General features: G+C 38.5%; 13 protein-coding genes, 1 long non-coding RNA gene and 7 pseudogenes across 34 annotated transcripts; 10 read left to right on the top strand and 11 right to left on the bottom strand.

Moving 5' to 3' along the window:
• The first annotated feature begins 7,269 nt into the window (after positions 1–7,269).
• On the top strand, positions 7,270–13,904 carry LOC143877100 (disease resistance protein At4g27190-like; annotated as a pseudogene). Its single transcript, XR_013250538.1, has 2 exons — positions 7,270–7,582; positions 10,748–13,904. The product of XR_013250538.1 is annotated as a disease resistance protein At4g27190-like (transcript).
• A 5,593-nt stretch (positions 13,905–19,497) lies between these two features.
• Positions 19,498–33,866, top strand: LOC143877083 (Transducin/WD40 repeat-like superfamily protein). 3 transcript variants are annotated; one of them, XM_077378854.1, is made up of 10 exons: positions 19,498–19,684; positions 20,560–21,020; positions 21,110–21,205; positions 21,322–21,411; positions 21,587–21,688; positions 21,898–22,044; positions 25,376–25,495; positions 25,582–25,641; positions 33,155–33,252; positions 33,526–33,866. In XM_077378854.1, exons 2-10 carry the CDS (start codon positions 20,562–20,564, stop codon positions 33,644–33,646), a joined length of 1,293 nt encoding a protein of 430 aa, XP_077234969.1. In that variant the 5' UTR covers positions 19,498–19,684; positions 20,560–20,561; the 3' UTR covers positions 33,647–33,866. The 3 variants fall into 3 exon arrangements, with proteins under 3 accessions (XP_077234969.1, XP_077234961.1, XP_077234953.1); XM_077378846.1 differs by having other exon boundaries at positions 19,936–21,020; XM_077378838.1 differs by having other exon boundaries at positions 19,498–21,020.
• Positions 33,867–38,190: 4,324 nt separating this feature from the next.
• Positions 38,191–44,318, top strand: LOC143877098 (GroES-like zinc-binding alcohol dehydrogenase family protein). Its single transcript, XM_077378867.1, has 6 exons — positions 38,191–38,397; positions 38,804–38,871; positions 40,493–40,729; positions 42,079–42,369; positions 43,683–43,870; positions 44,008–44,318. Exons 1-6 carry the CDS (start codon positions 38,304–38,306, stop codon positions 44,198–44,200), a joined length of 1,071 nt encoding a protein of 356 aa, XP_077234982.1. The 5' UTR covers positions 38,191–38,303; the 3' UTR covers positions 44,201–44,318.
• Positions 44,319–47,597: 3,279 nt separating this feature from the next.
• NRPD1A (nuclear RNA polymerase D1A) lies at positions 47,598–82,262 on the bottom strand. Of its 2 annotated transcripts, XM_077378818.1 has the most exons (19): positions 82,104–82,262; positions 79,390–79,504; positions 78,497–78,617; positions 78,284–78,408; positions 76,630–76,698; positions 76,287–76,550; positions 73,842–73,997; positions 73,565–73,705; positions 71,006–72,874; positions 69,175–69,344; positions 68,881–68,944; positions 68,661–68,779; positions 66,519–66,664; positions 59,388–59,617; positions 59,118–59,291; positions 58,793–58,930; positions 55,521–55,825; positions 49,282–49,393; positions 47,598–48,181 (listed from the first exon to the last, which is right to left on the bottom strand). In XM_077378818.1, exons 2-19 carry the CDS (start codon positions 79,474–79,476, stop codon positions 48,014–48,016), a joined length of 4,458 nt encoding a protein of 1,485 aa, XP_077234933.1. In that variant the 5' UTR covers positions 79,477–79,504; positions 82,104–82,262; the 3' UTR covers positions 47,598–48,013. The 2 variants fall into 2 exon arrangements, with proteins under 2 accessions (XP_077234933.1, XP_077234940.1); XM_077378825.1 differs by lacking the exons at positions 47,598–48,181; positions 49,282–49,393; positions 55,521–55,825 and adding an exon at positions 56,460–57,956.
• Positions 82,263–90,077: 7,815 nt separating this feature from the next.
• On the top strand, positions 90,078–96,552 carry LOC143877038 (calcium-dependent protein kinase 26-like). Of its 6 annotated transcripts, XM_077378762.1 has the most exons (7): positions 90,078–90,357; positions 90,556–90,603; positions 92,841–93,137; positions 93,821–93,874; positions 94,716–94,747; positions 94,834–95,121; positions 96,276–96,552. In XM_077378762.1, the coding sequence occupies exons 1-7, from the start codon at positions 90,330–90,332 to the stop codon at positions 96,360–96,362; spliced, it is 834 nt and encodes a 277-aa protein (XP_077234877.1). In that variant the 5' UTR covers positions 90,078–90,329; the 3' UTR covers positions 96,363–96,552. The 6 variants fall into 6 exon arrangements, with proteins under 6 accessions (XP_077234877.1, XP_077234886.1, XP_077234912.1 ...); XM_077378771.1 differs by lacking the exon at positions 93,821–93,874; XM_077378797.1 differs by lacking the exon at positions 96,276–96,552 and having other exon boundaries at positions 93,821–94,139; positions 94,834–94,980.
• Positions 96,553–100,634: 4,082 nt separating this feature from the next.
• On the bottom strand, positions 100,635–104,991 carry LOC143886470 (uncharacterized). The gene is made up of 3 exons (XM_077390448.1): positions 103,336–104,991; positions 102,158–102,302; positions 100,635–101,510 (listed from the first exon to the last, which is right to left on the bottom strand). The coding sequence occupies exons 1-3, from the start codon at positions 104,062–104,064 to the stop codon at positions 101,020–101,022; spliced, it is 1,365 nt and encodes a 454-aa protein (XP_077246563.1). The 5' UTR covers positions 104,065–104,991; the 3' UTR covers positions 100,635–101,019.
• A 4,705-nt stretch (positions 104,992–109,696) lies between these two features.
• Positions 109,697–120,643, top strand: LOC143877032 (uncharacterized). Of its 2 annotated transcripts, none has more exons than XR_013250529.1 (3): positions 109,697–109,772; positions 119,417–120,318; positions 120,407–120,643. It is a non-coding gene; the product is annotated as an uncharacterized LOC143877032 (long non-coding RNA). The 2 variants fall into 2 exon arrangements; XR_013250530.1 differs by having other exon boundaries at positions 109,701–109,772; positions 119,675–120,318.
• Positions 120,644–127,049: 6,406 nt separating this feature from the next.
• LOC143886463 (dehydration-responsive element-binding protein 1E pseudogene) lies at positions 127,050–128,021 on the bottom strand (annotated as a pseudogene).
• Positions 128,022–135,086: 7,065 nt separating this feature from the next.
• LOC143886453 (dehydration-responsive element-binding protein 1C pseudogene) lies at positions 135,087–136,041 on the bottom strand (annotated as a pseudogene).
• Positions 136,042–142,191: 6,150 nt separating this feature from the next.
• On the bottom strand, positions 142,192–142,978 carry LOC143886447 (dehydration-responsive element-binding protein 1C pseudogene; annotated as a pseudogene).
• Positions 142,979–143,427: 449 nt separating this feature from the next.
• LOC143877017 (uncharacterized) lies at positions 143,428–147,835 on the top strand. 3 transcript variants are annotated; one of them, XM_077378722.1, is made up of 7 exons: positions 143,428–143,887; positions 144,962–145,077; positions 145,786–145,874; positions 145,973–146,047; positions 146,195–146,305; positions 146,898–146,993; positions 147,341–147,835. In XM_077378722.1, exons 1-7 carry the CDS (start codon positions 143,481–143,483, stop codon positions 147,608–147,610), a joined length of 1,164 nt encoding a protein of 387 aa, XP_077234837.1. In that variant the 5' UTR covers positions 143,428–143,480; the 3' UTR covers positions 147,611–147,835. The 3 variants fall into 3 exon arrangements, with proteins under 3 accessions (XP_077234837.1, XP_077234845.1, XP_077234854.1); XM_077378730.1 differs by having other exon boundaries at positions 143,430–143,887; positions 146,898–147,129; positions 147,341–147,477; XM_077378739.1 differs by having other exon boundaries at positions 143,749–143,887; positions 144,949–145,077.
• A 1,991-nt stretch (positions 147,836–149,826) lies between these two features.
• LOC143892739 (uncharacterized) lies at positions 149,827–166,041 on the bottom strand. Its single transcript, XM_077397600.1, has 6 exons — positions 165,963–166,041; positions 165,832–165,885; positions 162,465–162,560; positions 154,444–154,571; positions 149,984–150,110; positions 149,827–149,874 (listed from the first exon to the last, which is right to left on the bottom strand). The coding sequence occupies exons 3-6, from the start codon at positions 162,549–162,551 to the stop codon at positions 149,827–149,829; spliced, it is 390 nt and encodes a 129-aa protein (XP_077253715.1). The 5' UTR covers positions 162,552–162,560; positions 165,832–165,885; positions 165,963–166,041.
• Positions 166,042–167,635: 1,594 nt separating this feature from the next.
• LOC143877009 (dehydration-responsive element-binding protein 1C pseudogene) lies at positions 167,636–168,428 on the bottom strand (annotated as a pseudogene).
• Positions 168,429–168,880: 452 nt separating this feature from the next.
• On the top strand, positions 168,881–173,093 carry LOC143876991 (uncharacterized). Of its 3 annotated transcripts, none has more exons than XM_077378690.1 (7): positions 168,881–169,341; positions 170,470–170,585; positions 170,893–170,981; positions 171,080–171,154; positions 171,305–171,415; positions 172,007–172,102; positions 172,617–173,093. In XM_077378690.1, exons 1-7 carry the CDS (start codon positions 168,935–168,937, stop codon positions 172,884–172,886), a joined length of 1,164 nt encoding a protein of 387 aa, XP_077234805.1. In that variant the 5' UTR covers positions 168,881–168,934; the 3' UTR covers positions 172,887–173,093. The 3 variants fall into 3 exon arrangements, with proteins under 3 accessions (XP_077234805.1, XP_077234812.1, XP_077234820.1); XM_077378697.1 differs by having other exon boundaries at positions 172,007–172,238; positions 172,617–172,753; XM_077378705.1 differs by having other exon boundaries at positions 169,203–169,341; positions 170,457–170,585.
• Positions 173,094–176,286: 3,193 nt separating this feature from the next.
• On the bottom strand, positions 176,287–192,771 carry LOC143892733 (uncharacterized). The gene is made up of 6 exons (XM_077397587.1): positions 192,693–192,771; positions 192,562–192,615; positions 189,195–189,290; positions 180,911–181,038; positions 176,444–176,570; positions 176,287–176,334 (listed from the first exon to the last, which is right to left on the bottom strand). Exons 3-6 carry the CDS (start codon positions 189,279–189,281, stop codon positions 176,287–176,289), a joined length of 390 nt encoding a protein of 129 aa, XP_077253702.1. The 5' UTR covers positions 189,282–189,290; positions 192,562–192,615; positions 192,693–192,771.
• Positions 192,772–194,376: 1,605 nt separating this feature from the next.
• Positions 194,377–195,157, bottom strand: LOC143876983 (dehydration-responsive element-binding protein 1C pseudogene; annotated as a pseudogene).
• A 484-nt stretch (positions 195,158–195,641) lies between these two features.
• LOC143876949 (uncharacterized) lies at positions 195,642–253,221 on the top strand. Of its 3 annotated transcripts, none has more exons than XM_077378627.1 (8): positions 195,642–196,097; positions 197,171–197,286; positions 197,594–197,682; positions 197,781–197,855; positions 198,007–198,117; positions 198,709–198,804; positions 199,321–199,797; positions 253,192–253,221. In XM_077378627.1, the coding sequence occupies exons 1-7, from the start codon at positions 195,691–195,693 to the stop codon at positions 199,588–199,590; spliced, it is 1,164 nt and encodes a 387-aa protein (XP_077234742.1). In that variant the 5' UTR covers positions 195,642–195,690; the 3' UTR covers positions 199,591–199,797; positions 253,192–253,221. The 3 variants fall into 3 exon arrangements, with proteins under 3 accessions (XP_077234742.1, XP_077234745.1, XP_077234750.1); XM_077378635.1 differs by having other exon boundaries at positions 195,959–196,097; positions 197,158–197,286; XM_077378630.1 differs by lacking the exon at positions 253,192–253,221 and having other exon boundaries at positions 195,643–196,097; positions 198,709–198,940; positions 199,321–199,457.
• LOC143892724 (uncharacterized) lies at positions 215,524–218,733 on the top strand. The gene is made up of 4 exons (XM_077397577.1): positions 215,524–215,819; positions 215,916–216,159; positions 216,336–217,718; positions 218,725–218,733. Exons 1-4 carry the CDS (start codon positions 215,524–215,526, stop codon positions 218,731–218,733), a joined length of 1,932 nt encoding a protein of 643 aa, XP_077253692.1.
• On the bottom strand, positions 247,318–248,116 carry LOC143886440 (dehydration-responsive element-binding protein 1C pseudogene; annotated as a pseudogene).
• On the top strand, positions 248,601–253,200 carry LOC143876965 (uncharacterized). 4 transcript variants are annotated; one of them, XM_077378643.1, is made up of 7 exons: positions 248,602–249,056; positions 250,130–250,245; positions 251,008–251,096; positions 251,195–251,269; positions 251,412–251,522; positions 252,114–252,209; positions 252,724–253,200. In XM_077378643.1, exons 1-7 carry the CDS (start codon positions 248,650–248,652, stop codon positions 252,991–252,993), a joined length of 1,164 nt encoding a protein of 387 aa, XP_077234758.1. In that variant the 5' UTR covers positions 248,602–248,649; the 3' UTR covers positions 252,994–253,200. The 4 variants fall into 4 exon arrangements, with proteins under 4 accessions (XP_077234767.1, XP_077234758.1, XP_077234774.1 ...); XM_077378659.1 differs by having other exon boundaries at positions 252,114–252,345; positions 252,724–252,860; XM_077378665.1 differs by having other exon boundaries at positions 248,918–249,056; positions 250,117–250,245.
• A 1,276-nt stretch (positions 253,222–254,497) lies between the features above and the next one.
• On the bottom strand, positions 254,498–285,114 carry LOC143876937 (suppressor of mec-8 and unc-52 protein homolog 1-like). 2 transcript variants are annotated; one of them, XM_077378619.1, is made up of 16 exons: positions 284,833–285,111; positions 281,130–281,340; positions 280,286–280,438; positions 277,882–277,930; positions 276,999–277,082; positions 276,793–276,896; positions 275,459–275,542; positions 275,328–275,381; positions 271,968–272,063; positions 270,526–270,653; positions 266,311–266,437; positions 266,142–266,201; positions 265,025–265,132; positions 258,955–259,055; positions 257,123–257,174; positions 254,498–254,814 (listed from the first exon to the last, which is right to left on the bottom strand). In XM_077378619.1, the coding sequence occupies exons 1-16, from the start codon at positions 284,859–284,861 to the stop codon at positions 254,716–254,718; spliced, it is 1,539 nt and encodes a 512-aa protein (XP_077234734.1). In that variant the 5' UTR covers positions 284,862–285,111; the 3' UTR covers positions 254,498–254,715. The 2 variants fall into 2 exon arrangements, with proteins under 2 accessions (XP_077234734.1, XP_077234737.1); XM_077378622.1 differs by lacking the exons at positions 254,498–254,814; positions 257,123–257,174 and adding an exon at positions 257,322–257,414 and having other exon boundaries at positions 284,833–285,114.
• Between the last annotated feature and the right edge of the window lie 3,244 nt (positions 285,115–288,358).

Raw genomic sequence — 288,358 nt, 5'->3', positions numbered from 1 at the left:
GTATAATTAGAATTGAATCTTTCAAAGACCAAAATGCTTGTGAATGTTGTATTTCTAGCAAGCTTATAAAACAGCCCTTTGGTAAAGGTGAAAGAAGTGTGGAGACTCTTGCCCTAATTCACTCGGATATTTGTGGAAGGATAACACATTCTACTTGTGGGGGCTATGAGTACTTCATCACATTCATCGATGATTTTTCTCGATATTATAATATTTATCTTTTAAAACACAAATAAGAAGCCTTTTCTAAATTTATAGAATTTAAGAATTTGGTAGAAAATCAATTGGGAAAGCATATAAAATCCATTAGAACGGATCGAGAAGGGGAGTACATGTCAAATGATTGGAATGCATTTGAGAAATCTTATGGCATTGTTCATCAAATGAGAACTCTATATACTCCTCAACAAAATGGTCTTGCTGAGAGGAAAAATCAAACTCTCCAAGAAGTCGTTCGATGTATGCTTTTGGATTCAGGTTTGTCTCATAACCTTTGGGGTGAAGCACTTCTATCCGCTTGCTATGTTCAAAATCGGTTGCCTTTTAAAGGTTCTTTAAAGACACCTTATGAACTTTGGAAAAATAGAAAGCCAAATTTAGATCATCTTCGTGTTTGGGGTAGTGTAGCTCATGTGATTTCTACGCAACACCGAAATAAATTTGATCCTAAAACTGAAAAATTGATTTTTATCGGATATGAGCCCGGATCAAAATCTTATCATTTTCTCCATCCTCTCACTAACTCTTTGATTATTAGCAGAGATGCAAAGTTTCTTGAATATATTCCTGGTCATCTTGCTAAAAGAAAGAGAGTCGATGAATTTACGTTCAGTGAAATACAAGACTCAATTCCTTCCTCTTCCTCACCTCCTTTGGAAATTCCCTCCCTAAGGAGAAGTACTAGGATTCAGAGTGCGCCGGATTTCTATATTGGTCTTCTTGGCGAAAACTTTGAACCTAAGAACTTCAAGGAAGCTTTGGAGAGTTCAGAAAAGGATATGTGGATAAAGGCAATTAATTCTGAAATGGAATCTATACTTCATAACAACACTTGGACTTTGGTTGATTTACCGCAAGGTATAAAACCTTTGAATTCAAAATGGATCCTTAAAAAGAAGCTAAAGGCAGATGGAATCGTTGAACGTTTTAAGGCAAGATTGGTTGTAAAGGGATTCAACCAAAAAGAGGGGATTGACTACTTCGAAACATTTGCTCTTGTGGGAAAGATTAAGTCGATTCGTATACTAGTTTCTATTGCAGCAAACCTTGACTTCGAACTTCATCAAATGGACATCAAATGTGCCTTTCTTAATGGTGATCTTGATGAAGAGATTTATATGAAGCAACCAGAAGGCTTCATTGAAAAAGGGAAAGAAAATCTTGTGTGCAAACTTCAAAAATCTCTTTATGGGCTGGAACAAGCACCTCGGATGTGGTTTATAAAGTTCGATGAAAAATTAAGAAGCTTTGGTTTTCAAGCTATTGGGTCTGACCAATGCATATACTTCTTGATTAGCGGGGATCGAACACTTAAACTATCACTTTATGTTGATGAGCTTCTCTTGGTCAGTGGATGCACCATGCTACTAGCTAAAGTCAAAGATTGGTTAAAAGGAACCTTTGAAATAAAGGATCTTGGCGAAGCTAACTTTTTATTGGGAATACAAATCATACGGGATAGGCAAAATAAAACTATCAAGCTGTCCCAAGAACACTTTGTGGAAAAGATTCTTAAAAGGTTTCAAATTGAAGACAAATTTCCTTCTAAAGTTCCATTTGAACATGGTCTCTCTAAGGACATGTCTCCTTCACTTGAAGATGAAAGGCTCGCCATGAAGAATATTCCTTTCTCCAATGTTGTTGGTAGTCTCATGTATCTTATGACTTGTACTAGGTCGGACATCGCCTATGCCGTTTGCTTGGTAAGTCAATTCTCAAGTAACCCTGAAATGGAACATTGGAAGGCTGTGATTAAGATCTTGAGATACCTAAAATGAACCAAAGATCTTGGGCTGACTTTTGGTAAGTCGTCACTTCTATTAGAAGGTTATTCAGATGCTGATTGGGGTGGTAATGTGGATGATAGTTCCTCCACTAGTGGTTGGATCTTCTTATATGGTGGGGCTGCCATCTCATGGTGTAGTAAAAAGCAAACATGCATCTCCCACAACTCTATGGAAGCTGAATATGTCGCACTTGGCTTAGCTGGCATGGAAACTGAATGACTAAGAAGTTTTCTTCAAGAGATACCTCTCTCCGGATTTGAAAGACAACCTATCATTTTATATTGTGATAATGAGGCTGCTATAAAGATTACAAAACATGACAAGAGTCATGGGAAGACCAAACATATCAAACGAAAGTACCATTACATCCGTGACATGGTCAAGTGAGAAGTCGTAATCACTTAGTGGATGCCTACTAACCTCATGGTTGCTTATCCACTTACAAAGGCACTAGTGTGTGCACGACTTTATTTTATGTTGCCCATGATGGGCTTGATGTAATACATTACTTTTATTTATTTCATTTTCTTGTTAAATGTATATAAGGGAAAACCCTCGAGGTCAAACCCTTCACATAAAAGTAAGATATCTTATGGGGAGAGTAAGACCCAAAGTTAGGGCAGCCCACAAGGACACAATTCCTCATTTATTGAGGTTACTCTAAGGGAGAATGACACCTCCTTGTTGCCAGGCATACTCAAGAAGAGTTTTGTCTCAAGGGTGAAAGCTAACTGAGGAGTATACTTAAGGTATAAGGGGACAAGAGGGTTATTTCTTGTTATAGCTAAGATAGAGTTCAGGAGACTCTCCACTCTTTCAATGAAGTTATGACAATTATGATTCCTCTCCTAAATATCTGTGTGCCCACTTGGAAAGCCCAGGTACCGGGTCCGCTTGTATGGTCAAGCCATGTGGTATTGGCATTAGTGACTTAAATGGTTAATATGTAAAACCATAATAGTCCTTAACTCCCAAAAAGGGTAGGGCTACTGGTATCCCTTCTTAAATCCTTGTAAAATTTCCTGACTTATGTACTAGGTGTACCTAAAGAAGGTTGATGTGGCCAAGAGTGGCTGGAGTATATCCGGTCATTTGTGTCAAGCAGGGGATTGTTGGATATTGACCCTGCATGGCCAGACTTTCCCTTTGCCTAGGTGGCATATTACTCCTTAAACTAAAGACTTAGTATATAGGAGGATGGGTTTATCCCTTAATGATTCTATAATGGGACAATCTCACCAAGTATGTATCCCAAAATGAATCACCAAACGAGAGTTAGGATGACGGGGTTAATGCACCTTTGTCTTAATGGTTGGCCACCACCCACAGTCTCCAATGGAAATGGAACTGGACTCTCGGACAGAGGCAATGTCTATGGGGCCTAACACATTGCACATCGTGTTATAAAATAAAAGGACACGACCTACCATGATATCAATTAATTCCTGACATGGTGATGACATGCGATCTTATGCAATCAAGGGACACCCTATGCAACAATCGAGATCGTATTAATAATCTATGTTTGATCAGTCACATGGGACCCCCTAACTGATCAAAATGAAAGTAATTGAGCTTATATGTACATGAATTAATCTAGATCGTTCATTGTATGCCCTTCACCCAATTTACGTACAATGAAATGTATTTAGATATTTTCAGTAATTTAAGTCTCACCATTTATGTGCTTGATTATGTGCATGTTCTTGCACTTATGCACATCAATGGTTAATTTAGATGCCATTACATGCACTTTATTATATTTACATGTTGGTTAAAAGAAACATAAACATTGAAAATTCATGCACGTGCAAATGGTTTTGGGGACTCTTGATGGCCTTTACGTTCATTGTATATTGCTAACTCCAAGGATGGCCAGCTTGGAGAGTAAATGCATCATGAATGTAAAGAGTTAAATTCTCCCTATAAATACCTACCATGGATGACTGGTTGAAGATATGAGTTGGAAAAGGAAGCCAACACATTTCTTGAGAGGGATCAATTTCTCTATTTACGCATTTGGGGTACAAGTTAGCAAGTCTCTTCCTTGTCCTTTGGGATAGCCGACGACTTGATACCTCAAATCCTCGTCTCCTTCTAAGGAACGGTAGAGATTTCTGTACCCCTCTCCCTCCAACTGGTTATATTTTTGCTTAATCATTTTCTTCATCTCTTTGCTTGTGGCTTTATTAATGGTATTCGTATTTAAGAAGGAAATCCATTTGGCTATTTGTCACACCCAACACGGTAGCACCCGCATCTAACCACCAACCGGACAGTTCGGTTGTCATGTCGATTTCCGTGATCATTGCCACAAGATTTTCTTCTACCATATTTGCGGTATCATTTGCAGATTTTCAAAATCTACACTCTTTAGCATAATGCCCAAATTTTCCACAAACATGGCAAGCTCCCTTCTTCTTTGGATATTTCTTGTAATTATTCTGCTTCTTAAACTTATGTCCATCATTCTTTACTTGCAAAGCCTTATCTTTAGAATGTGATCCACTCGCCTCTAAATTAAGTACTTTAGACTCACTTTGAACCGGAAAATGGTCACGTAAACGTGACTCTTCTACTATACGAAGATGTTTTTGAATTTGTTCCAAAGTAAAGTCCTTTGACTTATGTAACAATTTCTTCCCATAGTCTTTCCTAGACGGCGGAAGTTTAGCGATAATAGCACCAACTTGGAAAGGTTCAGGTAGAATTATTTTCAGTGAGTGAATCTTGTTGACAGTAACTTGTAATTCATGAATTTATTCCAAAACTGGTTTATTGTCAACCATTCTAAAATCAAAGTACTTATCAGTTAAATATTTATCCGTACCTTCTCCTTCCGCTTTGTACTTGAATTCTAGTGCATTCCATATGTCACTTGCAGACTTGATACCGGTGAAGAGATTGTACAAACGGTCCGAAAGTGTGTTCAAAATGTGTCCTCGACATAGCAATTCATCATCCTCACGTTTTCTCCTTGCTTGCTTGAGTTATTCAATTTGATCCTCTTGAGGCAATTCTCCTTCTTCAGTGGGTTGTGGGTCATTGGGAATTGGCTTCAAACTAGGATCAAGAATATATGAGATTTTGAGCGCCATAAGCAAGAACATCATCTTGTCTTGCCATGACTTGAAATTGTTTCCATCGAATCTGTCTAGTTTGACGAAGTCTTGGTTCATTACTTTCAATGATTCCGTATCCATCTTAAATAAAGCCTTAAGATTGTTTTAAAGATGACATGCAAACGGTATAAGGAAAGTGGACTTTGAGGCGTGCACGAAACACTTTCCTTAAGGCTTTATTCGCTCTCACTTGTTTTCACAAATTTGCTACGAGATTATGCGAATATCCTCTAGGATACAACCAAGTCTCGGTGGAATCTACAAGTAGCAAATCTTGGAGAATTCCCAGATAAAATTCTCAGAGGAATAATTCGAATATATGGCAAAATGCTTTCATAAGAGAGAGAATGTTAAAGAGAGCACGAAACTCAAATTATGAGTTCGTTAGTTATTTACTTTAGGAGACTACACCCTCTATTTATAGGAGTGAAAACATCTATTTGGAAATGATACATCCTTCAAAAATGGTTACACGCTTTCAAGAATTGACACACCCACCCTTTCAAGGATGGACACCATTTCAAACTGATGCCGTTCCAAATTAATGCCTCCTTTGAAAATATGCCTTTTCAAACAAACCTTTTCAAAAATTCAAACATAAATAGGTTCGTATCCATATTCAGTGAGTAATTTTTTTAGCTTTATTTGCTTGTGTTTCCCTCTGCTGTGTATATGCGTCTTTTCTCTCTCTTTATAAAATCAAGGATCAATTACCAAAGGGGGACAAAAATTAGGCAGAATTATCAACTGGACCCAGGCTTTTCAGAAATTACTAATGGGGGACAAAATCTGTCTTGTCATTAAAAGTTGGACGAAAATGCCCTTTTCTTAAGCAACACGTTTTGCTTTTCCACTTTTCCCTCTTCTCTCTTCTTGCCCTTTTTTTTTCACTTTTTCATTTTCAACTTGTTTTTTTTGCCCTACCAGTCATCTTCATCATTTTAGCCACCATTGGAGGAGGGAAAGCTCGAAAACTTGAAACGTGAGTTCATTCCCATCTCTCTCTATATCTAGGTTTTGTTTTTCATTTGTTTTAGGGTTTTGTATTTCTCCTTCTCCCTTTCAATGGAGGATGAGGAAGATGAATCTTACGGTAGAAAGAAAAAAACATGAAAATGAACGAATGAAAAAAAACAGGAAGTAAAAACGTGTTCATAAGGCACTTGATAAGCCCATTCGGAATTTGGTAACCCCATTTTGATACTGGATAACCCCAACTCCAGAGACGTGAAAACCCCCTTCCAAAACTCCAGTACCCTTGGGCAATTTTAAGGGACTTGATAAGCCCATTCGTAAATTGGTAATCCCATTTTGATACTAGATAACCCCAATCCCAAATACTTGAAAACCCCTTTCCAAAACTCTAGTACACTCGGCCAATTTTTAAGGACTTGATATGCCCATTTGGAAATTGGTAACCCCATTTTGATACTTGATAACCCCAATCATAGAGATTTGAAAACCCTATTCCAAAACTCCAGTACCCTCGGCCAATTTTCAAGGACTTGATAAGCCCATTCAGAAATTGGTAACCCCATTTTTTATACTAGATAACCCCAATCCCAGAGACTTGAAAACCCCCTTCCAAACTTTAGTAAACTTGGCCAATTTTCAAGGACTTGATCACCCCATTCGAAAATTAATAACCCCATTTTTTATACTAGATAACCCCATTCCTAGAGACTTGAAAACCCTCTTCCAAAACTCCAGAACTCTCGGCCAATTTTCAAGCACTTGATAAGCCCATTTTGATACTAGATAACCCCAATCCCAAATACTTGAAAACCCCATTCCAAAACTCTAGTACCCTCGGCCAATTTTCAGGGACTTGATAAGCCCATTCTGAAATTGGTAACCCCATTTTGATACCTGATAACCCCAATCGTAGAGACTTGAAAACCCCTGTCCAAAGTCAAAACGTGTTGTATATGCCAAAGGGTATTTTCGTCCAGCTTTTACTGACAAGACCTCTTTTGTCTCCGTTGATAATTTTTGAAAAGCATGGGTCCTGTTGATAATTTTGCCTAATGTTTGTTCCCCCATTGGTAATTGGTCCTAAAATCAAATCTAGAACCTATATTTTTGAGGTTGCCTTTCGCACGGTGTATCTCACCAGATAAGATTGTAAGATAAGATTTTAAAACTGAAAGTCAAGAAGGTAGCTGAAGAGACTACAAATCCCATCCATCTTCAAAACTGTGGGACAAAGGAGCCGCCTTCCTCTATTAAGTCTATTGTTGACAAGATTAATAGCGAAAGGGCTGCCATTTTCCAACACCACCAAATCCCAACCCCAACCCCAACCCCAACCCCAACCCATTTTCAAAATAAGCAGTTCCATTCCTAACCGAGGGAGGAGAAGGAGCAAGTCAGCAAGTCAATTTATCCAAAGTCCAAACCCATCCAGCCTGAGTAGTGCAAATTGAATTCCCTACCTCCTACCTCCATCTAGAGGTAAAAATTTTGTTTTCCATCTCTTATTCCATTGATCTTTACACTCTTTCATTATATCTTATTCTGGTAAACTGGTTTAGATCTTTTTAACATCTTTAAAATTTCCTTCTCAGAAGATTCATAGTACATAACTTCTTTGCTTTGTTTGTTATGAAACAAAAAAGAAGAAGAAAGAGATGAAGTCACAACAGATTTGTTTTCTCATTCTCTTTTGCAATGATTTTAGTTATTGTTGATGCAATTTCCTTCTTATTAACTGCTTTTATTCATTGTTCATCATCACTTGTGATCTGCTGGAATGAAGAAAAAAGAGGTCATCTTGAGGATGAATGTTGGTTTTGTTTCTTCACAACAAAAACTATAGAAAACAGGGACTGATGTGTCCTGTTTCAAATGATGCACATCAGTTCCTATACGATCCAAAATCTCGTTTGACGATTGTTGGTCCGAACTTGAATTTGAAGTAGCCCTCATCATCCTCAAGGTGACAGGCACACTGAAGTCGTTAATATATCTCTAAGAAATCTCCCAAGGACGGGAGTGAAAATTGAGGATAATTATTATCTAGCTTGATTTGATCCCTTTGCCTTCTACTGCGCTTATTTCAAAGAAAATGGAAGACCTGATCAAGAATCTACAACACATTAATGTAATTATGTGAGTCATTATCATCAAACAAAATGAAAAATAAAGGAGCAAGCATATCGAAAGAGGAAACGACTTATCTTTGACAGAAGAAATAAGGGATTGGTTTACATTCCGCTATAAAGTTTTCCACCAGGAACTTATAATAAACTCGAGGATCAGAAGTTTCCCTCAGAGGCCATATCAATGTCAATACCTATCTGATCGTATTAACAGATAGGTGGAACTTTGGTGATGTTTTCAATAACATCAATTCTATCCATTTCATTGCGATGATTTCAGCTCGTGTACGAGTTCTTTCCAAGAAGGGGAGGATGGTATAGCCTCCGGTTTGGTTTTCTAGATTGATTATCGGCCCACTTATGACATATCGGCACTCAAAACAGCTAAGATAGCTTGATCATAATCTATCGTCAGGAATCATGCTCACAGAAACCTCTTCGGTCTTAGCAAGTTTGAATCGGTGCCGTCATTTGTCAGGTCTGTGAAAGTTAGACTTGTTAAAAGCAAGCCGAAGCCCCACCTTTAAGCTTGTATGCCACCAACTTCACCCATTTGTCTTCAAGGACCTCTATTTAATAAAAATGATATACCTACTTCATTAACTAAATTGAGGAAGTCCTCTATATGAAGCCGGCCATTGAAGTTTAGAAGGTCGTTCTTGAGTTGGTAGTTTCGATCATGTTTAGCTCCTCTTCCCCAATGTTTGAGGATCATCTCTTCAACGACTTCATCAATTGGAATCACCTTCACCATTCTACAATTTAGGCCCTGTTCGTTTGAGATTGTGGCAGCCGATTGCCACCCCCCCAAATCCGATTATTGGACTCAAAATTAATTGTAATTTTGAGTCCAATAATAGGATTGCGGGGTGGCAATCCAATTAATTTTGAGTCCAATAATCGGATTTGGGGGGGTGGCAATCGGTTGTCATAATCCCAAAGGAACAGGGCATTAGTATTTGTAGTGAATCACGAACACATTGACTTCAAGCCCCTTCGCTGATCAAATGTGGTTCGTTGACACATATTCAATTTTGCTGTAAGCCATATGTTAATCAAGCAATCGCGGCTTGCATCTCCTGCATCGATCTTTTATTGTCCCGTTAAAAAGCCTCGAACACTGTCATAATGTCATTCCTCATAACACCATCTGACGAATGTTTTGGCTCATTCCATTGTTAACATCCATCGAATAGAGAACAATCAAACTCTAATATCACTTGACGTGTGAATGAAGCTGTAAAAATGAAGGGAGAAGATCATCTTTACCTTTGAGCAAACCCTGGAATTCACAAAAAGCACCAGAGAATAAACTTCTCTAAAAACAAAATTCCATTTATAATGATTACCCAGTCTTAAATGTGCCTAAAGACCTCCAAACCAAACTCTCCTTCCTATAAGCCGTATTTATTAAAAATAGTAAAATTTCTAAAATAGTAAAGAATATGAAATTTTCAAAAAACCTCTTACCCTAAATTAACAGAATTTTTATCTGTTAAAGTATAAAAGATTAAATAACACCTTCTCCAACGGCTTAAGCTTTTGGAGTAGTTGGTTGTTTCACATGGTATCAGAGCAAAGGTCCTCAGTTCAAAACTCCTTCATATTAAAGATCCACATCTAATGGCCAACCCAAAACGAGAGGCCACACGCGGGGAAGTTTTAAAGTATAAAAGAGGGGTCACACGTGAGGGTGAGTGTTAACGTATAAAAGATTAAATAACGCCTTCTCCAACGGCTTAAGCTTTTTGAGTAACTGGTTGTTTCACAGTATCTGATGGACTCTCAAAACCCTAAGATGACTAAAAATGAGCTAGATAAAATATTAATATAGATAGTAAATTTTGACATCAAACTAAATTTTACCCTCTAAATTGCCTCTTTTAGAGATGCTTTCGAACGTCCAATGAACTTCAGTTAATTCTCTTCGTTGTAGGCCTCATCGTCCATTTTCCAATGATATACATTAATAACAATTCTGATAACCATAGTCAACTGTAGCCAAAGTTGCACCATCGAAAGATAGGTAGGCACTGGAAACATTACTTGCCCTTTCAGCATGATTTGTTCTGATCCAGGTGTCCTAAGTAGTCATTTGCGATACATTCTGCATTTGTAATTTATTTGAGTCATCGATTTTCTTTTGCCTTACAAAATTAACTGTAGAATTTCTCTTCCCCAATGAGAGATAATTATTTTACATGTAGTTTGTGCGTTCAATTGAATCATAATTTATGTAGTTTGTGCGCTCAATTGAATCACATTCGTTAACTTTATTCATGCCTTCTCAATTCTGTTCTTTTAAGAGTAGGGAATTTTTATTATATATCTTTTGTTATTTTATCTCAAGCATATGAGTGTGGTCTTCACCCATATCTGAAGATTGAATTAGTCCTTTCAAATAAATAAAATAATATAGTATAAAACTATTACTCTTTTTATTTGGAGTCATTTAAAGTGAATTTTGAATGATATATCTATTTATGAGATTGAATGCATCACCTTTCTAATTTTGCAGGGGATATGAATTTCATTGCGGCGACAATTTCACCGGTATTTGAAATTGTGAAGTGGTTAGGTAATCCTATTGTTCGAAGCATTAGATACATTAAAAACTTTGAAAAGAATTTTAAAAATCTTAATGAAAAAGCAAGCGATCTATATAGTAGAATGGAAGACATAAAAGCAGAGATAAGTAGGCATGGAAGCAAAACGATTGCTACGAATGAATGTGAAAACTGGCTTAAAAAGGTGGAAAAGCTTCAAGATAAAGTGAATGTGATCATGAAAGAATACAATAAGGAGAAAAATTGTTCTATGGAATGGTGTCCAAATATTTCATTGCGGTTGAAGCTTGGCAAACGTTCTGTTGAGTCCACTAATTTGATCGTAGATCTCTTGGAGAAATCTACATCTTGGGTAAGTGGGGTGGTGGTTGATGCACCGATAAAGATAGCTGAATTGATGCCTGTACTAACAATAGAAGGTAACTCATCAACTGATCGCACTCTACAAAAATTATTTGAATGCGTCAAAGGCTTAAGAAATCGAAAGATTGGAATTTGGGGAATGGGTGGAGTTGGAAAAACGACGGTGATGAAAATTTTGAACAACTCACCAGAAATAACCCACATGTTTGAAATTGTCATATGGGTAACTGTCTCAAAAGATTGGAGCATGCGAAAGGTGCAGAACGAAATTGGAAAACGATTGTCATTGAATCTTGAAAGTGATGAATCAAATGAGAGATTGTCAAGAAGAATATATCATGAATTGGAAAGAAAAAAGTTCATTCTACTTTTGGATGACGTGTGGGAGAAAATAGAGTTGGACGATGTTGGAATCCCTCGCATAAACCAAGGGAATGGTTCCAAAGTACTGCTAACGACTAGACGTCTACAAGTTTGTAAGTTGATGGATACTGATGAGGAGATCAAGGTGGAGATGTTATCTGATGAGGAAGCATGGAAACTGTTCCATGAAAAAGTGGGTGACGTTGTTAATTCTCCAACCATACAATCCTTAGCTAAACTTGTGGTCAAGGAGTGCCATGGTTTGCCACTTGCCATCACCGTAGTGGGAGGAGGCTTGAGGAAGGAGAATAATTTCCATGTGTGGAAGAATGCATTGAAAGAGTTGAGCTCACCAACTACATCTGAGATGGAAGATATGGAAGAACAAGTGTTTCAGCGCTTGAAATTCAGTTTCGACAGGTTAAAGAATGACAACACAAAGAATTGTTTTTTGTATGCTGCATTGTATCCAGAAGACCACGAGATACCAAGGGATGAATTAATTGAGTATTGGAGGGGGGAAGGTATTATTAATGGTGCAGGCACATGTGATAAGGGGCATGATATACTAAAAGATCTCATAGATGCATCTTTGTTGGAAAGTTTTGGGATAGAACATGTCAAGATGCATGATGTTATACGGGATCTGGCATTACGAATCACTTATGCCACAGGAGAAGGGTGTAGATTCTTGGTGAGAGCTGGTGTTAGGTTAAGAGAACCACCAAAGGAGGAGGAATGGGAAAACATGCAGAGGATCTCCCTGATGCGTACTGAATTTTCATTACAAAGTTTGCCCCAATCACCATATTGCCCCAAGTTGTTCACACTGTTGCTTCAATGGAATGAAGGATTGAAAACAATTCCTACATCATTCTTTGATCACATGGGGCGCTTCGAGTTTTGGACCTAAGTGGCACCGACATAAAGTCGTTACCACCTTCCATTACCAATTTGGTCAGCCTTCGAGGATTATATCTAAATGCATGCATGAGTTTAAAGACGATAACGTCTCAAGTTGGAGCACTGAAGCAACTTGAGGTACTTGCTCTTGGAGATGGGACGATGATTGATTTTCTACCTACCGTGATTGGGGATCTAACTCGTCTTAGGTTTCTGCATGTGTCATTTTGTGATAGAGATGTTGAAACCAAAGAAGATGATGCTGAGATAGCAGCAATGAGAAGAGAGATTGTTCCTGATGGAATAATATCGAAGTTTCCGCTATTAGAAGACTTGAGTATCATTGTGAATGCGAGCCTTGCAAATGGCATGATAGAGGATATATGCAGCTTGAGGGAACTAACTCATCTCCAATTCTGCTTCCCAAAAGTGGAGTGCCTTGACCAATTTGTCCAACGTAGCCAATCGTGGAAAGAGAAACAGCTTACAACATTTCAAATTATGGTTGGCTACTTTACTGAGTGCAAGTTTTATATTGATGACTTTAATGAGGATACATTTGTCCAACCACATCGAGTTTTGACACTTAGTGAGGGCACCTCCCATGGGATCATGGAAGTACTAAGTTGTGCGGATGCTTTAATGTTAATCGGTCATTGTAGAGTTAGAAACCTCTTAGAATTTGGTGTGGAAAACTTGAATGAGTTGAGATACTGTGTAGTAAAAAAATGCCAAGACATAGAGACCATATTAGATTGGAACGGTGACCAAGAAGAGACTACAGCTTTAACAAACTTGGAGATGCTTGATATTTCTACTCTACCAAATTTGCGGAGCCTTTGGGAGGGTTCGCTGCAACCAAGAAGCCTCAGCAGCCTTAGGAGTTTGAGATTGGTAGGTTGTCATAAGCTAACAAAGCTTTTCTCCTCGCGTGCTATTAGTTTTCAACTCCCTAACTTGGAAGATGTTTTTGTTAAAAGATGTGGGGAATTAGAGGAGATAATTGTAAATGAAGGTGTCGTCCAACTCCAACATCATGGAGATGATGATGCTTTATTTGTACCGCTCCCTAAGTTGAGGAAATTAAGACTGGAACTCCTACCTCAATTGGGGAGTGTTTGCGAAGGGGTCTCGTTTGCTTTTCCTGCACTTGAAACACTTATTGTTCGACGTTGTCCGAATCTAAGGAGGCTTCCTGTGGGAATTGAAAGGGGACCCAATCTAAGTAAGATTTACGGCGATATAGAATGGTGGGAAGCATTGGAGTGGGAAAACAATGCAATCAAAGAACAGCTCCAACCTCTCTTCCACCAATGATGAAAAAACAAATCGGAATTGCGGGTTGCTTTTTCTTCGTCGTGTATTTCTTTTCTTCTTCTTTTTTTTGTATTGTGAGTTCAAAAAATGTAAGTTATATAAATAAATTATACGATGGATGCACGCTTGAAGGCTATATATTTGGATGATCTGCGTTATTAATTTGTGGCCCACATTATTGGGTTATAATATGGAGAAGAATTCTCTCACCCCCACGTCCCACCACACACACACACAAATACATCTATGAAGAGGTTACCTTCTCTCCACTCTCCTGATCTTCAATGTCGCCGGTTCCTCCCCTACCCTCTTAAAGCCTCTCTCCCTTCAGCCTACTCTAAAAAAATTGTATGGTTTAGATCACTCAATAACATAGAGGGCGAGCCTTGGCGCAATGTTTAGGTTGCTACGCTGTGACCTGGTGGTCACGGGTTCGAGTCACGGAAACAGTCTCTCTGCAAAGCAAGGGTAAGGATGCGTATATCTAGCCCTCCCAAGACCCCGCAATGGCGGGAGCCTTGTACGTGCACTAGGCGGCCCCTTTTAGATCACCCAATAACGTGCTCCCCACTGGATTTCATAGCATCGGCCTGCAACCCTTTTTTTTGCTTTCTGATCGGTCATACACCGTGTTCTTGTATCATTTTCTAAAAGGGCAGTGATAAATCGATCCCTTTTAACGTAAAATAGGTCGTGTGAATAAAGTTTTCATCTGCCATTAAACACCGTACAGGTGTACAACTCACACTCCCTAACGTTTTCCATTAAAAGGGTCGATTTAAGATATATGAGGGTCGATTTATCACTCCCCTTTCTAAAAACATAAAGATGGACAGCCATGTGGCCACATGGTAATAAAAGAGAAATGATATCAGCACAACTATATTTTGATGGGATTTGCTAGGGACCATCGCAGAAGGCATTTCGAGGACGGGCTGCTGCATGTGAAAGCAGCCATATAGGCTCAGATTTTGTCTCATTCATTTAATTCATCTGAGGTGGCTGTTCTCTCAAGCAACAGCCAGTCCGCGAAATGCCTTATATGATGGTCCCTAGATAACCCATCTTGTCTAATATTTCCCTATTTAAAGAGCTGTCGAAAGGTTGTCACATTTCCCAAAAGGCTCTCAAGAGCCAACTAAAAGAAGAAAAGACAGCTGGGTTTGTGCAAATATCAAAATATGGTTGTGCTGATAACATTTCCCTAATAAAAAAAGTGTCTTCATGTCATTTCCCTTAGTAGTAACTCAAACATAGCAAAATCTAATGTCATTTCCCTTAGTTTACCATCATAAACTAACACCGCCAGAATCTGCTCCAAATTCCGCCTTCGTGGTTCTAAGACAAAGCTATAAATTTTGAATTTTCATTGGCGTGACCATTTGAGGTACATTTGCCCATGTGGCCATGCTGACAGGATAGATGATATGGCCATACTGGAAGGACACAATACTAGGAACAGTTAGTTGTTTTCGAGCTTCAATGATAAAGACTAGTAACGTCCTTTCCGGTTGTTTTATTGATCTTTTCATGGGATTTCCCAGGCAGTTGGATAGAAAGCCATTTCACGGCTCACTTTTTGTACCAACTCCATTCAAACCTATGCAACGGCCAACGGATGAGGTCCACCATTTTACCTCATGTTTTGAAGGGATGTCCCCACTATCTCCACGCAAGCCCATGCATTAGGGTGGGCCCCTGTTTACACCACATGTTTTGATGGCGTGTAGCCATTATTTTACAAACATGCATAGCATGGGCCATAAATGTTAGTTCACCAATATTAGACACATTATGGAACACATTTGCACTACAAGAAAAATCACCTTATCATTAGGGGAAAAATAAACATTTAAAAAGTTTTTTTCGTCATCGTGATGAGTCTCTAGCTATAGAGAAAAATTAAAAAAAAATAAAAAATAGTAGTGACAAACATATTCATATATACACACACATATAGCGACAGATGTGTCAGTCACTTCAAGTAAATGATAACAAAATATAAAAAGGGCGGCGATAAATTCCGCGCCCCTTTATGCTCTGTTTGGATGCCGGGTTTTTTTTTTTCCTGGGATTTATGTGGGTAAAGGTAGGAGACAAAAGAGGGGACAAACATTAATTAGAGAAAGATATTATGATGAGTGGAGAGAGAGAAAGAGAGAACACCATTTTCAAGAGAAGATTTTGCTGATGTCAGCAAGAAAAAGCTGATGTGACCACTAAAACTTTACCCACATAAATCCTGGGAACAAAAAAAACCTAGCATCCAAACAGAGCATTAAAGAAGGGCATGTGGCAGACTCTAACGTTTTTAGTCAATTCAATTCGCTTTAAAGGGGTGCGAATTATCCTACAGGGGGTGCTAATTTATCGTTGCCCTATAAAAACAATAATGACAGATATTTCGGTCTCTAGTTTTTGTTTAGGACGAATACAATTTTATAATTAAAAATCGATATATTTAGGTATGGAGACATAGGGCACTCCCTAGCAAATTTTTGTTGGGAGGGATTTATCATGTGAAGTGGGGCAATGCCATTATTCCAGTTTTGACCTCCTTAACTTTTCCATTACCCCGTGAAGAGGGGCAGTGCCATTATGTCCTAGGTATTTTATAAAGATAATTTCCAAATCGTAACATCTATAGCCTTAATCGCAGCTCGTACATTAAGGGAGATGCAAATTGTGCAAACACTCGATAGAATTTGATTCAAATTGTAGGACGAGAACATGAAGGTTCAAGGAATGATTCTTTTGAATAAGGCCAGAAATCAGTAAAGGGGGTGGCCACGAAAAGTAAAGGGGGATTCATCACCTATGAGAACTATTGAGAAGACAGAAATGGTGGTGCAGGGTGCGGAAGAAATGTATAGTATGACATGTGGAGGCATCAAAACCTGCTTAATTTAAGTTGCCAAGACAAGCACCATCAATGGAGATAAGCAGGATGTAACGAGCTAGCTAATGAAGCGACGGATAATGATCCGAGCACATTTGCAATAATCTGATTTATAAGATGGAGACTATCTTTATAAAGGATAGACAACCAGTTTAAAAGTAATTCTAATGGTGGAAACTTCAGGTCGGTGGCCATAGCTCTTTTGGAGGAAAGTTCAAATTTTGGGAGAGACTTTCCAAAAGCATAAAGTAAGTCCTGAAGGACAAACCATAAAAAGAAGAAATAGAATCCTCTCTTGTAAATTTTGAATTTTAAAGAACATTTTTAAAATAAAAGTCAACAACTACTTCGTGAAAACTGCTAAATCAAATGAGAGGTGCAGCCCCCTTTTATAGGCTTGCCATCTCAAGTAAAGCTTAAAAAGATTAAAAAAATAATACTCTAAACGCATGTACTAAGTAACTAAAGAAGCATGAACGAATGACATGTAGGTGGCCTGCTTAAGTGCTCTTCCTGCCTTAATTTTTGATGCGTTCAGATATCTGGAGTTGCTTTGGATGGCTCAAATGCCTTTGAAATCAAGTGGGGCAAAGAATTATCCGTATTTTCAATGGCATTTTCCCATTCGAATCAAGATCAAGTCCATTGATCTGGGGGATCATCATGATGGGATGATCTTAGACCCTTTATCTACACGAGTCTTTTTTGGGTTTTTATAACAAGAATTTAGCTGTTTCTTTTGCAATCCTTTATCTAATTTATGATATTTTTGGAATCCTTAATCTGATTTGTGATATCTCTATTCAATGTTAGGCTTAGAAGTTTGATCAATAAATTCATATATGGGTGGCCAACCGATCAACGGTCCTCGTCATTTCAAAAGATGAATTCTACCCAATCAACTTAGTTTTCTATCCATATGGTTTAAGGTGCTGCTGCACACCAATTTTTAGTGGGTGATCCAAATTAAATCCGAATTAGAAACAACCAAGTGTGGGCCCGCATCGGCCCGTCCCCTCCAGCGTCTTGGAGAGTCCGCGATGACTATATGACAACCATCGGTTGCCTTCTCCTCCTCTAAGTAAATTCCTGGCTCCATCCTTAGGCTCTGTTCACTTGCGTTCTCGGGAAAGCAAATCCCTGGAAAACAGCCTCTTTTTTCCTTGACAAGACAGAATTCTGGTGTTCACTTGCTTTCTCGGGAAAAGAGAATTACACATGTGGAATTTCTACAATAAGTCAAAAAATGGCATGGAAAAGCCCATTTCCTCCTTTAGGGATTTCATTTCCGACCAAAAACACTAGGATTTCGTTTTCCGGGAAAACTAGTGCAAAAAGAAGGGCAAGCAGTTTCCCTGGAAACCTTTTCCTGCGCAAGTGAACAACCCAGAAACAGTCCAGGGAAACCTTTTCCTGCACAGATTCCCTGGATTTCTTTTCCTAATGCCACGTCACCGGGAAACATTCTCTTTTCCTTTCCTGGGAAAACAAGTGAACAGAGCCAAGAGCAGAAAAAAATGTTGATTAGTGTATATTTTAATCTTACAATAGGATGTTCATTTAGCATGGGGCCTGGACCATGTGGGTCGCCTGGTCGCGCAGATCAATGGTTCAGAACATATCCCATGTGGACTCGGTATTGATAGTTAGCTTTCAATAGTGACTTTACTAATGAAAGTAAAAGGAAAAGGGTGTTTGGATCTAGAGAAAAGATTGTGGAGATTATTTTTATGTGGGAGTTAGGAACCTTAGCAAAGAAGGCATTCCACGGATTGGCTGTTTCATGAAAGAGCAGCCCCATAAGACAAAAAGTCATCCTATGTGGCTGCTCTTTCATGAAACAGCCTGTCCTCGAAATGCCTTCCGCTGTGGTCCCTAGCAAATCCCTCCTTAGTAAGGAAAATTTTCAATTCTTGGAAAGAGATTTCCATGAAAAATAAGTTTACCAAATTGCCGACCATTTAGTTTGGGTACTAATATTCACATTACCAAGTCTGATAATTGCACAAAATCACATTGTCTTTTACTATTTAACCCCCGGTTGCCGGATAAAAGTAGGGCTGCAACTCGAGTTGGGTTTTACCCGACCCGCATCGACCCGACCCGAAAATAACCTGGGTCAGGTTCAGGTTTCATGGGTTTCGGGTCGAGCCGGGTTGAGCATTCAAAAGTCCGCATGAATCTCGGGTCGAGCCGGGTTTGAAGGGGCCCGACCCGAGTTACATAAGTTATAGTATGTACATTTTTTTCTATTGTTAGTTACAAGTGAAAACTCACGCACCCACTGTTATTGTATGTGAGTGTAATTTCTGCTTCTATGAGTTGAGTTGATTCAAGCGTTTGATTCAGCATTGTTTGATTGTAATTACAACATTATTTGATTACAGCATTGTTTGATTCAAGTGTAATGTGAGTGTAATTACATCATTGTTTGATTCAAGTGTAATGTGAGTGTAATTTCTACTTCTATGAGTTGAGTTGCCTTGCCAAACAAGAATTCCTTAAAAAATTGCGTCAACGTGAAAAAACCCGACCCGACCCGAGATTTATCATGCGTAGGGCCGGGTTTGGGAATCGTGGATTTTCCGAAAAAAAAACCCGACCCGACCCGACCCGACCCGAGATATTTCTCGGGTAGGGTTGGGTTCTCCAAAACCCGACCCGCCCGACCCGAGTTGCAACCCTAGATAAAAGTTACTATAATTCCTAAAAAGCCATCAGAAGCCAATTTAAGAAAGAAAAGACAAGTTGAGTTAGTGCAATTATCAAAATAGTTGTGCCAATATCAATAAATCTTTTTCCACACATCCAAAAAGCCCCTTACCTCTGAAAGAAGCAGTAAACCTTATTATTTTCTTATACGTCGCTCTCTTCTCTGAGCGAGAAAGGGAGAGAGAGAGAGAGAGAGAGATCGGGAGAGCCCAATAATCTGTTATAAAACTATCGATCGCGATTGCCAACGAGATCCATCAAACTCACACGAGAATCGATTGTTTCCTTTCAACTACTCTCGTTGCCGCTGGAGAATCAGATTTTGATCAAGGTCTGTTCTTATACTACTACTTCAACTACTCACTGTTTCAAAAACTTTCGATTTCTAGGGCATCTTTTTATCACCTTCCACCATACTCTATCTAAGAAAGAAATCTTATGAAAGCTCAATCGTTGATAATTTAATGTCGATATGGATCTCTGCTTTGGAGCTCCGAAAGGGCGTTTCTCCTTTTTCGATTTTGCATACTGATTCAGAGTCTTATAGGGTATTTTCTTCTCGTGATCGGTGTTGAAATTCAGGGAACGTGATTCCTTGTTTGCTTTCGGATTAGGGTTTTTGGGAAGAAAGGCGGTTTGATTGAGGGTGCGAAGAAATTGCTCACGGGGGAGTTAGGGTTTTTGGTGCTGTTTGATATAGTTTGATCCTGAATTAGGGTTTTAATTTTGATTGAGATTCTCGAGAAATCACTCAAGGGAAGTTAGGGTTTCTATGCTGTTTGATATAATTTGATCCTGAATTAGGGTTTTAAGTTTGATTGAGGGTGCGGAGGAATTGCTCAAGGGGAAGTTACCGTTTTTTATGCTGTTTGATATAATCTGATCTTGAATTAGGGTTTTAATTTTGATTGAGGGTGCAGAGGAATTGCTTAAGGGGAAGTTAGGGTTTTTGGTGCTGTTTGATATACTCTGATCCTGAATTAGGGTTTTAATTTTGATGGAGGGTGCAGAGGAATTGCTCAAGGGGAAGTTAGGTTTTTTGGTGCTGTTTGATATAATCTGATCCTGAATTAGGGTTTTAAGTTTGATTGAGCGTGCAGAGAGATCGTCCAGGGAGAAGTTAGGGTTTCTGGTGCTAATTTTGATATAATTTGATCCTGAATTAGGATTTTAGTATTATTTTCTTTTCCTTTTCATTTTTGCTAGTTATGGATTTCGAGGCGAGAGACGGGAATAAGAGGGTGTATAATCGGCTTGGTCCTGCATCTGTGGGAAATAGACAACAGAAAGTTTGCTTTCACTGGCAAGCAGGGAGATGCAACAGGTATCCCTGCCCCTTTTTACACAGCGAATTGCCGCAGGGCGGAAGCAACGGCAATGCCCCAAAGCGGGCTCACCAGTTTTCAGAGGAACGAAACTTCCAAGGTCCCACTTCTTCTGCTTTTACACGGAGAAACCCTGACCCTGACGCTAACCCTAGCCATAAATGGGGTCGGGGTCGAGGAGGAGGAAGTGGTGGAGTTCGAGTTCCTCGAAAGACTCCGGAGAAGGTCTGCACTTACTGGCTGGCGGGGAATTGCACTTATGGAGACAGTTGCAGGTTTCTGCATTCGTGGTTCATGAGCGATAGTTTTACCTTCTTGACACTGCTCGAAGGGCACCAAAAGGTTGTTGTCTCGATTGTTACTCGGTTTTTTGGGACATTTTCTTCTTGGATATCGGTTTGATTGTAGCATTGAAAGAACTGTTGTAGCAGGCTGTTAGCGGGATTGCTCTTCCGTCAGGGTCTGATAAGCTGTATTCGGCGAGCAAAGATGAATCTGTTCGTGTTTGGGATTGTCAGACCGGGCAGGTATAAATGCTGTTGATTTCCATGCATTTTTTGTTATATTTTATGTCTTTGAATTCATTAATGGTTTGATGTGAATTTTACGTGAATTTATTCATGTGGTCTGTTTTTTTTAATAGTGCACCGGGGTTGTTAATTTGGGTTCTGAAATTGGATGCATGATCAGCGAAGGCCCATGGGTGTTTGTCGGAATGCCTAATGTTGTCAAGGTAAAAACAGATCTTCTTGGCAAATAGTTAAGAATGAAGGACAATTTGATATAATATTTTAAATATTTTGTGGATGGGAGTAGTTTTGTTGTTGTTTCTTAGCCATGTAAGCATATCTTGGTACAATGGGATTTTTATCTTGCTAGTTTGGTTCATGACAATGTGATACTTGCAGGTGTGGAACACCCAAACTTCCACTGAGTCAAGCCTTAGTGGACCCATTGGACAAGTCTATGCCCTAGTTGTTAGCAGTGATATGCTTTTTGCTGGCACACAGGTAACTCTCTTGATTGCATAATTTTTTGTTAATTTTTCCCGCATAATGCATACAAAGTTTCTGCTTTTGTGTTGAATGGAGAAATTGTTTTAGATATTTTTTGGTCCTCATATTAATTCTAGTTTTGCTTCCTCCCTACATATCCGTCTGTTGTATGTTATCGTTTGATACTGTTGGCACATAACACATTCATTATTTTGTTTCTGCAGGATGGGAGTATATTGGCTTGGAAGTTCAATGCTGTGGGGAACTGCTTTGAACCAGCTGCCTCTCTAAATGGTCATGGCCTTGCAGTCTTAACACTAGTTGTTGGAGCTAATAGGCTCTACTCTGGTTCCATGGATAAAACAATAAAAGTAAGTTTGTTTGGTATTTCCTATTTTAAATGACTGATCTGGTTACAGATTGGTGTACATTATTCATTACCCAAAATTTTGTGCCATTTCTGTTTGTGCTTTTTGAAGTTTGATGTTTGAACATTTGTGCAAGTCGATATCAGTGTACCACATACTGCAATTACTATAGCTTTAGTTATATCTTAGAGGACCACTGTTGAATAAGTTGACCAGTTGAATGCAAGTAAACCAATTAGCAAAAGCCAAATATTTTATCCTATTATGTAAGGCATTGCCCTTCTCTATCTATTTTCTTTTCGTAGTATGTGAAGGTGTTGTGTTGATTTGGAACAAAGGCTTATTTGAGTATGTGAAGGGGTTGTGGCACACAGCCGACCCCAACTAGTTTGGGACAAAGGCTTAGTTGAATTGAGTATGTGAAGGTGTTGTCTGTTCTTGAAAAAGATCGTTTAAACTTTAAAGGCTGTGTTATATTACACTGAGTCGCTTATTGACTGAATCAGTTAAGATATGGAACACGTAGCATGTCCGATTCCTTTGGTTTGTGTAGGTCATTAAGCTTCGATTGCTGAAATCAAACTTGCTACAAGATAGTTATAGGGTCACACCATTAAAAAAAAAAAAAAAAAACAGTTATAGGGTTAGAAGTTGTTTTTTAGGGACATATAGCTGCCAGAAGAAATCATGTCTATTCGACTATTCCCTATTTGGTCACATTAAATTCACCACTTCCAGTTTGTAAGGGTGATAGTGTCATCTTTTTTTTTTCCAACTTAGTTGACCAAATTAATTACGGATATACGTTATTTGATTGATGCAATCTAATCTAGATGTGTAAATGGAATAAAGTTGGTCAATCTCTAGAGTAGGTTGTTGTTTTAGTCCAAAATATAGAATTAATCAAGGTGCACATCCCAACAGGGAGGAGTATGTTTGTCATCAACCATGCTAAAAAGGGACACAATGGGATGACAAAAGAAAGAGTAGGAAAGGAAATTAAAATGATAGTAGGGAAGAATGATGCTCAATATACTTTGACCACATGTTGAGAGCCCCAGTGGATAGTACTTATGAGATTCATTTTACAAAGGTTGACCACATTGAAACCATTTGTTAATTTTCTCTCTTCATTTAGAGTGTGTCTAGGTTTTTTTATTTTTTATTTATTTTTTAAATGGTAGTGTTTCTAGGTTGAATGTATTCAATATTTTAATTGTCCATGCAATGTAGGCTGTTCCTATGTTGCATACATTTAATTCTTATCTTTTCTCATTTTTGGTAAGTCGTACCAAGTCTTTAATCCTTGCCTATATAAGCTAAGGAGATTGGTTCATGTAAGGCACCTTTTATTTTGATGACATTTTACACTTGTAAGCTTCGAAGCTTGTGCATTGAAGGAATACAAAAGGGACAATCAACCTATCTTCCATTCAAGTTTTGGGTAATTTTAAAAGTTGTATCATCTTTAACATTGTGATTCTCTTTGCCCCCTTCACCTCCTCCTCCTTTGGTATTTTTTTACCATAGTTTAGTTATTCGTATTCAGATAGCTTTGGATTTGCATCAGTTCTGAAGAATTGCATTGTCTTTTCTTGGAGGGAACCAAGGTAAGAGTGCACTATTGGTGTGTTTTACTTTATGGAAGATAGTTTGGTTGTCCACATCATTTTTCGGAGGCAAAAATCATAAGTGCTGGTAGAGGTAGACACTAGTATGGATTTTCTTCATGATATTATCATCACTAGAGGAAAGAAAAACCATATTACTTATGACGGGTTAGGAGTAGAATAAAATTGAGCTTGGAAAGGAGATGGAAGGTGTGATTATGGAGTATTGTAGGAAGACTTTTCTTCTGAGCGTGGAATTCTTGACCCCTGATGCCATTTGTTGAAGTATAAATGATAAAATAACACCAACTACAACAGTTTAAGCTTTTGGGAGTAATTGGTTGTTTCACACCATTCATAAAAAAAAAATCTAGACCCTTCATGAGTTCCACATTATTTAGGATATTTTTCGTCTAGAAATTAGCTTGAGACTTGACCCTCCCTTTTAGAGGAATGAGTTGAATATTTTGTTTACTTCGACTTATTTATCAAGGTGTCAAACAGGCCCGCCCGGCACAGTCCACAAAACAGTGGCCTGCATGGCTCGTGGGCCAGACATGCACGGCACAATTCTTTCACGGGCCGGGCCGGTACTCGTGGGCCAGACACGGACGGCACAGTTCTTTTACGGGCCGGGCTGGCACGGCACGGCCGATGAATTCTGGGATGTAGGCACGCCACGGCCCACAGAAATGAAACTAGCTGAAAATTTGCAATTATTTTACAAGATTCTTCTTTTATTTGCTTCTTTAATTCGGTAAAAATTATTCAATTTACAAAAATACCCCCAAATTAGCCGTTTTCTAGATGTTTAACCGTATTTGGGTAAACAGTTTTCATCTTATGAAAATAACCCTAAAACTAGTCGTTTTCTAGTTGTTGAGGGCTGTGTTTTTCGTAAAAAAATATAAACATAAAAAATTGTGGGTCGTGCTGTGCCAGTCCATTTTGGGCTGTGGGCCGGCACGGCACAGCCTGCCATGCCAAAACCTCAAGCCCAGCCCAGATCATTCGGCTGCGCCTGGCACAAACCCCCAAGCATTAGACCAAAACCTAACATATTATCTCTTAACTCCATCCCTGATTAAAATCAGCAGACATAAGTTACCTTTCCTAGATCGTCGTCCTACATTGGTTTCACACAAACCTCGCTCTCGCGAAACCAAGGAAGAAAGTCTAAGACTCAATTACCCTAGCAATTGAGCTAGGGTAAAGCCACTGAACAACAAAGAGGCTCATGAGGAATCACCAAACCTGTAAGGCGACCAAACAATGGATCAAGAGATGATCCATCGACCCCGCATTCAACATGCATTGGGCAGTGTTTGATGATAATTCGCTGCCAATGAGTGAGGTGGCCCACAATTCAGATTTTGTACAGTGTGTGCATTGGTGTCCATGGCGAAGATCCGTAAGTGTTTAAAAAAAAAAAAGCATCATCGTCTATTTGTTGTTTTCTTTGCATAGTATATATACTTTATTATTCATTTGCTAGATTTGAGACCTTTAAAGATTGGTACATTTTTTAGCAGACTACTTCGCATGCGTAGGATGGTGTACACTTTGTAACTCATGTTGAAAGCTCCAGATATTGTTCTTAGAATTGCTCTTCCATAACAAACACTTATAATTTTATTTTTCCTTGTATTTAGATCCTTGTTCCTTGTTCTGGATATGCATTTTCTTTGTTTCACACTATTATAACCTATAGAAATTTCTTTCAGGTGTGGGACCTTGGAACTTTACAGTGCATTCAAAGTCTGACAGACCACACTTCAGTTGTAATGTCGGTTCTTTGTTGGGACCAATTTTTGTTATCATGTTCTTTGGATAACACAATTAAGGTACCTTTCTTTTGGTGACTTCCGATGTGGCACATGTACCACAGCTGTAGATTTAGTTTTCCACTGTAATTCTTTTATTCATGCAGGTATGGGTTGCTACAGAAAGTGGGAACTTGGAGGTGACTTATACGCACACCGAAGAACACGTACGTTGCTTATATTGTTGTCTACCATAATCTGTTCTTATTGCTTTTCATTTTGCTTTTAAATTATCAAGAATGAAACTGCTTAATATATGGTTACCGACTTGAAGGCAAATTGTTGAACTTTGATGAATAGGGAACATAACAAATCCTTTTGCCGTTTCTTTTTTAATGCCTTAGACGTTTATCACATATGAATACACTGAAATTAATTGAAACTGTGAAGGCTGAACTTCTCTGGACTGAATTAAGATTTGACATATTCTTCTACCCTCTATTGCTTATGTATTTGTTTGAAAATTAGTTTCAAAGATTCAACCTTCCTGAGTGCACCACAAAACTTTTTATGTTAGTTTTAAACATAGAAAAATGGTGATTCTATGATGACACAAGATTAAGATTTTAACTTGAATCCCATCTCAAAATAAATGAACTTTACAGAAGTAAAAGTGATGGTCATTGGATAAGCTTTCAGTCATCAAGATATTGTTTCTCAAGACTATTTATCATGATGATGACTGCTATCAGTGTATATCCAATCCCCCCCTATTTCCTCTTTTAGGCTTTTGCTAGAGATATCCAGAGCCTTCACGCTTTTGGAGCCATCATTCCCCTAGCTATATAAGTTCAAACAATTTGGAATTAAAGAACCAAGGGTTGCATTTCTGTCTCATATCAGTGTTACATCAGAACTAACCAGAAAATTTACATCTCTTTACTGCATAGTAAGTTAAGAACCAAAGGTACCCCTGTAATGATAATTCTTTTTAGGATTGTGTACGCAGTAGCTGTGATGACGATGCAGATGTATTTTGTACTGACCATCTCCTTCACCTTTTGAGGGAGGGGGGGGGGGGCAAATTTAGGGGAAGCATGATTCCTACGTGTTTCCTTTTAATCAAGAGTACGCTTAGTATTTCTTTTTTGAGGGAGCGTATTGAAAAAAGAGTGTATTTAAAAGTTAAAGACTTATCTTAAGTTTCAAATGGAACTTGTATGGATCTTTTAAAAAAAAAAAAAACTCAGCACTACATCTACCTGAATAAAACATGTGAAATTATCAAATTATAAATCCCTAAAACTTGTAATTCTAATTAGTCACGAAGTCTTCTTTACTACTTGCAATCCTTACCCACATTAACCCAAACCTACTATAACTGCTTTTTGTTTGCTTCTCGTTCGCTTCCAATTAGGCTTATTACATGCTTCATGTTGATTTCAATGACGTTCCCATATATTTCTTCCATGCTTTTTTTGAAATCTTTTCACTTCCCGCATTTTCTCTTTCGAAATCCCCCTTATCGCTTCTCGCTCATGCTTCTCACACAGGCTTATTACACTCGCTTTTACCCTATGATTAATGTAAGGCTTGTGATATCTGATGATTGATTCAAGACTTATGATGATGGTTAATTTAAAACTTATGATGATGATTCTTGATTGTTTGAAATTAGATTCCCTTTCTCATTTTTACGCAATTAGTTCCATATTACTCATTTTTGGTATCTTATTTCATTAATTTATTTGTATGAAATTAGGTCCCTATTTTAGTTTTTTTGAAAATTGACAATTTCATTGATACTATGAAGATTACATTGGGGACCAGGGGTCCCTACTTGCATTACCTAGAATCAATTAAAGGTGGCCAGGAGCATACGTCTAGGCTGGTAAAAACCAAATGATAGGTCCCTATTTTATTCTTTTATTCTTCGTGGGATAATTTTATTTCAATTTTTTAGTCAAATTTCTCTCTCCCCCGTTTGCCAGGTGGCCTTACCCCATTAAGGGGTGCATATGAGAATGGAGGAAACAACCAGGGAACTAGAGTAGGTGGGTTTCCCTCCGAGAATAAACTTCAAAGTCAAGGAACATAGATATTGAAACTATTTAGCATGATTTCTTTGAATGGTGATTTAGCATGATAGATAAAATGATGGAAGAACTACTGTGAAAGAAAAAAACACTTGGCAAGAGGTATGAATAGTATAGAACATAAAAATTTGCTGTGACACATCAACTGTGATGGACGAAATGCCTGAAAAATGACAGGGAGGAAGCTGGGTGGAGGGAAACGACTCAACCAGTGTCTAGTGAAGATTGCAACATGGAACATTACGGGTCTGCGGATGGGAGAAGAAAAGCGTAGTGAGGAGTTAGTTGACCGAAGGATGGTCAATGTGATGCTTATTATAGAATAAGAGCGCAACAAGTAGACGACATAGTGGTTAATCAGATAGTATTTTTGTGTGTCTGTCTCTGTCTCTGTGTGTGAGTGGGTGTGTCTGTGTGTGTCTGTGTGTCTGTCTCTGTAGCTCTGGATGTGTGGATGGGGGTCCCTTCTTTTTCTTTTTTTTTGTGTGTGCGTGTGTGTGGGGGGGGGGGGGGGATTCATTAGCAGTTAGCAGCTGTTCTATTGTGTGGGTGGGTGTGGAATTGACCTCATTAACAGTCAGCGGTACTATTTTGTGTGTGTGACTTTAAAATTTACTTGTTAAATAGTTTTGTGCGGGTTTTGAGAGGAGTTCATGATCCATCTAATCCAAGAACCACGGGGAGGTCTTGTCATACTTGAATGGGATTAGAACCCAATGGTTTGAATCATGGTGTATTCGGGGTGATTTGAACACTATTCATTTTACATATGGAAAAGCAGAAACGGGAGTATCTGTAAGTATGAGATGGTTTTCAAAGTTTATTTAAAGCAATTAACTCATACTTGCTAATTGGATGAGCGCACTTAACATGGTCTAATAATAAAGCAGAGCACATGGCGCGCATGCTATGCTGATTTAATCGACTTATTATATGGAATTGAGGATGCACTGTTCAAAGGCTTTTCAGAAGGCACTGCCAAAGATGAATTCAGACCACATCTCGCTATTACTTGATCAAAGAGTTGGTTTTTTTTTCCATTTTTGTGTGTGTGTGGGTGGGCGCGCGGGCGGCGTGGGGGGGGGGGGGGGGTCGCTTATGTTTCGTGGAAGTGGTGGAAAGAGTCATATGTGGATTGGTGGATGGTTTTCGAGAAATTGATGAAGCATAAGATTAAAACGTGCTTTCACAGTTAGGGTTTTATTGATAAATTTAAAGAATCAATGATCTTATTGGAGGAGAAATCGGAGAGGTATTCTAAATAATAAATAAGAAAACATACTTAAATGGGTGGAAGTTGGTTGGGGGCAAATGTCTAGAGCTTAGAAGCACGAAGAGGTGGGGGTGCAGGAGCGGGAGCGGGCCCCAGGAAGCATGGTTGTAGAAGAGTCTTAGCTTGGGAGCGCTTATGTAATATTTTCTTTGTATGTCTTTCAAAATTTAAGTACATCAAAAAATAGTAATTTCTAACCATCTTTATATCTGTGCCCTCTTTCCTCATGCTGTCTCAAGACGTCTTTGTGCCTGCTCCTTCGAAGAGTTGGAGGAGTTTGGTGCACCGAATTTCGTAGATACCAGCATTGATGGAATCACCAATATGTTGTGAGCGTCAAGGAGTCGCGCTCCTTCGAAGCTCCTTCCTAAGGAGCGTTGAATCATTGTTTGGGGGTGGAGCGGCACCTATGAGGGAAGATTCCTGCTTCTAAGGTCTAGAGCGATTTATCTGATATGTCAAGGATGAAGACAAAAACATAACTTCATGTAACTATTGTGAGAACTGAGAAAGAGGTTGAACTCAATCTACTGCTACCATGATGGATTAGTTGAGGACAAAAATGACATTAAGGAGGTCATTCTACATTTTTTTCAAAACCATTGTTTCGAGGAGGGGAAATGGAGACCTAATCTTGATGGTATAAATGTCGAAGTCATTGAGAGTTAAAAAACGAGATTCTTGAAATGAGGTTTAGAGAGAGAGAGAGAGAGAGAGAGAGAGAGAGAGAGAGAGTTGATTTTCCAGGTCTGGATGGGTTTATAGTTTTCTACCAACACTTTTAAGCAGGAATTGATGGAAGTGTTCAATGTTTTATATGTAATATTTAAAAAAAGGATTGAGTGGTTTAGGTGAAAGAGTTTAGAATTTTATACTAATTAGCCAGGTTGACAACTTGTGCAATATGTAGCCAACATGCTACCTAGAAGATTGTAGGAAGTCATGAGATGGTTATCTCCGCTTTCAATGGAATTCTAATTGCCAACAAAGGTATATATGGATCCTATGGAAAGAAAGAAATGCGAGAATCTTTGATGGTGTTGCTAAGTCTCATCCTTTCTTATTTAGTAAAGTTTTAGCACGAGTAATTTCTTGGGTGAGAGTCTTTCTATCTTTTCGGTTTGTATCGGCTTTTGATTTATGGGAGGGTTGGAAGGAGGTGTGCTATAGCAAAGAAAGGTGACCATCAATTGTCCAAGATTTGGAGGCTCCAGCAAGTGGGCTTCTGAAGCTTAACTTTGATGGGTCTAGCATGGGCAACGCCGGCCCTGCAGGCATTGTGGGAATCTTAAGAGATTCAGATGGTGAGGTAATATGGGCATTTTCAGGACCAATTGGGAGAGCATATGCTAGTGAGGTGGAGGTGAGAGCCGCTCATCAGGGATTAAAGTGTTTGCACAAAGACCTCATGGACAAGACGATTGTGGAAGGAGATTCTATGAACGGCATTCGGTGGCTTAGAGGGACGGTTGCCCCTCCTTGGAGATTCGACCAGTTCTACGATGAGATTCAGGATCGGATAGAAGGGTCATCCATTATATTTAAGCACATCAGAAGGTCCACTAATAGTGTGGTAGATAGTCTGGCATGGGAGGACGTGGGGAAGCAGGGGTTGGAGATATTTGATTTCCTCCCTCTGACATGTTTTTTCTTTTCTATGTTTCTCTTTATGCAGCTCTTGTTGTTTCTTCTTGTACTCTTGGGTTGACCATCTCGGTCTTCCCTTTTCCTTAATGAAATTGCAACCTTTTTTAAAAAAAAACAAAGGTATATATTTTACCAATTGAGAAGGCAAGTGAGGATTCCTTTGTAAGGGTAGGAATGGAGAAGGCATATGACCATTTGGAGTGGGATTTTTGTTGATTATGTGCAAAGATGGGATTTAGATCAAGATGGAAAAAAATGGATACGCCCAAGCATTTCATCACCATCATTTTCAGTACTTATTAAATCTCAAACGGGGGAGATGATTCTCAAGGTGGAGGAGGCATGGACTGCATGGGAGATGTTTCCAATGAACTTTTGAGCCTCAGGAACAAGGATGCTCGATCAGATGAAGGTTCATCTCTTGAAAACAGAGCTAATGTTCCGAAGCAAGTTTCAGTAGTGGGAGAGAGGAGAGATGGAGATGCGGGCACAATGACCATTGTTCCCATTCTGCTATACAGAGGGTGAACTAATTACAAGCCATGTTTCCATTGAATGCTAATTGTGCCTGGGAAGAGAGGGCCTCACATTTAGGAGACAACAACACACTGAGTAGCTGGGTTGGACATTTGATATTGTAGGTAAGCAACCCCTCTGGTATTTCTTTTGTAGGCTTAGAATACGCGGTAATCCTCCCAGTCAACGTATCCTGTTAAGACACTTTTTGGGTTAGAAATTAATTAGTAGATTTGATTTTATTGATAGATTATTATTGAGATCTGATTTTCTTAGTTGATTTCCGTTTGATTATAATCTATTGTTGGAACTTTTTATGTTGTTGAGTCGAATTCTATTGATAAATTAATTTTAAAAGCCTCGGATCTTTATGAAAATTCTTTGATTATTATGTGCTGCTTCTTTCGTGTTGGGAATGTTAGTTGCTATTAGTCAGAATTAGAAATCATTTCTTGTGTTCTAGAAGCCTTAATCCCTAGTTGCTATATTACTGCTCTAACCTCTACCTCATTAGAATCCGTGATCCCGATGGGTCCCGAGAAGGCCCATGTCATTGACCCACTTTCATCTTTAAGCACTCCGCCTACTCCTGCGGGCCTGGGATTCCCCATGCTAGACCGTCAAAATTAATCTTCAGGTGACCGGGGCCCGACGGTTCCCACCCTTGAGGATGCATCGATTCATGCTTTCGAGCTACTGTACATCTCCCTCCAACCTTACCAAAGATAACGGGCTAAGACAAACCTGATACTAGGCAAGATCCGTACCCAAGAAATGGTTAGAGCTATTACCTTCCAATAAATTAATTGGGAGCCACCAACACTCGCTTTTAACCATGCCTCTAAATATTCTCGGGCGTTTCTTTCCTTGCACAAGACCCATATCTCGGCTAGTAGTGTCACATTCCATAGGATCTTTCCTTCTGCCATGGCACAGAGAAGTGGCATTCCAGAAGGTCAATGAACCTAGGAAGAAGAACCCACGACATGCTGAATCTGCAAGACTCTGCTCCAAATCTCCCTAGCCAAGCTTGTCTCTTCGGAGACATGCGGTTGGCCCTGCCCTATGTGCACTGGGTTGCACATGCAACGCCTTTGGTGGGCGTAGCCAAAATTTTCCGTTTCCAAAAAAAACTCCCTAGCCAAGCTACAATGAACATATGATCTTCCGTCTCTCCAGACTGAATGGAGGGTGCAATGATCAATAATCAAAACTTGGCGACTACGCAAGTGATCCACTCTCAATATCTTATCGAGAAAGGCGGTTTAGCCGAACGCACACACATTGGGCGGTGCTGGAATGCTCCATACTTTGGCTAGGCATGGGATTACAGGGCAAGGAACAATATGATTGTAAAATGATTTGACGTTGAATGCCCTGGTAGAGCTACAGATTCAAGTCTTTTAATCTTCAGCAGTCTTTTTAATATAATGAGCCTCCAATATTTCTAGAAGCCTGGCCACCCGATCTAACTCTCCGTCAAAGAAGTTTTGCCTAAAATTAAGCTTCCAGGAGATCCTCTCGTCCATCCATTCAAAACATTCTTTAAGACATTTCTTTGTTCACAACCACTGCAAACAAATCAGGAAACACATCCTTCAACGGTATCTTATCACGCCACATATCATACCAAAACTTGATTATATCTCCCGAATATATCCTGAACCGGATCCCTTCATTGAATTTCTGCAAATGCCTGAATGTCCTTTCAAACCTTCAATCGTCCATGTCTTAACTTATCATCAGATACCCAACGACCATGAAGAGAGCTGTACTTTCTTTCGATGGCCCGGACCCACAGTTGACGGTTCTCTTCTCCAAATCTCCGGAGCCACTTATCGGAAAGGCATTGTTCACTCGTTTTAATCCAGAACCCTAGGTTTGCATTATCTTAGTATTCATGGGATGGAAGTGGGAATGCATATCTACATTTGTAAGGTTTTGCTTCGGTTTAGATTCTTCACTTGCAATTATGAAAGGAATTAAATTGAAGAACGAATTCAAATGTTGAAAGCATGGCCATGCTACCTTTTTTTTCCAATTCTGGTTGCCACCATAATACTGGTTATTATTCTCGATCGAAAAGTTTTACTCTGTTATGGTAGGAAAATGACTTGCGGGAACAATTTCTTATTTGTTTTTGTGGTTACTTGCTCACTTCATATGTTTTGGAGAGTAAATCATTGCTTGTATGCTTTCTTATGACAGGGTCTACTTGCTCTCTGTGGCATGCATGATGCCCAAGCGAAACCAGTTCTGTTATGCTCATGCAACGACAACACTGTCCGCCTCTATGACCTGCCATCGTAAGTGTTATCTTTCACTCAAAGTTTGAAGATCCCGATATACCAGCCATATCGGACTCTCTTAGATACCGATATACAAAAAATATTGTGAAATATACCTGAATATTCCCAATATATCAGCATGTTGGATTCCCTCCAAGAGATACCGATATTTATTGATATAATATCGCAAAATTTAAAACCATGGTTTCACTAGACATCTATTGGAATGAATTTCTCTATTTTCTATTTTCTTCACTGGGTTAAGATGTTTTCTTCTGTTGCATTCCTTAGGTTCACTGAAAGAGGAAAGATATTCTCAAAAGAGGAGGTACGGGCGATCCAGATCGGCCCTGGCGGGCTATTCTTTAGCGGCGATGGAACAGGCGAATTGAAAGTATGGAAATGGTTATGATAGAGCTCTACCTGCGGGACTGCCATAGTTCATGGACTTTCAGCCATTGTATTTTCCATTAATATTATCCTCATCATTTTTTTTAGCGTATGTTATAAAGAGATGTATTGAAATGCAAAAAATGGAGAATGTGAGCAGAGAAATGTCACTTTTACAAATAATGGTAAAGGGCAATGAGAAGTCAATTTTACGATCAATGGTAACAGGCAATTTTGGAGTCTTCCATGTTTTTGTGCAAATGAATATAGACATCAACTATCATTTTTGGCTACTACATCCACATCTTGGCCCACTGAATAAATGGTCAAAATCACCATACGGGTGCCATCTGTACTAGGGCTAAAGAAACTTTTCATTGATCTGACAAATATTTTCATTAATTCATGTGATGGCATGATCTCACCCCTGATATCATGATAGATGTTGTTGCCTGCTTGGATTCATGTTTGGGTAAGAAAAACAAAAGAAGCAGGTTGGACATTTGTAAACGTATGGCAACTAAGAGGCATCAAGCCAAAAAATACTAAGTCTAAGACATCTTTTGGGCAAGATTTATAAAAAAACGTTGTGGGTGATCAAACATTGGGTGAAAAGTGGTTGTCTAGTAGACCTACCAGTAAAAAAAAAAAAAAAAGTATCAGTGGAGCTCTAATATTTTATATTCTCATTAGTTGCTTGTGTAAAATATTGGAGAAATTAGTTATTAGAAAATATATCTTATACTCCTCTTTGATTTTCATTTCTTTTCCTTCATCGTAGTAGCATTCAATGCTAAGACTTGGATGAGAGGTTTCAAGTGATGCGATGGACAAGGGACTTCGACCATTTGTCATTAGAGAGTGCCTACATGAGCTTAAAGCTGCACAATTGATCCAAATGACATCCACAACTTTTTGAGTTAGAAACATCGTATTGTATATATGCACCCTCCAATGCTGCTAGAACGTAGTGGTATAAAATACGATTGCGAGCTTGAGATCTTTGAATTTTGATGCTTCTTTTCTTTTTCTTTTCTCTCTCTCTCTCTTCCTCTGTGTTGTACATATATATAGTATTGTAGGGAATGTACTCTGAACAACTTTTTCTAAGAAGATAATCTCTTATATTCTTATATCTAGGGGTGGACATGGTTCGATTCGGTTCTGGGATATACCCAAAACCGAACCATATGCAATCGGTTCCTAGAATTTGGAACCAGAACCGAACCATATATCTTTGGAACCGAACCGAACCAGAACCGAACTTGATCGGTTCGGTTCTGGGTTTACCCGACCTTTATTTTATAATTTTTTTTCCACATAACGATTGACATTTTATTTGTTTTTAATAACTTACGATCAAAGCAAAACGTTAAAGGAGGGTGAATTTATCCTCAAGCAGTAAGTGTAAAGTCTAAAGCATTTTTTTTCTCGTGGAAACCATATTGGCGCAGGGGGGGGGGGATATATCCTACTCGGTTCTCGGTTCCAGGATCCCAAACCTAGAACCGAACCGCATTCTCACGGTTCCAGGAACCCAGAACCAGAACTGAACCACCAAATCCTAGAACCGAACCGAACCAAGCCAAATAGGCCGGTTCGGTTCGGTTCTTCGGGTTAAACCGGAACCATGTCCACGCCTACTTATATCACTAGATTTTTGTATTGTGTTGGAAATGAGAGAGTATAAATTACCAAATGTAGAAACAATATTGGTTCATGGTTAGAGCAATAGGATATAAGAGCTTATGAATTTAGGAAAATGATATCACCACAACCATATTTTGATAATTGCACTAACTCATTTGGTCTTTTATTATCTAATGAGTGATCAGAGGGTATCACAGTTCCCAAAAAGCTCTCGCAACCCAATTAAAAAAGAAAAGACAAGCTGAATTTGTGCAATTATTGAAATATGGTAGTGCCAATATCAGTAGCCTAAATTTATAGAACATTAATTATGAGTGCTCCATCTATATGTATTCCATCCATGTTACTAAGAATCTATAGTTTTTGGTTGAGTAGACCTAACAACTTTGAATTAATAAGAGAGGGAGAGATGGAGTAATTTCATCATTGATTCATTTCAATAAAAGATGGGCATAAGTAGGGGTGTCAATAGACCCAGGCTGTCCGATGGACTATCAAGTTCAATGGACAGGACCTAGACACACTACCAAGGATCCAAGGACGAATTTTAGATCCTGATCATAGGATCCGAGAAAAATTACCCATTGGATCCAGACAACTGATAAAAGCCCATGAGACAGTCTTAAATCCGATTTTATTACATTATTTTACAAAAATACCCTCCACTTTTTATAACATTAAGTATTACTTCAAGGGTATTTTAGTTAAAAGAAGCCATATCCATTTCTTTCGTACCATTTCTATTTTTAGTATTTTGTCATTCATCTGTCTATAGTCTTTAGTCACGCTCTTCTCTACCTTCTCTGACCATTGACTTTAAGTCCCTAATCCGTTGTGTCATCACTGCTGCAGCTCACCCTCACCCTTGCCCTCTTTTGTGAATTTTAATTGTGTTCAATGTGAGCAGGACCTACTAGGACACTCCAATGGACGGTCCGATTTGAAATGGATTGTGATCGTGGGAAGTAGGATCCGAAGAACACTCTTCGAATCCGGCGATTAGGGATTTCAATGTACCATGACTGAGACAAAGGTGGATCCGATCCTAAGTGATCTGTTGACACCCCTAGGCATAAGTGGAAAATTGCCCTGTAATTTATAATTTATAATTCTGCCGCCTTTCTTTTTTTTTGAAGATAAGCTCTGTGACCTAATTTAATTCTGCCGCCTTTCTAAAAGCGCATAATCAGTTTAAACAGTCCAGTTTAAACAGTCCAGAATCATTGAATTTGATGATTATGGGCTATTTGTATTTTTTATGAATTAAATCAATTATTGGTGTGCGAACTGGTTCTGAGTAGAAGTGACCCAGACTCGCGGGTCCACATGGCCCGCCCGCAATTTAAGGGTCCGGGTCACTAAATTGGTGACCCATTGAAATTTGACCCGGCCCGTATAGGTTCCAACAAAAATGGGCTGGGCCGGGTTGACCTGCGGGTCCTATAAAAACCCAAATAATTGAGATTTTATATGGTGTAAGCCCTTATAGTCCCATATTTTTCATAAGGTACTGTACAGACCACATCATAGGATGATCTAAACCGTCCATGTGATGAAACAAAACGTAAATAGGTTGTGCCCCAAAAATCATTTTCCTATGATTCTAGCCCTCCGATCATAGAGGTTTCCATAAATAATAATATGCAATTCCTCCATAGATCAGAGAGCTAGGATCATCCTATGGAAATGATTTTTTGGGCACAACCTATTTACGTTATGGCCCATCACATGCACGGTTTGGATCATCCTACTATAGTGTGGGGGGAAAAACTGGGTGACCTGCGGGTCCACCCGGCCCGTACGGGTGGGCCGGGGTAGACCTGGCAAACCGGTAACCCGCGCGGGTACGGGTAAGAAATACTGGCACGGGTATGGGTAGCCTTTCATTAACCTGAAACCCACCCGGACGGGTACGGGTATACCCGCGGCTAACCCGGCAAATTTAAAGAAGAAATTATATATATATTTACCAAAAGAAATTATATGATGAATGGGTGTATGAACACATAAAGGTGGTACGATGGATTTACAAGCCTTGATATTTAATCCAACCTGTTGGATCAAATACCAAGGATGGGATGATGAGTACATGTTTATACGCCCATTGATCATACAATTTTTCATTTACTTTAACAAGTGTTTGTTTTGGTACAACCAAAGATACCAGTCACAGTTTGATTGCTTTGACTTGTTTTGTTGGCCCACCCACATAGTCTATTTTTTACTGTTTAGTAGGTAGGCCTTAAGAATAAAAAGTTGAAAACCGAATGGCGGGTAACCCGCGGGCACCAACGCCAGACCCACCCGCGGGTCACGGGTACGAGTTGGGTGCAGGTATTTTTTTCGCGGGTAATGAAATTGGTACCATACCCCTGCGGGCCGGGTGTACCCGCAGGTACAGGTCCCATTTTGCCAGGTCTAGGCCGGGGTACGGGTCAAGTCATTTTTGACCTGTAAGATTCCGGGTCATTTGTGACCTGGCCCGTACCACCCGGACTAGGGCCCACCCGTTTGCCAGGTCTAGTTCTGAGCTCACAATCTAAAAATGAACAAGGCCTTAATTTTGAGTCTAACAATATCTCTTTTGCACTCAAAAATCAATTCTCAGAATCCAAAACGAACAGGGTGTTAGTTTTGATTATTTTAAGATCTCACGGTTGGATCGTTTAGGTAGGAGATTAGGCAAGTCGGTTAGATGAGGTAACGTAGATAGAGTAGATCAGGCAACATTAGATAGTTATCCGGATCGAGTGGAGATTTTTATTCGAGTTTATCTCGTGAAAGTTTGTACTTATTCTAAAGATGACCATGGAACTTATTCTAAAGATGACCATGGAAAGAGGCACCAGGACACTCCATATGACAATTGGATATGTTCAAAAGGAGAAAATCCAAGTATAAATTTAACTCTCTCTCTCTCTCTCTCTCTCTCTCTCTCTCTCTCTCCAGGACCATACTTCCTTGATACTGTTTTTTCCACACCTCTCTCTTTCTGTATCAGTTTAGTTGGAAAAAAACCCAAGAAAATAATGGGGAAAGGAGGAGATGATGAAGAGAACATGGCAGCTTGGCTTGTAGCTGTTAATACCCTCAAAATACAACCCTTCAAACTCCCACCTCTTGGTATGTATATTTCTCTTCTCTCTTTTTCTATCTTGTTTTCGTCTCTTTAGTGCTTATTTTTCGTTGATCACTCTTTTCTTATGCTTGTTATGTGCCTCTCTCTCTCTCTCTCTCTCTCTCTCTCTCTCTCTCTCTCTCTCTCTCTCTCTCTCTCTCTGTGTGCAAGAAATTAAAGTAATATCATTATAAGTTAAAGGTAACTCTGGTGGTACAAATTACTTTTTGTTTAAAACAGCAAATTATGGAAAAAAATTCTTTACCAAACTTCTCAAAAAAAAATCTTGAAATTCAAACAAGGCAAGGGAAAATAATCCTATTTTCTTTTTATTTTTCTTGTTTTTTAATTTCTCACGCCTACCACTTGTTCTTTAATAATGATTTAGTGGGTTCTACACTTTTTTTTAAGGCCCCCATGAAGTGAGGGTTCGGATGAAGGCAGTGGGTATCTGTGGAAGTGATGTTCATTATCTCAAGGTAAAATATTTTTTCTCAAGTCTTGGTGGTAACTATTTTTTTAAAATAGATGGCTATGTTCTTTTATCTTGAACTATATTGGCTTTAACCTAATCCAACATAGAGCCCTCAATTTTCTGGTTAAGACCCAACTGTTCTTACAATTTAATGATTCATCTGTTGAAGGATTTATGAGGGTTCTTCCTAAGTTCCTATATTTTCAGTGAAAATTTCATTTTCAGTAATAGCAATAAGGATAATATAAATTCTATAACTAATTTCATTTGGGATTACAATCCCATATGTATAAGTCAGAGACTCCCAATATCCTAAACTTCACCCATCATATTACTTTTGCAAACAATAGTAAAAATCCTAAAACTGTGTTAAAATAATGAACTCAAAAAACCTCAAAATTGTTTAAGATCCAAACTTACTAAAAATAGTAAAATAAATAAAAAAAAGTGAGATATCTACATATTTTTCGGCTTTTTTCTGGATGATCTATGGTGGATCGTGCCCTTGTAGAGTTCACCGAGATAATTCTAACTATATATCACAAGCCCCTATCCAATAGTCAGATTAAAAGTTATGGTTTTTTGAAGTTTTAACCCTCTGAATTGCCTTTTATTTATATGCACATTTATAAGCTGCAGAACAACTTGTTCTATGTTAGATTTACTGTTATTCTTTTAAAAAACTTGGCACTTCAACTTGGATTCAATGAGGGCTTGAGTTCATGTTATTTAGGCCCTGTTTTGATTGCAAGAAAAACATTTCTTGAGGAATTTTTTCTTGGGAATTTTTTATTTCACAATTTAGAGGGAAATGATATGACTATGCAGTATATAGAGAATTATCATAATAAAATGAATGTCCTGCGATGGTTGAGGTGTAATTTTTCACATGTAATAAAAAAAATTGGAAAGGTAGGAAATTCTGGAAAAAAATTCTACTCCAAAATTTTCTGAAAAATTCCTACAATCCAAACAGGTCCTTAACGCATTCATGTAATTTTTGTTCCAACTGTACATAGCACAAGCCTCCATACAACAGTCGGATTAAAAGTTATGGTCATTTGTAGTTTTAGACCCTCCATATTGCCTTGTTTTATCTGCACATTTATAAACTACAGAACAGCTTGTTCTATGTCAGGTTTCTTCATATTCTTTTAAAAAACTGGAAAACTCAACTTGGATACAATGAGGGCTTCAGTTCAATTGTATTCAATGCATTTGTGCAATTTTTGTTTTTCCTGGTTTAAGAGAACTGGCTTCCCATTTGACTTCACCAGTACCTTGATTGAGTCGAGTTTACTTGGCAAATGTTTTGAGTACTTGATTGAGTCTTATAACAGTGTTGGTGATGCATATTTTTTTTCTTTTTTGAAATAGATACCACTATTAAATTTCATTAATAAAAATGAGAATTACAAGTTCACTTCGGAGGGGAGTGATTACCCCTCAAAGAAAGAGTTACTAGAAGCGCCCAATTTGGCTAGGAAATCCGCCAAATCGTTGACACTTCTAGGAATAAGAAAAAAAGAGAACCCTCAATATAAACACACATCTTTAATCTGATTGATGACATTGCCAAGTCTCTATGAACCATCATTGATTCCTTTGGTGATTCTTTGTGGCAGCACATGCGATGTGCGGATTTCATTGTCAAAGAACCCATGGTAATTGGTCATGAGTGTGCGGGGATTATAGAAGAGGTTGGCAGTGAGGTAAAGACTTTGGTTGCAGGTGACCGTGTAGCTTTAGAGCCCGGAATCAGCTGCTGGCACTGCGATCATTGCAAAGGTGGTCGATACAATCTGTGCCCAGAGATGAAGTTTTTTGCAACACCTCCATTTCATGGTTCTCTTGCCAATCAGGTTACTCCACATTCAAAAACTTCATACTAATTGAGCTCTAACAGTTGCTTCAATTCTGAACTACAAGAACCTTTGTTTCGTTGATGATTGTTATTTCCCATGTGTATATGTTTTCCGTGTTTACGAGGCTACGATTATAGATATCAATTTTTGTTAAAATGTGAATCTTAACTGGTTATTTATACAAATTTCATCCCACTACTGTTATGTCTGCTTGGTAATTAAGAGACAAATTCTCTCAGTCCATGTTTGGATACCTCATGTTTTTGTATTTGGATTTGGATTTGAGTTTTGGATACAAAATACATCAATCATCCTCATGCTCATGTTGTACGAGAGAGGGAGGGAGGGATGGGCGTTTTGTTGTTGCTGCAGCAAGGTCGAGAAGCAGTGAGGGTGAAGGTAATTGCCACAAATATGGATTTCCAAATAATGTCTCGCAGAAAAGATTTGAAAAACAGATTTTTTTTTCACTGTTGTAGCTGATTTGGAAATCGAAGGATCCGATCCAGTTCCAAATCTCAACTGCAAATGTGAGAAATCCAAATCTAAATATTGTGGGTATCCAAACGTGGCCTTCAGGAAATAAAAAAAATATCCAGACATTTACATCCAGTCACCCCCTGATACATGTGTTACAACTGTGCTATGGCTATGCTTTCCCTGTATACAATACATCATTTACAAGCATTGCCAGATGGGAACAATTAGAAAAAACTTGTGTATATGGTGCACAACACAGCTGTTATTATATGTATACATGTAGATTAGGATCTTAGTTACAATGTTCAGATTCGGGAATAATTCGGGAAATCAAATGTACAAAAAATTCGGTAACATCTGGGAAGAGTTAAGTAAAAAATATTGGGAAAAAGGACAAGTGCTATTCTATTCACAATACATTTTTCATTTTCTAAAAAGAAACAACAAAAAAACACAGAAGGATTGTTTAGTGCATGTGTTTGCTAGACGATTATGTGTGTTTACGACATTATCTCTCAATAATTTTTAATTTCTGGTGATATTTACAGATAGTACATCCAAAATTTATAGTAATAAAATTTATTTTTTCATTTGGAAAGTTCAGGTTTAATTCAGAAATTTGATTTAATTTTTTGAATTATTCGAGATTTTTTTGTGTTCAAAACAGGGCATACAAAATTTGGGTTTTTTTTCCAAAATGTTTTCAATTATTCCGAGATTTTTGTAACTATGCATAAGACTGGTATTTATGTATTGTATATTTGTATGTCCATTGTATTCTGGTAGAGTACATTGTTTCTTTATTCTGTATAGCTGTTATAAGCAGTGATAATGAGTCATTTTTTCTTTTAATTCTCCTGTATCAGGTGGTGCATCCCGCCGATTTGTGTTTTAAGCTGCCTGATAATGTGAGCCTGGAGGAAGGTGCAATGTGCGAGCCCCTTAGTGTGGGGATCCATGCTTGCCGTCGTGCTGGTGTGGGCCCGGAGACAAATGTGGTGATAATGGGAGCTGGTCCCATTGGCCTCGTTACTATGCTTTCAGCTCGTGCTTTCGGAGCCCCTAGAATCGTTATAGTGGATGTTGATGACAGCCGTTTATCAGTAGCAAAGGCCCTTGGTGTGGATCACTTTGTTAAAGTTTCTACAAATATTCAGGTTTTACCTAGTGTACCTTTCTCCTTCCATGTTAACACTATTTATACTTCAGTGAGAAATGTTTCCTGTTCAAAGTTACCCGCCGCCACCCAAAAGACTAGTTATAATTTGTCATAAGTTCTTGCAGGAAGCTGAATATTAGTTGTTACTAGACCCCTCTTGTTGCTACAATCAAGGTTTTGAATTTCAGTTTCGGTTGCCATGTAAACTGAAACGTTTCGGTTTCAGTTAGAAATTCAGTGAAAATACTGTAAAATCACGAAAACGCATGAAAACATATGCAAGTGGTGAAATTTTAAGATGAAACTTTAGGAAATGCTAGAATAAGAACAAATACACACAGACACCATCATATAAAGAAGATAGTCATTTATGATGTTTTAGTCTCAGTATGCATTTCGGTGGATTTGAAAACAGAAATGTTTCATATCAGTTCCGGTGAAAATTTAAAACCATGGGTGCAATAACATGTGTTTTGCTGTTATGTAGTAGTCTTGTGTTCAAGTCTTGGTCATATTGTAGTTCATATGTAAAATAGAAGAATAACAACCAGTAGTTGAAAACAAAACTTATGATTTCTTGCATGGTTTTTCTTGTAATATAATTTGCCTCTATTGTCTAATTGAAGATCAGATTATATTTTGGAACTGTCTTACATTGCTGTAGATTTTTTTAAACTGCAGTCTAGTGCATATGTAGTTTATTCTCTTTGCCATTTCAGATCCACCGCATAGCTTACTTCTTTCTACTGTATTTCAAGATAATCTAGTTTCATCACATATGACACCATTTACACCTTCAAACTACAAGTACTCCTATTCGTGGTTTTAAATTTCAGCCGAAAGACCAAAACATTTTGTTTCAGCTGCTACCGAAACGAAATCCGCTTGGATTCAGAATCCAAGATTTCATCTGAAAATTTGGAATTTTGCCCGAAATCTCAGGATTTCAATAATGTTTCGGTTGAACTATATGAAACATGCAACTTTTCAGTTAAAAAACAAAGACATTTCGACAGACACCCTAGCAAAAATTAACTCCACTCGCATAAAAGAGAAGATCCACACGTGATTCCTTTAAAATATTTCTAAAAAGGACAAAAATAAAAAGAATAATCAGTGGTGAAGAATCTTGCTTGGATTTCGGCTGTGATTTTGTACCGAAATGTTTTCATGATTTTACAAGATTTCAGTCAAGATTTCATCGTTTATGACCAAAACCGAAACCAAAATTTAAAACTGTGCTCCAGCTAAATGCCTTTGTCAATCTTGAATAAATTTCTTACTCATAGATGATGACTAATGTACGGTCAGGATATAGATGATGAAGTAGTTCAAATTCAGAAAGCTATGGGGACTGGAGTAGACGTTGCCTTTGATTGTGTGGGTTTTAACAAAACCATGTCGACAGCTCTGAGGACTACCCGTGCTGGTGGGAAAGTTTGCCTTGTAGGAATGGGTCATGATGAGATGACCGTCCCTCTTACCGCAGCTGCTGCAAGGTATTTGATTTCCATGGTTTTCTTTTTTGCCACAATAAGCCTCACCCTTATAACATTAGTAGACTTGTTGCTTACTTTTGTTCTGTAATTGGGTCAGTATGTTGATTCTGTTTAGTTATTTGGTTTGCTGATTGCAGAGAGGTTGACATTGTGGGTATATTTCGGTATAAGAACACTTGGCCTCTTTGCCTTGAGTTTTTGAGCAGTGGAAAGATCGACGTCAAGCCTCTTATAACACACAGGTTTGGGTTCTCTCAGGGAGAGGTAGAAGCGGCATTTGAAACCAGCGCTCGTGGTGGGAATGCGATTAAGGTTATGTTTAATCTTTAAACTGGTTTATGTGTCAATGTTAATAAGACTGGTAGAATTTTGGGTTTATGGGAAGATGTTTTAATGAGAATATTAAAAGAAAAATAAAGTCATATGTTTCTTGTTTCTCCAAAGAAAATGAGTTGCTTGGCTTGGATACCACTCGTGGTAAGTTATTAATGTTTTAAAGTCCTTAAAACACACAGGAAGGAGCTCTTCTATGGAACTTTTCTTTCTAGAATTCTTGTATTCATTGTCTATTAGTTGTTTATAGGGGAAAGATGATCTTGTCTTCTTTCACAGGGAAAGAGCCTTGTATTAATTTCCATGTCCATCTGATCATGTGTTCTTACATTCACGAGAGAAGAGAGCACCACTAGGACAGATCGAAATAGTAGTAATCAGTTCAAGGTCCGATTGTGACTTGTGAGGTTCTGAAACCATGTTAATGTCTGAATATAGGATGAGAATAGGGAGAAAACTAATGCCAACTTGGGTTTCTTTTGATTTTATTTATAGATACCATTAACAAGAAGTTTACATAAAACATAACTAACTATAACTGTTTGTGTTTAAATTTCAAAATATTTAACTAAAAATAACTTCCTAATCTACCACCATACTGATCCAACAGTCAGTTCTCTATGGATCTCATCTAATACATTCTAACATGTTGATCATTGACGCCATGTGTCTTTCGATGTAAAATGGGTGTAAAACAAATTTTACTCCCATTTTTTAAGTGGAAAAATAGGCATAAATTTTACCCCACTTTTGGTTGATCCATGCTGTCCGCTTCTGGGCCCTGCCTAGGATCTTGAACGCTCGAAATCAACTTTTCCTTGAGCTCTTTGAATGGACGGTTGAGATCATCTCGATCAATATGCTTTTTGACCAATCTAGTGTCCAAGGTGGGACCCACCCGGATGGACTTGCTTCATTGCACTACAAAAGGTTGAGCTCACTCCAGCATTCCTCCAGCATTCCTAAAGTGCAAACAAGTTTTGAAGTCTTGGCTTGGGGGCGTGGAAGTCCATTTTCTCACTTCATAATATTTTCACTCAGGGGATTATATTTAGCGTGGGGGATGGGAAGAGTGGGGTTTGGAGTGATAGATGGTTAGGTATTAGGAAAAATTGCCAGTGGGGGACACCAAAATACAAGAATTGTGAACGGGGGACACAGTTTTGAAACATTGTTAGCGAGGGACAAAATGGGGGTTATCAACCCTCTAAACGGGGTTATCAAATTCTCAAAAAGGGAGTTATCAACCCTCCTTAACAATTTTTCAAAATTGTGTTCCACGTTCACAATTCTTGTATTTTGGTGTGTCCCCATTGGCAATTTTTCCTAGGCATTATACCATTGTCCCATGAATTTCCGAGCCTCTTTAGGATTGTAGGGAATAAAAATGTAAGGGTATCTGAGTGCTTCAAAATGGTGGAGGGAAGGGTGGTGTGGAGACTAGAATTGTCTAGAAACTATATGTTATACCAACCTTCTTTGCAGATTGGAGTACTGAGGAAATCAGCCTGACTGAAGACTATGGGCACCCGAATCAAGCGGTGTTTTCTCAGTAAAATCACTTTTTTCATTTCTTGGGTGATCCTCACATCTTTTCATCCATTGCAGAATGGCTTCATCCATTTGGAGTCAAATTCTCAAATGGTTTGGGGTTGATTGGGTTTTCTCTTATTCGATCCAAGACTTATCGAGGAGTTGGAGAATAACGGGTTTCGTTTCTCTTGGTCTAAAGGCATGGCATGTCACACCTTTTGCTGTCATCTAGATTATTTGGAAGGAGAGGAATTTTCGAAGACAAATGCTCCTCTCTCCTGCGAATAGTTTGGAATAAGAAATTTACAGTGGTTCATTTGGCTCTACAACAACACTCCTTTTTAGGACTCTCGACGGACATTGTGATAAGGAATTGGGATACGATTTTGAAAGGTAGTGCTCCTAAAGCTAAAGTGGTAGCGAAGTGGAAACCACCTCCTCCTACAAATGTCATCAAACTCAATGTCGATGGTTGCTCCCATGGCAACCCAGGCATGGCAGTCATAGGCGGTGTTTCTAGGAATTCTTTGGGCAACATCATCTATTCTTTTGCTGGACCTATTCGAATTGGAGATTCTATGCCGAGCTTCGTGCTCTCCACAAAGGATTGTCTATCTTTATTATCCGGATGGAAGGAAGGTTGGAAGTGGAGAGCGACTCTTCAAATACAGTCTTGTGGGCTAAGTCCGTGGAGACTCGCCAATTTATTGGATGAGATAAAAGATCTTTGTGTGCATATGGTTCTATTTCTTTTTCTCGCGTACCAACAATTTGGTCGACCGTCCTGTCAAGTTAGAAGCTTCTAGTAATCTTTATTTTTGGGGAATCTTTACACCCGAAGTGCACTTGTAATCCATCCTTGTTATTTTAATCAATCGTTAACTTTATCAACAACAAAAAAAACGAGTTTTAAAAGGCCAATACAGTCTCTAAACGACTGAAGCATTCTTCAAAAGAAAATTAGTTGAGATATTAAGAGAAAGGATACTGTGGAGAAGCCTAAATATGGGAAGCGCACGAAAAGCCTGTCCTGTGTCTTGGACCCACTCATATGACATTAGCATGATCTTGACCCTTCAATTGGTAGGCCCTATGGATGACCCAACTGTCAGATAAATGCTTGGAAATGGAAGATTAAGAGAAAATGAGCAACGATCCACAATGAAGTTTTGTAATCGAATGGCAAGAGATGTTTGAACAAAGGACTTTTCATTTCATGACATCTATAGTTGTGGGCCCTTGATGAAAGGTCTGGATTGCACCGACTTCATAAGGGTGGGCCCAGTTCAAGTGTCATGCCTTCTCATTATATCATTCTCCCATGCCTTAATAGTAAGCAAAACTATAATTTTTAATTGGGAAATTCACCTATTGCACTATGAGAAGCTCTTGTTATGGTAAGTCTCTGTCTTCTCTGCCATCTCCACAGTGGGATCATTCAATGTAAGGATTGGATTAAGTGGACATAATGTGTGGAACCCACATCAGGCTTTTCATGCTCTTCAGATAATATTATCTTCTCCTTGCATCATTCCCCTTCTGAAGCCTTTAGTAGCCTTTGTATGACCCTACAAAAGGCATTTTGTTTAGAAAAATCTAACAACCACCCGTACATAACTGTTTAACTGATAATGGTGCCATGGAACAAGAAAAGTGCATGGTGAAGCAAGCCCATTGAAAATTTGATGTAGAACCCCATTGGCATATGAAAGCAAACAAAGCTACATGTGATTTCAGCCTTAACCTGAGTCACAAAAATAAAATAAAATTTAAACCATTTAATTTTTTTCATTTGAATACTTGGGCCGATAATCAAAGGCCCAACCTCCAAACTGTTATAAGGTCAATCATACTTCCAAGGTGGAAAATAAAGCTTATATTGACAGATGAAATTCAACATACATCATGAGATTAGGCAAAATTGTTACAAAATTTGTGCCCCCCAAATGGTAGATGACTATCTCCTTTGTAAGGAAAAAGTGTTGCACATATCTGACTAGGAACAATAATCTAATTCTGGAGTCAAATGAAATCAGAAAAGCCTTAGAAGCCTCCATAACCAGAGCTCTGGAAGAATAATTTCATAGATCTTCATGTCCGGTGCTTGTGAAGATGCTGATTGCCTGAATTCAAATGCATAAATAAGGGTATAGCATATATGACCACATAAGTTAGCACCCAATTCTCCAAATGTACAACACCCCTCATAAGTATATATTTGCCAGAATGAATACTTTGCCTACAACTCTACAGTTCCTCCCTGAAAGAAGGAATAGATTACTTATGTCTTCTATAAAACATATTCTGAAACAAGGCTGCAACTTGAGGTGAAATTTGGTTTGCAGCACCAATGACACACTTTCGGTAGGAGAAATCTTCAGATGTTCCATCATTTCTGACCAAAATAAAACACCGGGATTCTGGGTATAATGGATTGTACCCAATCTGTCACAATATGAAAACAAAGCACGGCGATCCATCAGGCAAGAGCATAGAAGTGGATTTTCTGAATTTTACTTAATTCACAACTGATATCTTGTACCAGTATAATGCAAGAATTTTTCGTCTAGGTGAAATTAGAAAGAAGGGTGGAGAAATCTGATCAAAATGTGCTTTAAGGTAACATAAGATAAGCCAACTTAAAACATTTGTCATTACATACAAGAACCTGTCCAAAACAATAAAAGACTACACGAAAATAAGATAGGTTTAACCAAATATTTACATCCCAAGTAACAAGCAAATATAATCGATTCCCGCGTTCTACAGATTATATATCTCAAGTATTTACTAATCAACACCCCATGCCTATAAAATAAAGACTTCTTTAGGTAACTTTCCCTCAATGTATGAAGGATGAGTATGTATTTTTTATCAAATGAAAGAGTATCCGAATGAGATCAGCTATTTGTTGCCACTGAGAGTATCTGAATGGAAATTATTAATTAATTGTTTTTTTTTTGTCCCAGATTTTGGCTGAAAATTCAGTTTCGGCCAAAATTTAAATCCATGCACACAGGCAGTGCGCGCCATGGCCGTGTACTTAGCCATGGCAGTGTACTTAGCCTTTGCGCTAGATCTAGCAACTACACTCTGCTCTTACTTTTCTAAGTTACGATGCACTGATAAAAATTATACTAAACACAAGAAAATAAATTTTTTTTTTAAATGAACACAAGAAAATAAATTAACCCCAACAACTTGAATACATGACATTTGGGTTCTTAATGCAGTCACATGGTAAAAAAAAATCTATGTAATTTTATGATGACAATTATAGTGATTTTCGATGGCGAGGTACATGTCAATTCTTGACTAACCAACTACTGAATTTTGTCGTGTGATTTTTTTTTCAAAACTACTTATCATAATTTGAAATTGAGCAGCCCAAGAGAAATCTTCCATCAAAGACTCTATATGTTCATGAAGAAAATTCAATGAAAAATAGAAGAATAATAAAAAGAGTAATCTTAGGACCAAGAATTCTTCTCCCATGAATGTAAAACTATCATTTTCTTTCATACTTCTAATGTTTTTTGTGTTACCTTTATTTCTTGAGGTCCCGTTCCCATCTTTGCATTTCTTCTCGGATGGAAAAGCAAGGCATTCATCAAAACAGATTTGTCATCACCATTTAGATAGTCATTTAGTTTGTACCTACACACTCAAGGCAGCTCTAACTTTAGCTACTTCAAAAAATTATTAATACATGAAACACAGAATGCTACTGATAATATGTGAGAGAAGATCCTCAGAGTATACCTACTCAAGAAGATTCATAAAACAAACTCCACGTAATGGGAAAATGAAGGCATTAAAAATGTTATATTTCATGATTATTTCAAGCATATATCTATTTCATATATTTTAGTTCTTGTTACTCAAATATAGGAGAATTGTGGCGGTAGTAGCCTAAATTTATATATAACTCAATTACTACACAATTGTAACATGAAAATAATTCATATCAAACCTTTCATGATATTAGAGGTAGTCTCTTACTAAGAGCTTCCTAAGACCAAGCAATGAACATTAATATGTACAGAAGAACATCATTGTGATTCGTACAAGTTCTCAAGTAATTCCTTGCTATTTAGGTAAACAATTTTGACCATCAATCATGTCATAAACCATATAGAAGCCAGTCATAATCCTCAACTCAGTAACACCATTTCTTTTCTTTGGCATATCCGTCAAAACATCTTTTATCGCACTAGTATTCTGGCAAGAAGTGATAATTGGAAACGAGGTCAGTCCAATAGTTTTGCTGGCTTCATTTTAGCCAGTGATTTCTCCTTGCTCCACATCCTCCTTATTATCCAACGAAAAAGAAAAAAAGAAGTCGCCTCCCTATAGGATCTTGTAGTGACCCTGTTGAATCTCCCATCAATTTTTTTTAACTTCATTACCAAGAACATAAAAAAAAACCATGTACAATATAACTTGCAATCACGGTCCTTTGCAAATGCATAACTCTGTCAGTTTCTGCATACAACTAAGGTTTCATATTTCGGTTTCGGTCACCACAAAAATGTAAACATGTCATTTTTGTTGGAAATTTCGGAGGAAATCCAGTGAAATCACGGAAACGTATAGAAACATATGCAAATGATGAAAATATAAGATGAAACTTTAGAAAATGTTAGAGTAAGCACGAATATACATTTAGAAATCATCACACAAGCAAGACAAGCATCCATAATAATTTAACAACATCGAATACCAATTGACAGTGCATGTCTAATAATTCAAGCATACCATTTCACACGTAATTCATATAAATATTTATATATAATAAATACACAACATTTCACATGTAATTCATACCAATGTAATTATGTAACATATACTAGTATATTACACTAACTCAACTCAACTCAACTAAGCCTTTTTTTTCTATTACACTAAATGGAAGAAAAACCTTTTTAATTAAAAAAATAGAAAATAGTGAGAGAGTCTAATATATATATTTAGCCATTCAAATATATATGTGTGTGTGTGTGTGTGTGTGTGCGCGCGCAATATATTTTATGCATAACAGAGCTTGGGTAAATCTGCACAAGCATTGATTTTGTTAATCTTTTTGAAAGCTAGATGATTGTTTTCAACAAAAAAATATGAAACATTAGTTATATTATTTATAAAATACTACATATAAATAGTATGAATTGTGCTATATATATATATAAAAATATATACACACACACACACACACACACACACGGAAAAGTGTTGCTACTCAGTCTTGTAGCTAAGCTTATCTACTCGGTCGGGTTAAAGTTAAATAGAGTGGGGGCCCACATTGTTTGGGTGATCCAAACCATTCATTTGAAAGTCCCTTACCTAGATAGGGTGTCCACAAAAAATCAGACCCATAGGATGATCCTACCCCATCCAACAATGGAGGTTCCCATTTTTCCCTCCACTGTTGGATGGGGTAGGATCATCCTATGGGTCTGATTTTTTGTGGACACCCTATCTAGGTAAGGGACTTTCAAATGAATAGTTTGGATCACCCAAACAATGTGGGCCCCCACTGTATTTAACCCGACCGAGTAGCAACACTTTTCCGATATATATATATATGAGAAAACGGTTCCTACACATATGTGTAGAGAGTTCTCTACACACTAGCTTAAAATACAGTGAGGGCCCACATTGTTTGAATGATCCAAGCCATCCATTTTAAAGGCCCTCACATAGATAGGGTGTCTACAAAAAATCAAATCCATAGGATCATCCCTACCCTACGATTTGTGGAGGTAAAATGGATGTCTTTAAACCTTCACAAATTAGTCCAATTTTTGCCTCCACAGTTCGAATGGTTAGGATGATCCTATGGATCTGATTTTTTGTGGACACCCTATCTATGTGAGGGCCTTAAAAATGAATGGTTTGGATCACCCAAATAATGTGGCCCCCATTGTATTTTAAGCTAGTGTGTAGATAACTTTTCTACACATGTGTGTAGGAACCATTCTCTCATATATATATATATATATATAAAGAAAACGGTTTCTACACACATGTGTAGACAAGTTATCTACACACAAGCTTAAAATACAGTGGAGGGCATATTGTTTGGGTGATCCAAACCATTCGTTTGATTGGCCCTCACATAGATAGGGTGTCCATAAAAAGTCAGCTCCATAGGATCATCCCAACCCTACGATTTGTGGAGGTAAAATGGACGTGTACAAACCTTCACAAATTTGTCCATTTTTTGCCTCAACGGTTCGAAGGGTTAGGATGATCTTATGGAGCTGATTTTTTGTGGACACCCTATCTATATGAGGGCCAATCAAATGAATGGTTTGGATCACCCAAACAATGTGGGCCTCCACTGTATTTTAAGCTAGTGTGTAGATAACTTATCTACACGTGTGTAGAAACCGTTCTCTCATATATATATATATATATATATATATATATATATATATATATATATATATATATATATATGAGAAAAGTGTTTCTAAGCACGTGCTTAGGGAGCTCCCTAAGCACAAGCGGCGATCACTTTTTGTGGACCCCTAGAGGTGGACCCGCCATACGAACCAATCGGTGGCTTTTTAAGCCACTTGTGCTTAGGGAGCTCCCTAAGCACGTGCTTAGAAACACTTCTCTCTCTCTCTCTCTCTCTCTCTCTCTCTCTCTAAATGGTTTGTGTGCGGCTGCACAGATAAGCTATCTATGCATGGCTGCACAAACCATGGTGGGGGCCACATTTTTGGGGGGATCAAAGCATTCATTTGGAAGGCCCTTCCATGGATAGGGTGTGTACCAAAAATCAGCCATTTAGTATCATCCTAACCCTGCCATTTGTGGAGGGGAAAAATGGGCAGAAATAGTGTCTGTCCATTTTCCTCTCCAACTTTGATTGGGTTAGGATGATCCTATAGGGCTGATTTTTAGTACACACCCTATCCATGGAAGGGCCTTCCAAATGAATGCTTTGGATCCCCCAAAAAATGTGGCCCCCACTATGGTTTGTGTAGCCATGCACAGATAGCTTATCTGTGCAGCTGCACACAAACCATTTCCTCTATATATATATATATATATATATATATATATATATATATATATATTCTTGTGCATTCTCTTCTCTGAGCTCTTTAGGTATAAATTTTTTAATTTTCGAAAAAAAATTTCTTGTGCATTCTGATTTTTTATCTAAATAATATTTATAATTTTATAATATTTTCAACACAATAAATTAATTATTTTTAATACTAAAAAAATATTTTCTAGCATTATTGAAGTTTTTGCTTATGTTTCCATATGCTCCCGTGATTTTACAAGATTTTTCACCAAAATAATGTAATATATATAGGGAAATGATTTCAGAGCTCAAGTGTTTTGATAAACAAGCGCTCCACTTGTTTGTCGTGTAGTATTTAAAGGGTTTTAAGAGCCTTTTGAGAACCGTAACATCCTCTGACATCCCTTTAAATATCACACGACAAACAAGTGGAGTGCATGTTTATCAAAACACTTGAGCGCAGAAATCATTTCCCTATGTATAATTGGGATTTGATAGGGTCCATCGCAAAAGGCATTTCGCAGCCAGTCTGTTGCATGTCAGACTAGCCACTTTTGTCTTGACAGACCAGCCTCGAAATGCCTTTTGCGATGGACGCTAGCAATTCCCTATATAATTATATATTCTTCCATAGTCACATTGTAACTTTTCGATCAAAATGACCGAAACAAAATCGAAATGCAATGAATTGGCCAAAATTTCACACCAAAATGTTGTAATTGTAGAAACCGGTGCAATTTCATTTTGGGATTCATGGAAACCGAAATATTTCGGACGAATGGACATGCTTTTTGGTACCATGCATACAACTAGCAAGAAACAATAATTATTTTCCATGGTAATCAAGCCCAGCTATGATTACATACCACCATGTACAATGTTATCATTGGTTGCTTTCAAGCACTATCAATATCCTTCAATGAAGTGTTTCGGGAAACTTGGGTGAATTGTTTGTTAAGAAAATATATTTGTTGAAGACTAGACACAAAGAAGTGTGGAATCAACCCTCTTTTTCTTTACTTTTTCTATTTCGGTAGGTAAGCTGGGATACTTGTGGTCGTGAAATTAATTTCACTAGTAATTTAAAAAAGGTTGATCATAAATGCAACCCTATTTTAACTATGCCCCATCACCTCTTAATGTTTTGTGACTTTTATTCAATTATAAAACCACTACAAGGGGGCGACCCAAGTTCTCATGGCACAAGGAGTGCATTGCAGGCAGACCTTATGATTAAATTATTTCCAACCGACACCACAATTGTCCAAAGCTTCTTGTGCATTGGAAATACAATCTACTGGAAGGGCCTACCAATTGCAGAGTGTGCTAGGATCAGAGGTGACAAACTCCCACCTGTTAAGCTGATCATAATATTCAACGAGGTTGAATAATTTCAAGTGGGGGAGTTTGATGTCTTAGAGCCTATATTTTAATTTTGAAGTGCCATTTAGGAATTTTTTAAGTCTTTTTAAATCATGGGGGTAGTAGTCTTTCTTTATCAAAATTACATAAGTTCTTTGAGTTATAGCGTTTTACATAGGCCCCACCATGTATTATGAAATTTTAAGTTGGAAGAGACTCTTTAAGTCATTTGAGGGTATTTTTGTCCAAAATGGGTTTTTGTTTAAAGTTTTAGAACTTTCTAATTTTCTTTATTTTCTTATATGTGTGTAGCCTCATGGAACTTTTCTTTCATGCTTTGCAATGAGTAAATGAAGTTTCTACTCCTAAACCCATATCTTTCTTTTATCTTCTCCTCCTCTACTCCCCCCTTCCCCTCTGGGTTGAGTTTATAAGCCGACACCCCGTTATCCTTCCTACTTCTTACATCATTTTCTCCACCTCCCCTCTTTCTTCTCATATCCCTTTCTTTCTAGCCTCATTTAACATTTCCTTTCTTGTTCCCATTTCCTTCTCCACCCTTCCCGCTGTCTTCAATTTGTACACTGCAGGAGGTTCTATTTTTGTCTCAATGGGAGTTTCGGATGTGGTTTTAAATTTTTCTAATGAACAAACATTAAATTTTGAAACACCAGCTAATCAATCGTATCATGCTGCATTGGAAATAGTATTCTATTTTGGCTTATTTATTGCTTCAATCATGATCTCGATCTTTGTAAAAAATATTTTACAAAGATATTTTAGGTAAGACTTTGTAAAAAAAATATTTTACAAAGATTTAGCCCATCCTTTTATGGAAAAAATATTTCAGGTAAGACTTTGTAAGTTTTTTAGTAGGCAAATTTTTATCTGAAATAATATTTACCAAAAAGGCACTACCAAACTTGAAATTATTGATCAATGAAGAAACAATATCACCATTTTTGTTCAATAAGATACCAAAGTGGATGATTGACTCAATTCAATACTAGAAATAATTGAATAAACTTTTTGGGCTATCTTTCAAGTGCACGACTAAACCCTTCGATGGTAATGAGTAACATGCTAGAGAATTTATTTATGATAGATACTGCTATTAAGAAATTCAAGACTACAACAGCCCCATGGAAATTTTGTTTTTCAAAAAAAAAAAAAAAATCACTAAAATTTTTTCACCTTTTCCAAACATGCCTTTAATTCACAAGGTAGCCTACCCAAGATTTGTGACCATTGAAGTAAAATATAAACAATGGGAACATCCAGAATTTGATCCCTTGAAGAAACTCTTCAATAGCATCCCGTATAACACGGAATTGCACCCACGGAAAAGGGAGAGAGAGACACAGAAAATTTACTTACTTGTGCAATATGTCCTGTAACGAGAGACACATATCTACAATACTCGTAACTGGTTCTGCATTACATTCGTAATTCCTCCGTTTTATCGTACTATTATCATCGTATACATACGCCGAATTCCCTCCACATTTCTCAGAATTTTTTCCATAAGCACTAGCTTCCTTGAGTTCTACATCAACTTCACATGCGAAACTCTTGGAAAATTTATGAGCAATTGGTCCCTCAAGTCCTACACCATCTTCACGAGGAATCAATTGACTACACAACATCTCATAAATACCCACACGTTTAACAACATTCAGCTCCTGAAACATTGGAAAGAGTTAGAGACCACACCAATATGATACATCGTACTATCATAAATAATGAACAAATAAATCATTGCAAGTGGTGAAAGAATACAATTACATGTTAGGGCAGCCCTTCCAAAAGATGGTGATGTCGAGCAGATTAAAGTCTCCAACAGAGAAATTCAAACATTATCTAATTTTCATTGTACATAAGCATGGCAAGGACAACACACAATTTTGGTCCAATGACATATACAATATTTTTTACTCCTTAGTTGCAAGATAAAGCTGATGTAATGTAGAATATAATCCATATTCAAGAAAAACTTTCAATGTGGAAGAAGTCCTGTGGTTTCTTTGAACAATTTGGCATTAACTTCGGCCAAGAAAATGACACAAGACCCAAGACGAACCAAAACTATGCAACAAGTAAAAGCCTAACCAAAAGCAAAAACTATACATTAGGCATTAACCAAAATCTACAAGATGATCTCTGACGATGTTATGGGTATCCTTCTTTCGGCATCATTTCCCAACAGAAAGAATACGTGCAATTTTCACATAACTAAGTTTGTTGGAGTTACATATCACACATAGATAGGGAGAAAGCAGGATAAATGAATTCCTTTCAAATGATTTAGATGCATACATGCTCGAAATCAATCTCCTGTAGCCACCAGAATTTTGTCCAAATATTAAGTGATGCCTGGTGAAAGCACTCGAGCGTTGCAAAGGCAAAACTGTCCCCATACCGTCCTTCCTTCACTGCCTAGGTGAGATAGCTGAGCGACCAAATAGAATCTTAAGTCAATCTTCTCGTCTTGTCGACGAGTGAGGTTGGGCCCTTTCTGTATACAATCAAAGCAAAGTTTTTTATTAATTTAATGCCCCGTAGGATTGGAGGTTTGGGCAAGAACGAGAATCCCCTCCCCTGATCCCCCTATTTCCCTTCTCTCTCATCTGAGTCAGAGATAGTATTAAGACCTTCACATCTTGACGAATCACGTAAGGCTAACTGGCCTATATTAAGAAATGGGATTTGCTAAGCTCCATGGCAAAAGGCTTTTCGCGGCTGGTCTGTTGCGCGTCAGACCAGCCACCTCGTGAATGGAGACAAAGGCTGTTGTCTTCATTAATGAGGTGGCTGGTCTGATGTGAGACAGACCAGCCACGAAAACCCTTTTGCGATGGACGCTAGCAATTCCCTTAAGAAATATGAGAAGCTTAGGTATTTAGAGGGAATGGTAACAAGATATTCCTATTCATATACCAATGCTACTTTCTACAAACAGCCCTTACTGAAAACTCCAATGTAGTATATTTCAAAAAACAAGGCGTGACATAGGTTCAGACAATAGATGGAAAATAATCCCAAATGTTAAGATAGTATTTGCCAAATATCTTATGTTTCTACTTATGATGAAAGTTAGGTTTCCTAGCATTCAAAAAGTTTCAAATTTCTAGTACGTCATGTCAATATTAGCAACTAATAAACTTATTAACTTCCACGATACTTATATGGTCTAGTTGACTTTCCTTTAACTTTACACTGAACTATGATACTCGGATACTTCTCGAGGCCCAACATATCATGTCCGAGAAGACACAATACCTGGATACTTCTATTGGTCAAATAATTGTCTTGCTTCAAACATATGCATGTATTCGCATGTTTTTACTTTTTGGTGTCTTATATTTGATATTTTAACTTTTTAGTACGTGAGTTTCACACAAGTGCTATTTTAAATTTATTATTAATTTCACCGTCTAAGTTAAAATCTAATTAATCTACGATATTCTACTTGTAGATATAGATATCTTATGTCTTATCTCATGGCATGTAATACCTGTGTCTTATCTCATGGCATGTAATACCTGTATCCGGATCCATGTCCTATATTTTGAAAAATAACGAGTTGTGTAATACCCTTGTCCATGTCCATATCCCTATCGGGGGTATCATAGATAATGCATGCCCATGGGAATTCTATTAAATAAACCTAAGATAGAGATCCTTGGCAAAAATCTTCCACTCAAAGTGCCACTCCCTCCCCAATAACCTCCAAGGTTTTACATTTCAGTTTTGGTTTCGGTCACCACGAGAACAGAAACGTTTCAATTTCGGTTGGAAATTTCAGTGGAAATCCTGCAAAATCACAGAAACCATCACATAAGCAAGACAACACAAACCATAATGGTTTAAAAACATTACTGATTAAAAACATAATGTAATTCATATAAATAAAGCATAAATACACACTTAGAAATCATCGCATAAGCAAGACAACAAACCATAATGGTTTAAAAACATCGAACACCTAGCAACCTGTACTGTCGAGCATGTCTGATAATTTAATACATACCAAATTTCACATGTAATTCATACAAATATTTATACATAATACATGCACCACATTTCGCAGCATGCAATTCATATAAATATAATTATGTAATACATAATGATATAGTATACCACTTTACACTTACAATTTGGTTTATGCATTCGGTCATTTCAATTTTGGTTTCTGTAGAGATGGAAACAGAAACATTTCGGTCGTTTCGTGTTGCTTTCGATGGAAATTTAAAACCATGATAACCTCTCATACCATGAACACCCCCCCCCCACCCCCCCCCACCCCCCACCCACCCACACTTCCATAGTTCCATCTACTGCTGACTTGATTTATTAAGATGTAATATTTCCACTGACTCGCACTATTTTTTTCTTTGAAGTTTTCAATCTAGATATTCTTCAAACCTAAGTTCGATAAACACAAGAACTAAACAAGCTAGTTTTCTATATTCTATATGTGTGGACCTCAAATCAAATAGATAGGCTAACTACTAGAGTCAACAAAACTTTTACATCGAAGAGATAAAAAAGAGAAAATTTGGCGGAAACATAATGCCAACCAAGATAATGGTTTCTATAATCGCAGTTGTACTTTGTATGCCTGAAAAGGGGTGATAACTGATAACTACCTTTGTTGGGTATAAAATATCGAAAGGTCCCCCGGTTCCAATTGGGGCTTCATTGCCCCATGCTACCGCATCTAATGTCCCGCGAAGATCATCTACAGATCCATCCTTTGCAGCTTTCATGAAGTGATGACTTGGACTCTGCAACAAATGAAACAGTGAAAATAAGAAACTAATAAGTTACAGTATCCTAACCATGGTTTTAAATTCCGGCCGAAATACGTCGAAATTTCGTTTTCAGCTTAGGCCGAAACCGAAGCCGAAATTTCAATCCTTAATCATAACCATTTTAATATAAGGAGTAAGGAAATATAATAGGAAGACTAACAGAGAAACAAGCTTGCATAAAGGGAGATGAGATACACATCTGATCCCTTTGTCTCTTTATGCCTTTTGCATTTAAGTTGTGAAACTCTCCGGTAACTGAAATGCAATCTGCAACAGTAAGCAAATGCTCCAAATGGATAGTTTTCCCTATCTCAGATATTGTAGACTTCAGAGTCTGCATTTTAAATGGCAGAATGTATGTCAACAAATGATATGTTAATTATTAAATTTTAAATTCTACCAAGAATAGCGCAAAGGAAAAGTTTCTCACCATTAAAAAATATTTCCACGCCACATCTACCCCATGGGAACAAAATATTTCATAAACCGTGTCTGGGTGGCTCTGTTCCCAATCAATCAAGTCCATTATTGGGGTGCATGCATTTCGTACAACATTCCAGAAATTTCCCTGCTCACAATTTTCTGACCTATAAACCTTCACAAAAAGTGCATTAGGCTGATCATCCCACAAAATCTCCACCTTATGGAACCCCAAGAATCCTGAAAATTACTAAGCGCAGTCAGTAAATGTCGCAAAAGTCTAAAATGAACAATAGTTATTGTAAAATATTGTTCAATAATGTCTTGAAATCTTGAATGGACTACAAAATCCTTTTATAAAAGAACATGTATTTGGGGTCCATAGTGTCAACAGAAAAATTCTATAAACAGATAAATTTCTCTTGATTTCCTACACAAAGGAAAAATAATATCTCTATGAACAGTTGATCATATATGAGATGAGAAAACCTATGCTCTTAGGTTTTATAAAACCAATGTCAAAATGTAACATTTGAATACTGATAGTCTCATCTTTTATCTTATTATGATTAGTACCTCCACTGGAGGCACCTCTCTGTAATTACGTTAAGTCACTTAATCACCTTATTGTAATTATGTATGGTCACTTAATAGGGATCTATCTATCATTTCAAAAAGAAAAGGAAATTTACGAATATCAGTGGGGTGTGAGTCGTGTGACATAACCCATACGAAAATCCTACTCCCATTCTCCTTTCTTCTATTCCTCCTATCTTTTTTTCACAAACCCTAACCCCAGATTTGTACTTCGTATCAGACGTTTTCCAGAAGTTCATAAATCAAATTTAAACAATTAGATAGATGATCCCAAGTATTCATCATTACTTAGATGCTATGAATGCCAAACTAGCATATCTTCATAGGTAGAAGATCATCATTGATATAAACTGATTACAAACTGTTGAGCTTTTCCAATTTTTGAATTTAGATTCAGCAGTTCGTTACAAATATATCTTTTTTATTTACTATAATGTGTGGCTCTGTGGAGGCACTTCTGAATTTTATCTGCCTCAATAGAATTTCACAGTTCATGATTTATGTGATCTTTGATAGAGACAACAAACTTATGGCAGTCAAGAAAACAAACAGTATTTATATACAAGTTTTTCATCTCCAACAGTTAATTTAAACATTTAAGAAGTTAATATTGTGGTCCTCTATTTGATAAAGAGGTTCTTCTATGTCCTTAGTTTTAGATTAATTTAGCACAAAGTTCATTTATTCCTTCTGCATAGATCTAAGATCAAAGAACTTTGACGTTTTTTCGATGAAACGTATACCAAAAATCAAAGTTAATCAACTCAAGAAGCAGCATGCATTTATCTGAAAATTAACACTTAAATCTGTGACTGTCACAGCTATTTAAGCAGAGGTCAACAGTATGCTGGCATGGTTTTAAATTTCAGCCGTGTTGGAATATGTAACTTGCCTAAGGGCATTTAGGACTTTGTACATTTCTTTATGTTTTAGTATAAAGATATGAGTCAGGGAGAGATTACCCTAACTCATTCATTTTTCTCTCTAAACTTTCTCTTAACATGGTATCAAAGCCTTATGGTTTTCTGATCCCTAGGGTTCTCCATTAACCTTCACCTTCTCCATCTCCCTCACCTAGCCCTAAACCCTAACTCTCATTCTCCATCTCCACTCTCCTTTTTTTTTACAAACTCAAAAAACCTAATCTCACGCCCTCTCTCTCTCCTGGAGAAACCCTAACCCCGCCGCCCACCCCTTACCCGCACCTCCTCAGACCTACCAGGACCCTCCGAGAACAGGACCGTGCCTGTCTGCCCCCCCCTAATTTTTCTTGGAAAATATTTTTTGTCCAAGCTGGAAAAAAATTTCCTGGAACTGGGATCTGCCCCCCCCCCCCCCCCCCCCCCCCCCCCCCCGCGCTCACAAAATCACTTTCTAGGGCTGTGATCACCCCCGCCCCCCCCCCCCCCCCCCCCCCCTTTTTTTTTTCCAGCCCCCAATTCCTAGGTTTGCAGGTAAGCCTCCACCCCCCCCCCCCCCCCCCCCCCCCCCCCCCCCCCCTCTCGCCCACCCATCCACCCCCCCTATTTTTCAACCCACATGATTTTTCCTCCTCTTTCTTTCATTCCTTTGTAAAACCTAAAACTCTTTCTCCCTCTTTCTATGTGCTAGATCTTCATCTCCTATCCTACTTTGATTCTTGTTTGTCTTCGCGGCTCCTCTTTGTGCCTCATGGCTTCAGTCTTGTCAAGCTTCGTCGATGACCATCATTCTTGGAGTTGCGTCTAAGCTTTCTTGGCTTGCCCTAGTTTGCCCACCTATTCAGTTATCTACTGTTATTCGTCTTTGTTTGGGTTGTCTGTTTTCTGTCTTGTTTGTTATTATGGAGGAAGTGATTGAGAATCCCTCCTCAGGAGTGACTCCTGTTGTTCGTCAGACACCCTTTTTGGCATCTTCTTCGCCACCACATCTTTCTGTGGATGGATCATTCCCACAGATTACTACTGTTAAGTTGGATGGGGCAAACTACATTACTTGGAAAGCAGCAGTCGAGAGGTATCTTATTGCCCGTGGGAAAGCCCACGTCATTCGTCGTGATCCTCCTCCTACGACAAATCCCACCTTTGATCGATGGGAACAGGAGGATGCTCTTATTTGTACCCTTTTGTGGCAGATTATGACCCCTCACGTCTCTGGGCCATTGATGCTTCTGCCTACTGCGAAACGGATCTGGGATCAGGTTACTTTTCTTTACTCTGGCGTGGCAAACATTAGTCGGATATGCTCTACCTATTCTAAGTGGGTGCGTTTCCGCCGTGATGATTTCCCTCTTGCCACCCATTACAGCCAGTCCGTTGGCCTATGTCAGCAGCTTGATGTTTACATGCTGCTTACCACAGATCTCACCGAGGCTGCCCGTCAGAGGGATCAAATCCGTGTTGTGCAGTACCTTGAGAGTTTGGGTCCAGAGTACACGCACCTTCGTCAGCAGATTATCGATTCTGGCAATATTCCTTTCCTTACTGAGGTTTACTCCCGAGTCCAGCAGTGCTCTCCTGGTGATCCATCTATTCCTGTTGATGGTTCTGCTCTCGCGACCTATGATGGCAGTACTCGACCGCCTCGTGGTGGGGCCTCCTCTGGTCGTGGCCGTGCAAGCCGTGGTGGTGGTCATTCTGGTGGTGGCTGTGACCGTTCTTTTTGCACTCACTGTCAGCGTGAGGGACATTATATCGACCATTGCTATACCCTGCATCCCGAGCTTCGTCAGGCACGCTCGGCTCACATGAGTGCTACTACTGCTTCTGCTTCAGATTCCGCTCCCTCTGCTTCTGTTACTGCACCAGCGGATTTCACCTATACATTATCATGTGCCGATTATGAGGAGTTCCAGCGTCTGAGGCTCAGTTCTCGTCCTCCCTCTGCAGGTTTCGCCCAGCCAAGTAGTTCACCCACTACCCTTCTATCTAGCTCAGGGTCATGGATCATTGACTCTAGCGCATCCAACCACATGACTGGTAACTCTTCTCAGCTTCATTCTTTTAGCTCCTTCTCTTCTCCCTCTCAGTCTATCACCCTTGCTGATGGGTCCACTACACCTATCACTGGTGTTGGTCATATCTCCCCCATCCTGCACTTACCTTATCTTCTGTTTTATGTGTACCAAAATCACCATTTAGTTTACTTTCAGTTAGCCAAATTACTAAATCCCTTCACTGTTCTGTCTCATTTTTCCCATCTTATTGCTTGTTTCAGGATCTCTCGACTAGGAAGATGATTGGAACGGGTCGTGAGGTAGATGGACTCTATCGTCTTGACTGCCGGCCGCCTATTGTCTTACATATCTCTGTGGATACATTTCAGTGGCATTGTCGCCTGGGGCATCCTTCACTTCAGTGGCTGCAGCAGACTTCTCTGGTTCTTGGACCTTTTCTAGTTTTCAGTGCGAGTTATGTTAACTCGAGAAACACCGTCGTGTGTCGTTTCCTTCCCGGGTCATTAGTAGAGTGTCTAGTCCATTTGAATTAGTCCATTCTGATGTATGGGGACCCTCTAGGGTTGCGTCTAGTAGTGGCTTTCGGTATTTTATTGTGTTTATTGATCACTTCTCACGCATGACCTGGTTATATTTACTGAAAAGTAGATCTGACGTGTTCTTTGCTTTTCGCACATTTCATTCTGAAATTAAGAATCAATATAATTGCAATATTAAATGTCTTCGTACTGACAATACTAGAGAATACTTTTCTGATACTAATAGCTTTCAATCCTATCTCTCCCAACATGGGATTCTACATCAGTCTTCATGTGCGTACGCCTCTCAACAGAATGGTGTTGCTGAGAGGAAACGCCGTTATTTGCTTGAAGTAGGTCGTACTCTTCTTTTTCAGATGAGTGTTCCTAAGGCATACTGGAGTGATGCACTTCTTAGGGCGTGTTTCTTAGCGAATCGCCTTCCTTCCTCCGTCTTAGAGGGTACTTCTTCTTTTGAGATTTTATCTCCTGGTAAGGAACAGTTTCCTCTGACACCTAGTGTATTTGGATGTGTTTGTTTTGTTCATCGCCTTGGACTTGGCCGTGACAAACTCGATCCCCGAATTGAGCGTTGTGTCTTTCTGGGGTATTCCCGTACGCAGAAAGGCTATCGTTGCTATAGCCCCGTCTGCGTCGCTGGTTTGTCTCAGCCAATGCAACGTTCTTTGAGTCTGAGGCATTCTTCAAACATGGCGCGGAATCTTTCACCCCTTCTCTCGAGTCCGAGGTATCGCTTCCCTTACCAGATCTACCTGCTTCTCCTCCGTCATCTCCTGTTTCCGTGCAACCACCTTCTGCAGATTCTACTTCTTCTGTCACGTTGGAGAAGCCAGCTCCACCTAAAATTACAAAGCAGTATCAGCGGCGCCAAGTTACAGATAGGTCTCTTCTACCTCCTCTCGCACAATCATCTTCTGAGCCGATGATCCCTCTCTCCGGCTCTCAGGTATCTTCTCTTTTGCCTTCCACTGTTGTTTCTGATTCTCCTATTGCATCTTGTACGAGATCTCGTTCCACTGCACATCCTATTTCGAATTTTGTTTCTTATGATAAGCTCACCAATACTTTTCAGAGCTTTGTTTCCTCTGTCTTCTTTACCACAGTCAGTGGCTGAGGCTCTTAATCATCATGGCTGGCGTGATACAATGAACCTAGAAATGGGCGCTCTTCATAGTAATGATACATGGGATCTGGTTTCCCTACCCCCGGTGCCCGTCCTGTTGGTTGTCGGTGGGTTTTCTCTATGAAATACCTCCCTAATGGTACTGTCGAGCACTTAAAAGCACGGTTAGTCGCGAAAGGATACACTCAGACTTTTGGTGTTGACTACACTGAGACCTTCAATCCAGTTGCGAAAATTTCCTCTGTACGTGTGCTCCTGTCTCTTGCTATTAATCATAGCTGGCCTCTTCATCTGCTGGATGTGAAGAATGCCTTCCTCCATAGCGCCCTGACTGAGGAGGTGTATATGGAGCAACCACCAGGGTTTGTTGCTCAGGGGGAGACTTCCTCCTACGTGTGTCGCCTACGCAAGTCACTCTATGGCCTCAAACAATCTCCGCGTGCGTGGTTTGGGAGATTCAATGAGGTAGTCATGCGCTTTGGCATGAAACAATGCGCAGTGGATCACTCAGTCTTCAGTTATCACTCTTCAGCTGAGTGTATTTTTTTTATAGTTTATGTGGATGACATAATCATCACAGGGAGCAATTCACAAGGTATACAGCGTTTGAAAACCTTCTTGTAGAAGGAATTCTCTACTAAGAATTTGGGTCAGCTCAGGTATTTCTTGGCGATAGAGGTTGCTCGTTCTTCTAGAGGCTTGTTCCTATCATAGAGAAAGTATGTCTTGGACTTGCTAAAAGAAACAGGCAATCTTGGAGTTAAACCAGCTTCTGCACCCATGGATCCTAATGTGAAACTCGCTCCAGAAGGAGAGTTGTTGAAGGATCCTGGCAGGTATCGCAGGCTTGTCGGTAAACTTATATATCTCACGGTCACTCGGCCAGATATTTCATATTTTGTTGGAGTTGTCAGTCAGTATATGAGCTCTCCACATACTTCTCAATGAACTGCGGTGATACAGATTCTCAAGTATTTGAAAGGGACTCCAGGGAAGGGATTGATGTTCCAAAGACATGGCCATATGAAAGTTGAAGACTTCTCTGATGCAGATTGGGCTGGATCCCCAGCAGATAGACGGTCCACCACTGGGTATTGTACATTTGTAGGTGGCAATCTTGTTTCATGGAAGAGTAAGAAGCAGGATGTTATAGCTAAGTCCAGTGCAAAGGTTGAATACAGGGCAATGGCACAGATAAGCACGGAACTTATTTGGCCACGTTCACTTCTTTCTGAAATTGGCTTCATTTCATCTTCTCCTTCGCAGCTTTATTGTGACAACAAAGCTGCAATATACATTGCCAACAATCCAGTCTTCCATGAGCGCACCAAACATATTGAAGTGGATTGTCATTTATCCATCAAAGAATCCAGTAAAGAGAGATTTGCACTGTGTTTACTCGGTCAGGGGACCAGTTAGCTGATATGTTTACAAAGTCCTTAAATAAGTCAAAATTGAGTGATATATATATATATATATATATATATATATATATAACAAGCTAGGAATGTATGATATCTACATTCCAACTTGAGGGGAAGTGTTGGAATATGTAACTTGCCTAAGGGCATTTAACTTGCCTAAGGGCATTTAGGACTTTGTACATTTCTTTATGTTTTAGTATAAAGATATGAGTCAGGGGGAGATTACCCTAACTCAATCATTTTTCTCTCTAAACTTTCTCTTAACAGGCCAAAATACCGAAATTTTGGATTTCCGTTGGGACCGACACCGAAATTCAGAAATTTTGGCCGAAATTTAAGATATTTCAGAAATTTCGGTAAAATGTATTTTTATTTTTATTTTTTTCTGAAATTTACTTCTTTTTTTTTCCAAAATTTTGGCTAATGAAATTTGCTTGTTTTTTACTGAATTTCGGCCAAAATTTCGGTTTCAGCTATGTCCGAAATAGAAATTTTAAAACTTGTATGCTGGTGAAACAGTCACCTTTCACAACTGTCCCGAGAAGTAATGGTATCAACACATCTCTTAAAGTATCCAACAACATGGGAGACTCTTTAGAAAGTTTGGCTGCCACAGTGATACAAAAGGTCCCACTATGTTCATCCTCCCCATCAGCTGAACAGCAGTCCCTGTCATGTAAATCAAAATTATGAGTATATTAGAGAATTCAAGATTATGCAATTTTTGGTGAGAATCAATGTTGAACACGGGGATTATGCATGGTGCAATAGTGCACAAAATGCTTGATATAGTTATTCTGGAATTTCCAAGGTCTAATATGTTAGAATGTGTTGTTAAAGTGTTAGTGAATGTTACAAAAGTAACTAACAGAACATGGTTCCAAGTTTGTAGGTTACGTGAAAACTTTTTGAAAAATAAGAGAATGCTTTATTAAACAAGGAAAGAAAATAGAACATGGAAAAGGATAGCACAAGCTAAAACATTTCTACAAACACCGAATTGTGCTAAGTAACCCACTACAGCATGGGCTTCTCTTAAGGACACAACTGAAGGAAATCAGTTTTCCCGTGAACACATCAACAATCTCATCCACAACAAGAGTAAACTGGAAAAGGCCACAAGGGTGCATTTGGATTTCTGGAATCAGGCAATGGAATCAGAATCTGATTCCAATTCCACCCGACACCGGCTTTTGGTTCCAAAAAAAAGAATGGAATCAAGGAGGCAGAGTTAGAGGGAGTAAAAATACCGGAATCTGTTTCCCACCCCAAGAGGTGGTATTCTGTTTGTTCTCATTCCGTTTAAGGGAGGATCGGAATGGGAATCAGAATATGATGCTGATTCCTTATTCTCGCTGTCCAAACACACCCATAGTGAAGCAACCAAATAATATGTCCACCTTCAACCTTGTTACAAACATTATTCTTCAAAATTTACCTGCTTGGGAATTTATCATGCTTGAGAAGCAACCAAATGATATGTCCCCTTCAATCTTAGATGTATTAATTAATTTAAATTAAAATTACTCTTATAAAAGCTATTCAAATTTCGGACCTTAGGATGGTCCCCATCATCTGCACAACAGAATATGTGTTGGAGAAAATACAGACATATTAAGAGTAAGGTAAATTAAGCTAAGAAAATATTTCAGTACATTTGAAGTGTCATCCATGGCTTCATGTGTAAGAAATAATATCAATGTTGAACATATTTTCGCCCGACCATAGGTGGTAGAGGACAAACTTTACCAATTACTAACAAATAATGGATTGATATTTACTAATACACTGGTTTCTTCGAAATAAGAAATAAGATGCACACTTGAAGTGATTAACATGGATTCAACACTGAAATAGAGTATCTAAATAAATGAAAAAATGTGTGGAATATGCATGGATAACATGGAGAGTGCAGGAACTATCTCAATAGTGATTTGGAACTTTCAAGTTCTTAGACTATTACCAAGAACTAGATGAATGCTATGAAAGTTTGCAACTAAAAAAAGAAAAGACTATAAGTTTGTAGTTTGGTAATATGGTCAATCTCCCCTCAACCCCACCCTGGATGGTTGAAGCTAAACTTTGGGGTACTAGCAAGGAAGCCTTAGGTCAAAATGGAGATACTGGTGAAATAGTGAATGAACTAGGAATTATATGCCTAACAGAATGGAAAATGATCCCATTGAATATGAAATTTTAAAATGACATCAGGCTCCTCTTCAAGTTACCTCCTTAAAAGAAGCCAAGGTTTTAAATGTCGTTTTCGGTGTTGGTTTCGACCACCAACGGAATTGAAATATTTCGGTTTCGGTGGAAATTTCGGCCGAAATCACGTAAAATTTTGACAAAAATTTCGGTTTTTTAAAATTTCCACCTAAATGTATAAAAAACCAGTGGAGATTTCAGCCATTTCGGTGGAAATCTTTAACATTTCAGCAGAAATTTTGAAAATATAGGGTTTGGTTGAAATTTCGGAGAATTCCGAAATTTAAGGGAAATCATGTAAAAATCCGATTCAATGTACTTTTTTCGGTTTCGGTCCAAACCGAAATATTTCGGCCGAAATTTAAAACTATGAAAGAAGCCAATTATAAGACTAACTAAAACCTTCATTTTTTTCTAGATGAGCATTCTTCGCTTTATTCTAGGAGAATGGCAAGCTTGCCTGCTAAAAATCTGCAACTCAGGAAGAATGGCGCTCCTTCTGTTTCTGTTAGAGTTATAATCCCTAGTAAGTGCCTCCATTATAGACTGGATTGTCAATCTTCTTTTCTTCAATTTTTTCTGGAAAAAAAACATAGAAAAGAAGAAAAAAATAAACTATATACAAGAAATGAAATAAAATTATTAGTAAATAATTAAATATATTACAGGGATTACACTACCTTGCATACATGAAAATGAGAAACCCATGGACTGAATTGTTTCCCACTAAGATCCTGTGAAAAACTAAAATATACAGAACAACAATAAACATGAATACAATTGTAGATATATAGTAGAATAGCACATACATTAAGGCCCTATTTGTTTTAGATTATCCCAACCGATTGTGGAGTCCCCAACTGATTATCACTATTTTCGGTCTAATAATCAGTTGGGGACTCCACAATCGGTTGTCGTAATCTAAAACAAACAGGCCCTAAATAGAATAGTGACATGAAAAAGATAGTGCTTACAAAATCATGACAGTGGTCACTACATCAGAAAGAAGAACTCTTTCAAGATGATTCTTAACTTGTAATGCCCCATACTCAAAACCATATGTAAATCTTCTAAGTTTCTTGGATAGAAAAAGTGATACAGTTTGGTCCACAGAGCTTTCTTTCCGACCGCACTCCAATACCTTCTGTATGATTGAACCAATATTCCACAAAAATATTAACAGGAATTGAGGGAGACAAAGTCCATTGTGTCGTTCTACTAACAAAACTCTACAGATTCTGTCAAGTACACTAACCAGACAATTAATAATGGCATTATAAGCTAGGCACGTACACATATACAATAATTCAGTATATGCAAGCATATTTGTCATTTTTTTAACCAGGCCATAGCAGAAAACAAGAATGAGTACTAATGATACAAAGCTGACAATAAATTTATTAAATAAGGTAACATGTCAGAAAATTTTGAAAGTATATTCCTGGTTAGACATTTGAAAAAAAATACTTCAAAGTCACAAAAGAAAAGAAAAAAAAGGAATGACAAATTATGAAGTCTTGAAAATTGTGCAGTCCCTGTCAAATGCACACACAGAAACCTATAATAGGTATCTGAGTAAGTCTCTGTATGTGCATATAGTATACATAAATGATTAAACACACTTGTAAATAAAGATATAGTATGCACACAAAGATTCGCACCACAGATTATATAGTGTAAGATGACAGATCTAATCTATTCACCATAGCCTCAGATATGCACAGCCAAGTTACTGCATACCAAAAAGTAACCCGGCACTTCAGTTATAGTTGAGTTGACATGGCCACAAACAAGATCAAGGGCTTCTCTTTGATATGCTCAATTATCATTTTGGCATGCAGAATAGTATGCACCATTTTTTTATTTTTTTTGAATGGGCGGGATAGTGTGCACCATAGTTGTCAAACTCTTACGAGCCGTACGAGTCAAATCTCGAGTCGAGTCGAGTCGTTGGGTTTTCCAGGCAAATCACATGGGTGACTCGCCTCTGTTCAAAACTCTTACGAGTCGTTTGGTGACTCGAACAAGTCGCTGCGAGTTGACTCGAAAAAATAAGACTCTTACAAGTCAAGTCGAGCCGCTGAACTTGTGCTTTCTTGTTTTGTTGGTTGAAAACTTGGAAGTTGGAACTTAGAACTTAATTATTTTTTGTGCATGCAAGTTATAAGCATATAGTTATTTATATTTTTGGCTTATCTATGTGCTAGTGGGTTATATTTTTTGCATGCTTCATCTTTTGATATATAATTATATTTTTTCCAACTAAATTTATGTTCTTGTCAAAAACTCTTAGAGGTCACTAGTCGAGTTGAGTCACGAGTCATAAAATTAAGAAATCGAGTCACAGGTTGACAACAAGGTTTTAAATTTCGACCAAAATCCGAAATTGGGGTAAGTCGAAACGTTACAAAATTTCGATCGAAATTTCGTTATCCCCGAAATTTTGGGCTGAAATTTAAGGAATATCCCTAAAAAATCTGAATTTAATTTGTTATTAAATATTTCGGTAATTTCAATGAAATTTCATATGGGATAAAATATTACTTTTTCCCTATTTCGACGGATTTCGAACGAAATTTCAGTTTCGGTAAGGACCGACATGCATTCTGAAACCGAAATTTAAAACCTTGGTTGACAACTATGGCATGCACCATTACTACTGAAAAACACCTTTTGAAAAAATTTACAGTAACACAAGAAGACAAAACACTGAAACATGTCTACAACATGCAACCCACAAATCCATAAATATTAGATATCAATCCAAGAAACAAAACCGCACAAATGGATTGGATAGAGAAGGACCTTCAAGTTCAGAAGTGGAGAAGTATCCAGTTTACCGATCGGATGATCTAAAGCACTGTAAGCTGCTTCAGAAATAGAACAAGCCGACCACGCACCAACAGGTTGCCCACCATCACATTCAAATGTCCTCTCGGCAAACAACTCGGTCGACTTATCATCATTTGAAATACCATATGAGAACTGGATAAGCTGATTTCCATATGCATTTCTCACAGTTCCATCATACGCAATATAGAGATCACGCATGTAAAACATAAGCTTCCGGGTCAAAGTCCCGGGAAGATCCGCATTATCACTAAAAAGATTACCCCGACTTGATAATGAATGGATAAAACATTCTAGTGGGTTCAATCCATCGAGAAATGAACTCTCAACCACCGCATAGGGAAAATCTCTTTCAACACATTCTTGAGTACAATCAACATATGCCTTGTGTTGATTCCACATAGCACAGGACAGCTTGTAAGGCATTCTAAAAGATAATAAATTAGGTGGATATTGTAAACCAAGACATAAACATTGTTGAACTAGTTTCAACAAATTACCCTTACTTCCGGCATTTATCATTGCCAACATTGAATTTTCCTTACTTGCATACCGTCGGATTACATTTTGAAGATCATAACAAACGTCTTTAAAAGCACCAATTGCAACTTGGCTCAGGACATCTGACTTTATGTGGGAGTCACATCTGCGCTCTAAATCCAGACCCATGACGTATGAGGGATTTTGATTCACTTCACCATGTATGACAAGGCATTCCATCCCATCCTGCACCATCAACTGTTTGGTATGACAAGCGTGCTCTGCCTCTTGTAAGCCACAACTTAATTCATCTATCATTTTTGTTCGGGAGTACGAATCAGAACAAAGGTAAAAATCAGATAAAGAAACACTTAAGCCTCTCATTGATAGCCACTCACACAGAACTACCTGTGCGGAAAACAGGAATTCAAGAAATTCACTTGGGCAATGCTTGAGAACCCGAGAAAAAATGCTGCTGTGGGTGTTGCGTAGCCAAGACCCATCAGAAGGGGATTGTACACTGCCCTTGCTGATTAGGACCTCATCTAAAATGGACGAAAATTCAGGACAGGTTGGGAAGAGCATGGAAAACAATTGTTTTCCTGTCCAAAGACAAGCCTCAAGTGATGGGGCCTCAAGAATTGCGGGACATAACATTTCCAACTGTTGCATTTGGAACTTGTTTAAAAAAACATCACTGCCCGTGATCAAATGAGCGGCAGTCAAACTATCCTCACCCAGAGAAAGTAGGTTTCGACCGTCTTGACCATTAACTAACTGGCGGTTTAGAGAAACAAGCTCCCCAAGCTCTACTCTACAGTTGAGTGATTGTGGTACGAAACCATGAAGGCAATCACCATCAAAATCCCCCAGAAAAGGAGCACAACAAAGTGGATTTATAGAAATTACTGACTCTAATCGAAGGACCTTAACAGAGAATGCGATAAGGGAATGTTGATGAACTGATGGAGGCCTATTTACCAACACGAGATCTCCATCTTCCAAAGGTCTGTATAATATATCACCTATTTGAAGTTTATTCGTACAGCGTACAGAAACTAAACCACCCTTGATCTTTGCATAATACTCCCTCTTTTGAATAAGACGCAAATTACAACTTGTGTTCAGTTTCTCCAAGTTTAGCGCATTAACATGCTCGGCAATTAGCAATTTTTCCGCTATATCATATGGGATTCCAATGTCACCCAATCTAATCTTTGGATCACCAACTACAGTCATTCGGAATGCGTAATCTGTTCGCTTACCAAGAACAACGTCTTTAATCCACTTCGAACCAGACATAGACGGAGCAGGATCTGTGCTTGAGGACTTCTTAGTGCATAGCTGCGGTAATAAACACATAATCGTAGTAACTAATTGCTGCAAAAAATGTGGACTTTAAACTTATATTCATGGAAAAAGAAGTTGTTATTGTTTTGCTCATAGTTACCAAAGTGGGAAACGAATTTGTTAACCAAAACGTGAAACAAAAAAAATGGGAAACGCAGAGAAAAAAAGCGGGGAAACGAGAAACGAAAAAACGATAAAAAAATTGCATGATAAACGCATTAAGAAACGTCTTAGGAAAGACATTAGAAATATTTCAGAAACGCTAGAGAAACGCAAATGAAAACACATGAAACACAAGGAAAACACGAAATATATGGTTTTGCAAATTTAAATTTGTTAATTTCAAATTTTTGTTTGAATATTTCTTATTTTTATTTTTTCTTACAATATATGTTATTGTTTTCCTTTTTAATATCTATTTCACATTTTTTGGTGTGTTTTTTCCAAAACAATTTTCATAACACATGTTTCACATCTGTTTTCTACGAGTTTTCCATACATTTCTCAAGGTTTCACACATGTTTCACATAAGTTTTTCATATGTTTCCCATGTGTTTCCCAAGCATTTCGGAAATGTTTCCCCAATTTTCTCTATCATGTTTCGAAACGTTCCGGAAAACGCATTTTAGGGGAAACGAGTTTCCACCCGCCCAATAAGTTTCTGGCTACTATGGTTTTGCTTGCCTTGGAAACATTCAGACAGTCCAGAACCCGATTGGCTACAATGCACTGAATTGTTTCATCACCATTATGATGCTGCTGACCAGACTCATCTAACAGCCTTTTCAAATCAACCAGCCTTTTGTATGCCCTGGTGCGTTCATCCTGCAACAGTAAGCATGCCGTGAGTGAAGGGCAAGAACACAAACACACACTCACAACCATTTGACGAAGAGGACTATTGATCTATACCGAGAGAAAAGAATTGAACCTCTCAATGAAAAAAGATAAAAATACTTACAAAAATCAATCTGGACCCATTAGTGTGCATGTGATTCATTTCCGTCACACGGTTACAATTGGGAGTGACCGGAAAAGAAGAAAGAAATAAAACCTCCCGCCTTGAAACAAATTTTTCAATGAACTTTGGATCAAGGCCTTTTAGCAAAGAAAAAACCTATCCAAAAGGGAAAAAGAGAATAATAGATGTAATTATTATTTTTTTTAAAAGCAATAATATACCATAGGCAGCAAAGAGGTAAAAATTATGATATTTTGGTACAAACCAAGGGTTCACATGCTAATTTTTGAGAATTTAGGAGCATGATATGGGTTGTAATTCAATAAAAACAGCAACAAACATTCTCAAATCAGTATAAACATAACATATATAATCTAACTCGGGAAGGGTTTTCAAAGAAAGCCTAAGCTTTAGAGTCCAACCATCAAAAGAAATTAATTCATCCAAACATGTTTCATACAATAATCTCAAAAATAAATCAGCTAACTAATGAGAAAAGAAATCAGATCTCAACTAAAAATATCTGTCACAACAATCAATTCTAAAAAAAAGATATATCTAAATATGGCCCAAATGATAATAAAAAGGGGTAAGAAAATAATGAATGATAACATGATGAGGGTAAGGTGTTAAGGGTGATAAGGACAGGGCAGATTGGGGAAAATAACCTGATGGAAAAGCTTTAAAGGGTAGGGGATATGGGGGTAGGCTACTAAAATGAATAGAATGTGATCCGTACAGGGGAGTGACGAGACAGGCCTCGTGCCTTGGTCGTTCGTTGGGAAAGAGAGAAAGCTAGATTGAGGGAAAGAAGGTTTGATCACATGCAGCGTAAAGAGAGAGGGAAACTGAGTAGAAAGTCAGATCCAAAGAAGGGTAGGGAAAGGATTAGAAACCCGGTCGAAAGCATGGTTTTAAATTTCTCCGAAACGACCGAAATGTTTCCATTTCCATCCCCACCGAAACGTAATCATTAAGATTTCCTTTAACGTCACTATTCCCCTAAATTTTGACCGAAATTCAACTGTTTTCATGTCATTGACGGCTTCATAGATTTATAGAACACTAGATACCTACCATCTTATAGAGGAGTCCCATTTATTTTGCTAGTGAATGGAACATAATGGGTTTTAAGATTCCGTTTAGAGCCATCGCAAACATCCAAGGTCCCAAAGTGTTTTAAAAAAAAACACACATCCAAGTCCCAAAGTTCAAAAAAAAAAAAAAAACACGAGACAATCGCCTCGAGGTGACCATGGAAAAAACCTCTAAGGTGTAGACATTATGTCCAATGCAAGACGCATATGTTTCGATGAAGCGTATGAGAGGTGTATGGTATGATTCCTATGGGAAGTATAAGTATCCATTCGGGATGTGACCTCATGGACATCGTGCTGATTGTGCAAATTGTTGCATAAAAAAATATTTCTTTTTCTTTTCAGCCATTTTCAACGAGATTAAAGATATTGTTGGTTCTACGAGTATTTCCGTCCACCATATCAGGAGATCGGCTAATGAGGCAGAGGACAGGCTGGCTAGGGTTGGGGCTCTTAAGGAGGATTTTGACATTTCTGACTTTCTTCCCCCATAATTTTGTCGTCTTTTATTAGTTTCCTTCCTTGTATATTCTTGCTCTCTTCTTGTATTCTGACCATCTTGGTCTTTTTTTAATAAAGCTTTACACCATTCAAAAAACAATATTTCTTTTATTTTCTTCACTAATTTTCCCATTTAAGCCTTAATGGGAGTAGAGTGAAGGCTTTGAAGTGTTTACTCAGCCCCATGAGAGAGATTTCACACTTTAGCATTTCTGAAGCTTGATTTGTGAGGAGGGATTTACCAATTCCTAGCAACCACTGAACAAAATCAGAAGAAGTGGTTTTCAACAGATTTCTTTATCAAGCAGGTAACAATAGATACATTTCCCTTGGCAAAAGACCACACCGAGCTAGATGTGGTCGATGATTTGAAACCTTTAGTTTTAAAATTTGGTCTATTGATTTTATCAAATTTATTAATGTTCACTAATTACACTCAACTCAACTCAACTCAACAAAGCCTTTGTCTGTCCCAAGCCTTTCTGAGGAGGGATTTAGTGTAATGTTCACTAATTACAGTAAATGCACTAAATGAAGTTAAATATTTGGCTGAATTTCTAATTATTTTTTGTTTCTTCATAAATTGCATCCACCTTTTTCCTTTTTTCCATAATTTTCTTTATTTTCCTCACTTTCAGATTTACGACCCACTTCACCTTTTGAACACTGCTAAGTCCTTTGCAAAGGATCTTAGGTTTCACATTCAAAGATGGTAAGAAGATAAACATTAATAACCAACAAACAATGCCACGTTGACACAATTAATAGGAGACAAGCGTCTTATATTGTAAAGCGCTGACTCAATTAAAAAGAAGACGAACACTGTTTTGAATTATCAAAATGTTACCTGGTACGGCAACAAAGTTATTCTGCACGGTGTATGGTCCTGATTATCATCTAGAAAACACTTTTGTTGTTGCCAATCTTTATCTTTTGGGATAAAGTCCCAATAATCTTTTGCCAATGCTTCATTCAGATTTCTACATCGGAACTTTTTTGGCAACTTTCCATTCACCTCAGCAACAATCTGAAATTTTTTCTGCCCCGAAATATCTTTTGAAGAGATCTTAAACTTCAATGGGGGATACCATTCAATTGAATTTGACTGTCTCTGTTAACAGAAACAAGTTCTGAGAATTATGCAGAAATAAGTAAAAGAGTGCAGAAGATGAAAAGTCAAGTAAGCTTACGACACAATATTTGCAGGTGATGGGCTGATGATTTTCCGATCTCCGATTCTTAGGTATTGTACCTGAGCCCTAGCACATGCATTGAAAGATTAAGCCAGCATGAAGTGATCGTGTTAACTCCAGACATTTAGCAAAGGATAAGTAGTAATCACTAGTCTAAAGGCAACCACGAGTAGGTGCCTTAGCGACCAGTCCTAACCACAGTCAAAGAAATAGAATACAGTTATGTGCAAAAAAGATATAGAAGTTTCCATGCGATGCTTTACGGCACATAATATCCTCATTCCATTTCTACAATTAATATGTCAGTTGATACAATTTTCCTTCAACCAATTAGTCTTTGGGTAAGCAGCGTACATAGGAGATCTGTACTACTTTCTCTATTTTGAAGTGATGAAATGCCCCATCCGTACTACTTTCTCAATTTTTTTGACTCAATCCCATATTTTTAAGAGTAATAGGAGGTGCCACCCGATTTGATCATAGACTTTCCATAAATCAACCTTTACTAACATACCGCCAGGCTCAGAAAATTAGGCCCATATAACATTACGAAAGTTGGCAGGATAGTAAGCAATTCCACAAGATAAGGTTCGCTTTCAGCCATTATTGTGAGGCACTGTGACAATGAACTGCCCACGGAATGTGGACTGCAAACAGGATGTCAGAACTGGTGGAGTGCAAATGGTACTGCAAACTATGTAGAGAGCTTCTTCACAAGACATAGCAAACTCGCAAAGGATCAGTTTACGATATGAATAAAATAGGGGAGAGTGGAATGGCACCCGACAATTCTAGCAATAGGTGAAAGATGGAGCAACAAGTCCACACAAGGGAAAACCAGCCCATAGAAGATCAATTTTCAACAGGAAGGATAAGAGGAAGTGGAATAGCCTTTACTGTGGATATGTTAATGGATTGATGGGAGAGTCAAACATCATTTCACAAATGATTATGGGAATGGTTTTAAATTTCCACCAAAACTTGGAAGTATGCTTTGTCTCTTTTGTAAACCATCGGATATGTCCGGTGTTTTATATCTAATATTTGTAAAAGCAGGCTGGGACCACTGGTCCCAATTGCGCTTCAAATATTAATGAAATTTGTCGTCTTTCAAAAAACAAATTCCACCAAAACTGACACAAAACGACTGAAATGTTTCTGTTTCATTCCCTGCCTAAATGCATTCCGAAACCGAAACCGAAAAAGTGAAACGTGATTACAGTATATCCAGAAGGTGCTCGGGAACTTTTCAAGTTTAATAAGTGGCCCTACATTTGGAGTCTAGTTAGTTTCTTGATATCATTCAAATATGTTATGTTTTAAGTTGTTTCAAATTATCTTAGCTGGGTCGAAAATGTTCAAGTTGCTACTCACATTATTATTCACGTCAGAATCCACGCTTTGAGGAGAGTTGTATTTATGTTATTTTGAAAAGGATTTGTGATAAACTTTTGATTATTGAACACTGACATTCTCCAGAAAGCAAAATTTTAACCAAACTTACATATTAGACATACTTGTAGAATCAGGTAAAAAACAGAAAAGCGGCTGACACAAATGCTGTAACAATCATAAATTACAGAATGACAGTATAATCTTGTGAATATATGCAGCATAAAAAGATTCATAAAAAAACCATGAGATACCTGACCTTGGTCTTCGTGTCCAGCCTAATGGACTTGCATCCAGGACACACTTTGTTCAAAATATGAACAATTTCTGAAACAAAATACGGATGATTGATGGTTGCCGGAAATTTGATAATCCCAAAGTGACCTGCAAATAATTCAACATATTTGACCTCAATCATCCATAGAATGAAAGCAAGTGTACCATGTATTAACAGTTCCTCAGATATCCTCACCACCACAGTTTTTTATACTAGAGGAGCCACATGTCGGACATTGAGAGGACAGATTTGGCACCCCCAATCTCGGATCGGTCACAGCATTGGGCTCATCTATGGCTACAACAGAGAACTTCTCCTGAAACAATTATTGCAAGTGCTACAATATCAGTGACTTTATACTGCAAAATCCACTCATAAACTTTTAGTAAATGAAAATATGCTTCATATACTTCTAGTAACAACAGTCAATAACAACTACCATGCAAGGCTATCACGAGTTCACGACAAATTAATAGATCCAATAAGTGACCATTATGACTGAGAAATAGATAATAATGACTTGAAAACTTTTTCGTTTTGTGAAGTGACAAGTTTTCTTGATGAAAAAGTAAAACATGTGAGTACATATGGTAGCTTCTTTAGCACGTATCCATCGGGGTGACACTACTATCCATCAGCTTTTGTGATTCTATGTGAAGGAAAAGGATAGTTAACACATCCCTACAGGGCTTGCTAACTCTCACCCTTAAGAAGCAAGATTTTTATCCATCCCTTCCTCCCCACCCCCCCCCCCCCACCCCCACCAACCACCACCACCACCCAACACACACATACGCACGCGCGCGCTCCCACCCCCACACATCTCCACCTCCACCCCCACACCCACCTACTCACACACGCGCGAACTCTCACCCTTAAGAGGCGAGATTTTTATCCCTCGCCCTTCATGAAGCGTTTACCCCCCTCATACACACACCTCACCGCATCCCACTCAACCTTCCACCAACCCCACTCCCCTCCACCCACGCACCCACACCCCCCACCCCCAACACCCTCACACGCGCAAGGACATACAAACAAGGGCACAAGTCATAACATGAATAATTTACAAAACCTTTTACACCTACAATTTCCATTTCAGTCAAAATATCGAACTTTATTCCAGTCAAAACGCCTGGAGGCACCGCCCACTCTAAAAATGTATCATTGTCCATGTTGGTAATGTGGCTTTATTCGTCCAGCCTGCAAATTCCACAAACAATTCTTTAGAGCTTAAATTGAGTGGGAAAAAAAAAAGCTGTTAAAGTATAAACGATAACTAACGCCTTTCTCCAACAGCTTAAGCTTTTGGAGAAGTTGGTAAGTTAACATGGTATCAGAGCCAAAGGTCTCGAGTTCAAACCTCCCGGATAGCAAAAATCCACATGCGATGGTCGGCCCAATGTGGAACCACATGTGCCACGTGTTTGCCAAGTGGGCCACACGTGCGGGGGAGTGTTAAAGTATAAAAGATAAATAGCGCCTTTCTCCAACAACTTAAGCTTTTGGAGAAGTTGGTAACTTAACAGAAGCAAAAAAGGAATGCTGATGATTGAGGAAAAAGGAAAATAAATCTACAAAAATTTTGAATAATAATGATTCCAAACCACAATGATTGAAGACGCATGATAGAGAGTGGAAATCAACACCAAAAGAAACCAATTCCAAAAAAAGAGACCAACAAAAAAATAAATGGACAACACAAGATGGACACGAAAACCCCAATCTAAGGAATTCGAATGCATATTTCATGTTGATTCATTTCCTTAAGATAATATGAGCAACATATATATACGTGCTAAATATCAAAGGCATCCAAATACATGTGCTAAACATCTTCAGTTATAAGAAGTGTTCTGCAAATGAATGGAAAAACATAGGTTGCCAAGAAATTATTCTGCTGAAGATTAGTACTGGAGACCTGCATCAGAAATGCATCTACACAACGATTCAGGCATTACCCAAGATACCATTTTCATGTGTTATTCTAAGGATATTACCCAATTTACCATTTTCATGTGTTGTTCTTAGGACATTACCCAATTTACCATTTTCATGTGTTTATTCTTGTCATGTTCATATATTAGCAAATTTATATACACATATTTTGAGCTATTTTGTTGATATCAATTTTTTTCCTACAGTTAAACCTCAAGATTCCTTAATTTTTGTGTATGAGCCCAGTAATTACGATTCAGAATGAAGTCGACTAGAATTTGACGATGTAGTTAGCAACATTATCCTTACAAGGAGTATGCTTCCTCAACCTCAATAACTTCATCTTTCAATTATAAAATATTTCTCGCTGCCTTCTTTTCAAACAATCACCGCCATTCACGCCACAAAAATACCATACTGGTGATTACGCTTCTATCTTTTGTCAAATACACTATGATTTATCTGACGCTTTGAATTTATTGCTAACACATATGTTGATCCGTGTCCGACAAAACACGCGTGTCCACACGTGTCCACACTCCTTTGGACACTTTTAAATGTACTACTATAAGTGTTAAACTTAATGTGGGCGTGTAGACACGTTTTTTGTACCACGTCAGGTGTGACATTCTATTTTATTAAAGAATATCGTGTTTACTTATTTTATCATAAACTCTTCTTTTAGCTCTTCTTTAACTAATATTTGTTGTTATATATTGGAGACAGAAGAGAACTAGATTACATTAATGAATGCATTGTTATTTGATTATCTCATGTTTATTTTAGATTATAGTTGATTAATTCTAAGATTTATTAGTTTGTTAAATGAATACCATATTTGTGGAGCTAGGCATAAAATGAATACCATATTTATATTATTACAAGTTATGATAGCAATTAGTAATTTTATATGTACGTGCATGCCACCATTTCTAGATTTTTAGATGTTGCCATGTCAGACAACTCGTATCCGTGTCGAAACTCGACACACGAATTCGTATCCATAGGTTATGATTATATATACTTTCTATTTTAGCATTGTCCCCGTTTCTAAATTTTGGGGGTTTTCCGTGTCGACACACGATACTTGTGTCCGTGTCCACAAAACATAGCAAATATAAATACATACATACACAATAACTTCATATTCAATAGAACTACCAAACCTCATCAGCATTGCCTATTAGCCCCAACCTTCCACAAGTAGAAAGTTCTGAACCCAAGAATCAACACAACCCAATTAATATCTCGTCTTAAAACACCAAATTTCAATGAAAATAGAGAAACCCATAGCAGGAAAAATATGAAAAACCAAAACTACCAAACCATATAAATATCTCATCAGCATTGCTTATTAACCCCAACCTTCCACAAGTAGAAAGTTCTGAACCCAAGAATCAACACAACCCAATTAATATATTGTCTTAAAACACCAAATTTCAATGAAAATAGAGAAACCCATAACAGGAAAAATATGAAAAACCAAAAATACCAAACCATATAAATATCTCATCAGCATTGCCTATTAACCCCAACCTTCCACAAGTAAAAGGTTCTGAACCCAAGAATCAACACAACCCAATTAATATCTCATTTGAAAACACCAAATTTCAATGATAATAGACAAACCCATAACAGGAAAAATATGAAAAACCCAACCCATGGATCCATGCAAGAGAGATAAATTCAATATTGATGTAAAAAAAAAAAAAAGGGAGCAAAGCGTAGTGGTGACATGCAAAACATCAGGTAGCATCTAACATCTAAGAATCCATGTAAAATAGCATAGAATCAAATCAAAAGTTACATACAGAAAACAAAAAAAAAAGAGAGAGACAAAAAAGAGAACAGAAAATTCTCATACCAGATCATTCAAAAGAAAATAAAAAAAGGGGATGAAGTAAAGTTATTCAGCAACTAAACTCTTTCAACTTTCTAAAAGAATTCAGAGAAGGGGGAAAAGAAACAGAGATTCTTAAGGAGGGGAATGGAAGAGAAAAAGCAAAGCAAAACAAAAGTGAAGAATCTTTGCAAGTAAAAGAGGAGAAAAAAACAAAACATATCTACCTTGTTTAAGGAGGAGTGGTCAACAGAACAAACCCACGTTTAGGACTTAATTACAGAGTTATCCAAACTGGAGAGTCACTTTTGACCACCACGAGAGAGTGACGTTGGAAATTACTAAAAGAGCCTTCTGTTGTTAAGAATATAGTAAGCATTGTACGGCAACGAAAGTGGAAAATCTTCATGGTTTCACAAATTTAAGGAAATTTTGAAGGGTAATTTTGCAAAAAAGAGTAACCTTCTATACAGTATTTGCAAAAAGCGTATCAGGGTTTGGTAATTTGGAAAACAAGTAACGTCGATTGGCTCTTTTAAGCTCTGTTCACTTGTTTTTTCGGGAAAGGAAAAGAAAAGGTTTCCCGGAAATCTGACGTGGCATTAGGAAAAGAAATCCAGAGAAACTGTGTAGGAAAAGGTTTCCCGCGCCTGTTCACGTGCACAGGAACTGTGCAGGAAAAGGTTTCCCGAGAAACTGCTTGCCCACCTTTTTCACTAGTTTTCCTTGGAAAGCAAATCCGACAAAAATAGTGGGATTTGGTTTCCCACACTTGTGAGAAAAGAGACATTTCAACATCATTTTTGGCAATTTCCATGTCATTATTTGACATTTTCCACCTAGGCTAGTTACTTTCTCAGGAAAGCAAGTGAACACCAGAATTCTGTCTTGTCAAGGAAAAAATAGGCTGTTTTCCAGGGATTTGCTTTCCCGGGAACGCAAGTGAACAGAGCCTTACGAAAATCAAAAGTCGTGACAATTCTAAGACAGAAATACCCTTTACTCCTAGAAATAAAAAACGCAAACCCAATTCATATCTGGATTTCAATTTCTTGATTCGGGTAAGTAGGTTTTTCAATTTATTACTATCTTATTTTAGGCCTTTCAAACAAGTAATGTACGGCTCACACCATAGGATGATCCAAACCGTCGATTTGATGGGCCAAAACGTAAATAGGTTGTGCCCAAAAAAATAATTTCGACATGATGATCCTAGCATTCTATTCAATATTTTCAAAAAGTAATGTACGGCCCACAACATAGGATAATCTAAACCGTCCATTTGATGGGCCATAACGTAAATAGGTTGTTTACCAAAAAACTATCTCCATATGATGATCCTAGCCTTCTATTCAATATTTTCAAAAAGTAATGTACGCCCCACACTATGGATGAACCAAACCGTACATTTGCTGGGCCACAACGTTAGTAGGTTGTGTCCCAAAGAATCATTTCCATAGGATGATCCTAGCCTTCTATTCAATATTTCCAAAAATAACATCCGGCCCACACTATAGAATGATCCAAGCCGTCCATTTGTGGGCCACAGCATAAATAGGTTGTGTCCAAAGAATCATTTCCATAGGATGATGATCCTAATCTTCTTATCTATATAGGTTTCCATAACATGCACTTCGGAAGGCTAGGATCATCTTTATGGAAATGATGTTAGGGGCACAACCTATTTACATCGTGGGCCATCAAATGGATGGTCGGGATCATCTTGTGGTGTGTCGTACACTACTTTTTGAAAAATACTGAACCGTGCAAGCTTACACCATACATAAACTCTCAAAATCAAGGGGGTGTGGGAATACCGGAATATCATCATGCCACCTCTAACATTCTTTGATTAAGGGTACTTTTGTCATTTTCAAATTTAAAATCATCCTGTGTTAGAATTCCGTCAAGAGACGGTCATGTTTACCCCATTTGCAAAAAAAAGGCCAAAGGTTATTACTCTTTTTGCAAATTAGTAAACCATGACACTTTTTCTGCAAATACCGCATAGTAGGTTACTCTTTTTGGCAAAAACCCCAAAAGAAAATCACTTTCAAAGAACTTTTTATGGAAATAAAGACTGGAAAAATAAGGCCACTGATATTAGCACTACCATGTTTTTATAATTGCACTAAATCACCTTATATTTTATTATTTAACTGGCTGTCAAAGTTTATTACAAGCTGTCAGGAGCCAATAAAAAAGGAAAAGACAAGGTGAGTTTGTGCAATTATCAAAATATGGCGGTGCCAACATCTTTTTTTGGTACCCGAACTTTCCTCCGACGTCGTATTAGCTGGTGGAGAGACTAATCATCGGTGGCACCAATGATAACTAGGTTTTACTTTCATATTTAACTCAAAATATAAAGGTATTTGGTCTGGGATTGTGCTTGGTGATTAGACCCTCTCTTTTTTTCTTTTCTTTTTGACTTTTTGCTCATGTTTTAGCAAATCCAAGAACTCTTCTTTTTTTAGCAAAAACATGTTTCCATTTTGTTAGAACTCTTATTTTGAATGAATGACAATGACAAAAACAAGATCTCAAAAATCAACAATGAATGAAGAGTGGGACAAACAAAGATTAAAGAGTGAGGGCAAAAGGTCGTATTATGACAAGCGAAAAACTCTTCAATCCACAAGACTTTCATCTAGCACCATATTGACCGAGCGGTGAGACTCTAGTCTTTGTAGGCCAAAGACAAAATGCCAACTAAATAATGGCATTCATTTAAGGGATTTGATTGCATAAGGCATTTCACAAATGGTATGTTGCATGTCAGACCAGCCACCTCATAAATGAAGACAAAAACTACTGAAAAGTGAGCCTGTGTGAGTGGTCACATCTGCGAAATGCCATTTCCTTAAGTGTTGCTAATGGTCGACAAGTTGTGCTTCCTTCGTCCCGAACTCGTGGGTGAGAATAAAAGCATTATTTGTCGCGATGAAAATAGAAGCTCGGCTCCATACCCTTCCCTCGAACTCTCATAATGTGAGGGGATAAGTCTACTAGTTTAATTCGATCGTGGCATGGGTCAAAATCCGTTGTCTTTAAGGCAAGTATATATGACTGCAGAAGGGCTGATGTACTTCACGTGGGAAGGATTCAACAGGCCTGATTGCCATGTACATTGGAGCTGGCTATCCCATGTAGAGAAAAGAGGCGAATTTATCATTTTCCCTAAATTAAATGTCTCTTTAAATTAATCACATGTTCAGACATGAGTGTGGGATATGTGTCTATCCTTTTATCCTTTTAAGCACATTTCCCTCTTTTTATTGATCAACAGTCTCTCATCTGCCAATGTGGGATTAAGAGGAGGCAGGGTGGAGAATTTTTATTACTTCTTTTCAAAATAGTTTCACGAATATAATTGTGTATGTATTAAAAGTTAATTGAAATATAATATTGTATTACAAGCAAAATATAAAAGCCTTAGCCTTCCCAATTATCCTATAAATTTAAGACCTATTAACTTTCTAATCGCTACCCTTGCAAAATACTCACCGAGGAACTGTTAGAGTAGGAGATATCTCACCGCTAGATCATCTTGGTGGTGGATTAGGAAAGTAGGTTACATGAGGCAACCTTTATAAATTAGGATACTCTATTATAAAGGTTGCCTCATCTAACCTACTTTCCTAATCTACCACCGAGATGATCAACAGTGAGATCTCTCATACTCTTAAGGGGAACTACATAGTAGTCAAGACAATTTTCGAAAAGCGAGGAGATTTAAGTAATTTTGTTAAAAGTAGCAAGCTTTTCTGGCAATGGACATGATAGGAGGGTACTTTTGTAGTATAGCTAGGAGACGAAGGTTATTTTGGTCCGCAAGTCGATGGGGCGTGTCAGGGATTCGAGGAGCGAGGGGGATTCGGACTCTAATTAAACACGTATCTCTTAGATTCATGGTAGATAATTTTCGTCTAAGATTTGATCATTTGAACCTGGGATTTTATTACAATTCCAATTCAGTCACATTTGAAATCTTAGGGGACGTCTATGAATCTTTGGGTGGGACACGTGGCCCGTTACAAAATTGCGTCCAGAAATGACATTTCTAGCCACTATTTTTACCATTCCACCCCCCTTGTTAGTATTTCCCTACATTTGACCTTTTTTTAGTTGTCCTTTCTTGGAAAGAAAGCCGTTTAAAAAAGGGGAGTTTTTAAGAGGCTGCTGTTGGATAAAACTTCCTGGGAGATTGGTGGGAAAAAAAAAAAAACTCCCTGGAAGTATCCTGGTAAAATAAAAATCCCATGTTTGGTTGACCGGACTATGGTGGGAAAAAATTTGCTTTGTTTGGTTGCTTGAACTGTTGGGAAGAAAAAATTTCTTCAACAAGCTTATTTTTGGTTCCTAGGAGTTTTTTTTTTTTTTTTTTTCCTCCATGGGATTTTGTGCGGGGTTATTTTGGTTCCTAGGATTATTTTGGGCCCACCAACCAAATGTGGGTTTCCTGCAGAAATTCCAAAAAATTGTCCTAAGAATCAAAATAATTTCGGCAACCAAACGTAGCCCGGGGTGAAAATACTAAAAAGGGGCTATATTCAATTGAGGGATAGATACATGGTCAACATTTAAACTGCTTTTCTTCTGTTAACCTAAGGCCGTGTTCTTTTAAGATCATGACAACAGGTTGTGAGAGCCAAACCGATTATTGGACTCAAATTTAAACTGCTGTCAGATGCAATAGACCATTCGCGAAATGCCTTATGCGATGGACGCTAGCAAATCCCCTTTATAAATGGCTACCCGAGGCTCTTACAATGCCCAGAAAGCTACCAACGACAAAGTTACATAATAAGGGCTCGATGACTTAGGGATCTAATCCATTCACTTGCCGGGCCCTACAATCAATAGGCTATAAATCTTCATCTTTAAAAAAGGATTTGTTAGCGCCCATGGCAAAAGGCATTTCGTGGATGGTCTGTTGCATGTGACAGCAGCCACCTTGTGAATGAAGACAAAATCTGCTGAAAAGTGAGGCTCTGTGGCTGCCGTCAGATGCAACAGACCAACCGCGTGATGCCTTTTGCCATGGATGCTAGCAAATCCCAAAAAAGTTTATACTTAGTGCTACTTAGTCCTGGAAAAACTTTGCTGGTGAGAAGGTACAAAACTAAGTGGGTGGCAATATCATTTTCCTCAACAAAGTTTTTAACTCAGTGCTAGACATCATGGGATTGGGCCTATCCACGTGCTCTTACATGATTAGTATATACGATAGCTTAAAAGAGATGATAAATTCGCACCCCTATTAACGTGAACTGTGGTAGACTAACGCTTACAAGAGATGAGAATCATCCTACAGGGGGTGCGAATTTATCATCGCCCTAGCTTAAAAGCAGCTCATAAGGTGAGCCCAACAGAATATTTATCATAGCTTAAGAGCTGCATACTCGAATTACACAGACCGTCCGATCAGACGACTTAAAAGAGAAACCTTTTTGCCTTCCATTTTCCTTCCCCTCGAAGCTCCTTGTTTGAATCCGGTTTCCAAGTCCATTATTAAAACAAAAAGGACAAGGTTATCGAAGGAACGCCAAAAAAACGTAAAAAGAGTAATGCTGTAATGATATATTCGTCCGCTTTTTCTTCCTTGAGCCACCCGCTTCTAGTGTAAAAGGCAGTCATACTCATAGTCAGCAAAACTCCGTTTTAAACTCCGTTTTCTTTTTTTAAATTTGCGTTTTATTGGTGTGCCGTTTAAATCTTTTGCAACGAATAAAACTCCGTTTTTCCTAGCTAAACGTTTTAAACAGGTTTAGAATGCATTTAAAACATTTTAAACACGTTTTTCAACTTTCCAATTTTACCCCCACAGTATTTTGTAAATAACAAAATTCTAAACGCATTTTGTCGTGCTTATGTTTTTTTTACTACGTTTCTTTAACCAGTACGCTATTAAACTCGAATTGTTGCCTTTCTGTTTTTTGCGTAGTCACGTTTTGCTAACTATGGTCATACTCGTACTCATAGTCCACAGATACCCTAGAGGGGGTTGGCCAACAGAAAAAAAGGGGGAGAATACATCACTTCCCCGTAAAAAATGGTAGTAGCTTAACCCCACTAGAAAACCGTGGAAACCCTGTAGACTGAGCTTCAACGGACCCTGTATGTTCGGATTTTGGTTTTCGATCTCATTTTTTCGGACTCGTTTTCGGACTCTATCGTTGGAGAAATCATGGTTTGAAACTTCGGTTTCAGGACATATTTTGGACCTAGCCGAAATCCCAAAATTTTGATAGAAATTTGCGCGAAATGTCGGTTTTTTTGGTGAAATTTTATAAAGCAATAAAAAATTAATATTTCTTTTGAAATTTTGCTAAAATTAAATTTCGACCATGTGAGAAATTACTCTTGACGGAATTGCATTTTGGAATGTGAGTGGTTTTGTTTTGATTTTTTTTCTAGTTTGTTTCGTCGATGAAGAACTCGGATCTAGAGTGTCTCGTTTCTTGGTGGACATTTTTGGGATTATTGTCGAATTGTTTGTACTTGTTTAGCTGATTCTTGTCTTTTTTAGAGATTTGCTGTTGCCAAGAGCGACAGCAGTCCCTCCTCGATCACGACATGTAACCAATCTGACTGATGCTATTCTGAATTTCAAACAGACATCAAATTTGGGAGATCGATATGCAATTGGGCTGGGGACAATTTGGGGTCATTCGGGTATGTTCAGACAGACTGAATGGAGAGATATTGGCTTGCAAATCCATTGCGAAGGATCGTTTGGTCACACCAGACCATCTTTTTAGTGTCAAACTAGAAATTGAAATAATGACCCAATTGTCTGGACACCCAAATGTTGTGGATCTCAAGGCGGTATATGAAGAGGAGAATTATGTGCATTTGGTGATGGAGCTTTGTGCAGGCGGTGAGCTTTTCCACCGGCCCGGATTCTATGCATGCATCTCACGGAAGTGGTGATGTATTGCCATGATAAGGGAATTGTAGGTCGAGAATTGAAGCCCGAGAACATTCTCCTGGCCACCAAGTCATTGTCATCTCCCATTAAATTGGCCGATTTCGGTCTTGCTACTTATATAAAACCAGGTAAGCTCTTTGGTCCTATCGAGGTATAAATGAATAAATAACTCCAACTCCAACGGCTTAAGCTTTTAGAGTAAGGGGTTGTTTCACATGATACCAGGGCTACAAGTTCTACGTTCAAACCCAACAACTCCTTGATCTTAAAAATTCACTTGTATGGAAAGAGGGGCCACATGTGAGAGGAAGTATTGAAGATTTGAAGCAATGTTACCTGGAATGCGGTTCGTTCCAGCACGTGGTACGGGAACGGGTACGGGGTACGATGGTAGTCCGGTACTCGGTACGATGAGAGTATGCTATATTGGTTCTTTATTCGGGGTCACAGTCAGTTTGGAGCGCTAATTTGGACTCACTCTCTCTCTCTCTCTACACACACACACACACACACACACACACACACACACACATATATATATATATATATATATATATATGAGGAAAGTGAAGCTACACCGCCGGCTTAAAATACAATGGGCCCACATTGTTTTGGTGATCTAAACCATTCATTTGATTGGCCTTCACATAGATAGGGTGTCCACTAAAAATCAGCTCCATAGGATCATCCCAACCCTTGAAACTGTGGAGGCAAAAATGGACAAATTTGTGAAGGTTTTTACACGTTCATTTTTGCCTCCACAAATCGTAGGGTTGGGATGATCCTATGGAGCTGATTTTTGGTGGACACCCTATCTATGTGAGGGCCAATCAAATGAATTCTTTGGATCACCAAAACAATGTGGGCCCATTGTATTTTAAGCCGGCGGTATAGCTTCACTTTCCTCTATATATATATAAGCTAGATGGGGTTTCACTGTTCATGCGCACGTGGACAGTCCCCCCATCCGGCTAACATCCAACGTGGCGTCTTAATTTTCTAAAATATCTGAAAAAACGCATTAGTTGTATTTCAGACTCCCAGTTCCTTAAAAAAACTGAGCCTATTCCACGTTTAGATTTCTTTTCGATTTGGTAATGTTTTGGAATCTCTCCTATTGCCCCGTTCCCTCCAGCCTCCAGGATAGAAACTGCCGTCTAACATTCCACCACTCCAATTGAAACTTTCCTATTGTCAAGTTTCCTACTATTATAATCTTTGCCGTTTCACATTCCTATGCACGATTTCCTCTGGCTTTTCCTCCGTTTCACTCTATCACGCTGGAGGATGGAATTTCTCTCACGCACACACAGCAGATGGTCTCGGGGCCATTACTTTTCCTAGGTACCGTCTCTCTCTCTCTCAGGTTTCTGATTTTTCATCACCATGATCCAGCATGGCAATCCCTAGCCCCTCCCAGATTTCATCAAAATATAGGGTTTCTGTTTGTTCGTTGCCCCCTCTCCTCTCTTCCTCATTTACGCTGTACAAATCCTCCTCAAGAAAGTTATCTTATTTTTATTTGGTTTTGTTCTTCTGCAGGAATAGGACTAGAAAGCAGCCATGAATTCCGGGGATCCCCACACAAAGGTCAGTAGTAAGTGGTAGCAATCATGGACGGGTGCAAGAGCGGGACTAAAACATGGTCTCCTATGTATACCCACTCTGTTTTTGTCAAAGTGGTCATTCAAAACTGTCTATTTAAGTATTTAACTACCTATATTCAAACGCACATTGAGCTATTTATGCACTGTGTTTATTGACATTTAATTATTTTTAGTTTCTTTTTTCCAATTTCGATGTAAAATTGGTTCTCAGGATCAATGTTGGAAGGCAGCTCTTAAGTCATGGATTAAACCATGATTTGATGACGTTTTATTTGATGAGGAACATTTGGTGTTTGCCACTCAGGCACAAAATCCTATGATTTACTGGTGAAAAAATCATCTCCCTACTTTTTTTGGAATTGTTATGAGCACTTCTGTATTTTGATGATCGCACTCCTCAATTTATTAAAAGTATGGTATGGCCCGCACCATAGGATGATCCAAACCGTCCATTAGATGGGCCACAGCCTAAATAGCCTCGTGCCTCAAAAATCATTTCCATAGGTTGATCCTAACCCTCCGATCTACAGAGGAGTGCGATCATCAAAATACAGTAGTGCTGCTAACATTTCCCTTTTTTTTTCCTAAATTAATGCCCTCTATCCTATTCTGTAGGATTTTTTCGTACCTAAATTATTGTGCTCGATCTCTGTAAAATTAGGAGAAGATTTCACTAATTCTTGGATGATTTACATTAAGCACAAGGAGTGTTTTTATATAACACTCAAATGATAAACATAGCAAGAGGATAAGATAATTATGGAAATACATTCTCCTAATCTAATTCACTTGCCTAATCTAATCCAACCAACCAATATAGCTTAATCAAATCAAATCTTCTAATCCTATAATATTTGATCTTGATTTGATTTCATTCTCGAATAATCTCTCTCTAAATTGTACACCTAAAAATTTGGGATTGATTTTGCAAATAGGGGTGCAACTCAGGTTGGGTTCAACCTGAAAAGAAGTCGGGTTGAGTTTGGGTCGCGTTCGTGTTCGGGTTGAGTTTTCCCAAGCTTTACCAATTGGCCTGGGTTGAGTTCGGGCTTAGGTTCGGGTTGAGAGCTTGGGCAACCCAACCCGAGTGAAACCCAACATTTTTTTATCTTTTCTATTTTTAGTATGCTTAAAAACTCGAGTTGGTCCGGGTTGGAAAAAAAGGTTCATTGGGTTGAGTCGGGTTGAAACTCATCAGGTTGGAAGTCGGGTTGGATCAGGTTCGGGTTGAGCAAATGGTTCCCCGAGTAGAACCGGTTCGGGTTGGCCCTGACCCGACCTGACTCGAGTTGCACCCCTAATTGCAAATCTCTCCCTCTCTATTAGGTTTTTATGATTTTTTAGAGAGTTGACAAATCTATGATAATGTTTTTGTTTCTATCATGAAACTTTTAATTTATAAATTTTAATTTATAAGAATAATCTGTCTTTTTTACACCTGTTTTAAGTCACAACCTGCATTTCCAAATTGCATTCCTTCTCTTTAAAAAAAAAAAAAAAACATTTTTAAAGCATTTTTTTCTCTCTCCGTGCATCGCATGGGTGTCCCACTAGTATATATATATATATATATATATATATATATATATATATATATATATATATATATATATATATATATATATATATATATATATAACACATATGTATATAATTTCATATATTTTTACAAGAACATCATTCCATATTATACACTACATACCTTTAATGCACAAAATATAAAAACCTCATTTATGTCATACATATTTTTTCAAAAAGAAAGTTCCCGTTGAAATATATTATATATGAGTATCCTTCTATAGTCTATACTATATCCATTTAATAAACAAAATTAAAAAACTCATATATGCCCTACATTTTTTTTTTCAAAAAGAAAGCTCTAGTTCCAATCCAACCCAAAATATATAAAATTTGTAGCTCTCTTTCCACCTCTCCCTTAGTCTATATGCATCTCTCTCTTTGTCTCCCACAGGTCGCCGCAGGTCGTCATTTTTGGCTTCCGGGTAGCTAGCGAACCACGTTTGGGATCGTGCGACCCCGGATCGCGGGTCGGAGGGCGAATCCAGTAACTATGTATTGAAGTATAAATGATAAAATATCACCAATTCCACCGGCTTAAGCTTCTGGAGTAACTGGTTGTTTCACAGGTCCTTTATCCATGTTGGACTTTCATAATTATTATTATACTGTACTCTAAACACTTGATTTTCTTCTCATCAGGTCAGAGCTTGTATGGGACTGTTGGGAGTCCGTTTTATATAGCTCCTGAAGTAGTAGCTGGGGGGTACAACCAGGTGGCTGACGTGTGGAATGCGGGTGTCATCCTTTACATTCTTCTCAGTGGAATGCCACTCTTTTGGGGGAAGACCAAGTCACAGATCTTCGATGCGGTTAGGGTTGTTGATCTGTGTTTTCCTCCTGATCAATGGGATTGTGTATTTGCTTCCGCCAAGGCCTTAATTTCTGGAATGCTCTGTATGGATCCAGCTAAAAGACTCACGGCTGTGCAGGTTCTTGGTAAAATGGACTTATTAATTGTTTGATGTATACTGCTTTCTTTTTATAAGACTCCGAAACCCTGAATTTGAGAAGTTGTGTTGCTTAGTAAAGTTTGATGTTGTTTAGACCCTTTTGTTTCTTGTGACTAAGGAAAATGTACAGTTTTCCTTTTTTGTTTTGTAGTAGGTTGCCCCCCTCCTCTCTTTGGATTCCTTTTTTATGTCTTTCAATTCTCCTTTCCATGTCTTTAAAACTTAAGTTTCATCTTCTTCTTCTTTTTAAATCTCTGATTCTCTTTTTGATCTTGGCTGCTCACCTCGCTCTGTCAGCATTTTACTTTGTTGGTATGTTAAATTAGAATTAAGGGGATCAAAACAAAATGTAAATAGTAAAATGAGATTAGAAAATGCGAATCTTGTTAGTACTTTTATTTGTCGATTCATTTTCCTCATGACAGTGACTCAATTTGGCCAATTCAGATGTTTTTATCCTCATCTAGCTGTTTGATTCCCAAGGCTAGCTATGCGCAAATACTATGTTTTTGTCTTCGTTGCAACCTGATTTTTGTTTCAGATAGAAATGCTGCTATAAACAACCATGGATATCATGAGCTTACAAATTTCTGTGTTGGGAATTGGGATTGCAAGCATGGAGTTTGGAGTGGGAAGTCACTTTTAAGAATATTGGCTTTTCTTATGCAGATCATGCCTGGATAAAAGATTATTTGAAGCAGGTTGAGGAAGGATTTGGGCAAGGTAACCTAAGTTACAGGCAATTGGACTTGATTGGTAGCTGTTTCTCTACCTCATTCATCTCTGGAAATCGCGACTTGAGTTTTGGTACCGGGTCTCCTGTTCCTGGCAATGTCCAACAAGAGCATTCACCAACATTCACTTGGAAATCATCTCTCTCTTCCTTCCTGGTTGATGCCACACCTTTCTCAGCATCTGGAGGCTTCTCCTTCCGTAGCTCTTACGAATCAAATGACCCTGACTTCTCTTCCGTAGCTCTTATAATACGGTTCTTGTTCTAATCCAAAAGTTCCTTTTTCTTGCTATTCTACGAAGAAGTTGTTGATTTTCTCATAGATTTATTATTCATCATATTTCCAGGGGGTTTGATTATTTATATTTATCACCCTGCTTGTCATTTTTTTAATGTTGGGATGCTTCCTAGATCTAAGTATCAGGGTTTTTTTTGTGTTCTCTTTTGTGCTGATGGCGATGCCTGTGGTTGGTTTTGATTTAGTTTGGGTTACCGTCTTGTAAACGATTTAGTTTGCGTCATCTCTCTAAAACTGGAAGAAATCTCTTGAAAATAATGCAAATGATATTGGGTTTTTTTCCTATTCTTTCTCTTTTATATCATCATTTATTTTTTTCTCTTTCATGTTTCTCGTTATCTTTGGATAGTTAAATGATTATGTTGCTTTCCTTGTTCTTAGCTATTTGATTTCATCTCCTTTACTGCATAGTACGCAATGAAGCAAATCTAATATCGCTTTCCCTTTTTTTTTCAACATTGACAGTCGAAACCTATATAGAATATGGTTCAAATTCAATCACTAAATATAAAGATTTTTTTTTTAAATGGCAGGTATCAGAGCCCTAGGTCGGTCAATATTTGGCGTAGGGTTCATCCTTTATGTCCTAATACCTGAATTGTTTTCATCATGTATAGCCTTGGTTCTACCCAATCATTCATTCCTGTCCAGGTTTTTGCCGGTGAGAATCATGATTTCTGGAGCATCAAGATGAGAACATATCTTCTGTCCCAAGACTTATGGGACGTTCTCAATACCGGGTTAACTATTCCAGACGATGCCTCCACTCAGTCCACACAACAACAGGAGCAACTGAAAGAGAATAAGCAGAAGGATGAGAAGGCTCTTTATTGCATCCAACAGGTGGTAGCTGACACCATTTTTCCAAGGATTATGGGAGCTACAACAGCAAAGGATGCATGGAATAACTTAATGGAGCAGTTCCAAGGCAACGCAAAGGTACCAACTGTCAAACTACAGACTCTAAGAAGAGATTTAGAAAATATGATGAAAATGCAGGATTCTTAGCTATTGATTTTATCTCCTTTCCTGTAAAGCATGCCATGAAGCAAATCTAATATTTCTGTTTTTCTTTCCTGAATTCCAAAGAGAATGGCTGCTTTGAATGCGAAAAGGGTTGAGATGAACATTCAATTCCATAGGGATGTGGCTATGCTCCATATGGTGATTACGGAGTGTGGGAAAGAGTCATATAAGATCATGAAGGATAAGGAGGATTTATTCATTTTTGAACTGATAGCATCATGGTCTGGAGAGCAGGCGGAGTCTCAATTGTTGGGTATACATGTGTTTGGTATAACCCTAGTATATGTTCTAATATAAGCCAAATAGGTAATGGATCAGGTGTAGTGGGCCCATATGGGTTGGAGCCCATTAACCTCTTATAACCCTAGTGTGTGTGTGTGTAGGGGCTGGAGGCAACAAACTTGGTATACCTTGGGTGTAATGCTTCAAGATTGTTAGAGGAATTAGGTCAAGCAAGAGGTGGGGTTAAAGTCTGAACGAAGATCGAATATTCAAAACTGTGGGGGAGATGGGGTTAAAGTCTGTATGGACATGACTTAACCTACATTCATATTCTTTTGAATTTTCGAATTTCCCTTTTGACCAAGATAGGCACTTGATATGTTTTCTTAGATGTTTGGGGTTGTTGTGTGTCATTCCATACATAGATGACATGCCCTTTTTTGGGAAAGGTTGTACATTCCATACATAGATGATACAACTTAACTCAAATTTGGCTATCCTTTTTGGGAAGGGTTGGACATTCCATACATAGATGATTCAGCGTAACTCAAATTTGGATAAGATGACTGTAACATTCCAAATGGAAACGTGGAATAGTTCTTTGCAAAAGAAGTTGTTTAGGTCTTGTTCTTTATTGAAACTTGACAATAATACTTATGGTGAGAGTGATACTGATACTTTTTCAGCCATTTTAAAATTGTACTAAGTTCTTCTTCAGGTAGAACTAGATACTTTTGTGAATTAAGGAATTGTACTAAGTTCTTCTTCAAGTAGAACTAGATACTTTCATGTTTTCACAATTTGTTGGATTCATTTTCATGAAACCCATATTTGGTAATTCACAGGGATTGGTGAAAAAGAAGGAGCTTGTCTTGATTTGGACTTTGATGAGGATGACTTACTTGATGAGTAAATCTTCTAAAGTCATGTGAGACTATGCTTTCATTTTAGTATGTATAGAGTTCACTTATTTGTAAAACTTTATTTTGGATCTCGATGAGAATCATACCCCATGAATGAATTCCTCTAAGATCAGTGGGGTTCACTTATATGTGAAACTACCTTTGGTTGAGTTTAGATTGTATCTCAAACTCTTGGTTAATCATAAAAGTATTTGTGTTTTCAGTTGGATTACAGATCTTTTATGATATGGTGATGTGGATGATTCCATATTTTGTTTGAACATCAGACTATCTATCTATTGGATTGTGCTATATGTAGAACATAAGGAGGAGATTGTTGGGTATACATGTGTATGGTATAACCCTAGTATATGTTCTAATATAAGCCCAATAGGTAATGGATCGGTTGTAGTGGGCCCATATGGGTTGGAGCCCATTAACCTCTTATAACCCTAGTGTGTGTGTGTGTATATATATATATATATATATATATATATATATATATATATATATATATATATATATATATATAGGGGCTGGAGGCAACAAACTTGGTATTCCAAACTAGATACCTTGGGTCTAATGCTTCAAGCAACCTCTGGCTTGACCTAATTCCTCTAACATCAATTGGAGTCGAAGTGCATGGAGGAGGAGGAGGCTGCCTTGTCCGAAGAGCAGAAATGAATGCATCATTGTTTGAAGAGCAGCAGAAGATTCTGCGTGAAAGGAGGCGGCTTCTCAACGAACGTGAGAATGCTTTGGACCAAAAGCAAACCCAGGTGCTCGAAAGGATAAATTCTTTGATACAACAATGGGATCCTGCCGTAAGTCGCTTGAGAAGAAAGGAAAGTGCTAGTGCTGAAACAGAGTTGGAGGCCAGAGAGGAAAGTGATTCTGTTGAAAAAAAGTTTGCGGACGGAATGAAAAGGTTACATGATATGCTAGTGCTACTGACTCCAGTCACAGCAAAACTCATGGCTCTTGCAAGGAAGTAATGTGCTCTTGTTGTAACAGATTTGGAGGCCGGAAAGGAAAGTGATCCTGTTATAACAGAATGGGGAGGCTGGAAAAGAAAGTGCTAGTCTTAAAACAGAGTTGGTCTAGGCCTATCATAAGCGACTTAGGGATATTATGGCTATCGTTACAAATTTAAGCAACATAGTAGGGCTGAAAGATACCAGAAGAAATGGATAAACCTGCTTAGTAGTAAATTTAAAGTTGGTTTTTCTTCCTGTTTTTTCATGGATTTTTCATGCTTCCCTCACTCCCATCATCTCATGTCTCATCCTCTGCATATATCCCACAACTTCCCATGCAATTCTTTGTGTCATTCTCAATGGGTTTAGCAAACTTGGGTTTGTTTTATCCTCTGCTTGCTATCCTCGGTTCACGTCGAGAACACCCTCAACAGGTAGAGTATAATATATAATAAGAGTACCTAATTCTAGGGATTTATTCAAGATAAAATTATACAAGCAGCGTAGGCAATCCCTGGAGCAGCTTATCCTCTGTCCCATTGAAGAAATCTCCACATAGAGTTTTGGTTTGAAAACTTGTTGCTAAAGAATGGTTTAGTAAACTCACGGTGAAAGTTAGAGAGGCACTCTAATTTGGTTAGTGGCACATGTGTTTGTTATGTCCCCATTATTCCTAAAAAACACAAAGAAATTGCTCTGGAATATCCCAACCTTCCAAGTGAACGAATTTCAAAGATTTAATATAAAAAGGTAAAATAGATCTGACCATTTGCCCAAATCCAATGGCTAACATGCTAACAGCAAAGTTGCAAAATTCGTTCCAATAAATTCAAAAATTCTTGAGAAGACCTGGAAAATTTTATGCCCCAATTAAACTTAAAAAATTTCTCATATGCTTTTTGTAAATTTACATAAGAAATTCAAAATTATTGAAAAATACACTGTCCTAAAAATATTGGCTGCTCTCTTATGCAACAGCGACCTGCGAAATAAATTTTGCGATGGTCCCATGGAAAAATATATACATCGGGTTTTTATATCGTATCCCCGTTGTTATCCCAATGGTTCAACCTTTGGCTATCTTCCATCTTGTTTTGATGATTCCAAATGTAAGTGATCTGTGTTACTAATGTATTTGTTCAATAAGTTGTAAATTTATGTGAACAGTTGATCTAAAGTCCAGGGATCCTAAATGAAGGTGATGTAGCCTCAATGCGGTATCAATCATGCCCAAAAGAAGCTTTAGAGGATACAAGAATGCAAACGACTTGAAGTAAAGAAGTCACAATGAAGATCATATAGTTTCAAGTCAATTAGATTGTAAAAATCCAGTCCTCAGCATAGGTTCTTAAGAAGCACAAAAGTGAGCTAAATAAGGATCCAAATAATGTAAAAGTGTAAGGCAAATAAAATGGACCAAAGCCCTAAAGTGTAGGAAAAAATGGAATATCAAAATGTCAAAAATGGGTATCTAGCAGTCTACCGAGGGTATCTCGGTCGACTGAGGCACGGTCGACCGAGACTGGCGGTCGGTTGATAAGATCTGTTTTTTTAATAGCCCAACGGCTTCTTGCACGGTCAACTGCACGTCTACCGTGAGAGCTGTTATTGGCCTATAATGGCTAGTTTTTTTATGGTGTGGCCTATTTAAGGGTTTCCAAACCTTCTAAACTTAACCCTAACACTCTCAAGTCATCTTGGAACATATTTAGAATGAGAAAAATTTATTTGTGCCTCTCTTGATATCTTTGCAAGGATTGGATCTAAGAATTCATTTGTACATCATCTTCCATCTATTGTAGCCTTGCAAGGCATCGTTGTTTCTTTCTTTCTTACTTCAATCATTGTGATTGGCGAGTGTTGGGAGATGCATAGCTATCTCCGGAGGCAAGTGGCGAGGCACGGAGCCACTTCGTTTCTAAAGGTTTAATCTTCACTACTAAGAAGAATGGGTTAGTGAAGCGATCAAGGTGTCTTGGTGGAGTGGAGCAGGTCGTGAGTTTAACACTGAACCACTATAAATCTCAGTGCACTCTCTCTCTCTCTCTCTCTCTCTCTCTCTCTCACACACACACACACATTTACTCTGTGCATCTTGCATTCATTTAATGATCCTAAACTTGCAATATCTAGAGGTTTCTACAATGTGTTATCCTTGTAAAGATTGAATGGTTAGTATCTTATTTTGGGGCATAACCTATTTACATTGGGACCCAAGTAATGAATGTTTTGGATCATCAAAAGGAGTGCGACCCATTATATTTTCCATCACTTACGTGCAGTGAGGTCCTATTTGTTTTGGGCGGGTGGGGGTAGGGCTGGATTTGCTAGACAGTTTTGTGGAAAGCCATTTCGCGGCTCACTTTCGTAGAAAAGAGCATCCTAATGAATAAGACAGAATCTGTTGTTCTCTCCCCCGAAATGGTTTTCTTCAAAATTGCCTAGCAAATGAATTTGAGAACTAATCGTGAATCCAAAACTGAATATTGGACTCACAATATTGTTCTCAAAATCCAAAACAGATTCTCCATAAATTCTAGAGATTGTTTTAAAACCCTTGCGACTAAGTGTAGCCTAGAAATCAGTTTTTCTGAAGGATTGAGATTAATCTCACTAAAAATAACATGTTTTTATTCCTATCCCTTCACCAAAAATGCTAAAGGCTGATTTCTGGGCAACACAATTGATGATGTTATCTCTAAATGCGGTTGTTTCAACTCCGTCACCACATTTTTGATATAGTACTAAAATTAATCTCGCTAAAAAACCTAGGGGAATGACATTTCCCCCCGCTTAAATGGATAAAATCCCCCCCGAAACGGTTTCTGTGAGAATGGTTCACTGCTTGAGGATAAATTCACCCCTTTTAATGTTTTTCTTTGCCTTTAAAACTTTTTTTTAAACTATGGCAATTTGGTTCTTAAACAAGTGAGTATTTCACATGTGTTGTCTTTGGTGTCAAATGTCACTTTGTTTCGTTGGGAATATTGGTTGCACAAAAGCCGGGATAGATAGAGGGTTTTGATTGGCATTTGGGTGAGATGTCAGCAAAACGCAGAACCCTCTCTTTAGTTGCCAATATAGAATGACATCCCATGACACTACTAGGGATGTCTCCTGGTAAATCATTGCATGTTTGTCGATGTGACACATCGTACCCATCCCTATGAAATCCATGCCAAATCCACACAAAAAAGGTAGAATTTTCAAAGATTTCTTGGGAATTATGTTTTTCTTTTCTCTCTATATTGGTAATGACACCCCATACCAGTACTCCACAAGGTTGACAACCAAACAAAACTTACTAGTATTCTATGAGGCAAAGTTGTAGGTAAATCCGACTTCAAAAATAAATAAAAGCTTGTTATATTATATCCGAATATAATATTATTAATTCGAACATATACACAAAATGCCTTCATCTCTCTACCAACACCTCACAATGGCTTCTGGCTCAGGAGCTCCCACCATTGACCTCGTCTCTATCAGTCTATCAACACTCCCCGTTCTAAAATGACAAGATTACCCTCCGTATATCCAAAATTGCCAGCGAGGAGCTGGCTTTTACTCTTGAGAACAAAACTCTCATTAAAAAATTCAAAGGTCAAAAAGAGTCAAACATGCCCCCTTGTTTTAAAGGGCATTCCTGTCATTTCACTAATTCACCGATACTTTTGTTTCCAAATTTACCCTCCGAAGGGCTGTACAATCTAAAGACGAGATGAGAGATCAGGCCAGAGCTCTTCAACCAACGAACTCAAAATTCCACTCTCTATTTCAACGGTCAGATCGTCCTCTTCTTCTAAAAACTTTCTCCACCGATCTCCCCTCTCAATCTCCTTAACGTGCGCCTCCCTGTTATCCTCCACACCCCAACCCATCATCTCTCCATAACCATCCAACCAATCGCTTGCCCAACTCAGCAGCTCTTCTTCCAACTCGTTCCCTTTTGCTTCCTCTCGACTCAGTCGATTCCACTCTAGTCCTTCTCTGAAGAAATCCAGCAAGACCATGTCTGAGTTGGTTTTTGTGCTCTCTCCTAAGCTTGTTTTGATAAGCTTAAGCAGAGTCCTTGCTCTTTCTTCGTCTTCTTCATCTGAGCTGTGGGTAGATTCCAGCTCTGACTCAGCGATTCGTTTTTCCAGGTTGACCCGGTCCAACTCGGCGAGTTTCTCAAATCGTCGAATCTTATGTTTTGACCCTGTGAGACAGAAAGACAAAGCACTGTCATAAACGAGGGCTACCAAAAAGACAAAAAAATTCTGATTGGATAAAAAAAGTCGAGTTCCTGCTTGTCTACACGTGTACAAAAAGACAAAAAATGAGAGCTTAATGGGAAAAAAATCCTATGCCCACCGAAATGACTAAAATACCCTTATTTTTTGAGTGAATCATTCAAGTAATTGCCGCGAAATCAGCGTTTATCACGTGCAGCCGCCTTTGATAGGTAGGTTAAGATGGCAGTATTAGAAAATTAAAACCTGAACGAAGAGTATTTTGGTCATTTTATTACCCGTTTTGAAAGTGTTTTCCTTCCTTATGCCCCGTTTGGGGATTGCAGGAAAAACATTTCTGATAGAAATTTTCTTTTTCCCTCTGCGATTTAAATAAAAGCCCCTTTTCATCACAGATTAAAAGCCCCTTTTCATCACAGATTAAAAGCCCCTTTAAATAAAAAATTGAATAGGAACTTTTGCGTGTGTAAAAGAGTAGGAAATTTTAAAATTATTAGAGTATTTTTGTAATTTGACAACCCCATTTTGAATAGTTGGCGAGTGTAGAAGCCAAAGATTCTGCAAGTTTCTCTCTTAAAAAAGCAGAGAAAAGAGGAAAGGAAAAGAAGCATACTCTCCATGTTTGCCAGACTCTGCTGGAAGGAAGACGACGTGGTATCTTCATCTTCAAATGGAAAATCCAACACCGAAACTGGGCTCAGCTGTTCTTTGTCGTCTGGGCTACTGCTATCTAACACTCCTTGGCTCTCCTCCTCTGCCTGTAATTTCAAATAAAGCTCGATGTTATGACAATCAAGAGAAATCATTTGAAAAAGTTCAGAAAAGCATCTTCTTCTTATATTAGAAAAGCTTATAGATAACCCAGAACAGGCTCTTAATATAAAGCCTTTCATCATATAAAAACTCTTAATATAGATTACCCAGAAAAGAAAAGAGATAACCCAGAAAAGAAAAGATCACACCAAAAAAAACCCAGAAAATAAAAATGAGAGAGAGAGAGAGAGAGAGAGAGAGAGAGAGAGAGAGATCTACTGCCCGTAAAAAAAAATTAAAAACGTCGATGATGAATCAATCTCCTTTCAAAGAGGAAACATAAGAAGACAGGAGAAGTTGACTATAACCAGTAACAAGCAATCGAGCAGCAAAAACAGGAAAACCCAATCCCAAAGGAGAGAGCTTAAAAAACACTACCAAAGGCCCTCAACCACCAACAAGGGATGGTAGCAGAAGAATAAAATGCGTGGTGCACCAAAACCTACGCTGGTTTTGAACGGATTGGTAGAAAATAAAGATATCCCTGAATTAAATAAGGATACCACTCTGTTTTTTCTATTGGATTCGAGCTAAAGACAAAATGAGGGGGGTTCCATCCGAAACAATACTACTTTTTCTATCCTCCTGATATTTGGTTTTACCAGAGAAGACGACAACAGAGACAAGCCACCATCATTTAAAAATGAAAATCCCATTAAAATTACAAAACCTACATGTTTAAAAAACCAATTTCAGCTCCATGACAGTCAAATCTCATAAAACGACAGAAAAACAACGTGGAGTCATCAATTAATCACATGGTGAAGTCAACGAAGTTTCTACAGCACCAGATTACTCTGGGTTTTTCTCTACACATGCTCGAAAACATATCTAGAAAATAATGAAAGGGGAATGTGCAGAAAAATTAGATTCCGGAAGATTAAAGAAAGATATCAAAACCCCACAACAGCAGACAGAAACATAAATATTCGTGATTTTATATACCCATCAAATAAATGAACCATTGAATAAACACACCTTTGGTTTTCCGTAGCAGGTAACTGTCTGTAGAGAATCCTCACCGACACCATTTTTCTCTGGTAAAAACGAGTTTTTACCCTCATTTTCACCAGAATATTCCGAGCTGCTACTCGAAGACTGTAAAAAATCTGACTCTGAATCATTCTCCGAACAACTGCTTCGGCTACTGGTGGTGGTGGTTATGTTATGAATGGGAGAAGAAAAATTGAACGAATTTTCCTTCTCATCAGACTCTGCAAATGATTTCCACCTTATAATGTCTTTAACCCTAACTTTGATGCTGATTTCGCGTTCAACTTCCTCGTTTTTCTTCCAGAAGCTTCTTCTAAGTTTTCTGGAGAAGTTTCTAAGTAGAATCCCCTGTTTAGAGGGGTTTTTTGTAGGGTTTAGTGAAGATTTCACGGTTGTGAAAGGGAGATGCTTGAGAGCGTTGATTACTGTTTCGGATGCCTGATGGAGGGCCGAGATCGTCTTCAGAGAAGCCTTTGATCGGCTTTTGTGTAATTTTCTCTCATTGTTTGTGTCTTTGGTGTTTAAATCTGTGTGTATAAGTTTTCTCACCGTCGTATCGGAATCAGATCGGATCGGAAATGAAAGAAAATTGTTCCAAGGGGACGAATTTGTGTCTTCGCTCAGAAAGTCTTTGAGCATTAGAGATCTCTGTTCAAGTGATCGAGGTTTAACCGGTTTTGTTTCTGTCTTGAAATCAGACAAAAACGGAGCCATGGCTTCAGAGTTGGGAGAGAGAAATCTCGAAGCGAGAGAACTCTAGTGCGTGATCTTGAAACAGAGCGGCAGAAAACAAAACCTAACGGGAAATCTGTAATGATTTTCTTAAAGAATCTTTGTAGATCTGAAAAAAAATCTAACGATAATGAAGAGAAATCTCAAAGCAACAGAACTCTAGTGCGTGATCTAAAAAATCGGCCGAAAATAAAACCTAACGAAAATCTACAAATCTACAATGATTTTCTTAAAGAATAATTGTAGATCTGAAAAAAGGCGAACGATAATGAAGAGAAATCTCAAAGCAACAGAAATCTAGCGCATTATCTCGAAGAATCGGCCGAAAAAGAAATCTAACGGAAATTTACAATGATTTTCTTAAAGAATCTTTGTAGATCTGAAAATCATCCAACGATAATTTAATGAAGAGAAATCTCGAAGCAACAGAACTCTAGTGCGTGATCTAAAAAATCGGCCTAAAAGAAAACCTAATGGAAATTTACAAATCTACAATGATTTTCTTATTGTAGATCTGAAAAAAGGCGAACGATAATTAAGAAGAGATGAAAAGCAATAAAATCGTTTCAGAGACTGGTGAATGATTAGCTGGAACGCCTTAAATACATGTTAGAACTTTGATCAGGAAATCAAGCAGATGAGACAGAAAATCTCCATTAATTCACTATCAGAAGCTTCAGAAAGCTCACCTTTTTTTTATCTAGAAAAGGAGAAAAATTCTTCAAGATCTGAAACTTTTAGAAGTTAAGTTAAACATCAGGTGAAATGAGATTTAAATAGGCAGGATGAAGAAATGAAAAATAGTGAAAATGAAGGAAACAGGTAGCTTCTGAATTGAATATCTCCACGCAAAAACCAGTGGAAGCCATGAAAAAACAGAGCCCTGCACACTCGTGGTTGCTTCTTGTTAGGGTTTGAATACTCTTACAAATCATTTTAATATTCGGAAATGCCACCTAAGATTTATAATTTTTGAATACTCGAGAAAAAATTAATTTTAATATTCGGAAATGCCACGTAGGATTTAAGGGACTGATCGCTCCCGACTTTCTCGAAACGCAAAAGTGCAAGGGACATAATAATTTCGCACCACTTTTTGGATAATTCGCAGCCTTGTAGGAGGTTATGAGGAAGACTTTAGCGCTTTTTATCGTAAATTCAGGTTTAGGGGCGAATTATCCTACAAGGGGTGCGAATTTATCTCTGACCAAGTCCAAAACTTAGACCAAACTAATAAGTAGACGAGAAATTCCCGATAAATTGGGAAAATACCTTTTTTTTATGTGGGAGCAGAGCACGCGCGGTCAGCGATACCTGCTTTTTGCGTTATATTATATGATGATTTAGAAGAAAATTCAAAAATTTTGAATTTGTATTCCGCAAACCATTTAAATTAGAGGCACACGTGGTGCCTCCTTATTCGTACTAGGCACGTGGTCGGCTGGATCTGGTAAGGACATGTGGGGCCCATACGGATCCGTCCCTGACCCGGATCCGATGTTTATTGATTGCGAGTCGTGATTTCCGTGCTTTAATGTCGGATCCCCCACGCCCACGAGAACCTATTCTGAAAAATCAATTTAATAATGTGTGGTCTGCTATTAGGAAACAAAACTAATTAAGGGACCCTTTATATTAAGCTTGACACCCATATCAGTTTGTCCTATATACAGTGAAAAGTAGAAGCAAATAAAAATGAGAAATGTTATCAGAACCATGGTTTTAAATTTTCAACCCAAATCCGAAAGTTCTGAATTTCGGTCGAAATTTCGGTAATTTCGGCCGAAATTTCAAATTTTCAAGGTCCAAAACCGGTACCAAAACTGAAATTTTAAACCTTGACCAGAACTACTACTGTATTTTGATGATAGCACTTATTAAGAGTATTGTATGCCCCACACCATAGGATGATCTAAACCGTCCATTAGATGAGTCACAACCTAAATAGGTTGTGCCCCTAAAATCATTTCCCTATGTTGATCCTAACCCTCCGATCTGAATTTTAGAGGGTTGATCTATTTTAGGGCACAACCTATTTTGGCTGTGGCCCGTCTAATGGACGGTTTGGATCATCCTAAAGTGCGGGCCATACGGTACTTTTAATAAAGTGAGAGTGCGATCATCAAAATACAGCAGTGCTGATAACATTTCCTATCAAAATACGTTGAGCGTTTCATTATTAAGAAAAAAAAAAAGCACTGCGGACATTATTTCCGGAAAATTTGACTGATTGTGCGCCCTTTGATTTTATAAGGCGACACCTTTCTTTTGTCGTCATCTGTAGACGTTAACTGTTTCCTCAACAGCATAGATATTAGATAGATGATAGATATGGATAGACCTTCCTTTTGAAGTTTTACCTACACGTGAAGGGAAAAAGGGGCCTTATTTTTTCAAGTTTGGGAAAGGATATTCGGAATTTATTAAAAATGTGGAGCGGCTATAAAAAGCATCTTTTTCTGTTGCTGAGTGGGTGGGGAAAAAAAAAAAAAAGGACAATTACTAGAGCGGAGCGACTGCCAAAAGCAGTGACACCTGAAACACTTTGTTCAGTAAATAAAAGTTGGGACCTACAAGAGGTGTCGTTATCAATTTTGCTGTCGTACCAGATTTGCCACCAGAGCATATTAAAAGGACATTTATTATAGAGAACGGACCACCTGGCGCAGTACATTGGTAGTCTCTTTCACTCTTTGGTGGTTGGTTAATTCTCATCACGACACGTGGGTTCTTTAACCCTTTCATCTTCATCGTTGTTTTTTTTTATTTTAAACCTCCACAGATCCGAAGGTTAGGATCTTCGACAGCATGCATCGAGTTGCCACGGACACTTCTCAGGACCCTATATTGGATCTGAAATTATTACCAATCATATCCGGACAACCAGCAAAAGCCCGGAGGACAGTCCTAAATCTGATTTTATTATACTATTTTACAAAAATACCATCTATTTTTGTATAACTTTAAGTATTATTTTAGGGGTATTTTGGTAAAATAAGCCATATGTGTTTTTTCGAACAATTCCTATTTTTAGTATTGTTTCTTTTTTTAAGAAGATTTTTTAGTACTGTTTTAATCATGTCTCAGGTCTGGAGTCTCCGTTTACTCTTCCTTCTCTAACCATTGACCCTAAGTCCCTAGTCCATTGCGTTGTCGTTGCTACAGCTTACCCTCACAACTATTGGTCACCTTTGCATTCATCTTGAGAATTTTAACAGTGTAAAATGTATGTAGAATGATCCAATTTGAAATGGTAACCGAGAAGTAGGAAGTGGGATCCAACGAATGCTCCGAATCTGACCCGACCCATAGGAAATTTGAATGGATCGCGACTAAGGCAGAGATCCAAAGTGGATACGTTGACACCCCCCCCCCCCCCCCCCGCGCTCTACATAAATGGGAAATTACAAACTACAGGTGCAACTCAGGTTAGTAGGTGTAGTCCAACCTAAAATATGGGAAAAGATAAATGCGCCCCTTTTCATTACTTGGGACACCCAGCTGCAATGTACGAGGCAATCAGGTCGGTTGAATCCTGTTCTGGGTCCAGCCCATGTAAGCCCCACACCGACACACCGATTCATATTAGAATAGGAAAGTAACTTTCCTATTTGAAAAAGGAAACAAGTTGGGATCGTGTAGACACCTCATTTTGATCGGTCCCTTTTCCCTTAAATTGAATAAATTTCTGAAATCGAATAAAGTCTCGGCGTTGAATAAAACTCCGAAATTAATCTAAAAAACTCCTGAATTCTGAGGCCCGAAATTATTCCCGAAATTCCCGAAGAGTCCCCATTCATAGTTAGTTTTGTGAAACTTTTCGAAGCCTTGATCCCCCGTACTCATTTTCCCGAAATTCGCAAAATTGCAAAACCCCCTGAGAGTTTTGGTATTTACATTCCTCTAGTTAAGTCCCTAGGTTCTAATGATCATGGTTTAAAATTTCGGATAGCGGTGGGGACCGAAACCTAAAATTTCCGAAATTCAATTTTTCGCCATTTACCAAATTTCAGACCGACATTATTTATTTTAAAAAAAAAGTGTTACAAAATTTCGGCCAAAATTTCGGAATGGTCCGAAATTTCTAAATTTAAGTTCGGAATTTGGAACCAAATTACCAAATTTCGGACCGAAATTTAAGCGAAATCCGAAATTTCGGTTTTTTGTGGGGTCCGTAACAGTTACTGAAACCGAAATTTTAAACCTTGCTAATGATTACTCCGCACACCATATTTTGATATGCACACTAACTCATTTTGTCTTAGTATTTCAGGTGCTGTTAAGTGGTTATTACATTTTCCAAGATAGCTCTTGAGAGCTAATTAGAGAAGAAAAGACATACGAGTTATTGCAGTTGTCAAAACATGGTTGTGCTGATATGATTTCAAAAGAAAAGAGAGTATTTTTCCCTTTTTACCTAGCCCCCCATAGTAAATGCACTATCAAGGGCTGTCCATGGGAGAAATGGGGGCAAAATACAATATGAGAGGGCTGTCCAGAGAAGATATAAGGGGAGCGAAAATATCATTTTCTTTCCTTTAACCCTTGCTATTGCCCGGACCACCCCATTTTAGAATAAAACGTAAATACACTAGAGAGGGCTGTCCAAGAGAAGATGAGGGGTCAAAATATATCATTTCCATTTGTTAAGAAAGCCCAAACGAACAAAGGGCTTGGGAGAGGGGAGCTGATTTTCATTGGAATAAAGGGCGAGGGGGTTCTTCATTTTAGGGGCTGCTCCCAAGTCCCAACAGAGAGTGAGGAGAGGGGCACCTCCTCCATTTATTCCGGCCATCATTCTAGCCTCCACTCACCAATTCGCCTCCACCATTTCCATTTCTCCTATCCTTTTCACTTCCATTTCCACCATTTTCTAATCCAAAACCCACATCTGTTCCTTTTCTAACAACCCTTCCCGATTCCGACCCCCAAGACTCCATCCATCTCGGCCATTTTCAAAAACTCACCACCATCTTCCCAAAATTCCAGCAAACCCCATTTATTCCCCTTCCCTATCATCTCCCCCACCGACCATACCCACTTCCTTCTAATCCACCATCAGCCACCATCAGCCACCATCACTAAGACCATCTCATCTCTAAGCTTCAGCCATCATCTTCATCGTCCCCGTCTTGTCTGTCATCATCTACCTCCCTAGAATCTCAACCCTCTTTATATCATCTGCTTTAGGGTTTAGATCAGAGGAAAATAAGAAGGGCTAGCTGAAAGAGGGTTTGAGGGTTTGAACCCAAGAAGAAAAGAAGAGGTTTTGATCTCTCCTCATCTTGCTCTTTCTGTTTTGCGTGTGTAATGGGTCCTTTATTTTTGTTTGGGGTTTTGGAGTAGAAAGAGTGCAGAGAGATAAATGGAGGTCTTCTATTAGAGTTTTGTGAAGAAGACTCGGCTCTATTTTGGAGGTTGAAGGAGGATTGCAAAGGGAGGTTAAAGAAGAAGAAAGGTCTCTAGGGTTTGAGCCAAGAAAAGAAGAAATTTAGTTATGTTCTCATATTGGGGCTGAGAAAGAAAGATTAGAGTTTAAGGGGAGATCGAGTAGTGTTTAGTTGAGGAGAAGGCTATAGGATTTGTGGAGGAATAGACGGGAAAGGAGGTGTTTACTGGTGTTTGGGCTTGGCTATAGAGAGAGCTCAACATCACGAAGACTTCGCAGCCCACCATCATCAACGATTCAGGTAATTGGCTGTCTCCTTTTCGAATTAGAGGTTGAATAAAATCATGTAGACTATGTTGATTTAGGGTTTAAATCATTTTGTGGATTGCTGCATCATCCATGCTAGCTTAGGGCTTTAAAATATTTTGGGCCATTTGTTAGTTCCATTGAAATCTGGGGGTTTGGATCAGACCCCTGATCCAAGTCTTGAAATTCTATACATGGAAAATTTAAGAGAGCCTAGCCCCTCTTTCGTTCCTTGCGAAGAATGTTAATTTGCCTTGATGGATTTCTCCCTTTAATTCCTCTGTCTCGCGTCAGTCCTCATCCAAAGTTGGTATTAAAGGAAGGGAATCGTAAGAGTCATATTGGGATGCAATGCATCTGAATTTACCAAGGCAAGCTTCTGAATTAGCTTATTTCCCCAAATTAAATACTTGAGTGTGTTTCTAATAGCTAGATCTGACAGCTTGCGTTCTGCCTTCATTTCAAATTTTATTTTCACTCGTTAGAACTAGATGGGATATATAACTCTTGTTGAAATGCCTAAATGTGTCCCGTGGACAGATCGTGTCTGATATAAATTGACCGTTCTTTGTTCAATTCCAATTGAAAACTTAGCATGGTCTAGTTCAAGTTGGACACTACTTCTTTTATTCATAAATGGATAGGCATATAATTAGTCTATTACTCCCATAAATATTGATCTTGGAATGTGGATGAATTGAAAGACAAGTGTGACCTGAGAATTGCCGAATCATGATTGTGCTCTACTAGCAAGATGGAAGTCTTTTCAAAATTCATAGCCTCTACTTGGAATTTCACTTTCGTGCCAATCTCATTTGTTACTCAAGCTGTCCTACAAGCGAGTACACATTATTCGCACTGTTGCATCTACGTGATAGGGTATCAGAGCATCCTTTTGACACTTGATATTGTTTCTGCCCACCTATTGTCCATGTGAAACTCAATCTCTTTTGTTAGACATACGCTAGTTTGGGACTATCGTTGGTGTTTCAAGATCTTTATCGGTTCTTTGGGACTTTCGGTTGGTTTTCGGAGTTTGTTTAGACTATGACGGATGACAACCTCTTGAGCCAAAACCCCCTTTAATCATAAGGGATAAACAAAAACACACAAAAATTAAATAACAAAAATACAAAAACAACAAAAAACATAAAAAAACAACAATGCGTTTTTTGAAACAGCTGTTTTCGAACTACGTTGGCTTGATCCCTTTCCACAGGGTACGTAGGCAGCTTGAGATCCTTATCACAGGTCCAGTCAAACCTTTCAAAATAAACATGTTCATATCATTCAAAAACACAAAAATTCTTCAAACAAATCTTTTACACCCGATTTTCGAAAAGATCTTCCCATAGAGTTAGGAGTCTGTCGTAGATGTTTGGGGTGCATTAGAGTTAGGAATTTGTTCTGGTTATGTTAATGCTTTACGTGTTTCGTGTGAGTGTCCCTAGAGTTAGGAGGCCTCGAGTTATGGTCGGTTAGACACTTAGTCGAGCCGATGGCTAGATTAGGATGCACTTAGTCAGCCCATTGTTTTCCTTAGGACATACAATCTAATTGCACATAAGATGTAGGGCTCACCTGCATTAAACTAGATTGATTTGCATTAGTTAGGATCATATAGGCGTGTCTAAAATACTTAAACAACTAAAACATGAGTCGAGTCGTGTCGCGTCGAGTCTAGTGTGGTCGAGGCACATTTAGGCAATATAGCTAAGAATAGGCCACTGAACTACGTTGACTCTGATTCTTCTCGAGGTCGGGATACGTAGAGCAGCCGGGATGGCCATTCTGGTCCGAGTCAAACTTCACATTAGAGTCTAGGGTTTGTTGTGTCGTATCGTATGTAGTGTCGAGTCATGTTGTGTGTTTTGTTGTGTTTTCTTACTTTCCTGTACAGGCTTTATACCTTTAGCTGTAGCATGCATGTGTTTGCCCACCAGAACATAGACACCAACTAGGCATGAAATTTATAACTTAGCTATGCTTAGGTGACACTTCTTTCACTTATTTTGTGTGTGCTTATTATTTCCATCTCCGGGACATGCATGCTTAGGTAGACGTTATCTCTGGGATATTCGTTCCCATTTCACATGATTTTCGTCCAAAACTCTTCAAGGTTAACAATAAATGGCATAAGAGACCAGGTGTTTACATTCGGGCGAATTGGGGGCGCCTAACACCTTTCCCATTCGTCATCAGGTACGGACTTTTGTATCTCTGGTTATCCGTTGCAACATAGTATTTCATGGGGTCCAGGACCGACTTCCTTGGATGACGACTTTGAGTTATTTTAGGTATGTCTCGATTCCGGGCTAGTCTTCGAATCAAGAGGTGTCTCATTTTACATCGCCACTCATGTTGTGAGAGGCACTCTTTCGAGAGTTCCTTGGTAGAGCTCTCCTTCACATGTGGAGATCTTAGAGGATTGACGGGGATCTCGTATCCTCGCCGCCGTCCTCTGGATTGGGGTCCACAGATCGTTTCCGATTTTGGAAAAGCAAGTGCCGTGTGTGTGTGTGTGACGACGTGAGTCACAAAAATGTAAAAAGGGGCTGAGAGTGGTTGTTCATGTTTTGACGAAAAACGTGAGGAAAAAAAGAAAAAGAAAAAGAGAGAGGGAGAGAAGAAGAAAAAGAAGAAACAAGGGTTTTCTTTGTGTGTTTAGGGGTTTTGCTTGAAGTCAAAACCTAGGGTCTATTTTGGGGCGTTCTTCTTGGAGATTTTCACTGCATTGTTAGATGCTCTTGTTGCACGGAGACCTCGTGAGGATTTGGGTTTCTTCGACTTGAAGATCGAAGTGGGTAATTTTTGGTGAGAAAGTGGGTTTTGTTGTTCGCAACGAGGTAGCCTTTTATCTCACATGTTTCTTATATTGACTCAAGTTTCGGGTGAAAACTTGAGAGAAAGACGTTGTATTACTCATTTGATTAGTGGATATTTCGTTGGATTCGCCCTGTGGTTTTTCCCTCTTCGTTGAAGGGTTTTCCACGTAAATCTTTTGTGTTCTCTTGTGTGATTGCTCTCTTGTTGATTTGATTATTTTATCCACATATTTAGTTGCTTCGGTGAAAAACCCAACAAGTGGTATCAAAGCTAAGGCGTGGTAACCCCGGTTTTCTTCCGAGGGCGGGAATGTCCCTCGGGGAAGATCTCAGTAACCCCAATAATGCCTGCGAGGACGGAATTATCCCTCGGGGTAGATCCCGTAGTTCCCACGTTGCACCCGCGTGGATGGGCGAGATTGTCCACGTTGCTTCCACGTGGAGGGGGAGATTGTTGGGGGTTCCACGTGAAAGCAAAAATAGTCCCACATCGGAAAAGTCAATGGATGTGGATTTTCTTATAAGGGATGGGCACCCTCTCTCTAACAGCTAGCTTTTAGGGGCGAGTTCTACCCTGTTAAGTGTCCCAACAAGTGGTATCAAAGCCGTGGTTGTTTGGAAGAATAGTTCTTTGTGTGGATTGAGATGGAGAGTTCTACGGGAACCATGATCAAGCTTATAGGATCAAATTGGATGATTTGGGAACCAAAGATGGAGGATATTCTTTATTGTAAGGATTTGTATGAACCCATTGAAGGTGATAAGGCCAAACCGACTGGCATGTCCGATAAAGATTGGCAAAAATTGAATAGAAAGGCTATTGGACATATTAAGCAATGGTTGGATGACAGTGTGTTCCATCAATTATCTAATGAAACATTTGCACGTTCGCTTTGGACAAAGTTGGAGGGTCTTTATGAGAGAAAGACTGCTGGGAACAAAGCTTTCTTTATTGTAAGGATTTGTATGAACCCATTGAAGGTGATAAGGCCAAACCGACTGGCATGTCCGATAAAGATTGGGAAAAATTGAATAGAAAGGCTATTGGACATATTAGGCAATGGTTGGATGATAGTGTGTTCCATCATGTGTCTAATGAAACATCTGCACGTTCGCTTTGGACAAAGTTGGAGGGTCTTTATGAGAGAAAGACTGCTGGGAACAAAGCTTTCTTAATTAGAAAGCTTGTAAACTTGAAGTTCAAAGAAGGTGGTTCGATTGCAGAGCATCTGAATGAAGTTCAGAGCATAGTGAACCAATTGCCTTCAATGAAGATGGTGCTAGATGATGAGTTGCAAGCATTGTTACTTTTGAGCTCGTCACCTGACAGTTGGGAAACTTTGGTGGTTTCACTTAGTAACTCTGCTCCAGATGTTGTACTTACCATGAGCCAAGTTAATAGTAGCTTGCTTAATGAAGAAACTAGAAGGAAATCAATGGGTACAGACCATGCACAGGCTCTTGTCATAGAGAACAGGGTAGAAGTAAAAGCAGAGGGTCAAAAAATTATGACAAATCCAGAGAAATGTCAAATTTAAGAGAGAAGAAAAAAATGCTTCCACTGTAGCAAAGAGGGCCATATAAGGAAGAATTGTTGGATTTACAAAGGAGAGCAAAAAGAAGGTAAAATTCAGAAAAATGATGATGATAAAGACACTACGGCTACCGTGTCTGATGAAGAAGTGATAACAATCTCTTTTGGAGAAGAAGAGTGTTTACATGTTGCAGATCAGGGTATAGAGTGGGTTGTTGATACATGTTCTTCTTACCACGCTACTCCCAACAAGGAGTTCTTCACTTCATATAAAGCAGGAGACTTTGGTATGGTGAAGATTGGCAACACTAGTCTCTCAAAGATTGTTGGAATTGGTGATGTGTGCTTAGAAACCAATGTTGGGTGCACGTTGACTTTGAGAGATGTGCGACATGTTCCTGATTTGCTCCTTAATCTGATTTTTGGGATAGCCATCGATAGGGAAGGTTATGAAAGCTACTTTGGTAAGGGAATATAGAAGCTTACCAAAGGTTCACTCATTATTGTAAAGGGGAAGGTTTGTTGCACACTATATAAGACTTATGCCAAGGTGTGCAAAGATATGGTAAATGTTACTGAAGACTGGACTTTTGCAGATTTTGAGAGGCTTGAAGACCCTAAAGGAAAAAGTGTGGTTGATGGTATTATTGATCTTGCATCTATTCGTTCTCCTTTAGAGCATGTTACACATGGGGGAGAAGTGCAAGAAGATGGTAGTGATCATGGATCAGATGCAGGTGGTCATGATACTGTGAAAGATCATTTGCAGGGGGAGCAGCCCCTACAGACAGAGATAGTGGAATCTCAGGTTAGAAGATCTACTAGAGAGCATCGGCCATCAACAAGATATCCTACCTCAGATTATATATTGGTTGCTAGTGAGGGGGAGCGAAAAAGATTTCAGGAGATACAATCTCATAAAAGCAAAGAATACCTGGCAGTAGTGGAATTGATTTTCAGGAACCGATGGATCTGTGATGTGATCGAAATGCGGTTGTGCAGTTGAAGAAGATTCATGTCGATAGGAATCTGTCTGATATGATGGCTAAGGTTATTTTCAAAGGAAAGCTTGGGCTATGCTTAGACATAGCTCTTATGGACTCCAAGTGAGAGTCAAGGTTGGTGTCTCCTCTTCATGGGCCTGAAGGGGGAGATTGTTGTGGGTCCAGCCCATGTAGGCCCCACACCAACACACCAATTCATATTAGAATAGGAAAATAAGTGCCGTGTGTGTGTGTGTGTGATGTGAGTCACAAAAACATAAAAAGGGGCTGAGAATGGTTGTTCACGTTTTGACGAAAAACGTGAGGAAAAAAAGAAAGAAAGAAAAAGAGAGAGGAAGAGAAGAAGAAAAAGAAGAAACAAGGGTTTTCTTTGTGTCTTTAGGGGTTTTGCTTGGAGTCAAAACCTAGGGCCTATTTTGGGGCGTTCTTCTTGGAGATTTTCACCTCGCCGTTAGATCCTCTCGTTGCACGGAGGCCTCGTGAGGATTTGGGTTTCTTCGACTTGAAGATCGAAGTAGTTAATTTTTGGTAAGATAGTGGGTTTTGTTGTTCACAACGAGGTATCTTTTATCTCTCTTATTTCTTGTATTGGCTCAAGTTTTGGGTGAAAACTTGAGAGAAAGACATTGTATTACTTATTTGATTAGTGGATATTTCGTCGGATTTGCCCTGTGGTTTTTCCCTCTTCGTTGAAGGGTTTTCCACGTAAATCTTTTGTGTTCTCTTGTGTGAATGCTCTCTTGTTGATTTGATTATGTTATCAACATATTTAGTTGCTTCGTAATTAAAGTGGGTTTTCTTAGGCGAAAAACTCAACAAATCCTTCCCTCAGCTCAAACCTGACCCGACCAGGGTTAGGAAAACTCAACCTGAACGTGAACCTGAGCTTAAACCCGATCCAAAAGATACCCAACCCTACCCGACATGTTTTTTCGGATTGAACCCAACCCGAGTTGCGCCCCTAGGGTGAATGAGCGATGGGGCCCACCAGGTACTAGTATTCCTCCAAACTCGAAATGCAACCAATGAAAACTCTCCAATTCCCTTTCCGAGAAGAGTTATACGAAGACGACATGAGAAAACGGGAGACGAATAGGAAATCTTCTCTTCGTCTTGTTCCTTTTCTAACCCCAAGCGGAACTGAAAATTTGGATTTCCTAAAAAATAGGGGAAGTTTTTGGTCGATCTCTCTTTCTAGATCGTTCAGCACGAAATTGCCATCAAAGGAAATGCAAGGAACCTCCCACCTCCAAATCTTTTTCTTCTCTCAGGTTTCTATTTTCTGGACTTCTCTTTCCTTTTCTTTCTTTGAAAATGCATCTAATTTTGGATCTATTGTTGTTCATTTGAACCTATCTTTGAATAACTTTAGCATACTGCAGTATCTTTTACTCCTAACCAAATGCATCTAAGTTTTTAGATTTTCATGGCTTTGGAAGTTTAGGTGATAGGGATTGTTCTGCGTTCTTGAATATTAGTATCTCTGTGTATTTTTTGGGTTGTGTGTGCTTGACTTAGAAGGAGTTTCATAAGAACTTTTTATGATAAATCCACGTCTTTGTGGAAAAAGAAAATAGAGAAGAAGATGATAGAGAAAAGGGAAATAATGAGTTAATTCAAGAAAACTCAGGACTCCAATGAGTTAATTCAAGGAAACTCGGCCTCCAGTATGCTAACTGGCTAACTGCACTATTTGATTATTCCTTGCTGAATAGCCATACGACATCTACATTATATAGAAATTAGGAGAAGCAAAATAAGGAAACAGAAATCAGCAGAAAAGGAATATAAAAATAAGGAAACCTAGTATAAGATAGCAATAACATAAATAGGAAAAGCATCTAAATAAGAAAATTTATTTCTAACACTTTGTTAGAGTTAGTGGACGGACAGATAGATTAGTAACTCACTAGTCCATGGGGAGGAGGGACTTTAGATGCATTAAGGAACATGATAGAACACAGTTCTATCAAAACAGAAAATAAAGAATAAGAACAGAGAAGGAGAAAATGGAGAAAAAATTGAGTTAATTCGAGGAAACTCGGCCTCCAACGTGCTAACAGTAACAGTTGCTTGCTGAATAGCCATATGGCATCTACATGTTTTGGAAATTAGGGAGAGTAAAACAGGGAATAGGAATCAATAATATAGGAAAAAGAAAATACGGAAACCTACGACAATATCGAAACATCCTAAATATGGAAAAGCAATTGTAACAGAACAAGGTTTAAGTCACAACTGTGAGAAGATGGATGGAATTAGACAAAGCATAACAAAGGAAAGGATATTAAGTTCAGTTTCAATGGAAGGTTGTTGGGAAATCCGAGATCAGCTTGCATTAGAAGAGAGACAATATAGAACTTGTTCTTTTGAGTCCTTCAAGGATAAAAGACATGAATGGCATCCAAACTCATATTATTGGACAATATCGGGGATGTTTGGTTGGAAATCTAGCTGGAAAATCCTCGGTGGAGGGTTTCTGTATATTTAGTAGCATGGGCGTTGAGAAGAGTCCAAGTTTGTGGAGATTGACAAGCATCATTCATGAGATATTGGACTTGGAAAAGGGGATAAATGTATCATTTAGTCATATTTTGAGGGAGATAAGTGATATAGTGGACACTCGTACTGAAAGAGTGTGGAGTCTGATATCGTATATTAGACAAGCTCTTCCCCTTGTGAAATAATGATCCGGGACTCTGGTATGTTGTGGTCCCAATTTAGAGTACTGCGTGTTTGTAAGGAACGTGAGGTTGGCTACGGGTCTGCACATAAGGATGACATGGAGTTCACATGCGTGGAGCTTACCTGCGAGCTTTCATGCATTGACAGGGCACATTAATGCGGCAGTGATAGGGAGCCCATTAATGATGCGGCACTGACTGGAGTGTTTGACACCCAGTAGAAATTCCTCCCTGAAACCAATAAATTTCGGTTTCGGTACCTATTTCGGACCCCACCGAAATTTCGGGCCGAAATTTGGTAAAAAATAGAAAAGAATATTTAATTCATTCCGAAATTTGGTAACATTAAAAATTACATTTTCTCGAAATTTCGGCCGAAATTCCGGATTTCGCCAAATTTCGGTTTCGTTCTCCACCGAAATGTAAAACCACGCCTGAAACCTTTTAGGAATCATCACACCTATGTTTGAAGTCTCCCACTTGTGTGAGGAATTGGTTGGAGATTAGATTTCTGAAGAGAGAGAAGGGTTGGAGATAAACTTCTCAAGAAAAGTGCAAATCTGCTCAAGGAGTGCAATTTTACTTGGAGAAGCCTTGGCTTCATCTGAGTCGGTTTATGCCAGTTTGTCCTGAAAACACGAATAGAATGTACCTCGATCTTCTTTAAAAGTACTCCCAATGCCTGCTGGACTCTGATTTCCCAAAGAGTAACTATAAAAGTTTATCTTGATTGCTTGGTAGGCAGCGGGACACAACTTTTCTTCTCCTTCACAGTTTTCTCGTTAATTTCTTTCCGACATGTAAAAAGTTTTATGAATGATTTAATTTAGAACCAAACATAAATATTTTATTAATGTAATCGTGAAAATGTACACCTGTATTTCAAGTTCCAAGGATCCTTTCGCTAATTTGATACATGCATAGGATCCTTGCCATACCTATCTCTGAAAGTTTTGGTGTTTAGAGGATTCTCCGTATACTTTAACATAGCTATTTAGTCAATCTTAACTTGTAATGTTACAAATTTGCGGTTATTAGTCTTTGGAATTGTTGTCAACTCAAAAAGATCTAGCAGCCAATATCTATGTGATTTTAATGATCTCCCATTGGTTCTGTAGAAGTAGCCAACTTATATGGAAAGACAGCATGGATCTTCATTCTGCCTAAGACTAAAGTTTATAGGACACCATTTCAATTTTCATAACACGGGGAACCGTTGCTTATACTTCAGTTGCAGTACCTTGAGCATTCCGTTAATTAATGTAAATTGAGGAGGTTGCAATCTACAACCTGGCCTTAATTCACTCACATTTTCATCTGCTCGGTGGGCTTCTCAATGTGAGCTTTGGTACTATCACTCCTCTGTTTTAAATCCTTCCTAATCTGATATTTTTTTTTTTGGCTTTTCCCTTGTTGGACTATATCATCATGTTGGGTTCTAAGGTTGTTGCTTTAAAGCGGATCCAAACTATGATCTGACAGATTGATGCTCCACTTAGTGCTTTTTGTATGAAAATTTTGTAATGTCTAGAAGTGTATCACAAACCTTATTGTTGGCACTTACAAAAATGCCTTTGATGCTCATCTTACAGTCGTTCGCTGTTTGTCCATCTGGTTATGGGTGGATTGTTGATGTAACTGCAAACCAAAGAGCTTGAATGCCTTCTGTCCAAATGGTCTTGTGTAGCTGAATGACCGATTTTCTTTGTCAATATTGCTGACTCAAAAAATATCTTACACCAATGACTGATTTTCTTTCGTAGTATTGCATACCCTAGAAAGATCTCACATCAATAACCATCTGAATTCAACAAGAGGACCATTTATAATGGTTTGTGGTTAAATTGTAGTTTGCTGTTTGCCGCTCCCAGTGATGCAAGTGATGGGACTGATACCAATTTATGAGAGGCTCCCTTTATCACTGTTATGGTTTTAACATATTGCCCCTCAGTGCTCTGCAGACAGCCAACTTGCATGCTTGATCAACTAATCTTCAGTTTGGCCTAGAGCTAAGTTTATCACACACCTCTCCAACTTGAGTCCATCTCTATAAGTACTTTAAATTGATGAGTTTACAACATGACCCTCACCATATCTCGTGTTTTAGAATCGGTCCACTTATCGTCCCCTTAGCCTTTTGCTGTTAGGCTCAGTGTTTCAAAACGCGGATGAGGGTCAAAATGCGGCCGAAGAAAATCCTAGTCAACTCAGCATGACGCGGCTGAGTACTTGGTTGACGTGGCTGAGTACTTGGTTGACGCAGTCATAACTCGGGAGAGTAAAATGAGTTTTTATTGACTTCTTAAGGCAAAGTGTGAAACACGGCTGGGGCAAAACACGGAACACGGCCAATGCAAAAGGGAGTCGACTCGGTGGAGTCTACGATGATGTGGGAGAGTTTGAAACCATGTTTAGGCTTGGCAATATCAGTCCTTTCTTGCCATATAATTCAAAGAATGATCTGGTTTCCGTTTTCCCGTTCCTCTTTTCACAGGTAATAGGAAAACTGTGCAATGCAATATCCCTCCTCTCTTTTCAACCCTTCAAAAACTGATAAATGCTTTTGGTCCTTTCCTTTGTAGGATTTTATCATCATGTTGGGTGCTAAAGGTTGTTTCCTTATTGCTGATTCAAATGATGATCTGATGCATTGATGCTCCAATTTGTTACTAGTTGTGAAATTTTTTAATTGTCCATAACAGTAAGCAAACCTTCTTGTTGGCACTTAGAAAGTAACTTTGATGCTTCTATTACAGTCAATTGATTCGCTATGTGGCCATATAGTTATTGGTGGATTGTTGAGTGTAACTGCAAACCTAAGTGCTTGAATGCCTTTATTCAAAATCCTCGTGCACATGTGATTCTAATAATAGGAGAAACTGCCAACCATTGATCTTGGCACTGTTTCCCACTCAAAAAGATCTCATATCAATGCCACTGATTATTTAATAACAGAACCACTTATACAACTCAACTCAACTCAACTAAGCCTTTGTCCCAAACTAGCTGGGGTCCGCTAAAAGAGCGGCCCAGTGCATGAGGCTCCCGCCATTGTTGGGTCTGGGGAGAGCTAGATGTATGCAGCCTTACCCTTGCTTTGCAGAGAGGCTGTTTCCGCCACTTATAACAGTTGTTAAATTGTAGTTTATCTCTTCCATTTGTGCAATTGATGGAACTGATGGGAATGTATAAGAAGGTACTTTGACAACCCTGGTCCAGCAAGTATTGGGGCAGTTTTTTAGGAATACAAATGGAGAGATTATTTTAATCTCACTTGGGACAAATAGGCCAGAACTTTCAATGGAGGCAGAGGTGAGGGCGCTTCTAACGGGCGCAAGACTCTTTGTCAGATTTAGGGGGAAAACATTTGATGGAAGGGGATTCATCCAACATTATTTCATGGATAAAAGGAGAGAAGACATCCCATGGAGATTTGATCAATATGTTAGTGAGATAAAGAGTTGCTAAAAGAAGTAATGGTGGGATGTCAAAATATACCTCACAAGTTGGCCGATAAATTAGCAACATCAGGGGTTTGTAGGGAACCTTTGTACTATGGGCAGCAGCTGCCCTTTGATGTCTTTTTATTTTTTATTTTTTATCTATGCTCTATTAAAATTATTTAAAAAAAACATATGAGAGGATCCCTTTACCAGTGTGCTTGTTGCAACAAGTGCAGATTACCTGCCTGTTTTGATTTTATATATTGGTCGTCAGCACTCCACAAACAGCCAACCTGCATGAAGTTTTTCGCACACCTGCACAACTTCATTTAAATTGTGCTTTTGAATCTACCCTATTTTTCTTCTCCTTTGCAGCCTTCGTAGTTTGGCCTGGCAATACCAGTCCTCTCTGATGGATCCTTCACAAATCAATATAATTCCAAGTTCCAACGATGACTGTATTCTTTTTGCGTAGGTAATAGGAAAACTTTGCCATGTCTAGAAGCTGAAACTTGTTGACTCTCACAGAATGCCCTTGATATACCCCTCTGCAACTTAATTGATCTGCTTATCAACTAAGTATCAAACAAGGTTATAATCAAAGAGAATAATGAAGGAAAAAGAAGAAGAGAGAAGATTAGTCGTAAACTCTTACGTGTGTAGGTGGGCACCACTTGGGATGAAATAAATTAGTTTAGATTTTGGAATTTGCTTTCTTAGTTGTTTGGTACGGGTAGGATTCTTAGAGAAGGGTTAGGATTTCTAGATTAGCTTGGGTAGGAGTTTTAGAGGAAGTGGTCAAGTGGATTTTCCATTTGTTATGAATAATCCGTAATTAGCCATTTTCAGAGGAATGAAGAAATTGTGTCTTTGAGCACAAAGGAGAACTGATCCTTCCCTCGAAGTGGATCAAGAGGCTGATCGTCCCTCTAAGAAGATCAAATCCGTAACGAACCGAATCGGATTCATAACATAAACCTTCAAAAGAAAATTGGAGAATGAAGAGTTCATCTTTGATTCTCTGACTTGTTTCTCCTCCCTTTTCTAAACATCATTTAAATGTGTACATGTCCTTGTGTATAAACCGAATGGCATTACAATTTTTTTCTTGTGACTTTATATACACAAACTATTGCATATACAAAGGGATTACAAAATGTCATCCATGGAACTTATATACACCTTGTAATCCTGTATATAAATCACTTATGTTTAGCACTTCTCCTCAGATTGATTCATGGAATTATGAAGCATTGATTTATGAATCAAAAAATCTTGTCGGGCTTGTGTCATTACTTTCGTGAAGATGCATGCGAGTTAATGTGTTGATTGAAATCCTCTGGAATAACTTTAACATATTTAATAGCCCACCTTAATATGCTTGGTTAGCTTATAAAAAAATTAGATCGGTGGCAATCTGGATAACACTTTTATTGTCTTCATAAAGAGGTGTGGATGGTGAAAGCTAAATACCAAAACCAATAGTAGTGTGTGAACCCAGACCACCTTCTTGGGTGCGGCTGACATTGACCGATATTATGCTTCCATTGAGGATTTGAGAACATGTTTCATAAAGAGGTCTTGTATGATACAACAATCAAAAGAGATTTGAGACAAAACAATTTTATTCTACTAACTGTCCAATTGGAAAGTAAATTAGCAGAGAAGTGAGGAACAGACAAGACAATTTTATTCTACTAACTGTCCACCTCTACCTCTACTCTCTTGGTGAGGTCCTGACGTACAAATGTCACGTGGGTTGCCCTAAGCTTCAAGCCATTGATAATATGCTGAAATGATTTGCCCGGGGCAAGACATTAGAAGCAAGTTTTTCTTTTCTGGAAGTTGGAGGCAAGATGTCCAAATTTTTTGCATTCAAAACATTGAACCTTGCCTAGGCCAAACTCAACTTTGATGGTAGCTCTGTCGGGCATCCAGGGAGAGCAGGGGTTGGGGGAGTAATTAGGGATCATTGCAGCAATATTGTTATGTTATATTCGCGTCTGGCTGTTGTATGTGATGCAAACGAAGCCGAAGTGTTGTGTCGTCACTTCTTTATGGGCTTCGATGGTTTGGGAAGAACAATTTGGGCCCACTGATCGTTGAAGGTCACTCCTCAAACACCATTGCCTGGGCCAAAAATAAATGGTGTGTCATAGGCGATTAGCAAGCAAGATCGACGAAATTCGCGACTTAGCGAGAGTCATGCTCCCGACATTTGTTCGCATTGCTAGATCAGTGAATACTATGGTGGATGAACTGGATAAGACGGCTGTGGATCGTGATACCGATCTGATATTTTTACGATACTAGTGTGGTCTAGCTCCTCGAAATACTTCCGGATTGTTTTGACTCGGGGTTATTTTTGGGCATTACATGAATTCATGATAACATGTAAACATGGGACATCTTGCCCCTCTTTGTATGTTTCTATGATAGTTCAATGAAATTTCGTTACCTTTCAAAAAAAAAAACACATCGAACCTTGCTCAAGTCACCTTGTCATTTTCACCAGCAGTCTCTAACTCAGGGTTGGGATGCATAAGAAATTGCATGACGTGACTCCGCCCTGAGAGTTGTAAAAGCTCCTTACCTGTGTTGTTGGAAAAGTACTGAAAGGGAAAAGAAGAGAGAAAATAATGAAGGAAGAAGTAGAAGGGAGAAGATTAGGCCTACCCTTGAAAATTGGAGAAAGCAGAGTTGAAGTCTTGAATCACAACTTTTATAAAAATCACTGAAGCAAAGTACCCTTGTGTATTGTACATAAGCCGGGAGGGCAGAGTATTTTCCTATCATGTTATATGCACAAACTATTGTATAGATACAGAGGGATTACAGAGTCTGTTCCATAAGACTTACATACACCTTGTAATGGTGAGTATGTCGCCTATGTTCCATGCTAGGTTGCCTAGTTACTATATTTCATGGGATATAATATATTTAAGTATAATCCTTGCAGCTCCAGAATGCTGCATAGCAGGGAACTCTGTCCTACTCTATAGTCTATTAGCCTGTGCTTTACCCGGATTTAGGGCAACTTTTTAGGCGTATTTTTTTTAAAAAAAATCCCAAAAATCCGAATAGTTACCCCAAAAAGGAAAACAACTAAACAATTCTTTTCCATTAAATAAATGTCTATTACATGATTTTATTGTAACTGCTAATATTATACTGAAAACAACAAGTCGCCCCGAAAAGAAATCCTATGAGGACTCTCTCTCATCCTAAGTTTCACCTACATTGGTAACGCCTCCACTGTTTTCACCTTCAACATCTGGTATAATATTGGGGTCACTGACTCATAAAGTAAAAGTCAATTTAATGAGCTTGTATAATGATCTCCTAGAAAACATGAACGAAATTATAATAGCAAATAATTAAACTGTTCTTATAAAATGAGTCAATTATCACTTGCCTTCTGGTTTCTTGAACGTGCGGAGGTAGAATAAATTAACTCTAAGAATTAACCGAAAAGACTCCCTGTATAAATTGCACAACAAGAGAGTCAAAATTTTCTTTTGACTATGTTTATCCTATTATCTAAATTGGGTAAATTTCGTCTTTATCGAAGTGGGAGTGTTTATTACAATATGACAATAGGCTACCATCACCATATTATTACTTATACAGTTATCAAATCATGGTAGCATCTCACCAGGTGATATCAACTCAACCACGTTTTTGATAACTGCACTAACCATCTTTCTCTAATAAGTTTTATTTATTTATTTATTTATTTTATGGACAGCCATATGGATAAACCTAGTTCTCAGAATTTGCCACTAACCCTTGACACAGAAAAGATTAAGGTGGGGCTGAATTATTAAAACATGATAGTGTTAATACTCGTAACAAATCAAACAAGGCAAGCTAAGTGGGTGCAGTTATCATAATTGTATTATGTTAATATCAAGCCCTTAATGATATTTGCCCCCACATTTGTTTCCCTAGCCACCCCCTCATAATGTAAAAGAGTAGTCAGAGTGAATAAAGAGGGTGGTCCATGGAATAAAAAGGGTCAACATATCATCAGTAGCTTTCTATATGTCCCCATTTTTTTTCTTTTCGAGTAGTGGTATATCCAACCCCCTCTATTCCCTTAGCCACCCACTTGTAGTGTAAAAGATTTCACTATGGGATTGTCCAAAGGAAGGGTAAGGGGCTTAATTAGGTCAAACCCATTAAATTGGACGGTTGGATCATCCTATGGAAGAGACGTGCAACCATACAAAATAATATTATGGACTATAGGGCTTCCACCATCAACATGATCAGTTGAACTAGGTCACATAAGGTGTTTCAATCTAATATTATATTTGGTAGGTGAGAACAAGAATATGTTAAAGGGAAAGAATATGATAAAGGGGGAAATTGATAACTACACTACTATATTTCTGTCCGTGTGAAGTGGAAATTTTAGGGGTTTTAAATCTTAGGGTTGAAACAAAGTTCCAACAAGAAAATTGAGTGAAATTGAAGAAAGCTACATCTAGGGCAACTTACTTGGAATCAAGCTTGAATAGGTAATTTTTTTCTTTCCTTTTCTTCTATCCTTCTTCTCCTTCTTCCCTCTAACTCCTCAATCTCACCCTTGCTTTCTCAATTTTTTCTTTCTTTCTCTCTAACTGTTGGGGAAAAGGGTTGTATGAAATACAGTGGGAGAAGCTCACGAGAATGGGTTTTTCTAAAACCCTTACATCTTACCCTCTCTCTCTTATGGTGGGTTTGTTTTACCCCTCTTTCTTTTACTTTATTATTTTTTATATTATATTATAGTCATCTTATCTTATTGCATTTATGAATCATTCATTTATTGTTGCAATTACTTATCTAGATTTCATAGGTAGGCCCCACAGGCGGTGGTCCCCACCGTTGGTGTCATTGTGGGTCCCTCTTTGTGGGTCCCACGGATGAATGGTAAAATGAATAGTAATAGTAAATGGTAGCCGTTAATAATAACTGTTATTTTTTTTTTACGGGGTGTTACAGCCTGGTATTCTCTTTCATGTGTGTATTATGTGAAAGCCAATCATATATCTTTTCCTGATATTATCACAGCCCAGATAGTATGAAAGCACCCTAACTTACATGTAATTTATTGAATTACATCTCTGTAAGAATGCTTCCTTCATCTAGTCCCAACTGTCCTCTCTATGTTCATGCTTAAATTAATGAACGAAATACCTGTATACATTGCTCTAGGCATTCTAAGAATTGAAATCAAGTAGACAATCCTTTCTCGAAGCGTCCCTTGTTTATTCACATTTCTTTTGATTGTGAGAGGCAAATTGAAAGCTAAACAGTGGTAAAACATCAAGTGGCTCTACTGATTTGCTTTTGGGAATTGTCACAGAAATTGAGAACTGAAATGAAGCCCAGAGCCTCAAATCATTTTCTTGGCTTCATTTCTTTCTACGTAAACTGGGTGTAAAGCAAAATTTACACCTGCTTTTCCACTTAAAAATGGGCTTAAAATTTGTTTTGCCCCCCATTTTACATAGAAAGAACCGAGCCGATTTAAGAAAGGAAAATGATCCTTTTCTTTTTTAATTGGCTTGTGATAGCTCTTTGGGAACTGTAATTACCTTTCACAGCTCTTTAAATAATAGAAGACAAGATGAGTTAATGCAATTATCAAAACATGGTTGTGTTGATATCATTTCCAAAAGGTAAATGAAAAAACAGAGCCTAAGATTTAAAAGATTCTGCTCAATAAATACTTGTCTTTTTTCATATATTTACCGCAATAAATACAACTTATATGAACGTATGTAAAAATAAATAAAAATCAAAACTCGTAAAATGATATTTCCACTCCCTTTCTCAGTATTTTCCCTATAAAAAAAAAAGAAAGTAAAACTCAATCCCACGCATCTAAAAAACAGCTAAATGGGATGACAAATACCCGGCTCTGTACCAAACCAAAACAAAACAAGAAAAATGCCACGTGGAAAATCCCCAAAACTGTCAACCCACCAATCAAATAGAGTTCCACAGTGACAGGTCAGCTTCATATTCCACGGCATCCCAATAGGACCCACTTGGCAGGGGCGGAGGGAGCAACAACCCTTCTGCCATGTCAGCAAGTATGTCTCCCTCTTCATCCATCTCAAACATATTTTCCGGCGAACCCGCCGGATTCTCTCCTCCGTAAAATTTTTCCGGCGGCCGGAAGGCCTCGGCAGCCTCTGCGGCGGCCCTCTGAATCTCTTTCGCCTCACCGGAAACCGGCATAGGTAAAATCAAAGCTGAGTCAGCAAAATTAAGGCAAGCCGATGGGCCACGTAGAGCCAAGGCGGCAACATCGTGAGCTCTCGCCGCCATTTCTGGAGTGGGAAAAGTTCCGAGCCAAATCCGCGACTTCTTGTTTGGTTCCCTCACCTCGCAAACCCATTTTCCTTCATTCCTCAATCTCACTCCTCTGTAGATTGGATGACGCGTCTCACGAAATTTGGTACGTCCGGCGCGGCGTTTGGGATGTGTGGATGCCAAGTTGGCTGAGAAATCGTAGTCTGGATAGGTGCTGCTGTATGAAGGGGAGGGAATTTCAGGCGAGTTGAGTGAGTTGAAATCTGAGTCACGGGTCAAGATTTCCATGTAGCGTGTGTAGGTAGTGAGAGGAGAGCAGAGTAAGAAGAAAGAGGAGAAATGGAAGGGGTATATATAGTTTTGTAGGCGCATATAAGGAAAGGACAGGCTGTGTGCCCTTTGAAAAAAATATACAGCTGTTCCTTTAAAAGGAAGGTGAGAAGCTCTGCTGCACAATTGGCAACCAAAGTGACCTTCCTCTTGACTTTTTTCTCACTATATTTTATTCCGGTGTTAGTTTGTTTTTTAATGGTGTAAGCCAGTAGAGTCCAGATGTTTCAAAAGGATGATGATAAATTCGCACCCCTTATAATTATCTTACAGTGGCTTTGAGTTTATCATCTCCCTTTTCTAAAAGTAATTTAAGGTTTACACATAGGATGATCCAAACAGTGAATTTGATGGGCCACAACTTAAATAGGTTTTGATGTTAAAGTGGTGCGAATTATCCTACTGGGGGGTGGGAATTTATCATCACCCTTTGCGTACATATAATTTCCATAGGATGGTGACGCTAATTTCACACCCTGTCTGTGTAGGGTAAAAGTAAGAGAGAGAGAGAGAGAGAGCTAAGAAGAGAGACAGAAAACGACAAGCTATAATAAGGACGAGTTAAGGAAACGAGGGGAGAGTAAGTTAAGAAAGCGAGGGGAAAGATATTTATTTGGTTCTCCACTCTCATAAAAATGAAGTAGGTCCCACGATTAGAGATATTTATTAAGGTGATATGATATATTCGTCCCTTTTTATTACTTGGACAGCCCCATCTATTGTAAAGGAGAGTCATAGTATTACAGTAGGGCGCTGTCCCAGGTAAGAAAAGGGGCTAAATATATAACCCCAGCCCATCCAGATATTTTCAAAAATAATGGGTCAGAAGATTCTAGATTAAACAAAAGATAAGAGATCATTGCGGTGTGATAGGAAGACCCGATACCCGTTTTCAATGAAATGACAAGGGACTATTTTCGACACGTGTACAAAAGACAAGAAACTGATTGAATTTTGCTAGACGACAACGCCGTTACTCCGAAGGATCTCCGATGGCATATAACACATTCAGTTGCCGGTGATTTTATTTGGGTAGGTGGCATTCGTTTGGAAATTTAGCCCCTACTGAAGGGTATTTGAGGGATTTGAACCCATAGTGTGACTATTTCCAAAATGAGTTTTTTCAAAAGGTACTATAGAGCCCACTTCATAGGATGATCCAAACCGTTCATTTGTCACGCCGTGCCCCAAAACCCATTTCATTAATACGCAGTCCCTCTATAGATCGGAGGTTTAGGATCATCCTATTTCATTAATACGCAGTCTCTATTTCCAAAATGGGTTTTTTATGCTGTGGCCCATGAAATGGATTGTTTGGATCACCCTATGGAATGGGCCCGGGCACAGCACTATTTGAAAAATACTGTACTATACGACCACACACCAGAAAAACGCTGGCGCTCCCCCATTGGCTGCACATCACCATCATGTTTGACTTTCCAGCCGCCATTAATGCATGATGGTGCATGATGGTGATGTGTAGCCAATAGGAGAGCCCTTTCACCTCTTTTTTGAAGGGGCTCCCTTCAGTCTAGAATTCCTCCTAATTATATAGTTGCTTTCTTGAGTGTTTAATTATATAGTTGCTTCTATTTTTACAAAAGTAAAAAGACTAGTTTTACTTTTTTCAAGGGATTGTGGGAGATATTTTTGGACTTGTCTTAATATGCAAACAACACCTTATATATGAAAAATATAGGACATTTGTGGCTAATTGGAACAAAAAGAAAATCGCCCAAGACTCTTTGGTAAAACGTCCATAGCTTTCTTTGAAAAAACGTTCAAGCTCCATCAACAAAGTTTGTTTATCCCATCCAATATTCTGATTTAGAAATCAGAATATAAGTGAGAACAGTATTTGTTCTTCAACCCTTTGTGTGAAACAAAGGATCCCATCGGAACTTGCGGGTTTGTGGAGTTTGAAGGGGTTTTTGGCTAGGCTCGTGTTATGATTTTGACTTCATAATCAATTGGCTTGGGTATACCAAACCAAAGAAAAGGTGTATCACTCAATCTTTGATCATGGACAAGAAAAAGAGGACGAATTCCGCCTTTAGATCAGGAATAAGAAAAGAAGTCGATTCAAACATTCAAACCAAAGGCCTTTTTTGTCCTGCCTCGAAGGACCGAGTCGAGTATCCACTTTGTTCATGCTTTCCCCTGGCCAAAATCATGACAGTGTTCTCTTGAAGAGCCTGAAGACAGCATCGAAGATCGTATTACCGACGCCTGCCAAAGGACGAATGGACTGAAGCTCCACCCCTACTTACCTCAGAAACGTCGGAGTTTGAAACCTTCGCGAACGTTCGAGGAGTAGATCAAGGGGACGGTTATTCTTCTTTACTAAAAGTAAGATAATTATTTGTTATATGTCTTTTATTTGATCACCATCAGAAAATCTAGATCCAAGAATTCCTGAGCAAAGGGCAAAAACGTTGGAAAATCTTTTGTTCAAAGCGATTTTATTCCGTTGTGCGTAGCGATTTTGCCCGAGGTTTACAATTACAACCCTTGTAACAGGAGAGAGAGAGAGAGAGAGAGAGAGAGAGAGAGAGAGAGAGAGAGAGAGAGAGAGAGAGAGAGAGGGTGGTGTTGGGGTATCTTTTTTCGTCTTAATTTCCAAAAAAAATTCCTTGTCATATTTTCCTTTGTTGGCAAGAGGTAGTGTATAATCCCATTAAAAATTTTTGGACTGGAATTAGAGTTCCTCGGGGTTAAAATTTAACTTCTACTTGATTAGACTTCGTGTTTGAATTGACGGTATGGCTGTAATTCTCATCCTGATCCCCCAACATCAGCTCAAGCCCTGGATTTGTGGCTAGTCAAATAGATTGGCATACTTTAATTTTGTTGTTGTTGTGAGTTACCATCTGTTAATAGTGGCGAAAGTGTGGAAATAACGGGGCAAATTTATGTTTGCTTACACCAAAGTCAGGATGAATTCGGACTTTGCTTGGCCTTTGGGTGTCACGTAAGTAAAACTCCTTATTTGGTTGCCAGTATAGCATTGAAATCCCTATAGAGTCCCAATGATATCTCCTGGTAATCGTTGCATGTATGATCACCCTTGTACCCTCCCTATAATTTCCAAGCTCAAATCCATAAAAAGGGTGGAATTTTGCTTGGATTCATTGAGATTAATGGTTCTTTTTCACTCTCTCACTTCCTTCTCTCTTCTCTATATTGATAATGACACATTGACACCCCCATACCACTACTCTATGAGGTTGACAACCAAAACACTAACCACCGCTAGTTATTCCTCTTTAGAGGGGATTGGGACAAAATAATTCCTTCTCGGAGTAAACTGAAGTTGCGAAATGTGTGATTGACTATGACTGTTATTTAAATGTGGGAACGTGTCAAACGTCCGGGGGATAGTTGTACGTGTGGATGACACTTGATTTGTAGATTTGGATAAGGAGCGAGGTGGGACTTGCAAAGTAGCTACTACGCAATGTGGAGAAAAGTATGGCCCACCTTACGTTTTCAAGCTTAGAAAAAGGATTTAAACGGTAGCTGTACCTGTGGATGACGCTTGATTTTGTAGTATGGATAAGAAACAAGGTGGGACCTGCTAATACCTAATGTGGAAAAAGATAGGGCCCACCTTCGTTTCCAAGGTTAAAAAAAGGATTTAAAATATGGGAAGTGTCACCTCATCACTTGAGACAGCCCCCTCCAGTGTAAAAGAGTAGTCATATAAATACACTAGAGTGGGCTGTTCCAAGTAAAACAAGGGGCCAATATATCAGTTCTCTAAAATATGCATTGGTAAAATATCTGTGGCGTAAAGAGTACAAAAACCAGCAAGACAAAAAGATGGGTCTCATATGTCATATGTTCAAGGGATTCGCTAGGGATTTTTGCAAAAAGGCATTTCGCGGCTAGCTGTTGCATGAGAGATCAGCCATCACAGATGAATTAAATGAGTAAGACAAAAAAATCAGTCCACCCCTTTTCTGAAAAAAACAACTATGCATTCTTCCTTTTACTTCCGATCACAAATAAATCAGTCCACTCCTCCTTTACACGCCACAAAAATAAAGAGAGAAAAAAACATAGATGGAAAGAGACCCCCTTTCATAGCATGTCCACCCATTTGTATTTATTTTTTTCGAAAATTGAAACAGCAAGGATAAACAGACAAAAAGTCACTGCCTTTTTTTGTTTGTTTTATTCCTAGAAAGTAAGAGAGAGACATAAATATCCAAGCAAAAGGGGGTGGAAATGTTGGATGAGCGGGTGGAATTGTGGAAATGTCATTTCCGACTTTAAATAGCGGAAATAGTGAAACGGTACCCCAAATTTCAAATTTGCGAAATGGGACTATTTCACTTTTCCTGACATGTTTTTTTACCTGAATATCCCTCAAGCATTTTTGTTTATTTAAAAAAATATTTGGTTCTTATCTGTTGGGCCTGGAAGGGGTTACCAGGTCAAGAAAAATGGGGGTATCACATCTGAAAATGGGGTGACCAAGAGATGAAATGGGGTTATCACACCTGAAAATTTTCGCTTCATGTCTGTTGGGCCTCGAAGGAGTTACCAGGTCAAGGAAAGTGGGGGTATCACATATAAAAATGGGATGACCAAGAGATGAAATGGGAGTATCACATATGAAAAATTTAGAAATTACCAGGGATGTAGGGGACCTCTATTATTACTCGACCATATAAGGCTGAGTTATGCCAAACTGTGGGACCCATTGTAATAACTCAACAATTGATCCGTTACCGTTTTAAAAATAGGGTGACTTCTACTCCAAAAAATTTATAAGTGTATCTGAATACAACCACTGTTTACAAAATAACAAAAAAATTCGTAAGAGGATATGAGTACATAAAAAAAATCATATACAACTTCTCCTCAAAAAAACCCACATCTTTACGCAAAGAAGGGAGCTTAACAAGGTACGCCCGACCTCGTGAGTATTGGTGCAGAAGGTCCAAAAACAGTTTCGTCGAGGTTCGATCCGACGATGGGAGGTTCTTTGTAACTTCTTCTAATGTGACCAAGTTGTCGGCATCGGGTGCACTTGTAATGTAATCCACTTTTCAACTCGCGATTCGTTCTTCTCGTACGTGTATAATTAGCCTCAATCCATATGATTAATTCAGAATTTGAACTATGAAAGTCTTGAAAGATTACCAAAGAACAAAAATACCTTATGCTGCGTTGATCTTCAACATTTTGTAACTCATCTATACCTCCGGTAACATGTTAGCATGCAAACCACTTAGCAATTTTTCATTTAAGTCAAATCAAGACTTGTATAGTTCGAAAATATATAATCAGCCTCAATCCATATGATTAATTCATAATTTGAACTATGGGAGTTTTGAAAGATTACAAAAGAACAAAAGTACCTTATGCTGCGTTCTCCTGGATCACCTCTTATACTGGTATGAAGGATTTCTTCACTTATAAATTCACTTTCGTAGTTTTTTTGCAAGTCTACTTCAAAATGCGGGTAATGTTTTGATATTTTTCCGTTCGCGTGCACGTTCTTGGAGCGAAATCGAAGTAAATGGAATGTTAGGATTAATAGAGGTTCTACTAATACAAACATTGTTTGGGGGAAGCGTTGACAAATTCAATGAATTAATGCCGTTCTCACTTATGATTTTCGTTATGTATATTATCACAAAATTGAACATGTCTCTTTCAAACATCCTCAACGTTGTTTGAAGGACATCATCATCATCAGCGTCGATTAAAGTGATTATATATGGATAACAATGTATCGACATTTGATCGATAGTAAAATATTCTTTTCTGTTATACCAATTCTTCTTTGGATTGCACTTTGAAATTCATCAAAATTAATTCGGCGGAAAACCGATAAGAATGTCTTCCTCCCCCCGACATAGTCCCAAGAAATCTCATTCTTCAAATGTTCATCATAGTGTAAAAGAAGAGAAACCATTGATTCGGGCATTTTTTTATAATTTTACAGAGGGGTTCTAAACTCTCTAATATAAACTTCAAGACTCTAAAAATGGCTATAAAGTTGTGGCTTAATAGAGCTTATCTAGGGCATTTTCAATTGGACAGATTGGAATAAAATAGGGTCATGGGCTAAAATGTGATTTTCAGTACCTAAATAGGGGTTTTCTATGGAATTATCAAAGCCAAAAAATAAGGGATTATTTTTTGGATAATACCTTAGACAACCCTAATCCCGGCAGTTATGAAATACCTAGCAATGGTTCAACTCAATGGTAAGGCCATCAAACATTAATAACACTTATCAACCCTTATAAACCCTAAGACAACCTTAATCACGGTAGTTATGAAATACATAGCAAGGGTTCATCTGGTAGGGCCATCAAATATTAATAACACTTATGAACCCTTATAAACCTTTAATACACCCTTATACACCATCATAAAAAGACAGAGTTATTAAACACATTAAATGAGATATTAAGGGTTACAAGCACACTAAGAGGACAAAAATAAAACTCACATTTTCTCCCTTTTTTTGTTCGAGGCGTTAATGGGGATTGGGGAATGTAAAGGGTTGGTAGAAAAAGAAGGAAACACTTTTTTGTCCGTTTTTTTTTGGCTTAACATGTATTTTGAGGGTGGAAGGGTATTTCGGTCAAAAACCTTGTCAGGAAAAGCAAAATGGAACCTTTGACAAGTTTGAAATTCGGGAACAGATCCAGTGGAGACAGGGTGGGGCCTGTAGCTCAGAGGATTAGAGCACGTGGCTACGAACCACGGTGTCGGGGGGTTCGAATCCCTCCTCGCCCACAATTCAATGGTTCTAAATCTCACAATGTGACAAAAGAATCAATTCAAATTAAAGAGGATCCCATGATTCTGATTAGGAATTCGTTGGGTCCCTAATAAGGGTCGATCTCAATATTTCATATATTTTGAGGCACCGTTTGACCAAATTTCCAAATGTTAAAATCAACACCTAACAAGTATCGGTTTCCACGTCGTTCCAGTCGAACCTACTTTTCAGAAATGAGAGGTTAGGGTGCAATCCCTCCAACAGTTCTTGATTGGCATTGTCATGCCACCACACCATGCCACCATGGTAGTGCCAACATCAAATTTTTAAGTAAAGGTAAATTATAAAAGTGCCTAAGTTTTAAAAGACTGTCCCATGCCATCAATACTTGTCTTTGTTCATATAATTTTTTTTGTTTTTGGTAGCCAATCTTTGTTCATACATTTACCGTAATAAATACAACTTACATGAACATGTATGAAATAAAAATCAAAACTGGTCAAAATGATATTTTCACCCCCCTTTCTCAGGGAAAAAAAACCCTATAAAAGAAACTCAATCCAACGCTTCTAAAAACATATTACCGGCTCCGTACGGACCGAAACAAGACAAAAATTGGGACGTCGAAAATCCCAAAACGGTCAACACACCAATCAAATAGAGTAGCTCCAAAGTGACAAATCAGCTTCGTATTCCACGTCATCCAAATACGACCCACTTGGCAGGGGCGGCGGGAGCAGTAACCCTTCTGCCATGTCAGCAAACAAACCTTCCTCTTCATCCATCTCAAAAACATCTTCCGGCGAAGCCGCCGGATAAACATTTTCCGATGGCCGGAAAGCCTCCGCGGCCTCAGCGGCGGCCCTCTGAATCTCTTTCGCCTCACGGGAAACCGGCATAGGCAAAACCCAAGCCGAGTCGGCAAAATTAAGACAGGCCGATGGACCACGTAGAGCTAAGGCGGCTACATCGTGAGCTCTCGCCGCCATTTCTGGAGTGGGAAAAGTTCCGAGCCAAATCCGCGACTTCTTGTTTGGTTCCCTCACTTCGCAAACCCATTTTCCTTCATTCCTCAATCTCACTCCTCTGTAGATTGGATGACGTGTCTCACGGAATTTGGTACGTCCGGCACGGCGTTTGGGATGTGTGGATGCCAAGTTGGCAGAGAAATCGTAGTCTGGATAGGTGCTGCTGTAGGAAGGGGAGGGGTTTTCTGGCGAGTTGAGTGAGTTGAAATCTGAGTCACGGGTCAAGATATTCATATAGTGTGTAGTGTGTAGGAAGTGAGAGGAGATGTAATTCAATATATATAGAGGGTGGATGGAGAAGGAAACAGCAGGGTGGGCGCTCTTTAAAAAAATACAGCTGTATCGTAAAAGGAAGGTGAGAAGTGATGCTGCAACATTGGCAAGCAAAGAGACCTTCCTTCTGAATATTTCTTAGTTTTTTACTAAGGGCATTTTCGTCTACCAAAATTCAACTCGTTTCTTGTCTTATTGCACACGTGTCTACAATTAGTCCCATGTCATTTGATGGAAAACGGGTAGCGGAACCATTGTTTGAAATTTCGAATTTCGGATTTCGGTCTAACACCGGCACGAAATGACCGAAATCTGAAATTTCCGAAACGTACAAAATTTCAGCGGAAAATGCATAAAATTTCGATAATTTCAGCCCAAAACACCGACATTTCGCCAGTCTTTATGGGATTTCGGCCGAAATTTCAAACCATGATCGGAACTTCCTATCACCTCAATCTCTTATCTTGAACTTCTTCTGGAATCTTCCGTCAATTATTTATGGAAAAAATCTAGATGGGCTGCGGTTATATATTTGCTCACTTTTCTTACCAGGGACAGCTCCCTCTCATGTATCTATGACTACTCTGTCCATGAGAGAAAAGGGGGCGATTATATCATTTCATAAAAATAAATAGGTAAATGATAAGTACGCCCCTTTTCATGACTTGGGACACCAAGCCATAGTCTATCTAATTAGCTTTGATTGCAAAGGGGCTGATGTAATTCACATGTGATGGAATTAAGTGACAATTACCACGTACAATGCGGCTGAGTGTCCCAAGTGATGAAAAGGGGCCCATTTATCATTTCCCTAATAAATATCCCTAATCGTGGGACCTACTTTATTTTATCAGAGTGGAGTATCAAATGATATCTATCACCTCGCTTCCTTAACTTACTCTCCCCTCGCTTCATTAACTTGTCGGTCGGTCGGTCTGTCTGTCTCTTAACTCTTTCCCGTCGCTTTCTTAACTTAATCTACCTTCGTGGCCCTACAGTGCATTATTTTTCAAAAAGTACTGTATGGACCACTTCATAGGATGATCCAAACCGTCCATTTGATGGGCCACGACCGGAGGCAGAGGCACATATAGCATGAAGGGGGTCATGAATTGCAAATTCCCTTTTTATGGTTTATAGCCTTACATGCATGCTTAGCTAGTTTAGTGGCTTTACATGCATGCTTAGTGGCCATGGCCCACCTAATGACCAATTGAGGCATAGAGAGAGGTTTCCATAACATCAGTTCCTCTATAGATATCCTATACCTATTTATGTTGTGGCCCATCAAATGGGGATGGTTTGGATCACTACTGTACGAATAAAATATCCTACATTCTGCTGACGGAAAGTTGTAAACACTCTTAGAAATGGAGTCCCCAAGGCAGCTGGGATTGACTATGAGGCTCGTTGAATACCCTGATCCAGTAGTCCAGTGCTGCATTTCTTGGGTTCGGTTTGAGTAGCAAATGGTTTCATCTTGGACAATAATGTCTACTTGTTAGACAATTATTAGGTATGACCCCGACGTTTAGGTTTGTCGTTTGGACACCAATCACGTACAACAAAATGTTTTTAGCCTGTTAGCTTGGCCAAACTTTTCTTTAAATCGAATGATTGCGCTCATTAGAATAATTGAATGTAAAGAGAATGATTCTTTGTATAAAATCTCTATGTTAGATATTTTTGAATAATTTTTTTAGGGTAATGATTCCACCCCCGCAATGGATAAAATCCCCCTCCTAACCAAAAAATTAAGGGGGGCAACTGTCCCCCTTTCCTTTCAAGTGCCATCGCCGCTGCTCGTAACGTTATTCGTTAAGTTTTAAAGGCAAAGAAAAACGTTAAATAGGGTCACTGAAGTATTCCTATGAAACATGAAAGGAGAAATTGAGTTTGAAGTTAGCCTTACCAAATGTGGAAAAAACTTTTATTTTAGATGAAAGATGCTAAACCCACAGTCCACAGACGCCCTTGCAAATTTGAGTTGAAAAGACGCCTGCATTGGGTGAAAATCACCAAAGTGCGTTAATAGCATGTAATATCAAAGAGTAATAAATGCACTCGGGTGACTTTCACCCAATGGGAAGGCCCTTTCTGCTCAAATTTGCAAGTGAGTTTAGCATCCCTCATTTTAGATTCATGTTTGAATAATTTATTTTGATTTACATATGTTTGGAATCATATAATGGAGTTTTTATATGGTGTAAGCCCGTATATTGCCTTACTTTTCAATAAGTATTGTATGGCACACACCATAGGATGACCCAAACCGTCCATTTGATTGGCCACAACGTAAATAGGTTGTGCCCAAAAAATCATTTCCATAGGATGATCCTATCCCTGTAATCTATAGAGGAACTACATATTATGGAAACCTCTACAGATGGGAGGCTAGGATCATCCTAAGGAAATAAGGGTTGTTAGAAAGAAGCCACATACTGGGTATATCCTAGTGAGATAGGGCCTAGGGGAATGACTGTTTGCCGGCTCTGGTTGGCGAAAGGCTAAGGAGGAGAGAATTTAGAGGAGCTGAAATATGGAGCAGGCGAACAAGAAGGCTTACTTTTTTTTTCTTTTTTTCGAACAAACCCCATTGAACCGGAGCCTGTATTTCTCATCCTAATGCCAAAACCTCAACCCTAACCCAACCCAACCCGAGGAAATTCCAACCCAACCCGAGCCCAAATCAGGTTGAACCTGTCGGGTTATGGTTGAGCCCGACCCAAGTTGCACCCCTACCTCTGACGGATAAAATCCGGGAAGTGATATATCCGCCCCTTTTTATCAGCAGGAACACCCCCTGTCAGTGTTTGTGGCAATCGGGGGCATTGAATTCTTCTGACAAAAGTACAAAAGTGCAACCCTCTTATCTGAATGTTAGAGGGCTGATCCTAACCCTCGATAGGTCGGACGGTTAGGATCAACCTATGGAAATAATTTTTGGGGCACAACCTATTTAGGCTGTGGCCCATCTAATGGACGGTTTGGATCATCTTTTGGTGCGGGCCATACTGTACTACTGATAACATTTCCCTAAAAAAAATTGTATAACTATAGGAGACCAAATACCGTATAACTTTCAGTTTTATTTTAATAACATTTGGTGACGGAGCTAATAACTGTCCCTAATTAATATCCTTGCTTATGTTTCTGTTAAAAAAAAAATAATAATAATAAGTAGCAATCGATGGGTTAACTGAAAACATGTAGGGCATGTTTGGCTACCATGATTTTTTTTCATGATAAACTAGGGCCCGCAAGTGGCGAAAAAACTAGTGTCTTGAGACGTGGCTAAAAAAACTAGTGTCTCAATCGGTGAGAAGTGGCTAAAATTCAGGAAATAAAAAACAGGATCGACTTTTTCTTGATTTTTAGCCACTTCTCACCGTCCTAGCAATTGTGCCCTCCCAAATCTCGCCAATTCCCATCAGCTCCTCCCCTCTCTCATACTTGGAATTTGGAAACACTGATTTATTGAAAAAATGATTTATGAGGCACAACCTATCTAGCACATCAAATGGACAGTTTGGATCATCCTATGGAGTGGGTACTTTTTGAAAATAACGGGCCATACCGGCACGCGCACACACCATATAAAATCTCTCCAAAAAACAACAGTAATCACAAAGCAACGCTGACTACAAAGTGATGAATTGGTGATGATGACATACAGGGAAAAGCTACAAGGAGTGAGTAAGTTAAGGAAGCGAGGAGAGAGTAAGTTAAGAAAGCGAGGGTAGAGATATTATTTGGTTCTCCACTCAGATAAAATGAAGCAGGTCCCAAGCTTGGAGATATTTATTATTGTGAAATGATAAATTCTACCCTTTTTCTTACTTGGACAGCCCCATCTATTGTAAAGGAGTAGTCATTGATAGTACACAAGAGGGCGCTGTCCCAGTAAGAAAATGGCACGAATATATAACATAACCCCAGCCCATCCACATTTTTCCAAAAAATAAGAATTAAAAGATTCCAGACGAAGTTAAAGAAAGGAAAGAGAGGTCACAGGAAGACTCTTGATATCCGTTTTCCGCAAAATGACAAGGGACTAATTCTTGACAGGTGAAGGTTGTTGAATTTTGGTAGACGAAAATGCCCTTACTGTGAGGATAAATTTCCTAATTAAGAGACGAGTCTCCAACGGTCATATGCAACCCGCGCCTATGGGAGCCATCGCGGTAGGCCTCGCTATGAGCCTAATGGGCTATAACACAAAAACCCAAAAAAAAAAAGAAAAAAGAAAGAAAGAAAGAAAGACAGAATTCAAGGTAACAGGACCTCATAACGGTTCAATTCGAGAAGAATGGTAGTCGTACTATAACATAATCGGAAAGCGGATACAAGATAAATTGGATATTTTGTATCAATTTTCCGGCGGACGACACACCACCACTAGCAGGTCAAACCCTATTCCGATGGCATATAGAATGGGCGGAGAGATTACCGTCAACGTTGGCCGCCTCACACAGTTTCTTGTGGTGGAATTTGGGTCGGTGGCATTTGTTTGAAATTTTAACACTTATAAAAGGGTATTGAGGGATTCGCCAACATTTAGAATACCACCTCTTTGGGCTATATGGTTTGAATGAGAGACTGAAATAAATAAAAAATAATAAAAGTGTGTATGAGAGAGAGAGATAAAAAAAGAGAGGGAAAACTACAAGAAATCCCCCTAGATCAAAACATATCTACAAGAATCCCGCTAAATTTTTCATAATTAGCAACGTACAATTTTGTGCCTTAGCTTTGCATTTTCTATTTTCCCCATTTTACCCTCCATTAGATTACCCTTAGAAATCCCTAAAATCTCCCCATCACCAAAGGCAACATTAAATCCTTTGAAAATCTCCCGTGTCTAAAACAAGTCAACATCTATCTCTAATGAGATTTTATATGGTGTAAGCCCTTTTGGTTATTTATCAAAAAGTATTGTATGGGCCACACTCTAGTATGATCCAAACCGTCCATTTGATGGGCACACCATACGATGGTCCAGACCACCCATTTGATGGGCACACCCTAGGATGATCCAAACCATCGATTTGATAGGCCGCAACCTATTTACATTATGGCCCTTCAAATCCACGGTTTGGATCATCCTACGGTGTGCCCATCAAATGGACGGTTTGGATAATCTGTGGCACGTAGAGTACTTTTTGAAAAATAACCAAACCTGATTACACCATATAAAATCTCATACACAGATCTTAGAGAGATATATTTAGACAATTTAACGTTGCCTTTACTGTTTAAGTGGGAGATTTAAGTGATTTCTAAGTTATCTACAACTAAGGGTTATTAATGTATTATTGGTAATTATGAAAATTTTGAGGGATTCTGGTAAATACGTTTATATCGAGGACATTTCTAGTAGTTTTCCCTAAAAAAAAAACTAATAAAAGTAAGAGGAAGGTCACTTTACTTCCCAATTTTGCATCAGAGCTTCTCATAAAAGTAAGAGGAAGGTCACTTTACTTCCCAATTTTGCATCAGAGCTTCTCACTTTCCTTTTAGGGGACAGCTGTATTCTCTTGAAGGCCGCCCATCCTGTGGTTTCCTTCGTGCGCGTACGAAACATGTCCCCCTCAACCATCCTATCTATATTTATTAGAAAGGAACTGCTAGCTGTTGTCTCCATTCACGAGGTGGCAGGTCTGAAGTGCGATACACTAGCCGCGAAAAGCCTTTTGCGATGGACCTTAGCAAATCCCATAGTAGAAAATTCTCCCATCCATTTCTACTCTATCCTCTTACACTCTCCTCCTCACACTCCCCACACTACATGGAAGCCTTTCCCCGTGACTCAAATTTCCACTCACTCCCCTCCCCACAAAATCCCTCCCCTTCCTACAGCAACTCCTTTCCAAACCCACTTTTAGCTATCCTTCCATGAATCTTTGTACTCATACCTTATCCAGGGGGAAGTGCGCATTAATGTTCTAAATCCTCCAAGCTAACTGATAATTGTATCAATGGATGGTAAAATTTTCCAGCTCAAATTATGATTGTATATAGTGGACCTTAAACTTAATTAAATTTGTCATCATTTTATAGGCATTGGAGCTCGATATAAAATCAAGCTAAGTCTCAGCAACCAAACACTTTGAATGCTAGTATAAAATTCTGTGTAAAATTCTACCATTCTGCACTTAAGAGTTGGGTTCTTGAGGATAATCAATGACGTAGATGGGTTTGTTAAATTATTGAAACATGGTTGTGCTGAAGTGCTGATATCATTTCCCATTAAAATACCCTTCTTCCATGGTCCCTACCAAATCCTAATTTGGGGTCCCAGATCAAACAAAAAATTTAAAAAATCCCAAGAACAAGAATAAGTGTAAAACCAAAACTAAACTGAATGACTCCACAGGGGAATGTCCTCACAGGTTTCCACGTCATCCAAGTAGAACCCATTTCTCTCAAATGATGGTGGAGAAAGAAGTAAACCCTCTGCCATGCTTACAAGTAATCCAGGCATACCAAAAATCGCTTCCTCATCCATGTAAAACATATTCTCTTCCAAAACTCCAACTTTCTCCCCCCTCTCTTCTAATTCCGTCGGCTGGAAAACTTCCGCGGCCTCAGCGGCCGCCTTCTGTATGTCCTTAGCATCGCGGGAATCCGGCACCGGCAAAACCAAAGGAGAATCAGCGAAATTTAAGCAGGCAGAACGGCCTCTGAGTGCCATAGCTGCCACGTCATGAGCACGTGCGGCCATCTCAGCCGTTGGATACGTGCCCAGCCAAATCCGCGATTTCTTGTTTGGTTCTCTCACTTCGCAAACCCATTTCCCGCCGTTGCGTTTTCGGATTCCACGGTAGACTGGGTGACGTGTCTCGTGGAATTTTTTTCGTCCTGCTCGGCGCTTGGGATGGTTGAATGCCAAGTTGGGGAAAAGCTTATTGTCGGAGAAGGTCGGGGATGAATTTTCCGGTGGGAAAGATGGTTTGAAATCTGAGTTAGAGACGAAGGTTTCCATTGGCTAATAAGTGAACGAGTGAGAGAGAGCGAGTGAGAGTGTTGTAGTAGTGTAAAGAGAGTTGGGAGTGAGGGTGTTATATATGTAGTGGAGGCGAGAGATTGTCTTACTGTCTCTACGCGCAAATGGGTTACCACGCTTTGATGACTTGGCACTGCCACCTGTGTCATGAGTCACGGCTGAGATTTTAACACGTTCTACTTTATTGGTGACGTGGGAGTGTGTGTGGCCATAGCTTTGAGCCCAGAGTAGGGGGAACATTCCTGAGGCTGACGTGGGAGTTTGTGTGGTCATAGCTCTGGCACTGCCACCTGTCTCATGGCAAGAGGCCCTTAGGGGCATTCTCGTCTTCACAGTTAGGATTTGAATGGTAATGAGCAAACACTGGTCCCACATGGAACATGCTTGTGTAATCGAAATTATTGATCTGATTGACCATCTAGTGCACATGTGGGACCCAATAGGATTAAAGTAGGTTTTCTTATCTGCTCACAGAAACTGCTCAAACACTCATCTGAGAAAACCCTAGCTTTTTCCCCCATGAAAACCCTATCCTCTTCTATGCCTCTTTTCACTCCAAACCCTAATCTCTCCCTCCTCAAATCCCGCTCCAATCTCCCTCGACCTACAACCATCAAAGATTCTAAACTCTCTATAAAACCTCCTCCTCCCGAATTCGATTACAGATCAGAATTCCTCAACGATTCTCGATCTGCAATCCATGAAAAGCATCCAGAACTACTAGATTTAGTCGAAAACGGGAGCTTAGTTCTGATCGAGAAGAGGCGTTTCGGCCCCGTACCGATCTGGAGGAATTCGTTTATGGAGCCAGAGGCAATCTGGTTGATTGGCACATCTCATATCTCAGAAGAGTCTGCTATTGGCGTGGAGCGCGTTGTGAGGGCTGTGAGGCCGGAGAGTGTCGTGGTGGAGCTTTGCCGAAGCAGGCAAGTTTAAGTTAGTGTGATTAGAGTTCACATTGATGAAGGAATTGATAATTCTGAACCTAAAATTGAAATTGATGCGAGATTGCGAAATGAAATTTTGATAAACCTAGGTCCTGTTTGGATTACAGGAAAAACATTTCTGGTGGGAATAAAAAATTTAGGGGGAAATTTTCTTTTCATGATTTGTAGGGAAATTATGTTATTATGATTAATTTTGATTGATATCATCATAAATTGAAGCTTCCTCTAATTGAACATTGAATAGAGTTGAAATATAAAATGTTCCTTTTTAAAAAAAAATATTGAAATTTGGCAATGTTGATGAAGATTAGTTCATTGTAATGAGATTTCATTGTGATGAAGAAATTGCGAATGCTAAACTGGACATTGTGAATGCTGATTTTGGAAGAACCAAATTGAAATTGATTCAAGAATGCAAAAAAACAAAAAAAATGAAATTTTGATAAACCTAGTTAAATTAGAAATTTGAATGGTGTTATTTCATCAACCTAATTCCATACTTCAGAGCATGCCGGCATAGTAAAAGCATGAAATGTGTTTCTTAATTAAATTGAAAGACATAGATGGGCCGTTTTGATACATGACTTTATAATCATGGATTTTACAAGCTAAAGACTGGATTTCATAAAGCTAAAACCTAGACTGTACATTTTCAGGATTGTAAAGCCATGTTTTAGCTTATAAAATCTAGGTTTTAGCTTATAAGATCCAAGATTTAGCTTGTAAAATCCTTGTAAATCCAGGTTTTAGCTTGTAAAATTCAAGATTTATGAGCCTGGATTATAAAATCCATGTATCCAAACGGCCCTAAAGATATCATATTTCGAGAAGCCCTTGAAGCAGTTCCATTGTGTAGATTCACTCAGTAGAGGTCACAGTTGGTTATTATCTGCTTTATCTAACTGTATTAGCTGCAGTTTAGCTTATCTGTAGAAATGGTAACAGGGATGTGTTGCTTTCTATAAAAGAGTCAGTTACATGTAAGGCGGGTATCCCTATTTGCTTGTTTCAGTCTTTTTTCCTAACTTAAATTTGTGCAGAACTCATTTTCAGAGCTGGGATAATGTACACTTCCAATGATGATGAGGCCCTCCCGTTTCTAAGGTCAAACATGTTCTCCTTGAGTGGGGCTAGATTTTTTGGTGCTGTTGGTCGTAGCATTAATTTAGGTAAGTTCTAAGTTTTTTCTTTTGTGAAACAAAGCTTGTAAACTGATATAGCTTTGTCAATCTTTTAGTTTGTATATATCTTCAGTGGACACTAAAAGTTCCCTCATTACACAAGTTACTTGCTGTTGTCACTTCATTTGCCTTTAACATGACATGTAGCCATTCTGACTTTTATAAAAGTAGTTCAAAGTATATAAAATTCTAGTTGAAACTACACTTATGCCCTGTTCGTTTAAGATTATGCCAAACGTTGTCAGTGCCAAACCGATTATTGGACCCAAAGTTATTTTTAAATTTGGGTCCAATAATCAGTTTGACACTCACAATCAGTTGGCATAATCTTCAACGAACATGGCCTTAATATGGTAAGATTCAATTATTGAGATACTCGAGGATTTCCGTCTTAGATATCAACTATACGAGAAAACATTATGGATATTTATGGAAATAATATTCATTTGAGATAGCGGTTAGAGAATAATTATGAACTTCTGGTAGTAGTCTAAATTTCAGGAGAATCTCAGCTGACTTTCAAAATACCCATTAATTTTAGAAAATGACAGAAGCACAACAAAGTTCCTGTGAAGGAATTCATGAAAATAGCCTTACATTTTAAAATGGACTTGGAGTGTTTTGTCATTTCATGTTTTGCCTGCAGTTTGAATTAAGCAATAAGTAGCATTTCCTTGGTTTTTTCTACAATGATAGGGGGACAAACTGCTCTTGCATTACGATTGCTTCTGGCAGTATTCTCTTCTAAAATCTCTTCTAATGCAAATCAGCCATTTGGAGATGAGGTACTAGATCAGAAACCATTTATTCCATGATCCCTACTACATTGTTCATATCCTTTACACTTTCCAATCATAGTATTTCTTTTATCTAACATTTGCAGTTTCGTGCTGCTCGTAAAGCATCTGAAGAAGTTGGAGCACAAATAGTGTTGGGGGATCGACCAATCGAAATAACTGTATGTATTTTTATCAAAATGAGATATGGGGTTGTTTCGTGATCCATTGAGGATCAAAATCAAGCAAGTTGTTCTATTGTATCATCATGTTGTTTTTTCCATTCTCCTGATTTGTCAGTTGGGCGTGTTTATTAACTTTTGTTTCAGCTCAAAAGGGCATGGAGCTCTCTCAGATGGAGTGAGAAAATAAGTTTGGTCGTATCACTTCTTCGTGGCATAAATCCATCATCTTTAGATATGCCTGTGAGCAAATTAAAGGTTGGTCTCTTACCAAAGCTTATTTTAATCAGCTGGCTAAGCCAAAATTTGTTGCTGGGATATCTATTTTCATCAGATGCAGTTGCCTGTTTATTACAATTTAGAGTATTAGCTTATTATTTCGATGGTATCTGATGTAGATACATGCTCCACCTCTACAGCTAGCTATGCAATTTTTAAGGATTTCTGTGTCTTTGCACACTGCCTTTGTCAGTCTGCTTTAAATTAGCAAGGCTATCTCACATTTTTACTGATAAAAAAACTAGTTCACGATTTCACATCATGAAACCTGAGTTTCTGGATGATATATTGAGCTTATTCTGCATATTGGGAAATAAAGTAACCTTTTTTTGTATGACTTTTTTTTTCAAGTAGGAACTGAAACTGGATGGCTTGTTCTTCTTTTAATCTTATTTTACATATTGGGATAAAGTAATTTATTTGTGGCATGAAACATTAGTTCTGCACTCTTAAGCCTTGGAAGTAAATGTGTTGATTTCAGAATATAACAATAAATGTGATGACCCTGTTTCTATGGTTGTAGTTTTCATTGTATTCTTAAACTCATCTTCCATTTTGTACATGGACGTAGGACGGGGATGAGGATCGTAGCCCATTTCAATTGTACGAGCAGTTGAGCCTTTCATATCCTTCTCTCCTGCAGCCTCTTATTCACGAGCGTGACACGGTAGCATATTCTCATATCACTATAAAAATACCAAAGTTACTGTCATTTATCATAAAGGCAATCAAGTTTGGTTTAGGCTTTGTATCTCAAAGTTGAGGTCGTGGGTTCAATCTCAGCTTATCTACAAAAAAAAGAGGTAATCAAATTTGCTTGATTTTAACCAGCAAATTTCCTCACTGATCAAAATGTTTTTTCCTTTTTGAAACAAGTGGCAGACAATGCATAACATAATTAGAATATCGCTCAGCTGTGACCATTTTTTTGTCTCTGACAAAAAAGGTGATTTCCAGAATATAACAATAAATGTGGAATGAACTGAAAATGTTGACATGTGATTGTTGTTTCAGTATCTTGCATGGTCTCTGAAGAGGAGCAAAGCTGTGAATAGCAGTAAGAGAGTAGTGGGAGTTATCGGGAAGGGTCACATGAATGGAGTTACATATGCATTGGTATCAGACCTTGGTGACTTGCGGTTTCGGGATCTTGTTGGTAAAAGGCCATTTGGTGACAGTTCTAATGGCTGGATTGAGGCCATCCTCAAGAGTTTAGTCAGGGACACAGTTGTAGGAGTTGTGTTGTGGGCTCTGTATGAACAGCTGAAGGGTGCACTGTTGTAAAGCACCCTTCAACAGTGCTTTACAACAGTGAACCTTTCAAATGGTAGGAGGCCATTAAGGATGATCCTATAGGGCTGATTTTTTGTACACACCCCAACAAATAACACTCGAGAGAGGGAGAGACCTGCGCTTTCAAAACTACAAAAATGTACCGCCGGTCCTGTGGGGACACATGAAAGAAATCGAACCTTGAAGTAAGGGATATCCTACTTTATTTCTATCTAATCATACGCATACTTGATGATAAATTGCTCACTTCTACCCAATGATCTTCTGACTCGTAGATAACTTTAACGGATATGGTTAGATCAATTATGTCTCATGAAATGGTACTTTGTTTATTCGAGGAAGCACTTAGTAATGTTGATCACGAGGATACAAGCGACAACATCTCAGATCGCAGAATCACCTGAATGGCCCACCAGACCCAGAAAGCCAAGGTGGGGCCGGGACACATGTTATGCGTTTATGTGATGTAACACTAAGGCTTGAGTCAACCATCCACATCAGATGAACCATCAAGCCTTCACCTCATTATATTATATTCTTAATTAACAAGTCAAGTCAAGCCAAGCAAACACAATCTTCATATTTGTAATTTGGCACTAAGGGAAATGATATCCCACCCTCCCTTGTTTTGATATTGTCACTCTTCACTTCATTAAGGGGAGTTGTATGGTGATCAAAACTATTTATCGAGGGAAATGATATATCCGCGCCATTCCATTTTCTCCCCCGAGCGACCCTTTTGCAGTGTAAAAATGCAGTCATAAATATGGTGAATATATTGATAAATAGGGGGCAAATATATCGATAAATTATATGGTGAATGCGCATGTAGATCAGTGTAGGCAGTACCGCATAAGTACCGCCTTTGATATTTGATCCAGCAGCAGCACCTTAAAAAGTGCATTGTTGTTGGATCAAGTATCAAGCGCCTGCACCGATCTATGTGTCCATGCTTCTGCGCATTTTTTCCCTCAACAGATGGCAGGGTTAGGATGATCCTATAGGGCTGATTTTTGGTACACACCCTATCCTTGGAAGGGCCTTCCAACTGAATGCTTTGGATCCCCAAAAAATGTGGGGCCACATGTGTTTTTGAGCTATAGCTTAGGAATACTTTCCTCATATATATATATAAGCTTCCTGAGGTTAACCTTATCTGAGAATAGAGTTCCTGAGGTTAACTTCATATAAGCTTATATGAGGTGGCACTCACAAAACATAAGGCGCCCACTTTGTTTGGATGATCCAAACCATTCATCTGCAAGGCCCCATCATAGATAGGGTGTGTACCAAAAATCAGCTCCATTGGATCATCCTAACCCCTCTAAAAGTGGAGGAAAAAATGGGCAGATTTGTGGACAGAAAGCTGTTGGAGAAAGGCGTTTTTAAATCCTTTATACTTTAACACTCCCCCTCATGTGTGGCCCCTCTTTCTTGGGTTGGCCTACACGTGGCACATGTGGCCCCTCTTTTGGGTTTGGCCGTTGCATGTGGAGTTTTGCTATCCGGGAGGTTTGAACACAAGACCTTTGTTCTGATACCAAGTGAAACAACCAATTACTCCAAAAGCTTAAGCTGTTGGAAAAAGCCGTTTTTTAAAGTATAAAAAGCTTTTGGAGTAATTCGTTGTTTCACATGGTATCAGAGCAAAGGTCCCGAGTTCAAACCTCCTTGATATCAAAACTCCACATGCAATGGCCAAACCCAAAAGTGGGGCCACATGTGCCACGTGTGAGCCAACCCAAAGAAAGAGGGACCACAGGTGAGGGGGAGTGTTAAAGTATAAAAGATTAAATAACGCCTTCTCCAACAGCTTAAGCTTTTGGAGTAACTGGTAGTTTCACAATACCCATTCCACAGCAATATCTCCTTAACCAGCAGCCCAGAAAAACATTTATAATTCAAAAATACATGTGACGGTTTTTTGAACTAGTATGGGTGGTGCCATACACATCTACAAAATAGCATAAACAAATAGCTCAAAGTGTATCAACTTGAACGATATAACTTTAAGACAACTACCTCCAATCTCCCATATAAATGCATCCATGATGTATGCATGTTAGTATGTTACTGTGTATGTAAGGACACATCACACAAGTATTTAAGCATGTACAAGAGTACATACATATGAATGTATGATGCTAGCATTTAAGTTTCAAATACCAGAAATCCAGGAATGATTTCAAAACATGCATCTCATTCAACTAACAAAATTTGTAGGGCAAACAATCTGTAGTCTTTGTATCCCAAACCTGCAATAAGCAAAAAAGTTGATGCCAAGATGCAAAAACTGCAGGGTAAAATAACCTTAGATGCCGAGGAAGACCAGAAACTAAAGGGCACATGCAGGGTGGAACTAACCTTTACAGTGCAATCGCTGGAGGCAGTAATTACACGACCTCCATCATTTGTAAAGATCGCATTATTCACAGAAGACGTGTGGCCACGGAATTCTTTCAACAACTTACCAGACTTAAGGCCATGGATTCTGCCATTAATGATCAGTAAAATTCTCGCAAATCAGATAAATCCAAGCAATATTCCTAGTCAAATGATAATTTCTTAAGGTTCTTACCAGCAGAACTACCGTTGCATATCAACCATGGTTTTAAATTTCCGCCAAAACCGACACGAAATGACCAAAATGTTTCCATTTCATCCCCACAGAAACCGAAATGACCGAAATGCATAAACCAAAATCGTAAGTGTAATAGTTGTATACTATATTAGTATGTATTATATAATTATATTTATAAGAAGTAAATGAAAAATGTGTTGCATGCATTATTTATAAATACTAATATGAATTACAAGTGAAATTCGGCAGGTACTAAATTGTTTGACATACTGCCGTGCATGTCATTAGGTGTTTGATGTTTTTAAACCATTATAGATGGTTGTCTTGCTTATATGATGATTTTTACGTGCGTATTTCTGCTTATTCTAGCCTTTCCTGAAGTTTCATCTTTAAATTCTATCATCTGCATATGTTTTCATTCATTTTCTTGATTTTACAGGATTTCCACTGAAATTTCCACCAAAACTGAAACATTTCCGTTTCCGTTGCAACTGAAATCGAAACAGAAATTTAAAACCTTGATATCAACGGGGTCATTACCAAAGGCATCCATTATAGAACTTTTGCATGGATGTGGTAACAAAAATAAATATCTAGATGCTAATTTCTTAAGGTTCTTACCAACAGAACTACCGTTGCATATCAACGGAGCCATTACCAAAGTTATCTATTATAGAACTTTCGCATAGGGGTTGGGGGGTCATTATAAAAGTCATCCATGAAACATAGAAAGGAAAACTATCTCCCCAAGTTGTCATTATCGGGGAGAATCCCACCCAGGCTTAGGTTTCCAAAACATGACCCATCAAAGCTGATCTTAAGGACACCTAGTGGAGGAGGCAATCAACGGGGCGACCAACAATCTAGGAATGTGGAGCTCACCCAAATCATAACCCAGGTAGCTCGAAGAGAGGACTCTGACACACCATGAAACTTCTTTAGCCCCATCGTCGAACTAACTATGATAGAAAAACTAAATGGCAAATGACAACATAAAGGATCCCTTGAAGATCCTCAAATTCCTCTTATTTCAATTCCACACCATCAATAGCACAGCAGCCAGAGGAAAGTGCCAAAGAATCCTGCCCCTTGAAGCCCAAGGGGCAAAGGCCGAAGAACCAACCAGCTCATCAATATGCTTTAGAAATACCCATCACACCTCAAAAAGAGAAAAAACGGGCCTCCAAATCTCTACCATAAAGCTACAATGGATGAAAATATGGTTCATCATTTTCGTTACCCAACCACACAAACTAAATCTGCTAATGTTGATCTAGTTTCGATTTAGCAATGATCAATTGTGAGAATCTTGTCCAAGTAAATCGTCCAACAGAACACAACAACATCAGGGGACGGGTTCTTCCACACCCTCCAGGTTGGGATGTGGTCACTAAGATGCCCACCAACCTGAGAAAAAATTAGGTTGTATTCTTCAACTATTTTTCGGAACCATTTTTCACATTTTACGCTCCGTCGGAAGAAACTTTATCCAAAATGTCATTCTTTAACAACTATAATAAGATATTTGAAAGAATCGTCCAGATTTTTAGAGTTTATTTTTTTGAACGGATATTTTTTGCTCCAAAGGATGAAGATCGACTCATCCGGATGCTTATTCACGTTTACCCCTCTGCAACCTCTTCATGTTTTCCTTCTCTCCACCTCTATCCACCCCAAGAGAACAACCATCACCATCTATTCTATCAACATTGTTGCAGGTCTCTACATCATGCACTCTCTCTACACCTCCTATGCGCTTCGTCGTGGTTCGCTGCTCCAACCCATCACCACTACTTCATCGTTGTTTCGACCTAAGGTGTCGAGCTGATGCCCCACCTACTTGCCCGGCAAAACCACACTGTGTAGAGGAAGTTCTGGTTCACTGCTCTCACACTCTATTTTTACCTTCTTTTAGTTAAAATGAAGAAAAAAATCTCATCATAGTTTCAAACCAAGGTGTTAAGAAACCCCACCGACTCATAGAATCGTGTTCTCCCAGTCTGATTGTTTGACCTTGGGTGCGGCTACGGGTGTTATTTATCAAACATAGGTGGTGTGAATTTCAGCCACCATGTATCAGAGAAAGAGAGAAAAAAACACCCTCTCTTCTCTTTCCTCTTTTCTTTCCCTCCACGTAACCCTTATCTTCTTCCAACAAAAGTCTCCTCTGCCCCTTTTTTTATTTTATTATTAAATTTTTTATTCTACCCTACCATCTTCCCAAAAAATCAAGTACCGTTCTCTTACACCTCTCTCTCTCTCTCTCTCTCTCTCTCTCTCGTGCCTGACAAAACAAGTAACCCACCTCTTGATAAGATTCCATCAATACACCGATGCACAAGTAATACATCTACAGCGATGTGGAAAAACCTGACCCGGCCCAACCCAACCCGAGAAACTATTTTGGGTAGGGCCAGGTTTAACAATCGTGGGCTTTTCCAATAAAACCCCGACCCGACCTGAGATAGTTTCTCGGATAGGGTAGGGTTCGGGAAAACCTGACCCGCCCGACCTGAGTTGCAACCCTACCTTTCATGATCTCTCCAAACCGTAACACTAAACAACAAATAGTCACTAGACATCCAACTTCCCCACCTACTTATACTTCTTCATAATCATACTCCACAATTGTGATTGTTCCTTTCCAAAGCACCACATCCACTAGCTCAAAAATGCAAAGTTCATTGCTCTAAGACTTACGAAGCCCAAACTACCCGCCTTCTTTGGCTTGCATACAGCCTCCCAGCTTACCAAGTGGTACTTCGTACATTCCTCCTTAGCTTTGGCTAAATCAGTCTCAAATCCCCTGTCCTCCTCATCATCTGATGAAGGGAGGCCATAAAGATTGTGAAAAAGGACGTGGGTATCATGTATAGGGTAAACACTAGGGTCATCCAAATCGATACCAATAGGGGTGGAAGCTTGGCCTTTGTCAGAAGAACTTGAGTTGGTATTACTCGGAGACAAGAGTGTGGCTGCTTGGGAGATAGGTTCCTCAACAATATGTGAAAATGATTTCCTTATCTCTTTGTTCTAGAGGAAGATCTTTCATAACTTCTTCAATCTCTCAAGCACACACCAAGGCACCAAAATAATGCCATGAAATAAATAAGCATGTTGGCATGCATAGACATAATGAGCGCCCCCCCCCCCCCCCCCTTCCCCAAAAAAAAAACACCCACCCACAAAAAAAACCCAAAAATAATAATAAATAAGAAGAAGATTAAAAAAAAAAAAAAAAAGAGATAAACGTGACTTTACCATTCAGGGAAAAAAAAGGATAAACGTGACTTTTTCTAATGGGAAAGCTTCTTTTCCCCACTTCACTCAATCCTGGATCCCGCAAGCTCTTATGAGGTCTCACAATGCACAGAGCCTATACAAAAGACTTTTTCATTCCTTAATCTTCATTAATTTATTTATTTTGTACCTCTAATCCGACAACAAAAGTTGATGCTTAGCAAAAGGGGTAAAGCAGATAGAAAAAAAAGAAGATAAACATGACATTTTCTAATGGGAAAATAATAATATATCCGAGAGTTCATCAATTTCTTTATTTTGTGCCTCTAATCTAAGAACAAAAGTTGATGCTTAGCAAAAGGGGTAAAGCAGATAGAAATTTTTTTTAAAAGCTAGCTCAGGAAAATACTTAGTGATTTTAGTAATGATCTAAATTTTAGGGGGATTCTAGTTGATAAAATTCGTCACAGGGTTTTTGCTAGTTATCCCTATAAACATCTTCAAGGTGCAATGATTAATTAATTATCTTGCACCACTACTTGCAATAGTCCATTCTCCAAATGAAACTTCATAAAGTAATAAAAGTGGCCTTAACCATTCTAACCATTTGAGAAAGTACTTTCACCAAAATTATGTAGAATTTGCTAACCGGACTAATCGAATAGAATTCCCAATTCAACGTCACAAAAATAAGTCTTTTTGCAATAGAAGACGGGTACAATAATTCGATCAGATAAATTGAACCGGTCAAATATAGATAAGGCCCAAAAAATAGCAGTAACAAGCTCAAAAGTAATATGTGAAAAAAGAAAAGTATAACACTGACTAGCCATTAAGCTGAAATCAAACTGAGAGAGGTTGCGTCAATTCTCGCATAGAAATATCAATCGAGCCTTTGGAAATATGTCTCCTTAAAAAAAATCATAGCTACTGAAATTTTAATGGAAGCACAAAATTATTATAAATTATAGGTCGGGAAAATGTCCTTGATCTTTAAGAAAACCTTGCAGTAGTGTCAAGGGATGTACTTAGTAGCTGGCTTCCATCTCGAGAGAATATAACACTGACAACCGCCTGTGAATGTGCACGCTCAAGACGGCGCAAGCAATGCCCATTCCTCAAACGCCACACCTGAAAAAAATTAAATCAACCCAACATGAAGTGATGTTTAAGAATAAAAAACAATTTACCATGTCTAGAAGTTACAAATCAGGTTCAATAAAAGAAATTTGCATCAACAATAACTTGTCGCCTATCATGGGTTGACAAAATACACAATGCAAACCATCTATCAATTGGAATACAACTAAAAGTATAACTTATATCTAATTAAATTAATATGATTAAACCAGATACCAAAACTCTAGACTTCGCATCCCAACCCAAAGACAATCTATCTCCCAAGAGAACCCTCTTTGTAACCATATGGGATTTTTTATTTTTTTTTCGATAGCATAACCATATGGGATTTTAAGAAGTTCCAAAGATAGGTAGATGATTTTCGAACATAGGTGGCTACTGATGTCTTGATAGTAATTCAGTAGGCCATCCTGTGGAGATGAGACGACCAGAAAATCGCACTTATCAGATGATTCCTATATATATATATATATATATATATATATATATATATATATATAAACGTTTTCTGCGTGATACCTCAGATAAGTTATCTGAGCAACAGCTCAAAAAATCATGTGGGCCCACATTGTTTGGATGATCCAAAGCATTCATTTGATAGGCCCTTACATAGATAGGGTGTGCCCAAAAAATCAGCTCCACAGGATCACCCTAACCCTTCGATTTTTGGAGGTTGAAAATGGACAGATTTGTGGAGGTTTATACCCATCCACTTTAACCTCCACTAATCGAAGGGTTAGGATAATCCTGTGGAGCAGATTTTTTGTGCACACTCTATCTATCTTTGGACTATCCAAATGAATGCTTTGGATCATTTTTTGCACACGCACGCACGCACGCACCCATATATATCCCAGAAAATTGCACTTATCAGCCTCTCTGCAAAGCAGGGGTAAGCCTGCGTACATCTAGCCCTCCCCAGACCCCGCAATGGCAGGAGCCTAGTGCACTGAGGCGCCCTTTTTTTTATATATATATATATATAATGCTAGCCTTGGACAAGTCAATTAATGATATTAAAGGGTCTGACAGAAAAACAATCAAATAAACTATATATATATATATATATATATATATATATATATATATACATATAATGTTTGGACAAGTCAATTAATGATATTAAAGGGTCTGCTAGAAATACAATCAGAGAAACACATTTTTTCTTGTAAGGTAAAGGCGTGTATTTTTTTATTTTATTTTTTTTGAATGGTGAAGGCATATATTATTATTAAATGGGAAAATGTTCAGGAAAGAAAACCAAACAGGCACAGCAACCAGGGATTGTGAAACACGGCCAGATGCGTAAAGAAACTTGTTGGACAAATTAGATGTTGTCCAGTAGGGTCTGATATATGGCTTGATTGAATCCAGAAATTAGAAATGTAAATAAATCAGTACTTAGCTTTTGTAGAAAACATTTATGTAAAACAGATCGAGAAGAAGAAGGCTGAGTCGTGCCACTGGTCACTCTCCTTAAGAATCGTATCCGTCCCCTACCGGTGCAAACCGGGATCCGCGAACCGATGCTCCAAGATAAAACAGCCAAAGTTGGCTCCAGTCCACGTGCACTCGCTGACTGGTCCACCCAGAATCACCGTAGAACTGTGCTCAGATCAGAACGGAGGAAAGGAAGAAGACAAGCAGAAACTTTGATATTTTCTGTAAAAACTATATTCTCCAATGGTGCTGTTCTCTTCTTTTTATAGATGAGAATATGACTGTTGGAGGATAATTAATCACCATTAAAAGACAAAAACGTTTCTCTCCAACAGTCATATTTGTGACTGTTGAGATTTGAAACGGTTTTGCAATTAAGGGGTGTATCTATATAAAACATGGGGTAAAAAGAAAAACTATTTTTTTGGGCAATAAAAATAACCTTTTTTATTTAATACCCAAACCCAAACCCAAACCCGGACCCGGACCGGCCCGGCGAGGTGAGGCGTGCGCGCGCGTGTGTGTGTGATTTACATATGGGCTTGTGCTCTTCTAAAAGCCCAAGACCCAACAAATTCTAAAGCCCCTTGAAGGCTCAAGCCTTTCTCCAACTCTCCATCTTATATGGATGAGAAGAATTTTCTTCCAAAGCGATGTGGGACTATTAATTTGCCTTTGGTTTTGAAAACACACCACAAGCACACTCACCAAGATCTTGGGTTCAAGTCCCCACACATGCAAAAGTCTTTTACTTTAAAACAAGAGAGGAAAACATAATTTAAATCTTCCCTCCAAATTTTTAAACAAAAAGAAAAAGCATCTTTGACTTTTCAAATCTTTTATTATTATTTTTGTTCAAAAATTCTAACAATCCCCCACAAGATTCAAAATACAGTTGAAAATTGAAAACTGAAGTATCTGAGCACATTAGAAAATAGAGTGGATTCATACAGGTGTCTTTTGGACTTCAACCGATATTTAGGATAAACAGATTACGTTACCGACTACGGGTAGAGTTAGACTCCTTCAACATTTCCTTGTGGGTGTAACTGACTAACCTGTTATCCACACTCTACATTCGATTCCTTGGTGATTCATTCACAGTTTTGGAACATTTTGGCCCTGTTCCCCTCTTGGTTCTCATGAATGTTCTAGAGAATTACTCGTTAAATTCTCATAGGAAGCGGCCTTACCTCCACATTCACTTAGGTCAGTCATCAAGTATGCACTGCAAGTAACATACCACCCAATACAGGTTATGATCTGATTAAGTGTCTATAACTCATCCTCTCTCATTTGCAGTGAACACTATCTTTCATCATTTTGCATCTAGGAGTAGGGGGTGATAGTGTTAACAAACCATCCGGTGACTTGTTAGTACCCATTGAACCAAATTCCAGGGATCTCCTTTCACATTGGTTGGGTGTCCATCACTAATGGTTCATGCCACGAGCTTTAACCCCATTCATTGCGATGTCTCATAAACCACCTTGTTTATTTGTGGCTTTGTCAGAGGATCTGTCAGATTCCTCTCCGACCTTACAAAGTCGAGTGCTATTGTTCCCTCACTCAAGTATTGCTTTACCAAATTATGCCTCAGGCGTATATGCCTTCTTTTGCCATTATAGGTCTTACTTTTGGCCTTGGCTAAAGCAGCTTGACTATCACAGTGTAAAGACACTGAGGGAACCGGCCTTGGCCATAAAGGCACATCTGCCATAAAATTCCTGAGCCATTCGACTTCAGCTCCTGCTAGGGCTAAGGCTATAAATTCCGCTTCCATAGTGGAACTTGTACTACAAGTTTGTTTAACCGATTTCCAAGAAATCGCACCACCACCAAGGGTGAATACATATCCACTGGTAGACACTGAATCTCTTGAATCAGAGATCCAATTCGCATCACTATAGCCTTCTAAGACAACAGGAAACCCCTTAAAATGCAGTCCAAAGTTTATTGTACCCTTTAGGTACCTTAACAACCTAGTCAAAGCCTGCCAGTGTTCATGTCCTGGTCTATGAGTGTGCTGACTAAGTTTTCCAACTGCTAGAGCAATGTCAGGTCTAGTACAGTTCATCAAATATGACACTGAACCTATAATCCTTGAGTATTCCTTTTGGGATACCAACTCACCTTTGTTTTTCTTTAGGTGTACCTAACAATCTAAAGGTGTCTTTGCAGGTGAACTATCATATTGTCCAAATTTCCTTAGAATGCTCTCTACATAATGAGACTGAGACAATATTATTTCATTTTCTTTTCTGATGATCTTCATCCCTAAGATTACATCAGCTTCACCCATATCTTTGGTTTTAAAGTTTGACATTAAAAATCTCTTAGTAGATTTTACTATGTCCAAATTAGTACCAATAATTAGTATATCATCTACATATACACAAAGTATTACACCTTTATCCCCATTAAACTTACTATAAACACATTTGTCGGATTCATTTATCTTATACCCATTTGTAATTAAGACACTATCAAATTTGTCATTCCACTGTTTAGGTGCTTGTTTCAAACCATACAGTGACTTAATTAGTTTACAAACTTTGTTTTCATGACCAGACACAATGAATCCTTCAGGTTGTTTAATGTAAATTTCTTCTTCTAAATCTCCATTTAAGAAAGCTGTTTTTACATCCATTTGATGTATTACCAATTTATGAATAGAAGCTATAGCTAATAATATCCTAATGGTGGACAACCTAGCAACAGGAGAATAGGTATCAAAATAATCTATCTCTTTTTTCTGTCTAAAGCCTTTAGCTACTAGTCTTGCTTTAAACTTGTCAATTGTCACATCAGGTCTTAGCTTCTTTTTAAATATCCACTTGCTATCTAGTGCTTTTGTTCCAGGTGGAAGGTCCACTAGTTCCCAAGTGTGATTTTCTATTATGGAATCTAATTCACTTTTAATAGCTTCTTTCCAAAATACAGCATCTGGAGATGTTACAGCTTCAGAGTAAGTTACAGGATATTTATCTATTAGATAGGTGAACATCCCATCTCCTAGATTTGTTTCTTTTCTTTGTCTTTTACTTCTTCTGAGTTCTTGAAACTCAGAATCCAATTCCTTTTCAGTTTCATGTTGATTTCTTGAATCATTACTAGGTTCTTTAGGAATTTCTTTCTTCATAGGGAAGTGATGTTCAAAGAACTCAACATCCCTAGATTCAATTATAGTGTTATATTCAAGGATATTTTCAACTGATTTCAAAACTAGAAATCTGTAGGCTGTACTATTTTGAGCATATCCTATGAATACACAATCACATGTTTTAGGTCATAGTTTTCTTTTCTTAGGTTCTGGTATTCCAACCTTAGCCAAACAACCCCAAACTCTCAAATGAGATAAACTAGGCATTTTGTTATGCCACAGATCGTATGGTATTTGACCCTTTTTCTTTGGAGGTATCCTGTTATATATATAACAAGCTGAAAGAAGTGCTTCCCCCCACAAGTTCAAGGGTAAACCAGAACTTATCAACATAGCATTAAACATGTCCTTTAATGTTCTGTTCATTCGTTCTGCTATACCATTTGATTCAGGTTGGTACGGGGCTGTGGTTTCATGGATAATACTATTATCATCACAGAACTTAGTTATAGAGTATTCTGTACCTCTATCTGTTCTAAGTCTTTTAATTCTTCTATCTAACTGATTTTCCACTTCATTTTTATATTTGATAAAGGCTTGTTCAGCCTCATCTTTAGTTCTAAGAAGATATACTTTAGTGTACCTAGAGTAATCATCTATAAAGGTCACATAGTACCTTTTACCTCCTCTAGATTCAAGATTTCTAAAATCAGCTAGATCACTATGAATTAACTCTAATAAGTCAGATTTTCTTTCAACACTAAAGTGAGGTTTCTTTGTGAATTTTGCTTCAACACATATTTCACATTTTTCTTTACTAGGTTCAATTTTTTCATTTATTAAACCTAAATTACAAAGTCTTTTAATGTAAGGTGCACTTCTATGTCCTAATCTACCATGCCAAATATCAAAGGACTCAACAATGTAAGCAGAAGAAGATGATACTTTTTCATTCAGGATTTCAAGTACATTAAGAACAAATAAACCATTTGCATTGTAGCCCTTCCCTACAAACACATTATTTTTGCTAATGATTGCCTTGTCTGCTTCAAAAGTGAGCTTTAGTCCATTCTTGTTCAAGAGCGCACCAGACACCAAGTTACGCCGTATATCCGGCACATGCAGCACCTCCTGAAGTGCAAGTACTTTCCCTGAAGTTAACTTCAGCAAGACCTTGCCCTTACCAACGACTTTTGAGGTCTGTGAGTTCCCCATGAAAACTTGATCCCCTTCCTTAACTGAGGTGTAGTTGTAGAAGGAGTTTCGGTTTCCACAAATGTGCTTGGTAGCACCAGTATCCAGAACCCACTCCTTTGGATTTTCCACCAGATTTACCTCAGTTACAACCGCTGCAATCACATCTGCCTCGGTTAAATTAACTTTGGCACTGGACGAACCAGTCTTTCGGTGTCGGCAGTCCTTCTTGTAGTGTCCGAGTTTTCCACATTCAAAACAGACTCCTTTCTTTTTGGGTCCAAATTTCTTGAAGTTCTTTTCCTTCTTCGGTTTCAGATTCTTAGACCCATCATTCTTAGTCTCAACAATGTTTGCCTTAGAGGTATATTCTTTGGCATTTTGTTGCTTATCTTTTAGTCTGTTTTTCTCTTCGATTTTAATCCGAACAACTACTTGGTCTAAGGTCCATTCTTTTGTCTTGTGTTTCATTCCGATTTTAAAATCTTTCCAAGACAAAGGCAGTTTCTCAATAAGAGAACCAGCCACGAATGTGTCAGGTAACTTCATACCTTCCTTAGCCAATTCTCCAATTAGGAACTGATACTCATCTATTTGAGCAGATATAGGTTTCCCATCTTCCATAGCAAAGTCTAAAAAATTCTCTATCACATATTTCCTATTTCCAGCATCCTCTAAATCATATTTAGTTACCAATGCATTCCAAAGATCAGCAGCATGTTCAAATAAATAGTATACGTTATAAAGGTCATTTGACAAACCATTCAAGAGATGGTTCTTGCAAATATAATCAGCATTATTCCAGTTTTCAAAATCAGCAGAATCTTCAGATGGTTTTGATTGTGTAAGAACAAAAGCGGCACCAATTTGTTGTAGAGCAAACAAGATCTGTTGTTTCCATCTTTTATAGTTCAATCCAGTAAGGCGTTCGATCTTGGAAAAATCTGGAATGGTGTTGAGAATTCTGTTCACAACAGAGGTGCGAACAACCGTTGGATTGGAATTCTCAACAGAGATGGTATCAACAGAACTTGGGTTCGGATTATCAGAAGCCATATGATCAGATTTGAAAAATACGATTCTTAAGATTGTTGGACAAATTAGATGTTGTCCAGTAGGGTCTGATATATGGCTTGATTGAATCCAGAAATTAGAAATCTAAATAAATCAGTACTTAGCTTTTGTAGAAAACGTTTCTGTAAAACAGATCGAGAAGAAGAAGGCTGAGTCGTGCCACTGGTCACTCTCCTTAAGAATCGTATCCGCCCCCTACCGGTGCAAACCGGGATCCGCGAACCGATGCTCCAAGATAAAACAGCCAAAGTTGGCTCCAGTCCACGTGCACTCGCTGACTGGTCCACCCAGAATCACCGTAGAACTGTGCTCAGATCAGAACGGAGGAAAGGAAGAAGACAAGCAGAAACTTTGATATTTTCTGTAAAAACTATATTCTCCAATGGTGCTGTTCTCTTCTTTTTATAGATGAGAATATGACTATTGGAGGATAATTAATCACCATTAAAAGACAAAAATGTTTCTCTCCAACAGTCATATTTGTGACTGTTGAGATTTGAAACGGTTTTGCAATTAAGGGGTGTATCTATATAAAACATGGGGTAAAAAGAAAAACCGTTTTTTTGGGCAATAAAAATAACCTTTTTTATTTAATACCCAAACCCAAACCCAAACCCACACCCGGACCACGGCCACAGCCCGGCCCGGCGAGGCGAGGCGCGTGCGTGTGTGATTTACATATGGGCTTGTGCTATTCTAAAAGCCCAAGACCCAACAAATTCTAAAGCCCCTTGAAGGCTCAAGCCTTTCTCCAACTCTCCATCTTATATGGATGAGAAGAATTTTCTTCCAAAGCGATGTGGGACTATTAATTTGCCTTTGGTTTTGAAAACACACCACAAGCACACTCACCAAGATCTTGGGTTCAAGTCCCCACACATGCAAAAGTCTTTTGCTTTAAAATAAGAGAGGGAAACATAATTTGAATCTTCCTTCCAAATTTTTAAACAAAAAGAAAAAGCATCTTTGACTTTTCAAATCTTTTATTATTATTTTTGTTCAAAAATTCTAACAAAACTTCACTATACTCTACAAACCATTTGCTTGAAGAATAATACACAATCGAAATTCACCTTAATCTTTCCATCTTTTGACCCAGATGCAAGCATCTCAGAATCTCTACTAAAATCAACACAAAGAGCAACATCCTCATGCATCATAAAAGCCTCCTGCAATATTCCAGCATGTCAATAATTTCACAATTACAACTTTGAATTTGAGAAACTTCAAACTTATGAATAATGAAACATTTGAAAAGACTAAAATTACGCTGGAACAGAAACTCGCATCTGATTAAAAGAACATATTGAAGAAGCCAAATGTCTAATAGTAATAAAATATTTTTGAACAGAACATTAAATGCATGATAGCATTACAGCAATAATTAATTGCTAGAAAGAGAACAACCTAAAGATAATGTAGGGATCACATAAGAATTGAATTCTGACTCCTTCAGCAGAGTGCTACTGAAGTGTTTCACCAATTTCAACAAGAAATAATTACCGTGATAAAATGTTCCATCAATATCTTTAGAGTTTCTTCTTATTTTTAGTTTACTTTAAACTCTTACATTTCATAGCACTCGACATTAGACGCTCTCTTTTTTTGTGTTTTAGTTTTTTTACCACTTTTTTTATTACCTTTTTTTAACCAATACCGTATTAAACTCAAATTATTCCCGTCCCTTTTTTTCCGTATCACGTTTTGCTAACTATAGTTGAGTTGAAGAAGATTAGATACGGATAGGGATGGGTTTTGATATAAACCACATCCCCATTCTCAATACTAACACCGTATCTCAAATTAAATAATAAAAAGGATGAGAATCCCCTGTTCCGCAAGGCGGTTTATTAAGTTCAATAAACCGTGCTTGATACGAAGACCCATCTATCCTCATCTTTATGAAGAAATTTTTAAATAACTTGGCTGTTTTTGTAACATCACTTACGGCTTTTACTAGGGCCATGTTTAGATTGCAGGATGTTTAACTTACCAACTTCTCCAAAAGCTTAAGCTGTTGGAGAATAGTATTATTTATCTTTCATACTTTAACACTCCCCCGCACGTGTGGCCCAAGTGGCAAACACGTGGCACATGTGGTCCCACTTTGGGCCAACCATCGCATGTGGATTTTTGCTATCCGGGAGGTTTGAACTCGAGACCTTTGGCTCTGATACCATGTTAACTTACCAACTTCTCCAAAAGCTTAAGCTCTTGGAGAAGGCATTATTTATCTTTTATACTTTAACACAGGAAAAGTTGGAGAAATTTTTTTTTCCAAAATTTCCCAATTTCTCACTTAATTCATAAATGATTTCAATAACCCATACCCTCTATCTTTTTTTACGGACAGTGGCTGATTTTATTGAAGAAAAAACTGACCGTAGAGGTCAGGAGAACAGAAAAATACAATCAAAAGGAAAAAAAGATAAAGTACAATGGATCAAGGAAGCATAAAGTCAAAAAGAGCCTGACCATCTCTAAGGACTCCCGCTCTAGCCATCTGGGCAGCTTCACTATTGGCTGATCTTTTAACATGGCGATAAACTATATTGTGGTTCCCCGCACGGTCCAATATCTCTTCAATAAAATGCGCAAATCTCTAGGGGATGGGTGACTAACGGTCAACCATCTTATGACATTGAGAGAATCTCCTTCCACTATTAGCATGTCCAAGACTGTCCTCCACCAACCTGAAGCCTTGAAGGACTGCTCGAACTTCTGCTTCGTTTGAGTCCGAAACTCCTATCGGTCCCGAGAAGGCCCATCTCGTAGATCCCAAATCATCCCTTAGAAGACCTCCTACGCCAGGCTGGATTGCCTAAGCTGGATCCGTCAAAATTGAGTTTCAACTTCCTTGGCTCAGGGGAGACCATTCAGGAGCAAGGGCTTCTTTCTGCACCCTATCTCCAATACTTCTCTCCAACCTTGCCAAAGGTCAGTGAATCAGTTGAGAAGAACTTTCACCCATGATATTGCAAGCGATATCACGTTAGTGTATGGAAACACAGGGCCAGGGCCTTTAGATACTTCTTCTAATATCCTTGCATTTCTTTCCCTCCATAGCACCCAAAAGGTGGCTAGAAGGGATACTTTTCATAAGATCTACCCGTTCTCCGTCCATGGAGAGAAACACCAACTATTAAGTAAGTCTGTCACATTCTATGAGAATACCCAAGACAACCCAAATCTCATCAATATACGGCTCCAAAGGCTTCTCGCCAGCCTGCAATGAATGAATAAATGGTCTGCCGATTCCCCCACCTCTAGGCATAGGGCGCGGTCCACAATAATCATTCTACGCTTCCGTAAATTATCCACCATGAGGATCTTATCCTGGACGGTTGTCCATGCAAATGCACAAACCCTTGGAGGAGCCTGGATGCTCCATACCTTCGCTACACCAGAGACTCTAGAGCAAGGGACAATGTTGTTGTAAAACGACTTGATGTTGAATTCCCTTGAGGAATACCATATCCAAACCCATACCCTCTACCTAATAAAATGAGATTTTAAGAAACTTTATTTAGCTGGCCGTTCTTGTTTTCAGATATGATTTGTTTGGGAGTAACTCCATCAGAGTTAGTGGGCCTCGTTAGAGTTTTTGAACCTGAGAAGACACACCACTTAAAATAGTAGGTTAATATTAATTATATTTAATAATTTAATTAAACAATTGGGGTTCTCAAGGGTTTTCCAACATCCGATTTTTGTGAAAATTTCGAAGTGAGTTGCCGGGGTTTGTGTGGGTCCCTAGATACATTTAGAGCCTGAGAATAGTTTCGTGGGGCCCACCCAAATGTACGATTTAAACCGTTCATAGTCCTTACTCACAAGCATGATCTAGAACGCTCATTATCCGATTTTGTAGAAGAGATGATCATAGCTCATTGATATAATCGTAATATAAATAGACGGCTACGAATTTCAATTTTTATGCCGTAAAAACTAGAGGTAACTGGAACAATGTATTTGATTTACATCTCGTTTTATCACGTGCAATGAATCAACGGAAAAGAAAAACTTTACGACGAAAAAGTTTACCATGTAAATGTTTTACACAGGAAATTGAATTACGACAATTTTACTGCAATTGGAACAGATCCATAGGGACCCCATGCAAATTGGAACTTTGTATTTGATTTACATCTCGTTTTATTACTTGCAATGGATCAGCGGAAAAGAAAAATTTTACGATGAAAAAGTTTACCATCTAAATATTTTACTCAGGAAATTGAATTATGACAATTTTACCGCAATTGGAACAGATCCATAGGGACCCCATGCATGGAAGTGTGTGCGTTGTCATTAGCAGAGATAAGAATGAGGTTTAACTAATTAGTGTTGATGCATTTCATGCAAGCGGAAAGCCAACAAAGAAATAAAGGAAGATGCACATGACACATTCAACTCGGATATAACTAACATAAGAGAACTCACATCAGTCTGATACTGAAGATCCTTCTTGAGTTTCCCGCTTATGTAGTCCCAAACCTGGAAAGACTCAAAGGTCATGTGATAATCCACTATAAAAACTGGCAAATAGTAAGAATGTTTCCCTGTCATTGTACCTCAACAAATCCATCATTCGAGCATGAAACAAGGCACTGACCATCTGGTGAGAAACGAGCACACTCTGGAAAAGTTTTTCCAAACAAACATATCACCAACACCCATCCACCCACAACCAAGCCATTATATCAGAAGCCAACAACCAAGTCACCCACAAAAATGTACAACACCCATCCAAGAACTGAAACCAAAATCAGTAAATTAAAATCCCAAACAGTAGCTCAGAAATTACTGGCGGAGAACAAATTGGAAACCATGAAAAAAACTTTTATTAAGAAAACTTAACTTTAAAAAATCAGAACTTAAAAATGGATCTATGGTTGTGTGTGAATCAACCGAAGAAAAAACTTCTCTTGTAGTGCTATATCTTGTAGTGATATATCATCTTGAAAACACTTCTAAAATACAAACCCTAGAACCTAAAAAGAGAAAAAAGAAAAAAACCTCTGTCCTCATATTCACCTCTAGATCTTCTACAGATCTTGTAGATCAAGAGGGGAAAGAAGGCTGTGGATTGAAGAAATCCTATTCCCGAAAAAAAGTAACAAAAAAGTTGCAGATCAGAGAAGCGAGGTCGAGGATTTGAAGGAAAAAAAAAATGAACCCACTTACCTTGACAATGAGACCTGAGATTTGCTTCGCCGGAGTTTTTGCTGCCCGTCGGAGGTAGAATCGTCGCCGGAGTGGTCGAGGTTGATGAAGGAGGAGCGCCTAGGGTTTTTGCTCGAGGGAGAGTTGTGAAAAAAAAACACGATGATAGCTTTCTCGCGAGAAAGGAAATTGATTTTCCTATCGATTTAGGCGGAAAATGGGTAGCGCCTTTCGTGAGAATCCATATTTTCCACGTATTTTTTTATGTTTCCACATCATTAACTTTATTTGCCGGAGAAAACAAGCGAACAACAAAATTTGCTATTTCTCACGAAAATTTGGGGTGTTTTCCTTTCCTTTCGTTTCCTGAGAAGGCAAGTGAACAGAGCCTTAAAGGGCACCCATCCTGTGGTTTCCTTCGTGCGCGTACGAAACATGTCCCCCTTAACCATCCTATCTATATTTATTAGAAAGGAACTGCTAGCTGTGTTGTCTCCATTCACGAGGTGGCAGGTCTGAAGTGCGATAGACCAGCGGGGAAAAGCCTTTTGCGATGGACCTTAGCAAATCCCATATTAGAAAATTCTCCCATCCATTTCTACTCTCTCCTCTTACACTCTCCTCCTCACACTCCCCACACTACATGGAAGCCTTTCCCCGTGACTCAAATTTCCACTCACTCCCCTCCCCACAAAATCCCTCCCCTTCCTACAGCAACTCCTTTGCAAACCCACTTTTAGCTATCCTTCCATGAATCTTTGCACTCATACCTTATCCAGGGGGAAGTGCGCATTAATGTTCTAAATCCTCCAAGCTAACTGATAATTGTATCAATGGATGGTAAAATTTTCCAGCTCAAATTATGATTGTATATAGTGGACCTTAAACTTAATTAAATTTGTCATCATTTTATAGGCATCGGAGCTCGATATAAAATCAAGCTAAGTCTCAGCAACCAAACACTTTGAATGCTAGTATAAAATTCTGTGTAAAATTCTACCATTCTGCACTTAAGAGTTGGGTTCTTGAGGATAATCAATGACGTAGATGGGTTTGTTAAATTATTGAAACATGGTTGTGCTGAAGTGCTGATATCATTTCCCATTAAAATACCCTTCTTCCATTGTCCCTACCAAATCCCAATTTGGGGTCCCAGATCAAACAAAAAATTTAAAAAATCCCAAGAACAAGAATAAGTGTTAAACCAAAACTAAACTGAATGACTCCACAGGGGAATGTCCTCACAGGTTTCCACGTCATCCAAGTAGAACCCATTTCTCTCAAATGATGGTGGAGAAAGAAGTAAACCCTCTGCCATGCTTACAAGTAATCCAGGCATACCAAAAATCGCTTCCTCGTCCATGTAAAACATATTCTCTTCCAAAACTCCAACTTTCTCCCCCCTCTCTTCTAATTCCGTCGGCTGGAAAACTTCCGCGGCCTCAGCGGCCGCCTTCTGTATGTCCTTAGCATCGCGGGAATCCGGCACCGGCAAAACCAAAGGAGAATCAGCAAAATTTAAGCAGGCAGAACGGCCTCTGAGTGCCATAGCTGCCACGTCGTGAGCACGTGCGGCCATCTCAGCCGTTGGATACGTGCCCAGCCAAATCCGCGATTTCTTGTTTGGTTCTCTCACTTCGCAAACCCATTTCCCGCCGTTGCGTTTTCGGATTCCACGGTAGACTGGGTGACGTGTCTCGTGGAATTTTTTTCGTCCTGCTCGGCGCTTGGGATGGTTGAATGCCAAGTTGGGGAAAAGCTTATTGTCGGAGAAGGTCGGGGATGAATTTTCCGGTGGGAAAGATGGTTTGAAATCTGAGTTAGAGACGAAGGTTTCCATTGGCTAATAAGTGAACGAGTGAGAGAGAGCGAGTGAGAGTGTTGTAGTAGTGTAAAGAGAGTTGGGAGTGAGGGTGTTATATATGTAGTGGAGGCGAGAGATTGTCTTACTGTCTCTACGCGCAAATGGGTTACCACGCTTTGATGACTTGGCACTGCCACCTGTGTCATGAGTCACGGCTGAGATTTTAACACGTTCTACTTTATTGGTGACGTGGGAGTGTGTGTGGCCATAGCTTTGAGCCCAGAATAGGGGGAACATTCCTGAGGCTGACGTGGGAGTGTGTGTGGTCATAGCTCTGGCACGGCCACCTGTCTCATGGCAAGAGGCCCTTAGGGGCATTCTCGTCTTCACAGTTAGGATTTGAATGGTAATGAGCAAACACTGGTCCCACATGGAACATGCTTGTGTAATCGAAATTATTGATCTGATTGACCATCTAGTGCACATGTGGGACCCAATAGGATTAAAGTAGGTTTTCTTATCTGCTCACAGAAACTGCTCAAACACTCATCTGAGAAAACCCTAGCTTTTTCCCCCATGAAAACCCTATCCTCTTCTATGCCTCTTTTCACTCCAAACCCTAATCTCTCCCTCCTCAAATCCCGCTCCAATCTCCCTCGACCTACAACCATCAAAGATTCTAAACTCTCTATAAAACCTCCTCCTCCCGAATTCGATTACAGATCAGAATTCCTCAACGATTCTCGATCTGCAATCTCTGAAAAGCATCCAGAACTACTAGATTTAGTCGAAAACGGGAGCTTAGTTCTGATCGAGAAGAGGCGTTTCGGCCCCGTACCGATCTGGAGGAATTCGTTAATTGAGCCAGAGGCAATCTGGTTGATTGGCACATCTCATATCTCAGAAGAGTCTGCTATTGGCGTGGAGCGCGTTGTGAGGGCTGTGAGGCCGGAGAGTGTCGTGGTGGAGCTTTGCCGAAGCAGGCAAGTTTAATTTGGTATTGCTTTTGTTTTTTGTTATGAAATTTGGCAATGTTGATTGCAGGTTAAGTTAGTGTGATTATAGTTCACATTGATGAAGGAATTGATAATTCTGAACTGGAAATTGAAATTGATGCGAGATTGCGAAATGAAATTTTGATAAACCTAGGTCCTGTTTGGATTACAGGAAAAACATTTCTGGTGGGAATAAAAAATTTAGGGGGAAATTTTCTTTTCATGATTTGTAGGGAAATTATGTTATTATGATTAATTTTGATTGATATCATCATAAATTGAAGCTTCCTCTAATTGAACATTGAATAGAGTTGAAATATAAAATGTTCCTTTTTGAAAAAAATATTGAAATTTGGCAATGTTGATGAAGATTAGTTCATTGTAATGAGATTTCATTGTGATGAAGAAATTGTGAATGCTAAACTGGACATTGTGAATGCTGATTTTGGAAGAACCAAATTGAAATTGATTCAAGATTGCAAAAAAACAAAAAAATGAAATTTTGATAAACCTAGTTAAATTAGAAATTTGAATGGTGTTATTTCATCAACCTAATTCCATACTTCAGAGCATGCCGGCATAGTAAAAGCATGAAATGTGTTTCTTAATTAAATTGAAAGACATAAATGGGCCGTTTTGATACATGGATTTATAATCATGGATTTTACAAGCTAAAGACTGGATTTCATAAAGCTAAAACCTAGACTGTACATTTTCAGGATTGTAAAGCCATGTTTTAGCTTATAAAATCTAGGTTTTAGCTTATAAGATCCAAGATTTAGCTTGTAGAATCCTTGTAAATCCAGGTTTTAGCTTGTAAAATTCAAGATTTATGAGCCTGGATTATAAAATCCATGTATCCAAACGGCCCTAAAGACATCATATTTCGAGAAACCCTTAAAGCAGTTCCATTGTGTAGATTCACTCAGTAGAGGTCACAGTTGGTTATTATCTGCTTTATCTAACTGTATTAGCTGCAGTTTAGCTTATCTGTAGAAATGGTAGCAGGGATGTGTTGCTTTCTATAAAAGAGTCAGTTACATGTAGGGCGGGTATCCCTATTTGCTTGTTTCAGTCTTTTTTCCTAACTTAAATTTGTGCAGAACTCATTTTCAGAGCTGGGATAATGTACACTTCCAATGATGATGAGGCCCTCCCGTCTCTAAGGTCAAATATGTTCTCCTTGAGTGGGGCTAGATTTTTTGGTGCTGTTGGTCGTAGCATTAATTTAGGTAAGTTCTAAGTTTTTTCTTTTGTGAAACAAAGCTTGTAAACTGATATAGCTTTGTCAATCTTTTAGTTTGTATATATCTTATGAACTTCTGGTAGTCGTCTAAATTTCAGGAGACTCTCAGCTGACTTTCAAAATACGCATTAATTTTAGAAAATGACAGAAGCACAACAAAGTTCCTGTGAAGGAATTCATGAAAATAGCCTTACATTTTAAAATGGACTTGGAGTGTTTTGTCATTTCATGTTTTGCCTGCAGTTTGAATTAAGCAATAAGTAGCATTTCCTTGGTTTTTTCTACAATGATAGGGGGACAAACTGCTCTTGCATTACGATTGCTTCTGGCAGTATTCTCTTCTAAAATCTCTTCTAATGCAAACCGGCCATTTGGAGATGAGGTACTAGATCAGAAACCATTTATTCCATGATCCCTACTACATTGTTCATATCCTTTACACTTTCCATTCATAGTATTTCTTTTATCTAACGTTTGCAGTTTCGTGCTGCTCGTAAAGCATCTGAAGAAGTTGGAGCACAAATAGTGTTGGGGGATCGACCAATCGAAATAACTGTATGTATTTTTATCAAAATGAGATATGGGGTTATTGTTTCGTGATCCATTGAGGATCAAAATCAAGCAAGTTGTTCTATTGTATCATCATGTTGTTTTTTCCATTCCCCTGATTTGTCAGTTGGGCGTGTTTATTAACTTTTGTTTCAGCTCAAAAGGGCATGGAGCTCTCTCAGATGGAGTGAGAAAATAAGTTTGGTCGTATCACTTCTTCGTGGCATAAATCCATCATCTTTAGATATGCCTGTGAGCAAATTAAAGGTTGGTCTCTTACCAAAGCTGATTTTAATCAGCTGGCTAAGCCAAAATTTGTTGCTGGGATATCTATTTTCATCAGATGCAGTTGCCTGTTTATTACAATTTAGAGTATTAGCTTATTATTTCGATGTTATCTGATGTAGATACATGCTCCACCTCTACAGCTAGCTATGCAATTTTTAAGGATTTCTGTGTCTTTGCACACTGCCTTTGTCAGTCTGCTTTAAATTAGCAAGGCTATCTCACATTTTTACTGATAAAAAAACTAGTTCGCGATTTCACATCATGAAACCTGAGTTTGTGGATGATATATTGAGCTTATTCTGCATATTGGGATATAAAGTAACCTTTTTCTGTATGACTTTTTTTTTCAAGTAGGAACTGAAACTGGATGGCTTGTTCTTCTTTTAATCTTATTTTACATATTGGGATAAAGTAATTTATTTGTGGCATGAAACATTAGTTCTGCACTCTTAAGCCTTGAAGTAATTGTGTTGATTTCAGAATATAACAATAAATGTGATGACCCTGTTTCTATGGTTGTAGTTTTCATTGTATTCTTAAACTCATCTTCCATTTTGTACATGGACGTAGGACGGGGATGAGGATCGTAGCCCATTTCAATTGTACGAGCAGTTGAGCCTTTCATATCCTTCTCTCCTGCAGCCTCTTATTCACGAGCGTGACACGGTAGCATATTCTCATATCACTATAAAAATACCAAAGTTACTGTCATTTATCATAAAGGCAATCAAGTTTGGTTTAGGCTTTGTATCTCAAAGTTGAGGTCGTGGGTTCAATCTCAGCTTATCTACAAAAAAAAGAGGTAATCAAATTTGCTTGATTTTAACCAGCAAATTTCCTCACTGATGAAAATGTTTTTCCTTTTTGAAACAAGTGGCAGACAATGCATAACATAATTAGAATATCGCTCACTGTGACCATTTTTTTGTCTCTGACAAAAAAGGTGATTTTCTTTTTTCACTAGGATACTTAGAGATTTCGATATTATGTTACTCCTTTTTGCTACTTGTCTACAGTGATCAATCCTTGCAGAATTCCTAGTATTTGAGCTATGATGCATTTACATAACTGGAAAAGAAAAAAACAGACAGCCACCTTTTTCTCATCATTTTATCATTTTTTTTTTCTGCAGTCTCCTGTGGAATGAACTGAAAATGTTGACATGTGATTGTTGTTTCAGTATCTTGCATGGTCTCTGAAGAGGAGCAAAGCTGTGAATAGCAGTAAGAGAGTAGTGGGAGTTATCGGGAAGGGTCACATGAATGGAGTTATATATGCATTGGTATCAGACCTTGGTGACTTGCGGTTTCGGGATCTTGTTGGTAAAAGGCCATTTGGTGACAGTTCTAATGGCTGGATTGAGGCCATCCTCAAGAGTTTAGTCAGGGACACAGTTGTAGGAGTTGTGTTGTGGGCTCTGTATGAACAGCTGAAGGGTGCACTGTTGTAAAGCACCCTTCAACAGTGCTTTACAACAGTGAACCTTTCAAATGGTAGGAGGCCATTTGGTAAGTTATCTGGCCTTTGATTCATATAACCTGTTACTCTTTTGATAGTTTAACTTGAAAGAGAAATTTCTTTATTTGTTTCTGGGGAAACACTCATTTGTAATGAGCTCATATATTTTATGGAAAATGCTAAAAAAAAGTTGCTTTTACTCTCCTTAAAAGACATAGAAGTCAAGGTGCCCTTTGGGCCAGCACAACACGGCACGATTCGGTCACGGGCCCACCGCACGAATGTTCTTGGAGTTGGGCACGGCCTGTAGCTCCACTTGAGTCGTGCCGGCCCGCTTTTTTAATAAAATTTTGCCTTAAATAATTAAATTAAGTAAAAATTTAACTCTAACCCTGCCGTCGCGAGCCACAGGCTGGCATGGCACTGCCCGCCTTGGCGAACACCCAGCACAGCACAGCACAGCCCACCACTGTAGCAATTCGTGCGGTGCCGGAATTTACGAATTCTAGGCTACTTGTACTTTGTGTGTGTGTGGACATTGTTAGAGACTTGCAGTTTGAAGGCGCTAAAGTTGACGTCAAATAGCGTTAAAGTTGCCTAGTGTTCACGTTATAAGGGCGGCAAATGCGCACCGGAGAGGGGGTGAAAATATCATCTCCTCATCCATTATCGAAAATGCTAGAAAGGTTACTTTTATGCTCCTTCCTAAAAGGCACTTATTGATTACCCTATCTTAAGAACAACCATATATACGGCCAAAAGCTGTTGAGAAGAACACCATGATCTGAAGACCCAAGACCCTTAATCCATCAAGCCTCGTTAGGGCATTGAGTTCTGTAATCCCTTATCTTACACCTGGGATATCCGGTCCTTATGAGAGTCGCCTCATGATGTTCTACAAGATCCCACGGTCTTGATTTCACATGCATGCCACTTGTTGTATCTAAAATTTTCAAATCTTATCAAAATTGGGCTCTAATTATTAATGCTTCATAAATTTATAATCTCTTATATCTAATTGATCATACCAGCCACTGTTCCTGGTTTGCAATAATCCTGTGGAATAAGATATGAGAATATTTCTTAAGGAAAAGCTACATAAAATGCATGCCGTATGTAAGTATATAGTGTATATACACGTACATTGAAAGATTCTCAAGTCTCTTCGGTGGAATCTGTAGTGGTAGTCACAGCAACTATGGAATAAGGCATGGTAGTAATAGTGGCACCAATGGCAGGTACATGGACTCATGTCTGGCTATTACCAACTTGGCCAGGGGTAAGAGGCGATGGTAATGGAAGCAACACCTATTTGATAAATAATACTTTCTATTACCTTTTATATAAAATACAGCCCCCATAAATATTAATTATCCGAGCCTGCATTATTTGTCAACTTTTTCTTCTGTTTTCTTCCCATTTTTAGGTCCGAAAACTTGTTTGTTTCCATCGTGAAAGCCAAAAACAGAATAAATACATGACAACAAGGTGCAGATAAAACTTGAAGGCAATGAATCCTCAGGTTTCAATAATGAATATTCTGATTCACAAAAAGATATAATAAGTATCATAAAAAAAAAGATATAATAAGAAAATTCTACAATAAAATACAAATAACAAATAAAGTTTATAATTGTGTACATATGCATGAAAGCTGGAACCCTGGAAAATTCAAGGCTTCCATGTTTTCATCGTGGAATCCATTCCGCATGTCACAAGCAAATTCCTGTGAGGATGATGAGCTACAGCAAGCACGTCCTTCTCATGAACCTGCAACAAAAGAAAGCTAGCAGTTGAAACGTGATGATGAACTTGGGAGCTTGCAATCAGCATACAGTAACTTATCTAACATGTAGCAAAGGCTAATACTACAGATAATAAGAGACAAAGCTGTTAAATCTGCAATAGGATTAACAAGCCAACTAAAAAATTTTGGCAGCTTTGTAAAATCATCAGAAATAGAATTTTTAGAAGTGTAAACATTGGGTTTTCAATATATCTAAGTACTGACCAAACATTTTTCCAAAACTGATTATTGGACTCAATTTTTAAAGTTTAATTTTGAGTCCAATAATCAATTTTGGACTCGCAATCGGATTTCAAAATCTATGAAAATCCAATAATGTTAAGGGGCCGTTTGGATACGCTGATTTTAGAATCTTGGATTTCCTCCAAATCGTAGTTGGGAGACGAGAGAAGGAGACCAGCCGTCGTTTTCTGTTTCCTCACCCTTCTTTCCGTCAGCAAGAGAGCAGGAGATCATCCCATCTTTCCTGGTTTTATAAATCTCAGGATGTGCGAAAGATTTCTAAAACTTGAATTTCTTACTTTAAATCCAAGATTCTAAAGAGAAGTGAAGCGGTCATCTAAGCTATAGCTCAAAAACACGTGACACCACATTTTTGGGGGGATCCAAAGCATTCATTTCGAAGGCCCTTCCATAGATAGGGTGTGTGCCAAAAATCAGCCCTATAGGATCATCCTAACCCAATCAAAGGTGGAGTGGAAAATGGACAGACACTATGTGTCCATGCTTCTGCCCATTTTTTTCCTCAACAGATGGCAGGGATAGGATGATCCTATAGGGCTGATTTTTGGTACACACCCTATCTGTGGAAGGGCCTTCCAAATGAATGCTTTGGATCCCCAAAAAATGTGGGGCCACATGTGTTTTTGAGCTATAGCTTAGGAATACTTTCCTCATATATATATATATATATATATATATATATATATATATATATATATATATATAAGCTTCCTGAGGTTAACCTTATCTGAGAATAGAGTTCCTGAGGTTAACTTCATATAAGCTTATATGAGGTGGCGCTCACAAAACATAAGACGCCCACTTTGTTTGGATGATCCAAACCACTTTGTTTGGATGATCCAAAAGTGGGGCCACATGTGCCACGTGTGAGCCAACCCAAAGAAAGAGGGACCACAAGTGAGGGGGAGTGTTAAAGTATAAAAGATTAAATAACGCCTTCTCCAACAGCTTAAGCTTTTGGAGTAACTGGTAGTTTCACAATACCCATTCCACAGCAATATCTCCTTAACCAGCAGCCCAGAAAAACATTTATAATTCAAAAATACATGTGACGGTTTTTTGAACTAGTATGGGTGGTGCCATACACATCTACAAAATAGCATAAACAAATAGCTCAAAGTGTATCAACTTGAACGATATAACTTTAAGACAACTACCTCCAATCTCCCATATAAATGCATCCATGATGTATGCATGTTAGTATGTTACTGTGTATGTAAGGACACATCACACAAGTATTTAAGCATGTACAAGAGTACATACATATGAATGTATGATGCTAGCATTTAAGTTTCAAATACCAGAAATCCAGGAATGATTTCAAAACATGCATCTCATTCAACTAACAAAATTTGTAGGGCAAACAATCTGTAGTCTTTGTATCCCAAACCTGCAATAAGCAAAAAAGTTGATGCCAAGATGCAAAAACTGAAGGGTAAAATAACCTTAGATGCCGAGGAAGACCAGAAAGTAAAGGGCACATGCAGAGTGGAACTAACCTTTACAGTGCAATCGCTGGAGGCAGTAATTACACGACCTCCATCATTTGTAAAGATCGCATTATTCACAGAAGACGTGTGGCCACGGAATTCTTTCAACAACTTACCAGACTTAAGGCCATGGATTCTGCCATTAATGATCAGTAAAATTCTCGCAAATCAGATAAATCCAAGCAATATTCCTAGTCAAATGATAATTTCTTAAGGTTCTTACCAGCAGAACTACCGTTGTATATCAACCATGGTTTTAAATTTCCGCCAAAACCGACACGAAATGACCAAAATGTTTCCATTTCATCCCCACAGAAACCGAAATGACCGAAATGCATAAACCAAAATCGTAAGTGTAATAGTTGTATACTATATTAGTATGTATTATATAATTATATTTATAAGAAGTAAATGAAAAATGTGTTGCATGCATTATTTATAAATACTAATATGAATTACAAGTGAAATTCGGCAGGTACTAAATTGTTTGACATACTGCCGTGCATGTCATTAGGTGTTTGATGTTTTTAAACCATTATAGATGGTTGTCTTGCTTATATGATGATTTTTACGTGCGTATTTCTGCTTATTCTAGCCTTTCCTGAAGTTTCATCTTTAAATTCTATCATCTGCATATGTTTTCATTCATTTTCTTGATTTTACAGGATTTCCACTGAAATTTCCACCAAAACTGAAACATTTCCGTTTCCGTTGCAACTGAAATCGAAACAGAAATTTAAAACCTTGATATCAACGGGGTCATTACCAAAGGCATCCATTATAGAACTTTTGCATGGATGTGGTAACAAAAATAAATATCTAGATGATAATTTCTTAAGGTTCTTACCAACAGAACTACCGTTGCATATCAACGGGGCCATTACCAAAGTTATCTATTATAGAACTTTCGCATAGGGGTTGGGGGGTCATTATAAAAGTCATCCATGAAACATAGAAAGGAAAACTATCTCCCCAAGTTGTCATTATCGGGGAGAATCCCACCAAGGCTTAGGTTTCCAAAACATGACCCATCAAAGCTGATCTTAAGGACACCTAGTGGAGGAGGCAATCAACGGGGCGACCAACAATCTAGGAATGTGAAGCTCACCCAAATCATAACCCAGGTAGCTCGAAGAGAGGACTCTGACACACCATGAAACTTCTTTAGCCCCATCGTCGAACTAACTATGATAGAAAAACTAAATGGCAAATGACAACATAAAGGATCCCTTGAAGATCCTCAAATTCCTCTTATTTCAATTCCACACCATCAATAGCACTGCAGCCAGAGGAAAGTGCCAAAGAATCCTGCCCCTTGAAGCCCAAGGGGCAAAGGCCGAAGAACCAACCAGCTCATCAATATGCTTTAGAAATACCCATCACACCTCAAAAAGAGAAAAAACGGGCCTCCAAATCTCTACCATAAAGCTACAATGGATGAAAATATGGTTCATCATTTTCGTTACCCAACCACACAAACTAAATCTGCTAATGTTGATCTAGTTTCGATTTAGCAATGATCAATTGTGAGAATCTTGTCCAAGTAAATCGTCCAACAGAACACAACAACATGAGGGGACGGGTTCTCCCACACCCTCCAGGTTGGGATGTGGTCACTAAGATGCCCACCAACCTGAGAAACAATTAGGTTGTGTTCTTCAACTATTTTTTGGAACCATTTTTCACATTTTACGCTCCGTCGGAAGAAACTTTATCCAAAATGTCATTCTTTAACAACTATAATAAGATATTTGAAAGAATCGTCCAGATTTTTAGAGTTTATTTTTTTGAACGGATATTTTTTGCTCCAAAGGATGAAGATCGACTCATCCGGATGCTTATTCACGTTTACCCCTCTGCAACCTCTTCATGTTTTCCTTCTCTCCACCTCTATCCACCCCAAGAGAACAACCATCACCATCTATTCTATCAACATTGTTGCAGGTCTCTACATCATGCACTCTCTCTACACCTCCTATGCGCTTCGTCGTGGTTCGCTGCTCCAACCCATCACCACTACTTCATCGTTGTTTCGACCTAAGGTGTCGAGCTGATGCCCCACCTACTTGCCCGGCAAAACCACACTGTGTAGAGGAAGTTCTGGTTCACTGCTCTCACACCCTATATTTACCTTCTTTTAGTTAAAATGAAGAAAAAAATCTCATCATAGTTTCAAACCAAGGTGTTAAGAAACCCCACCGACTCATAGAATCGTGTTCTCCCAGTCTGATTGTTTGACCTTGGGTGCGGCTACGGGTGTTATTTATCAAACATAGGTGGTGTGAATTTCAGCCACCATGTATCAGAGAGAGAGAGAAAAAAACACCCTCTCTTCTCTTTCCTCTTTTCTTTCCCTCCACGTAACCCTTATCTTCTTCCAACAAAAGTCTCCTCTGCCCCTTTTTTTATTTTATTATTAAATTTTTTATTCTACCCTACCATCTTCCCAAAAAATCAAGTACCGTTCTCTTACACCTCTCTCTCTCTCTCTCTCTCTCTCTCTCTCTCTCTCTCTCTCTCTCTCTTGCCTGACAAAACAAGTAACCCACCTCTTGATAAGATTCCATCAATACACCGATGCACAAGTAATACATCTACAGCGATGTGGAAAAACCTGACCCGGCCCAGCCCAACCCGAGAAACTATTTTGGGTAGGGCCAGGTTTAACAATCGTGGGCTTTTCCAATAAAACCCCGACCCGACCCGAGATAGTTTCTCGGGTAGGGTAGGGTTCGGGAAAACCTGACCCGCCCGACCTGAGTTGCAACCCTACCTTTCATGATCTCTCCAAACCGTAACACTAAACAACAAATAGTCACTAGACATCCAACTTCCCCACCTACTTATACTTCTTCATAATCATACTCCACAATTGTGATTGTTCCTTTCCAAAGCACCACATCCACTAGCTCAAAAATGCAAAGTTCATTGCTCTAAGACTTACGAAGCCCAAACTACCCGCCTTCTTTGGCTTGCATACAGCCTACCAGCTTACCAAGTGGTACTTCGTACATTCCTCCTTAGCTTTGGCTAAATCAGTCTCAAATCCCTTGTCCTCCTCATCATCTGATGAAGGGAGGCCATAAAGATTGTGAAAAAGGACGTGGGTATCATGTATAGGGTAAACACTAGGGTCATCCAATCCGATACCAATAGGGGTGGAAGCTTGGCCTTTGTCAGAAGAACTTGAGTTGGTATTACTCGGAGACAAGAGTGTGACTGCTTGGGAGATAGGTTCCTCAACAATATGTGAAAATGATTTCCTTATCTCTTTGTTCTAGAGGAAGATCTTTCATAACTTCTTCAATCTCTCAAGCACACACCAATGCACCAAAATAATGCCATGAAATAAATAAGCATGTTGGCATGCATAGACATAATGAGCGCCCCACCCCCCCCCCCCCCCCCCCCTTCCCAAAAAAAACCCAAAAATAATAATAAATAAGAAGAAGATTAAAAAAAAAAAGAAAAAAAGAGATAAACGTGACTTTACCATTCAGGGAAAAAAAAGGATAAACGTGACTTTTTCTAATGGGAAAGCTTCTTTTCCCCACTTCACTCAATCCTGGATCCCGCAAGCTCTTATGAGGTCTCACAATGCACAGAGCCTATACAAAAGGCTTTTTCATTCCTTAATCTTCATTAATTTATTTATTTTGTACCTCTAATCCGACAACAAAAGTTGATGCTTAGCAAAAGGGGTAAAGCAGATAGAAAAAAAAGAAGATAAACGTGACATTTTCTAATGGGAAAATAATAATATATCCGAGAGTTCATCAATTTCTTTATTTTGTGCCTCTAATCTAAGAACAAAAGTTGATGCTTAGCAAAAGGGGTAAAGCAGATAGAAAAAAAATTTAAAAGCTAGCTCAGGAAAATACTTAGTGATTTTAGTAATGATCTAAATTTTAGGGGGATTCTAGTTGATAAAATTCATCACAGGGTTTTTGCTAGTTATCCCTATAAACATCTTCAAGGTGCAATAATTAATTCATTATCTTGCACCACTACTTGCAATAGTCCATTCTCCAAATGAAACTTCATAAAGTAATAAAAGTGGCCTTAACCATTCTAACCATTTGAGAAAGTACTTTCACCAAAATTATGTAGAATTTGCTAACCGGACTAATCGAATAGAATTCCCAATTCAACGTCACAAAAATAAGTCTTTTTGCAATAGAAGACGGGTACAATAATTCGATCAGATAAATTGAACCGGTCAAATATAGATAAGGCCCAAAAAATAGCAGTAACAAGCTCAAAAGTAATATGTGAAAAAAGAAAAGTATAACACTGACTAGCCATTAAGCTGAAATCAAACCGAGAGAGGTTGCGTCAATTCTCGCATAGAAATATCAATCGAGCCTTTGAAAATATGTCTCCTTAAAAAAAAATCATAGCTACTGAAATTTTAATGGAAGCACAAAATTATTATAAATTATAGGTCGGGAAAATGTCCTTGATCTTTAAGAAAACCTTGCAGTAGTGTCAAGGGATGTACTTAGTAGCTGGCTTCCATCTCGAGAGAATATAACACTGACAACCGCCTGTGAATGTGCACGCTCAAGACGGCGCAAGCAATGCCCATTCCTCAAACGCCACACCTGAAAAAAATTAAATCAACCCAACATGAAGTGATGTTTAAGAATAAAAAGCAATTTACCATGTCTAGAAGTTACAAATCAGGTTCAATAAAAGAAATTTGCATCAACAATAACTTGTCGCCTATCATGGGTTGACAAAATACACAATGCAAACCATCTATCAATTGGAATACAACTAAAAGTATAACTTATATCTAATTAAATTAATATGATTAAACCAGATACCAAAACTCTAGACTTCGCATCCCAACCCCAAGACAATCTATCTCCCAAGAGAACCCTCTTTGTAACCATATGGGATTTTTTATTTTTTTTTTCGATAGCATAACCATATGGGATTTTAAGAAGTTCCAAAGATAGGTAGATGATTTTCGAACATAGGTGGCTACTGATGTCTTGATAGTAATTCAGTAGGCCATCCTGTGGAGATGAGACGACCAGAAAATCGCACTTATCAGATGATTCCTATATATATATATATATATATATATATATATATATATATATATATATATATGAGGAAACTGTTGGTGAGCTTAAGCTCACCAAACTTATGGTGAGCTAGCTTGCCCAATCACATGGGGGCCCACTTTGTTAGGATGATCCAAAGCATTCATTTGAAAGTCCCTTGCATAGATGGGGGGTGTACTAAAAATCAGCTCCATAGGATGGGGGGTGTACTAAAAATCAGCTCCATAGACAATCTATCAGCTCCATGGGTATAAACGTTTTCTGCGTGATACCTCAGATAAGTTATCTGAGCAACAGCTCAAAAAATCATGTGGGCCCACATTGTTTGGATGATCCAAAGCATTCATTTGATAGGCCCTTACATAGATAGGGTGTGCCCAAAAATCAGCTCCACAGGATCACCCTAACCCTTCGATTTTTGGAGGTTGAAAATGGACAGATTTATGGAGGTTTATACCCATCCACAAATCGAAGGGTTAGGATAATCCAGTGGAGCAGATTTTTTGTGCACACTCTATCTATCTTTGGACTATCCAAATGAATGCTTTGGATCATTTTTTGCACACGCACGCACGCACGCACACATATATATCCCAAAAAATTGCACTTATCAGCCTCTCTGCATAGCAAGGGTAAGCCTGCGTACATCTAGCCCTCCCCAGACCCCGCAATGGCGGGAGCCTAGTGCACTGAGGCGCCCTTTTATATATATATATATATATATATATATATATATATATATATATATATATATATATATATATATATATAATGCTAGCCTTGGACAAGTCAATTAATGATATTAAAGGGTCTGACAGAAAAACAATCAAATAAACTATATATATATATATATATATATATATATATATATACATATAATGTTTGGACAAGTCAATTAATGATATTAAAGGGTCTGCTAGAAATACAATCAGAGAAACACATTTTTTCTTGTAAGGTAAAGGCGTGTATTTTTTTATTTTATTTTTTTTGAATGGTGAAGGCATATATTATTATTAAATGGGAAAATGTTCAGGAAAGAAAAACAAACAGGCACAGCAACCAGGGATTGTGAAACACGGCCAGATGCGTAAAGAAACTTGTTGGACAACTTAGATGTTGTCCAGTAGGGTCTGATATATGGCTTGATTGAATCCAGAAATTAGAAATGTAAATAAATCAATACTTAGCTTTTGTAGAAAACGTTTCTGTAAAACAGATCGAGAAGAAGAAGGCTGAGTCGTGCCACTGGTCACTCTCCTTAAGAATCGTATCCGCCCCCTACCGGTGCAAACCGGGATCCGCGAACCGATGCTCCAAGATAAAACAGCCAAAGTTGGCTCCAGTCCACGTGCACTCGCTGACTGGTCCACCCAGAATCACCGTAGAACTGTGCTCAGATCAGAACGGAGGAAAGGAAGAAGACAAGCAGAAACTTTGATATTTTCTGTAAAAACTATATTCTCCAATGGTGTTGTTCTCTTCTTTTTATAGATGAGAATATGACTGTTGGAGGATAATTAATCACCATTAAAAGACAAAAACGTTTCTCTCCAACAGTCATATTTGTGACTGTTGAGATTTGAAACGGTTTTGCAATTAAGGGGTGTATCTATATAAAACATGGGGTAAAAAGAAAAACTGTTTTTTTGGGCAATAAAAATAACCTTTTTTATTTAATACCCAAACCCAAACCCAAACCCAAACCCGGACCCGGACCCGGGCCACGGCCACGGCCAGGCGAGGCGCGCGCGCGCGTGTGTGTGTGATTTACATATGGGCTTGTGCTCTTCTAAAAGCCCAAGACCCAACAAATTCTAAAGCCCCTTGAAGGCTCAAGCCTTTCTCCAACTCTCCATCTTATATGGATGAGAAGAATTTTCTTCCAAAGCGATGTGGGACTATTAATTTGCCTTTGGTTTTGAAAACACACCACAAGCGCACTCACCAAGATCTTGGGTTCAAGTCCCCACACATGCAAAAGTCTTTTGCTTTAAAACAAGAGAGGGAAACATAATTTAAATCTTCCCTCCAAATTTTTAAACAAAAAGAAAAAGCATCTTTGACTTTTCAAATCTTTTATTATTATTTTTGTTCAAAAATTCTAACAATCCCACACAAGATTCAAAATACAGTTGAAAATTCAAAACGGAAGTATCTGAGCACATTAGAAAATAGAGTGGATTCATACAGGTGTCTTTTGGACTTCAACCGATATTTAGGATAAACAGATTACGTTACCGAGTACGGGTAGAGTTAGACTCCTTCAACCTTTCCTCGTGGGTGTAACTGACTAACCTGTTATCCACACTCTACATTCGATTCCTTGGTGATTCATTCACAGTTTTGGAACATTTTGGCCTTGTTCCCCTCTTGGTTCTCATGAATGTTCTAGAGAATTACTCGTTAAATTCTCATAGGAAGCGGCCTTACCTCCACATTCACTTAGGTCAGTCATCAAGTATGCACTGCAAGTAACATACCACCCAATACAAGTTATGATCTGATTAAGTGTCTATAACTCATCCTCTCTCATTTGCAGTGAACACTATCTTTCATCATTTTGCATCTAGGAGTAGGGGGTGATAGTGTTAACAAACCATCCGGTGACTTGTTAGTACCCATTGAACCAAATTCCAGGGATCTCCTTTCACATTGGTTGGGTGTCCATCACTAATGGTTCATGCCACGAGCTTTAACCCCATTCATTGCGATGTCTCATAAACCACCTTGTTTATTTGTGGCTTTGTCAGAGGATCTGTCAGATTCCTCTCCGACCTTACAAAGTCGAGTGCTATTGTTCCCTCACTCAAGTATTGCTTTACCAAATTATGCCTCAGGCGTATATGCCTTCTTTTGCCATTATAGGTCTTACTTTTGGCCTTGGCTAAAGCAGCTTGACTATCACAGTGTAAAGACACTGAGGGAACCGGCCTTGGCCATAAAGGCACATCTGCCATAAAATTCCTGAGCCATTCGGCTTCAGCTCCTGCTAGGGCTAAGGCTATAAATTCCGCTTCCATAGTGGAACTTGTACTACAAGTTTGTTTAACCGATTTCCAAGAAATCGCACCACCACCAAGGGTGAATACATATCCACTGGTAGACACTGAATCTCTTGAATCAGAGATCCAATTCATATCACTATAGCCTTCTAAGACAGCAGAAAACCCCTTAAAATGCAGTCCAAAGTTTATTGTACCCTTTAGGTACCTTAACAACCTAGTCAAAGCCTGCCAGTGTTCATGTCCTGTTCTATGAGTGTTGTGACTAAGTTTTCCAACTGCTAGAGCAATGTCAGGTCTAGTACAGTTCATCAAATATGACACTGAACCTATAATCCTTAAGTATTCCTTTTGGGATACCAACTCACCTTTGTTTTTCTTTAGGTGTACCTAACAATCTAAAGGTGTCTTTGCAGGTGAACTATCATATTGTCCAAATTTCCTTAGAATCCTCTCTACATAATGAGACTGAGACAATATTATTTTATTTTCTTTTCTGATGATCTTCATCCCTAAGATTACATCAGCTTCACCCATATCTTTGGTTTCAAAGTTTGACATTAAAAATCTCTTAGTAGATTTTACTATGTCCAAATTAGTACCAATAATTAGTATATCATCTACACATACACAAAGTATTACACCTTTATCCCCATTAAACTTACTATAAACACATTTGTCGGATTCATTTATCTTATACCCATTTGTAATTAAGACACTATCAAATTTGTCATTCCACTGTTTAGGTGCTTGTTTCAAACCATACAGTGACTTAATTAGTTTACAAACTTTGTTTTCATGACCAGACACAATGAATCCTTCAGGTTGTTTAATGTAAATTTCTTCTTCTAAATTTCCATTTAAGAAAGCTGTTTTTACATCCATTTGATGTATTACCAATTTATGAATAGAAGCTATAGCTAATAATATCCTAATGGTGGACAACCTAGCAACAGGAGAATATGTATCAAAATAATCTATCTTTTTTTTTTCTGTCTAAAGCCTTTAGCTACTAGTCTTGCTTTAAACTTGTCAATTGTCACATCAGGTCTTAGCTTCTTTTTAAATATCCACTTGCTATCTAGTGCTTTTGTTCCAGGTGGAAGGTCCACTAGTTCCCAAGTGTGATTTTCTATTATGGAATCTAATTCACTTTTAATAGCTTCTTTCCAAAATACAGCATCTGGAGATGTTACAGCTTCAGAGTAAGTTACAGGATCTTTATCTATTAGATAGGTGAACATCCCAACTCCTTGATTTGTTTCTTTTCTTTGTCTTTTACTTCTTCTGAGTTCTTGAAACTCAGAATCCAATTCCTTTTCAGTTTCAGGTTGATTTCTTGAATCATTACTAGGTTCTTTAGGAATTTCTTTCTTCATAGGGAAGTGATGTTCAAAGAACTCAATATCCCTAGATTCAATTATAGTGTTATATTCAAGGATATTTTCAACTGATTTCAAAACTAGAAATCTGTAGGCTGTACTATTTTGAGCATATCCTATGAATACACAATCACATGTTTTAGGTCCTAGTTTTCTTTTCTTAGGTTCTGGTATTCCAACCTTAGCCAAACAACCCCAAACTCTCAAATGAGATAAACTAGGCATTTTGTTATGCCACAGATCATATGGTATTTGACCCTTTTTCTTTGGAGGTATCCTGTTATATATATAACAAGCTGAAAGAAGTGCTTCCCCCCACAAGTTCAAGGGTAAACCAGAACTTATCAACATAGCATTAAACATGTCCTTTAATGTTCTGTTCATTCGTTCTGCTATACCATTTGATTCAGGTTGGTACGGGGCTGTGGTTTCATGGATAATACCATTATAATCACAGAACTTAGTTATAGAGTATTCTGTACCTCTATCTGTTCTAAGTCTTTTAATTCTTCTATCTAACTGATTTTTCACTTCATTTTTATATTTGATAAAGGCTTGTTCAGCCTCATCTTTAGTTCTAAGAAGATATACTTTGGTGTATCTAGAGTAATCATCTATAAAGGTCACATAGTACCTTTTACCTCCTCTAGATTCAAGATTTCTAAAATTAGCTAGATCACTATGAATTAACTCTAATAAGTCAGATTTTCTTTCAACACTAAAGTGAGGTTTCTTTGTGAATTTTGCTTCAACACATATTTCACATTTTTCTTTACTAGGTTCAATTTTTTCATTTATTAAACCTAAATTATAAAGTCTTTTAATGTAATGTGCACTTCTATGTCCTAATCTACCATGCCAAATATCAAAGGACTCAACAATGTAAGCAGAAGAAGAGGATACTTTTTCATTCAGGATTTCAAGTACATTAAGAACAAATAAACCATTTGCATTGTAGCCCTTCCCTACAAACACATTATTTTGGCTAATGATTGCTTTGTTTGCTTCAAAAGTGAGCTTTAGTCCATTCTTGTTCAAGAGCGCACCAGACACCAAGTTACGCTGTATATCCGGCACATGCAGCACCTCCTGAAGTGCAAGTACTTTCCCTGAAGTTAACTTCAGCAAGACCTTGCTCTTACCAACGACTTTTGAGGTCTGTGAGTTCCCCATGAAAACTTGATCCCCTTCCTTAACTAAGGTGTAGTTGTAGAAGGAGTTTCGGTTTCCACAAATGTGCTTGGTAGCACCAGTATCCAGAACCCACTCCTTTGGATTTTCCACCAGATTTACCTCAGTCACAACCGCTGCAATCACATCTGCCTCGGTTAAATTAACCTTGGCACTGGACGAACCAGTCTTTCGGTGTCGGCAGTCCTTCTTGTAGTGTCCGGGTTTTCCACATTCAAAACAGACTCCTTTCTTTTTGGGTCCAAATTTCTTGAAGTTCTTTTCCTTCTTCGGTTTTAGATTCTTAGACCCATCATTCTTAGTCTCAACAATGTTTGCCTTAGAGGTATATTCTTTGGCATTTTGTTGCTTATCTTTTAGTCTGTTTTTCTCTTCGATTTTAATCCGAACAACTACTTGGTCTAAGGTCCATTCTTTTGTCTTGTGTTTCATTCCGATTTTAAAATCTTTCCAAGACAAAGGCAGTTTCTCAATAAGAGAACCAGCCACGAATGTGTCAGGTAACTTCATACCTTCCTTAGCCAATTCTCCAATTAGGAACTGATACTCATCTATTTGAGCAGATATAGGTTTCCCATCTTCCATAGCAAAGTCTAAAAAATTCTCTATCACATATTTTCTATTTCCAACATCCTCTAAAGCATATTTAGTTACCAATGCATTCCAAAGATCAGCAGCATGTTCAAATAAATAGTATACGTTATAAAGGTCATTTGACAAACCATTCAAGAGATGGTTCTTGCAAATATAATCAGCATTATTCCAGTTTTCAAAATCAGCAGAATCCTCAGATGGTTTTGATTGTGTAAGAACAAAAGCGGCACCAATTTGTTGTAGAGCAAACAAGATCTGTTGTTTTCATCTTTTATAGTTCAATCCAGTAAGGCGTTCGATCTTGGAAAAATCTGGAATGGTGTTGAGAATTCTGTTCACAACAGAGGTGCGAACAACCGTTGGATTGGAATTCTCAACAGAGATGGTATCAACAGAAGTTGGGTTCGGATTATCAGAAGCCATATGATCAGATTTGAAAAATACGATTCTTAAGATTGTTGGACAAATTAGATGTTGTCCAGTAGGGTCTGATATATGGCTTGATTGAATCCAGAAATTAGAAATCTAAATAAATCAGTACTTAGCTTTTGTAGAAAACGTTTCTGTAAAACAGATCGAGAAGAAGAAGGCTGAGTCGTGCCACTGGTCACTCTCCTTAAGAATCGTATCCGCCCCCTACCGGTGCAAACCGGGATCCGCGAACCGATGCTCCAAGATAAAACAGCCAAAGTTGGCTCCAGTCCACGTGCACTCGCTGACTGGTCCACTCGGAATCACCGTAGAACTGTGCTCAGATCAGAACGGAGGAAATGAAGAAGACAAGCAGAAAGTTTGATATTTTCTGTAAAAACTATATTCTCCAATGGTGCTGTTCTCTTCTTTTTATAGATGAGAATATGACTGTTGGAGGATAATTAATCACCATTAAAAGACAAAAATGTTTCTCTCCAACAGTCATATTTGTGACTGTTGAGATTTGAAACGGTTTTGCAATTAAGGGGTGTATCTATATAAAACATGGGGTAAAAAGAAAAACCGTTTTTTTGGGCAATAAAAATAACCTTTTTTATTTAATACCCAAACCCACACCCGGACCCGGACCACGGCCACGGCCCGGCCCGGCGAGGCGAGGCGCGTGCGCGCGTGTATGTGTGATTTACATATGGGCTTGTGCTCTTCTAAAAGCCCAAGACCCAACAAATTCTAAAGCCCCTTGAAGGCTCAAGCCTTTCTCCAACTCTCCATCTTATATGGATGAGAAGAATTTTCTTCCAAAGCGATGTGGGACTATTAATTTGCCTTTGGTTTTGAAAACACACCACAAGCACACTCACCAAGATCTTGGGTTCAAGTCCCCACACATGCAAAAGTCTTTTGCTTTAAAATAAGAGAGGGAAACATAATTTGAATCTTCCCTCCAAATTTTTAAACAAAAAGAAAAAGCATCTTTGACTTTTCAAATCTTTTATTATTATTTTTGTTCAAAAATTCTAACAAAACTTCACTATACTCTACAAACCATTTGCTTGAAGAATAATACACAATCGAAATTCACCTTAATCTTTCCATCTTTTGACCCAGATGCAAGCATCTCAGAATCTCTACTAAAATCAACACAAAGAGCAACATCCTCATGCATCATAAAAGCCTTCTGCAATATTCCAGCATGTCAATAATTTCACAATTACAACTTTGAATTTGAGAAACTTCAAACTTATGAATAATGAAACATTTGAAAAGACTAAAATTACGCTGGAACAGAAACTCGCATCTGATTAAAAGAACATATTGAAGAAGCCAAATGTCCAATAGTAATAAAATATTTTTGAACAGAACATTAAATGCATGATAGCATTACAGCAATAATTAATTGCTAGAAAGAGAACAACCTAAAGATAATGTAGGGATCACATAAGAATTGAATTCTGACTCCTTCAGCAGAGTGCTACTGAAGTGTTTCACCAATTTCAACAAGAAATAATTACCGTGATAAAATGTTCCATCAATATCTTTAGAGTTTCTTCTTATTTTTAGTTTACTTTAAACTCTTACATTTCATAGCACTCGACATTAGACGCTCTCTTTTTTTGCGTTTTAGTTTTTTTACCACTTTTTTTATTACGTTTTTTTAACCAATACCGTATTAAACTCAAATTTTTCCCGTCCCTTTTTTTCCGTATCACGTTTTGCTAACTATAGTTGAGTTGAAGAAGATTAGATACGGATAGGGATGGGTTTTGATATAAACCACATCCCCATTCTCAATACTAACACCCTATCTCAAATTAAATAATAAAAAGGATGAGAATCCCCAGTTCCGCAAGGCGGTTTATTAAGTTCAATAAACCGTGCTTGATACGAAGACCCATCTATCCTCATCTTTATGAAGAAATTTTTAAATAACTTGGCTGTTTTTGTAGCATCACTTACGGCTTTTACTAGGGCCATGTTTAGATTGCAGGATGTTTAACTTACCAACTTCTCCAAAAGCTTAAGCTGTTGGAGAATAGTATTATTTATCTTTCATACTTTAACACTCCCCCGCACGTGTGGCCCAAGTGGCAAACACGTGGCACATGTGGTCCCACTTTGGGCCAACCATCGCATGTGGATTTTTGCTATCCGGGAGGTTTGAACTCGAGACCTTTGGCTCTGATACCATGTTAACTTACCAACTTCTCCAAAAGCTTAAGCTCTTGGAGAAGGCATTATTTATCTTTTATACTTTAACACAGGAAAAGTTGGAGAAATTTTTTTTTCCAAAATTTCCCAATTTCTCACTTAATTCATAAATGATTTCAATAACCCATACCCTCTATCTTTTTTTACGGACAGTGGCTGATTTTATTGAAGAAAAAACTGACCGTAGAGGTCAGGAGAACAGAAAAATACAATCAAAAGGAAAAAAAGATAAAGTACAATGGATCAAGGAAGCATAAAGTCAAAAAGAGCCTGACCATCTCTAAGGACTCCCGCTCTAGCCATCTGGGCAGCTTCACTATTGGCTGATCTTTTAACATGGCGATAAACTATATTGTGGTTCCCCGCACGGTCCAATATCTCTTCAATAAAATGCGCAAATCTCTAGGGGATGGGTGACTAACGGTCAACCATCTTATGACATTGAGAGAATCTCCTTCCACTATTAGCATGTCCAAGACTGTCCTCCACCAACCTGAAGCCTTGAAGGACTGCTCGAACTTCTGCTTCGTTTGAGTCCGAAACTCCTATCGGTCCCGAGAAGGCCCATCTCGTAGATCCCAAATCATCCCTTAGAAGACCTCCTACGCCAGGCTGGATTGCCTAAGCTGGATCCGTCAAAATTGAGTTTCAACTTCCTTGGCTCAGGGGAGACCATTCAGGAGCAAGGGCTTCTTTCTGCACCCTATCTCCAATACTTCTCTCCAACCTTGCCAAAGGTCAGTGAATCAGTTGAGAAGAACTTTCACCCATGATATTGCAAGCGATATCACGTTAGTGTATGGAAACACAGGGCCAGGGCCTTTAGATACTTCTTCTAATATCCTTGCATTTCTTTCCCTCCATAGCACCCAAAAGGTGGCTAGAAGGGATACTTTTCATAAGATCTACCCGTTCTCCGTCCATGGAGAGAAACACCAACTATTAAGTAAGTCTGTCACATTCTATGAGAATACCCAAGACAACCCAAATCTCATCAATATACGGCTCCAAAGGCTTCTCGCCAGCCTGCAATGAATGAATAAATGGTCTGCCGATTCCCCCACCTCTAGGCATAGGGCGCGGTCCACAATAATCATTCTACGCTTCCGTAAATTATCCACCATGAGGATCTTATCCTGGACGGTTGTCCATGCAAATGCACAAACCCTTGGAGGAGCCTGGATGCTCCATACCTTCGCTACACCAGAGACTCTAGAGCAAGGGACAATGTTGTTGTAAAACGACTTGATGTTGAATTCCCTTGAGGAATACCATATCCAAACCCATACCCTCTACCTAATAAAATGAGATTTTAAGAAACTTTATTTAGCTGGCCGTTCTTGTTTTCAGATATGATTTGTTTGGGAGTAACTCCATCAGAGTTAGTGGGCCTCGTTAGAGTTTTTGAACCTGAGAAGACACACCACTTAAAATAGTAGGTTAATATTAATTATATTTAATAATTTAATTAAACAATTGGGGTTCTCAAGGGTTTTCCAACATCCGATTTTTGTGAAAATTTCGAAGTGAGTTGCCGGGGTTTGTGTGGGTCCCTAGATACATTTAGAGCCTGAGAATAGTTTCGTGGGGCCCACCCAAATGTACGATTTAAACCGTTCATAGTCCTTACTCACAAGCATGATCTAGAACGCTCATTATCCGATTTTGTAGAAGAGATGATCATAGCTCATTGATATAATCGTAATATAAATAGACGGCTACGAATTTCAATTTTTATGCCGTAAAAACTAGAGGTAACTGGAACAATGTATTTGATTTACATCTCGTTTTATCACGTGCAATGAATCAACGGAAAAGAAAAACTTTACGACGAAAAAGTTTACCATGTAAATGTTTTACACAGGAAATTGAATTACGACAATTTTACTGCAATTGGAACAGATCCATAGGGACCCCATGCAAATTGGAACTTTGTATTTGATTTACATCTCGTTTTATTACTTGCAATGGATCAGCGGAAAAGAAAAATTTTACGATGAAAAAGTTTACCATCTAAATATTTTACTCAGGAAATTGAATTATGACAATTTTACCGCAATTGGAACAGATCCATAGGGACCCCATGCATGGAAGTGTGTGCGTTGTCATTAGCAGAGATAAGAATGAGGTTTAACTAATTAGTGTTGATGCATTTCATGCAAGCGGAAAGCCAACAAAGAAATAAAGGAAGATGCACATGACACATTCAACTCGGATATAACTAACATAAGAGAACTCACATCAGTCTGATACTGAAGATCCTTCTTGAGTTTCCCGCTTATGTAGTCCCAAACCTGGAAAGACTCAAAGGTCATGTGATAATCCACTATAAAAACTGGCAAATAGTAAGAATGTTTCCCTGTCATTGTACCTCAACAAATCCATCATTCGAGCATGAAACAAGGCACTGACCATCTGGTGAGAAACGAGCACACTCTGGAAAAGTTTTTCCAAACAAACATATCACCAACACCCATCCACCCACAACCAAGCCATTATATCAGAAGCCAACAACCAAGTCACCCACAAAAATGTACAACACCCATCCAAGAACTGAAACCAAAATCAGTAAATTAAAATCCCAAACAGTAGCTCAGAAATTACTGGCGGAGAACAAATTGGAAACCATGAAAAAAACTTTTATTAAGAAAACTTAACTTTAAAAAATCAGAACTTAAAAATGGATCTATGGTTGTGTGTGAATCAACCGAAGAAAAAACTTCTCTTGTAGTGCTATATCTTGTAGTGATATATCATCTTGAAAACACTTCTAAAATACAAACCCTAGAACCTAAAAAGAGAAAAAAGAAAAAAACCTCTGTCCTCATATTCACCTCTAGATCTTCTACAGATCTTGTAGATCAAGAGGGGAAAGAAGGCTGTGGATTGAAGAAATCCTATTCCCGAAAAAAAGTAACAAAAAAGTTGCAGATCAGAGAAGCGAGGTCGAGGATTTGAAGGAAAAAAAAAATGAACCCACTTACCTTGACAATGAGACCTGAGATTTGCTTCGCCGGAGTTTTTGCTGCCCGTCGGAGGTAGAATCGTCGCCGGAGTGGTCGAGGTTGATGAAGGAGGAGCGCCTAGGGTTTTTGCTCGAGGGAGAGTTGTGAAAAAAAAACACGATGATAGCTTTCTCGCGAGAAAGGAAATTGATTTTCCTATCGATTTAGGCGGAAAATGGGTAGCGCCTTTCGTGAGAATCCATATTTTCCACGTATTTTTTTATGTTTCCACATCATTAACTTTATTTGCCGGAGAAAACAAGCGAACAACAAAATTTGCTATTTCTCAGGAAAATTTGGGGTGTTTTCCTTTCCTTTCGTTTCCTGAGAAGGCAAGTGAACAGAGCCTTAAAGGGCACCCATCATGTGGTTTCCTTCGTGCGCGTACGAAACATGTCCCCCTTAACCATCCTATCTATATTTATTAGAAAGGAACTGCTAGCTGTGTTGTCTCCATTCACGAGGTGGCAGGTCTGAAGTGCGATAGACCAGCGGGGAAAAGCCTTTTGCGATGGACCTTAGCAAATCCCATATTAGAAAATTCTCCCATCCATTTCTACTCTCTCCTCTTACACTCTCCTCCTCACACTCCCCACACTACATGGAAGCCTTTCCCCGTGACTCAAATTTCCACTCACTCCCCTCGCCATAAAATCCCTCCCCTTCCTACAGCAACTCCTTTGCAAACCCACTTTTAGCTATCCTTCCATGAATCTTTGCACTCATACCTTATCCAGGGGAAAGTGCGCATTAATGTTCTAAATCCTCCAAGCTAACTGATAATTGTATCAATGGATGGTAAAATTTTCCAGCTCAAATTATGATTGTATATAGTGGACCTTAAACTTAATTAAATTTGTCATCATTTTATAGGCATCGGAGCTCGATATAAAATCAAGCTAAGTCTCAGCAACCAAACACTTTGAATGCTAGTATAAAATTCTGTGTAAAATTCTACCATTCTGCACTTAAGAGTTGGGTTCTTGAGGATAATCAATGACGTAGATGGGTTTGTTAAATTATTGAAACATGGTTGTGCTGAAGTGCTGATATCATTTCCCATTAAAATACCCTTCTTCCATGGTCCCTACCAAATCCTAATTTGGGGTCCCAGATCAAACAAAAAATTTAAAAAATCCCAAGAACAAGAATAAGTGTAAAACCAAAACTAAACTGAATGACTCCACAGGGGAATGTCCTCACAGGTTTCCACGTCATCCAAGTAGAACCCATTTCTCTCAAATGATGGTGGAGAAAGAAGTAAACCCTCTGCCATGCTTACAAGTAATCCAGGCATACCAAAAATCGCTTCCTCATCCATGTAAAACATATTCTCTTCCAAAACTCCAACTTTCTCCCCCCTCTCTTCTAATTCCGTCGGCTGGAAAACTTCCGCGGCCTCAGCGGCCGCCTTCTGTATGTCCTTAGCATCGCGGGAATCCGGCACCGGCAAAACCAAAGGAGAATCAGCGAAATTTAAGCAGGCAGAACGGCCTCTGAGTGCCATAGCTGCCACGTCGTGAGCACGTGCGGCCATCTCAGCCGTTGGATACGTGCCCAGCCAAATCCGCGATTTCTTGTTTGGTTCTCTCACTTCGCAAACCCATTTCCCGCCGTTGCGTTTTCGGATTCCACGGTAGACTGGGTGACGTGTCTCGTGGAATTTTTTTCGTCCTGCTCGGCGCTTGGGATGGTTGAATGCCAAGTTGGGGACAAGCATATTGTCGGAGAAGGTCGGGGATGAATTTTCCGGTGGGAAAGATGGTTTGAAATCTGAGTTAGAGACGAAGGTTTCCATTGGCTAATAAGTGAACAAGTGAGAGAGCGAGTAAGAGTGTTGTAGTAGTGTAAAGAGAGTTGGGAGTGAGGGTGTTATATATGTAGTGGAGGCGAGAGATTGTCTTACTGTCTCCACGCGCAAATGGAGATGCCCACGTAGAAGCCAAATGGGTTACCACGCTTTGATGACTTGGCACTGCCACCTGTGTCATGAGTCATGGCTGAGATTTTAACACGTTCTACTTTATTGGTGACGTGGGAGTGTGTGTGGCCATAGCTTTGAGCAGCCCAGAATAGGGGGAACATTCCTGAGGCTGACGTGGGAGTTTGTGTGGTCATAGCTCTGGCACTGCCACCTGTCTCATGGCAAGAGGCCCTTAGGGGCATTCTCGTCTTCACAGTTAGGATTTGAATGGTAATGAGCAAACACTGGTCCCACATGGAACATGCTTGTGTAATCGAAATTATTGATCTGATTGACCATCTAGTGCACATGTGGGACCCAATAGGATTAAAGTAGGTTTTCTTATCTGCTCACAGAAACTGCTCAAACACTCATCTGAGAAAACCCTAGCTTTTTCCCCCATGAAAACCCTATCCTCTTCTATGCCTCTTTTCACTCCAAACCCTAATCTCTCCCTCCTCAAATCCCGCTCCAATCTCCCTCGACCTACAACCATCAAAGATTCTAAACTCTCTATAAAACCTCCTCCTCCCGAATTCGATTACAGATCAGAATTCCTCAACGATTCTCGATCTGCAATCCATGAAAAGCATCCAGAACTACTAGATTTAGTCGAAAACGGGAGCTTAGTTCTGATCGAGAAGAGGCGTTTCGGCCCCGTACCGATCTGGAGGAATTCGTTTATGGAGCCAGAGGCAATCTGGTTGATTGGCACATCTCATATCTCAGAAGAGTCTGCTATTGGCGTGGAGCGCGTTGTGAGGGCTGTGAGGCCGGAGAGTGTCGTGGTGGAGCTTTGCCGAAGCAGGCAAGTTTAAGTTAGTGTGATTAGAGTTCACATTGATGAAGGAATTGATAATTCTGAACCTAAAATTGAAATTGATGCGAGATTGCGAAATGAAATTTTGATAAACCTAGGTCCTGTTTGGATTACAGGAAAAACATTTCTGGTGGGAATAAAAAGTTTAGGGGGAAATTTTCTTTTCATGATTTGTAGGGAAATTATGTTATTATGATTAATTTTGATTGATATCATCATAAATTGAAGCTTCCTCTAATTGAACATTGAATAGAGTTGAAATATAAAATATTCCTTTTTTAAAAAAAATATTGAAATTTGGCAATGTTGATGAAGATTAGTTCATTGTAATGAGATTTCATTGTGATGAAGAAATTGTGAATGCTAAACTGGACATTGTGAATGCTGATTTTGGAAGAACCAAATTGAAATTGATTCAAGATTGCAAAAAAACAAAAAAATGAAATTTTGATAAACCTAGTTAAATTAGAAATTTGAATGGTGTTATTTCATCAACCTAATTCCATACTTCAGAGCATGCCGGCATAGTAAAAGCATGAAATGTGTTTCTTAATTAAATTGAAAGACATAAATGGGCCGTTTTGATACATGGATTTATAATCATGGATTTTACAAGCTAAAGACTGGATTTCATAAAGCTAAAACCTAGACTGTACATTTTCAGGATTGTAAAGCCATGTTTTAGCTTATAAAATCTAGGTTTTAGCTTATAAGATCCAAGATTTAGCTTGTAGAATCCTTGTAAATCCAGGTTTTAGCTTGTAAAATTCAAGATTTATGAGCCTGGATTATAAAATCCATGTATCCAAACGGCCCTAAAGACATCATATTTCGAGAAACCCTTAAAGCAGTTCCATTGTGTAGATTCACTCAGTAGAGGTCACAGTTGGTTATTATCTGCTTTATCTAACTGTATTAGCTGCAGTTTAGCTTATCTGTAGAAATGGTAGCAGGGATGTGTTGCTTTCTATAAAAGAGTCAGTTACATGTAGGGCGGGTATCCCTATTTGCTTGTTTCAGTCTTTTTTCCTAACTTAAATTTGTGCAGAACTCATTTTCAGAGCTGGGATAATGTACACTTCCAATGATGATGAGGCCCTCCCGTCTCTAAGGTCAAACATGTTCTCCTTGAGTGGGGCTAGATTTTTTGGTGCTGTTGGTCGTAGCATTAATTTAGGTAAGTTCTAAGTTTTTTCTTTTGTGAAACAAAGCTTGTAAACTGATATAGCTTTGTCAATCTTTTAGTTTGTATATATCTTATGAACTTCTGGTAGTCGTCTAAATTTCAGGAGACTCTCAGCTGACTTTCAAAATACGCATTAATTTTAGAAAATGACAGAAGCACAACAAAGTTCCTGTGAAGGAATTCATGAAAATAGCCTTACATTTTAAAATGGACTTGGAGTGTTTTGTCATTTCATGTTTTGCCTGCAGTTTGAATTAAGCAATAAGTAGCATTTCCTTGGTTTTTTCTACAATGATAGGGGGACAAACTGCTCTTGCATTACGATTGCTTCTGGCAGTATTCTCTTCTAAAATCTCTTCTAATGCAAACCGGCCATTTGGAGATGAGGTACTAGATCAGAAACCATTTATTCCATGATCCCTACTACATTGTTCATATCCTTTACACTTTCCATTCATAGTATTTCTTTTATCTAACATTTGCAGTTTCGTGCTGCTCGTAAAGCATCTGAAGAAGTTGGAGCACAAATAGTGTTGGGGGATCGACCAATCGAAATAACTGTATGTATTTTTATCAAAATGAGATATGGGGTTATTGTTTCGTGATCCATTGAGGATCAAAATCAAGCAAGTTGTTCTATTGTATCATCATGTCGTTTTTTTCCATTCTCCTGATTTGTCAGTTGGGCGTGTTTATTAACTTTTGTTTCAGCTCAAAAGGGCATGGAGCTCTCTCAGATGGAGTGAGAAAATAAGTTTGGTCGTATCACTTCTTCGTGGCATAAATCCATCATCTTTAGATATGCCTGTGAGCAAATTAAAGGTTGGTCTCTTACCAAAGCTTATTTTAATCAGCTGGCTAAGCCAAAATTTGTTGCTGGGATATCTATTTTCATCAGATGCAGTTGCCTGTTTATTACAATTTAGAGTATTAGCTTATTATTTCGATGTTATCTGATGTAGATACATGCTCCACCTCTACAGCTAGCTATGCAATTTTTAAGGATTTCTGTGTCTTTGCACACTGCCTTTGTCAGTCTGCTTTAAATTAGCAAGGCTATCTCACATTTTTACTGATAAAAAAACTAGTTCACGATTTCACATCATGAAACCTGAGTTTGTGGATGATATATTGAGCTTATTCTGCATATTGGGATATAAAGTAACCTTTTTTTGTATGACTTTTTTTTTCAAGTAGGAACTGAAACTGGATGGCTTGTTCTTCTTTTAATCTTATTTTACATATTGGGATAAAGTAATTTATTTGTGGCATGAAACATTAGTTCTGCACTCTTAAGCCTTGAAGTAATTGTGTTGATTTCAGAATATAACAATAAATGTGATGACCCTGTTTCTATGGTTGTAGTTTTCATTGTATTCTTAAACTCATCTTCCATTTTGTACATGGACGTAGGACGGGGATGAGGATCGTAGCCCATTTCAATTGTACGAGCAGTTGAGCCTTTCATATCCTTCTCTCCTGCAGCCTCTTATTCACGAGCGTGACACGGTAGCATATTCTCATATCACTATAAAAATACCAAAGTTACTGTCATTTATCATAAAGGCAATCAAGTTTGGTTTAGGCTTTGTATCTCAAAGTTGAGGTCGTGGGTTCAATCTCAGCTTATCTACAAAAAAAAGAGGTAATCAAATTTGCTTGATTTTAACCAGCAAATTTCCTCACTGATCAAAATGTTTTTTCCTTTTTGAAACAAGTGGCAGACAATGCATAACATAATTAGAATATCGCTCAGCTGTGACCATTTTTTTGTCTCTGACAAAAAAGGTGATTTTCTTTTTTCACTAGGATACTTAGAGATTTCGATATTATGTTACTACTTTTTGCTACTTGTCTACAATGATCAATCCTTGCAGAATTCCTAGTATTTGAGCTATGATGCATTTACATAACTGGAAAAGAAAAAAACAGACAGCCACCTTTTTCTCATCATTTTATCATTTTTTTTTTCTGCAGTCTCCTGTGGAATGAACTGAAAATGTTGACATGTGATTGTTGTTTCAGTATCTTGCATGGTCTCTGAAGAGGAGCAAAGCTGTGAATAGCAGTAAGAGAGTAGTGGGAGTTATCGGGAAGGGTCACATGAATGGAGTTACATATGCATTGGTATCAGACCTTGGTGACTTGCGGTTTCGGGATCTTGTTGGTAAAAGGCCATTTGGTGACAGTTCTAATGGCTGGATTGAGGCCATCCTCAAGAGTTTAGTCAGGGACACAGTTGTAGGAGTTGTGTTGTGGGCTCTGTATGAACAGCTGAAGGGTGCACTGTTGTAAAGCACCCTTCAACAGTGCTTTACAACAGTGAACCTTTCAAATGGTAGGAGGCCATTTGGTAAGTTATCTGGCCTTTGATTCATATAACCTGTTACTCTTTTGATAGTTTAACTTGAAAGAGAAATTGCAGGAATTTCTTTATTTGTTTCTGGGGAAACACTCATTTGTAATGAGCTCATATATTTTATGGAAAATGCTAAAAAAAAAGTTGCTTTCTCTCCTTTAAAGACATAGAAGTCAAGGTGCCCTTTGGGCCAGCACAACATGGCACGATTCGGTCACGGGCCCACCGCACGAATGTTCTTGGAGTTGGGCACGGCCTGTAGCTCCACTTGAGTCGTGCCGGCCCGCTTTTTTAATAAAATTTTGCCTGAAATAATTAAATTAAGTAAAAATTTAACTCTAACCCTGCCGTCGCGAGCCACAGGCCGGCATGGCACTGCCCGCCTTGCCTAACACCCAGCACAGCACAGCCCATGGCCCACCACTGTAGCAATTCGTGCGGTGCCGGAATTTACGAATTCTAGGCTACTTGTACTTTGTGTGTGTGTGGACATTGTTAGAGACTTGCAGTTTGAAGGCGCTAAAGTTGACGTCAAATAGCGTTAAAGTTGCCTAGTGTTCACGTTATAAGGGCGGCAAATGCGCACCGGAGAGGGGGTGAAAATATCATCTCCTCATCCATTATCGAAAATGCTAGAAAGGTTACTTTTATGCTCCTTCCTAAAAGGCACTTATTGATTACCCTATCTTAAGAACAACCATATATACGGCCAAAAGCTGTTGAGAAGAACACCATGATCTGAAGACCCAAGACCCTTAATCCATCAAGCCTCGTTAGGGCATTGAGTTCTGTAATCCCTTATCTTACACCTGGGATATCCGGTCCTTATGAGAGTCGCCTCATGATGTTCTACAAGATCCCACGGTCTTGATTTCACATGCATGCCACTTGTTGTATCTAAAATTTTCAAATCTTATCAAAATTGGGCTCTAATTATTAATGCTTCATAAATTTATAATCTCTTATATCTAATTGATCATACCAGCCACTGTTCCTGGTTTGCAATAATCCTGTGGAATAAGATATGAGAATATTTCTTAAGGAAAAGCTACATAAAATGCATGCCGTATGTAAGTATATATTGTATAGTGTATATACGTACATTGAAAGATTCTCAAGTCTCTTCGGTGGAATCTGTAGTGGTAGTCACAGCAACTATGGAATAAGGCATGGTAGTAATAGTGGCACCAATGGCAGGTACATGGACTCATGTCTGGCTATTACCAACTTGGCCAGGGGTAAGAGGCGATGGTAATGGAAGCAACACCTATTTGATAAATAATACTTTCTATTACCTTTTATATAAAATACAGCCCCCATAAATATTAATTATCCGAGCCTGCATTATTTGTCAACTTTTTCTTCTGTTTTCTTCCCATTTTTAGGTCCGAAAACTTGTTTGTTTCCATCGTGAAAGCCAAAAACAGAATAAATACATGACAACAAGGTGCAGATAAAACTTGAAGGCAATGAATCCTCAGGTTTCAATAATGAATATTCTGATTCACAAAAAGATATAATAAGTATCATAAAAAAAAAGATATAATAAGAAAATTCTACAATAAAATACAAATAACAAATAAAGTTTATAATTGTGTACATATGCATGAAAGCTTGAACCCTGGAAAATTCAAGGCTTCCATGTTTTCATCGTGGAATCCATTCCGCATGTCACAAGCAAATTCCTGTGAGGATGATGAGCGACAGCAAGCACGTCCTTCTCATGAACCTGCAACAAAAGAAAGCTAGCAGTTGAAACGTGATGATGAACTTGGGAGCTTGCAATCAGCATACAGTAACTTATCTAACATGTAGCAAAGGCTAATACTACAGATAATAAGAAACAAAGCTGTTAAATCTGCAATAGGATTAAACATTTTGGCAGCTTTGTAAAATCATCAGAAATAGAATTTTTAGAAGTGTAAACATTGGGTTTTCAATATATCTAAGTACTGCCCAAACATTTTTCCAAAACTGATTATTGGACTCAATTTTTAAAGTTTAATTTTGAGTCCAATAATCAATTTTGGACTCGCAATCGGATTTCAAAATCTATGAAAATCCAATAATGTTAAGGGGCCGTTTGGATACGCTGATTTTAGAATCTTGGATTTCCTCCAAATCGTAGGTGGGAGACGAGAGAAGGAGACCAGCCGTCGTTTTCTGTTTCCTCACCCTTCTTTCCGTCAGCAAGAGAGCAGGAGATCATCCCATCTTTCCTGGTTTTATAAATCTCAGGATGTGCGAAAGATTTCTAAAACTTGAATTTCTTACTTTAAATCCAAGATTCTAAAGAGAAGTGAAGCGGTCATCTAAGCTATAGCTCAAAAACACGTGACACCACATTTTTGGGGGGATCCAAAGCATTCATTTCGAAGGCCCTTCCATAGATAGGGTGTGTGCCAAAAATCAGCCCTATAGGATCATCCTAACCCAATCAAAGGTGGAGTGGAAAATGGACAGACACTATGTGTCCATGCTTCTGCGCATTTTTTCCCTCAACAGATGGCAGAGTTAGGATGATCCTATAGGGCTGATTTTTGGTACACACCCTATCCGTGGAAGGGCCTTCCAACTGAATGCTTTGGATCCCCAAAAAATGTAGGGCCACATGTGTTTTTGAGCTATAGCTTAGATAAGCTTATCTAAGCTATAGCTTAGGAATACTTTCCTCATATATATATGTATATATATATATATATATATATATATATATATATATATATATATATATATATACATATGTATGTATATATATATATATATATATATATATATAAGCTTCCTGAGGTTAACCTTATCTGAGAATAGAGTTCCTGAGGTTAACTTCATATAAGCTTATATGAGGTGGCACTCACAAAACATAAGGCGCCCACTTTGTTTGGATGATCCAAACCATTCATTTGCAAGGCCCCATCATAGATAGGGTGTGTACCAAAAATCAGCTCCATTAGATCATCCTAACCCCTCTAAAAGTGGAGGCAAAAATGGGCAGATTTGTGGACAGAAAGCTGTTGGAGAAAGGCGTTTTTAAATCCTTTATACTTTAACACTCCCCCTCATGTGTGGCCCCTCTTTCTTGGGTTGGCCTACACGTGGCACATGTGGCCCCTCTTTTGGGTTTGGCCGTTGCATGTGGAGTTTTGCTATCCTGGAGGTTTGAATTCAAGACCTTTGTTCTGATACCAAGTGAAACAACCAATTACTCCAAAAGCTTAAGCTGTTGGAAAAGGCGTTTTTTAAAGTATAAAAAGCTTTTGGAGTAATTCGTTGTTTCACATGGTATCAGAGCAAAGGTCCCGAGTTCAAACCTCCTTGATATCAAAACTCCACATGCAATGGCCAAACCCAAAAGTGGGGCCACATGTGCCACGTGTGAGCCAACCCAAAGAAAGAGGGACCACAGGTGAGGGGGAGTGTTAAAGTATAAAAGATTAAATAACGCCTTCTCCAACAGCTTAAGCTTTTTGAGTAACTGGTAGTTTCACAATACCCATTCCACAGCAATATCTCCTTAACCAGCAGCCCAGAAAAACATTTATAATTCAAAAATACATGTGACGGTTTTTTGAACTAGTATGGGTGGTGCCATACACATCTACAAAATAGCATAAACAAATAGCTCAAAGTGTATCAACTTGAACGATATAACTTTAAGACAACTACCTCCAATCTCCCATATAAATGCATCCATGATGTATGCATGTTAGTATGTTACTGTGTAAGTAAGGACACATCACACAAGTATTTAAGCATGTACAAGAGTACATACATATGAATGTATGATGCTAGCATTTAAGTTTCAAATACCAGAAATCCAGGAATGATTTCAAAACATGCATCTCATTCAACTAACAAAATTTGTAGGGCAAACAATCTGTAGTCTTTGTATCCCAAACCTGCAATAAGCAAAAAAGTTGATGCCAAGATGCAAAAACTGCAGGGTAAAATAACCTTAGATGCCGAGGAAGACCAGAAAGTAAAGGGCACATGCAGAGTGGAACTAACCTTTACAGTGCAATCGCTGGAGGCAGTAATTACACGACCTCCATCATTTGTAAAGATCGCATTATTCACAGAAGACGTGTGGCCACGGAATTCTTTCAACAACTTACCAGACTTAAGGCCATGGATTCTGCCATTAATGATCAGTAAAATTCTCGCAAATCAGATAAATCCAAGCAATATTCCTAGTCAAATGATAATTTCTTAAGGTTCTTACCAGCAGAACTACCGTTGCATATCAACCATGGTTTTAAATTTCCGCCAAAACCGACACGAAATGACCAAAATGTTTCCATTTCATCCCCACAGAAACCGAAATGACCGAAATGCATAAACCAAAATCGTAAGTGTAATAGTTGTATACTATATTAGTATGTATTATATAATTATATTTATAAGAAGTAAATGAAAAATGTGTTGCATGCATTATTTATAAATACTAATATGAATTACAAGTGAAATTCGGCAGGTACTAAATTGTTTGACATACTGCCGTGCATGTCATTAGGTGTTTGATGTTTTTAAACCATTATAGATGGTTGTCTTGCTTATATGATGATTTTTACGTGCGTATTTCTGCTTATTCTAGCCTTTCCTGAAGTTTCATCTTTAAATTCTATCATCTGCATATGTTTTCATTCATTTTCTTGATTTTACAGGATTTCCACTGAAATTTCCACCAAAACTGAAACATTTCCGTTTCCGTTGCAACTGAAATCGAAACAGAAATTTAAAACCTTGATATCAACGGGGTCATTACCAAAGGCATCCATTATAGAACTTTTGCATGGATGTGGTAACAAAAATAAATATCTAGATGATAATTTCTTAAGGTTCTTACCAACAGAACTACCGTTGCATATCAACGGGGCCATTACCAAAGTTATCTATTATAGAACTTTCGCATAGGGGTTGGGGGGTCATTATAAAAGTCATCCATGAAACATAGAAAGGAAAACTATCTCCCCAAGTTGTCATTATCGGGGAGAATCCCACCAAGGCTTAGGTTTCCAAAACATGACCCATCAAAGCTGATCTTAAGGACACCTAGTGGAGGAGGCAATCAACGGGGCGACCAACAATCTAGGAATGTGCAGCTGACCCAAATCATAACCCAGGTAGCTCGAAGAGAGGACTCTGACACACCATGAAACTTCTTTAGCCCCATCGTCGAACTAACTATGATAGAAAAACTAAATGGCAAATGACAACATAAAGGATCCCTTGAAGATCCTCAAATTCCTCTTATTTCAATTCCACACCATCAATAGCACTGCAGCCAGAGGAAAGTGCCAAAGAATCCTGCCCCTTGAAGACCAAGGGGCAAAGGCCGAAGAACCAACCAGCTCATCAATATGCTTTGGAAATACCCATCACACCTCAAAAAGAGAAAAAACGGGCCTCCAAATCTCTACCATAAAGCTACAATGGATGAAAATATGGTTCATCATTTTCGTTACCCAACCACACAAACTAAATCTGCTAATGTTGATCTAGTTTCGATTTAGCAATGATCAATTGTGAGAATCTTGTCCAAGTAAATCGTCCAACAGAACACAACAACATGAGGGGACGGGTTCTCCCACACCCTCCAGGTTGGGATGTGGTCACTAAGATGCCCACCAACCTGAGAAACAATTAGGTTGTGTTCTTCAACTATTTTTCGGAACCATTTTTCACATTTTACGCTCCGTCGGAAGAAACTTTATCCAAAATGTCATTCTTTAACAACTATAATAAGATATTTGAAAGAATCGTCCAGATTTTTAGAGTTTATTTTTTTGAACGGATATTTTTTGCTCCAAAGGATGAAGATCGACTCATCCGGATGCTTATTCACGTTTACCCCTCTGCAACCTCTTCATGTTTTCCTTCTCTCCACCTCTATCCACCCCAAGAGAACAACCATCACCATCTATTCTATCAACATTGTGTAGACACCCCATTTTGACCGTGCCCTAATCCCTTCATGTTTGAGCAAAGCCTCATCAGATAAATGAGATAGAACCCCAAATTTCACCCCAAGCTAGCTTAGGGTCCTAGCTAAGCCCCTGCAAAGTTTCAGGAAGAGCCGAGCTCGTTTGCCCAGCAATCAGGTTGAGAGGGTGTGTGTAGTGTAAATGGGGGGTGGCCCACTAGGTTTTTCATTTTTACCCTAAAAACCTTGTATTTTAAAAAAAATTCAAGTTATCCAAAGACCCCAAATACCCATGAATACATTTTCAGAAGCCTTAGGATCTCAGAATTGTCTCGGCAAAATTTCAGAAAAATCCACCAAGAAAATTCGAAAAAGACAAGCAGAGTTAGTGCAGTTATCAAGCTGTAGGGGGGTGAATCATCCGGTCAGGGTCGCACATTTGTGCGCTTATCAGTGGTAGTGCCAATATCATTTCTGAAATTTTCTATAAGAATGAAAAATCATCAGCTTAACAAAAAAAAAAAGGAGAGAGAGAACGAGAGATTATTTTCTTCCCCAAATTCCCTAAATCCTATCTCCTCCGATCTTCTTTTCCGTCAATCCCCGGCCATTCACCGGCCAATCTACAGTCAAATTCCGATCATCCTTCAGCCAATTAGCTCTTGTTCTACATCAAACTAGGAAATATTAGATCGTTGCTATTCTCTCCCAAATCTCATTACAGAAACTTTTAATTTTAGATTTGAAACCCTAACTCCGGCCTAGCTCCGGTAGATTTCCAGTCAAGAGATCTCTCTAGTTCCTCGTTTTTTTTTTAGATCTGTCACTCAAAACTTTACATCTGTCCATTAAAATCGTAGATCTGTTCATCAAAACCCTAGATCTAGATCTTGAAACCCTAATCCTTTTGTTTTTTCTTCTCTGTCCGTTTTTTTTTTCCGGCAGTAAAACTCCGGTCATCTTCTTTGGCAAGTCTGTCGAAGCTCCGGTCAGTCATTGTCCTCTTCGATCAGCGAGCTTTTCTCTAAAACTAAGAACCGGTGCCGATTTCCAGCGAGCTTCTAATCATATTCCTTGAGATTCCGACTTTTCTCCGGTGGATTTTTCTGACTCCGGTCAATATATCTTTTACGACATTAAGGATATTTTAAGGCATTTTTCACTTTCAAAGAAGAAATCAGCAGATATTTGGTTCAATTTTCAGAATATTGCAAGAAACTGTTCATCAACTTTAAGAAAAGGTGTGAAATTGTCAATAGCAAGTAAGATCTTCATCTTCTCTTATACAATTTCAAGATCTGATTGATTTTTTTTTACTACTGATAAGCCATTGAATTTTATCAAATTCGGAACTATACATAATTTAATCCATGCCTTGTATAATTTGGAGTCAGTTCATTTACTTGAGGATTCAATTCATGTCCTATGTTATAAAGTTGACTTATTCATTCGTAATCCAGTTTATGTTCTGTATATAGTTCAACTTATGTTTTGAATGATATAAGGTCTGTTTAGTTCTTATCTTTTATATTTATAAAAATCACTCAGTTCATGTATTGATATGATAGGTAATTGATTCACCCATTTATAGTTCAATCTTACTCTGTATGTTTATACAAAATTAGCTCATCCATTTCTGTATCTCAGCTCAGCCATGCCTATGTGTGTCTGTATGTAACCTTGTATTAATAAAGGATATCTTTTTATATAAAAAAGAAGAAGAAGAAGAAATGTATTCTTGGGATGGTTACCTTATAGCTTTACTTTGTATTTGTTTCAGAGGCTTGGTTACCGTTCAATGAGTTTTATGTGCTCTGTAGTTGTGGTTTGTAAAAGTTCAAACAGGCACAATTACTGTTCATCTTTGCCTAGTTGTTGTCTTATAATTTCCTACACTTCACAACTATGATTTGGGCACACAGTTGTTATCTTGTAATTTCTTGCACTTCACTGTTATAATTTCAGATGGGATAGAATCATATTAGTGTTATTTGGCATTTCATAACTGCTGTCCTATAGCTTCCTGCACTTTATGATTATGGTTGGCATTTGGTCCATAAGTCCATACAATTTGTCACACCTTGCAGATTCCTGTTTAGCCCAGTTTTGTCTCACCTTGCTGCCCTGTTTGTTCACATCTTACTCCCATGTTAGCATAAATATTATCCACATTTTCAATTCCTTATTATGTGTAATTCTGCTCATAAGTGCTGCTCCCAGTTTCACATAGATTCAGTTTAACAAATCTATTTGCAATTCATCCAGTTTTTATGTGTTAAATTCTGCACATATCAATCTCATTTTTATGCACAAATATGTTCATGTTTTTGCCCCAGTTTTGACACTAATTCTACATGTACCAGTCCAACTTTATGCATAAATCTGCCCATGATTCTACCCCTGTTTTACACAAAATCCGTCCATAAGTTCGGCACAGTTTTATGTACAAATCTGATTATATTTTGGTTTATTTTTGATGTACAAATCTGTACATATCATCTTCAGTTACACACGAATCTGTTTGTATTTTGGTCCGAATTTATGCATAAAATTTGTCCATTACCACCCCATTATTATCTGCATTTTAAGGAAAATATATAATTCATTTTTTTTACAAAAGCAGATTATCCAGTACACACATTAAGGGGAGTAGTGTTGACACCACTATGGTCATCATGTACACTATTTTGACTCACTTTTGATTATCCATTTGAAGAATGATATTAGTCTAATCAGGCATGACAGTTACATAGTTTGATTTTTTATGGGCAAGCTAGAGCATTTTGAGCTCAAAATTCAGCCACCGTTTTGGACATGAATCTGTCCACATTTTCAGTTTTGTCTTAACATAATTTGTCCATAAATTCTAGCTTACATTTGGCAGCCACTCTCACTTTCAAAATATGTAACCGCTACTTCACTTAAGCATTTGGCAGCCACCTTTTCACTTTAAAAAAAAAAGAGAGTATAGTCTGCATTTCATTTTGGCATTTGGAATCATTCTTTTGCTTAGGATATGTACAATACTCTTACACTCCTTAATATTTGCAGCCCTCATGGTGCTTTTACATGTGTATCTCTCTTTTACTTTGATATATGCAACTCTCATTTTACATTGCTCATGTGTTAGCTGAATAGGGTGAAGGGTTTTGAGTATTCCAAATGTTTAGCTTGTTTAGTATGCTCATGTTTTTCATGATTTTTGAGATAGTATTTTCCAGTTCATAACTGATGGACAAATTTGACACAGGGATAAGCTTTAATCTTTGTCAAGCAATGCGCATCCCATATTCATTGTCTATTCGTTCAGTCCTATACATTTTTGAACCACTATAAACCATGTGTATATTGTCCATTGAGTATATGTGTTGAACTGTTTTGAAGAGGTTTATTTTTAGACGTATAGCAATGAAGATTTATTTCTTGAAATCAACAGAAATTTTGGGATAACAATTCTTGCATGATTACTTGATTGCTTCGTATATTGTTATGAGCATTATATTCATTTTATAGTAAGGGCGATGAAGGAGTTATCCCAAGCCCATCTTTTAGGGCGATGTAGATATCATTTAATATGTTTCATTTAACCTACTGAATATTTAATATTTGTCTTTTATACTAAGCTTTGAGTTAGGGTTTGAAGACAATAATAAATGGATTGTTCAGGTGAGAATGTCTTGAGGCTTATAATACTTATTTATTTATTTATTTAAATAAATTGTTAATAGGAAGAAGGAGATCAGATGACTACTCTGATCGATATTATCGACATGAGTACTGTCTGATCTCAAGGCGGGATTAGAAATATTATCATGTGTATTTGATATCAGATGATTACTTTGGCATCATCTGATTTCATTGGAGTCCCCGTATTGGGGTTTGTGGTTGGTTTTGAAGTGTTTGATATTGTTTTTACTATATTAGGCTATCCAGCGGCTGGTCTGGACTAATTAATGTTATTTATCATTTTATGATTGTTATTAAATTGTATATTCTTCTTTGCTTAGCATTTGATTTATTTTTAGAATAAAATTTGCGATTATCTGGTAGCATTTTCTTCTCTTTTTGATAGACTAACACAGTCTTTTAGATTTTGTTAATTTCTTTAGATATTAGAATTCTCTCTCGTTGCAAGGGCGATGAAGGCGCTAGCCCAAGCCCATCCTTAGGGGACTTGCTCAGTCCAAGTTGCATACCTCTCCTTTGTATATAGGAGACTTGCCTAGTCTCATTCTCTTACTAACCCTCCTCTTTGTGCGTCGTTTGGTTTTGGGAGAACACCCTACTCGGCTTGGCTTCATACCCCTATCCTATATGGGTATCTGGTTGCACATTTGTTGCACCCTAGGGCTAGGTAGCTGTCCAGCCCGGCTGGGTGTTTTACCTTTGCCAAATATGCACAGGGTCTTTTATTCCTTTTTTACGTCATTTGTGTCTCGGAGACAAGCCTTGTCTCATGTAGAGAGTTTCCCCTTTAGGAGGCTTACCTAGCCTCATGTTAGAGTGGCCTCCTCTTTTAGAGTGAGTCTTTGACTCGGTAGTGTTATTAGAGAGTCTCTGACTCATTTGTTCCTCCTCTCTAGTGTTATTAGTTAGGAGTTTTTCCATTAGAGACTAACTCAGTCATATAGAGCCTTCCCTGCTTAGGATCTTAGATTATTTTCTCTGTTCTTGGGGCACTATCTTTCTTGTTGTGGTTTGTCTCTTTGAGACGCCAGTTTCTTGTTATGGATCGTCTCTTTGAGGCGTTAGTTTCTTGTTCGGGGTTTCCCCTTTGGATTTAGGGCTTTGCCCTAGTTTGTGGTTGTTCTTGTGTGTTCCCGGGAAGATTGAAAACATTTAAAGGTCCTGAGCATTGGAAAAGCTTTAAAATCCAAAAACATTAGAAATTTAAAACCCAAAAACATTTGAAAACTTTAAAAATATCAAAAACATTTAAAAATATAAAAAACCTTAAAAAAATATAAAGTGTTGAGTGTTTCTTTTAGAAGCGTAGTTTGAGAGTTCGTTTCGAACTACGTTGGCTTGATCCTCTTCCACGAGGTACGTAGTGCAGCTTGAGATTCTTATCTCAGGTCCAGCCAAACCTTTGTAAATAAATCATTTACCCATTTTAAGAAAAAATACCAAAAATCTTCAAAACCTTGTTTTCAACAAGATCTTCCTCTAGAGTTAGTAGTTTGTCCTAGATAAAGAGTTTTAGAGTTTTGAGTTTGTCTTTGATGTGTTGTGTGGTTTGTTTGTGTTTGTGTTAGAGTTAGGAGTTTGTCCTAGAGTTATAGGAGCGCCTCCGTCCAGTCAGTTGGCGATTCATATCGCCGAATGATGATTAAGTCTTGGATACGCTAGTGATCCCATTGTTTCCCTTAGGGCGTACAGCCTAGCTACACATAGATTATAGGAACCACCTGCATTAGCTTAGGGCTAACCTGCATTTAGTTAAGGCATATAGGGTGTCCTAAAATCTACAATCCATTGGAATTTAAATAATCACACAAGAAGCTTTAAGAACTAGTCCGGTCTTTTAGATCGAGTCTAGGATAGAGGTCTAGATGTCTTAGGCATCATAGCTTAGAATAGGTGCGAAGAACTACGTTGCCTTGATTCTCGTGGAGGCGGGGATACGTAGGCTTCTTTGGATGAACATCAGATCATCTAAAGACTCGGGCCTAGGTATAGATTAGAGTCTTAGGGTTGTATAGTATCGAGTCATTTTTCTATGTCTTGCAGTGTTTTCTTACTTTATTGCGCAGACCTTATACTTTTTTGGTATGTCATGCATGTGTTTGTTCATCAGAACTTAGACACCCATTAGGCATGTCACTTATAACCTAGCTATGCTTAGGTGACGCATGTTTCTTTTATTTTATCTTGTGTGCCTTTGATTTCATCTCCGAGACATGCATGATTAGATAGACGTCTTCTCGGAGATATTCATTCCCATTCCATATGATTTTCGCCCAAAGCTCTTCAAAATTATTAAGTAAATGGCATAAGAGACCAGGTGTTTGCACTTGGGCGGATGAGGTGCTCTTTAGACCTTCCGAATTCGTAACCAGGCACGAACCTTATTTTATATCTCTGGTTATCCGTTGCAACAGAGCATAGTATGGGATCCAGGGCCCATTTGCCTTTTTCCTTGGATGGCGACTCTTCTTTGTTTAAGGTACGCCTCGAATCTGGGCTAGTCCCCGAATCGAGAGGTATCTCACCTTTGTATCGCCACTCATGCTGTGAGGGGCACTTCTTTCGAGAGTTCCTTAGTAGAGCTCTCCATTCACGTGGATGATCCTGAGACTGACTCGCGTGGGGGCACACGTCCCTCACCGCCGACTCTCTCGGATCGGGGTCCACAGGCTGGCGACTCTGCTGGGGAAGTTCTCTTTCGAGATATTGCCTAACTCTGTTAAAATGTCATTTGTTACTAACTTTGAAGAATTTTGAATTAAAATCATTATAAATGGGAATTTAATCGCTTAGAATCCACGGGCACCAAATAGGTGTTTAAAATAAGGGATTCACACACTACACAACATACATCATTTTTTATTTTCATTTTTCTTTTATTGATTTTTGTTATTATGGGCTCCACGGGATAGATACAATGCGTGCCAGATGGGATGTCATTACCCTACTAGTACTATTGTATCTATTTCCAAGCTATGCGCCAGAGCTGCAGCCGTAGACACTGGGTGTGCTGGTGTTCTACAGCAGCCGATGAGCGATGAACATACTCTGTATAATGCTGGGTGTGCTGGCATTATACATCAAGGGTATGGTCATAAGCATAGTACCCTGCAGAAATGCCTGGGCCTTACTTTTATTTCATTATATTATGTATATATATTAGCTGCTCCCTTTAGAACCAAAATTAGGGAACCCTTGCTAGGACATTATATATATGTACTCATATAGGACGAACATGTGCGACCAGCATATGTGAGCCTAGGATAGAAGTTAGCCTACCCATGTAGTGTAGAAGGGCAAGTCACGCCGTGATTGCCCGCCGCATTATCTAGTACACTCACAGACACTTTTGAGTCAAGATTTTCTTGGCTCTGCTAGATCAGGTTAGGGCTGGTGCCCCTGGTTAGGGTATGTATGTATATATGTACGTGCATGTATTATATCTATTTGTAGATTAGGACCTGTATCCTAGATTAGGTTTCCGTATCTATCTCAAATCGTGTATTCCTTCGGACCTGATCGATGACATTGCTTTTACTTGGTCGTCACCTGGGTCGTGATCTATCCTGTGATTTTTTATCATATGATTATTCCAGTATCTTAGGTTTATGTCCAGAAGATTTCTTAATCTATTATTATCAGTTAGAGCTTTCTTGTTCTTTCAGTTGTGGGTTTAGCCGATGACTTTCTTTTATCACCTTTTATGGCCATGATCTAATCCCTGATTCCTCGTTGTCCTGATCGGCCTTTCTGCTAACCTGTTAGACCAGGTTCTGTCTGTCAATAGAATTTTCTGGTCTAACTGTCAGCTACATAGCTTCATTCTTCAGTCTTCCAAAATGGTTAATCGTTTTCCCCGGTCTTTATCCTGATCATGGTCTATGTTTTGTCTCCTGAGTGTATGGTAGTGTTCCTTCGTACATGTACTACTCATTGAGTCGATGTACAGTTTTGCTATCTTCTTGTACATACCCTATTTGTCGAGTCAGTCGTTCAGATTAGGTCCTTTTTGCAGTAGATGTTCCAGATCTGATTCATCCTATTTGCAATCTTTTGATGCATTTGATAGTGTTTCCTCTACTTTTGTTGGGACTATATCTGTCATTTTGTCTTTAGATTATGCGAATCTCTCCTATATATTCAGTTTTGTTGGTTGGTTAGATTAGAACCCTCTTTTTCAGTGAGGGATTCCTGGTTTAATCAATAATATGTACATTCTTTCAGAATCACCTAATTAGTGGTTTGTACTTGTCGCTTCCGTGGCCATGATCTTCATTTCCCTCTGATCGTGAGTTCATTCATGTTGTGTACACAGATCCATGTCATGTATGTATATTATACTTCGATTGTGTACCTTTTCTTTTGATGTGTCATAGATCCATGTTGTATATGGATATTACTTATTGGGTTGAATTTTGTTATCTACATGCTCTGTCTTAGATATGGTTGATAGCCTGTTCGCTATCTCTGTGACCATGATCTATCATTATCGATCCTCTTGATCATATAGTTGTCAGTGTTCATCATCAGATTTGAGATCCAGTCTATGACCTACTTCTGTCATTTTGTGGCCGTGGTCTACCTTTCTGATCTATTCGAAAGTCTATGATTATGGATGAACAAAATCAGTGTCACCAGTTGTATCCTTCCCATATGATCGGTCAAATTTATCCCTATCATTTTGTTATTCAGGATCATCTTCACTTTTTCCTGATCTTATCCTATCTGTGATTAGGTATAATCATGTCGAACAAAGTGATGAGGAGCTGGATAAGTGAGTCAATTCAAGCTCTTCCGCGCGAGCGTGCAGAGTGGAGTATGGCCGACAAGTTCATCAGCACGTTTAATCATTTGAGCGCATCCGGTGTGAACTGGCAATTTCTTCAAGCAGCTGCAAAACTTTGGGATCCTATTCTTCATGTTTTTCAATTAGGTCCCTTTGAAATCTGTCCTATATTCGAAGATTGGTGCGCCCTGTTAGAACTCCCACCTGAGGGACTCTGGATCCAACCTTCGAGTATAGCGTCTCCTCGTTCCCTTTTTTGTAAGCTTTTCGAGAACAAAACTGTTGATGCTATACCCTATTTCAAGGAAACGTACGTGCAATTCGATGACCTCATTGAGCGTTTTTCTAAAAGCATTGACCCTACCGATTCCCGTTTTCAAAATTGTCGGCGCAATGCTTTAATCTTTGGTGTCCTTGCACGTCACGTTATTCGTGAAGACTCCAGTATTGCCCCAGTGACTTTACTGAGTGTGGTCGACCAAATTAGTGAAGGAAGGAATCCTGTCCCAATCATGCTAGCGGAAACCTTCTCTGGGCTGGATCTTATTGCTCGGCAAGAGGTTAAAGATAACTTCCATGGGTGTGTCAAACTGCTTTATCTGTGGCTTTGTGAAAAACTCACCATCCTTCGGCCGCGGAGCTCCCTTCAGTACACCCTCAAGGATCACCTTTCGTGGCAACCAATGGCCAATAAACCCAAATCCATTGATGAGTGGCATAATTGGTTGCAGCACGTGGAGAAGGATCAATTCCACTGGGTGAGTCATTCATGTTTATACGTTATCACTAGTACTTACCCACACCCATTTGTGTATCTTATGGGTTTGGAGAAGTCAACCTTTTATGCACCCACTCGTTTACTTTACCAGATCACGGGAAATCCATGTCCTCCCGGATTTGTAAATCCTCCTCCTTGCGAAAAGCTTACTCCCGATCTCATAAAGTCTATTGTAGCTGCTTGGGGAAACAAGGTTACATATAAAAGATTTGCTTTATCATCTAAGGTCCATCGGAAAGAGTTACCAGAAGAGCCCGTGAGCAAGAGAGCTCGGATTGAGGAATCTTGAAAATCCATGTCATGTTTTGTTTTTTTATTTTATTTCTGCATTTCACATCATTGTCAGTCTGCTTATCCAGCTGTGATTAGAGAACAATAGTTTTCATCCTTTGTAATCACAATTTGAATTTTGTTAATGAAAGTGTGTTTTTGTTTCTTTTGTCATTGTTTGATCAAAATAGTTTATCTCGATTATCAAAATTTTAATCTAGTGCTTATACTTCCATTTCAGGATTCTTAATTGAGCAACCATTGCTCCTAAGAAAATCCTTGTTTCAAAATCAACCTGGTCCCGTCAGTCCGCTGATTCCAGGCTGAGTCGTTTTTCTTCCTCACCAATTTCTTTTACCTCCCCTGCATTACCTTTCTCCAATCTCCAGGAAATCCCTTCGCCTGTCCAATTTCCTATTGCACAGATGGCTGACTCTGGAAACGCTATAGCTGAGATGAGTGAGATGATGAAGGCTATGCTTCAACAGATGAATAATATGAATGAAGAGATAGCCCGTCTGAAAAATGACAGAGAGTCTACTTCCAGAGAACATGTAGCTCAGCACCCATCAGTTATACCTCCTCCCCCTCCTGCAATGGCCGGGCCTGCGGTCTTGAACGTCGAAGACGATCTTGATAATGAGCAGTATGAAGAGGAAAATCGTCATCCTAATCTGAATAGAGCCAATGAGGACAGAGCGATGGCGGACAGAATGGATAGGCTGGCCCAAGAGATGGAAAACATAAAATTTCAAGGCCCGAAAAAGTTGAACATGGCCGATTTTATGTTATATCCGGGAGTCACATTGCCTCCTAGATTCAAAGTTCCGGACATGGATAAATACGATGGGACCGGGTGTCCTCGAAGCCATCTAATGTCAGTTCTTCCGCTTTTACAACAGCATGGTCTATCTCCGGAGCAAGTTGCTCTATTATTTCCTAGATCCCTTGTTGGAACAGCTAAGAAGTGGTTCCTAAGTTTGAAAACAGAGGAGATCCGAACTCTAGAGAATATTGCAAATAAGTTCGTCGAGCAGTTCTCCATGGAGGAGGGAATCGACGTGACTAAGAGAGATTTGAAGGCTTTGAAACAGGGCCATAATGAAACCTTCACTTCCTTCATCCGTAGATGGAGAAGGAAAGCTGCCCAGATGACTCATCGGTTGTCAGATGAGGATCAGATCAAGATTGTGGTGAAAAATCTTCACCACAATATTACCACCATATGGCTATCCAGTATTTCCTCGATTTTAACCATCTCATTAAAACTGGGACCCAGATAGAAGATGCATTGGCTAAGGGCCTGAGATCAAGAGTGTCGTCAGATGGCAGAGAAGGGAAGCGACCTGTGATGGCGCCGAAAGAGGTCCATAATGTCAATTATGTCAGGCCGCCCCCACCCAGAGTAGTTACTGAAGTAAGAAGGCCGACAATGGAGCAGAAGCCTCTTCGTCATTTTGATCCCCTTCCGTATTCTTTGTCCGTAGCTTTGAAGAAGCTATTGAAGGACAAGAAGATCAAGCTGCCTGACATTAAGCCTCCTCCCAACCCGTTGCCAAGATCCTGGAGAGAAGATCAGTTCTGTGATTATCACCGCAACACTGGCCATATCACTGACAGGTGTTTAGCTTTGAAACACCAAATTCAGAACATGATCGATAGGAAGGAACTGTCAATCCAGTTACCAAATGTAACTAGAAACCCCCTTCCTACGCATGCAATGCCACCTCCATCCTCGGTCAATGTCATTTGCGCCGAGGAGTCTGTCATTGATCCAGCTTCCTTCATATGTGCTGTGGAATCCGAAAAACCCTATGTCTGGAAATTTGAAGAAGAAGATCAGTGGGCAGAATCCGAAAGGCCGTATGTTTTATCCTGGAATGACCCTGATATGGCTGGGCCATCAAACCAGTCACATGTTTTCCAGTGTGAGGATGAAGAGAAAGAATCCGAATCTCTGTACGTCTTAAGGGTGAGTGATGATGAGGAAGAAGAGATACAAACCCCATACATCCTTAAGATAGATGATGAAGATCTGTTACTCCTAAACGATCAATGTGATGAGCTCCGCCACGTCACACGGGGTGGACGAGTCTTTAAGCCAGCTGAACTCAGAGTTGATAATCCCGCTGAAGTTGCGAGAGGGGTTGATAGTCAGAGGCAGAAACAGAGGCTTGAGGAAGAAGAAGATAACTTGTTGAATCAGCTTAAGAAGACACAAGCTAATGTGTCCATTTGGGGTTTATTAATGGCATCGCCGAAGCACAGACAGGGTGTACTTCGTGAATTGAACTCGTCCCAGGTATCAGTTGAGATCACTCCTGACGAGCTGGTCGGTTTGGTAGCCATGACCAAAGCTTCAAAAGCTTTATCTTTCTCAGATGAGGACTTGCCTTCAGAAGGAAAGGATCATACTCGTCCTCTCAAGATTACCCTGCTTTGCAATCAGAAGAAAGTCTCCGAAGTACTGGTAGACAATGGGTCAGCCTTGAACGTGTGTCCTTTGAGCACTGCCACTACTCTGGGGTTTGGGCCTGAAGACTTCATTCCGTCTGAGCAGGGTATACTGGCATATGATGGAACCCGAAGAGACGTTATTGGAACGTTGGCTACTGAGATTGTCATTGGAGGAGAAACCTTTGACATTGAATTTCAGGTGTTAGATATCAAGACTTCTTTTTGTCTGTTGCTTGGTCGACCTTGGCTGCACAAGGTTGGAGTTATCCCTTCCACACTTCATCAAAAACTGAAATTCATTCGAAGCAACCGGGTGATCACAGTCAAGGGAGATCCCGAGCCAGAAGTCGGACAAATATCTCAAGAGCTTGTTACTGAAAACACAAGAGATATCAGTCTGACAGGATTTTCAGTGGAGGTTTCGGCTATCACCATGAAAGAGGCTATGAGTGAAGAAATTATGTTTCTCTCTAGCACCAATACTCGGGTAGTCAAGATGATGCGCCGATTTGGGTATCTCCCGGGGGCAGGTTTGGGAAAGAATATGCAGGGTCCGACTGAGCGGCCTGAGTTGAAAGCGGTTGACGGATTATTTGGGTTGGGATACAAGCCGACTCGTAAGGAGATGCAAGAAATGAGAGCTTACATGTTTAAATGGGCAGAATGTCGCCGCAAAGGTTTAGAGTTTCCAATGGGACCTTTCAGCAAAGTCATGAATGGTAGATTCCGAAAAGAGGGAGCTGATTGCCCTTATTATGGTTTCTCAGAGCCATGGTATGATGAGAATGGGACCAAGCTGCCGGGTCTTGAGATTTTCTTTGCAGATGAGCTGCCAGCAGAATTTTACAGTAAGCGGATTGCGGAGGCAGTAGTGACAGAGGAACCAGACTCAGACTGGATTGAGAACTTCGAACCGGAACTCCTGAATTCTTTGTTTCAGACTGAGGCACCAGTCATTGCTATGATTGGAAGAGATGCACCTTTTCTGAACCCAGAGGACTATATCACCCCAGCCGAGGGACCTCTGGATAACTGGACCTCACAGGTTATACCCCAAGTAGTCCTTCAGTATACTCCAGTCTCTTCAAAAGAGTCAGTTGTTTCAAAATTTGTGTCAGTTTCTGAGTCCATCCCAGAGTCTGTCATTTCTAACTTTTCTTTTGATGCAGGTACTGTAGAAGTCGGGTCTACCTCTGGAATGGGTGACGAGTCTGTCCTTGGTGGTGTCGAGTCCGAGTCTGAGGGCGTATTCATTGATTCTTTGGCTGTACATGTTTCTCATCGCGTCGATACTGATGTCGGCTTATTTTTTCATTCTGTTTCAAAGTCTGTAACGCCTGATGTGGGCAAGTCATCTGATGTAATCATTCATTCCGATGAAATAAAAGATTCTTTTGCTTACATTCCTGTACTTGTCTCTTCTACTGATCCTGCTTCTAAACCTGATCAAGTAACTAATAATGATAATCAAGACTCCCCCTCTAATGAGGTAGCCGACGAAACTCCCCTTGAAATCAAGCATATGATTCAACAAGAGGAGAATCGCCGCGCTAAACCACTTGAAGAGGAAATTGAAACCGTAAATATAGGTGATGAAACCTTAATTCGGGAAATACGAATTGGCAAAATTTTATCTCCTGAGGAGCGTGAAGAATTAATCACCTTGCTAAAAGAGTTTAAGGAGGTTTTTGCTTGGTCTTACGACGACATGCCGGGATTGAGCGAGGATATTGTCCAACACAAATTACCTCTAATCCCTGGCATCAAGCCTAAGAAGCAAAAACTCCGGAAACTTAAAACAGAATGGGAGTTGAAAGTTCATGACGAGGTTAAGAAACTACTCGAAGTGAAATTCATCGAAGTAGTCGAGTACCCTGAATGGCTTGCAAATATTGTACCTGTGCCCAAGAAAGATGGAAAAGTCAGGATGTGTGTCGATTTCAGAGATTTGAACAAGGCAAGTCCGAAAGATGATTTTCCGCTTCCGAATATTGATCTCCTGGTTGACAATACCGCTGGACATGCACTCTTATCCTTTATGGATGGATTCTCAGGGTATAACCAGATCAAAATGGCACCTGAGGACATGATGAAGACGGCATTTATTACTCAGTGGGGGACATATTGTTACAGAGTGATGCCATTTGGTCTCAAGAATGCTGGTGCCACCTATCAGAGGGCCGCGACTACTCTTCTTCATGACATGATTCATAAGGAAGTCGAGGTCTATGTAGATGACATGATTGTCAAAGGCAGGACTCGGCCAGAGCATACAATCGCTTTGAGAAAGTTCTTCGAGCGAATCCGAAAGTTTCAGCTTCGCTTGAACCCTAATAAATGTGTATTTGGGGTCACGTCAGGGAAGTTGCTTGGATTCATGGTCAGTGAAAGAGGAATCGAAGTAGACCCTCAGAAGATCAAGGCTATCCAAGAAATGCAACCACCAAAGACAGAAAAGCAGATTCGTGGATTCCTTGGCAAAGTGCAATACTTGAGGAGATTCATATCTCATTTAACTATGACATGTGAACCAATCTTCAAGTTATTAAAAAAGAATTCCTCTAAGAAATGGAATGAAGAATGTCAGGAAGCGTTTGAAAAGGTCAAGCAGTGCTTGTCTTTGCCTCCTGTCTTATCCCCGGTCATTCCTGGTCAACCGTTGTTGATGTATTTGTCCATCACGGATACAGCAATGGGTTGTATGCTTGCTCAGCAGGAGGCAGGGTCTAAGAAAGAAAAGCCCATTTACTACATCAGTAAGAAAATGTTGGAGTATGAAATCAAGTACACTGTCTTGGAAAAGACGTGTTTAGCATTGGTCTGGGCGACTCAAAGGCTTAGACATTATCTTCTGTCGAACAAGATATTTTTGCTCTCACGAATGGATCCGTTGAAGTATTTGTTCGAAAAACCCGCTCTTACTGGAAGAACAGCCAGATGGTTGCTATTACTGTCTGAGTTTGACATCACTTATGTCACTCAGAAATCAATTAAGGGGCGGGTCATCGCTGAGCAGCTGGCTGATGCTCCTATTGAAGAGAATGCTTTTCTGAAGGCTGATTTTCCTGATGAAGAGATTATGGACATTGAAGAAGAAACTCCGAGTTCCAAGTGGCTTATGTACTTTGACGGAGCTGTCAATAATCATGGTCAAGGAATAGGGGCAGTTTTGGTATCTCCAAAGAAGGAGTACATTCCGTTATCCATCAAGTTGCAATTTGAGTGCACCAATAACATGGCAGAATATGAAGCATGCATCGCAGGACTTGAGGCAGCTTTGACTTTGCGAATTCAAGACATCGACGTATTCGGAGATTCAATCCTGATCATTTGTCAAATAAATGGGGATTGGAAGACAAAAGAGGCGAGGTTGATCTCATATCATACTTATCTCGAATCTCTGGTCAAAAAGTTCAGGAATGTCACCTTCACTCATCTGTCGAGGACAAGAAATCACTTTGCTGATGCTCTGGCTACTCTGGCATCAATGTTGGACATTTCTGCTACAATGGAGGTTCAACCTTTAGCTGTAAGGTTGCAATGGGCTCCAGCACATGTGAATGCCATTGAAATATCTGCCAGGTGTCCAGATGGAAAACCATGGTATACAGATATCAGAAATTTCATTTCAGGCAAGGGACATCCGCCTGAAGCTTCCAGCAAAGAGAGGAAAACTCTTCAGAAGTTCGCTGCCAATTTCATCATTTGTGGTGAAGAGTTGTACAGAAGGTCATTTGACGGTATTCAGCTTCTGTGTGTTGATGAAGATCAGGCTGCAGAGCTCATAGAGCAAACACATGAAGGTGTTTGTGGTCCTCACATGAATGGTAAGATGCTGTCAAGGAAAATCCTTAGACTTGGCTTCTATTGGCCCTCAATGGAAACAGATTGTTTCGCATTCGTGAAGAAATGTCATAAATGCCAAGTCTATGCGAATCTTATTCATGTGCCTCCGTCAGAGCTGCATTCTATGACCTCGCCATGGCCATTCTCAGTATGGGGAATTGATATCATTGGCAAAGTCTATCCCAAATCGTCAAGTGGGCACGAGTACATCTTGGTGGCCATTGATTATTTCACGAAATGGATAGAAGCTGCTTCATATGCTTCCATAACTTCCAATACAGTTGCGAAGTTCATCCGTGCGAATATCATTTGCAGATATGGAGTACCTCATGAATTGATTTCTGATAATGGATCTCACTTCAAGAAAGAGGTAGTGCACCTGTGTGAAGAGTTTAAAATCAAGCATCATAAATCATCTCCTTACAGACCGCAGACCAACGGGGCTGTAGAAGCAGCGAATAAGAATATCAAGGTCATAATCAGTAAGATGACCGAGACTTATAAGGACTGGTCGAACAAGCTTCCTTTTGCTTTATGGGCTTACAGGACATCGATCAGATCCTCTACAGGTGTAACTCCATATTCTCTAGTGTATGGAATGGAAGCAGTCCTCCCTGTTGAAGTGAGAATCCCGTCTCTAAGAGTTATGATGGAAGCAAATCTGCCAGAGTCTGAGTGGGCCAAAGCCAGACATCAGGAATTGCAGATGATTGATGAAAAGAGGCTGAGAGCCTTGTATCACATCCAAGGGTATCAGAGAAGAATTGAAAGAGCCTTTAACAAGAAAGTCAAGGTCCGAGACCTGAAACCAGGAGATCTCGTCTTGAAGTCTTACAGGGCACCGGTGTTTGATCCCAGAGGGAAGTTCAGGCCAAATTGGTCTGGTCCTTACATTGTTGATGAAGTCCTGCCTGGAAAAGCCGTAAGACTCCTCAATGAAAATGGAGAAAAATTAACAGAACCTACAAACCTGGACCAACTAAAAAAGTACTATGCTTAGATACACCAGGAGGTCGTCTTTGATCGATCAGAGCTTAAAAGCCAACAACCTCGAAGTCAAAAATCATTTGCAAACACTTTGAGCCTAAAAATAAAAACATTCTTTCTTTGATAAACTTAAACCAGGGGCATCTTTTATGACTTGCGTCATAAAATATAATAGCCTGAACTACGTCATGACCTGATCCCTCTCTACAGGGTACGTAGGTAGCCTGATTAATTCGGGTTCGGTCAAATCCTTCAAACCTTTCAAATCCTTAAAAAAAAAAAAAAGAAGGAAAGAAAGAACAAAATAAACAATTTTTGAAACCCAAATGGGCGAACTACGCGGGCCTGATTCCCATTTCTTTGGGGATACGTAGGCAGTCTGGAGGGCCAGATTCGGTCAAATACATGAAAACTTACCAAATGTTAACCTGTTTGAACCCAAGCCTACCTAAAAGTCCTTCTGGTGTACTTAGGCCCAGGTTTGTAGAGAAACATAAAGAAAATAAAAAAAAATAATGGAGTCTTAGACCCGCTAGACTGAAAACCCGCAAGGGCGGTCTAGGCAAAAGTTAGGGTCATTTGCCCGCTAAGCTGAAAACCTGAAAGGGCGGCTTAGACAAAAATTAAGGCGTGCGGTCCGCCAAATCGAAAACCTGAAAAAGCGATTTGGTCATGGCAGTGACTTCATAAAGGACAGAACCTCTGAAAGCCAGTAAGACTTTCATTTCTTCGGCAGCACTACTTCAAAGTCTGAGTAAGCATCGACGGAAATTCTTCTGACACTCTCAAGGCTAAGGGGGTTAAGACTAAGCAATCCAAGGGAATAATAACCATGATGGAAATACCGGAAAAAGGAATGAAACACCTTTAAATACGGTTTTCAAAAGATTTTAAGAGTGGTAGACTGTACCATTTTAAAAATATTTATCAGACTAAGAAGCAGATTCAGTCTCTCTTAGAGTTCAGGTCATTGTGCCCGTCGAAGTCCTCGTTTGCTGGTTGTCCAGGTCTTTTTCTATGTCAAGTCAAGGTCGAATTCCAGAGTCCTGTGTGGTTAATATTCCTCCCAAGGCTGGGATGATAAAAAAAAATGAATGATGAATTTGTATCCCCTCAAGGGTGATGTGCAGCAGAGTGAAGTTCAGAAGATGATTGATTCTCAAGTCCATATGGCAGTCTTCAAGCCCATATGAAATGGCAGAGATCGTCAGAATTGAAAGGCAATTGTCGGGCAGATACAGCCTGTTGTAAACCTGAAAGCTTTGTAACCTCAGATGTTCAATGAAATGAAATTTTTTAACCATTTCCTGTGATTTGCTCTCTTATGAATCTGTCATGGAAGTATTTCATGCTAGGGGCATCTTTTATGACTTACGTCATAAAAGATATCAAGCGTGATGATAACTAGGATAGCTATTCTCAGCAAATGAAAACCAGAGAAGCTTGAGCACAATCTTTGAGCCAGTCTCTTCAATCAAATTGTTTTTTTTTTTTTTTTTTTTTTTAAAGTCAAGTTTTCAGAAAATCTTATCTCTAGCGGGGTCTAGAATTTGCTCCTGCAATCGTCAAACCCTCAGCAAAATGCTTTTCACTCATTCTAAAAGGGTCAATACCTGGAATTTTCTTCAAGTTTCTTGAGTTTTATCTTCAGCAAAGATCATGCATTTTCAATCATTCTTGGCGAAGAATGACTTATTCACCTTGTGGAATCGATCAAAGTTAGTCATTTCTTCAATCATTTCAATGAATTTTCCTTTCATTTTAAAAAATATTTCGCCAATGGCTCCGCGATTTGGAGTTTGGTCATTTCTTTCACCATTTGAAAGATTTTAAAAGCTGTTTTCGCCAATGGCTCCGCAATTTGGAGTTTGGTCATTTCTTTCATCATTTGAAAGATTTTAAAAAGCTGTTTTCGCCAATGGCTCCGCGGTTTGGAGTTTGGTCATTTCTTTCACCATTTGAAAGATTTTGAAAGCTGTTTTCGCCAATGGTTTCGCAATTTGGAGTTTGGTCATTTCTTTCATCATTTGAAAGATTTTAAAAAGCTGTTTTCGCCAATGGCTCCGCGGTTTGGAGTTTGGTCATTTCTTTCACCATTTGAAAGATTTTAAAAGCTGTTTTCGCCAATGGCTCCGTGATTTGGAGTTTGGTCATTTCTTTCACCATTTGAAAGATATAAAAAAAAATATATTTTCATGGCATTCAAGTCCATTTTCACATGGCATTCAAAGTCCGTTTTCACACGGCATCCAAAGTCATTTGAAGTCCATTTTCACATGGCATTCAAGTCCATTTTCACATGGCATTCAAAGTCCGTTTCCAAGCGGCATTCAAGTCCGTTTCTACACGGCATTCAAATCCATTTTCTCTCCAAATTTCAAGATCATTTGCAATCAAATCTGTCATTTAATGTTTTGCAAGAGAGGCTATCTCGTCAATATGTACTGAGTTAAGAGTTGGAGAGAGGCTATCTCACCAGCGTTTGCAGAGTCAGAGTCTGGTGAAAGGCTATTTCACCATGTATCTTGTGGATATCATTTTCAAAAATCAAAAATCAAAAATTTTAAGCTCTTTAATCTTGGGCCAGTCAAAATGTGTTGTCAGTTCAGCTTTGACATTCGCGCGACATGCACGCTCTGCCAAAGAGGGGCATCTGTAGACACCCCATTTTGACCGTGCCCTAATCCCTTCATGTTTGAGCAAAGCCTCATCAGATAAATGAGATAGAACCCCAAATTTCACCCCAAGCTAGCTTAGGGTCCTAGCTAAGCCCCTGCAAAGTTTCAGGAAGAGCCGAGCTCGTTTGCCCAGCAATCAGGTTGAGAGGGTGTGTGTAGTGTAAATGGGGGGTGGCCCACTAGGTTTTTCATTTTTACCCTAAAAACCTTGTATTTTAAAAAAAATTCAAGTTATCCAAAGACCCCAAATACCCATGAATACATTTTCAGAAGCCTTAGGATCTCAGAATTGTCTCGGCAAAATTTCAGAAAAATCCACCAAGAAAATTCGAAAAAGACAAGCAGAGTTAGTGCAGTTATCAAGCTGTAGGGGGGTGAATCATCCGGTCAGGGTCGCACATTTGTGCGCTTATCAGTGGTAGTGCCAATATCATTTCTGAAATTTTCTATAAGAATGAAAAATCATCAGCTTAACAAAAAAAAAAAGGAGAGAGAGAACGAGAGATTATTTTCTTCCCCAAATTCCCTAAATCCTATCTCCTCCGATCTTCTTTTCCGTCAATCCCCGGCCATTCACCGGCCAATCTACAGTCAAATTCCGATCATCCTTCAGCCAATTAGCTCTTGTTCTACATAAAACTAGGAAATATTAGATCGTTGCTATTCTCTCCCAAATCTCATTACAGAAACTTTTAATTTTAGATTTGAAACCCTAACTCCGGCCTAGCTCCGGTAGATTTCCAGTCAAGAGATCTCTCTAGTTCCTCGTTTTTTTTTTAGATCTGTCACTCAAAACTTTACATCTGTCCATTAAAATCGTAGATCTGTTCATCAAAACCCTAGATCTAGATCTTGAAACCCTAATCCTTTTGTTTTTTCTTCTCTGTCCGTTTTTTTTTTCCGGCAGTAAAACTCCGGTCATCTTCTTTGGCAAGTCTGTCGAAGCTCCGGTCAGTCATTGTCCTCTTCGATCAGCGAGCTTTTCTCTAAAACTAAGAACCGGTGCCGATTTCCAGCGAGCTTCTAATCATATTCCTTGAGATTCCGACTTTTCTCCGGTGGATTTTTCTGACTCCGGTCAATATATCTTTTACGACATTAAGGATATTTTAAGGCATTTTTCACTTTCAAAGAAGAAATCAGCAGATATTTGGTTCAATTTTCAGAATATTGCAAGAAACTGTTCATCAACTTTAAGAAAAGGTGTGAAATTGTCAATAGCAAGTAAGATCTTCATCTTCTCTTATACAATTTCAAGATCTGATTGATTTTTTTTTACTACTGATAAGCCATTGAATTTTATCAAATTCGGAACTATACATAATTTAATCCATGCCTTGTATAATTTGGAGTCAGTTCATTTACTTGAGGATTCAATTCATGTCCTATGTTATAAAGTTGACTTATTCATTCGTAATCCAGTTTATGTTCTGTATATAGTTCAACTTATGTTTTGAATGATATAAGGTCTGTTTAGTTCTTATCTTTTATATTTATAAAAATCACTCAGTTCATGTATTGATATGATAGGTAATTGATTCACCCATTTATAGTTCAATCTTACTCTGTATGTTTATACAAAATTAGCTCATCCATTTCTGTATCTCAGCTCAGCCATGCCTATGTGTGTCTGTATGTAACCTTGTATTAATAAAGGATATCTTTTTATATAAAAAAGAAGAAGAAGAAGAAATGTATTCTTGGGATGGTTACCTTATAGCTTTACTTTGTATTTGTTTCAGAGGCTTGGTTACCGTTCAATGAGTTTTATGTGCTCTGTAGTTGTGGTTTGTAAAAGTTCAAACAGGCACAATTACTGTTCATCTTTGCCTAGTTGTTGTCTTATAATTTCCTACACTTCACAACTATGATTTGGGCACACAGTTGTTATCTTGTAATTTCTTGCACTTCACTGTTATAATTTCAGATGGGATAGAATCATATTAGTGTTATTTGGCATTTCATAACTGCTGTCCTATAGCTTCCTGCACTTTATGATTATGGTTGGCATTTGGTCCATAAGTCCATACAATTTGTCACACCTTGCAAATTCCTGTTTAGCCCAGTTTTGTCTCACCTTGCTGCCCTGTTTGTTCACATCTTACTCCCATGTTAGCATAAATATTATCCACATTTTCAATTCCTTATTATGTGTAATTCTGCTCATAAGTGCTGCTCCCAGTTTCACATAGATTCAGTTTAACAAATCTATTTGCAATTCATCCAGTTTTTATGTGTTAAATTCTGCACATATCAATCTCATTTTTATGCACAAATATGTTCATGTTTTTGCCCCAGTTTTGACACTAATTCTACATGTACCAGTCCAACTTTATGCATAAATCTGCCCATGATTCTACCCCTGTTTTACACAAAATCCGTCCATAAGTTCGGCACAGTTTTATGTACAAATCTGATTATATTTTGGTTTATTTTTGATGTACAAATCTGTACATATCATCTTCAGTTACACACGAATCTGTTTGTATTTTGGTCCGAATTTATGCATAAAATTTGTCCATTACCACCCCATTATTATCTGCATTTTAAGGAAAATATATAATTCATTTTTTTTACAAAAGCAGATTATCCAGTACACACATTAAGGGGAGTAGTGTTGACACCACTATGGTCATCATGTACACTATTTTGACTCACTTTTGATTATCCATTTGAAGAATGATATTAGTCTAATCAGGCATGACAGTTACATAGTTTGATTTTTTATGGGCAAGCTAGAGCATTTTGAGCTCAAAATTCAGCCACCGTTTTGGACATGAATCTGTCCACATTTTCAGTTTTGTCTTAACATAATTTGTCCATAAATTCTAGCTTACATTTGGCAGCCACTCTCACTTTCAAAATATGTAACCGCTACTTCACTTAAGCATTTGGCAGCCACCTTTTCACTTTAAAAAAAAAAGAGAGTATAGTCTGCATTTCATTTTGGCATTTGGAATCATTCTTTTGCTTAGGATATGTACAATACTCTTACACTCCTTAATATTTGCAGCCCTCATGGTGCTTTTACATGTGTATCTCTCTTTTACTTTGATATATGCAACTCTCATTTTACATTGCTCATGTGTTAGCTGAATAGGGTGAAGGGTTTTGAGTATTCCAAATGTTTAGCTTGTTTAGTATGCTCATGTTTTTCATGATTTTTGAGATAGTATTTTCCAGTTCATAACTGATGGACAAATTTGACACAGGGATAAGCTTTAATCTTTGTCAAGCAATGCGCATCCCATATTCATTGTCTATTCGTTCAGTCCTATACATTTTTGAACCACTATAAACCATGTGTATATTGTCCATTGAGTATATGTGTTGAACTGTTTTGAAGAGGTTTATTTTTAGACGTATAGCAATGAAGATTTATTTCTTGAAATCAACAGAAATTTTGGGATAACAATTCTTGCATGATTACTTGATTGCTTCGTATATTGTTATGAGCATTATATTCATTTTATAGTAAGGGCGATGAAGGAGTTATCCCAAGCCCATCTTTTAGGGCGATGTAGATATCATTTAATATGTTTCATTTAACCTACTGAATATTTAATATTTGTCTTTTATACTAAGCTTTGAGTTAGGGTTTGAAGACAATAATAAATGGATTGTTCAGGTGAGAATGTCTTGAGGCTTATAATACTTATTTATTTATTTATTTAAATAAATTGTTAATAGGAAGAAGGAGATCAGATGACTACTCTGATCGATATTATCGACATGAGTACTGTCTGATCTCAAGGCGGGATTAGAAATATTATCATGTGTATTTGATATCAGATGATTACTTTGGCATCATCTGATTTCATTGGAGTCCCCGTATTGGGGTTTGTGGTTGGTTTTGAAGTGTTTGATATTGTTTTTACTATATTAGGCTATCCAGCGGCTGGTCTGGACTAATTAATGTTATTTATCATTTTATGATTGTTATTAAATTGTATATTCTTCTTTGCTTAGCATTTGATTTATTTTTAGAATAAAATTTGCGATTATCTGGTAGCATTTTCTTCTCTTTTTGATAGACTAACACAGTCTTTTAGATTTTGTTAATTTCTTTAGATATTAGAATTCTCTCTCGTTGCAAGGGCGATGAAGGCGCTAGCCCAAGCCCATCCTTAGGGGACTTGCTCAGTCCAAGTTGCATACCTCTCCTTTGTATATAGGAGACTTGCCTAGTCTCATTCTCTTACTAACCCTCCTCTTTGTGCGTCGTTTGGTTTTGGGAGAACACCCTACTCGGCTTGGCTTCATACCCCTATCCTATATGGGTATCTGGTTGCACATTTGTTGCACCCTAGGGCTAGGTAGCTGTCCAGCCCGGCTGGGTGTTTTACCTTTGCCAAATATGCACAGGGTCTTTTATTCCTTTTTTACGTCATTTGTGTCTCGGAGACAAGCCTTGTCTCATGTAGAGAGTTTCCCCTTTAGGAGGCTTACCTAGCCTCATGTTAGAGTGGCCTCCTCTTTTAGAGTGAGTCTTTGACTCGGTAGTGTTATTAGAGAGTCTCTGACTCATTTGTTCCTCCTCTCTAGTGTTATTAGTTAGGAGTTTTTCCATTAGAGACTAACTCAGTCATATAGAGCCTTCCCTGCTTAGGATCTTAGATTATTTTCTCTGTTCTTGGGGCACTATCTTTCTTGTTGTGGTTTGTCTCTTTGAGACGCCAGTTTCTTGTTATGGATCGTCTCTTTGAGGCGTTAGTTTCTTGTTCGGGGTTTCCCCTTTGGATTTAGGGCTTTGCCCTAGTTTGTGGTTGTTCTTGTGTGTTCCCGGGAAGATTGAAAACATTTAAAGGTCCTGAGCATTGGAAAAGCTTTAAAATCCAAAAACATTAGAAATTTAAAACCCAAAAACATTTGAAAACTTTAAAAATATCAAAAACATTTAAAAATATAAAAAACCTTAAAAAAATATAAAGTGTTGAGTGTTTCTTTTAGAAGCGTAGTTTGAGAGTTCGTTTCGAACTACGTTGGCTTGATCCTCTTCCACGAGGTACGTAGTGCAGCTTGAGATTCTTATCTCAGGTCCAGCCAAACCTTTGTAAATAAATCATTTACCCATTTTAAGAAAAAATACCAAAAATCTTCAAAACCTTGTTTTCAACAAGATCTTCCTCTAGAGTTAGTAGTTTGTCCTAGATAAAGAGTTTTAGAGTTTTGAGTTTGTCTTTGATGTGTTGTGTGGTTTGTTTGTGTTTGTGTTAGAGTTAGGAGTTTGTCCTAGAGTTATAGGAGCGCCTCCGTCCAGTCAGTTGGCGATTCATATCGCCGAATGATGATTAAGTCTTGGATACGCTAGTGATCCCATTGTTTCCCTTAGGGCGTACAGCCTAGCTACACATAGATTATAGGAACCACCTGCATTAGCTTAGGGCTAACCTGCATTTAGTTAAGGCATATAGGGTGTCCTAAAATCTACAATCCATTGGAATTTAAATAATCACACAAGAAGCTTTAAGAACTAGTCCGGTCTTTTAGATCGAGTCTAGGATAGAGGTCTAGATGTCTTAGGCATCATAGCTTAGAATAGGTGCGAAGAACTACGTTGCCTTGATTCTCGTGGAGGCGGGGATACGTAGGCTTCTTTGGATGAACATCAGATCATCTAAAGACTCGGGCCTAGGTATAGATTAGAGTCTTAGGGTTGTATAGTATCGAGTCATTTTTCTATGTCTTGCAGTGTTTTCTTACTTTATTGCGCAGACCTTATACTTTTTTGGTATGTCATGCATGTGTTTGTTCATCAGAACTTAGACACCCATTAGGCATGTCACTTATAACCTAGCTATGCTTAGGTGACGCATGTTTCTTTTATTTTATCTTGTGTGCCTTTGATTTCATCTCCGAGACATGCATGATTAGATAGACGTCTTCTCGGAGATATTCATTCCCATTCCATATGATTTTCGCCCAAAGCTCTTCAAAATTATTAAGTAAATGGCATAAGAGACCAGGTGTTTGCACTTGGGCGGATGAGGTGCTCTTTAGACCTTCCGAATTCGTAACCAGGCACGAACCTTATTTTATATCTCTGGTTATCCGTTGCAACAGAGCATAGTATGGGATCCAGGGCCCATTTGCCTTTTTCCTTGGATGGCGACTCTTCTTTGTTTAAGGTACGCCTCGAATCTGGGCTAGTCCCCGAATCGAGAGGTATCTCACCTTTGTATCGCCACTCATGCTGTGAGGGGCACTTCTTTCGAGAGTTCCTTAGTAGAGCTCTCCATTCACGTGGATGATCCTGAGACTGACTCGCGTGGGGGCACACGTCCCTCACCGCCGACTCTCTCGGATCGGGGTCCACACATTGTTACAGGTCTCTACATCATGCACTCTCTCTACACCTCCTATGCGCTTCGTCGTGGTTCGCTGCTCCAACCCATCACCACTACTTCATCGTTGTTTCGACCTAAGGTGTCGAGCTGATGCCCCACCTACTTGCCCGACAAAACCACACTGTGTAGAGGAAGTTCTGGTTCACTGCTCTCACACCCTATTTTTACCTTCTTTTAGTTAAAATGAAGAAAAAAATCTCATCATAGTTTCAAACCAAGGTGTTAAGAAACCCCACCGACTCATAGAATCGTGTTCTCCCAGTCTGATTGTTTGACCTTGGGTGCGGCTACGGGTGTTATTTATCAAACATAGGTGGTGTGAATTTCAGCCACCATGTATCAGAGAAAGAGAGAAAAAAACACCCTCTCTTCTCTTTCCTCTTTTCTTTCCCTCCACGTAACCCTTATCTTCTTCCAACAAAAGTCTCCTCTGCCCCTTTTTTTATTTTATTATTAAATTATTTATTCTACCCTACCATCTTCCCAAAAAATCAAGTACCGTTCTCTCTCTCTCTCTCTCTCTCTCTCTCTCTCTCTCTCTCTCTCTCTCTCTCTCTCTCTCGTGCCTGACAAAACAAGTAACCCACCTCTTGATAAGATTCCATCAATACACCGATGCACAAGTAATACATCTACAGCGATGTGGAAAAACCTGACCCGGCCCAACCCAACCCGAGAAACTATTTTGGGTAGGGCCAGGTTTAACAATCGTGGGCTTTTCCAATAAAACCCCGACCCGACCCGAGATAGTTTCTCGGGTAGGGTAGGGTTCGGGAAAACCTGACCCGCCCGACCTGAGTTGCAACCCTACCTTTCATGATCTCTCCAAACCGTAACACTAAACAACAAATAGTCACTAGACATCCAACTTCCCCACCTACTTATACTTCTTCATAATCATACTCCACAATTGTGATTGTTCCTTTCCAAAGCACCACATCCACTAGCTCAAAAATGCAAAGTTCATTGCTCTAAGACTTACGAAGCCCAAACTACCCGCCTTCTTTGGCTTGCATACAGCCTACCAGCTTACCAAGTGGTACTTCGTACATTCCTCCTTAGCTTTGGCTAAATCAGTCTCAAATCCCCTGTCCTCCTCATCATCTGATGAAGGGAGGCCATAAAGATTGTGAAAAAGGACGTGGGTATCATGTATAGGGTAAACACTAGGGTCATCCAAATCGATACCAATAGGGGTGGAAGCTTGGCCTTTGTCAGAAGAACTTGAGTTGGTATTACTCGGAGACAAGAGTGTGGCTGCTTGGGAGATAGGTTCCTCAACAATATGTGAAAATGATTTCCTTATCTCTTTGTTCTAGAGGAAGATCTTTCATAACTTCTTCAATCTCTCAAGCACACACCAAGGCACCAAAATAATGCCATGAAATAAATAAGCATGTTGGCATGCATAGACATAATGAGCGCCCCCCCCCCCCCCCCCTTCCCAAAAAAAAAAAACCCAAAAATAATAATAAATAAGAAGAAGATTAAAAAAGAAAAGAAAAAAAAGAGATAAACGTGACTTTACCATTCAGGGAAAAAAAAGGATAAACGTGACTTTTTCTAATGGGAAAGCTTCTTTTCCCCACTTCACTCAATCCTGGATCCCGCAAGCTCTTATGAGGTCTCACAATGCACAGAGCCTATACAAAAGACTTTTTCATTCCTTAATCTTCATTAATTTATTTATTTTGTACCTCTAATCCGACAACAAAAGTTGATGCTTAGCAAAAGGGGTAAAGCAGATAGAAAAAAAAGAAGATAAACGTGACATTTTCTAATGGGAAAATAATAATATATCCGAGAGTTCATCAATTTCTTTATTTTGTGCCTCTAATCTAAGAACAAAAGTTTATGCTTAGCAAAAGGGGTAAAGCAGATAGAAAAAAAATTTAAAAGCTAGCTCAGGAAAATACTTAGTGATTTTAGTAATGATCTAAATTTTAGGGGGATTCTAGTTGATAAAATTCATCACAGGGTTTTTGCTAGTTATCCCTATAAACATCTTCAAGGTGCAATAATTAATTCATTATCTTGCACCACTACTTGCAATAGTCCATTCTCCAAATGAAACTTCATAAAGTAATAAAAGTGGCCTTAACCATTCTAACCATTTGAGAACGTACTTTCACCAAAATTATGTAGAATTTGCTAACCGGACTAATCGAATAGAATTCCCAATTCAACGTCACAAAAATAAGTCTTTTTGCAATAGAAGACGGGTACAATAATTCGATCAGATAAATTGAACCGGTCAAATATAGATAAGGCCCAAAAAATAGCAGTAACAAGCTCAAATGTAATATGTGAAAAAAGAAAAGTATAACACTGACTAGCCATTAAGCTGAAATCAAACCGAGAGAGGTTGCGTCAATTCTCGCATAGAAATATCAATCGAGCCTTTGGAAATGTCTCCTTAAAAAAAAATCATAGCTACTGAAATTTTAATGGAAGCACAAAATTATTATAAATTATAGGTCGGGAAAATGTCCTTGATCTTTAAGAAAACCTTGCAGTAGTGTCAAGGGATGTACTTAGTAGCTGGCTTCCATCTCGAGAGAATATAACACTGACAACCGCCTGTGAATGTGCACGCTCAAGACGGCGCAAGCAATGCCCATTCCTCAAACGCCACACCTGAAAAAAAATTAAATCAACCCAACATGAAGTGATGTTTAAGAATAAAAAGCAATTTACCATGTCTAGAAGTTACAAATCAGGTTCAATAAAAGAAATTTGCATCAACAATAACTTGTCGCCTATCACGGGTTGACAAAATACACAATGCAAACCATCTATCAATTGGAATACAACTAAAAGTATAACTTATATCTAATTAAATTAATATGATTAAACCAGATACCAAAACTCTAGACTTCGCATCCCAACCCCAAGACAATCTATCTCCCAAGAGAACCCTCTTTGTAACCATATGGGATTTTTTTTTCTTTTTTCGATAGCATAACCATATGGGATTTTAAGAAGTTCCAAAGATAGGTAGATGATTTTCGAACATAGGTGGCTACTGATGTCTTGATAGTAATTCAGTAGGCCATCCTGTGGAGATGAGACGACCAGAAAATCGCACTTATCAGATGATTCCTATATATATATATATATATATATATGAGGAAACTGTTGGTGAGCTTAAGCTCACCAAACTTATGGTGAGCTAGCTTGCCCAATCACATGGGGGCCCACTTTGTTAGGATGATCCAAAGCATTCATTTGAAAGTCCCTTGCATAGATGGGGGGTGTACTAAAAATCAGCTCCATAGGATGGGGGGTGTACTAAAAATCAGCTCCATAGACAATCTATCAGCTCCATGGGTATAAACGTTTTCTGCGTGATACCTCAGATAAGTTATCTGAGCAACAGCTCAAAAAATCATGTGGGCCCACATTGTTTGGATGATCCAAAGCATTCATTTGATAGGCCCTTACATAGATAGGGTGTGCCCAAAAAATCAGCTCCACAGGATCACCCTAACCCTTCGATTTTTGGAGGTTGAAAATGGACAGATTTGTGGAGGTTTATACCCCTCCACTTTAACCTCCACAAATCGAAGGGTTAGGATAATCCTGTGGAGCAGATTTTTTGTGCACACTCTATCTATCTTTGGACTATCCAAATGAATGCTTTGGATCATTTTTTGCACACGCACGCACGCACGCACACATATATATCCCAGAAAATTGCACTTATCAGCCTCTCTGCATAGCAGGAGTAAGCCTGCGTACATCTAGCCCTCCCCAGACCCCGCAATGGCGGGAGCCTAGTGCACTGAGGCGCCCTTTTATATATATATATATATATATATATAATGCTAGCCTTGGACAAGTCAATTAATGATATTAAAGGGTCTGACAGAAAAACAATTAAATAAACTATATATATATATATATATATATATATATATATATATATACATATAATGTTTGGACAAGTCAAATAATGATATTAAAGGGTCTGCTAGAAATACAATCAGAGAAACACATTTTTTCTTGTAAGGTAAAGGCGTGTATTTTTTTATTTTATTTTTTTTGAATGGTGAAGGCATATATTATTATTAAATGGGAAAATGTTCAGGAAAGAAAAACAAACAGGCACAGCAACCAGGGATTGTGAAACACGGCCAGATGCGTAAAGAAACTTGTTGGACAACTTAGATGTTGTCCAGTAGGGTCTGATATATGGCTTGATTGAATCCAGAAATTAGAAATGTAAATAAATCAGTACTTAGCTTTTGTAGAAAACGTTTCTGTAAAACAGATCGAGAAGAAGAAGGCTGAATCGTGCCACTGGTCACTCTCCTTAAGAATCGTATCCGCCCCCTACCGGTGCAAATCGGGATCCGCGAACCGATGCTCCAAGATAAAACAGCCAAAGTTGGCTCCAGTCCACGTGCACTCGCTGACTGGTCCACCCAGAATCACCGTAGAACTGTGCTCAGATCAGAACGGAGGAAAGGAAGAAGACGAGTAGAAACTTTGATATTTTCTGTAAAAACTATATTCTCCAATGGTGTTGTTCTCTTCTTTTTATAGATGAGAATATGACTGTTGGATGATAATTAATCACCACTAAAAGACAAAAACGTTTCTCTCCAACAGTCATATTTGTGACTGTTGAGATTTGAAACGGTTTTGCAATTAAGGGGTGTATCTATATAAAACATGGGGTAAAAAGAAAAACTGTTTTTTTGGGCAATAAAAATAACCTTTTTTATTTAATACCCAAACCCAAACCCAAACCCGGACCCGGACCCGGGCCACGGCCACAGCCAGGCGAGGCGCGCGCGCGTGTGTGTGTGATTTACATATGGGCTTGTGCTCTTCTAAAAGCCCAAGACCCAACAAATTCTAAAGCCCCTTGAAGGCTCAAGCCTTTCTCCAACTCTCCATCTTATATGGATGAGAAGAATTTTCTTCCAAAGCGATGTGGGACTATTAATTTGCCTTTGGTTTTGAAAACACACCACAAGCACACTCACCAAGATCTTGGGTTCAAGTCCCCACACATGCAAAAGTCTTTTGCTTTAAAACAAGAGAGGGAAACATAATTTAAATCTTCCCTCCAAATTTTTAAACAAAAAGAAAAAGCATCTTTGACTTTTCAAATCTTTTATTATTATTTTTGTTCAAAAATTCTAACAATCCCACACAAGATTCAAAATACAGTTGAAAATTGAAAACGGAAGTATCTGTGCACATTAGAAAATAGAGTGGATTCATACAGGTGTCTTTTGGACTTCAACCGATATTTAGGATAAACAGATTACGTTACCGAGTACGGGTAGAGTTAGACTCCTTCAACCTTTCCTCGTGGGTGTAACTGACTAACCTGTTATCCACACTCTACATTCGATTCCTTGGTGATTCATTCACAGTTTTGGAACATTTTGGCCTTGTTCCCCTCTTGGTTCTCATGAATGTTCTAGAGAATTACTCGTTAAATTCTCATAGGAAGCGGCCTTACCTCCACATTCACTTAGGTCAGTCATCAAGTATGCACTGCAAGTAACATACCACCCAATACAGGTTATGATCTGATTAAGTGTCTATAACTCATCCTCTCTCATTTGCAGTGAACACTATCTTTCATCATTTTGCATCTAGGAGTAGGGGGTGATAGTGTTAACAAACCATCCGGTGACTTGTTAGTACCCATTGAACCAAATTCCAGGGATCTCCTTTCACATTGGTTGGGTGTCCATCACTAATGGTTCATGCCACGAGCTTTAACCCCATTCATTGCGATGTCTCATAAACCACCTTGTTTATTTGTGGCTTTGTCAGAGGATCTGTCAGATTCCTCTCCGACCTTACAAAGTCGAGTGCTATTGTTCCCTCACTCAAGTATTGCTTTACCAAATTATGCCTCAGGCGTATATGCCTTCTTTTGCCATTATAGGTCTTACTTTTGGCCTTGGCTAAAGCAGCTTGACTATCACAGTGTAAAGACACTGAGGGAACCGGCCTTGGCCATAAAGGCACATCTGCCATAAAATTCCCGAGCCATTCGGCTTCAACTCCTGCTAGGGCTAAGGCTATAAATTCCGCTTCCATAGTGGAACTTGTACTACAAGTTTGTTTAACCGATTTCCAAGAAATCGCACCACCACCAAGGGTGAATACATATCCACTGGTAGACACTGAATCTCTTGAATCAGAGATCCAATTCACATCACTATAGCCTTCTAAGACAGCAGAAAACCCCTTAAAATGCAGTCCAAAGTTTATTGTACCCTTTAGGTACCTTAACAACCTAGTCAAAGCCTGCCAGTGTTCATGTCCTGGTCTATGAGTGTGTTGACTAAGTTTTCCAACTGCTAGAGCAATGTCAGGTCTAGTACAGTTCATCAAATATGACACTGAACCTATAATCCTTAAGTATTCCTTTTGGGATACCAACTCACCTTTGTTTTTCTTTAGGTGTACCTAACAATCTAAAGGTGTCTTTGCAGGTGAACTATCATATTGTCCAAATTTCCTTAGAATGCTCTCTACATAATGAGACTGAGACAATATTATTTCATTTTCTTTTCTGATGATCTTCATCCCTAAGATTACATCAGCTTCACCCATATCTTTGGTTTCAAAGTTTGACATTAAAAATCTCTTAGTAGATTTTACTATGTCCAAATTAGTACCAATAATTAGTATATCATCTACATATACACAAAGTATTACACCTTTATCCCCATTAAACTTACTATAAACACATTTGTCGGATTCATTTATCTTATACCCATTTGTAATTAAGACACTATCAAATTTGTCATTCCACTGTTTAGGTGCTTATTTCAAACCATACAGTGACTTAATTAGTTTACAAACTTTGTTTTCATGACCAGACACAATGAATCCTTCAGGTTGTTTAATGTAAATTTCTTCTTCTAAATCTCCATTTAAGAAAGCTGTTTTTACATCCATTTGATGTATTACCAATTTATGAATAGAAGCTATAGCTAATAATATCCTAATGGTGGACAACCTAGCAACAGGAGAATATGTATCAAAATAATCTATCTTTTTTTTTCTGTCTAAAGCCTTTAGCTGCTAGTCTTGCTTTAAACTTGTCAATTGTCACATCATGTCTTAGCTTCTTTTTAAATATCCACTTGCTATCTAGTGCTTTTGTTCCAGGTGGAAGGTCTACTAGTTCCCAAGTGTGATTTTCTATTATGAAATCTAATTCACTTTTAATAGCTTCTTTCCAAAATACAGCATCTGGAGATGTTACAGCTTCAGAGTAAGTTACAAGATCTTTATCTATTAGATAGGTGAACATCCCATCTCCTAGATTTGTTTCTTTTCTTTGTCTTTTACTTCTTCTGAGTTCTTGAAACTCAGAATCCAATTCCTTTTCAGTTTCAGGTTGATTTCTTGAATCATTACTAGGTTCTTTAGGAATTTCTTTCTTCATAGGGAAGTGATGTTCAAAGAACTCAACATCCCTAGATTCAATTATAGTGTTATATTCAAGGATATTTTCAACTGATTTCAAAACTAGAAATCTGTAGGCTGTACTATTTTGAGCATATCCTATGAATACACAATCACATGTTTTAGGTCCTAGTTTTCTTTTCTTAGGTTCTGGTATTCCAACCTTAGCCAAACAACCCCAAACTCTCAAATGAGATAAACTAGGCATTTTGTTATGCCACAGATCATATGGTATTTGACCCTTTTTCTTTGGAGGTATCCTGTTATATATATAACAAGCTGAAAGAAGTGCTTCCCCCCACAAGTTCAAGGGTAAACCAGAACTTATCAACATAGCATTAAACATGTCCTTTAATGTTCTGTTCATTCGTTCTGCTATACCATTTGATTCAGGTTGGTACGGGGCTGTGGTTTCATGGATAATACCATTATAATCACAGAACTTAGTTATAGAGTATTCTGTACCTCTATCTGTTCTAAGTCTTTTAATTCTTCTATCTAACTGATTTTTCACTTCATTTTTATATTTGATAAAGGCTTGTTCAGCCTCATCTTTAGTTCTAAGAAGATATACTTTAGTGTATCTAGAGTAATCATCTATAAAGGTCACATAGTACCTTTTACCTCCTCTAGATTCAAGATTTCTAAAATCAGCTAGATCACTATGAATTAACTCTAATAAGTCAGATTTTCTTTCAACACTAAAGTGAGGTTTCTTTGTGAATTTTGCTTCAACACATATTTCACATTTTTCTTTACTAGGTTCAATTTTTTCATTTATTAAACCTAAATTATAAAGTCTTTTAATGTAATGTGCACTTCTATGTCCTAATCTACCATGCCAAATATCAAAGGACTCAACAATGTAAGCAGAAGAAGAGGATACCTTTTCATTCATCTTTTCAAGTACATTAAGAACAAATAAACCATTTGCATTGTAGCCCTTCCCTACAAACACATTATTTTTGCTAATGATTGCCTTGTTTGCTTCAAAAGTGAGCTTTAGTCCATTCTTGTTCAAGAGCGCACCAGACACTAAGTTACGCCGTATATCCGGCACATGCAGCACCTCCTGAAGTGCAAGTACTTTCCCTGAAGTTAACTTCAGCAAGACCTTGCCCTTACCAACGACTTTTGAGGTCTGTGAGTTCCCCCATGAAAACTTGATCCCCTTCCTTAACTAAGGTGTAGTTGTAGAAGGAGTTTCGGTTTCCACAAATGTGCTTGGTAGCACCAGTATCCAGAACCCACTCCTTTGGATTTTCCACCAGATTTACCTCAGTCACAACCGCTGCAATCACATCTGCCTCGGTTAAATTAACCTTGGCACTGGACGAACCAGTCTTTCGGTGTCGGCAGTCCTTCTTGTAGTGTCCGGGTTTTCCACATTCAAAACAGACTCCTTTCTTTTTGGGTCCAAATTTCTTGAAGTTCTTTTCCTTCTTCGGTTTCAGATTCTTAGACCCATCATTCTTAGTCTCAACAATGTTTGCCTTAGAGGTATATTCTTTGGCATTTTGTTGCTTATCTTTTAGTCTGTTTTTCTCTTCGATTTTAATCCGAACAACTACTTGGTCTAAGGTCCATTCTTTTGTCTTGTGTTTCATTCCGATTTTAAAATCTTTCCAAGACAAAGGCAGTTTCTCAATAAGAGAACCAGCCACGAATGTGTCAGGTAACTTCATACCTTCCTTAGCCAATTCTCCAATTAGGAACTGATACTCATCTATTTGAGCAGATATAGGTTTCCCATCTTCCATAGCAAAGTCTAAAAAATTCTCTATCACATATTTCCTATTTCCAACATCCTCTAAATCATATTTAGTTACCAATGCATTCCAAAGATCAGCAGCATGTTCAAATAAATAGTATACGTTATAAAGGTCATTTGACAAACCATTCAAGAGATGGTTCTTGCAAATATAATCAGCATTATTCCAGTTTTCAAAATCAGCAGAATCCTCAGATGGTTTTGATTGTGTAAGAACAAAAGCGGCACCAATTTGTTGTAGAGCAAACAAGATCTGTTGTTTTCATCTTTTATAGTTCAATCCAGTAAGGCGTTCGATCTTGGAAAAATCTGGAATGGTGTTGAGAATTCTGTTCACAACAGAGGTGCGAACAACCGTTGGATTGGAATTCTCAACAGAGATGGTATCAACAGAAGTTGGGTTCGGATTATCAGAAGCCATATGATCAGATTTGAAAAATACGATTCTTAAGATTGTTGGACAAATTAGATGTTGTCCAGTAGGGTCTGATATATGGCTTGATTGAATCCAAAAATTAGAAATCTAAATAAATCAGTACTTAGCTTTTGTAGAAAACGTTTCTGTAAAACAGATCGAGAAGAAGAAGGCTGAGTCGTGCCACTGGTCACTCTCCTTAAGAATCGTATCCGCCCCCTACCGGTGCAAACCGGGATCCGCGAACCGATGCTCCAAGATAAAACAGCCAAAGTTGGCTCCAGTCCACGTGCACTCGCTGACTGGTCCACCCAGAATCACCGTAGAACTGTGCTCAGATCAGAACGGAGGAAAGGAAGAAGACAAGTAGAAAGTTTGATATTTTCTGTAAAAACTATATTCTCCAATGGTGCTGTTCTCTTCTTTTTATAGATGAGAATATGACTGTTGGAGGATAATTAATCACCATTAAAAGACAAAAATGTTTCTCTCCAACAGTCATATTTGTGACTGTTGAGATTTGAAACGGTTTTGCAATTAAGGGGTGTATCTATATAAAACATGGGGTAAAAAGAAAAACCGTTTTTTTGGGCAATAAAAATAACCTTTTTTATTTAATACCCAAACCCAAACCCACACCCGGACCCGGACCACGGCCACGGCCCGGCCCGGCGAGGCGAGGCGCGTGCGCGCGTGTATGTGTGATTTACATATGGGCTTGTGCTCTTCCAAAAGCCCAAGACCCAACAAATTCTAAAGCCCCTTGAAGGCTCAAGCCTTTCTCCAACTCTCCATCTTATATGGATGAGAAGAATTTTCTTCCAAAGCGATGTGGGACTATTAATTTGCCTTTGGTTTTGAAAACACACCACAAGCACACTCACCAAGATCTTGGGTTCAAGTCCCCACACATGCAAAAGTCTTTTGCTTTAAAATAAGAGAGGGAAACATAATTTGAATCTTCCCTCCAAATTTTTAAACAAAAAGAAAAAGCATCTTTGACTTTTCAAATCTTTTATTATTATTTTTGTTCAAAAATTCTAACAAAACTTCACTATACTCTACAAACCATTTGCTTGAAGAATAATACACAATCGAAATTCACCTTAATCTTTCCATCTTTTGACCCAGATGCAAGCATCTCAGAATCTCTACTAAAATCAACACAAAGAGCAACATCCTCATGCATCATAAAAGCCTTCTGCAATATTCCAGCATGTCAATAATTTCACAATTACAACTTTGAATTTGAGAAACTTCAAACTTATGAATAATGAAACATTTGAAAAGACTAAAATTACGCTGGAACAGAAACTCGCATCTGATTAAAAGAACATATTGAAGAAGCCAAATGTCCAATAGTAATAAAATATTTTTGAACAGAACATTAAATGCATGATAGCGTTACAGCAATAATTAATTGCTAGAAAGAGAACAACCTAAAGATAATGTAGGGATCACATAAGAATTGAATTCTGACTCCTTCAGCAGAGTGCTACTGAAGTGTTTCACCAATTTCAACAAGAAATAATTACCGTAATAAAATGTTCCATCAATATCTTTAGAGTTTCTTCTTATTTTTAGTTTACTTTAAACTCTTACATTTCATAGCACTCGACATTAGACGCTCTCTTTTTTTGCGTTTTAGTTTTTTTACCACTTTTTTTATTACGTTTTTTTAACCAATACCGTATTAAACTCAAATTTTTCCCGTCCCTTTTTTTCCGTATCACGTTTTGCTAACTATAGTTGAGTTGAAGAAGATTAGATATGGATAGGGATGGGTTTTGATATAAACCACATCCCCATTCTCAATACTAACACCCTATCTCAAATTAAATAATAAAAAGGATGAGAATCCCCAGTTCCGCAAGGCGGTTTATTAAGTTCAATAAACCGTGCTTGATACGAAGACCCATCTATCCTCATCTTTATGAAGAAATTTTTAAATAACTTGGCTGTTTTTGTAGCATCACTTACGGCTTTTACTAGGGCCATGTTTAGATTGCAGGATGTTTAACTTACCAACTTCTCCAAAAGCTTAAGCTGTTGGAGAATAGTATTATTTATCTTTCATACTTTAACACTCCCCCGCACGTGTGGCCCAAGTGGCAAACACGTGGCACATGTGGTCCCACTTTGGGCCAACCATCGCATGTGGATTTTTGCTATCCGGGAGGTTTGAACTCGAGACCTTTGGCTCTGATACCATGTTAACTTACCAACTTCTCCAAAAGCTTAAGCTGTTGGAGAAGGCATTATTTATCTTTTATACTTTAACACAGGAAAAGTTGGAGAAATTTTTTTTTCCAAAATTTCCCAATTTCTCACTTAATTCATAAATGATTTCAGTAACCGATACCCTCTATCTTTTTTTACGGACAGTGGCTGATTTTATTGAAGAAAAAATTGACCGTAGAGGTCAGGAGAACAGAAAAATACAATCAAAAGGCAAAAAAGATAAAGTACAATGGATCAAGGAAGCATAAAGTCAAAAAGAGCCTGACCATCTTTAAGGACTCCCGCTCTAGCCATCTGGGTAGCTTCACTATTGGCTGATCTTTTAACATGGCGATAAACTATATTGTGGTTCCCCGCACGGTCCAATATCTCTTCAATAAAATGCACAAATCTCTAGGGGATGGGTGACTAACGGTCAACCATCTTATGACATTGAGAGAATCTCCTTCCACTATTAGCCTGTCCAAGACTGTCCTCCACCAACCTGAAGCCTTGAAGGACTGCTCGAACTTCTGCTTCGTTTGAGTCCGAAACTCCTATCGGTCCCGAGAAGGCCCATCTCGTAGATCCCAAATCATCCCTTAGAAGACCTCCTACGCCAGGCTGGATTGCCTAAGCTGGATCCGTCAAAATTGAGTTTCAACTTCCTTGGCTCAGGGGAGACCATTCAGGAGCAAGGGCTTCTTTCTGCACCCTATCTCCAATACTTCTCTCCAACCTTGCCAAAGGTCAGTGAATCAGTTGAGAAGAACTTCCACCCATGATATTGCAAGCGATATCACGTTAGTGTATGGAAACACAGGGCCAGGGCCTTTAGATACTTCTTCTAATATCCTTGCATTTCTTTCCTTCCATATCACCCAAAAGGTGGCTAGAAGGGATACTTTTCATAAGATCTACCCGTTCTCCGTCCATGGAGAGAAACACCAACTATTAAGTAAGTCTGTCACATTCTATGAGAATACCCAAGACAACCCAAATCTCATCAATATACGGCTCCAAAGGCTTCTCGCCAGCCTGCAATGAATGAATAAATGGTCTGCCGATTCCCCCACCTCTAGGCATAGGGCGCGGTCCACAATAATCATTCTACGCTTCCGTAAATTATCCACCATGAGGATCTTTTCCTGGACGGTTGTCCATGCAAATGCACAAACCCTTGGAGGAGCCTGGATGCTCCATACCTTCGCTACACCAGAGACTCTAGAGCAAGGGACAATGTTGTTGTAAAACGACTTGATGTTGAATTCCCTTGAGGAATACCATATCCAAACCCATACCCTCTACCTAATAAAATGAGATTTTAAGAAACTTTATTTAGCTGGGCGTTCTTGTTTTCAGATATGATTTGTTTGGGAGTAACTCCATCAGAGTTAGTGGGCCTCGTTAGAGTTTTTGAACCTGAGAAGACACACCACTTAAAATAGTAGGTTAATATTAATTATATTTAATAATTTAATTAAACAATTGGGGTTCTCAAGGGTTTTCCAACATCCGATTTTTGTGAAAATTTCGAAGTGAGTTGCCGGGGTTTGTGTGGGTCCCTAGATACATTTAGAGCCTGAGAATAGTTTCGTGGGGCCCACCCAAATGTACGATTTAAACCGTTCATAGTCCTTACTCACAAGCATGATCTAGAACGCTCATTATCCGATTTTGTAGAAGAGATGATCATAGCTCATTGATATAATCGTAATATAAATAGACGGCTACGAATTTCAACTTTTATGCCGTAAAAACTAGAGGTAACTGGAACAATGTATTTGATTTACATCTCGTTTTATCACGTGCAATGAATCAACGGAAAAGAAAAACTTTACGACGAAAAAGTTTACCATGTAAATGTTTTACACAGGAAATTGAATTACGACAATTTTACTGCAATTGGAACAGATCCATAGGGACCCATGCAAATTGGAACTTTGTATTTGATTTACATCTCGTTTTATTACTTGCAATGGATCAGCGGAAAAGAAAAATTTTACGATGAAAAAGTTTACCATCTAAATATTTTACTCGGGAAATTGAATTACGACAATTTTACCGCAATTGGAACAGATCCATAGGGACCCCATGCATGGAAGTGTGTGCGTTGTCATTAGCAGAGATAAGAATGAGGTTTAACTAATTAGTGTTGATGCATTTCATGCAAGCGGAAAGCCAACAAAGAAATAAAGGAAGATGCACATGACACATTCAACTCGGATATAACTAACATAAGAGAACTCACATCACTCTGATACTGAAGATCCTTCTTGAGTTTCCCGCTTATGTAGTCCCAAACCTGGAAAGACTCAAAGGTCATGTGATAATCCACTATAAAAACTGGCAAATAGTAAGAATGTTTCCCTGTCATTGTACCTCAACAAATCCATCATTAGAGCATGAAACAAGGCACTGGCCATCAGGTGAGAAACGAGCACACTCTGGAAAAGTTTTTCCAAACAAACATATCACCAACACCCATCCACCCACAACCAAGCCATTATATCAGAAGCCAACAACCAAGTCACCCACAAAAATGTACAACACCCATCCAAGAACTGAAACCAAAATCAGTGAATTAAAATCCCAAACAGTAGCTCAGAAATTACTGGCGGAGAACAAATTGGAAACCATGAAAAAAACTTTTATTAAGAAAACTTAACTTTAAAAAATCAGAACTTAAAAATGGATCTATGGTTGTGTGTGAATCAACCGAAGAAAAAACTTCTCTTGTAGTGCTATATCTTGTAGTGATATATCATCTTGAAAACACTTCTAAAATACAAACCCTAGAACCTAAAAAGAGAAAAAAGAAAAAAACCTCTGTCCTCATATTCACCTCTAGATCTTCTACAGATCTTGTAGATCAAGAGGGGAAAGGAGGCCGTGGATTGAAGAAATCCTATTCCCGGAAAAAAGTAACAAAAAAGTTGCAGATCAGAGAAACGAGGTCGAGGATTTGAAGGGAAAAAAAAAATGAACCCACTTACCTTGACAATGAGACCTGAGATTTGCTTCGCCGGAGTTTTTGCTGCCCGTCGGAGGTAGAATCGTCGCCGGAGTGGTCGAGGTTGATGAAGGAGGAGCGCCTAGGGTTTTTGCTCGAGGGAGAGTTGTGAAAAAAAACACGATGATAGCTTTCTCGCGAGAAAGGAAATTGATTTTCCTATCGATTTAGGCGGAAAATGGGTAACGCCTTTCGTGAGAATCCATATTTTCCACGTATTTTTTTATGTTTCCACATCATTAACTTTATTTGCCGGAGAAAACAAGCGAACAACAGAATTTGCTATTTCTCAGGAAAATTTGGGGTGTTTTCCTTTCCTTTCGTTTCCTTAGAAGGCAAGTGAACAGAGCCTTAAAGGGCGCCCATCCTGTGGTTTCCTTCGTGCGCGTACGAAACATGTCCCCCTTAACCATCCTATCTATATTTATTAGAAAGGAACTGCTAGCTGTGTTGTCTCCGTTCAGGAGGTGGCAGGTCTGAAGTGTGATAGACCAGCGGGGAAAAGCCTTTTGCGATGGACCTTAGCAAATCCTATATTAGAAAATTCTCCCATCCATTTCTACTCTCTCCTCTTACACTCTCCTCCTCACACTCCCCACACTACATGGAAGCCTTTCCCCGTGACTCAAATTTCCACTCACTTCCCTCGCCACAAAATCCCTCCCCTTCCTACAGCAACTCCTTTCCAAACCCACTTTTAGCTATCCTTCCATGAATCTTTGCACTCATACCTTATCCAGGGGGAAGTGCGCATTAATGTTCTAAATCCTCCAAGCTAACTGATAATTGTATCAATGGATGGTAAAATTTTCCAGCTCAAATTATGATTGTATATAGTGGACCTTAAACTTAATTAAATTTGTCATCATTTTATAAGCATCGGAGCTCGATATAAAATCAAGCTAAGTCTCAGCAACCAAACACTTTGAATGCTAGTATAAAATTCTGTGTAAAATTCTACCATTCTGCACTTAAGAGTTGGGTTCTTGAGGATAATCAATGACGTAGATGGGTTTGTTAAATTATTGAAACATGGTTGTGCTGAAGTGCTGATATCATTTCCCATTAAAATACCCTTCTTCCATGGTCCCTACCAAATCCCAATTTGGGGTCCCAGATCAAACAAAAAATTTTAAAAAATCCCAAGAACAAGAATAAGTGTTAAACCAAAACTAAACTGAATGACTCCACAGGGGAATGTCCTCACAGGTTTCCACGTCATCCAAGTAGAACCCATTTCTCTCAAATGATGGTGGAGAAAGAAGTAAACCCTCTGCCATGCTTACAAGTAATCCAGGCATACCAAAAATCGCTTCCTCATCCATGTAAAACATATTCTCTTCCAAAACTCCAACTTTCTCCCCCCTCTCTTCTAATTCCGTCGGCTGGAAAACTTCCGCGGCCTCAGCGGCCGCCTTCTGTATGTCCTTAGCATCGCGGGAATCCGGCACCGGCAAAACCAAAGGAGAATCAGCGAAATTTAAGCAGGCAGAACGGCCTCTGAGTGCCATAGCTGCCACGTCGTGAGCACGTGCGGCCATCTCAGCCGTTGGATACGTGCCCAGCCAAATCCGCGATTTCTTGTTTGGTTCTCTCACTTCGCAAACCCATTTCCCGCCGTTGCGTTTTCGGATTCCACGGTAGACTGGGTGACGTGTCTCGTGGAATTTTTTTCGTCCTGCTCGGCGCTTGGGATGGTTGAATGCCAAGTTGGGGACAAGCATATTGTCGGAGAAGGTCGGGGATGAATTTTCCGGTGGGAAAGATGGTTTGAAATCTGAGTTAGAGACGAAGGTTTCCATTGGCTAATAAGTGAACAAGTGAGAGAGCGAGTAAGAGTGTTGTAGTAGTGTAAAGAGAGTTGGGAGTGAGGGTGTTATATATGTAGTGGAGGCGAGAGATTGTCTTACTGTCTCCACGCGCAAATGGAGATGCCCACGTAGAAGCCAAATGGGTTACCACGCTTTGATGACTTGGCACTGCCACCTGTGTCATGAGTCATGGCTGAGATTTTAACACGTTCTACTTTATTGGTGACGTGGGAGTGTGTGTGGCCATAGCTTTGAGCAGCCCAGAATAGGGGGAACATTCCTGAGGCTGACGTGGGAGTTTGTGTGGTCATAGCTCTGGCACTGCCACCTGTCTCATGGCAAGAGGCCCTTAGGGGCATTCTCGTCTTCACAGTTAGGATTTGAATGGTAATGAGCAAACACTGGTCCCACATGGAACATGCTTGTGTAATCGAAATTATTGATCTGATTGACCATCTAGTGCACATGTGGGACCCAATAGGATTAAAGTAGGTTTTCTTATCTGCTCACAGAAACTGCTCAAACACTCATCTGAGAAAACCCTAGCTTTTTCCCCCATGAAAACCCTATCCTCTTCTATGCCTCTTTTCACTCCAAACCCTAATCTCTCCCTCCTCAAATCCCGCTCCAATCTCCCTCGACCTACAACCATCAAAGATTCTAAACTCTCTATAAAACCTCCTCCTCCCGAATTCGATTACAGATCAGAATTCCTCAACGATTCTCGATCTGCAATCCATGAAAAGCATCCAGAACTACTAGATTTAGTCGAAAACGGGAGCTTAGTTCTGATCGAGAAGAGGCGTTTCGGCCCCGTACCGATCTGGAGGAATTCGTTTATGGAGCCAGAGGCAATCTGGTTGATTGGCACATCTCATATCTCAGAAGAGTCTGCTATTGGCGTGGAGCGCGTTGTGAGGGCTGTGAGGCCGGAGAGTGTCGTGGTGGAGCTTTGCCGAAGCAGGCAAGTTTAAGTTAGTGTGATTAGAGTTCACATTGATGAAGGAATTGATAATTCTGAACCTAAAATTGAAATTGATGCGAGATTGCGAAATGAAATTTTGATAAACCTAGGTCCTGTTTGGATTACAGGAAAAACATTTCTGGTGGGAATAAAAAATTTAGGGGGAAATTTTCTTTTCATGATTTGTAGGGAAATTATGTTATTATGATTAATTTTGATTGATATCATCATAAATTGAAGCTTCCTCTAATTGAACATTGAATAGAGTTGAAATATAAAATGTTTTTTTTTTAAAAAAAATATTGAAATTTGGCAATGTTGATGAAGATTAGTTCATTGTAATGAGATTTCATTGTGATGAAGAAATTGCAAATGCTAAACTGGACATTGTGAATGCTGATTTTGGAAGAACCAAATTGAAATTGATTCAAGAATGCAAAAAAACAAAAAAATGAAATTTTGATAAACCTAGTTAAATTAGAAATTCGAATGGTGTTATTTCATCAACCTAATTCCATACTTCAGAGCATGCCGGCATAGTAAAAGCATGAAATGTTTTTCTTAATTAAATTGAAAGACATAAATGGGCCGTTTTGATACATGACTTTATAATCATGGATTTTACAAGCTAAAGACTGGATTTCATAAAGCTAAAACCTAGACTGTACATTTTCAGGATTGTAAAGCCATGTTTTGGCTTATAAAATCTAGGTTTTAGCTTATAAAATCCAAGATTTAGCTTGTAGAATCCTTGTAAATCCAGGTTTTAGCTTGTAAAATTCAAGATTTATGAGCCTGGATTATAAAATCCATGTATCCAAACGGCCCTAAAGATATCATATTTCGAGAAGCCCTTAAAGCAGTTCCATTGTGTAGATTCACTCAGTAGAGGTCACAGTTGGTTATTATCTGCTTTATCTAACTGTATTAGCTGCAGTTTAGCTTATCTGTAGAAATGGTAACAGGGATGTGTTGCTTTCTATAGAAGAGTCAGTTACATGTAGGGCGGGTATCCCTATTTGCTTGTTTCAGTCTTTTTTCCTAACTTAAATTTGTTCAGAACTCATTTTCAGAGCTGGGATAATGTACACTTCCAATGATGATGAGGCCCTCCCATCTCTAAGGTCAAACATGTTCTCCTTGAGTGGGGCTAGATTTTTTGGTGCTGTTGGTCGTAGCATTAATTTAGGTAAGTTCTAAGTTTTTTCTTTTGTGAAACAAAGCTTGTAAACTGATATAGCTTTGTCAATCTTTTAGTTTGTATATATCTTCAGTGGACACTAAAAGTTCCCTCATTACAGAAGTTACTTGCTGTTGTCACCACTTCTTCATACAATGTTAGCCTTAGCGTTTGAGTTTTTCGTCTTTGGGGGGCTTCATTTGCCTTTAACATGACATGTAGCCATTCTGACTTTTATAAAAGTACTTCAAAGTATATAAAATTCTAGTTGAAACTACACTTATGCCCTGTTCGTTTAAGATTATGCCAAACGTTGTCAGTGCCAAACCGATTATTGGACCCAAAGTTATTTTTAAATTTGGGTCCAATAATCAGTTTGACACTCACAATCAGTTGGCATAATCTTAAACGAACATGGCCTTAATATGGTAAGATTCAATTATTGAGATACCCGAGGATTTCCATCTTAGATATCAACTATACGAGAAAACATTATGGATATTTATGGAAATAATATTCATTTGAGATAGCGGTTAGAGAATATTTATGAACTTCTGGTAGTCGTCTAAATTTCAGGAGAATCTCAGCTGACTTTCAAAATACCCATTAATTTTAGAAAATGACAGAAGCACAACAAAGTTCCTGTGAAGGAATTCATGAAAATAGCCTTACATTTTAAAATGGACTTGGAGTGTTTTGTCATTTCATGTTTTGCCTGCAGTTTGAATTAAGCAATAAGTAGCATTTCCTTGGTTTTTTCTACAATGATAGGGGGACAAACTGCTCTTGCATTACGATTGCTTCTGGCAGTATTCTCTTCTAAAATCTCTTCTAATGCAAACCGGCCATTTGGAGATGAGGTACTAGATCAGAAACCATTTATTCCATGATCCCTACTACATTGCTCATATCCTTTACACTTTCCAATCATAGTATTTCTTTTATCTAACATTTGCAGTTTCGTGCTGCTCGTAAAACATCTGAAGAAGTTGGAGCACAAATAGTGTTGGGGGATCGACCAATCGAAATAACTGTATGTATTTTTATCAAAATGAGATATGGGGTTATTGTTTCGTGATCCATTGAGGATCAAAATCAAGCAAGTTGTTCTATTGTATCATCATGTTGTTTTTTCCATTCCCCTGATTTGTCATGTTTATTAACTTTTGTTTCAGCTCAAAAGGGCATGGAGCTCTCTCAGATGGAGTGAGAAAATAAGTTTGGTCGTATCACTTCTTCGTGGCATAAATCCATCATCTTTAGATATGCCTGTGAGCAAATTAAAGGTTGGTCTCTTACCAAAGCTGATTTTAATCAGCTGGCTAAGCCAAAATTTGTTGCTGGGATATCTATTTTCATCAGATGCAGTTGCCTGTTTATTACAATTTAGAGTATTAGCTTATTATTTCGATGTTATCTGATGTAGATACATGCTCCACCTCTACAGCTAGCTATGCAATTTTTAAGGATTTCTGTGTCTTTGCACACTGCCTTTGTCAGTCTGCTTTAAATTAGCAAGGCTATCTCACATTTTTACTGATAAAAAAACTAGTTCACGATTTCACATCATGAAACCTGAGTTTGTGGATGATATATTGAGCTTATTCTGCATATTGGGATATAAAGTAACCTTTTTCTGTATGACTTTTTTTTTCAAGTAGGAACTGAAACTGGATGGCTTGTTCTTCTTTTAATCTTATTTTACATATTGGGATAAAGTAATTTATTTGTGGCATGAAACATTAGTTCTGCACTCTTAAGCCTTGAAGTAATTGTGTTGATTTCAGAATATAACAATAAATGTGATGACCCTGTTTCTATGGTTGTAGTTTTCATTGTATTCTTAAACTCATCTTCCATTTTGTACATGGACATAGGACGGGGATGAGGATCGTAGCCCATTTCAATTGTACGAGCAGTTGAGCCTTTCATATCCTTCTCTCCTGCAGCCTCTTATTCACGAGCGTGACACGGTAGCATATTCTCATATCACTATAAAAATACCAAAGTTACTGTCATTTATCATAAAGGCAATCAAGTTTGGTTTAGGCTTTGTATCTCAAAGTTGAGGTCGTGGGTTCAATCTCAGCTTATCTACAAAAAAAAGAGGTAATCAAATTTGCTTGATTTTAACCAGCAAATTTCCTCACTGATGAAAATGTTTTTCCTTTTTGAAACAAGTGGCAGACAATGCATAACATAATTAGAATATCGCTCACTGTGACCATTTTTTTGTCTCTGACAAAAAAGGTGATTTTCTTTTTTCACTAGGATACTTAGAGATTTCGATATTATGTTACTCCTTTTTGCTACTTGTCTACAGTGATCAATCCTTGCAGAATTCCTAGTATTTGAGCTATGATGCATTTACATAACTGGAAAAGAAAAAAACAGACAGCCACCTTTTTCTCATCATTTTATCATTTTTTTTTTCTGCAGTCTCCTGTGGAATGAACTGAAAATGTTGACATGTGATTGTTGTTTCAGTATCTTGCATGGTCTCTGAAGAGGAGCAAAGCTGTGAATAGCAGTAAGAGAGTAGTGGGAGTTATCGGGAAGGGTCACATGAATGGAGTTATATATGCATTGGTATCAGACCTTGGTGACTTGCGGTTTCGGGATCTTGTTGGTAAAAGGCCATTTGGTGACAGTTCTAATGGCTGGATTGAGGCCATCCTCAAGAGTTTAGTCAGGGACACAGTTGTAGGAGTTGTGTTGTGGGCTCTGTATGAACAGCTGAAGGGTGCACTGTTGTAAAGCACCCTTCAACAGTGCTTTACAACAGTGAACCTTTCAAATGGTAGGAGGCCATTTGGTAAGTTATCTGGCCTTTGATTCATATAACCTGTTACTCTTTTGATAGTTTAACTTGAAAGAGAAATTTCTTTATTTGTTTCTGGGGAAACACTCATTTGTAATGAGCTCATATATTTTATGGAAAATGCTAAAAAAAAGTTGCTTTTACTCTCCTTAAAAGACATAGAAGTCAAGGTGCCCTTTGGGCCAGCACAACACGGCACGATTCGGTCACGGGCCCACCGCACGAATGTTCTTGGAGTTGGGCACGGCCTGTAGCTCCACTTGAGTCGTGCCGGCCTGCTTTTTTAATAAAATTTTGCCTTAAATAATTAAATTAAGTAAAAATTTAACTCTAACCCTGCCGTCGCGAGCCACAGGCTGGCATGGCACTGCCCGCCTTGGCGAACACCCAGCACAGCACAGCACAGCCCATGGCCCACCACTGTAGCAATTCGTGCGGTGCCGGAATTTACGAATTCTAGGCTACTTGTACTTTGTGTGTGTGTGGACATTGTTAGAGACTTGCAGTTTGAAGGCGCTAAAGTTGACGTCAAATAGCGTTAAAGTTGCCTAGTGTTCACGTTATAAGGGCGGCAAATGCGCACCGGAGAGGGGGTGAAAATATCATCTCCTCATCCATTATCGAAAATGCTAGAAAGGTTACTTTTATGCTCCTTCCTAAAAGGCACTTATTGATTACCCTATCTTAAGAACAACCATATATACGGCCAAAAGCTGTTGAGAAGGACACCATGATCTGAAGACCCAAGACCCTTAATCCATCAAGCCTCGTTAGGGCATTGAGTTCTGTAATCCCTTATCTTACACCTGGGATATCCGGTCCTTATGAGAGTCGCCTCATGATGTTCTACAAGATCCCACGGTCTTGATTTCACATGCATGCCACTTGTTGGATCTAAAATTTTCAAATCTTATCACAATTGGGCTCTAATTATTAATGCTTCATAAATTTATAATCTCTTATATCTAATTGATCATACCAGCCACTGTTCCTGGTTTGCAATAATCCTGTGGAATAAGATATGAGAATATTTCTTAAGGAAAAGCTACATAAAATGCATGCCGTATGTAAGTATATAGTGTATATACACGTACATTGAAAGATTCTCAAGTCTCTTCGGTGGAATCTGTAGTGGTAGTCACAGCAACTATGGAATAAGGCATGGTAGTAATAGTGGCACCAATGGCAGGTACATGGACTCATGTCTGGCTATTACCAACTTGGCCAGGGGTAAGAGGCGATGGTAATGGAAGCAACACCTATTTGATAAATAATACTTTCTATTACCTTTTATATAAAATACAGCCCCCATAAATATTAATTATCCGAGCCTGCATTATTTGTCAACTTTTTCTTCTGTTTTCTTCCCATTTTTAGGTCCGAAAACTTGTTTGTTTCCATCGTGAAAGCAAAAAACAGAATAAATACATGACAACAAGGTGCAGATAAAACTTGAAGGCAATGAATCCTCAATAATGAATATTCTGATTCACAAAAAGATATAATAAGTATCATTCAAAAAAAAGATATAATAAGAAAATTCTACAATAAAATACAAACAACAAATAAAGTTTATAATTGTGTACATATGCATGAAAGCTTGAACCCTGGAGTTTATAATTGTGTACATATGCATGAAAGCTTGAACCCTGGAAAATTCAAGGCTTCCATGTTTTCATCGTGGAATCCATTCCGCATGTCACAAGCAAATTCCTGTGAGGATGATGAGCGACAGCAAGCACGTCCTTCTCATGAACCTGCAACAAAAGAAAGCTAGCAGTTGAAACGTGATGATGAACTTGGGAGCTTGCAATCAGCATACAGTAACTTATCTAACATATTAGCAATACTACAGATAATAAGAAACAAAGCTGTTAAATCTGCAATAGGATTAACAAGCCAACTAAGAAATTTTGGCAGCTTTGTAAAATCATCAGAAATAGAATTTTTAGAAGTGTAAACATTGGGTTTTCAATATATCTAAGTACTGACCAAACATTTTTCCAAAACTGATTATTGGACTCAATTTTTAAAGTTTAATTTTGAGTCCAATAATCAATTTTGGACTCGCAATCGGATTTCAAAATCTATGAAAATCCAATAATGTTAAGGGGCCGTTTGGATACGCTGATTTTAGAATCTTGGATTTCCTCCAAATCGTAGTTGGGAGAAGAGAGAAGGAGACCGGTCGTCGTTTTCTGTTTCCTCACCCTTCTTTCCGTCAGCAAGAGAGCAGGAGATCATCCCATCTTTCCTGGTTTTATAAATCTCAGGATGTGCGAAAGATTTCTAAAACTTGAATTTCTTACTTTAAATCCAAGATTCTAAAGATAAGTGAAGCGGTCATCTAAGCTATAGCTCAAAAACACGTGATACCACATTTTTGGGGGGATCTAAAGCAATTCATTTCGAAGGCCCTTCCATAGATAGGGTGTGTGCCAAAAATCAGCCCTATAGGATCATCCTAACCCAATCAAAGGTGGAGTGGAAAATGGACAGACACTATGTGTCCATGCTTCTGCCCATTTTTTTCCTCAACAGATGGCAGGGTTAGGATGATCCTATAGGGCTGATTTTTGGTACACACCCTATCCGTGGAAGGGCCTTCCAACTGAATGCTTTAGATCCCCAAAAAATGTGGGGCCACATGTGTTTTTGAGCTATAGCTTAGATAAGCTTATCTAAGCTATAGCTTAGGAATACTTTCCTCATATATATATATATATATATATATATATATATATATATATATATATATATATATATATATATATATATATATATAAAAGCTTCCTGAGGTTAACCTTATCTGAGAATAGAGTTCCTGAGGTTAACTTCATATAAGCTTATATGAGGTGGCACTCACAAAACATAAGGCGCCCACTTTGTTTGGATGATCCAAACCATTCATTTGCAAGGCCCCATCATAGATAGAGTGTGTACCAAAAATCAGCTCCATTGGATCATCCTAACCCCTCTAAAAGTGGAGGCAAAAATGGGCAGATTTGTGGACAAAAAGTGTCTATCCATTTTTCCCTCCACTTTTGGATGGGTTAGGATGATCCAATGGAGCTGATTTTTTGTACACACCCTGTCTATGATGGGGCCTTTCAAATGAATGCTTTGGATCATCCTAACAATGTGGGCTCCTTATGTTTTGTGAGCGCCACCTCATATAAGCTATATGAGGTTAACCTCAGGAACCCCTCTCTCTCTCTCTCTCTCTCTCTCTCTCTCTCTCTCTCTCTATATATATATATATATATATATATATATATATATATATATATATAATTTAATAAAAAAATCCTACTTTTTGGGGTTTGCCGATTCCAACACCTCGAATCCGTGTCGGATCCCCGCGCACGAATTCGAATCCATGCAACACAAGGTATCATATATGACTCGCTAAAATATACCTCATTTATGATGTATCTCAAACAGTAGCCATTAATAAATAAGGAGATTGTTTTCTATCCGGAGTAGCAGATAGAAACTACCCATGATGCCATCTTCACTCTATTATCTCAATGTGTCATAATACACAATAGTTGGCAATAAATACAGAAAAGAATAAATCATCTACAAAGATGAAAGACCATGAAAAGGATACAATAATTATGTTTTAGCTACTTGTCAAGAATCCAAAAGGCCGATAAGTGTGTGAAAAGACTGAGCAAAACAACATATTCATAAAAGGAATGAAATTTTCCTAACTGCAAAGTAAACTCAAATTCCCCATGTGTGAAAGTGGCACTAGATCTAAAAGCATATTAAATATCGAATATGCTTTTTTCTCCAAAACTAGTAGAATGTCCATATTGAAGAAATTGATCATATCTCTAAATAGCAACTCATTTCTTTGCAAATAGTGTTTAAATGCTAAGAACATCCACAAGGACAGCTAAATATCTTATCTATATATACATTTTATAACAACAATGAAAAACAACTTTTCAACGTAACAATAAGGAAATGGAGTGGTTGATCCTAGTGACAGTGGATATGACCCAAGTATTACAATGTTGACACCATACCCATTATAAAGTAGCAAAGAACGCTTACCTTCATTAGATGCTCAAGTTTACCCGATTGGTGGCTAAAGCAATACATATTCCTGCAAAGATTAAAAGGAGAATAAATGTGTGCTTAACACAAGAGATAAGCAAATAGTGTGTAAGACAACAATAAAAGTACAAACTTGAGGGCCTAAAAGGAAGATGGAATATAAAGATAAATCATAATGAGAAAGCAATCATATTTCCTCGTTAAAAAAAGTCCCAAAATATGATAGAGAGGAATTGTGGTCCCATAAATGTCTAGCCAAGTCAGCACAAGGAGTGCATTTTATAGGATCCTGGACAAACGAAAGAGGAGCGAATGTAGAGGATACATGGCCCCAAGATATGGGAAATGTTAAAGTTAGGCAAACCAAAATTACATAGAACATGGTTCGTTCCATTACATGGTATGGGAACGGGCAAGGGGTATGCTGGTTAGTCCATTGCGCGGTATGACGAGGGTATGCCATACATGTTTATTCAAAATGAAAGTTTCAGTTCCAAACTAAAATATATGGAATTTGAAGGTCTCAAAGTATCACTAAATAAAGTACCATCATTTACATACTCAATCCTAAAAGAAAGCAAACAGAAAACAACTATCTAGTTCTGAAATAAAAATATAAAAACACGATAAATAACCAAATTAATAAGCTAGTGTGTTGCAGTTGTCTTTCCCTTGTCCACTGAAATGTTCCCTCGTGCAAAGATGGATATGCGAATTTGTTTTCCGGAACGACGAGGTCACCCTTTTTAGCGATACGGATCGAGAAAGTACCTCATTTGGGATCGTGCAATCCGGATCGTGGGACGATAGCATTGGTAGCGACCCCGGTAACATTGGAGCAAACAATAATGAAAGTTGAAGACCTAAAGTTGTAAGTAAAAGTAGATAAGTTTGAGGGGAATTTTTGAAGTACAAAAAATATTTTCCCACATTGATCTTTCCCAAGTAGATAAGTTTGAGGTCACATTTTGCTTGTTACAAATAAAATATTGAAGATAATGATAATAGGCATTTGGCAATTGGTACCAATTGGCACCAATTGGCTGAAAGTTTTAACTCGATAAAATATTAGCAGCCCTGTAATCTAAGGAAGAGTTAGTCTCAACAAGGAGACATTGTATGGTAACTTTCCCCTTCGGAAGATGTCATGAAAAATAGGCATGATAACTAGGATTCAAAGGCCCAAAAGTCGAGGTTTTTAAATTTCGGTTTCAGTTTCATTCATCAACGAAACAGAAACATTTCAGTTTTGGGATGAAATATCAACCAAAATATTGTAAAATTACGGAAACATTTCGGTACGAAATCATTGTCGAAATCTAGGTAAGATTCTTTACCAGTGGTTTTTCTTATTATTTTTTTGTCATTTTTTTAGAAATATTTTGAAGTAATCTCATTATTCTTCTCTTTTATGTGGGTGTAGTTGATTTTTGTCAGGGTTGCTATCAGAATGTCGGCATTTCGATAGAAACTTTACCTTTTTTTATCTGAAAAGTTGCATGTTTCGCATATTTCAACTGAAATTTTAGGCGAAATCCCTGTTTCTTGTTTTAGTTTCCAGGAAATGTTGCTATTTCAAAAAAAAAAAAAGTTTCCAGGAAATGTTGTTGACAATATTCTGAACCACCACTAGGAACAAACAAAACTGCCAAGAGAGTAATGATCTCCCAATGTTCTTAGCTTATCACCACAACTGCCAAAGACTGTCCCTACATATATCAGCATGGAACTGATGAGAAGTAACATGTACAGCACCACAAATGGACTAAAAAGCTACCCCAGTCCTATTTTATCATACCAAGAAGAAACTAGATTGAATAATGAAATACCTGTCTTCACCAACACAGTAAATCCATTCTCCTTTAGGGGAAACACAGGCTGCAACAAAATCTCCACCTTCTCGCTTACCAGAGGAAAAGCTCTTTACAACCTGCAAATCAAGCAATTGGGAGACTGTTCCAAGAATGAACTTAAAAGAGGCTTCCACAAACACTGACTCAAAAGTCCGATGAGATAGGGGCAATGATATACAAAAAAGAAAAAACAGTAAACTAAATGGCATAAATTTTTGGAACATTATGGGGAGGATTAAGAGAAAGAACCCTACATAAGTGCAGATAGCAACCAATAAAACACAGAAAGTTCAATGAGGATCAGTATGACCAATAAAAACCTCTAACAAGAAATTATCACCAACTCACGATACTCAAAATATGACATCAACTAGTCAAATGGATGGGTGTGTAATGTGTACTATTAAATTACATCATGAATTTCCAGAAAAGTGACAGAACTCGATTGGTATTGAAATCCCTCCCACAGCATGGATAACTCCATCGAGTAGCTTTGATCCTATTTAATATTCTTCCCACATTAATATCTGGATTCTTAAATTGTTTATGCCATATATTCCCATAAAGGACGAACAGGAAAGCATCTAGTATGGACTGTAGCAATAGACCGAAAATTCCCCACGAGCACCAACTGGCATAAGATCTTCTTGTATTCTACATTGAATCGTATCCCCAGCTCCTGCAATAACTCCAAGAGCAGACAATTCCACGTCTCTCTCCCAAATCTGAGAAATGACCCTTTCACTAACTATTGCAGCTTCAATTCAGATAAGATAATAGCATCTGCCCTACTTCATTAAATTAATTCCTTTACAGCCCTTTTTTCTCCCCCCTAACCCTCTGCATTGGATTCCTCCCGTCATTGACTCAGATTGTACGTCCAAATCACAATCCAATCTCCTCAAATTGACAGAAATGGTGAAAAAAACTTACATCACAAGCCTACCCAGTGAATTCTGCAGAGAAATATGAATCTGCTCTATCTCTGCATACCCATTCAAGCATCTTTTATCTTCGAGTAGCCTTTTATGTTCATGGCGAGGTAGTATCTAGATGAATCCCTGAAATATCTAACAATCCTTCTGTGTAGGGCGCCGGCGAACTTTGTCAATTAACACGATCTGTTTGAAGTTGGGGTCCCCACCTCCTCTATATTATTTGATTTCTCTAACATCTACAATGGGAGATTGAGTTTAGGGGTGTCAATTTTGGCTCGGGCTCGGAAGCTCGCTCGGGCTCGGCTCGAGCTCGGCTCGAATCCTTAACGAGCCGAGCCCGAGTTAGGCCAGGCTCGGCTCGGCTCGGCTCGTTAAGGCTCGTGTGAAAAAACAAATACGAAATACGTAATGATGGTACAGAAACGAACGGCTGTGAAAAATCGAAAACCGTAATTGTCATAACTTTGCAGAAACGAACGGCTGTGAAAAATCGAAAACCGTAATTGTCATAACTTTGAAAACTTTTTGGTAATTTGTTATTAATTGTCATAACTTAGCACATTTTATTGGTAATGTTTTATTTCAAACTTTATAAAATCAGCTGTTTACCTTTTTATTGTAATCATTACGTTTTTTTCTTTTTTATTTTATTGTAATCATTACGTTTTTTTCTTTTATTTGCTTTTGCTAGCGAGAGATGCGAAACTTTATAAAATCAGCGTATTTTACTTTTTATTTGTAATCATTACGTTTTTTTGAAATTTGCTTTTGCTAGTTACAGAGGCGAAACTTTATAACCGGCTCGTTAAAGCTCACGAGCGGCTCGCGAGCCTAGCCGAGCCTGACCGAGCCGAGCCGAGCCCGAGCCTGGTTCGAGCCCGAGCCGAGCCCGAGCCAAGCTTTTGAACTTAACGAGCCGAGCCGAGCCTGGCCAAGCTCGGCTCGGCTCAGCTCGTTTACACCCCTAATTGAGTTGGTCCTAGATGTTTTCTCCACCAGGGACAGAAACATCTGGGTCTCTGTTTGCAGGAAAGGGTTTGGATTGGCTGGAGGAAAAAGATATAAGGTGCATTATTTCCAACACCGGCCTATTTTTATCTGCATTATTTCGTTCTCCAATCTCCCATTCTATTACTCTTTTTGTCAACAAGTTTTTCAAAATATCTTCTAGGTCTTCCTCTGAAATTAAATCTGTAGCCCTACTCTTTTCCAGAATCCCATTCATGTGCACCTTCATTTCCCGCCATGTGTTATCACTAACTCTCCCAAAATTGGGGTCTTTTTTCCCAAAATTGATTCTCATCCAGCCCATTCCTTATGACAACCTCACTTAACATGAGCACCGACACTGCAAGGTCCCAATTTTATCTTCTCATCCTTCTCATCACCATTCCATTGCTATTTATTTGCACAGAAATGGGGGTAGCTTGGGTCTAGCTGGTCTCCCATGCCCGCTAGATCCTAAGATGTTGATTGGATGTTGAGTCCAGCCCACTAACTCCCTCAATAACACCTTGAAACCCACCTCTTCATGGAGCCCTTTAGTTGACAAATCCCTTGTTCCAGCTCCAACTCTACTCTCTAAATAAACCACATCTAATCGTGAAACTGATTCTACTGTCATCCATAATCCACAACTCAAATTACTTGACTGCTGTCTTTCAGAACCTTATCCTTCCCCTCCCACTCCCAGTCGCCGCCTTACTGTAATATCTGTTCACCACCTATAGTTTTATCGACTCTAACAGTTTCCCTCTTTAATGCGATGGAGGCCATCCTTCGATAATTCTTCTAAAAACAAAATCCTATCAGTATTGCTATCCTAGCACCTTACACCAATAAGGAACAAGTGAACCGTTACCTACAATATCAAGAAAGAGTGGGAAAATGCCCGATCTAATGTTAGAACATTTGGCTCTGCGAATTCTAGTGATTTGTCAATCACCAACGCCTCTACTTCCAGAACTTTAACAAAATTGAACAAGACCTCTAGCTGTCGCCTCATTCTAAGCATTAAAGGGTATCGCAATAGAACCGGATTGCAGATTGTTTTAACTCTCGTCATCATTGCTGGAAACTAGCAAGATAAGGGCCATAGTTTGTTCCATGTTGCCTTCATTGAATTACACATGATCTCTGTGGCTTTTTTCCATTACTGTAAAACAAAGAACATTTCCCTCTCTTTGGTAATCCGGGGCTGGCCGGCATTGGAGGGGTTTTAAGAAATAGCTCTGGGGAGGTAGGGTTGGCCTTTGCTGGTCCCATCGGGATCACCGATGCATCGGAGGCCGAAGTGAAAGCGGCTCATCAAAGTTTGAATCTGTTAGTAGAGACAGAAAGGGAAAATGCAATAATAGAAGGAGACTCCATGAATGTCATAAAGTGGCTTTCGACATCCCAAAAACCTCCTTGGTGTTTAGATTCACTCTTTGATGAAATATTCGATTGGATGGCTCGTTTCTCTGTCTTTCAAGCATGTGCTCGCTCTTTATGATTCCCTACCCCCTTAATTTTGTATCTTTGCATTGTGCTTTCTTTTCCTATTTGGTATTTTCCTTTGTACTTTGACCATCTCGGTCGCTTTTCAATAAATTGGTTACCGTTTAAAGAAAAAAAGAACATTTCCCTCTCATTCAAGAATTACTGATATTAGGGAAGAGAGACCTCCGATTCTGGTTTCCATCATTGCAATTTCATCCATCTTGTCTCATCCTGCCTATCAAACAAGTCACACCCAATTCTGTCCTTTCCTCTATCACAAATGTATCTTTGCCTTCCAGTATATGAGACTGAAGTTGTGTGTTCAATATTTTCTTTGCTCCACCGCCAGTTGGTCATTTCTTTTTCCTGTATGTGTCTCAATATGATATTTCCCAAATGTACCCCCTGCTCTGCTTCAGTAAATAATGTAATCCAGTCTCATTTAGTCCATCATAAAAATCTCTTCTTTCCTTATTCCCTCCTCTAATTGGGAGTATTGATACACTGTCATCTTTGCCCACACCATCTACCCAACCCCTAGCATGTCCACTTTACCTTCCTCTACGCCGAAATTCAAGTAACCATTTTTCCTCGCATCTGCATTCCCCCTCTCTTCACCATTATTCCTCAATCTGACTCCCATACTCAGCCTCGAGCCCAGCCAACCCTCTCCACCAACCCAACCCGCCCCCCCCCCCCCCCCCCCCCCCCCCCCCCAACACCAACACCAACACCAATACATGATTGCGCAAACAATCTATGTACCTTTTTTCTATCCATTTCTAGGTTATTCTTGACGAATCAAACAAATATAAGCCATAGTAGTACTTGTTATTCATTCTGCATGACAATATTATAGTGTTATGAAGATGGTCTTCATTTGTCAAGTGATGACCATATCATGTGATTAAAGAAAAACCACATTTCTGAGCATAACATGTGCATTATTTTACGATTGAAAGATAAATTATTGTGTAAACATTAGTTCATGAAAATAAAAATATAGAGAAACATCTCATATAAAGAAAGTAAGTCAAAACAAAATAATTAATACATAAGAAAATAGAAAACATTATATTAAGATGTCGTCTTATAGGCGTGGAGACAAATGTGCACCACATGTGCAGAAGGTAATCTTTTGGAAAATAATGTCCTTGTTACAAGAAACTGGGGTCTCTAGAACCTCTTGTCTCCGTGCTTGTCCAATAGAGGTGATTATGCCATGTTAATAATTTAGGTCTCTAGACATGATAAATTAGCTCTTGCACTTCAAGCTGATCCTTTTGCCAAGGGGGATCAGTACCAGTAAATATCCATGAAGAATGTGGCAATGGGAGAGTTCGCAAAATACATGTCCAGCCAAAATCTCATGCCCCCTTTTGCAAAACCAAAGGCAACCCTTGGAGTAATTGTACCTGTTAAAGTATAAAAGATTGAATAACACTGTGAAACAACCAATTACTCCAAAAGCTGAAGCTGTCGGAGAAAGGCGTTTTTAAATCCTTTATACTTTAACACTCCCCCTCATGTGTGGCCCCTCTTTCTTGGGTTGGCCTACACGTGGCACATGTGGCCCCTCTTTTGGGTTTGGCCGTTGCATGTGGAATTTTGCTATCCGGGAGGTTTGAACTCAAGACCTTTGTTCTGATACCAAGTGAAACAACCAATTACTCCAAAAGCTGAAGCTGTTGGAAAAGGCGTTTGTTAAAGTATAAAAAGCTTTTGGAGTAATTCGTTGTTTCACATGGTATCAGAGCAAAGGTCCCGAGTTCAAACCTCCTTGATATCAAAACTCCACATGCAATGACCAAACCCAAAAGTGGGGCCACATGTGCCACGTGTGAGCCAACCCAAAGAAAGAGGGACCACAAGTGAGGGGGAGTGTTAAAGTATAAAAGATTAAATAACGCCTTCTCCAACAGCTTAAGCTTTTGGAGTAACTGGTAGTTTCACAATACCCATTCCACAGCAATATCTCCTTAACCAGCAGCCCAGAAAAACATTTATAATTCAAAAATACATGTGACGGTTTTTTGAACTAGTATGGGTGGTGCCATACACATCTACAAAATAGCATAAACAATTAGCTTAAAGTGTATCAACTTGAACGATATAACTTTAAGACAACTACCTCCAATCTCCCATATAAATGCATCCATGATGTATGCATGTTAGTATGTTACTGTGTATGTAAGGACACATCACACAAGTATTTAAGCATGTACAAGAGTACATACATATGAATGTATGATGCTAGCATTTAAGTTTCAAATACCAGAAATCCAGGAATGATTTCAAAATATGCATCTCATTCAACTAACAAAATTTGTAGGGCATAATGGCATATTATTGAAGCTTCAGATTTTTACTGAATAATACCAAGATACCAATAAAAAAACAAGATGGAATCAATGCAATAAACAACAAGTGGTCAGAATGCATGTGTGAGCAAACTAATGCAATATTAATATTTTAAATCTCGTAAATGGCACCCATGATCTTACACTGGTCCAAAGTTACGAAATAATTTAACAATATTTTCCTGAAGATAATAAACTACCTATTGCATGAAAATATAGTTATGAACTGGCTACATCTAACTTAAACCAGTTTAAGAGCATAAGTACCTGTCCTTGGAGTGTCATGAGGTATATTGATGACGTCTTGTTACATACGATTATGTGATCTGTATTTTTAGGGAACAGATGGACAGAGTACACAGTTGCGTCACCTCCCTAATATTCCAAAGACAAACATGTATCCAATCAGGCTGGAGAATTCTGACCCAATTCAGATGAATTGATATAGTACTAAGTCACAAATATCATTCTCAGGAATTTCTTGACAATTGAAAATCTCGGTATATATATATATATATATGGGAAAGGTGTGCGTACTCGGTCGAGTAGATAAGCTTATCTACTCGGTCGGGTTAAAAACAGTGGGGGCCCACATTTTTGGGGTGATCCAAACCATTCATTTGAAAGGCCCTTACCTAGATAGGGTGTCCACAAAAAATCAGCCCCATAGGATCATCCTAACCCATGCAACAGTGGAGGGAAAAATGGGAAAAAATGGACAAACACAGCTTGTATACAAATCTGCCCATTTTTCCCTCCACTGGTGGATGGGTTAGGATGATCCTATGGGGCTGATTTTTTGTGGACACCCTATCTAGGTAAGGGCCTTTCAAATGAATGGTTTGGATCACCCAAAAAATGTGGGCCCCCACTGTTTTTAACCCGACCGAGTAGATAAGCTTATCTACTCGACCGAGTACACACACCTTTCCCTATATATATGTATATATATATATATATATATATATATATATATATAAGGTTTATGTCGGGAACAACAATAAAAATATAATTATTAAAAAAAATATAATTTAAGAAACAAAATAAAAAATATCGTAAAACTATCGTGATATTTTCACAATAATATCGTGGTAAATGAAAATATTGCTATTATTTTTTAAAATATAAATTAAGAAACAAAATAAAAACTATCGTAAAACTATCGTGATATTTTCGCAATAATGTCGTGGTAAATGAAAATATCGCTATATTGTTCAAATTCTCGGGATTATTTCGGGATTTTGCTGTTTTATCAAAATATCACTATAAAATCACTATAGTTTGAAAATATCGGAGATATCTGTGACATAGATATAGTACATGGGCAGAAACAAAAGACACCCCGATGGAGAGGGAGAGACATATGTTGTTTCCGAATAAATACCCTCAAAGGAGGTGGTGGCTTGAATGTCTGCAAACAATCTGTAGTCTTTGAATCCCAAACCTGCAATAAGCAAAAAAGTTGATGCCAAGATGCAAAAACTGCAGGGTAAAATAACCTTAGATGCCGAGGAAGACCAGAAAGTAAAGGGCACATGCAGAGTGGAACTAACCTTTACAGTGCAATCGCTGGAGGCAGTAATTACACGACCTCCATCATTTGTAAAGATCGCATTATTCACAGAAGACGTGTGGCCACGGAATTCTTTCAACAACTTACCAGACTTAAGGCCATGGATTCTGCCATTAATGATCAGTAAAATTCTCGCAAATCAGATAAATCCAAGCAATATTCCTAGTCAAATGATAATTTCTTAAGGTTCTTACCAGCAGAACAACCGTTGCATATCAACCATGGTTTTAAATTTCCACCAAAACCGACACGAAATGACCAAAATGTTTCCATTTCATCCCCACAGAAACCAAAATGACCGAAATGCATAAACCAAAATCGTAAGTGTAATAGTTGTAGACTATATTAGTATGTATTATATAATTATATTTATAAGAAGTAAATGAAAAATGTGTTGCATGCATTATTTATAAATACTAATATGAATTACAAGTGAAATTCGGCAGGTACTAAATTGTTTGACATACTGCCGTGCATGTCATTAGGTGTTTGATGTTTTTAAACCATTATAGATGGTTGTCTTGCTTATATGATGATTTTTACGTGCGTATTTCTGCTTATTCTAGCCTTTCCTGAAGTTTCATCTTTAAATTCTATCATCTGCATATGTTTTCATTCATTTTCTTGATTTTACAGGATTTCCACTGAAATTTCCACCAAAACTGAAACATTTCCGTTTCCGTTGCAACTGAAATCGAAACAGAAATTTAAAACCTTGATATCAACGGGGTCATTACCAAAGGCATCCATTATAGAACTTTTGCATGGATGTGGTAACTAAAATAAATATCTAGATGATAATTTCTTAAGGTTCTTACCAACAGAACTACCGTTGCATATCAACGGGATCATTACCAAAGTTATCTATTATAGAACTTTCGCATAGGGGTTGGGGGGTCATTATAAAAGTCATCCATGAAACATAGAAAGGAAAACCATCTCCCCAAGTTGTCATTATCGGGGAGAATCCCACCAAGGCTTAGGTTTCCAAAACATGACCCATCAAAGCTGATCTTAAGGACACCTAGTGGAGGAGGCAATCAACGGGGCAACCAACAATCTAGGAATGTGGAGCTCACCCAAATCATAACCCAGGTAGCTCGAAGAGAGGACTCTGACACACCATGAAACTTTTTTAGCCCCATCGTCGAACTAACTATGATAGAAAAACTAAATGGCAAATGACAACATAAAGGATCCCTTGAAGATCCTCAAATTCCTCTTATTTCAATTCCACACCATCAATAGCACTGCAGCCAGAGGAAAGTGCCAAAGAATCCTGCCCCTTGAAGCCCAAGGGGCAAAGGCCGAAGAACCAACCAGCTCATCAATATGTTTTAGAAATACCCATCACACCTCAAAAAGAGAAAAAATGGGCCTCCAAATCTCTACCATAAAGCTACAATGGATGAAAATATGGTTCATCATTTTCGTTACCCAACCACACAAACTAAATCTGCTAATGTTGATCTAGTTTCGATTTAGCAATGATCAATTGTGAGAATCTTGTCCAAGTAAATCGTCCAACAGAACACAACAACATGAGGGGACGGGTTCTTCCACACCCTCCAGGTTGGGATGTGGTCACTAAGATGCCCACCAACCTGAGAAAAAATTAGGTTGTGTTCTTCAACTATTTTTCGGAACCATTTTTCACATTTTATGCTCCGTCGGAAGAAACTTTATCCAAAATGTCATTCTTTAACAACTATAATAAGATATTTGAAAGAATCGTCCAGATTTTTAGAGTTTATTTTTTTGAACGGATATTTTTTGCTCCAAAGGATGAAGATCGACTCATCCGGATGCTTATTCACGTTTACCCCTCTGCAACCTCTTCATGTTTTCCTTCTCTCCACCCCTGTCCACCCCAAGAGAACAACCATCACCATCTATTCTATCAACATTGTTGCAGGTCTCTACATCATGCACTCTCTCTACACCTCCTATGCGCTTCGTCGTGGTTCGCTGCTCCAACCCATCACCACTACTTCATCGTTGTTTCGACCTAAGGTGTCGAGCTGATGCCCCACCTACTTGCCCGGCAAAACCACACTGTGTAGAGGAAGTTCTGGTTCACTGCTCTCACACCCTATTTTTACCTTCTTTTAGTTAATATGAAGAAAAAAATCTCATCATAGTTTCAATCCAAGGTGTTAAGAAACCCCACCGACTCATAGAATCGTGTTCTCCCAGTCTGATTGTTTGACCTTGGGTGCGGCTACGGGTGTTATTTATCAAACATAGGTGGTGTGAATTTCAGCCACCATGTATCAGAGAAAGAGAGAAAACAACACCCTCTCTTCTCTTTCCTCTTTTCTTTCCCTCCACGTAACCCTTATCTTCTTCCAACAAAAGTCTCCTCTGCCCCTTTTTTTATTTTATTATTAAATTTTTTATTCTACCCTACCATCTTCCCAAAAAATCAAGTACCGTTCTCTCTCTCTCTCTCTCTCTCTCTCTCTCTCTCTCTCTCTCTCTCTCTCTCTCTCTCTCTCACGTGCCTGACAAAACAAGTAACCCACCTCTTGATAAGATTCCATCAATACACCGATGCACAAGTAATACATCTACAGCGATGTGGAAAAACCTGACCCGGCCCAACCCAACCCGAGAAACTATTTTGGGTAGGGCCAGGTTTAACAATTGTGGGCTTTTCCAATAAAACCCCGACCCGACCCGAGATAGTTTCTCGGGTAGGGTAGGGTTCGGGAAAACCTGACCCGCCCGACCTGAGTTGCAACCCTACCTTTCATGATCTCTCCAAACCGTAACACTAAACAACAAATAGTCACTAGACATCCAACTTCCCCACCTACTTATACTTCTTCATAATCATACTCCACAATTGTGATTGTTCCTTTCCAAAGCACCACATCCACTAGCTCAAAAATGCAAAGTTCATTGCTCTAAGACTTACGAAGCCCAAACTACCCGCCTTCTTTGGCTTGCATACAGCCTACCAGCTTACCAAGTGGTACTTCGTACATTCCTCCTTAGCTTTGGCTAAATCAGTCTCAAATCCCCTGTCCTCCTCATCATCTGATGAAGGGAGGCCATAAAGATTGTGAAAAAGGACGTGGGTATCATGTATAGGGTAAACACTAGGGTCATCCAAATCGATACCAATAGGGGTGGAAGCTTGGCCTTTATCAGAAGAACTTGAGTTGGTATTACTCGGAGACAAGAGTGTGGCTGCTTGGGAGATAGGTTCCTCAACAATATGTGAAAATGATTTCCTTATCTCTTTGTTCTAGAGGAAGATCTTTCATAACTTCTTCAATCTCTCAAGCACACACCAAGACACCAAAATAATGCCATGAAATAAATAAGCATGTTGGCATGCATAGACATAATGAGCGCCCCCCCTCCCAAAAAAAAAAACCCACCCACAAAAAAAACCCAAAAATAATAATAAATAAGAAGAAGATTTTAAAAAAAAAGAGATAAACGTGACATTTTCTAATGGGAAAATAATAATATATCCGAGAGTTCATCAATTTCTTTATTTTGTGCCTCTAATCTAAGAACAAAAGTTGATGCTTAGCAAAAGGGGTAAAGCAGATAGAAAAAAATTTAAAAGCTAGCTCAGGAAAATACTTAGTGATTTTAGTAATGATCTAAATTTTAGGGGGATTCTAGTTGATAAAATTCGTCACAGGGTTTTTGCTAGTTATCCCTATAAACATCTTCAAGGTGCAATAATTAATTCATTATCTTGCACCACTACTTGCAATAGTCCATTCTCCAAATGAAACTTCATAAAGTAATAAAAGTGGCCTTAACCATTCTAACCATTTGAGAAAGTACTTTCACCAAAATTATGTAGAATTTGCTAACCGGACTAATCGAATAGAATTCCCAATTCAACGTCACAAAAATAAGTCTTTTTGCAATAGAAGACGGGTACAATAATTCGATCAGATAAATTGAACCGGTCAAATATAGATAAGGCCCAAAAAATAGCAGTAACAAGCTCAAAAGTAATATGTGAAAAAAGAAAAGTATAACACTGACTAGCCATTAAGCTGAAATCAAACGGAAAGAGGTTGCGTCAATTCTCGCATAGAAATATCAATTGAGCCTTTGGAAATATGTCTCCTTAAAAAAAAATCATAGCTACTGAAATTTTAATGGAAGCACAAAATTATTATAAATTATAGGTCAGGAAAATGTCCTTGATCTTTAAGAAAACCTTGCAGTACTGTCAAGGGATGTACTTAGTAGCTGGCTTCCATCTCGAGAGAATATAACACTGACAACCGCCTGTGAATGTGCACGCTCAAGACGGCGCAAGCAATGCCCATTCCTCAAACGCCACACCTGAAAAAAATTAAATCAACCCAACATGAAGTGATGTGTAAGAATAAAAAGCAATTTACCATGTCTAGAAGTTACAAATCAGGTTCAATAAAAGAAATTTGCATCAACAATAACTTGTCACCTATCATGGGTTGACAAAATACACAATGCAAACCATCTATCAATTGGAATACAACTAAAAGTATAACTTATATCTAATTAAATTAATATGATTAAACCAGATACCAAAACTCTAGACTTAGCATCCCAACCCAAAGACAATCTATCTCCCAAGAGAACCCTCTTTGTAACCATATGGAATTTTTTATTTTTTTTTCGATAGCATAACCATATGGGATTTTAAGAAGTCCCAAAGATAGGTAGATGATTTTCGAACATAGGTGGCTACTGATGTCTTGATAGTAATTCAGTAGGCCATCCTGTGGAGATGAGACGACCAAAAAATCGCACTTATCAGATGATTCCTATATATATAAATGTTTTCTGCGCGATACCTCAGATAAGTTATCTGAGCAACAGCTCAAAAAATCCTGTGGGCCCACATTGTTTGGATGATCCAAAGCATTCATTTGATAGGCCCTTACATAGATAGGGTGTGCCCAAAAAATCAGCTCCACAGGATCATCCTAACCCTTCGATTTTTGGAGGTTGAAAATGGACAGATTTGTGGAGGTTATACCCATCCACTTTAACCTCCACAAATCGAAGGGTTAGGATAATCCTGTGGAGCAGATTTTTTGTGCACACTCTATCTATCTTTGGACTATCCAAATGAATGCTTTGGATCATTTTTTGCACACGCACGCACGCACGCACACATATATATCCCAGAAAATTGCACTTATCAGCCTCTCTGCAAAGCAGGGGTAAGCCTGCGTACATCTAGCCCTCCCCAGACCCCGCAATGGCAGGAGCCTCGTGCACTGAGGCGCCCTTTATATATATATATATATATAATGCTAGCCTTGGACAAGTCAATTAATGATATTAAAGGGTCTGACAGAAAAACAATCAAATAAACTATATATAAATACATATAATGTTTGGACAAGTCAATTAATGATATTAAAGGGTCTGCTAGAAATACAATCAGAGAAACACATTTTTTCTTGTAAGGTAAAGGCGTGTATTTTTTTATTTTATTTTATTTTGAATGGTGAAGGCATATATTATTATTAAATGGGAAAATGTTCAGGAAAGAAAAACAAACAGGCACAGCAACCAGGGATTGTGAAACACGGCCAGATGCGTAAAGAAACTTCACTATACTCTACAAACCATTTGCTTGAAGAATAATACACAATCGAAATTCACCTTAATCTTTCCATCTTTTGACCCAGATGCAAGCATCTCAGAATCTCTACTAAAATCAACACAAAGAGCAACATCCTCATGCATCATAAAAGCCTCCTGCAATATTCCAGCATGTCAATAATTTCACAATTACAACTTTGAATTTGAGAAACTTCAAACTTATGAATAATGAAACATTTGAAAAGACTAAAATTACGCTGGAACAGAAACTCGCATCTGATTAAAAGAACATATTGAAGAAGCCAAATGTCCAATAGTAATAAAATATTTTTGAACAGAACATTAAATGCATGATAGCATTACAGCAATAATTAATTGCTAGAAAGAGAACAACCTAAAGATAATGTAGGGATCACATAAGAATTGAATTCTGACTCCTTCAGCAGAGTGCTACTGAAGTGTTTCACCAATTTCAACAAGAAATAATTCCCGTGATAAAATGTTCCATCAATATCTTTAGAGTTTCTTCTTATTTTTAGTTTACTTTAAACTCTTACATTTCATAGCACTCGACATTAGACGCTCTCTTTTTTTGCGTTTTAGTTTTTTTACCACTTTTTTTATTACCTTTTTTTAACCAATACCGTATTAAACTCAAAATTTTCCCGTCCCTTTTTTTCCGTATCACGTTTTGCTAACTATAGTTGAGTTGAAGAAGATTAGATACGGATAGGGATGGGTTTTGATATAAACCACATCCCCATTCTCAATACTAACACCCTATCTCAAATTAAATAATAAAAAGGATGAGAATCCCCAGTTCCGCAAGGCGGTTTATTAAGTTCAATAAACCGTGCTTGATACGAAGACCCATCTATCCTCATCTTTATGAAGAAATTTTTAAATAACTTGGCTGTTTTTGTAACATCACTTACGGCTTTTACTAGGGCCATGTTTAGATTGCAGGATGTTTAATTTACCAACTTCTCCAAAAGCTTAAGCTGTTGGAGAACAGTATTATTTATCTTTCATACTTTAACACTCCCCCGCACGTGTGACCCAAGTGGCAAACACGTGGCACATGTGGTCCCACTTTGGGCCAACCATCGCATGTGGATTTTTGCTATCCGGGAGGTTTGAACTCGAGACCTTTGGCTCTGATACCATGTTAACTTACCAACTTCTCCAAAAGCTTAAGCTGTTGGAGAAGGCATTATTTATCTTTTATACTTTAACACAGGAAAAGTTGGAGAAATTTTTTTTTCCAAAATTTCCCAATTTCTCACTTAATTCATAAATGATTTCAGTAACCCATACCCTCTATCTTTTTTTACGGATAGTGGCTGATTTTATTGAAGAAAAAACTGACCGTAGAGGTCAGGAGAACAGAAAAATACAATCAAAAGGAAAAAAAGATAAAGTACAATGGATCAAGGAAGCATAAAGTCAAAAAGAGCCTGACCATCTCTAAGGACTCCCGCTCTAGCCATCTGGGCAGCTTCACTATTGGCTGATCTTTTAACATGGCGATAAACTATATTGTGGTTCCCCGCACGGTCCAATATCTCTTCAATAAAATGCGCAAATCTCTAGGGGATGGGTGACTAACGGTCAACCTTTTTATGACATTGAGAGAATCTCCTTCCACTATTAGCCTGTCCAAGACTGTCCTCCACCAACCTGAAGCCTTGAAGGACTGCTCGAACTTCTGCTTCGTTTGAATCCGAAACTCATATCGGTCCCGAGAAGGCCCATCTCGTAGATCCCAAATCATCCCTTAGAAGACCTCCTACGCCAGGCTGGATTGCCTAAGCTGGATCCGTCAAAATTGAGTTTCAACTTCCTTGGCTCAGGGGGAGACCATTCAGGAGCAAGGGCTTCTTTCTGCACCCTATCTCCAATACTTCTCTCCAACCTTGCCAAAGGTCAGTGAATCAGTTGAGAAGAACTTTCACCCATGATATTGCAAGCGATATCACGTTAGTGTATAGAAACACAGGGCCAGGGCCTTTAGATACTTCTTCTAATATCCTTGCATTTCTTTCCTTCCATATCACCCAAAAGGTGGGATACTTTTCCATAAGATCTGCCCGTTCTCCTTCCATGGAGAGAAACACCAACTATTAAGTAAGTCTGTCACATTCTATGAGAATACCCAAGACAACCCAAATCTCATCAATATACGGCTCCAAAGGCTTCTCGCCAGCCTGCAATGAATGAATAAATGGTCTGCCGATTCCCCCACCTTTAGGCATAGGGCGCGGTCCACAATAATCATTCTACGCTTCCGTAAATTGTCCACCATGAGGATCTTATCCTGGACGGTTGTCCATGCAAATGCACAAACCCTTGGAGGAGCCTGGATGCTCCATACCTTCGCTACACCAGACACTCTAGAGCAAGGGACAATGTTGTTGTGAAACAACTTGATGTTGAATTCCCTTGAGGAATACCATATCCAAACCCATACCCTCTACCTAATAAAATGAGATTTTAAGAAACTTTATTTAGCTGGGCGTTCTTGTTTTCAGATATGATTTGTTTGGGAGTAACTCCATCAGAGTTAGTGGGCCTCGTTAGAGTTTTTGAACCTGAGAAGACACACCACTTAAAATAGTAGGTTAATATTAATTATATTTAATAATTTAATTAAACAATTGGGGTTCTCAAGGGTTTTCCAACATCTGATTTTTGTGAATATTTCGAAGTGAGTTGCCGGGGTTTGTGTGGGTCCCTAGATACATTTAGAGCCTGAGAATAGTTTCGTGGGGCCCACCCAAATGTACGATTTAAACCGTTCATAGTCCTTACTCACAAGCATGATCTAGAACGCTCATTATCCGATTTTGTAGAAGAGATGATCATAGCTCATTGATATAATCGTAATATAAATAGACGGCTACGAATTTCAATTTTTATGCCGTAAAACTAGAGGTAATTGGAACAATGTATTTGATTTACTTCTCGTTTTATCACGTGCAATGAATCAACGGAAAAGAAAAACTTTACGACGAAAAAGTTTACAATGTAAATGTTTTACACAGGAAATTGAATTACGACAATTTTACTGCAATTGGAACATATCCATAGGGACCCAATGCAAATTGGAACTTTGTATTTGATTTATATCTCGTTTTATTACTTGCAATGGATCAGCGGAAAAGAAAAACTTTACGATGAAAAAGTTTACCATCTAAATATTTTACTCAGGAAATTGAATTACGACAATTTTACTGCAATTGGAACAGATCCATAGGGACCCCATGCATGGAAGTGTGTGCATTGTCATTAGCAGAGATAATAATGAGGTTTAACTAATTAGTGTTGATGCATTTCATGCAAGCGGAAAGCCAACAAAGAAATAAAGGAAGATGCACATGACACATTCAACTCGGATATAACTAACATAAGAGAACTCACATCAGTCTGATACTGAAGATCCTTCTTGAGTTTCCCGCTTATGTAGTCCCAAACCTGGAAAGACTCAAAGGTCATGTGATAATCCACTATAAAAACTGGCAAATAGTAAGAATGTTTCCCTGTCATTGTACCTCAACAAATCCATCATTCGAGCAGGAAACAAGGCACTGACCATCTGGTGAGAAACGAGCACACTCTGGAAAAGTTTTTCCAAACTGCATAGGCCCATTTGAAATGGAATACATACAAAGAGAAAAGTATAGCAATGTTAACAGACGAATAAGCATCTTTCGACGAATCATAGATAGGAAACACTGGTTTTAAAGAATCATACATCAAGAATTCATCAAAGAGGCATTACTTAGAACAAATTCATCAAAGAGGCAGATAAACATGAAAAATGTGTCCACGCCCCACCCCCAACCCATATATCAGCATATACACCAAGCATTTTACAGCACCTTTTACTTCTCAAGTATTCTCATGAAATGAAAAAACATGAGAGAGATGTCAGTGACGAGGATTTTATTGGTAGGTAAGCTGAGATCCAACCCGCAACCCCAGGCTCATATAAAAATACCATCCAGTTGAGCCAAAGCTTGACACTATGTAAACGAAATGGATTGAACTTTGTTCCACGTTGTTAACTAACCAACTTCTCCAATAGCTTAAGCTGTTGGAGAAAGGCGTTATTTATCTTTTATACTTTAGCACTCCCCCGCACGTGTGGCCCACTCGGCAAACACGTGGCACATGTGGTCCCATTTGGGCCGACCATCACATGTGGATTTTTGCTATCTGGGAGGTTTGAACTCGAGACCTTTGGCTCTGATACCATGTTAACTAACCAACTTCTCCAATAGCTTAAGCTGTTGGAGAAAGTTACGTGTTGTCGCCTAATTTGTCATTAAAATCTTCCACTGTTTGTTGCCTCGTTTAGCCACTTACCCAATCTCCCACAAGAAGATCTAACAGTGAGATCTACACCTAATCCAAAAGTGGATCTCATATATTCTAACACACGTTACACATCAATCATGTCAGATACGATAAGCAATGGTGCAAGGGCTGCAACCATGGGCGAAACCAATATTCAGGACTCCCAACTCCTAGCAACAATTTTTTGGAATGGACAATAGACAGTGCATCCAGAACACCAGAAGAGATTGAGCAATTAGGCAATTTATAGACGTACATAAGCAAAGATTTAAAAGAAGGTTAATATTACTGTGACTTTCTTCACTGTTGGATCCTGTAAATAAAAAGAAATATGCATAACATGACAAATAACAGGAAAAAGTAATGTTTGGGGACCCTGAATGCATGTCAGAAACCCCATTACGAACACAGGTAGCAGCTGACACATACAATTGTCTCAAACAACAACAATGAAAACAAAAAACCGCATACCAATAGAATTAGATTGATAAGCAACATGACTTGAAAGAAAACACTGATAAGCTACCTTAATTGTGTGCCCAAGAGTTGTTGGGTACATATCATCTTCATCTTGCTTCATTGCAGCTGTTCCTCGGAAGAGGTCAAACTGTGTACCCGGGGGCAGCAATCCTGGGACAGAAAATTCGGACGCTTCAACAACATGGATCGATTAACATTGATCGCCTAAACATTACAAAATAATAGTCTAGGAAGGAAATAAAAATAAGTAACCTTGGTGCTGCTGCCACTTCAGAGCCTGACCAATCAGAGACATCAAACGAGAAGGCGGCACCACGTTAACTTCAGCAGCCAGAGCTGGAACATCCAAAATCCAAAAGAAACAAAAAATTATGGACATTGAGATATCAGAGGGAAGAATTGCATAGAAAGGCTAATTGCTTGTAGAACAGCCACATGGACTGTAACAAATCAACCCTGAGGGTCAATAGCAGTATAACAGCACGAACACATAGATTTAATATCAGAATTTAAGTGCGAACGGAGAAAGAACATGAAGAAATATCTTAATGAGCACTTTACAAGTATAAATACATACATTCATATACACACACAGATATATATATATCGACCGACCAAATAACTTATCTGGTCCGTCGCCAGAAATACTGTGAGGCCCACATTATTTGGGTAATCCAAACCATTCATTTTATGGGCCCTGGCGTAGATAGGGTGTGCCGAAAAAATCATCTCCATAGGATCATCCTAACCCTTCGATTTGTGGAGCCTCAACTGAACGGTTATATTATGTTGATAATAGATGGATGTCAGCACAATATTAATAATATGGTAGCTCAAATAAAATATGTATTTTACATTTGCTTTTGTTTTGTAGTCTTCTAATCCTTTTCTAGTTTTTGAAATTTGTAACTTTTTTAAATCTAGGAAAAAATGAAATGACAGCATTCAAAAAAAAAAAGGAAAAATGATTGCACATCGATATGACAATGACAACTATGGTCAAAAGTAATGAAATGCCCACTGATATGACATTGACAACTATGAACCAATGTAATGACAGCAATAATCAGGAAGACTGAAGACAGCTACCATCAAAAGAAGGGGAAAGCATTGCAGTGAGATAGCAAAACAAAACCTTGAGCAATTTGTGCACGCCGCTTCTCCTTGGATGCTTCTTGATATGCCTGCCAAAAGAATCATGACTGTTAGGAGTAAACAATACTCTCAAAATGAACAAAAGCATCATCTTACAATAGCTAATGGTGATAAAATAAAGGCTAGATCAAACACAATCAAAGGGACCATTTACAAAAACCATAGAAGTCAATGCAACCAACTTTGAAACAAAAGAGCAAAAAGGAGCAGTGAGCAAGGGTTACAGAAATCCGACAGAAAAAATAATAGGTACTACAGATTCATAAAACACCACATAATGTAGCAACAGCAAAAGAAAATAAAGTATCCAAAAGAAAAGCATTTGGATAAGATTATGGTATGGTTGATCTTTAGCTAATTCAGCTAACATGTTCTGATAACTTCGTGAAAATAATATGCACTTTTGAAACCAACTGCACAAACATTCTCTTAATCACGGATGATTAGGGAATCAGCAACCAAAATGTGTTTTTGAAGTTTGTTATCAGAATCATCCTAGTAAATAAGTTGTCTTATTAAAGTATGATTCACTTATCCGTTTGACTCGGGTTATATTTTCAAAAGTTGCAGAAGTCCCAGTTCCAAACATCTTTAACATGTGAAGTAGAAGAAGATCAGACGGGATCCAAAGCAAACCACACCACTGAAAGAGAGACCTGTGTGGTGCGTGGGTGGGTGTTGTGGGGGGTGGGGGGATGCAATTGATAGAGTAAGTAGAGGTCCAGCTGGGAGTATAGAAGTCTTTGTTCCCAATGTATTAGGCTTAGAATTGGGGATGGTGATACTTGGCTTGGTGAGGGTCCTTTGTCACATACTTTTCCAAGCCTCTGTAGGATTGCTAGGCATAAGAATGCCTATGATTTTTATAGCTATAATTGGGTGGAGGGTAGGGTTGTGTGGATAGTTTTTTCTATAGCAACATCAAAAAGGTCTGAAATTCCCTGTTTTATTAACTTCAAGTCTTTTCTTGGAAGATTGTTTTATCTCGCAGTTGCAACATGACCGGAGAACACGAAGCCCCAACTCTTGAGGCTATTCTCAATCAAATCCTTTTATGGCTTCCCTGGCTCTCCATCAATGACTACTTTTCCATGATATTTAGTTTGGAGATAGCCCATCTCGTCATGCATCCAAGCTTCATGTTGGACAATGGTGTCTAGGAAAATCAATGCCTCAACATTGCGAATTGGGCTTTAACTATCTAGATTTCTGACTTTTTCGTTGATGATATTCTTAGAAATTGGAGTTCTGTTATGAGTTATGATGGGTAGAACTCTGAAGCTAAAAGCTTGTCCCCATTCGAAATCCCCTCCTTTAGGCAGTCTTAAGCTTAATGTAGACGGTTGCTCTCTTGGCAACCTTGGCCAAGCTAGTATTAGGGGAGTTTTCAGGGATAGCAGCGCCAACATTGCTCACTATTTTTCATGGCCCATTGGTACAGTGAATTCAACGGAGATGAAAATTTGAGTGCATCCCATGAGAATTTGTATATTCATCGACGCTTTTGCAGGGATTTATTGGTGGAAAGTGATTCCTCTAACATTATATCCTAGGTTAAGGGTTAGAGGGGACGGCCTTGAAAGATGGATAAGTTCAATTATGGTGCTATCAACTCGATCTTTTCAAGGGCCAATTTTGATCTTACTCTGTTTTATTTTTGTTTTGGTGTCCTTGTCCAAGCTTATGATTTGAAGGTGTAGGTTGAGATGCCCGTTTTGTAGGGAAGTGCATGCTTTGCACCCTAGGCCGATGTTGAATTCCTTGTTAGCTTCATTTTTTTTTTCTTTTATAAATTCTATTTGATTGTTTGAAACAAGAATTCAAAAGGCCTGAGGGTCCACCAAATAGCAGACCTTGACCACAACAAAAGTTAAACAAAGTCTTATACTAGTGCACATTATTACCACCTTATATTTTATGTCAAAACTAAAGTGATTCTAATCAATTCAGTTGGTACTTGGTAGGCAAGGTAAAGTACATCATAATCAATAAAACCATAGATGCTTCCTGGATGGAAGATGAACCTGGACCATTAAATCAGAAAAAACTTGCTGCCAAAGAGTGAACAGGAATAGCTGTAACAGTAGAGTTGCTTAGCATGATATATGAATTATCCCAGTGGTTTTGAGAAAGGTATCGCAAGAATACCCATGAATTTATGAAGCCGTTTCAGGCATTGATAATATCATAAAAATTATTTTTTTAATAAGAATACTGACCATGCATTCAACCCAAAAGCTCAACCAACAGACACTAAAGTGTACACAATCAAAGTCAAAATTCAATACAGGAGAGCACAAAAAAAGAAAACAAAAAAAGTTTCATAGAGGACTAAAATAATGAAACATAAATAGAAAATATCTCCCCAAAATCAAAGAGCAGACCTCAAGGGGGTCAAAGTATGTCCGGACTAGTAGACGTTCAAGACGCAAATATCTTTCAGGCTGCTCCTGCTTCATGACACCCATGGACTGAGTTTGTCTCAAAATAGCTCGTGCAGTATCCAACTCACGAAGCTCAATCATTTCTAAAACAATCTGTAGAGCAAAAAAAAAAGTGGATATAAATGCCTAACCTTTTTTTTTTTTTTAAATCATGATAGAAGAAGAAGTCCCCCAACAAAAAATCATCACTAAAGAAAAAACTACTTCAAATAAATATGATAGAAGAAGTCCCCCAATATCAAAATAGGTATGAATACTATTGATTGAAGATCAAAATGAAAGGAAAATAAATAAGGATCAAATTTGAATGCTATCATATCACAAAACAATCTAAGTACAAGATAATATATTTCTTACTGTCTTGCAATAATATCCATGTACAAGCCAATAAACAAAAACTGGGACAATGCAATATTTCATGAGAATGGCACAAGTTCTTTAGAAGTGTGGAGGATTCAACCAACAATGAAAATAAAAATAAAAAATCATTAAAGGAGAAATATTCCATGTTTCATCGTGATAGCTTTATTTATTTTTTTACGGAGATTCCAATGCTTGGTAAAATTCAAAAACCAACATAAGATTTCCCGGGTAACTATGAAATATGCTCTATTTGTTCCCAATTCAAAGCAAAGTTCTCACCGTTCACCGTGCAGTTCCAAACTCAGTTTTAAATTCAATATCGTAGAAATTTTTCTACAAGGAGAATCTATTAATTTGCCCGGAGAATTTAATTGCCGAGTGATTGAAACATATGTGCAACAAAGGACAAATGGAGAAATACCTGCTCATACAAATCCTCCAGTTTCTTTCTAGGAAGCTTAAGTTGTGCAACTTGAGGCAATATGGCATCCCACCTTCCACTATTGATGTCTGCAACAAATGTTTCAAGACTGTCCACAGTATTCAAGGATACCTGGCACTCGCTCTGCAATATCTGAAAAGTTTGGTGCAACGAATTTTCTTTGCAAAACTGAAGAACAATCTTAATAACACTGCAAGGGAAAAGAGGTATATGATTTAGAGTCTTAGACCACCATATCTCATCCTCCGAACATAATTATGAAAGACACAAACACAACCATAACAAACAACTATTTTTCATGCATGAAAATAAATTAAGAAATTGAGATATGCACTGAGAACTCTGAGATTCCATCAATTTTATTATTATTTTTGGGGCCGAATATGGTATAAATAGGAAGATTCAATTCAATGGCCCGTAAGACAAACACGGACGCAGGCTCCAAAATCATTTAAAGCGACCCTAGAGCAACTCAATGCATAAATAAAATAGTAATAACTAGATAAAAAAATCCTAAACGTCGAGAACTAGAGTATCTAACTTTAGTACATTTAAATGGAAACACATATAAAGGATACAAAGAGTTCAAGTATGACATCACGGTCTGAAATAGATGAAATATGGTGTGCAATTGTGGCGTAAGGATTCCTTTGGATGTAAAATTGCAGGTAACTGTAATTAACTAAAGCAAGAGGCCCATCGGCAGTAACCAAATAAATTGGGGTTTTACATTTTTATAATTTTATGCAATTGTGCTATTATGTTGTTTGGATGATCTCGCTTAAAGATGCATTCCATGAGGTGACATGTCTCTGCTACATTTTACCAAATAGTTGGAGGACAGCATCAATGCTTGCAATTGATATAGGCTCCTATTGCCGCATTAATACGTAAAGGCACAAAACTTGACATATATGCATGGATTTGGGAACCTAGTTGAAAATTGTAAATTGTAGCGTCAAATGCAGGAAGTTCCAGTCAGAATGAAGTAGAATTCATTGGCTTCTTGCATGTATTTGGCGTAAGCAGAGATCATTGACGTATCAGACAAGAGGTTGAGCAATGATATGTAGTCAGAGGTATTGATGGTGTCTAAGATGGAGTTGAGCTTGAGGTACATTAAATGTAGAACCTCCTAATTCGTACAACACTCTGGTAACCACATTGCTGTTTGGGAAAGAAACAATGAAGCTGGAGGTGGAGGAGGTTACGGTGTTGCTTTTATCTAGTGAGATTAGAAAGAAGTACAATTTTGAGGAAATCAGTATCATAGGTTGATTGCTCGTTGGGAGAATCAAAAAGAGAAAATATCCTAACGGGGGATATCCGGATATGGAAAAGGCAAGTAAAGATCTAAGGTCAGCCGCTTGAAGCAGCATTGTCCAAAGTGTGTTGACAATGAAGAAAATGGTGATAGTTCTGATAGTAATGCAGTAGCAGGGGGGATGAGCAAAACAAATTTGTTGGAGATATCCTCGTAGTCTCCACATAAATGAATTTTGGATTCTGATTATTCTGTTCTTGTGGGCTCCATAAAGGAATATTTTGGTATTTTCCAAGAGATGAAAGCAAGTGTAGTGTCCTTGGATAATGGGTCTACTAGTGATGTCACATGTGTTGGTACAATGGAGATCAAGATGTTTAATGAAGAGTCTTATAACAATTTGCAAGTTGGACTCTATGAGAGCCATAATTCACACGTGGTTGCATGGTCCTGATGAAGAGAGAAAAGTATGTTGATTTGCATTATCTGACGGAAAAAATATAATATTTGATAGTATTCATGACTTCAATGGGTGGCTGAGAATAGGGTGCATGGATTGACAAGTGCTTCTCTTTTGAAGTTAGGACAGAGATGGAGGCAATAGATTTCCAAGTTGCAGATGATGGCAAAGTAACAATTCCTGAATTAAGAGATGGCATATTGAAGTCCCTCTTTGGAGTCCACTAGGTGAGTTGACTCGAGGCAACTACACATTTGCATTGGCCATATTGATCGAATCAGGAGGAATCAGAATCGGGTTGATTCGATGGTATGTATAGCTGATGTTTCTAAAAAATAATGATTGTTTGTAATGATAGCGGATTGGTAAAGATGTCAACAGGAAATCTTCAAGATGACTACAAAACAAGCCAAGGTGGAGATTGTTGAGATGTGTCTTGTTTCCATGCATTAGGTTAGCTATCTGACGGTTATTGGAGATTTCTTTTTGTATTTAAACTACGAGTAGTTTAGGTTTTAGGTGAAACCAAATATTATATGTATATATATATATATATATATATATATATATATATATGAGGAAAATGATTGTGAGCTTGAAGCTCATATAGCTTATATGAGCTTGAGGGCCCAAACACATGTGGGCCCACATTGTTAGGATGATCCAAAGCATTCATTTGAAAGGCCCTTACATAGATAGGGTGTGTGCAAAAAATCGGCTCCATAGGATCATCCTAACCCATCCAAAAGTGGAGGGCAAAATGGACAGACACTGTTTGCCACAAATCTGCCCATTTTTGCCCTCCGCTTTTGGAGGGGATAGGATGATCCAATGGAGCTGGTTTTTGGTACACACCCTATCTATGATGGGGCCTTGCAAATGAATGGTTTGGATCACCACAAAAAATGTGGGACCCATGTGTTTGGGCCTTCAAGCTCATATAAGCTATATGAGCTTCAAGCTCACAATCATTTTCCTATATATATATATATATATATGTGTGTGTGTGTGTGTGTGTGTGTTTCTTAGAAACTGAAACCGTAGGACAGTTCTCTCTTATGGTGATCGAGATAATGAGAATGTTAGAGAGAGAGAGAGAGAGAGAGAGAGATTTTGTTCTCACAATGAGGATAGGGTTATAGTCTTGTGGGAATTTGGCTAAAACTAACACCATTACCAAACCACATATATTCCTAATGTTCTTCTTGTGTGTGTATGTGCTATGTGCCTAATTGGCCGTAACGGAAATAAACAAAGAGAAAATAGAAAGAGAAGGGAAGGGAGGTTGATTCGAGGCAACCAGACCTCCTAGTGGTTCAAATCGAGAGAAACCATGACTCTCCTACAAAGTTTCCTTTGCTGTAGAATTCTTTTCTTCTTCATTCCATTGAAATACAAACTTAAATACAAGCATAAAGGGAGTTTTACATCACTACCCCACTAACCCACTTACATAACACATAAGAAATAACTAACATCCACAACCTTAAACCCATAACCACATAATTAATAACCACAATCAAACTAACCCCACTAACATGCACATATCAGTATGTTGCATTTTCTCCATGTTTTCCAATTTTATTTACTTGTGCGTGGGCACGGCTTTTCCTCACAAAATCCGAGAACAGGGTCATCTTCGCTATGAACATATGAGAGATCAAACCCTAGAAAATTGCAAAATCCATTCTTGTCCGTATCAAAAATCACTTATCAGTACATTATCATACGCATCCATATTTCTCTCCAAAATCATTAGGTTGTCTCACGTAGAGCGAGCATAGCATTATCATCAGTTCTTCTCTACCTTTTTAAGTACAGTTTTAACAGATATACCTCAACAATACGAAATTGAACCCCTTCGAATACCAAAACAAAGGATTTGAATACAAGAAATTCATGCGAAGATCTGTGAAAGGCGAAAAGAGATATAAAAAGGATTTTGGATGAAAACTTACTCTCGAGCTTCGATTTCTAGTGTAGACATGGTCTTCGTTTCTTAGATTAAACGAGTAGTGGACTAACTCTTGCTTTCTCACATGAACATCCGAACAAACCCTAAACGAGATTTCGCGCGCCGAAATGGCAGAACTGGAGAATCAGTTGACTGATAAGGGTATTTTCATAGTTAGGAACGGTAATCGGGCCGGATGCGGTGATTGAAATTGGTTATATGATGGGCCATTGTGGGGTTATTCAATTGATCTCAGCCCATGCCGAGATAAAATCTCATCCGTCAGTTCAAGGCGCAAGAAAATCAACTATTAAACTTGTCGAGCGTAAGAGAAATCTTTTTTTTTTTGGGGAACGATTTTTTCGCTCCCATGTAGGATAATACACCGCCCTGGTAACGTCGTTGGCGTCAAAAAGGGTTGAAGTCTGCCCACAATTCATGTTAACAGCGGGGTGTATTATCCTCTGCAAGGGGGCGAAAATATCATGGCCCCTCTATAATTTAAGGCTATGGGTTTTGCCTGGCAATTGGTGCCACGTCAGCAAAAGTCCTTGATCGGTTGCAAATAGAGCATTGAAATCCCTTGAGAGTCCCAAAGAATTCTCTTAATCATTGATAGTCCCCTCCCTCCCTGTAATATCCAAGCCCCAGAAAATCCCCTCCCTCCCTATAACATCCAAGCCCCAAAACCACAGAGAGGTGCTTAATCATTGATAGTACCCTCCCTCCCTATAATATCCAAGCCCCAAAACCACAAAGAGGTGGAATTTTGCTTATACTTTTGGGAACAATGTTTTGTCATCTCTCTCTCTCTCTCTGTATTGGTGACGATACCCACTACCAACACTCTGCAAGGTTGTCAACAAAACACTACTAACTACTACTCTCTAAGGTAAGTTCTAGGTAGATCTAATGCCTATATCCTCCCTGTGGACTACTTATTTCACTGATCTCCAAGTCTATGCAGCGCAACCAAACATGCTTCGTTGTGTTCCTCGTGTTAGGAAATCCAAGGAACTGACTTGGATTTAAAGAAAAGGAATTGGAAAAAAAAAAAAAAAAAAACTATGGTCTATTAAAACCAGAGAAAACCATGTTGAGAGAGAGAGAGAGAGAGACTAGCGACTTGGTTACCAGACCTGCCATGATTTATAGAAAATAAAAAAGAATCATGAAATTGAAAAAGGAAAATATGGAAAAAAAAAAACAAATAAACAGACACGGCTGCATTGCAAAAAAATCCCGAAGAGGAGAATAAAAAAAAAAGGTAGAGAAGAGAGTGGGAGTGCATAGATAGGAACCCTAACTGAAATTGGCGGTCCCGTGCTTCATAGCTATTTTAGCTCGTCCACTACATGAATTGAGAAAATGAGATAAGAAAACGGGTATCTACTTTAATAAGCTCGGAGGAAAAGCCCTGGCTTTTTTTAATTTTTTCAAAATTCTGTCGAATTTACACCTCAGCCAAAATACATAAATGCCTCATATGCCCTCACATTCCCACGCCTCTAAGTTTCAAATACCCCCTCTGCCCTCAAATCCTTATCACCATTACACGTCAGCATTACTCTTTTACCATTAACCCCTTTGCTGCTTTCTAACATTTATATATGTGAGAAATTAATTGGAGGGTAAATTCGTCAATTGCTTCGTCAATCTATAGAATTTACACCTCACTTTTTTGACTTTTTCTAACAAAGACACCCATTCAACCCACATATTTTCAATCATACCCCCTCCTTTATGCTTTTTAACAATAGCACCCATTCAACCCACATATTTTCAATCCTACCCCCCTCCTTTATGCTTTTTAACAAAGGCACCCGTTAAACCAACATAATTTCAATCTTACCTCCCTCCTCTCCTCTGTTAAGAAGCATTAGAAAATATTTTTAGAAAAATATAAAAAGTATATATCTTTAGAAAAAGTATATGATGCTTTTATTTATTTATTTTAGCTACTTATTTATTTATTTTTTCTACATATTATTAAAATAACATTTTTTTTATCATATACATTTTTTTTGCCGTGTCGTGCATATTTTAGTTTTTTTACACAAAAATTAATTATGAAATTTTTTATCATGTACTTTTTTATTTGCCGTGTCGTGCATATTTTTAATTTTTTTACAGAAAAATCAATTACAAAATTTTGTATCATATACTATTTTTCCGCCGTATCGTGCATATTTTTTTTTCCAGAAAAAGTAATTAGAAAACTCTTTCATTTGCATTTTTTTCATTACTTAGGACGTGGTTATGCATACATTTTTGCTTATTGTTTATACATATATTTAACTTTTTTTTGTTTTGTTATCATCGTCTTTTTTTTTTGCCGTGGCGTGCATTGCACGTTGGGTATCATACTCCTTTTTTTTGCCGTGTCGTGGATTGGGTGAGAAGCAGGGAGAGAGAGTGAGAGAGACAGATCACATTTTCCATGGAGCATTTCTCCCCTTTTTTTGTTTGCTGGAGACGAAAACTAAAACCAAGAAAGTATGGCTAACATTCCACGTGCTTTTCTCCCTTATTGGAAATGCGACAATTGAACGCATTTCAACATGGTTTGACCAAAAAAATTGTAGGGTCAATGTCGATCCTAAGCCCCTATGTGGATTGTAATATTTCTTTAGAAAAAGTTTGGAAAGGATAAATATTTCTAATTCACGGAAAGGTAAGTTGAAACAAACCTTATTTTTACTAAGAGGAACCTTCAATTTATAAAAATATCCCTCTAAATTAAGTATAATCACATCATTTCCATCCGAGTTGCGGAAACCAAAAAAGTTTCCTGGGGAAAAAAATAATTAGAGATGATTTTTTCAAATGGCCTTAGTTGAAAACCTTGTGTTTAGTCTCATACTACTCAAATAAAATCTAGACCCTAGTCCCACTCCATAACTAAGGACCCAAGTTAAAGCAAATGACAAATATAGCTAAGATGGAATATATAATTCAAGGGCTTTAGAATTCTCATATCTAATCAATGATTTCTGCATAGTGTTTTTAGACGGTGGTTTCACAGAGGAGTATACCGTTTAGGATGATGGGGAGGCTTTAGCATTTGTCGAGGTCATTTACATTGGGCCAGACGAGTCAGAGGATGACATTATCAAGGCTTTTTGCTGAAGACTATCTGAGGATTGATTCACAAAGCCTGATCACAGGCAAGTGCTGCCCCAAGCCGTCACATTGATCTCAGAGGAGTACACTAATATATTTCCACCTTCGTTGTTCACAGACGGCACTTGCAGTACTATGATTATTCTCCGGTGATTATTACAATGAACTCCATACTTGCAGTACTACGATTATTCTTTGATGATTACTACAGTGGCCTGCCCATATTTCTAGACCCGCCCATATTTCTAATCACCTTCACAGGCGTTTCAAGCATCGGGTGGTATGGATGATTGCTATGGCAATATTGTGCTAAATAGGGCATGAGTCATATTTATCTTTGACCATGGAGGACACGGTTCTTCGGTGAGCCGGTGGGGGAAACTCGAAGACAGTATCTTTCAAGAAGG

Source organism: Tasmannia lanceolata, unplaced genomic scaffold (genome assembly GCF_043159265.1).
Source record: "Tasmannia lanceolata isolate RefF3 unplaced genomic scaffold, GAP_Taslan_0.1 ptg000002l, whole genome shotgun sequence".
In the NCBI taxonomy this organism is placed as follows: domain Eukaryota; kingdom Viridiplantae; phylum Streptophyta; class Magnoliopsida; order Canellales; family Winteraceae; genus Tasmannia; species Tasmannia lanceolata.
The sequence above is the reverse complement of the archived record's forward strand: the minus strand, read 5'-3'. Positions and strand labels throughout refer to the sequence as shown.

Bases quoted from the DNA above. Each gene is read 5' to 3' on its own strand.
- LOC143877083 (XM_077378854.1), top strand. From the start codon at position 20,562: ATGGATTTCGAGGCGAGAGACGGGAATAAGAGGGTGTATAATCGGCTT. The intron at 22,045-25,375 runs GTAAGTTTGTTT...AATTTCTTTCAG, and splicing joins CCATGGATAAAACAATAAAA to GTGTGGGACCTTGGAACTTT. The intron at 33,253-33,525 runs GTAAGTGTTATC...TGCATTCCTTAG, and splicing joins CGCCTCTATGACCTGCCATC to GTTCACTGAAAGAGGAAAGA.
- LOC143877098 (XM_077378867.1), top strand. From the start codon at position 38,304: ATGGGGAAAGGAGGAGATGATGAAGAGAACATGGCAGCTTGGCTTGTA. The intron at 38,872-40,492 runs GTAAAATATTTT...TCTTTGTGGCAG, and splicing joins GTGATGTTCATTATCTCAAG to CACATGCGATGTGCGGATTT. The intron at 43,871-44,007 runs GTATTTGATTTC...TGCTGATTGCAG, and splicing joins CTTACCGCAGCTGCTGCAAG to AGAGGTTGACATTGTGGGTA.
- LOC143877038 (XM_077378762.1), top strand. From the start codon at position 90,330: ATGGTCTCGGGGCCATTACTTTTCCTAG. The intron at 93,138-93,820 runs GTAAAATGGACT...TTTCTTATGCAG, and splicing joins CACGGCTGTGCAGGTTCTTG to ATCATGCCTGGATAAAAGAT. The intron at 94,748-94,833 runs GTAGGGTTCATC...ATTCCTGTCCAG, and splicing joins TAGGTCGGTCAATATTTGGC to GTTTTTGCCGGTGAGAATCA.
- LOC143886470 (XM_077390448.1), bottom strand. From the start codon at position 104,064: ATGGCTCCGTTTTTGTCTGATTTCAAGACAGAAACAAAACCGGTTAAA. The intron at 102,303-103,335 runs GTGTGTTTATTC...TTGAAATTACAG, and splicing joins CCTGCTACGGAAAACCAAAG to GCAGAGGAGGAGAGCCAAGG. The intron at 101,511-102,157 runs GTATGCTTCTTT...TCTGTCTCACAG, and splicing joins GAGTCTGGCAAACATGGAGA to GGTCAAAACATAAGATTCGA.
- LOC143876937 (XM_077378619.1), bottom strand. From the start codon at position 284,861: ATGTCTACACTAGAAATCGAAGCTCGAGA. The intron at 277,931-280,285 runs GTCTGCTCTTTG...TTCTTTTGGCAG, and splicing joins CATACTTTGACCCCCTTGAG to GCATATCAAGAAGCATCCAA. The intron at 266,438-270,525 runs GTTTTCTTAAAG...CATTAATGGCAG, and splicing joins TCCCTTGACAGTACTGCAAG to AATCCATGGCCTTAAGTCTG.
- NRPD1A (XM_077378818.1), bottom strand. From the start codon at position 79,476: ATGGACAATGATACATTTTTAGAGTGGGCGGTGCCTCCAGGCGTTTTG. The intron at 59,618-66,518 runs GTGACTGTTTCA...AGTAATTTTCAG, and splicing joins TCTCGGGACAGTTGTGAAAG to GATTCTTGGGGTTCCATAAG. The intron at 58,931-59,117 runs GTTAGTCTTCCT...CATTTGTTGCAG, and splicing joins TTATGCAAGCTTGTTTCTCT to AGTCCAAGTCATCACTTCAT.
- LOC143876965 (XM_077378643.1), top strand. From the start codon at position 248,650: ATGAAAACCCTATCCTCTTCTATGCCTCTTTTCACTCCAAACCCTAAT. The intron at 249,057-250,129 runs GCAAGTTTAAGT...ACTCATTTTCAG, and splicing joins GTGGAGCTTTGCCGAAGCAG to AGCTGGGATAATGTACACTT. The intron at 250,246-251,007 runs GTAAGTTCTAAG...CTACAATGATAG, and splicing joins TGGTCGTAGCATTAATTTAG to GGGGACAAACTGCTCTTGCA.
- LOC143877017 (XM_077378722.1), top strand. From the start codon at position 143,481: ATGAAAACCCTATCCTCTTCTATGCCTCTTTTCACTCCAAACCCTAAT. The intron at 143,888-144,961 runs GCAAGTTTAAGT...ACTCATTTTCAG, and splicing joins GTGGAGCTTTGCCGAAGCAG to AGCTGGGATAATGTACACTT. The intron at 146,306-146,897 runs GTTGGTCTCTTA...ACATGGACGTAG, and splicing joins TGCCTGTGAGCAAATTAAAG to GACGGGGATGAGGATCGTAG.
- LOC143876949 (XM_077378627.1), top strand. From the start codon at position 195,691: ATGAAAACCCTATCCTCTTCTATGCCTCTTTTCACTCCAAACCCTAAT. The intron at 197,287-197,593 runs GTAAGTTCTAAG...CTACAATGATAG, and splicing joins TGGTCGTAGCATTAATTTAG to GGGGACAAACTGCTCTTGCA. The intron at 197,683-197,780 runs GTACTAGATCAG...TAACATTTGCAG, and splicing joins ACCGGCCATTTGGAGATGAG to TTTCGTGCTGCTCGTAAAGC.
- LOC143876991 (XM_077378690.1), top strand. From the start codon at position 168,935: ATGAAAACCCTATCCTCTTCTATGCCTCTTTTCACTCCAAACCCTAAT. The intron at 170,982-171,079 runs GTACTAGATCAG...TAACGTTTGCAG, and splicing joins ACCGGCCATTTGGAGATGAG to TTTCGTGCTGCTCGTAAAGC. The intron at 171,416-172,006 runs GTTGGTCTCTTA...ACATGGACGTAG, and splicing joins TGCCTGTGAGCAAATTAAAG to GACGGGGATGAGGATCGTAG.
- LOC143892739 (XM_077397600.1), bottom strand. From the start codon at position 162,551: ATGATGCATGAGGATGTTGCTCTTTGTGTTGATTTTAGTAGAGATTCT. The intron at 154,572-162,464 runs GTGAATTTCGAT...AATTTTTTTCAG, and splicing joins CAAAAGATGGAAAGATTAAG to GTGTGGCGTTTGAGGAATGG. The intron at 149,875-149,983 runs GTTAGTTCCACC...TGCTTATTGCAG, and splicing joins CCAGCGATTGCACTGTAAAG to GTTTGGGATACAAAGACTAC.
- LOC143892733 (XM_077397587.1), bottom strand. From the start codon at position 189,281: ATGATGCATGAGGATGTTGCTCTTTGTGTTGATTTTAGTAGAGATTCT. The intron at 181,039-189,194 runs GTGAATTTCGAT...AATTTTTTTCAG, and splicing joins CAAAAGATGGAAAGATTAAG to GTGTGGCGTTTGAGGAATGG. The intron at 176,571-180,910 runs GTTTTCTTAAAG...CATTAATGGCAG, and splicing joins TCCCTTGACACTACTGCAAG to AATCCATGGCCTTAAGTCTG.
- LOC143892724 (XM_077397577.1), top strand. From the start codon at position 215,524: ATGGCTGACTCTGGAAACGCTATAGCTGAGATGAGTGAGATGATGAAG. The intron at 215,820-215,915 runs GCTGGCCCAAGA...ATTGCCTCCTAG, and splicing joins ATGGCGGACAGAATGGATAG to ATTCAAAGTTCCGGACATGG. The intron at 216,160-216,335 runs GTGACTAAGAGA...ATGGCTATCCAG, and splicing joins CCATGGAGGAGGGAATCGAC to TATTTCCTCGATTTTAACCA.